The 256,528-nt window shown below is 48.1% G+C and overlaps 10 protein-coding genes across 15 annotated transcripts; 7 read left to right on the forward strand and 3 right to left on the reverse strand.

Annotated features, from left to right (window-relative positions):
• Nucleotides 1–19,817: 19,817 nt before the first annotated feature.
• On the forward strand, nt 19,818–40,570 carry SYMPK (symplekin scaffold protein). Its single transcript, XM_054999932.1, has 27 exons — nt 19,818–19,944; nt 22,094–22,262; nt 22,477–22,542; nt 23,469–23,522; nt 23,788–23,861; nt 24,272–24,398; nt 24,592–24,841; nt 25,397–25,567; nt 26,662–26,901; nt 27,035–27,189; nt 27,433–27,583; nt 28,340–28,556; nt 28,976–29,126; nt 29,209–29,444; nt 30,773–30,854; nt 31,134–31,247; nt 31,578–31,725; nt 33,227–33,387; nt 33,545–33,653; nt 33,925–34,025; nt 35,182–35,272; nt 35,502–35,603; nt 36,003–36,190; nt 37,177–37,353; nt 38,576–38,731; nt 39,352–39,657; nt 40,229–40,570. Exons 2-27 carry the CDS (start codon nt 22,149–22,151, stop codon nt 40,427–40,429), a joined length of 3,942 nt encoding a protein of 1,313 aa, XP_054855907.1. The 5' UTR covers nt 19,818–19,944; nt 22,094–22,148; the 3' UTR covers nt 40,430–40,570.
• A 1,403-nt stretch (nt 40,571–41,973) lies between these two features.
• Nucleotides 41,974–53,208, forward strand: DMWD (DM1 locus, WD repeat containing). Its single transcript, XM_054998959.1, has 5 exons — nt 41,974–41,983; nt 43,359–44,146; nt 45,590–45,772; nt 47,563–48,816; nt 49,626–53,208. Exons 1-5 carry the CDS (start codon nt 41,974–41,976, stop codon nt 49,671–49,673), a joined length of 2,283 nt encoding a protein of 760 aa, XP_054854934.1. The 3' UTR covers nt 49,674–53,208.
• A 134-nt stretch (nt 53,209–53,342) lies between these two features.
• Nucleotides 53,343–82,806, reverse strand: DMPK (DM1 protein kinase). 5 transcript variants are annotated; one of them, XM_054999490.1, is made up of 16 exons: nt 82,700–82,806; nt 81,781–82,214; nt 70,770–70,861; nt 68,595–68,678; nt 67,835–67,930; nt 66,500–66,648; nt 63,244–63,337; nt 62,312–62,512; nt 61,385–61,648; nt 60,058–60,143; nt 59,650–59,758; nt 59,391–59,533; nt 58,419–58,516; nt 57,221–57,282; nt 56,398–56,474; nt 53,343–55,126 (listed from the first exon to the last, which is right to left on the reverse strand). In XM_054999490.1, the coding sequence occupies exons 2-16, from the start codon at nt 81,938–81,940 to the stop codon at nt 54,859–54,861; spliced, it is 1,983 nt and encodes a 660-aa protein (XP_054855465.1). In that variant the 5' UTR covers nt 81,941–82,214; nt 82,700–82,806; the 3' UTR covers nt 53,343–54,858. The 5 variants fall into 5 exon arrangements, with proteins under 5 accessions (XP_054855465.1, XP_054855464.1, XP_054855466.1 ...); XM_054999489.1 differs by having other exon boundaries at nt 82,408–82,806; XM_054999491.1 differs by having other exon boundaries at nt 61,400–61,648; nt 81,781–82,806.
• A 10,782-nt stretch (nt 82,807–93,588) lies between these two features.
• On the forward strand, nt 93,589–104,654 carry SIX5 (SIX homeobox 5). Its single transcript, XM_054999597.1, has 4 exons — nt 93,589–94,337; nt 99,296–100,575; nt 101,503–102,080; nt 104,023–104,654. The coding sequence occupies exons 1-4, from the start codon at nt 93,613–93,615 to the stop codon at nt 104,092–104,094; spliced, it is 2,655 nt and encodes an 884-aa protein (XP_054855572.1). The 5' UTR covers nt 93,589–93,612; the 3' UTR covers nt 104,095–104,654.
• A 5,340-nt stretch (nt 104,655–109,994) lies between these two features.
• Nucleotides 109,995–117,308, forward strand: LOC129343232 (homeobox protein six1b-like). The gene is made up of 3 exons (XM_054999336.1): nt 109,995–110,556; nt 114,849–115,012; nt 116,153–117,308. The coding sequence occupies exons 1-3, from the start codon at nt 110,173–110,175 to the stop codon at nt 116,421–116,423; spliced, it is 819 nt and encodes a 272-aa protein (XP_054855311.1). The 5' UTR covers nt 109,995–110,172; the 3' UTR covers nt 116,424–117,308.
• Nucleotides 117,309–120,158: 2,850 nt separating this feature from the next.
• On the reverse strand, nt 120,159–134,480 carry MEIOSIN (meiosis initiator). The gene is made up of 13 exons (XM_054999335.1): nt 134,401–134,480; nt 132,611–132,701; nt 132,333–132,432; nt 131,303–131,434; nt 130,519–130,764; nt 128,860–128,983; nt 126,296–126,399; nt 125,955–126,098; nt 125,644–125,702; nt 123,790–123,909; nt 122,401–122,651; nt 121,374–121,463; nt 120,159–120,648 (listed from the first exon to the last, which is right to left on the reverse strand). The coding sequence occupies exons 1-13, from the start codon at nt 134,478–134,480 to the stop codon at nt 120,486–120,488; spliced, it is 1,704 nt and encodes a 567-aa protein (XP_054855310.1). The 3' UTR covers nt 120,159–120,485.
• Nucleotides 134,481–143,134: 8,654 nt separating this feature from the next.
• On the forward strand, nt 143,135–144,181 carry LOC129343001 (adenosine receptor A1-like). The gene has a single exon (XM_054998960.1). It carries the CDS (start codon nt 143,135–143,137, stop codon nt 144,179–144,181), a length of 1,047 nt encoding a protein of 348 aa, XP_054854935.1.
• Nucleotides 144,182–155,354: 11,173 nt separating this feature from the next.
• LOC129343054 (cytochrome P450 2G1-like) lies at nt 155,355–166,652 on the forward strand. Its single transcript, XM_054999014.1, has 9 exons — nt 155,355–155,578; nt 158,582–158,744; nt 158,828–158,977; nt 160,302–160,462; nt 160,667–160,843; nt 161,923–162,064; nt 162,898–163,085; nt 165,122–165,263; nt 166,003–166,652. The coding sequence occupies exons 1-9, from the start codon at nt 155,399–155,401 to the stop codon at nt 166,182–166,184; spliced, it is 1,485 nt and encodes a 494-aa protein (XP_054854989.1). The 5' UTR covers nt 155,355–155,398; the 3' UTR covers nt 166,185–166,652.
• Nucleotides 166,653–176,682: 10,030 nt separating this feature from the next.
• Nucleotides 176,683–180,719, reverse strand: SNRPD2 (small nuclear ribonucleoprotein D2 polypeptide). The gene is made up of 3 exons (XM_054999581.1): nt 180,632–180,719; nt 178,465–178,644; nt 176,683–177,149 (listed from the first exon to the last, which is right to left on the reverse strand). Coding segments are annotated over exons 1-3 (357 nt in total). The 5' UTR covers nt 180,634–180,719; the 3' UTR covers nt 176,683–176,974.
• Nucleotides 180,720–208,771: 28,052 nt separating this feature from the next.
• HIF3A (hypoxia inducible factor 3 subunit alpha) lies at nt 208,772–246,676 on the forward strand. 2 transcript variants are annotated; one of them, XM_054999536.1, is made up of 15 exons: nt 208,772–208,848; nt 225,850–226,040; nt 227,068–227,213; nt 229,107–229,191; nt 230,738–230,847; nt 232,101–232,315; nt 235,011–235,117; nt 238,026–238,173; nt 238,996–239,156; nt 239,259–239,518; nt 239,898–239,993; nt 241,183–241,562; nt 243,142–243,253; nt 243,402–243,507; nt 243,733–246,676. In XM_054999536.1, the coding sequence occupies exons 2-15, from the start codon at nt 225,992–225,994 to the stop codon at nt 243,882–243,884; spliced, it is 2,127 nt and encodes a 708-aa protein (XP_054855511.1). In that variant the 5' UTR covers nt 208,772–208,848; nt 225,850–225,991; the 3' UTR covers nt 243,885–246,676. The 2 variants fall into 2 exon arrangements, with proteins under 2 accessions (XP_054855511.1, XP_054855510.1); XM_054999535.1 differs by lacking the exon at nt 208,772–208,848 and adding an exon at nt 221,937–222,038.
• The last annotated feature ends 9,852 nt before the right edge of the window (nt 246,677–256,528 follow it).

A 256,528-nucleotide genomic window follows, 5' to 3' on the forward strand; every position in this document is an offset into this window, starting at 1 on the left:
AATAGTGGGCGGATTCTCTAGGCCCAATTGGGTATCGGAAAAAATTACTGCTAAGGATAGTCTTCCCTAACACCCATTCCTGGGGACACCGCAATTTTGGAGGCTGACCGAGTCCAAATTAATACGGGTGGGTGGGGGAGAGGAAAAAGAGAAGGGAAAATGTGCATCGTACAAAGTAGCCGATGTACCCCGTTGGTGTTCGCATTGCTGGGATCCCACTGCCTGTCCAACCTTTCTCACATCCTCGCTCAGTTTCCCTGAAAACATCCGTCTCCTGGCCCGGTTGCTTGGAGTCGTTTTATATATATCCATACATTATTAAATCAACACCGAGGCCTGTGTCTTTTCCAGGCAGTTGGGTCTTGGAGAACAGGACAGGGAGGGGGGGAGACACACCGACACACTTGGCCCTTTGTATCCGACTAGGTGGGCTGGGTGCGAAGATTTTGGCTTCCCGGCTTCGAGTATAAAGATGTTCCTGTCAGCGCTGCCAATTTCCTTCCAAGGTGCAGCTCCGGAGGACAACTCAGGCGGACAGCGGTGGGGCGGCAGCGGTGGGGTAGAGAATGGCTGGTGGCGGAGGCAAAGGAAAGGAAGGGGCTCTGGATAGAAGAAGGTAGACGACATAGACAGAAGTGGGATTTCAGAACTCATCGCTGAAAGTTAAAGCCACAATTCTTCACATTTTCATTCATATATACGAGTGTCTTCTTCGTAGGTATGGATGGCTATGATGGAGTCTCTCCTACTACACTTGGATAGAATACAAACTCTATTGGCTGAGGGACTGAGAGACTCATCCAGCCATGGACAGACTTTGTCCCACAGGAGACTCACAGCAAAGAGCTCCCTCACACAAAATGGAGGCAGACAATACCTTTTCTCCACAGAGTTGGAGGGAGCTTGAAAGAGAATTCACAGCTCGTAATGCATGTATTCATCCCACTTTTGGCAAACTGTTTAATCATTTTTAATACTGTTTGAAAAACCTGCAAAACCCATGAAGACCAACTAGATTTCGAAGGTCTGAGTTTTCGAGAGTCTGAGTCACGAAAGCTCATATCCTTGAAATCTAGTTGGTCTTTAAGGTCCTACTAGGCCTGAATCTTGCTCTTCTACTACAGACCAACATGGCTACCCACCTAAAACTATCTGAAAAACTCATTTAAACAACAGACGAAAGAAAAACACTAGGGTACTAGGGAACCACTTTAGACCCTCTTATGAGTCCTTTTCAGTCATTACAACCACATTTACTGGGAGCATCTGTTCCCATGATCCTTCTGATATGTGTGGTGGCCATTTTTGTATGAACAGGGACAACGGTCTATTTAGCATGCGAGTATACACCCTTAGTTCATGTGGACATGATCCCTGAAAAATCCAGAAATCAGTTTGGTCATACTAAGTCTGGACACACGTGGTAAATATTTGCCACAACAAGTTCACACAACAAGGGCCGTTTTCACACATCTTACCGGCCACGCAAAATCGCGCAAAACTCCCAGAACGACGGCGTCTTCCTGGCACGATTTCCCATCATGACTCCGGTTTGTGGCGCTAATTGCACCACAAACCGGAATCATGATGGGAAACCACGCCAGATAGATGCCGTCGTTCCAGGAGCTTTGCGCGATTTTGCGCAGCCGGTAGGACGTGTGAAAACGGCCGTGGTTTTAACTACCTGCTTTTGCAGAATCGTGGGTAGCACATACTCCTATTATTCCTGGCTGGTAAACTCCCAGCACACCGGATTGTAACAACCAAAAAGGTCTGTTGTGTTTCGTTCTTGAGATGTTGACCCGGCACGTCCTTTGCTTGTAATACACGCATCTCAGGAAAGTAGCTTGAAAATAAAGGATTCCTCTTGCTTTACATTTAGGCAGCGCATACCTCGAGCCTGGGGGAGGAGGGAAACAGTCAAAATCAGGAGGTTTCAAAATAGAGGGAACCAAGATAATTAAAAAGAACACCTTTCGGTTGGCGATAAGGTGGTGGTGGCAACCAACTGGCAGACCCCACCCAGTCAGGAGTGCTGCTGGCACCGCCCTTTCGGTGCTGGCCAGGCGGGCGGCAGCAACTGCGTCAGGGTTAATGTTTAATTGGTTGCTAGCAAGCGTGTCCCAGTTTGGTGGATTAGCGCTGCCCTTGGGTGGGAGGAGAGGGAGAGGCCCTGCCGTTTCGAGCAGGAGGGCGAAGAGTCTATCATGGGGACTGTATCTTGAGCACACAGTCCGTGTTTGCCATGAGGGATTACCTCAGGGCTAGTCCCCCTATGGGACAGGCCTCTATAAAGGTACATTTTCAGACCTGCCCTTAAAGGGACAGGTGTGAAGCGGAAACTTCTGGGAGAACGATGTTGATGATATTTTTTAAAAATGAAAATAAAACAATTCTCTTTGGGAGAGCTGTATTCTCAGGTCATGAGGTAATCACCTCAGGTTGCTAATGAATCTTTAAAAGATGCCACGTTATCAGCCACGGCATTCATATTTTTAGTGATACCACTTATATTTTTGGACTCAGGTGTGCAAATGTTTTGGGCGTGCTGGCCCTTGGGCTGCGCATGGCTGTCTTTCAGAATTTATGCTTGCAATTCCCTCGCTCTTGAGGGAGGCCATTTTGTCTGAAGCAAACAAAGATGCAGCAATCCTGATTATGGGCCTAGATTGGACCACCTTGATATATGCTATGTTTGTATTATTACGCACACACGGTCCTCCCTCTTTACCTTGTAACCTTACAGTAACCCTGTGAAATAAAACAGGAGTCCAGGAGCACCTGGAAGACTACGTTTATTCCGGCATAAGCTTTCACAAGCAAGAACTCACTTCGTCAAACACATGGGAGCAAAGGGACTTACAAAACCGTAAACTCAAACAAACTTCAGCTGAACTTCTCTTTTATTTTACTGCAACAGACTATCACAGAGTGCCCTATGGAATCATTGACAAACCTGAGAGAGAGAGAGAGAGCACACAACTGGTCCAAAGATACCCACTATTTGTGGCTGAATAAGGATTTGAACTCAGTGCCCATATCCCACTCTTCATCTAACAACTTCACCCCAGTGATTTTCCCAGCATAAACATGCCAGACTTTTCTCAAGAAGGGGAGGGGGGAGCAGTATTTTTTATTTTTAATCCAAAGTTAGTACTCCGTGCTGACATCTCAGGTGTTCTTGAAGGCTGTTAATTCAGCAACACCTGTGGATTCTTTTGGTTCTGTTCTGTTTTTGTTGAAGTCACTGTGTTGTCCCCCGCTTCTGGATTCGCACAGAATCCAGCTTGTTTCCCACCCTGCATGGCTCCCTCATCGCGATAAGAAAAGGTTGAGCGATAAGCGGCTTTTAATCAAATGTCGATGTCTGCTGCCAGCAGCATATTGGAAATGGGCCAGTGTCCCATGTGGGGAGAAATCCAGGCAGAAGAAGAGGAGCTTGGGACTGCGGGAAACTGTGTATATCTGCAGATTTTTTAAAAAAAATAAAAAGCATCTGTTTTAGGTAAACCCAGCCCCTCCACCAGTCTAGGACTGCGTCTACCATGCCACACGGCATCATTTGCTATTCCTTTCTTCCATCTGTAAATATACAGACGGGAAAGTTCTACCCGAAAGGTAGTTTGGAAGGGGGAAAAAATACCCTTCTGGAATTTTGCATATTGAACCAATAGGTCAAAAGTCCCTTTTTGCTGGCAAGAGGGAGGTGACGAACTTTGCACTGTACCGAGACCATCACAGCATCCATGCAGGATCTGACCTAAAGTCCGTACAGTCCAGCATCCAACCGGCCAATTAGTGGCTCCTAAAATTTTATTAGCAGGACACAAGCCTCCCCCTGCAATTGGCTCTCCAGCATTGGTATCCAGAGATACACTGCCTCTGAACATGGAGGTTCCACGCTTACTGTTCTTCTTGGCAGCATTTGTGGATGTCAGAGGGGGTGACAGAGAGATCGCCTTTGGCTCTCAAGAGAAGAGTGTGAAACAGGGGCTAAAATGAATCCCCGCTCAGTCGTTAAACTAACCACCAAGGAGCTGCTAAGGCTACGATAATGCAAGCCCCACAGATGCTGCCCTGAACTTCTCGAGAGAGAGGCAGGTTTTAAATGTACTCTCTGTAGAGCTAGTGTGATAGGCGTGTGTCAGGGGTTCGAATCCTAGGCGGCTCGGCAGGCTGAGCTGGGTGAAGAGCCTGGCCAAAACCAACCAGGCAGCTTCACAGCTAGGATCCGAACCAGGGGTTCTCACAGATGCATGCAGAGAAAGGTGCAGAGCGGGTTGTCTGTTGCCCTGCTCTGCTGCAGGATCCGCAACGGCCACGTCCTGCCTCCACGGAAGGCCCCGTCAGCTCCCTCATTTTTAGGATCGGACCCATCACCACCCTGCAGGTTGACGCCGATTTTCTTGCCACCCTTTCAAAATCTACAGTTGCGGGCTGGAACAGGTTAAGCACTGCAGCGCTGTGTTATCTACGGGGTGGGTCCCCTCGGCAACTCCACCGCCACCGTCTGTTCTCTTATCTCTTGGCGTCCTTGGCCCACACCTGTCATCGCGGTGCCGTCCAGTTGATGATTAACCAGGACTTCCTGTTTGCTGCTGAAACATGGCAGAAAAACCCAGACCAGAGGAAAAGGGCAGGAGGCAGGCAGAAGACCCGGTTCCCCCGAAGGAGCCCTGCTGGTCTGTCGTAGCAAAAACAAACAGGCATCTCATGGCACCTTCCAGGCTAGAATGAAAACTCGATGGTCTTTGAGGTGCCGCAAGACTCCTGTTTATTGCAGAAAGAGTACCAATATCCACCAGGCTTGCAAACATCTTTGCTGGGCACCCTCCTAGCATAAAGGCACCACAATGTCCAGCCCTGTGTGACTGCGAAGGGAGCCTCTACCATTCCATTCAAGAGAATCAACTGAGCTGCAACGGACATAATTGCAGGATGCCTGCTCCCGTATGCTTGCATCTACCTGTGGGACAACGGATTTGGAGGCGGGCGAGGAATTCTGTGCCCTTCATCAAAGGTTTTACCAAACCGCATCCCCGTTTTCTTTTTGGATCTCTAGACACTTCAATGCCCTGACCTGGTTAGGCCGGGTGAGCCTGAACTCATCGGATCTGAGAAGCTAAGCAGAGTTGGCCTTGGTTAGTAATTGGATGGGAGGCCTCCAACAAAGACCAGGGCTGCAGGCGCAGGCAATGGCAAACCACCTCTGTTAGTCTCTTGCCATGAAAACCCGGCCAGGGGTCGCCATAAGTCAGCTATGACTTGAGGGCATTCTCCTCCACCCCCAGACACTTCAATAAACTAATTTCTCTATGAAGCCAGGAGAAAAGATCTGCAGAAGCAGATCTACAGAAGCTTCTGTAGATCTACAGAAGCAGATCAAGGACACAAGCATTTGGGGGCAAGAGGAAGAAGAAGCAAATTTCCCCTAGAGGATTTTCCAGCTTACCAGGAAGCCCTTGGCATCCTTCTGCCCTAGGGGCAAGCCAGCCCTTGCCAATTACTTCATTCAAAAACGGAGCTTTGTTGGCCTTCCAGCAGAGGAGCTGCTGCAGCTGAAGAATCTTGTGGCTCTTAAAGGCTGACACGTTTATTCTGGGGCATGGAAGCTTCTCCCTGTGTGTGTAAAGTATCATTAAGTCGCAACCAACTTGTGGTGACCTGAAGGGTGTTCAAGGCAGGAGACAGAGGTGGTTTGCCATTGCCTGCTTCTGCGTAGCAACCCTGGACTTCCTGGGGTAGTCTTCCATCCACGTACCAACCAGGGCCAACCGTGCTTAGCTTCTGAGATCTGATGTGATTGGGCTAATCCTGGGCCATCCAGGTCAGGGCATGAAAGCTTCTCCCACACTGAAATTGTAGCCATCGAGATATCACAAGATTCTTGGCCAGCTTGGCCAGAGTGTGAGGACAGCAGGGCCCCTGCGGGAAACTCTTAACCCTAGCCAGGGTTTTAAAGAAGCCAGAGTCCAAAGGACTCCTCCAAGAGAGTCCCTTGGTGCAGGCCTCTTGAGATTCTTTGACCTGCAGACCTGGCCCTGCCACAACGTGAGCAATTTTGGAAACCCACTTGAGTTTTTTAAAAAAGTTTGCCATGAAGCACAGAGGGAATGCTTGTTCCAGAACACAACTCCAACCCCCCGGCCTGTAAGCATTGAACTAGTGGTGCTTTTTTTAAAAAAAAAGTCCAGGCTGTAATTCTTCCGTTACTGCAGGTAATTTGAATGAAGAAGCGACCATTTCTGACAGCATTTGCACAAAAGGTGTAAAAAGTCAGATCAGAAAAAGGTTTCAGAGAGCAGTATTAGGGGGTGATGGAGAGAGTGCAGCTCCGGATTTCAGACTGCATGCAATTATTCCTCTACACAGGGCTTTTTTTCTGGGAAAAGAGGTGGTGGAACTCAGTGGGTTGCCAGCACAGGGGGCAACTCTTGGTGGGAGGTAGTGTCCCTGGTACCACATGCGCATGCGCAAAGTGAGCAAAGTGTGCGCATGCTCCCGGGACCAATGACATCACTTTGGGTCAGCTGGAACAAGGGGGAAGTTTTTAAAAGTTTAAATTGCCCTTGGCGAAAATGGTCACATGGCCAGCAGCGTGGAGGGTGATCTGATCTCCCCTCTGTCTGGGGATCAGGGGGCGGGGCCACCAGCCATGTGACCATTTTCAAGAGGTGCCAGAACTCCGTTCCCCCGCAATCCCCCTGAAAAAAAGCCCTGCCTCTACACACCATTATCTTTTGTTATTCATTTTAAAACATGACAAATGCACTTAAAATACATTTTTAGGGAGGTTCAATCTTTAACACATCCAAGAAGTGAATCCTGGATATGACTTTCGCTTTCCCTTCTACTGAGATAGCACACACACATAAATAAACTTACAAAACTCTAGTTTATTGAATGTGCTGAATTTGCACGCTGTCTCAAAGGCATTCAACTCCCAAACAAGCATCTTGCACCTCTTTTTTTTTTGAGGTGTGTATCTTTGTAACACCCTGCCAGGGATTCCAGGCGATCTTCTGCTCTCTCTTTGCAACATGGCCTTTCTGTACAATCCTTTCTGTGTGCCAACCGATGGAGCAAACATCCTTCAAGGATGGTACCTGCGAGGAACCACTATGGAACCCAGGCCAATGGGGAAGCATCGCCCTCTGCTGGCCTCTGGCAGTAACATCATCCCAAGGCTCTATTATTAACAGAATTTTAGACCCAAATGGCTAACAATGTTATCATAAGCAGAGTTGTGCAATTTGATGAGCAACCAAGGAACTACCAGAGTGCTGCCACACAAGACGTTTCAAAAGGAAATGGTGACGGCAATTGGCTGTTGCTGTATCGCTCAGATGATGTCACACTACGCAACCAGGTTCAACCAGATGTTTAAAAACCCCAGAATAGCCTCTCCATTTATGCACCTGCCAAACTGGGGCATAGTCAGTAAAGTAAGTCAGAGAAGTGTTGGGGCATGGGACTACCTCGAAGCCCCACACAACATTTCAAACCTGTTCTGCTCAAATATTGGAGGTTCGAGTGGTGTTTCTTTATGTACCAGGAATGCTCCCCGTTTTCTTGCCTTCAAGAAATGATTTGTTTGAACTTCATTTTACCTGGAAAATCAGTGATCAGGTCTACCAACATTTTTAATACTAAAAAGCAAGGCTTGGTAGTGGTTGTTTTGAGAATGAAATGAGGCAGACAGATAACCAGACAAACTAATTTCAGTTCGTTGGAGGAGGGATAAATAGAAATATATCAGCAAGCCAATTATGTTTTCTTTTGACATCTTTTGGATCAGTTTCAGACCACAGACGATACTGGAAGCAGAAAGGAGCCAGTTGGTGCAGTGGTTAGAGTTTCAGATTGGGAGGCTGAGCTTCAAAGCCCTTCTTAGTCAAGAATCTTTCTTAGCTGTCAACTTCTAACCTACCTTGCAAGGTTGTTTTGAGGACAGACATGAGCGTATGTGTTCCCTGGAGGAAAGACAGTATATATATACACACAGCTATGAGTTTTAATCCCACCTTATATGAATGGTTTTAATATATAAAAACACAAGGAGCGTTCCTATTTTCATTTCTGATTGAATGGAACTTTTTGCACATGATCAGAGGTATCTTAAGAGGTTTCTTGTTACTTATTTTGCTGTTCCACAGGCGGGCATTTCTGTGCCCAAAACGCTTATCAGCAGCTCCCCCTTCAATCTCCTTTGGGCTGCAGCACTACAATTCAACTGGTTTGTGCATTTTTTAATGAAATGTGTTGCTTGGGATGAAGCCTGCAGGGTGCACATGATATTTGACAGGATGCTCAGAGTTTTTGCCCAGCTGTTCTCACCACTGACTTGCCTTTTTTCCTGGCCTTGCTCTTCTGTTCCTCTGGCAGGTGCCTGATACACAGGGATGGAGCAGGCGGAGTCCGAATGACACCCCAGACAAGGAGTGCACACAGTCAGCAATAGGCACAGACAGCCTGACTCTCCTTGCTGGATACCCTAGGTAGGCACCTGGGTTGGTGACCTTCCTGTCTACAACCTAGGGCCAAGCTACACATGACGAATGACACTTGAACGGCAAGTGTATTTCTCCCTGTTCACTTGCCCTCCACTCAATCCACTTGCCGTTCAAGTGTCATTCGTCATGTGTAGCTTGGCCCCTAGTTTCCTGGCATGTCCAGCTTGATTTCCTTTGTGTTCTTGGGAGAAGACAACTCTAGTCTCAAGAAGAGAAGACACATGGGGGAATGGGAAAGACACCTTCCCCCCTTCTTCACTGCCCGTGCTGGTTGAGCATGGTAGACTTTAAGCCCAAACAAGGAGGCCTTCTTTGCCTTAATGCTGGAGATGGACAGGGTGAGGAAGATGAGGGTGCCCCCCCTCACTGGAACTCTGAGGCTTTGAGTGTTGTGGGATATGCCTCCAGAAAAAAATAGGCAGGCCAGCCTGCAATAATCCCGCATCTTGGAAAACTGTAATCTGCCTTGAGTCTTGGTGAGAAAGGAGGGCTACAAAATAAGCTAAATACATTTTTACAAACCTCTCAGGATACAAGGCACCACCCTAAAGGCTCTCAAGTCTGAAATCATGTGGCAAATTCACAAACAGTGCCATACACAACTCTTTAGCTAATTGCTTGACTAAACCTCAAAATTCTGCTTGAGTATCCAATGGAAGGGGGAATAAGAATCCAAAATTATATTAACATAATGAGAGCCCTGTGAGGTTAAACTAAAGTCCCATGTACAGAAGCATTCTATTTCCTGCAGCTACCAACTCTATGCTCCCAGAAATGCAAGTAGGACATGGAGGCCTACCTCTATTGCTGCACCACTCCCAGCAGCAGGTATTCTGAGATACACTGCCTCTGAACATGGAGGTTCACGCAGCCATATAATAGCCATTGATGGACCTCTCCTCCACTCCTCCATGAATTGTTTTAAGCCTCTTTGTTCAAAAAATCTGGTCCCCAGCTTTCACCCTACCAGATCCCTAAGTATTTATTTTTCAGACATTTGGACCAATCCCTGTGTCTGGTTTTGGATTTTCAGATATGGAAAGGAAGGGAAGGATGGTAACATTATCAACAGTGTCCACAAGGGGGCAATGCAGCGACAGAAATCCTGAACTGTAAATTCAATAAAGATGGTATTTGTACGGTTTAACATGTCAAACGGCTGGAGCTGCAGGTTCAAATCTCCAGTCACCCTTCCTCATAGCCTAGCCCACCTCAATGGTGTGTTGAGAGGGTAAAACACTAGAGGGGCAAACCACACAAACCATCCTGAGTTCCTTGAAAGGAGGACGGGATAAAAAATGTAACCAAATAGACTGGAACCCCGTGTAGGAGCCCCATGGCGCAGAGTGGTAAACTGCAGTTCTGCAGCCCAAGCTCTGCTCACGACCTGAGTTCGATCCCGGCGGAAACTGGGTTCAGATAGCCGACATCCTTCCGAGGTCGGTAAAATGAGTTCCCAGTTTCCTGGGGGTAAAGTGTAGATGACTGGGGAAGGCAATGGCAAACCACCTCGTAAAAAGTCTGCCAAGAAAATGTCATGATGTGACGTCCCCCCATGGGTCAGTAATGACTCAGTGCTTGCACAGGGGACTACCTTGACCTTTACCTAGACTGGAAAAGGATCCCATTGGCTTTTCAAAGTGGAGTAACTGGTGGCAATTAACACGGCTTGGTTATAACAATTTCTGCACAACTGTTTCCCTGTCATGTAATTTATTGTTAGCAGGTTAAGAGACTTGCTTGCATTTAACGGGTCCGTGACAACAGGCCAATTCCCATCTTCACACCTCCTGACACCCAGTGCTTATGAACAGAATCAGTCCACAGTTTCGGCCACAGGTTCTTTCCCTCAACTGCCTGGCAGAATCCAATAATGGACAAATCCTGGCAAAATCCAAAGCTGCTGTTTTTCCAGACTGGTTCAGAGAGAGAGAGAGAGTCGCCTTTCCGGATCAAATCCAAACTGGACAGCTGGCAACACTTCCCCCACCCCCTGACCCTCCTGCCCTGCCTCTAGTTTTAATGCCAACCCGGAGGGGACCGACCCTGAAAAGGACTCTGCTTTACACCAACGCTGCGGCTGGAGTGCTGCTTCAAGAAGTCCCGTCTTTCTCTGGCTCTCCGGTTTTGGAACCAAATTTTCACCTTGGAACAAAAAGGGAAATCATTCGCTGGTGTCTATTCCAGTCCTCGGAAGACCCACCCACCCACCCCCCATTTCTATGATGGTGCAGAAAGGGGACGATAAAAAAGGAGACACGAGGTGAATGCACCCTCCCGAGGCAACACGGAGACAAAGGTGGTGTACCAAAGAACTTCCATCTGGCAGGGCGTGTTCAGTTAGTAGTTTTGAGCCCCAAGAGCAGGAGATGTTGGCACAGAGATAAGGAAAGATGCAACCAGCCTGTCTAGGAGTAACTCAGTAGCATTGGAGGTCACTCCAGGAGCAGCTCAGGACCTCTGTCTCCAAAGTGAGAGTCCACCAGAGGACAGGCAGGAGGCAACCAGGCAATCTATCCTTGTACTTAGACTGAGAGCCAAGCTACAAGTGATATCTTACACAGGTTGGACACTTGTCAGCTTACCTCAAGTTTTGATGGGAAATGTAGGCGTCCTCAGGGCTGGTGCCACCATTGAGACCGTGAGGTGGGGACCGTGGGTGTCGTGGGGCTGGAGGGGGCGCCGGAGGGAGCCCTGGGGGCGGAGGCGTGTGTCCTGCGCTGCCGCTGGCCAGCCCCGCACCGCCACTGTCGCCGTCCCCCAGGCGGGCGCAGCAGACATGGGCCTGGAACAACAGGTGGCCGGGGCAGCGTGCGATGCACGGGCAGCCTCCTCGCTCCGCCCCAGCCACCCACTGGCAGCACTGCGTGAACATGGGTGTCATGCAGTCCGGGGCCATGCGCACACAGAGTGTGTGTGTGAGGCTGGCCTCCAGCACCAGAAACCATGGCTCCGGGGCTGGCTGTCCTGGTTTTACAGCTTGGCTCTCCATCAAAACTTGAGGGAAGCTGACAAGTGTCCAACCTGTGTCAGGCGTCACTTGTAGCTTGGCTCTCAGCTGCAACTGGGGTCTCCCTCCAGCTTCAATTGATGGAGCGGCCAAAGGGACTGCAGGAAGCAGCCAGCCATAGATTTACCAACCTCAAAGTAGGGCCTGGCATTCTCCCAGAGAACTGACTTCAGGGATCTGTACCCCTGGAGGAGATGGCAGTTTTGCAGAGCAGACTCTATGATATGCTATAGAGTCTAGGAGAAACAAACTCCTAGAGTGAGATCATATCGCCACCAAGCTCCTCCTCCTGCCCAAACCCTGCTGTCCTGAGACACCACCTCCAAATAGCCAGAAATTTCCCATACTGGAGTTGGCAACCTGCTCAGGCACCCTTCCACAGTCTCAGAATCGAGCTCTATAAAGAAACTCTTTCCTGAAGAATCGTCTTGTATTGGATTTTGATTCCCACAAGATGCTTTAGAAGCCCAAGCAGGGTACAAGGGGAAATAAATAACTACCTATTCAAAAGATCCAGCGGAATTAGTGATGTTAGACTGTAGTTGCAAAATAGGAAAGAGTCCAGTAGCACCTTGACTACCCAACTTTATTGTAGCATAAGCTTTCACGAACCACAGCTCTCTTCATCAGAGGCATCATCAGCTTTCGAGAATCACAGCTTTCTTCATCAGATGGCTTACAATGCATCTCACAAAGAGAGCTGTGGTTCTAGAAATCTTAGGCTACAATAAAGTTGGTTAGTCTTAAAGGTGCGACTGGACTCTTTACTATTTTGCACCTATTCAAAAGGAATTCTATTTAGCCACAGGGGCTGTTCCAGGTGTGTCAGCAAGCCCCCCCTCCCCATAACCCAGAAGGTGGCAGGTGGCCCCAATCCCTGCTGGAATGAGAGTAGAAGCTCTCTTACCCGATTCTCAGTGAGGCCCAGAAGCAGGGCCACGTCCCTCACCTGCCCCGTGCTCAGGTATCGGGCCTGCTGAAAGCTCCTTTCCAGAGTCCCCAGCTGAGTGGCAGAGAAGGGAACGCGGGGGCTGCGGGAGGTCGGGCGGGGGCTCCCCACTCGCTTCGTCTCTGTAGGGAAGGAACGTAGGAGAAGACCAAGTCAGCGAACATTTGACAGGCAGTAGAACGGGAAGCTCAACCTTTTCGAAAAGTGCCTGGCTGGGAGAATCCCCTCCACCCTGCATTTGCTGTGACACTGAGAACAGGCGATTTAGCATCTGTCGGAAATGCTACTGAGAAAGGATGGTTGCTTAGGCAGAGACCCACCCAGCCCCTTTTTCTGTAACGCTTTCGATTAATGAGAAATCTGGCAATGAATAAAAGGGTGCCCCAAATATGTGAGTGATGCAAATATTGTTCTTCTAAGAGAAACGACGCCATTTGATCATCAAAACGGGATTCATGATCTTTTAACGGCAGCTAAACGTTTAATGCCACTAACTGCCAGAGTGCTAAGACTCTGAACATCAAACTGTGGGTGAATACCATCTGGGCACTGCCAGCCACCTAACCAGTGTCAGCTACACCGCACCTGCGCTGCCTCCCAATTCCATACATCCTGAGCAAGAGCCAGGGCGACCAGCGGGCACAGGCCTAAAAAAGACTGCATCCCCCAGAAGGTCTGGCCCACCCAAACAAACCTCTGTCACTGCTTTCCTCCCTCTGCTGCTTAAATGCAAACTGTATGCTCCTCGGGACAGGGACTCTTCTGGCCTTCTTTCTCATTTGCAAAGTCCCCAGATGGCGCTGTGTCATTTTAAAGCTAACCCCTCTTCAGGCTCCAGATCTCCCCCACGAAATGTTGCCCTCCAGATGCCTTACTTGGGACAGCAGGGGGCTTGAAGCGGGTGCAGCGGATCCAGGCGTAGCCCTGTGGGTTCCCACCCCACTCCACGGCGCCTCCTGATGGCTCCTCCTGGTTCTCCCTTCCCCCTTCAGAACCGTCCAAGGCAAGGATGGAACGGATGGAGAAATCCACCACCCGCTGTGAAGGTTTTGTCCTCTGCGGAGGGGAAAGACCGTTCTGGTCAAGACGGTCCAGGGGCTGTATCTGGGAAGGGAAGATGGGGAGCCCCTCTGGGCGGAAGAAGGGCCAAATGGGAAGGCCCCGGAGGCTGCTGAAGCCCAAGAGGGTGCTTTCCATCCTTGTGAATGGCGGAAGGGGCTCTTCCTGGCAGGGTGCAGGGAAAGGGGGTCAGGGGAAATAGCTGCCAGGACTCAGCGCCATCTATTTATCTGCCCAGGGCGGCGCTAGTGGAGACCGAGGGAGATTTGCAAAGGATTTAGCTGGGCCAATCCTCAGACCCGCTCAGGAGCGATAAGATCACCTGACACGAGCTGTGCCTGAAGGGGTCAGCGATGGGAGAGCCCCCCCATGACAAACTCTCCTATTACGGGGAGGGGGCTTCAACGGGACACCCGATCCCCTCGGTCAAAGGAAGTTGGAGGCAATCAGAGATGAGGCCTTTCGCAGCTTTGCTTGGCACTTAAACAAAACATCCTGGGGCTTGAGAGCCTGCCTGAAAGTTAACCCCCTCTGGCAGGGGCTACATGGGATTATTCAGCAGCTGAGAAAGGCACTCGGCACATGCTCTGAGTCACAGTTTAATTGCTTTCTGGGAGGGGTCCCACACCCAGGCTTCCACCTTTTGCATTTGAAACGGGTTCTAGAGCCAAGCACTACTTTTGTGTAAAACCCTGTTTGTTTACATGTGTCCCGCTGGCCTTGGGAAGCCGGGAGTCTCCAGGGCCGCTTCCAAGAACTGAAGACGACTGGGAAGGAGACAGACCAAAGTCATGTGGAAGATTTTAGAGCTCCAAATAAACTCATGCTGGGATGTGACTAGACCCATTGTGGTATTGTGGTCTGGGCGTCAGGCTAGAAATTGGGATAACCTGAGACTAGTCGCTTGCTCTCTCACAGCCTAACCTACCTCACAGGTGTGTTGTGAGGCTAAGAGGCAACAGAGGAGACACTTTTTTCCACTAATGACTACTTGGAGGAAAAACGGTATGACAAGCAGGTATTTGGGGCCACCCTCTTGAAGGCGCTGATCTTGCAGGCAAGGCACCACAAAATGGCACCAGACACGTCCATCGCATGTAGTGTTCCTATGCCAGCTGCTTTAGCACTGCATCATCTTGCCCAAGATGGTACCATCTGAGAGCAACCTGCATGTGTGCCCAGCGCTATCATCTAGATGGCTGCTGGAGAAAGATTCTGACCCACCGAAAAGGAGGAGATGAGTTAGGCCTTTAGCTATAGGACATGGAAAGATCACGCGCTTCTCTTCAGATACGTTTCTTTCTGTACCGAGCCAAGCAGGGAATTGCAGACACACTCGGGCTCACAACCCAAGCACCATCCTTCTCTCCCTGATGGACTGGACGTCCTGGGGTTAGCAAGCTTCTCTCCGGCCCTTTGCATCCCCCCTTTCGACGTTCTCCTCCGCCCTCCGCAATGTGTCCTTGTCGCCCAGAATCATATTTCCCGAGAGGCTCTCATTACCTCTGCCGGTTCTCTGGTTCCTATGGCGTTGTCAGGAGAACGCCTGATCCAGCCTCTGGTTCCAGGATTAAGGCCCAGAAGAGGCACAAAAGGAACCTGGGAAGCCAGGCACAATTAACTAATTACCTCCTCCCCTTCTAATCCCTGGGAGAGGAGTGGTCGGTAACCCAATCTCAGCTGCACCCCATTATACAATCAATCAGGCTCCTGGGAAACCAGCTGGAACCCGGCCAAGGTGTGTATAGAATGTCCATCAGGCAGGGCAGAAAACGACATTGTCAAATTGAAGAACTTTTGCCAAGAGAAGTGAATTCCGGTTGCACGTTGACCCAAACCCGGCTGTTTTGGAATCTAGATAATGAAGGGACAGGCAGGACGATCTCGAGGGATTGGATCGACCCTCTGTTTATACTGCGTGCAAGAATTCACCATCTTCTTCAAACTCCTGCAGAAATTCAATTCTGCCCTCTTTGTTTCCCTGCGTATGCCACAACTCTGCAGATGCGAAGAAAAGTAGACAGGCCATCTCAGAAACCAGAGGAATGAGATTTCTTCGAGGACAGGGCTTTGATGTCCTCTGCAGAGCCTCGTCCTGTTTCAAAAAGGACAGAAACGGATTAATTTATGGAAAACAAGGGAGGGATTAGGAGAAGCCAGGCCAGCTTGCACAATGGTCCCAGAATTCAAATTCTGTTGTCTCAATTTTAATTTGATTTTCTCCTGGCCCAGAATATATACTGTCCTGCCAACTCTGCCCTGAGTGATTAAGAGGTTGGGTTGTGAATCAGCACTCTGCTGGTTCGATTCCCACTCCTGCCATGAGCTCAGCAGGTGGCCTTAGGTGAGCCCCTCCTCTTAGCCCAGGGCCGTTTTCACACGGCCAGGTGCCTGGAAGATCGCCGAAACTCACAGCATAAAAGCGTTTTCCTAGCGCGATTTCTCAGCATGATCCCGTTTAATGGCCCCTTTTCTGACATCATCGGGCCATTAAAGGGGATCGTGCTGGGAGATCGTGCTAGGAAAACACTTCATGCCGTGAGTTTGCACGATCTCCTGGGGCACATGTGAAAATGGCCCAGCTCCCCAGCTATATTGTGGGGATAATAACAACACAGACTTTGCTCACCACTCTGAATGGGCACTCATCTGTCTAGAAGAGTGGGATATAAGTGTAGTTATTATAATAAGGGAGCTGCTGTGGCAGAGTGGTTAAGTGGTTGGGTTGCAAATCAGCAATCTGCTGGTTCGAATCCCACTCCTGCCATGAGCTCAACAGGCGGCCTTAGGTAAGCCATTCCTCTCAGCATATGTGATAAACATTCCATGTGATAAACACATGGAATTCGTTGCCACAGGAGGTGGTGGCAGCTACAAGCATTGCCAGCTTCAAGAGGGGACTGGACAAATATATGGAGCAGAGGTCCATCAGTGGCTATTAGCCACAGGAGATAGATGGTATTCTCTTTGTGGGGAGGTGGTGCTCTGTTGTCTTGGTGCTGGAAGGAAGGCAGTGGGAGGGCTTCTGGCGTCCTGGCCTCACTGACAGTCCTTTAGATGGCACTGGATTTCTAGCCACTGTGTGTGACAGAATGTTGGACTGGATGGGCCACTGGCCTGATCCAACATGGCTTTGCTTATGTTCTTATGTTCTTATGTTCAGCAGCAGCCCCCCAGCTGTGTTGTGGGGCTTATAATAACACTGACTTTGTTTACTGCTCTGAGTGGGGCACTAATCTGTCTAGAAAAGCAACATATAAGCACACTGTTATTATTAAAACCAATTCAAAGGGAGGCTCCAGTGGGAAACCTCTGAGCTGCAATTCGTATGTGGATTTGAGACAATCAAGCTTAGGCTCAATAGAGACTGGGAGCAAGTGGACATTCGCTCCGAATCACATTTCCCATTACCACTGCCAGTTCCCTGCCTCCCATGGTGTTGTCAGAATGCCTGACCCGGCCGCCACCTTTGTAGGATTAAGGACTCAAAATAGGCACACACACACAAAGGGAACGGAGGCACAATTAACTAATTACCTCCTCCCCTTCAAATGCCCACAAGTGTAGTGGAAAAATGAATGTCTATTTTTAGTGGTTGACAGGGTTTTTTTTCAGCTGGAACGTGGTGGAACGGAGTTCCGGCACCTGTTGAAAATGGTCACATGGCTGGTGGCCCCACCCCCTGATCTCCAGACAGAGGGGAGATCAGATCGCCCTCCACGCTGCTGGCCAGGTGACCATTTTCGCCGAGGGCAATTTAAACTTTTAAAAACTCCCCCCTTGTTCCAGCTGACCCAGTGTGAGTCATAATAAGCATGTTAATTAATCATTGATGTAATTGGTTCTATGGTTGTTGTGGGTTTTCCGGGCTGTATTGCCGTGGTCTTGGCATTGTAGTTCCTGACGTTTCGCCAGCAGCTGTGGCTGGCATCTTCAGAGGTGTAGCACCAAAAGACAGAGATCTCACTGAGAGATCTCTGTCTTTTGGTGCTACACCTCTGAAGATGCCAGCCACAGCTGCTGGCGAAACGTCAGGAACTACAATGCCAAGACCACGGCAATACAGCCCGGAAAACCCACAACAACCATCGTTCTCCGGCCGTGAAAGCCTTCGACAATACATCGTAATTGGTTCTGTTTGTTAAAAAAAACTTGTTATGAAAAGAAAAAACCTTTGAAAAGAAAAAATATATAAAAATCATGGATGTAATTAATTATGCAAATGAGAAACGAGGTTTCCTTCCCTCTTTTCTCTTTGCACCTTCTCAAGCTTCAGACAGGACCTTTGACTTATTGCCGTGGTAGCCTTTGACCTCAGTCCAAACTAAAGGTTGTGGGTCACACCAAAGGAAACAAAAGTGACCAGTATTCATTGAAAACCTAATTTTGCTTATTCTGTTTTATTCTTGCATTTATTTTCAATATGTGCAAGTGGCCTCATTCTCTCTTGGCCTGACATACCCTGCAGGGCTTTTGTGAGGATGAAATAAGAACCCAATAAGACCAAAGGGCAGGAAAAAATTGTACTAAATGAATAGGAAGTCTAAGGCTTGTGTGGCCAGCTATATGGCTTGCTGCTATCCCCACACTCAAAATCTGTTGTGTTATCAAGACATTCATTACCAAATTGATGAGAAGGGACCCCTAAGGTAGTTCTGTGAACAGGAATCAAAACTAAATGCTTTATCTGCAGCTACTATTTTTATTTGTGTATTGTGATATAATTTTCCTGATTTTCAGCCAAGTTTGACTCTCAAAATAGCTCATCAGAATATTTTTTAAACTATACAAACTGCACTGAAATGCAGTACAATTATTAGTTGGGAAGGGCATTTTCAGCTAAGAATGTTTCTGGATTCAAGAAAGGGGAAGTGCCTTGCTACAACGGCCACCCACTTCTGACACCCTCTTTGCTAGCAATTGCAAGCTGGGGCGGGGCAGGGGCTGACCTTCAACTCAATTCATCTGCCCAGACGATTGTGTTAATCAACTATTGACTAAAGGGGCAGAACAGTGTAGCTACTAAAATGAAATAGTAAAGAGTCCAGTAGCACCTTTAAGACTAACCAGCTTTATTGCAGCATAAGCTTTCGAGAGCCACAGCTCTCTTCGTCAGATGGTTCTCAAAAGCTGACGATGCATCTGACGAAGAGAGCTGTGGCTCTTGAAAGCTTATGCTAATGGGTTAGTCTTAAAGGTGCTACTGGACTCTTTACTATTTGGCTACTACAGACTAACACAGCTAACTCCTCTGGTACTAAAATGAAGAATTTTGTGGCATCTCAAAGACTAACAAATATTCAATTGTGGCAAAAGCTTTTGCAAACCACGGCCACTTAGATAAGTGCAACACTCAGCTCAGTTGACAGAAATATATACACACACAGGAGTAAAGATGGAGGAAATGTCGGGGAGTGGAAGAGGAAAGGATATTAGAAATCGGAGCTAGCAAGGCAAGAGATGGATATGCTCCATCCTATGGGACAGCATGCTCAAAAGCAGGACACAGTAAAAGGAATACAATGCTCCAGTCAGAAAAGGAGTGACTCTCTCCCAACTGGTGTTGAACTGAATGGAAAGTATATATCAACCACTAGGGCTTTTTTCTGGGAAAAGAGGTGGTGGAATTCAGTGGTGGAACTCCCCTGGGGTCTTTGGGCCTGGGGTCCCCCCCCCGGGGTCTGGGGTATCCCCTCAAATACAATAGGGCTGCCAGCCTCCAGGTGGTGACTGGAGATCTCCCGGAATTACCACTAATCTCCAGGCCATAAAGATCCGTTTCCCTGGAAAAAACAGCTACTTTGAAGGTGAACTCAATGGCATTATAACCTGATGAGGTCCCTCCGCTCCTCAAATCCCACACCCTCCCGTCTCTACCCCCCTCCCCCAAATCTCCAGGAATTTCACTGCCTGAAGGTGGCAACCCTAGATACAACAGAATTTCAAGTTGCAGAGCAAATGGACGGGCTCCTGGTTTTTAAGGACTCCATCTCCCAGCATTCCTCGAGGCAGCCTGTAACCACGAATTTCCTCGCGAGAACTATCCACTCCGCCCGGTCCTAACTCGATTACTGGCTCTGCGTCGCACAGGAGCGGCGTGTTCCGGTTAGGAAAAAAAGGCCACTTCGTATAGCATTACCCAGGGTGCAGTGCGCGTCACGTCCGCGCTCCTCTTCTAATGGCTGACAAGCCAAAGGCGAGCAGCGCCGCTCAGGGGAGCAAGAAAAAACTACAATACCCAAAAGCCCCCGCTCTATCCGCACGCGCAGTAGAGAATATCATTAAAAGCGCCGAGAGAAAATCGGGGTTTTCAACATGGTGGTTTCGAGGAGGCCCCAAAGGGAGAGAGGAAAGGGGACGGGTTGAATTCTGGCCGCTGAGGAAAGGGAACACGCCCCGAATTGGGCCAGTTGGTAAAAGGGAGCCGGCCTTAGCCCGGCAGTTGTCATGGCGATGGAGGGATTGGGTGGGGGTACGATGAGGAGGCCTGTGGAGGAGGGTGTTGTTATGGCAACGCGGGGATGCTGTGGAAGGGCCCGGGGTAGTGGGGGGGGGGTCCTGCCTGGGAGGAAGGCGCCTGGTGGTCCTTTGGGGCAGGTTGGGTAATCTCCAGGGGATGCCTGGAGATCTCCCGGAATTACATTTCCAGGCTACAGGGATCAGTTCCCCAGTTAGGGTTGCCAGCTCCAGGGTGGGAAATTCCTGGAGATTTGGGGTGGACTCTGGGGAGGGACCTTAAGTCGGTATAATATAGAATCCACTTTCCAAGTTAGAATCATAGGGGTGGACGGGACCTCCAGGGTCATCTAGTCCAACCCCCTGCACAATGCAGGAAATTCACAACCACCTCCCCTCCCCACACCGCCAGCGACCCCTGCTCCATGCCCAGAACATGGCAGAAAAATCTCCAGGACCCTGGCCAAATTGGCCTGGAGGAAATTGCTTCCTGACCCCGAAGCGGCGATTGTCATTACCCTGGGCATGTAAGAAGGGGGCCATGAGAACTAAGCACTGATGTAAGCCTTCCTGCCCTTTCTCTCATGATCTGCCTAGGTTCACAGAATCAGCATTGCTGTCAGATGGCCATCTAGCCTCTGTTTAAAAACCTCCAAAGGAGAGCTCACCCAAGTTAGCCATTTCCTCCAGGGGAACTGATCTCTGTGGCCTGGAGATTAGTTGTAATTCTGGGAGATCTTCAGCCACCACCTGGAGGCTGGCAGCCCTAATTCTCTGGAGGAAATGGTTGCTTTAGAGAGTGGACTCCATAGCATTATACCCTGCTGAGGTCCCTCCTCTCCAAAAACTCTGCCTCCCCCAGGCTCCACCCCCAAATCTCCAGGAATTTCCCAATCTGGAGCTGGCAACCGTATTTGTGGGGTGTGTGCATGGCAACACAAGAAAGCTGTTGCTGCAGCAGCAGCAATAAAAACTGGTTGATCTTTAAGGTGCTGTGTTTCTGCCCCTCCTGGGAGCTCGAGGTGGCATATGCTGGCTTTCCCTTTCTCCGAGGTAGGGGAAGCTGAGAGAAAGCAAGTGGCTCTAAGGCTACCCAGTGAGTTTCATGGCAGAACTGGGATTTGAACCCAGATCTTGCCTCCTTCCCAATTCCACACTGTCCAACCAGCACACCAGCTCTGATGTCTTTCGTCTGTTGTGTTTTTATCCTCTTCCTCCCAAGAAGCCTAGGACAACAAACACATTCCCCCTCCTCCATTTTATTTTCTCAACAACCCTGTGAAGTAGGCGAGTCACCCAGTAAGGTCCAAGGCGGAGTGGGGGAAAGACGACCACACACTGACCACGACACTGTCCTGACTCTGGTGTGTGTGTGTCACACAGACCCAGGATACACTTCTGAGACTTATTGCTAGGGCTAATTTTTGCTGGAGGGAGCAAGGCAGCCATGGGGCTTAAGCCAGAGGCATGGGGCAATGTTAGAGTCAATTAAGTTAGACGAGAGCTGCTGGTTGCACGAGGCAAGCCTCCCATGTGATGCCAGAGTCTTGAGAATTTTGGATGGGCTATCTTGAATTTCCATGAGCTGTGATGGTCACCTGGTAGCCTTGGGCCAACTGCTATTTGTTTCTCAACCCAACCATACTTCACAGAGCTGTTGTGATGGGGGGAAAATGGGATCCATGTGAGCCATGTTAAGTTGGTGTATGCATTTTGGTAGTTCTTATCCCTACGCAAGTATGCATTGAAAAATCTTCAGTGCAGACTACCTGTCTTTCGCTGTATAAAGCGCCCTTGAATGGAGGGTTTATTATTAATAATGATATTCATTATGCTGAGTCAAGGAGTGTGCAAGCCTTTAAGCTATGCAGCATTTTTCAGGTGGTAAGGGAGAGTCCCATTTTTGAGCCAAGAGGCCAACTTGTGCCAATAGATCTAGCTGTTGATGATAAGTTGTGTTCTAGAGCACAGAGCTTTGAGCCTATCTGATAGATTAAGCCAACGGGACCCTGTTACACGAGAAGATTTTATGATTTAAGGCTCAGAAAGGCTGTCCTGTGGGATATCTGAGCTTTGTTCTAACCACCACTCATGCTCCCTTCCTAGGCCCTGCTCTGATTGGCCAGATTCCATCCGCTGAACAGATTGAGCATTGGCAGCCATGGCGAGCGGCAGCAGCATTCGAGACGCCGGCCTCTCTCGCATGAGCATCGCCTCCCAGTTCTTTTCTGGCGAGGAGACCGCAGGGATAGACTCCATGACAACCTCCGAGAGGGTAAGAGTCGCAGGGGGCAGAGGCTGGAGGCAGAATGGTGCTGAACTGGGGATCTGGGCTGGTGAGCGTATTGGCGTGCACGAAAACGTTTTCAGTGCTCAGGACCAGAGCTTTTTGCTGATACCTGCTTACAAGGGATGTTCTGACAGGTGTGCTGGGAGATGCCTCTGTCATATCTAAAATTTACTTCTTTTCTGTTTAACAACCAAAACAGGTTGTGGACTTGCTCAATCAGGCGGCCTTAATCAGCAATGACTCTAAAATCACCATCCTCAAGCAGGTGAGTGGCATCGCTGCCTCTGTCTTTAGATGGGTTTGGTCCCTGCTGTGTCTCGTGACGTGATCCTGCGCAGCAGAGCTAAGCCCTGCGCCTGCTCAACCAGCCGGTCGGTCAAGTTGGTGTCGGGGAGCTCGCTTTGCTGTGTTCTTAGCTCTCTTTGCAGCTGCTTTGTTTTTGTACTATTTGCGGTTTCACGTGACGTCTGAAATCACAAACTACCGTTTGCTGAGCAGTGTTGTTGCTTGCTGCCACCCAAGCGTAGACAGAACAGCGTTGGGAGGGTGTAGTCTCTAGTGAGAGGCAGAGAGGAGGCATGAAACAGACCAACCAGGGCTTATGCACAAACCAAGGTCTGTTAGTTATGTCTGGTAAACTGACCAGACTTTGCACAACTGTAGTCTAAGGTCAACTTGGTTCCATTAATGTTAGGTGGGTAGCCACGCTGGTCTGCAGTAGAATAGCTGGATTTTCGTCCAGTGGCTCCTTCGAGACCAACGAGATTTTCAGAGGGTTAAGCTTTGGAGGGTCAGAGTTCCCTTCTTCAGGGAAGGGAGCTCTGACTCTCCAAAGTGTACTCTGAAAATCTTGTTGGTCTCGAAGGAGCCACTGGATGTTGCTGCAAAAATGGACTGGAGCCTTGTGCACCTTAGTTAAATAAGGTTTTTATTCTAGCATATATACAGGATTAAACTATTGTTTGTCTTGAGGGTGCCGCAAGACTATGGTTTGCCATGACACCTGAATGCAGCTGGTTCAGGCCTCTGTACCAAGCACAGCTTCCACTCACTGCCTGATTCTGAGAGTAGAGCAAGTTGGCATTCTGGTTGGTGAAGCTTGGCAGCTGAGAGTCCGAGGGTAATTGGATAGCCTGCTGATAACCCATAAATGTCCATCTGGGTCTTGCTTCTCTTTCTTTTCTCTCTTAGGTCCAGGAGTTAATCATAAATAAGGACCCCACATTGCTGGATAACTTCCTGGATGTAAGCATTGCCAGGTTTTGTTTGGAGGGAGTGTGTGTGCCTATGCTAGGAATAACCTGATTGGCCGAGGTGGGAGAAATTGCAAAGCAGAGGACTGGATTCAGGACAGCTAGTGGTTTGGGTCCATTTTTGCTAGATTCTGTTCCTTGTGGCCCAAGTTGACCCAGCTCAGAACTGAATGGGACTTCTCTGCCTCTTGTTGGCAGGCCTGAGAGCAAACACAGGTGTGGCTGGCCTTGACTTTCTTGCTCTTCTTACATTGCAGGAGATCATTGCCTTCCAGGCGGACAAGTCTGTGGAAGTGCGGAAGTTTGTCATTGGGTTCATTGAAGAAGCCTGGTAAGATAGATGTCCTTCCTCGGGAGCCTCTCCATCACTGCTTTAGGGGTCTCAGGGATGGCACAGGAGGTGCTCCCAGAGGACCTTTGGCTGGGCTTGGTAGCCAACTGTTGTTTCTAGTAGCCAGTGGAGCTTGACTGTCTTCCTCCGTGCTCTATAGGAGGGCAAAATAAGTGTCTATTTTTTACTGCATGGGGAGAGGCTGTGTATGTATGTGTGTGGTTGCCTCCTCTTCCAACACAATGCAGAGCATGCCATCTGGTGTATACTTAAGGCTTTTTCCATTAGAGGGTGGTGGCCAGAATGAAATCGACTGCCCCAGTGAGTGTGTTTGCAGGCCCCAGGTGTTCGGCAGGTGCTTTTTTGCTCCTCTTCACTCTCCGCCCCTCCCCATGTCTCCTCTCCACCAGCAAGCGGGACACGGAGCTGCTGCTCAAGCTGATTGCCAACCTGAACATGCTGCTGCGGGACGAGAACGTCAACGTGGTGAAGAAGGCCATCCTGGCCATGACCCAGCTGTACAAGGTGGCGCTGCAGGTGAGCTGCTTCCAGGTGGTGGCCCTTGGGGCCTCTGTGCTCACAAAGGATGCTCTCTGCATACACCTTGGGCCGTATGAAATGGTCTTCCCAAGGGCTAAATCTGAACCAAGGCCAGACCGTGGAAGCTGCAAGCGCAGTGCCCCTCTCTCAGTCCCATTAACGCGAGCCCCTCGCTCTCCTCGTGGTGCAGTGGATGGTGAAGTCCAGAGTGATCAACGACATGCAGGAGGCCTGCTGGGAGATGGTGTCGGCCATGGCCAGCGAAATCATCCAGCTGCTGGACTCCGACAATGACGGGATCCGCACCCACGCCATCAAGTTTGTGGAGGGACTGATCATCACCCTCTCGCCCCGCATGCCCGACTCGGAGGTGCCCAAGCGGCACGAGAACGACATCAGCCTCGACCGTGTGCCCAGGGATCACCCCTACATCAAATACAGTGAGGAGGCGGAGAGCAGCGGGGTGGGGGCTGGGGAACAACCCCTTGTTTTCCACCGCCCTGGGGTCTGGGCTTGGGCTGGGTTAACCACTCGGGCATGGGTGCTTTATCGCCGAGCTGTCGGGAAGCAACAGGGAGAGATGGCAGTGGGCGTAGGTGTAGGGTGAAGGGCATCCTGCCAGCACTTCCTGCAGAGGATGGGGTGCTCTGCCACTAAGTCTACAGTCCATAGTGTAGCCCTTTCTTCCTTTTTGCATGGCATCTGGCAAGACGAGCCGCCCGCTTTGCACAGGGAGACAGCCTTTAACAAGCCCTGCCTAGAGCAGGAGCAGTGTGGACCAGGCGTGTAAACAGCTGCTGGCGTTGTTACCTGTAGTGAGTGAGGGTCACTTCCCATCCATGAAGCTTTTCACAAACTGATCCTTTCTCTTCCCCCTTCCTGGGTGGGCCACAAATGACTAACATGGAGGTGCTGCGGGCTAGGAAATTTGGGGCAGTCTAGTAATGTGTGTAGATTTTATTTTTCTCCTCTGCCTCTTCTGTTCTGTCCCTCAGACGTTCTGTGGGAAGAGGGTAAGATGGCTTTGGAGCAGCTCCTGAAGTTCATGGTGCACCCAGCCATCTCCAGCATCAACCTGACGGCAGCGCTGGGCTCCCTGGCCTCCATCGCCCGCCAGCGGCCCATGTTCATGTCAGAGGTGATCCAGGCCTATGAGGCACTGCATGGTAAGCTGTGGCTGGCATCTAGCAGATGGACATATATCTGGTTCAATTCCTAGAAATAAAGTGTGACATGATAACACAAAATAGTAAAGGGTCCAGTAGCACCTTTAAGACTAACCAACTTTATTGTTAGCTTAAGCTTTTGAGAACCACAGCTCTCTTCGTCAGATTTACTATTTTGCTACTACAGACTAACAAGGCTAACCCCTCTGGATAATAACACAAATTAGCTGAAAAAATAGTAACCATTACAGCATTTTAAATGAGTCTCAAATATGTTTAATCTTAATTCACCTAGCACCATATCTCTACACTATACACTTACAATCAGACCTGATTTGATCGATCTGAGCTTGGCAGTTACATTTTCAACCCTAACTTTTTTTTTAAAAAAAGTGTTATGAAATGGAATTTTCAACATTAAATCATTATTATTGAGCAGTGACAATGTCATCCCGTATTATTTTAGACGGCTGTGATCGTGTTCCTGATGCTGTGGGTTCTAGTCCACAAAAGCTTCTGCCACGATGAACCTGATAAGTCTTTAAAGTGCTTTGTATTTGTGGAAACAAGCTAACGTGGCTTCCCTTTCTAGCGTGAAAACGAACAGCTTCCAGTGCGGCATCCGTGCTTTCTTAGCTCCTCTAGGCCTTGAGAGATTACCAGCTTGAACTTTGACAAACTTATTCAGCTAACATCAGCCTGGTGAACTGTATCTGCATTTTTGAAGAACAGATGCCCGTGAATTGCTTGTGGTTGGAATGCTTGCTAGCGCGAGACAACCTTGTCGTGCCAGAATCCTGCCAGGCAAAACAGTGGATTGTTTTGAGAACACTTCTGATTACAAAAAGGTTGGGCTGGAGTTGGAGGGGCAGAGAGCCTGAATGCACCTTCCTGAGAGAGGCTGCTTTGTTTTGTTTTAATGGTAGAAAGGAGAGTCTGCCTCACGCCCTTTTTTATTTTCAGTAGGCGAGTTAATTTGTGTTAGAATTCTCCCCCTTTTTAGGGCTCTTCCAAGAGGGGTGACTGATGCTGGCAGACATTCTCGCTGCTTTTTGGATGGCTTGGAATGCCTTGTGTTGCCCTTTCCTTGACAGCCAACCTCCCTCCAACCCTGGCCAAGTCTCAGGTCAGCAGCGTGCGGAAGAACCTGAAGCTCCATCTGCTCAGCGTGCTGAAGCACCCGGCGTCGGTGGAGTTCCAGGCCCAGATCACCACCCTGCTGATGGACCTGGGCACGCAGCAGGCTGAGATCGCCCGCAACATGCCAAACCTGAAGGATCTACGGAAGCGCCCCCGGGACGAGAGTGACCCTGCCTCCAAGAAAATGAAGACTGGTGAGTAGGCGAGGCGGGGGAGGGGGAGTGGTCTCGAATAGGGGCTCTGATGACAGGAGATCGCTGGCCAACGGTGCATCTGACGTAACCCCATGGCACACACACACACCCGCCACCTCTCTCCTGGATGCAGAGCAGCCTCTTGGAGAGGATGACGAGGACAAGGACTTGGAGCAGGTGGCAGTCCCTGCCCAGAAGCCCTCCATCCAAACCAGCACTCAGTCAGACACCGACATAACAGCTGATTTTCTGCAGCCTCTTCTGACTCCTGATAACGTGGCTAACCTGGTAAGTATCCAGGGACGGGGGATGTCGTTAGGACAGTAGCTTGCCGCTGTCGTTGCTCAGGGACTGTGCTGCGCTGGAAGCAGAAACTGTTTGGGCAGAGAGGCTTAGAACTCGGGGGGGGGGGGGGCTGAACACGGAGGAGAAAACCTCGTTGCTCCAGAGGGGTCTTGCAATCTCTCCTGGCTATGCTCTTCTGCACTTTCCCAACCCTTCTCGATCTCTTCCTTGCTCTGCTGCCCCCAGGTGCTCATCAGCATGGTTTATCTGCCAGAGAACATGCCCGCTTCTTTCCAAGCTACCTATACTCCGGTAGAGTCGGCTGGCACGGAGGTCCAAATCAAGCACCTTGCCCGGCTGATGGCCACTCAGATGACTGCAGCTGGGTTGGGGCCAGGTATGTCTGCAGGTGGAGCTCCGGGGAGGTTGCTGCGGGGTTGTGAGGGTGGCCCCAACCTCTGGCTTGATGCATCTTGTTCTCACGTTCCCTTTTTTTACTGGCCAGTGAGGGCAATGTTTGGAACTGGTGACTCTTTGTCCAGGGGGATTTTTAAAACCGTTCCTTAAGCACAGCTGGCTGGATCGTTTCCTTCAGTGCTGGTGACTGTGTGATACGGCCACTTAATTCGTAGATATTGTTTCCAAGTCGTGGGATCAAGCCACATAGAAGTGGACTGGTTGCCTCCTGTTAGCTGAGTGGATCGCTGCCATTGTGTGGATTTTTAATTATTTATGCTGCATTGTATTGTATTGTTACATTGTTCTGATGTTTAACTGTTTTAAAATATAGATGTATACGTCTGTTTTTATGGGATGTAATCCGCTGTGAGCCTGCCTGTGCAGGGAGGGCAGAATAGAAATCGAAAATAAAATAAATAAATAAGTTAAATAAAATAAGGACGATCCACTTGATGCCTGTTGGTCAGATTTCTACCTCCCCCCTGCCTATGGCTGTTCAGGGCAACGTGCGTGATTTCTTTCCCCTTCTTCCTTGGCAGTATTTCAGCTTTCCCTAAATGGTTTTGTTTAAAAGTAATTGGGGAGGGGGATTTTTAATGCCTCTACCAGTGAAGGGCTTTTTTAAAAGTGGCAGTTTGGGATCAGAGGTTGGGGTTTCTCTTGCCAAACTTAGGACTCACCTTCTGTCCCTTAGGTGTGGAGCAGATCAAACAGGCCAAGGAGGAGGTCAAGGAAGAAAAACTGTCCAAGCCAGAAAGCGTGTTGATCAAGAGGCGCTTGTCTGCTCTCAACCCAGGCCAGGCCATCTCAGTGGTGGGGGCCCAGGGCTCTGTGGCCTCCAGTTCAATGGAGCCAGGAGCACCACAGGCCAAACGGAGGCCAGAACCAATCATCCCCTCCAGCCAGCCCAGGTGAGAGTCCGTCCCTTGGGAGGGGCCGGTGAGTCCCGTCACTGCATCCTCCAGCTCGAGCTTCAGGAACGTCTCTGAGGCTGCATCGGGGCAGGTGCGGGGGGCAATCAAATGTCGGGGCATGGGGGAGGGCTCCACTGACGTCACCCACCCAGCCTCCCTCCAGTTATCCTTGCACTTTCTGCCTCCAGCAGCCGGAAATTCTCTGGATTCGTTAGGCTGCGTCCTTTGCTATTTCCGGTTTCGTGACAATAATTGCACAGACTTGCCAAAACTGCCACCCCAGTAGCGCAGTTTGCCGGGTGCCAGGGTGGATGGCCGGCTGCTGGTGCGTTGGATCGGGCCCTCCTTGCTGGCGTGGCTTCTCTGAAGTAAGAGTTGGTCTGCAGAAGCTGACTTGTTAGCCGCCTTCTTTTCAGATTGGCGGGCGCCAGCGGCCGCAAGAAGATTTTCCGCCTGAGTGATGTGATCAAGCCTCTGACGGACGGGCAGATGGACAAGCTGAAGCTGTCCGCCGTGAAGCGGATCCTGCGCTCCGAGAAGGCAGTGGCCTGCAGCGGCGCCGCCCATGTAAGCAGCCCCAAAGGTCAGCCCCGTGGGCGCCGGGTCCCGGTTGCTGCAGCCGCCTTGCTCCTTGCTCCTCTCCCTGCAGGCGCGGGTGAAGATCCTCTCGTCCCTGGTGACCCAGTTTGAGGTCCCCCTGAAGAGCGAGGTCCTCTCCTTCATCCTGGACGACACCCGCAACCGGCTGGACCTGGCCTTCGCCTGGCTGTACCAGGAGTACAACGCCTACCTGACGCACTACCCCTCCGGCTCCCTCAGCAACTACGACGAGTGTCTCATCGGCCTGCTGTCGGGTCTGCAGGAGAAGCCCGACCAGAAGGATGGGTGGGTGTGGCCCTGCGTGGGGAGGGAGGGGCCGAGGACAGGAAGCCTCCCTTGGGGCATAGTTTTCTAGCCTCCCTTTTGTTTGGTGGATAGAAGCTGCCCTAGGAAGATCTGTGCACGTGTGGCGCTGCCTTACATCTCATGATACCACTGGTCCATGTAGGCTAAATACCGTCTGTTCTGATCGGCAGAAACCCTTCAAAGTCTTTACCAAAACCTCTTAACTGGGCTCAGCAGGCAAAAGCATGTCCTGTACCTTGAACTGAGACCCTTCCCCTGAACGGGAATAGGGAAAGCTGCCTCATACCAAGCTGAACTGTCGGTCTCTCCAGTTCTGTATAGTGTACTCTGGCAGCAGCAACTCCAGGCTGTCCGGCATAGAACGTTCTTTCCCAACACCTGCTATTCAGTATAATTTAAGTGAAAATGCCAGAGGCTGTGTGGAGGACCATCTGCGCACAAAACGTGAGCTCAACTACAGCCGCTCCTTTGGCTCTCAGCAGATGAAGTCACTGGATGCCGGCTAAGCCACAGTCCCTCTAACAACGGCAAAGAGGATCCAAGCCAAGTCTTAGCACTGCCTCCCCTCCCCCATTAGCTAGCACTAGCAGTCCTTCTGGGGGCTGGAGAGAACGCAGAACCACACAGCCTCTGTTTAGAGGTCGTACAGGTGAGGCCTATGGGCAGAAATTCTACCTGTGCAAGGGAGCAAATGGTCTGCTGGAATCAAGGCCGCTGGAGTCAGCATGAAGCATCATAAAACTTCAATATAGAAAGTTTTAAAATAAAATTTTATTTATTTATGTTATTTATAGTCTGTTTTTGTCACTGAGACTCAAAGCAGATTACACGGTGTGCATTAGTACCATCAGTTTCAAGGACATTTCAGTAAACAATATAACAGTATAACAGGGTTTATGAATGCAAATTTGCAAAGATTTAAAACCAGCAGAAATCCAATACAGAGTTGAAGGACTGCTGAAACAAAGCGGAGGTGATTCTAGCTGATGCCCAGTTGGTTAGTTTTAGGAAGTCAAATAATAACATGTGCATGTGAAGAAAACTTAACAATTTGGAAGGAAACAAAAGCATGCTAATGTTGGTTTTAGGTGAAACGTGTTTCATAACACTCCCTCTTAGAAGAGGCGCTCCTCCTCCTGTGTAAGAAAAAAGGAAGTGTCTCTTCTAAGATGGTGGTATTTAAAGTTTTTTTATACGTACATGCATATATGTATATGATTTTGACCCTTTGGCCTAGCTGTTTTAAATGGTGGCTGTGCGTGTCAGTTTATTGTTCCCTCCTGCCTCTCTGGTTTTAACCCTCACAGGATATTCACCAAGGTGGTCCTCGAAGCCCCTCTGATCACTGAGAGTGCCCTGGAAGTGATCCGGAAATACTGTGAAGATGAGGTCTGTTTCGGGTTCTGCATTAGAGCAATTGCTGTAGTCTTGGGAGGTTACAGGAAAGCAGAGACTGGGTGCTGGTGCGGGCACCGTGAAATCAACACGTTTTAGGGAGACCAGACATGGCACTCCCATAGCAGAGTAGATATTGTGGTTCTGCGGAAGGCACTTCATATTGCTAGAAGTTAAATCCACTTGTGGCTCCCTTAAAAGCAACTTCCTTGGCAGCATTTTTTCTCTACCAAACCCTGCATGTGCTGAGAGGTTCTTGTCATTCTCTTGCAGAGCCGGACATACCTGGGCATGTCAACTCTTCGAGACCTGATCTTCAAGCGCCCATCTCGGCAGTTCCAGTATCTGCACGTTCTCTTAGACCTCAGCTCCCACGAGAAGGACAAGGTGAGTCTTAAGTCTGCCTGTGTTATGCGGCAGCACTCAATGGCTTCAGGGCCCAAATTGGGTTTTCTGGTCACAAACATTGCAAAACATGGGCTTCCTCCACTTGAAATAAAACCCTGATTTCTATGTTCTGGTTTTCTGGAAAGTTGCTTCCATCCAGTTCTGTTGGGTTTTTTTCTCTCACCCCCTCACCATCAGTATTTGCCAATGGAATATGATCGCGGTGAGAAATAACCCACAGTTAGTTCCCCCCACCTCCATTTTGGGATTATTCTTTACACTTCTGCTGGGCTGTTAACTTGCTGAGAGCCGCCTCTGCCTGCATCTCAGGTTCGCCAGCAAGCATTGCTGTTCATCAAGCGGATGTATGAGAAGGATCAGCTACGGGAGTACGTGGAGAAGTTTGCATTGAACTACCTGCAGCTGCTGGTGCACCCCAATCCCCCCTCAGTCCTTTTTGGAGCAGACAAAGACACAGGTACCTCTGTCAGCGCTGGAGGTTTGTTTGGCCGGAAATACTTGTGGGACACTCCAAAATTGAACCATCCCGGTCACCACTTTGGGGGCAGAAAATGTCACACATGAAATTGCTTTCTGCATTGACACTTCTTTGCAAGTGGCGATGTATGCATCCCCCACCCCCACCCCTGCATTTATGTAATAAATAATAACAACAGCAGCAGCAGCATTTATATACCACTCTTCTAGACAGATTAGTTCACCGCCCAGAGCAGTAAACAAATTAGTGTTATTAGTATTCTCGCAATACAGCTGCGGAACTCGGGCTGAGAGGAGGGGCTTACCCAAGGCTACCTACCAAGCTCATGGCAGTAGTTCCAAAATAGTAAAGAGTCCAGTGGCACCGTTAAGACGAACCAACTTTATTGTAGCATAAGCTTTCGAGAACCACAGCTCTCTTCGTCAGATGCATCTGACAAAGAGAGCTGTGGTTCTCGACAGCTTTTGCTACAATAAAGTTGGTTCGTCTTAAAGGTGCTACTGAACTCTCTACTATTTTGGAACTATAGACTAACACAGCCAACTTCTCTGAATCTGTGACCATGGCAGTAGTGGGATTTGAACCAGTAGCTTCTGTCACCTCTGTTCTGCACTGCTCATGCTCGTTCAGGGGACACTGAGGCAGGATTTTAAACATCACAAACAAGCCATAGTTTTGGATGACACAAATAACCCTGAAATTCTAAGGTTCACAAGCTACCTTCCCTTTCGTCTTAGTTAGGTGGGTAGCCGTGTTGGTTTGCAGTAGAACAGCAGGATTTTCGTCCAGTGGCACCTTAGAGACCAACAAGGTTTTCAGAGGGTAAGCTTTCAAGGATCAGAGCTCCATGACTCTCGAAAGCTTACCCTCTGAAAATCTTGTTAGTCTCCTAGGTGCTAGCGGACGAAAATCCCTTTAGTCTTGGCATGGAGCCAGACCACAGACTTGTTGGTTTAAGAAGTCTCCATTCTAACCACAGTTTGTAGTGATGTCTGAAGGTAAGATTGATTTAACGTTCCAGTTGGTGAGCAAAAACCAAACTTCAGTTTCTTAATATGCCTGAATTTGTGATTAGGTTGAAGAGGGTATCTACAGTCATGGCTTTGTGTACCGATTGAAAAGGAAAGGAGGGAGCTCCTGACTGGCTTGTTCATGATATCTGAATCCAGCCATGACACCCACATTCTCCAAAACTGCTGGATTAACTCCATCCTCAAACTGTCCCACTATCTTCCTTGCTTTCTTCCAAATGCGCAAGAGCTACTCAGCTAGCCTTGTAGCCTTTCTGTCCTTGGGAGATGAAGCTTTTGCTTCAGTTCCTGGAAGTGTGGATCTGCTTAATGGGATGGGTATCTCAGCAGGTGGCTTAAAATTGGAGTGGGGCTGGATGGTTCTTTCCAAGGGATGCTTTCTTCCCATCCTCTGAGCTCTCGGCTGCCCGGTCACCATCTTCTTTCCCGACTCTCTTTTTGCCTTGCAGAGGTGGCTGCCCCTTGGACAGAGGAGACCATCAAGCAGTGTCTCTATCTCTACCTGGCCCTCCTTCCCCAAAACCACAAGCTGATCCACGAGCTGGCATCTGTATACACCGAGGCCATTGCTGACATCAAGCGCATTGTCCTCAGGGTTATCGAGCAGCCGGTGAGCAGGGGGTGTTGAACACTGGCTCTGAGTGTGCAGGGAATGCATTCTCCTTAAGCAGCGGCTCTCCCTTCCCCAAGCTCTGGCTGGCTGGGTCTGTGTTTTACCCCCTCCTCTCATTTACTTTCTTGGCTCCTCTTTTCCAAATATTCTTCAGATCCGCGGAATGGGAATGAATTCCCCGGAGCTGCTGCTTCTGGTTGAAAATTGCCCCAAAGGGGCAGAAACCCTGGTGACCCGCTGCCTGCACAGCCTAACAGATAAAGGTAGGAGACATTGCTCGGCATTTCTTTCTTAGTGCTTCATATGTGGTTCTGGGGCTGGGCTGTGGAAGTTCTCTTTTGGTAGGTACTGCAGGCCTTGGCTGTGGGGCTATGTTGCACTCTCACAGGCCTCCCAAGCGGGACAGTGGGAGTTCCATTGCGGTTCTATAGAGTGGACAAAACTGCTAGAGAGAGAACTTCTCCTTCTCAAAGAAACCTAGAATTTGAGGGCACCCAGTGTGGCTGAGATTAGAACCTGTTTTTCTTCACTCAGTTCCCCCGTCTCCTGAGCTGGTGAAGCGTGTTCGAGATCTGTACCACAAGAGGCTCCCAGATGTCCGATTTCTTATCCCTGTCCTCAATGGCTTGGAAAAGGTAACCATTTTCAGGCCCGGAATAAAGCTAGCTTCTGACCTGGCTGGTTGTCGCCTCCAGATGTGTCTTGTGATACAGAGAAGTCATGCAAGTATATTTAACTCTGTATCGCGAGAAAGATTTCCTCTGGGGAATTCCCCAGAGGAAAGTCTCAGAACATATCAGGGATTTATAGTCTGGAAAAAACAGTCTCTCTGCGCGTTTTTGAGCCTTGCCTTGCCTTCTGTTTTGGTGTGGCCTTCTTTTCCTCCACTGGCAGCTGCTCCCATTTTGAGTCTTTTCTGCTCAGGTTTTCAGTCAGCTGTGGGAGAAGAGTTGTTTTCCCTTGTTACTGAGAATGAAGGAGAAACGGCTAATGGAAACACATCAGAGGTCGCTTTTAGGAATTATACAGCGTTAGCACAGTAGAGCACCTAGAACAGACAGAAAGCTAGTGTAACTTCTCTTTTCATGGGTTCTATGGGGCTTAGGAAGCAACTTACACAAAATTTTAAGAAATAACTTTTTTTTTCTTTTAAACTTTTTAACAATTAATAAAATACAACTTTAACAAAAATTAACTCTTAAGTGCAACCATACCAAAAAAACTCCAAATCAACAATGTCCTTGAAAAGGCAAACAGTTCAACATTCAAGAAGTGATGATGAGTCCTCTCCACTCTCATCCATCTGAAGCAGCTGTCCCCCAAGCTTCAGGCTTCTGGTTGGGAATTATAGCCCTGCAAAAATAATACAATCGCAGTAACACCAACTAAACACAATACACAAACACCACTTTAAATCATATTTTACATACAACCTTTGATTACCTTATTCAAGGTGATAAGAGCTTACAATTTGTTAAGCTCCCCAGCAAACAGCCTCCTCCTCAGCAGCCCGCCTCTAGCTTCTGACTCCACCCCACTGGGCTAAACCAATTAACCTCACGGGGGTTACACTAGCAGAACAAAAAAGGAGATTACTGCACTAAAGGCAGCCAATATTTACTGCTGGCCATGTCTGAGGTGGCTTCAGTGAGAGGTCCACAGAGAGAGGCTTCGTTCCAAGTAACGGTCCCCTGTAGAGCGGGGCTGCCTCTTCCTTGGGATGCGGAGTCAGTGGGAAGCACATTTATGTCAAATCACATCTGAGTTTCTTGTCTGTTTCTCTCCTCGCAGAAAGAGGTGATCCAGGCCCTGCCAAAGCTCATCAAGCTGAATCACATAGTCGTGAAAGAGGTTTTCAACCGCCTGCTGGGAACACAGCATGGTAGGGGCCACGCTGTGAGACCATGAGTTGTGCATGTCTGGCAAATACACTCAGAGCGGGCGTCACAAGGCCGGGATTGGGGAGCAGGGGAGACTGTAAAGTGATCTTGGAGGAGGTCAGCGGAATGGCTGGCTGGGTTGTCCTGTCTGTCGTTGCCCGGACTCCTAAGAGGGTAGGTATGTGGCAGCTACCCACAATGATGGTTCTTCTTTGCCACAACGTCCAACAGGTGAAGGGAACTCGGCAGTTTCTCCGTTAAATCCCGGAGAGTTGTTGATCGCCCTCCACAACATAGATTCTACCAAGTGCGACATGAAGTCCATCATCAAAGGTGAGGCTGCCTTTCAGGCAGACGTATGAGCATGTGTGCCTCTCACGTAGTTCTTCGTCGACATGCAGATACTACAAAGCGTGCTGCCGATAAAGATTCTGAACACTGCAGTCGCCCTTCACAGAATGGAATTGATTTGACGGTTGGGGTTCCTGTTCTTTTGTATATCCAATGTTTTTGATTTCCGTGGTTGCAAAGAGGAACTCCACATACTGGATCCTTCCACTGGTGGTGTCCCAAAGCTACATCCATGGAAGAAATGTTCATTTCTCGGTTGGTTGTTTGTTCGTTGTTTGAGGATGGCATAGGGGCTAGAGGTCTAGGCTTTTGTTCCTTCCTGCTCCTCTTAGTCCCTGGCTCTGGTCCAGCACCCAACCGTGCCTGTTTCCCTATCCGCAGCCACCAACCTGTGCTTTGGCGAGCGCAACGTCTACACATCAGAGGTGCTGGCCGTGGTGATGCAGCAACTGATGGAGCAGAACCCACTGCCGATGCTGCTCATGCGGACGGTGATCCAGTCGCTGACCATGTACCCTCGCCTCGGCGGCTTCGTCATGAACATCCTTTCCCGCCTCATCTTGAAGCAGGTGGGGGAGGATACTGGCTTGGGCCTTGTTCCTTGCAGCCGGGGCTCCCAGCATCCCTTGCAGCCCATCCACCCAGCATGTGCTCTCTGGCACAGCAGAGACCAACACTCCTGAGCAATGCCGAGACTCTTCCAGAGGGGAATGCTTTGCCAGATATACTCGGCTGGCTGTCTTGTATCTCCCAAACAGCCAAAACACTTGTCTTCAGAGAGTGGGAAGGGTGGCCCATCACCCAAGAAGTGACGGTTGCTGAGTTTAAATAACCTTTTCAAAACCGTTGGACAAATTCATAGACTCACAGGGTTGGAAGGGACCTCCAGGGTCATCTAGTCCAACCCCCTGCACAATGCAGGAAACTCACAACTACTCCCCCCCCCGCCCCCAGTAACCCCTGCACCATGCCCAGAAGATGGCAAAGCACCTCCAGGATCCCTAGCCAAACTGGCCTGGGGGAAATGGCTACCTGACCCCGAAGTGGCGATCTGTCACGTTTTAATCCTGCCCTCCTCCTGAGATGCTCAGGGAGGCATTCCTAGTTCTCCTTTCCTCCCCCTACTAGGTTGAGAGAAGATGGCTGGCCCACAGTCACCTAGCAAGTTTCATGGGTTGGGGTTTAAGCTGAGTCTCTGTGGTCACAGGCTGACACCCCAAATCACTCTGGCTTCATACAGGAGGTCTGTCAGTGACTATTAGCCTCAACAAGAAAGGCAGATGATAAGCGAAATAAATAAAAATAAAAGCTTTGAGTAGAAACCTCCATGTTCAGAGGTTGCCTAGTACCAACCACAAGGGAGTGCTGTTTCCTTGACACCCCGCTTGTGGGCTTCTGCCTGTCCATTGCTGGCAATTTACCACCGGACCGGGCAGGCTTTGGACTTCTCTCAGAAAGCAATTCGTATTCTGGGGAGTGGGCTGGACATAGCAAAGGAAGGGGGGAGGCGGTAAGCAGCGGATCCGGTCTCTTCCCTCTCTGCTTTCCTACTCAGGTGTGGAAGTACCCCAAGGTGTGGGAGGGCTTCATCAAGTGCTGCCAGCGGACCAAGCCCCAGTCCTTCCAGGTCATCTTGCAGCTGCCGCCTCAGCAGCTCAACGCCGTCTTTGAGAAATGCCCGGAGCTGCGAGAGCCTCTGCTCGCCCACGTCCGCTCCTTCACCCCGCACCAGGTACTGGCCCAGGCCCTGCTGGGAACGAGCACGTGGTCCTGCGGTACAGAGCAGCATCAGATGCTGAAGGCTAAGTGGAGTCGGGGTGGTCCCCAAAGGTCTGTGCCATGGTATACCTGGAGCCCAGTGTGTCTGTCCCTGGAACTCAGCTTGGAGTAGTTAATCCTTGGCCCGCGCCCCCTCCCGTTCACAATTTCAGGGAAAGATGGGGAAGAGCTGTGTGGGAAACCTGCCCCTCCCGGGGTAAGTTTTCAGGGGCTTAGGAAGGCCAGTTCCCTCTCCTCCTTTCTTTTCCTTGATCAGTGAGCATGCTTAGTCCTAATCAGGCCGTTTATGCGAGTGGGTCAGTCTGTCCATTAATTTTCAGAGTCACATTTTTCAGCCTCTCTAGGGAGTTCCTTATGTCTCCATAGTTCCCTGGCCAGTAGCCGGGCTTAATTCTGCTTTGGCACAAGTTCCTCCCCCTTTTTACTAACAAGGATAAAAAAGCCAGCCCCCCCCCCCAAATTCTGTCGCATTGTGATGTGGCCAGGACACAGAGGATGGAGTTTTTGCAGGTGAAAGGTGGGGGCTGTTAACAGGAACAATGGGTGGAGTCACCAGGGAGCAGTCTTGGACTCCGTACCTGTCCTTACAGCATCTCTGAGTACTTTGCTTTCTCCCTTACAAATAAGAGGTTGCCAATCCTTCACTCCTGTGGAAAATAGTTAAGCCATTGCCATGGCAACAGAACCTGCTTGCCACCTTTGATTCCCCGCTGACCATCAGTCTGGCTCCTGGAGGGACTGCAATATGTCTGTGCACCGCAGACCCGGCAGGCCCTCGTGGCGTATAGAACCCCACGCAGCCAGCCCCTTAATAGCGAGTGTGTTGCTAGCAAGAAAATAAAGGTCCTGATTGGGTCTCAGGGTGATGAAAACCAGCCTGTATCGAGACCACGGAAGACCTCCTTTTGTTTTTGTCATGGAAGAGTTGTCAGATTGTGGGTTGGAGTTGTCAAACTCCAACCCATTTCTGTTAACTTCTGTTGTGGGAACGTGCTTTCAAGCGCAATGTCTAGAGCCAGGAATGGAGGGAGGGATTTAAGCGGGGGATGAATTGCCGTCCGGATAGCAGCAGCTGCCGGGTGTGCCCTTGCCCAGCGGGTGCGGGTGCCCTTTGCGGCAGCGCTGGTCCGTAACGAGGCTGTTGCTTTCCGCCCTCTGCTTTTGCTCACCCACAGCAAGCCCACGTCCCCAACTCCACGATGGCCATCCTGGAAGCGAGCAACAAGCAAGACCTCGAAGGGAAAGACCCACAGCTGCTGGAGGAAGTGAGGGGCGCTGCCCCATCCAGGAGCAGTAAGGCACTGAGGAGAGAGAGAGAGGCTGGAGTACAGGTGGGGCCTCTGGCTTTGTCGCACTGCAAACGCGCAGGGTTTGTGCGGGAGGGGCCGCTGGAAGTGTGAGTGGGGAAGGATAGCGGCGAGGGTTTGGGTGTCTTTTAACCCACAATTTGCAAATGAGATATTTTAAAAGAAAATGCAGTTGAATCTTAGTTGACGGTAGATGGGGGTGGGCAGGGTTATGCCAGATCAAGATGGGCAGCCATGTTAGTCTGTCTGAAGCAGTGGAAAAGAGCAAGAGTCCAGTAACACCTAAAAGACTAACAAAATTTGCGGTAGGGTGTGAGCTTTTGTGAGCCACAGCTCTCTCCTTCAGATACAGTGTTATGCCAGACTCGGAGACCTGGCATTGATGCCAGTTGCAGAAGGTGTGATTTCTTTGCGACGTGTTCCTCCTGCCACGTCCATACAAGTCCTGGGAAATGTTTATGAAGGAAGGAGAAACGTTTGTCTTATTTGGAAAGGGAAATGGAGGACCAGTAAAAGGGGAGGGGGAGAAGCATCCCCGGGACCGAGGGCCACAGTCGGGCATTGGGCCTCAGCAGGCCTGACGCAGCGGTGCAGGGGAGGTGGAGCTTTTGGCAGAACCCCACCATGTCCCTTGGCCTCCGCAGGAGGACGTGGAGCCCCATCCCCTCCTGCCTCGAGTGTCTCAGGATCTGATCGCCCTGCGCTTGGCCCAGGAAAAGGCCCTCAAGCGCCAGCTGGAAGAGGAGCAGAAGCTGAAGCAGCAGCAGCCGCCGCCCCGCCCTGCAGCCCTGCCCACTCCGCTGCCCGCGGAGGAGTCTGTAGACTTCCGCGAGGAAGTGCCTGAGGCAGAGACTCCCACCATCTTCATCAGCATGCCGGAGGAAGAGGAGAGCTTTGGGGCAGACAGCTCCCTGCTGGATTCCAGCCTAGAGGGCCCCTGGCCTGCCAAGGTAACCGTGCTGTGGTGCCCATGCCGCCCTTTGTGGTCAGCCAAGGGGCATCGGTCCCCTCCCTGCCCAGTTGCAAAACTCTCAGGCCTCCGTCTTCGGTTTTTGCCAGAGGGAGTGGTGGGACTATCCACGCTTGGCTCAAATGGGCCGGCTGGCGAAGTCACGCAACTTCCTGGGCCGAGAGCGCTTGAAGTGCAGCACAGAGGAGTCGTTGTGTCGCCAGAGCAGGAGACAGCCAGGTGCCAGGACACTCAGTGGGCCAGCTTTTAAGCGCGCGCGCGCGCGCGCGCGCACGCACGCACACACACACACACACACACACACACAACTGCACACATGAGCTCCTACAAGCTCTCTCCGCCTGACCTCCCTCAGAGGCTTGTTTTGAGGATAAAATAGGGAAAGGACCTGGTGTGTTCTGCTGTAAGCTCTTTGGAGGAAGGGAGGCCTAAAACACCAGGCGGGTAGATGCATCTTGGTGCAGTGCTGCCTGTTTGGAAGGAGGCTGTGGCTGGGCTGGGGGCTTCTTCTGTCCTGACTCCTCCTCCCCTCCCTCCTGGTCCCTCCTTAGGAGCAGCAGAGCAAGGAAGGAGCCAGCAGCAGCAGCAGCTCGGATGAGGGATCTGCCGGCAAGCCAGCCACGGCCAAGCAAGCAGCCGTCTCCCCCGAGGAGCCAGCGAAGGATACGCCAGCCGCCGACCCGAGCTCACCTGCCCCAGAGGAGGAGCAGCCCAAGCCCATCTTAGAGCAAGACAAGAAAGCAGAGAGCTGATGCTTCAGGAGAGTAGAGCCCCAGACAAATCTGGACCGGAGAGAGACATCGGAAGACGTGGGGAAGGGGGTTGGGCCAGAAAGAGAAATTGCCGTCGAAAGAGAAAATTGAAGTTTTAGGTTTCTAAATAAAGAATTTCAGAGCCTCTCTGCTGGTCCTTTTGTTCAGAGTCTCTTCTCTCTGTCCCACCCTCTCCTGTTTTGAGAGCAGTTTAATTTTTTCAAAGTTACTGCAGAGCACAGCATAAAATTGGCCTTGTGGCCACCGCCGAGGTACTTAAGCCAGCCTAGGCAAAAGCATCTGTTCTCCACTTACTCCAAATGTGAGTTACTGTTGCATGGGCTCCCTGCCTCTGAAGCCCGTGCGTGGTTTGGTATTATGGACATAAAATACTTCTTGGAGTGGGAGAACAGATAATGCACTTTCAATCTGTAAGGAAGCTCCCAAAGGCATAGCCTACACTGTCCCACTTAGTCTCAAGTACTGATACCCCACACCCTTCGCCCCATGCTTCCGCAACACCAGGCACTCCAGAAGTTGCATGTGAGGAACTACCTTCAAGAGCCTTCCCATGAAGCCCTTAAGCAGCCCTGTTACCCCCTACCCCCCATCCTTCATGTCTGGCTATTGCCAGCTTGGATGGGAGCCCCTTATGCTGACCCATTTCTCCCTCATATATTTCTCCCACCCTTCTTGCAAGGAAGCATATACAATGCTCTGCATCTCCATTTTATCCTCAGAAATCCGTAAGGTGGCTTCGGCTGAGAGACTAGTCCAAGGTTACTCGGTGAACGTGGTCATAGATCCAGAGGAGTTAGCCGAGTTAGTCTGTAGTTGCAAAATAGTAAAGAGTCCAGTAGCACCTTTACGACTAACCCACTTTATTGTAGTATAAGCTTTCGAGAACCACAGTTCTCAAAAGCTGTGGATGCATCTGACAAAGAGAGCTGTGGTTCTCGAAAGCTTATACTACAATAAAGTGGGTTAGTCGTAAAGGTGCTACTGGACTCTTTACTATTCAGTGAACATGCTTACTGAAGAGGGGATCTGAACCTGGGCTGCCATGAGCCTATCCGGACTGTCGGGGGGGGGGGCAGGTTAGAAGTTCTCTTTCCAAGGCCTGTGCTCCGCAGCGCCCAGGTTCTGCTTCAGTCTGGTAAAACCAGCTGACGTGGCTTGTCTGAACTCAGAATCCTGAGCCCCGGAAGGGTGTCCAGAGCTCCCGTAAGTTGGAAAAAAATCTGCCCACGCTGGGTGGGGAGGTGTCAGACGGGCATGCAGGAGGGGCCTTGAAAGGTTCCCCCCATCCACAGGCAGAGCTGGTGTTTCTGTTAGGTATGGGTTTACATATAGCAAACACATGGAGTTGCTCCTGAATCAGACTCTTGGTCCATGTAGGCCAGTGTCGTGACCTCGGACTGGCAGCAGCTCTCAAGGGTCTCGGCTGGTGGTCTTTCACGTCACTACCTGGTCTTTTAAACAGGAGATGCTGAGGACGGAACCTGGACCCTTCTGCGTGCAAGCCGATGCTCAACCACTGAGCCATGGCTGATTGTAAAGTACCGTAGGCAAATTTTGTTGTCATCCCCCCCCCCCCGCTGCTTTTGTTTCCTTAAGGGTGGCTTTCGGGGGGGGGGTCATCTGAAGGTTGCCCCATCTCTACCCCACATTGGCTTTTGGTAGGTTCCTCAGACTTGTCGTGGGAACTAGAACGTTGAGCTGGGCCTGGGGTCCAAATCCCTACTGGGTGACCTGGGGGCATTCTTCCACCTGGCCTACCTCACAGGATTGTTGTGAGGATTAATTGGAGGCGGGCAGGCCCTCAGGTGTCATGTGTGTGCACACCCTCAGGCCCTATTTGTTTATTGAAATGCCTTTGAAATTGAGTGTACTGATTCACACTGCGGAACTGGACTATAAATAACAAATAAATAAAAGCATGATCCTGCTGGGTGTTTTCTATGTTGTTTAATATGACAGTCTCAGAACTGCTTATCTTCAACTCAATATTGGACTTCTGCTGGTTTTCAATCTTTGCAAACATGCATTTACAGACCCTATTATATTGGTTATTGAAAAGTCCTTGAAATTGACTGTACTGACTCACACAGCCTCATCTGCCTTGCGTCTCCATGAGGAAGCCAGACTATAAGTGAGGTCAATAATTCAAGTCTTTGCACATTTATTTGCATTGCCAGACCCTGTTACGCTTATTGAAATGCCTTTAGATCAAGATGGGCAGCAGTGTTTATGTCTGTAGCAGTAGAAAAGAGCAAGAGTCCAGTAGCACCTATAAGTCTGAACACAATTTGTGGTAGGGTGTGAGCTTTTGTGAGTCACAGCTCACTTCTTCAGATACCAAGAGTCCAGTAGCATCCATAAGACTAACAAAATTTGTGGTACAGTGTGAGATTTTGTGAGTCACATCTCACTGAGTCTTATAGGTGCTACTGGACTCTTGCTCTTTTCTAGGAAAATGCCTTGGACCTTGACTGTAGTGACTCGCACTGTCACGGTGTCATCCACCTTGAGGCATTGGTAAAGGGCAAGATTCGGGTCCATAGGCACCTTAAAAACCCAACTAGATTTCCAGGGAGGTAGATCAAGATGGGTAGCCGTGTTCGTCTGTCTGCAGCAGTGGAAAAGAGCAAGAGTCCCGTAGCGCCTTTAAGACTAACAAAATTTGTGGTAAGGTGTGAGCTTTTGTGAGTCACAGCTCGCTTCTTCAGATACCAAGAGTCCAGTAGCACCTATAAGACTTAACAAAATTTGTGGCGGGGTATGAGCTTTCGGGAGTCACAGCTCACTTCAGTAATACGCTTCGCTCCAAGACATAAGGACAGATGGACTCATATTGTAGCTGTCTCTGAAGAAGTGAGCTGTGGCTCACGAAAGCTCATCCCCTACCCAATTTTTTTTAGTCTTAAAGGCGCTACTGGACTCTCGCTCTTCTCCACTCGCCCCGTCTCGCCCGCCTCGAGCCTCCGCGAGAGAGGCGGACTATGGAAATCAAAGAGCGACGGCACGAGAGGCGGCGCGGCTCCTGCGCGCGGCCCGCAACCGCCCCCTCCCGTCGCCCAGGGTGACCGAGGGCCCTCCTCGCCCCGCGGCCGCCGCCAAGGGCCGCCTCCTCCGGTTGCCAGGCAACGGCGCTTCCGGGTCAGCGCCCGGCCCGGCTTCCGGTCGCAGCGGCAGCAGCGGGAGGCGGCGGCGGCGGCTGGCCCGGCCCGGCCCGGCGGGAAGATGGCGGCGGCTGCGGCTGCGGCGGCCCCGGCAGGGGCGGCGGGCGCGGCGCTGGCTCCCCCGGCCCCCTCCCCGGCGCCGGGCCCCGAGGCCGGCCCGTCCCCCCCGCCGGCGGCCCACGAGATCAAGAGCCAGTTCCGCACCCGCGAGGGCGCCTACCGCCTGCTGGGCGCGCCCGAGCCCCGCGCCAGGCCCCCCTCGGCCGCCGCCGCGCCCCCCTCGGCCGCCGCCGCGCCCGCCGCCCCGCTCCCGCCCCCCGGCGCGCCCCCGGCCGCCGCACCCGCGCCCCCGGCCCTGCCGCCCGTCCGCCTCTCGCTCGTCCGCCTCGGCCCGCCCGCCCCGGACCCCGCCGGCCCCGAGGCCGAGCCCGGCCCCGCCGCCCTGGCCGCCGAGCGCAGCCGCGTCTGCTTCAACCTCGGCCGGGAGCTCTACTTCTACTCCGGCGCCGGCGGAGCCCCGGGCCGGGGCAGGAGGGTGAGCGGGGCGGCAGGGAGGGAGGGAGGGGCGACCCTGCTACCTGTTATATGGTTATTATTGTTACTTATTAGGCGGTCAGCACTGCCTCTTTATCATCAGCTGGGGGGGGGGGTCGACGCTGCTTCATTATTATTATTATTATATTTATTAATATTCTTACTGTTTACTAGGGGGCTCACCCTGCTTCTTTATCATCATCATCCAGGGGTCGACCCTGCTTCTTTTTATATTATTACTATTTATTAAGGGATCCACCCTGCATTTTTATCATCCTCCTCATTAGGGGAATGACTCTGCTTGTATACTGTTATTGTTTGTTTATAGTCCTGCTTCTTGGCTCTGATGTTTGTTCTCTGCTAGAAGGGGGGTTGATTAAGGAGAAGGACAGCAAGGGTGGGAGAGGCGGTGGGTGGGCAATCACGATTTGGAGGGGGGTGTAATAGGGGAAGGCAAGAGGAGGGCTGGAAAAGCAGAGGGGGGAGTGAAGAACAGACCCATTGGCAGGGGTGCGGCGGGGTCTCAATTGCCAGTAGGTAGAGGACTGCTAGGGAGCAGCCATGGTGGGAATGAAGAAAAGGAGGCAGGTGGGAAGGGAGGGAGTTAAGTTAGTGAGGTGTGGGCAAGGTGTTGAACATAACTGCACTTATATCCTGCTCTTCTAGACAGATCAGAGTGGACAACTGTGTTATTAATATCCCCACGATACAGCTGGAGAGCTGAAAATAGGGGCTGACCCAAGGCCACCTGCAGAGTTCATGGCAGTAGTGGGATTCAAACCACCAGAGTGCTGATTCGCAGCCCAACCACTTAACCGCTATGCTACAGCGGGTGGTGAGGGAGTGGTTAGGGTTTGGAGAGCTGGTAGGATTAATCTTAGTTGAATAGTTTGGAAGGGGCAGGCGGTTGGACCTTCCTACAGCTGGTAAAAGTAGAAGAAATGGTACAAATCCACACACACACACCTCGTCCCAATGAATAATTCAAATCTCTGTCTGGAGCAAGTAAAGCGAGCTTCTGAAGGACTCAGATTTTGCAAGCGGGGGAATTGCCATTTGCTTGCTTTCTAAGCCACACATGATGACGTAGCACTGTCCAGGCACAGGATGGGCGGCAGTAGAAACTCTTGTAGCCTCCCTTGGCAAGGTCAGTGCGGTCTGTTGAAACTGGTACACAATTTGGATTGTGTCTAGCACGGGATTCACAGCCAGTCTGAAAGGGGTGAAGGACTGCAGATACTGGAAGCCAAAGATCCTGGACTCATTGCCCAGCTCTGAGGAGATGGCCTGAGCGCTAAAGACAGCTGCTGGCATGGGTAGCAGAGTGCAGGGACAACAGCTTTCCCATCAGTTGTATCTGTTAGGGTTCCTGGCCAACTTTTAGTTCCTGGTTTCTAACTTCTCCATCCTCTCTCCCCTTCTGGTTTGCTGGTTTTGTTTCCAGTCCATAGACTTGAAGAAACCCATTGATAAGCGGATCTATAAGGGGACACAGCCTACCTGCCATGACTTCAACCAGTTTACTGCTGCTTCAGAAAGCATCTCCTTGCTGGTTGGCTTCTCAGCGGGGCAGGTGCAGTACCTGGATCTTATCAAGAAAGATACCAGCAAGCTCTTCAACGAGGAGGTGAGTTGCAGGTCTGGCCAAACTTCCTCGCGCCCCAAGAGTCAAGAGAGGTCACAGTGTGTCCGAGTTCCTGCTTCTGTCCTCCCATGTAGCTGAACTTTGGGTTAGGTTCAGTTTCAGCAGTCCAATTATCCCTTCTATCGTGTGTTATTTTTACAGCAGCAAACTTAAATTGTTCTAGAGTGACCAAGTAGGAATTTTCAAGCCATGTTCTTGGGCTTCCTATGTGAGAATGAATTGCAAATACATTTCTGATCCTGCACTGGGCAGGGGGTTGGACTAGATGGTCTGTATGGCCCCTTCCAACTCTGTGATTCTATGATTCTTTGGAAAACGGCTGCCTTGCCCCAAAAGACCTCTTGCGGTGTGCAGCTTGGGGGTGGGGGGGACATGTGGGAGGGGGTTCTAGGGGACCCATTCTGCTTTTCCAGCTCCACAGTGACCACTAAAATAACACCGTAGAATCCTGAGCAGTGTGCTGAGATTTCTTGTATGGCACGGAAGTGAAAAAGGGGAAGACAGTATGAAAATTACTGCACTTGCTTTGTGTGCCTGTTTTGACTCTGTGGACAAGTACAAAAAAATCTTGGAGCCAGTCTTTTCTTCTGATAAAGTAGCCCTTTTTCTTGACAGTTTTAAAATTACAATATTTGTTTTAGTATCTCGAAAAGGCTCCTATGCTGAGGCTGTGTTAACATACCGTTTTATTAAAATTTTATGTATGGATTGGGGAAAAGACAGACGATCAGTAAAAATAAATAGTTGATGAGCTGACAGATCTCATTCATTTTGCCATGCTAGATGTTGTCTTGTTATCACTCTCACATCAGCGTCTTGTCTTGGGCATTTCGTTTGTGATGAGAGTGCAATATTAAGATGTGGAAGGAGAGCCCCGAGTCTTTAATGAGCAACTTGGCCATAGGTCAGGGTTAGGAGTAGGAAATGGCCTGGTGAATTTATTTACTTCACTTCTCCTCAAAGGGGACCCAACATCTTTGGCCCAAGAACGCCCAGCAGTCTTCCATGGCAGAGGATTTGAACTTGGGTCTTTCAGATCCTAGTGTATGACTCTAACCACTACATTACACTGGGGAGAAGGGTTTAGGGATTGTTGTTCTAGGCAAGCAGAGACAGAGGCGGGTGATAGAACAGGCAAGCAGCCACTCTCCCATGCTGTGTAAAACTTTGACCTGGGCAGCCGGGCTTAGAAAAGAGTGGTTCTTATTTAAGTACATTCTGCCTCTCAGACTGCTAGTTTGATGTCACTGCCTCACCGCTGATTGTGCAAGAATGAGCTAGTACAAAAGCCAAATACTTGTGGTCTTATGGATTTGTAGATTTGTAAGTCTGCTTTAGATGGTTCTCAGTTCATTGTAAGGGAGATCAGGGCGGCTGCAACAGGTGAGAAAAGCAGTCGCAGATGCTGTGGAAGGCAAAACAGCAGAACTGACGTGGAACTGAAAAGTTCAAAAAGGTACTTGCCTGTGTGCTCTTTGCGGTTCAGAAGTGATCTTTCTGAATGCATTTCTCTTCCTTCCCTTGGCCTGCAAAGAGTGCAGAGGTTGGAGTTGTGGCCCTTGGCTGATCCTTTCCCTTCTAGCGAACTGTACCTTTAATATTGGCGCAGGAGAAGCAACTGTTGGAACTGGCAAATGCACAGGGGCTGCCATCCACATGAAGTAGTATTGCTGGTGCCTTTCACATGCAAACTCGCAGACGTGGCTTGGCCTTCTCAGGTGCCTTCTCATGCTGCCTCCCTGCTTCCTTCTTTTCTAACCCTCATCCCACAGAGGCTGATCGATAAGACCAAGGTGACCTTCGTGAAATGGATCCCAGAGACAGAGTCTCTCTTCCTGGCCTCCCATGCCAGTGGCCACCTATACCTGTACAATGTGGAGCACCCCTGTGGCTCGGCTTCGCCCCAGTACACCCTCCTGAAGCAAGGGGAGGGCTTCACGGTGTACGCCTGCAAGAGCAAAAGTGCCCGCAACCCGTTGCTGAAGTGGGCCGTGGGCGAAGGAGCCTTGAATGAGTTTGCCTTCTCCCCTGATGGCCGCTACCTGGCTTGCGTCAGCCAAGATGGCTGCTTGCGTGTCTTCCATTTTGACTCCATGCTCCTGCAGGGAATGATGAAGAGCTACTTTGGAGGCCTGCTGTGTGTCTGCTGGAGCCCTGACGGGCGCTACATCGTGACGGGCGGAGAGGACGACCTGGTGACTGTCTGGTCCTTTGCTGAGGGCCGTGTCATCGCCAGAGGCCACGGCCACAAGTCGTGGGTCAATGCCGTGGCTTTCGACCCCTTCACCACTAGCATGGAGGAGGACGAGACCAGCGAGTTCAGCGGGAGCGACGAAGACGTCCAAGACTCTATGAATTTCGGGAGGGTGCGGACCAGCAGTACCCTGTCCCATCTTTCCAAGCACAGCACCAAAAGCACCCCTTCCGTGACCTATCGTTTTGGATCTGCTGGCCAGGACACCCAGTTCTGCCTGTGGGACCTGACAGAAGATGTCCTGTACCCTCACCACCCGCTTTCCCGAGCCCGAACACTCACAAACACGTTCAGTGCTGGCATCCCCCCTTCAGGGAGCGGTGGGAGCAACCTGGCTGCTGAATCCGGAGGGGGCGCCCTGCCTCGCTCGTTGTCTCGCTCCAACAGCCTGCCCCACCCGGCTGTCACCAGTGCTGCCAAGAGCCACGTGGCAGATGGCGCGGTGCCCTTCAGCATCGGCAAGTTTGCCACCCTCACTCTGCAGGAGCGGAAGGACAAGAATGCCGAGAGAGAGCACAAGCGCTACCACAGCCTGGGAAACATCAGCAAGAGCAACGACAAACTCAACGTGGTGCCCAAAAGCAAGCTGGACACCGCCAAAGTCCTGGGCACTGCCCTGTGCCCCCGTATCAATGAAGTCCCCCTCCTGGAGCCCCTGGTCTGCAAAAAGATTGCCCATGAGAGGCTGACAGTGTTGCTCTTCCTGGAGGACTGTATCATTACTGCCTGCCAGGAGGGGCTCATCTGCACATGGGCTAGGCCAGGGAAAGCGGTAAGTGTGACAGCGCTCCATGCTAGTGGGAGAGCCGCAGTGTTTCAGAGCTTGCAGCTTCGATGGGGTGGGTTCTGGCTGGGCATTGTTCCTGCCTGTGTTGCTGGGGAGCTCAGTTTGTGCTGCATCTTCTCTGCAGATCCTTCTACCTGTGCAGAGCTTTCCCCATTTTCTTTGGCTCCTTCATCTAGACACTTGGCCCAATGTAATTTATTTATAGAAGGGGCTGGTACAAAGTGGGTGTGGCTCAAGCAGGAGTGGGTGGAGCTATGAAGACAAGTAGCTGCAAGAAGGGTGTGTTCCCCCCTTGTTTTTTGGGGGAGAGGGGTGCAGTTGCAGCTTGGCAGTTGACCAAGAGCTAGTGTGAATTTTCATGGTGGTTCTTATGCTGCCCTTTCTCAGCACCTTCATTGCTGTGCTGAGGGCTGCTGGTACTGTCCTGCCATTAGTCCTGTGGGAGTGTAGTTGCTGGGCAGCACTGCCATAACCACTATTTTTCTTCAGCTGCTGAAACAGAAAGCTAGTGGATACAGTGAGCAAAAAGCAAGCTCTAAAGCTTTGTGTGCGTGTGTTTCCAAAAGAAACCTCCATGCATGGAGAAAAGAGGTGAATATGGGGATAAATGGGACGGCGCCAGTTATGCATGTTTTGACTTGATTTTTGTAAGAAAAGGGGAGGCCACAGGCTTTGCAGGTAAAGGTGGGTCTTGAGGAAGTGCTGCAGGAGGCGTCCGCAGCATGTCTATCTTCAGTCCATGTCATCAGGATCCATGGCACTTTAATTCATCCACCAATGTTGTGTCTTTTCAGACCGTGAACTCCCAAAACGGCGGCTCACCAAGTGGCACAGTGGTATAACCAGGCATTACCGCTCAGCTGGCCAGTCTCCTCACAGGCGTCTCTGGTTCCTTGCTCAGCTGAGCCCGTTCTGCCAAGACAGCAAAGCTCTCCTGCTCTTCATATCTGCTGTATGTACAGGTTGTCTCCTCCCCCTCGCCTACGACACTAACTGTATGGAAAGAGAGACGCTAACAGAGTTAATATATTGAGATCTATGTAGCACAGGACCCGTTGCACTTCTCTGCTAGTTAAAAAAAGTATTAATTAATGAACCATATTTAAGGCAAAGATCCTAGCACAGGCCGCTGGAGGGGGCAGATTTTGCACAAGGGTGAACTGAGCTTGCGCCCCTTTTCCTACTCCCCACCCTCATACAGACAACAGGGATTCTTGACTGCCTTTCAGTTGCGCTGCCCTGGACTTGACAGAGTTTTGTTGTGATCCTCATCTGCACCTTCGACGCAAGAAAATTCCCTTTTATTGCACAGGGCAAACTTCTATTTACCCTCCCTACCCCATTTTTTTAAAAAAATAGTTTTGTGATTTTTTCTTTGTATTTTGCACAAAATGTCCATCTCTTCTGCTGACATGAGGGAACAGAAACATGCCTGTCTAGCTGGCAACCTCTGTGGTCTCCTGCCACAGGATCTAGCCCTGTGCACTCTTCAAGAGCAACTTGCTGATCCCCAAAGAGTTGCTATTCAGCGTTCAAGATACAGCAAACTACTGCCCGGGAGTTCCCGTTCTCCCATTTGCCAGTGTTGTTTCTCAGTACTGGGATCAGGGCTTAAACATGTGCTTGTCCGTATTCTCTGTTCTCTGCATCCTCAGCATCATTCCCCAGTGCTTCTATATGATCCTCCCAGACTAAATGGGACTTCCTTTGAACTGGCTGGTCCTTGAACTGGAAGACAGCTTGCAGGCAACTAATTCTTAATTTTCCTAGCTCCTCTTCTCCCTCCTCTCCTTGAATCTTATAGTGGAGCCAGCTAGATGTGCCTCAGCCTGAACGACCCACATTTCCCTTTCGGTACCCAGAAATGCGTTGTTAGTAGTTGACTGGCAGAGTTAGACAGGAGTAACAATATTGCATTGCCACTTCTGTCACCCATAAATCAGCATTTCAGCTACTTGACCTGGAAGAGGTGATTTTAGTGTTTCATCATTCCAGTTACTGGAGTGGCTTAGTCTCTCTCCATTTCTCTCTTTTCTTTGTCAGCAAGGTAGCGTTTGGATACTAGAGGATACCACACACTTCAAGCGAGAATGTCTGACGATATGGAAGTAGAACTATCCACACGACTGGCTAATTTAGCTAGTCTTATAAATGGCAGCTTTGATGTATCCACCATGGATGTAGTCAGTGGCTGCAGGTATGATGTGGTGCAGCAGAGCTGATCTCCTTTAAATTCTTAGAATACCTTTTGGACTCTGCAGTGCACCAGCCAACTTCTAGCATATTGGTGACTTGCAGTGGCCAGCATGTTTAATTTATCTGTACTCAACAATGTTTTCAAGGCAGTGCTTCTTGTTGGGGACAGAGTCTGGCTAGCTTCTTGTTGGAAGATTAGTCTTTCAGGGACTCACTTCCTGCCTCACATCAGAAATACATTACTGTAAAGAGAAACAGTTACCCCGAGAAGTTATTCAGAGCAATCCAAATCTAGTAAGCGTGTGCATATTTAATCCAGTATATAGCAGTTTAAAATGTCCCTGAGATGTGGACTCTTTCCAGACCCGCTATATTGCATGTTAAGAATTAAGTTAACAATGAACATTTAACAGCTCTAAAAATACATGTAGTTTTACGGCTAAGTATTTTATTTACTGGCATACATGGATTAAATGCACGTACACCTGTGAGATTTGGAGGGCTTTGTTGATGTGCAGCGTGGCATTGGGTAGGCAGCTAGCTTTTTATTACCTCGTCAGAATTTAGTGTGTGAGAGAGCTTCACTACTCCTTCCTGTTAAAGCCTCCATCTAAAAATGCTAAGGATAGTGAGAGGCTTTTGACTGCTAATTATTGCAAGCTCGTGCCGGGTTTCCATCTGGTGGTGTGAAGTCAGTTGCATAAGCTTGATGGGCAAAAATTCTTCAATCATTTGGGCTGAAGACTGCCAGCAAGATTTTTGAGAGAAGTGGTGGGCTAGTTTCTGCTTGGCATATCGTTACTGGAAAAGGGATGTCCGTTCTGTGAATGACAGCACGTTCTTCCAGCACAAGCAGTTTACTACCTGATGCAAGTGTCAAGGGAGGGGGAAGTGTCATTCGGAGGATGGGTTCTGGTGATCCACCCTGTGTGTGATGTAAAAGGTAGCAGTTCCAGGTGCACGGTAGGAAAGAGGGCTCCAGTCTTTTTCTCTAGTCTATGTGCTTGTGCTTCCCTGTCGGAATTTCAGCTTCTTGCCCTATAAATTGGGCTTTTGGCCAAAGGGGAGGGGAGCTGTGAAGCATGGCTTCTGTGCCATCTCCTGTTGGGGGCTGACAGGAAGTGTTGAGGCACAGCAGGTGCCCTGTGCATTTAAGTTGCTGTTGTGTTGTATCGTGTATGGCACCAGGTTGAGGCATTGCTAGAGGTAACCTAAGGAGGGTTTTGCCCATGGCTAACGTCTGTAATTCATGTCCACAACCCTCTGGACTGGAAGCCCTCTCCCATAATGAGGAATGAGCTGGGCGCATGGTGTTAGGGAAGGTTTGCATTCCATGCATCTTCGGAGGGGTACATTCATTACATGTAACTACATATTCAGGGCCGAGTCCTGCCATCCATATACGGTCCACAGATTCCTGTATCTAGCTGAGCCCTGAATTCCAGTTCTCGTTATGGGGTAATCAGCCTAGCAAAGACTCCTGATTGCCATAGGTCTTATCTGTGCATCATTCTGCTTTTCTGTGCACTCATCTTGCAAAACCCGGCCCAGCTGCCCGAGAGAACCCTTCCTTTCAGGGCATATGGAAACTTCTCATAGATCTGGACTTCGCACGATGGAACTGGCTCCCCTCCCCCAGGAAAAAAAGCCATACTGGGTCCAGTACCTCTCAACCCAACTTGCATCAGTTTCATCCCAGTCTGGTAGGAGCAACTAGGGGAAACGGGGGAGGAACTGGCTTTGCTTCAGATCTGCTCAGAACCAGTTTTGTGACAGGACTCAAGGACTCTGGAGAACAGTATTATTTTTGCTCTTTGCCGTTCCCCTACCCCACCCACAAATGCATGTCACCTTTGCACTCTGTCTGGCCCCCTGTAGCCTTTGCCTGCCAGCTGGTGTCTGGCGGCCCAGCCCTGCCCTAGTCCACAGAAGAACACACCCGGAAGCTGCCGACGCCCCCCCGTGCCTTCGTCACTTTACTACCTGCTCTAAACGTTTGTTACTGTTGTGTCCGAAAAGTGTTTAAATTATAGAATCGTGAACTCCTATTTATACTAAAGAGACAGTTTTCACACTGCAGCCTCCCCTGCTAAATGTTGGTGGTGGTGGTGGGGCGGCGGAAAGGTGCTTGTAGAGCTCTGCAAGAATCGAATCATGAGACAACTAAAACTTCAGTAGTGATTTCTGTGTCACTTGTGAAAATACTGTCTATGTCCCTTCTATCAACACCGCGCCCACCCACCCCCGGTGCTTTTCTGCTCCCTGTTCTTAGCATCTTCTGCTTTTTACAAAATCTCATGTGTTCCTTCCAAGACTTCAGTGCAGTAGAGAATATTCATCTTTTATTTCATCTAACAAGGGAGCATCCCAAAATCACATTGTTATGAAATGTACAGTGTTCTCATGCAGCCAACCCACAAAAGGGGGAGGAGGGGAATAATAAATACAGTGTGGGGGGGTGGAGGGAGACAAAGGGAGCGTAGTGCAAAACCTCAAAACTAGCGCTATTATTTCCCCTCAAGCGACGTCTTGTTCTGTGTGTGCCCCTTTGTAGGAAAATCCCTACATGCCCCTCATTTTGTTCAAGGTTTGGAAGGGAGGGGGGTGAAGCACCTCCAGCTCAAGGGGGGGGGGGCGCAATAAGATCCTCTGAAGACTAACCACCACAATTCCAAATAAGTTACAACCACCTTGCTTGTGTTGCGGTATAGAGCAACAAAGGGCCGGTGCTGCTGCTGCTGCTGCTGACTGGAGGTGCAGGTGAAAGCCAACCATGGCAGCACGAGAGCAGCATGGGCACCAAAGGGGCTGAGCCCTGGGTCTTGGAGAAGATCGAGGCCAGGGTCCCCCCCCCAATCCCATGGCCACAGCCCCCTCCATCCATATCCAGGGCAGAGTCTTCCATTCATCCTGGGGGAAGGGGAACTACAGCCCTGCACAGGTTATATCCCCGCAGGCTCCCTGCCTGCCTTTCTGAGCTGGAAGCTCCTTGAGTAGCAGCTACACTTTGTGGGGCTCCTGGGAGACGGCCGGCGATGAAGGGTGGTGGCAGTGGGGGGTGCAGCCCTTTCCTGTTGACTGCCCTGCTAGTGTGCTTTATTACAGCACACCCGAGAGAAAGGCAGGGCAACAGTCATTTCGGGGCATGGGGGGGCCGGTCTCTGCAGAGGTTCCTTCTTCCTGCCTACTCTCCATGCAGAGATGGGGCACGCAGTACCAGAAACTGTCCTCTGCTAAAAACGAGAGGCGGGTCAAAGTCAGCCCTCGGAGTGTCGGCCTCTGCCTCTTAAAGCAGCAGGGGCCAACTGGGAAGTTCCCGCATGCTCAGGTGCCGCCAGCATATTCATTCCTCCTGGTTTTAAGGCGGGGGGGGGGGGGTGTTGGTTGGTTGGTTGTGAAGTTGGGGGGTCACAAGTGAAGCTTGTCTTTCCTGATCTGGGAGGGATTTAGCAGCCAGGACTCTTGGCTCAGGCTTACAGAGGATAAGCCCACCTAGGGGTTGAAGAGGGATGGAGGGTGGGGTCTTTTGCCCTCAAAGCTAGGCAGGGAACAGTCTACGGGCAAAGGGGGAATGAGACGACAGGGCAGATCTTCTCGGGGTCCCTGCAGGATTCTCTTGCCAGCTCCAGCAAAAGGTCACACACACACACACACACACCCCTCCAAAAATTCTTCCACTGGGTCCGTTTAGCTAACCATGAATAAGAGCTGGTGGATGCGGTGAAGGGGGGCAGTGGCACCCCCATACAAAGCAAGGAAACAAAGTGGAAAGGAGGAAGCCTGAGGATAGGCCCGCTGGCGGGTGGGCAAGCAGAGGGCAGGCCTAGCCGCTCAGTCAGCCTCTGGGGCGAGTCGCTCCCCTCCAGCTCCATGGCGCCGAGATCTTAGTCTCCCACCTCTGATCCCACGATGCCTGAGGCAGCCAGCAGAGCTGCATCTAAAACGGCAGCCGTGGAGGCTGCAGGTGGCAGGCGAGCCCTGTGGCATCGCCCGAGTCCTTTCAAACCACGTCCACCAAGCTCCGAGTGGAGGCCTCCAGTACAAACCCACCGGTGCACAGGAGCAGGTATCCCACCTTGACAATGCAGGGCCTATGTACCTGTGAAGCGGAAACAAAGACCGGTCACGACAGAAAGCACGGGATCAAAGGAAGAGGTTCAAGCAGCCCAGACCACCTCCGGGCAAAGAACAAGGGGGCAGAGCACAGTGGGCCAAGGTCTGGCACTCGGGAAGACCCAGTTTCAGTCCCCTTCAGCTCAAAAGGACAGCAAGTAGAAAAGTTGAGAGCACTGGCTGTGCTGGATGTATCCCTGAATAGAGCAGGAGCAGCGCGCACACACACACACACCACAAAAGTTTTTAAAAAGGCAGGGAGAATTCCTCTGAAAGTGGATAATTCTGCTATATCTGTGGGTGTGGTGCAGTGCCTCCAAGGCGTAGCTGATGTATGGCAACCTCTGGTGGGGTTTTCATGGTAAGAGACTATCAGAGGTGGTTTGCCATTGCCTGCCTCTGCATCCTTGGTTTTCCTCGGAGATCTCCCATCCAATTGCTAACCAAGGCCAACCTGGCTTAGCTTCTGAGATCTGACGAGATCAGGCTCACCTGGGCCATCCAGGTCAGGGCCTGCTATTGCTATATAACAGGAAAGAAAGAAAACGCCAGAGTCCAATGCTAGGCCTGGTTCTCACTGGTGCAATGTCTCTGGATCCCTGCAGATGGCATGCAGGAGCAACTAATGAAGAGAATGTCCATGCACACAGAAAGCAGGCATGTCAGGGGGAAAGCTAGAGCCCCCTTATGCTAGTTTTCTGACTGTGAGGATTAATAATTTTAGGCAGTGCTGTAACTTGGCTGCATTGACAGAGTAGAATTGTCTATCCCAATGAGAGGAGGCCCTACCAAAGCAGAGGTGGGGAAACTGCAGCAGTTGCCCACTTCCTAGGTACTACACGCCAACAATAGATTTTTTTAATGGTTTGATTATTTAGCAGAGGTAAGAGGCCTAGAGCTGCCTAATTATTAATTATGAAGTCAGAACACAGGCCTTTGGAGCACAGTCACACCCACCCTGCAGCACAAAAAATGTAATCTGAGCCTTACTGTGTACACACACACACACACCCCTCAGAGGAGGCTCTGTTGCATCTCTGCATGATTTGCTGCTCTGATTATCCCCCCGTTTAGGACAGCTAGATGTCCCATTTCTGCATGGAGTGTGCCTTTGCCCTAGATGAAAACAGAGCTATTGCTGGTGGTGGAGGGGAGAGAAAAGACCGAAAGAGAAACCACAAGGGCCAGCCAAAGCAAGCTCTAACTCCGAGTGGGCAGGACCAGAGTCGAGAAAGGAGCAGTGCACAGCTGACATACCCTGGAAAAGAGTAGCAAGTGCCGGTACAGAGGTACCACAAGCGGGTATTCACAGAGCCGAGATGCCATGGTGCCGCCTTGCTGGAAAGAGAAAGCAGAGGTCAGCCGGGCACAGTGCCACGCAATAGGAATGGGGAGGAAGCACAAGACAGCTGTGGGTCTTCTGGGGACCCACCAGCAATACTGTTTCTGCCATTTGGTGCAGGATTTTATATCCAACCCTCGTCTTTTTTGAAACAAGTTTCTAGTCCTCTTTGCCAAAGAAACCTCCAACCTCCTTCCCAGTCTTCCCACCTGTCACTTTAGTTTCAAAAGGAAGGCTAAATCATTGGAAAATCTGAACTGTGAAAGCAAAGTTATAAATATGCATTCAAATGGTACACAATCTGCGTGATTTATTAAAATGCGTTATTGGTGATGGAAGGTGCCATCGAGACCCAGGCGACTTGTGGCAACTCCGTGGGGTTTTCGAGGCAAAACACAGGTGGTTTGCCATTGTCTGCTTCTGCACCGCAACTCTGGACTTCCTTGGTGGCCCCCCATCCCAGTACTAAGCCCTGCTTCCAAGGTGTGATGAGTTTGAGCTAGCTTGGGCCATCCAGGTCAGGGCAAACTGCATAATTGGGAGGAGAGAAAAGGATGGGGCAGAATTTCCAGAGCCCTGAATATAGGCGGACAGGAAGTTTTCATTTGGGAGAAAAGCCCAGTCTAAACGGGGACGAAGAAAGAAAGCGTAACCCCCTTCGCCCTTCCTCGCTGTCACTAGGGAAACCCTACCCTGAGCCCCCCATATAATATGGCAACCTGCAGATCTCAGGCTTACGTCAGCGGGGCGCTCCACGCAGCACAAGAAAGGGTGGGGACGAGGGCTCCACCCCAGAGCAGCTGGAAGGAAAAGAGAAATGTAGGACCAGTTTTCCTTTTGGGGAACGGTGGGAGAAGAGGACACAAGTCTCCAAGCATGCAGGAATTAGAGGCGTATCACACAGCAGTTGCATCAGGCAAGAAAGCACACCTCCGCGCCATACTGCGACCACCACATACTATGCTGCTCCGGCAGGGAGAACCCCTCCCAGGCAGTTTCTAACTCCTACACATTGCCACACAATGTTGTGGCTCACCAGGACTAGCTAAATACATCCTCTCCTTACATAACTATAACAAGGTGTTTTATACTGGTAACTTGTGATGGTTTTATGGTGCTTATTTGTGAGTGGGACTCCGGAGAGGTGGCATTAAAATGTCCTAAATAAATTTATCTAGCTAAGCTGCTGCAGCTGATGGACAGGAAGAAGGGCGGTCACCGGATCACCAGGAATGACAGGCAAAGGAGTGGGCCACACCCTCCTTCACATGCTCCAATCAGGCTTCTCCAACTGCATAGATCAAGATGGGTAGCCATGTTAGTCTGTAGCAGTAGAAAAGAGCAAGAGTCCAGTGGCACCTGTAAGACTAACAAAATCTGTGGTACGGTATGAGCTTTTGTGAGTCACAGCTCACTTCAGATATAAGACTACCACAAATTTTGTTAGTCTTATAGGTCCTACTGGACTCTTGCTCTTTTCTCCAACTGCATGTTTGGGTTTTTAATAAGTTGGGTCCAGGTTCCCCGTAGCCACACAGCAGCTGCAGGGAGTGCCTTTTTAAAACGAGAGGAGAGCTCAAATGGGCTCAGAATGCCACCGCAGAAGGGCTCCTGTGTTCCCCCCCCCCCCAGCTGTTTGCCTGTGCAGAAACAACACTGGGGAGGGAGTTGTTTCCCCCTTCTAAAAAAAGCCATTCCTTGCATCTTCTGGCTGGCTGCAAGGAACCTGTTGGCCATGAAGAACTCTAGTTCCTGGACCCAACTCAATAAAAACCTGGACGTGTCTTTTGACTTGAACCTTTCCTGCCCTGTCAGCCCTCCAGAGAACATTTGCCCAGGAAGCAACAAACTGTCTTCCAAACTGGGGAGGCGGAGAATGGATGCAAAAAGGGAGGGAAGAAGAAAAGAGCATGTTGAGGGCACAGGAGACACTTGCCTTCCTCTGTTGCTGTTTTCATCCCTTCTATCTGCTCCTCCAAACGTTTGATCTGCGCTTCCAGTTCCAAGTTTCGGCTCTCAGCTTCCTTTAGTTGGCTAAGCGGGAGCAGACCAGATTATCAGTCTTGGCCAGGAAAGGGGGAAAGAGGAGCGCCCCCCCCACACACACACTTTGACTCTCTCAAGGTTACAGTGAAACAGCTGTGTCTTGGAGTCCACCTGTGGGCCTAAATCTGTACTCCAAATTGTAGAAGCCTTCTTGGAAAAGGACATCTGGGGAGACCGGGAGCTGGGTTTTACTGAACTCACCGTTAAACCGAGGACTGGGAATCAGCCTCCCTCCACCCAGGTAAAACAGTCTTAATCCCTGCACTGCTGCAAACTAAAGTGATTGAATTGACAGCTTCAGTCGATTAGTTGGCAGAGCCCAATTTTAAATGGTAAGGCTGCAAGTTAAGGGCATGTTTGTTCGTTTCTGGAGGCCGTTTTGATTCTTTCTGACGTGTTAAATGAATGAAAAACGTTAAAGATGCCTTTTCCTTCCAGGGACATATGTTTAATAAATTGCAAATTATCCTGCCCTTCCTTCATGTATCTAGAAGGCATCCAGAGCATTGCAAGTTTGGTAATGTGCAGTTACTCAAAATGTAATTGATCCAGTAAACTCGGTCAATGGCCCCGGGGTTCTGTGCGCAGGTGGCTTTCCTGGGCGTGTGCCACTCGGCTCCCTTGCTTCAGTCCTCCTGGGGCTAACTGCAGGCAAAGGCACCCGATTGCAGCTTTGTAAGATGCTGGCATGTCTGGATTGACTGCTGACAGCCAAAAGGAATCGCCTTTGATCCTTCCCAGACCAGCGACTGTCAAGCACACAGTCCCTTTCTTGCTCCTTTGCAATTCGTCAGAGGTGGAGGCTGCTAAAGGGCTGAGGGAAAGGTCCCAAGTGCTCTCTTGACCTTCCCTTCCCCTTTACCTGGCAAAGGTCTGGTTGGCCACCTTGACCACGCTGAGCTCTTGACACAGCCTCTCCCGGCTCCTCAGCTCTTCCTCAAGCGCCGCCTGCAGCTCCAGAAAGGTGGCGAGATCCAGCTTCTGCCCATCTGGCAGTTTGCACTCCTGGCAGGGAAGAGAAAGGGCGCCCGCATGATCAAATGCCAGAGAGTGCAGAAAGGACTGGCATCCTTTGCCAGAGGGGGCCTCCTGGTGCCCATCCCTGCAACTTCCCCACCTACCAGATGCTCCGGGGGGTGTTTGGGGGTCTGCCCCCCCGACGGGGTCGTCCTGGTGCAGTCAATCTCCATGCTGATGTCGCCACAGCTCCTCTCCCCTGGCTCATTCTGTCTGAGAAAGAGGGAGAGTCTCACAGACCCCGTCACTGGAGGAAGGGAAACATTCAGCCTGCAGCTTCTGGCCTGGATGGCAGGGGTGGACTGCGGGTAAACTGTGGTCCCACTAGTGGACTGCTGGCCAATTCCTAATGGACCCCTGAGCTGCTGGTGTGGCAGGTATGATTCTTGTCACGAATGCTGAGCTAGGAAGACCTTTGTCTGATTCACCTCCTTATGTCCTTAAGCAAAAGGGCAAATACAAGTTGGAGCCACATGCCATGATTTATTTACGGCACCTGAAGGGCTTCTTACTTCACTGCTGTGTAGGTGTAGGAATATCCCACGAAGGGCAGGTGCACCCCGAGCGGAGAGCTCTCCATCACATCCGACAGGGTTTCCTACAAAATGGGGATACAAGCACACAGAATGGGGGGACTGATTCTACCCAGAAAAGGAAGAGGCAGGACATAACACCATCTTTTAGTACAGTTGCCGGTGTTTCACCCTAGTAGGGGTCCTGTGCCCTTAAGACAAAGCAGCCCCCAGTCTCTCTGCCTCATTGTGCTTGGCTGGGGAAAACTACAACTGTTGAACTTCTGCCTGTCATGGAGCTATTAGAGGCACAGGTGCCCTGTTAGAAGAACAAAGGCGGCAACCCAGCCTCCAGGTCCACAGGCTGTGGCCACCCCCACCCCCCTCGCCGCTCCACCATCAGGGCCGCTGTTAGCCAGAACGCAGCAATGCCTCCGCAACCTTTCAGCACAGTAAAGGAAATTCTGCTTTTTTTCTCCTGGGGTTTTGCCTCCCAGGACTTCCCTGTCCAATCAAGCCTCTAGTTCTTCTGAACCGTAATGGCATACCATTATACTAACTCAGAGCCAAGCTACAAGTGATGAATTACACTTGCCCAGCAAGTGAACAGACTCACATGTATTCCTCCCTGCTCACTTGCCATTCACTTGCACTCCACTTGATCAAGTGAATGGCAAGTCAACAGGGAGGAATACACGTGAGTCTGTTCACTTGCCAGGCAAGTGTAATTCATCGCTTGTAGCTTGGCTCTAAGACTATGGGGAGGAAAGTCTGGGTCAGAAAGTTCCAGCCCCGTGCCAAACTGGAAGCACAGGTTGTGTGTGAAGTTATTCTTTTCAAACTACGTTACCCTTTTCAAACACCTTGGAAGCTTATTGGGCACAGTGAGAAGATTAGTAATGGCAGAGGAGCTTCAAAGAGAGACCGTTCCCCGCTGATCTTCTTGAGCCAGTCTAACATACCTGCTCAGTTTGAGCCCGTACATGAACAGAAATTGTGCTCCTGGAACGTACCCCCAAGTTCTCTGCAGTGTACTGGTCCTTCTATTTGTTTGCCATTCTCCCTTCATTTTCTCCTCCCAGCAATACGGAGAGATAGATAAGGGTGAAGGAAAGCAACCGATCTAAGGGCACCCACTGAGCTTTAAGCCTGAGCAAGGATTTGAACCCTGCTGTCCCCAGTCCTAGTCTAGACATCCAATCCTCCCCAAGGGTTTCTTGAGACAAAAGGTTTGAAAACCATTGCTGTGTACGTTTCTGTGCCTGTGAACGAATAGACATCAGATAAGTTACGGGGTAAAAAGAGGGGAAAAGAAAAGGTCACGTACCCCTCCCCCGCTCACCATATCAGTGAGACAATCGTCCACCACGTCAAAGTTGCACGTGTCCGTGGCATTGGCAAATTCAGGCACAAAGGGGGGCATGCAGCCCCGCAGGCTTTCCCAGTCCACGCCAGCAAAAAAAGGGTGTTCGTGGAAGTCCCGTATCCCGTTCCGCCCCAGCCGCGCCTCTCGAGGACAGATCAGCCCTTCGATTAAAGCCTGGGCTTCCTGTGGGACATCCGGTACAGACAGTGGAAACTGGAAATGCTCCTTGAAAATAAAAATTAAACGCAGTGAAGCGAACAGATGTTGGCCCCATCAGCTGTGGCAAATTAGACAGACAACAGAGACGTGTTAGATTACTTGTGTGTTGTGTATTCATAGTGCCATTTGGGCTCAGTTCTTACTGAGGGGCTAAAAACTATGTGGTCTGCAACTATGGGTGGGGGCTCACATGATACATTTCCCTATGAGTAGAAATCTAGTACGTCGGAAACATTCTAGGAAGGACACACTGGGATTCTCTGCTACAGACCATGCTAACTCTGGTATACACAAGGGAACAACCCCTGAGGGCAGAGTCCCTTCCCTATTTATTTATTAAAATATTTATAACCTGCCTTTTCTTGTGAGTTACGGCGACTTTATGAACCGTAATTAAAAACATCACAACTTAAAACCAACAGAACAAAGCCCCAAGTTAGCCTGAGCTCTAGCAGGTTGGACAAAGGAACTATAGAATGCCAGACTATTGTTCGGGGAGACAATCTGAGAAAATATACATGTGTCTTTTTGAGCACAAAAGAGAAACAGGCTCCCAGAACACAGTGGACTAGATATCCCAGGAACTGAGAAATACCAGAATCAATGTGATTCAAGGCACTGTTGTTTACAGAGACCTTGAAACGCCATCTGAAAACCACTATCACCTACTTTGAAATGGATGATCTTGCCGTAAGTTTCCACAACCGAGTCAGCAAAGAAAGGCGTGTGACCGAAGAACATTTCGTAGGCAAACACCCCCAGGGACCACCAGTCACATTCTGTGCCGTAGGAATGAGCTCCATCTTCAACCGCCTGCAAGATCTCAGGGGAGAGGTAATCCGGGGTACCCACGGCTATGGTCGAGCAAACCTGCCGCCACACAAAAGGGAAACAAACAGCAAATTCCTGTTATCGAAGCGCCCACTTCAAAATAACCAATTTTTTTGTTAGAGCGAGAACGGCCAGTATTGGGCTTGGCCGTAAGAAACCCAGATTTAAATTTCCACTCAGCTGTGAACTTCAGAGCCAAGTTGCAAAGTACAGCAGATGCGGGATTGCTGCTCAAAACGCCGCCCCTGCGTTCTCTCCTCTGTGGTTTCACTGACCCTGGGATGTGGCATTGTCCACCAGTGGAAGCCAATGAAATGCTGGTGACGAAAGGGCGAGGAAACCCACCAAAAAACAACACCATGTAGCCACTAGGGTAGCGGAACACCACACTCCAGGGAGAGAATGTTGCGAGGCAAGGATGCCATCCGACGGGCATTGGATGCCTCCGTTCTTAATCAGAGGTGTGTATCACAGTGGGCTGTGGCTACTCAGTTGTTAACGGGAGGAGAAAGATCACTGCTCATACTCAGAACTCTCCCCTTTTTTATTATTGACCTCCAACAAAGACCAGGGTTGCAGAGGCAGGCAATGGAAAACCACCTCTGTTAGTCTCTTGCCATGAAAACCCCACCAGGGGTCGCCATAAGTCAGCTATGACTTGAGGGCACTCTCCACCCCCCACCCCACCCCCCAAGATGCAAGGTTCAGCCTTCATGCAGGAAAAAAAATTCATGACCTGTGACCCTGCTCACAGCCCACTGAAGACTTACCGTTCCATCTTCGCGGAGTTTGAGACAGGAGCCGAAGTCTGCCAGGCGGATGTGTCCGCATCGGTCAAGTAGGATGTTGTCCGGTTTAATGTCTCTGTGGGGGAAGGGAGAGCGGCAAGGCAAGTTGGAGAACTGCTGGCTGAACTGCCGAGACATGTCGGAACTGAAGCCTCCTGTCCCACCAGCTAGTGAAGATGCCAAACTCTACACGTGCTCAGAGGCAATTCCTTCACTGGTTCTGCATCTAACCACAGAGCAGGGCCCAAGCTCACAGGAAGGCCTGCTGCTTTGTTCTCTCATTCCAAAGGACTGCTCATCAATGGTACAATCGTTCGCCCAGAGGTAATGCAGAGAACGAGGGGAAGGGACACCGTACCAAGATCCTGGGTGGGGGAAATGACACTGGAAGGAAGACCGGGTAAAATCCGGCCAGGGCTCCAGACGTTTGTCGCTGGACATCATTCTTTGGATATATTCACATGCGTTTCACACATTTAAGGAATTCAGGGTGGCATACTAGAATTTATCTTACACTTCCTGGAAGGGATGGAGCACGTCAAACTGCAAGTGAGACATGCTCTGCCCAGCCAGTGAGCAGACAGCGTTCCCAGCTTTTGTATTGATTCTCGGGGAATAGAGGGAAAAATATGCAATATTGACAGCCGATGCAGTGGAGTGGTGAGAGTGTTGGATTAGAACCGAGGAGCACCAGGTTCAACTCTACACAGCCATGAAGCCTACTGGGCCCGTTCCTCTTTCTCAATCTCTCCTACCTCACAGGGTTGTTGTGAGGATAAAATTAGGAAAGAAACACGTTGAGCTTCTCATAGAAATGGGGGCATAAAAATGGGATAAGAGGCAGCAATGGGTGTTGGAGGCAGCATTCAGCTTCCTGAGAATCTCCGATTTTATTTTTTAAATGCATGTTTCTAAGCCCTTTGAAAATGTGTGAAGAATACCTGCTGAAGTCTCAGAAGCTAGAGAGGGGGGTAAAGGAAGATTCCTTGTGGTTATATATCAGGAGAAGGGGGCTTCGGGGCACGATTATTTGCTCTTCCTCATGGCTAGCCAAAAAACCCATTTTTTTTTAATGCAAAGGAAGAAGAACTGCATCATTTATCAGGAATAATGTTTTTCTCCCTAATATTATCCTGGGCGCAGAATATTAATTAACCCTTAGGGGGGCAAAGCTCTCGATCTGCAATTTTCCAGACTAGCTCCCAGAGTTCCCCAGAAGATTACTGGATTACTTTGATGAGAAGATGGGTAAGGGCAGATGGGCTTCCTGGAAAGGTCGGCTATCTGCCATGGCAGACCGTCTGCCGTGTGCAGTCACAGGAGAGCTGACTGCATCCCAGAGCACGTTCATGGTTTTTGGGAAGCAAGGCTGAGTCCCACACCCCTACAAGCATGATTTCTGCAGCGCACACCGATTCCACGGCAGATTAGTCCAAGGGGAAAAAGTTTCCTGAAGAGGCGAAGTCTGAAAACAGCTGCTCTTGACCTCAGTTTTGTTCTGGGCCCTGGCTTATCCCCCACTCCTTCCATCTCATAGCCCCTCCCCAAATCTCTTTTTCTCCCTCCAGGGCAGCCCCCACCCCCCGCCCCGGATCCCCTCTGCATTCCCAAGCTCATGTGGCTTGGAGGGCAGCCCAGCTTGTCTTGCTCAGCCTGAGATGAATTAGGCGATTATGAATCTAGGACAACGTTTATGGCTGTTTTGGCTTGGAAAAGCGTGTTGTGTGCACGCAGGCTGAGCCAGGCCTCATGGTCTCAGAAGTTAGGAGGTGGGGGGGGGGGAGAAATGGAGCAAGGCAAGCCACGAAGATGGAGGAATTCTCTCTTCCTCTTCATTCTCCCCCCACCCCCGTTTCATAACTTCCTCCAATTTAAAAAGCTTTGTTGATGATTCACACCCCACCCCATCCTTGGATCCCGTTAGAACTGAAGGAGCTGAGACTTGGGGGGAACCTCAGCTCCACGCCCTTATCTGTTCTGTTAACCAGGGAGTCAAAAGGGTTAGCTCTCAAGAAGATTAATACTGAAATTCCAGAGGCTGAGAGTAAACTCCAAAATGCTATTTTAGATACAGGGACAGGCAAAAAAGTGAGAGAGCTTGAAAAGGACTTGGATGCAGACTTTGCAGCCGCAGATGCTGGGTTTAGGTTCTGCCCCTTTCGGAGTCAGAGATTAGGAGAGCAAAATGGAAGGACGGAAGGACAGGTGACTGGTGGGGGGCAATATACTGGTGGTAACATGAGGTGCTGCCTGGAATCTAGTCCTCAAAGTGAATGAGTGGCTTGTGTTTACTTAGAAGTGAGATGGAAGAAGCTGGTGCTTTGCACATGGTCAGAGGCCCTCTTTTCATTGCATTCCTGAGATAGAGGACTAGCTTTTAAAACAAACAGGTCTCTCCAGGGTCTCAGACAGAGGAAGGATCTTCCCCTACACCTTTCTGCCTGAGATGTCAGGGGTCAAACATGCGACCTTCTGCATGCAAAGCAGATACTCTGCCCCTGAGAAATGACCCTTGAAGTCAATGGGCTTAGAAGAGTGAAACTGCTCTGGATTACACTGTTGGCCAAGCTACAAGTGACGAATGACACTCAGGGCCGGATCTAGGGTTGCCAGCACCTGGGGCAACCCAGCATGATTACGTCATTTTGGTGACGTCGTCACGCGGGGTGCCAGAGGCAGCGTGTGGGGCTGGGAAGCCACCCGCGCCATTTGCTTCTCCGCAGGCAAATGGTGCGGGCAGCCTAGCAGCCCCCGGCGCTGCCTTTCGCCTGCCCCACGGGACAGGGGGCGGCCGGCTGCCCTCTCTCCTGCAGGGCAGGAGAATGGCGTCGGCGGCTGCCGGCCACCCCCTGTCCCGTGGGGCAGGCGAAAGGCAGCGCGGGGGGGCTGCGAGGCTGTCCATGCTGCCGCCTGCGTGCTCCGGCAGCTGGCAGCTGCTCCCGGCGCCCCCTCCCTGGCGGTGCCAGGGGCAGACTACCCCCCCCTGCCCCCCCTCGATCCGGCCCTGATGACACTCGCCCGGCAAGTGAACAGACTCACGTGTCTTCCTCCCTGTTCACTTGCCATTCACTTGCACTCCACTTGATCAAATGGAGCACAAGTGAATGGCAAGTGAACAGGGAGGAAGACACGTGAGTCTGTCCCCTTGCCGGGCGAGTGTCATTCGCCACTTGTAGCTTGGCCCTACGTGCTCCACTGCCAGCGCCACACCACTCCCCTGCCCCGTCCCTCTGCTCACCTGTGCACGTAGCCCATGCGGTGTATGGAATCTATGGCCATCACCATCTCAGCCAAGTAGAATCGAGCCATCTCCACAGGGATGCGGTCCCCAAATTTGCTCAGCAGCGTCAAGAGGTCGCCCCCAACATAGTAGTCCATCACCAGATACTGCCGGGAAGCAACACGCATTACAAGGCGGCTTCTTTTCCCAGAAGCACCATGGCTGTTCACACACAATGCTGCTCACCACACCAGCTTACATTTCTGGGTCCTGATAGTTTATTGTAGAGAAACCTGACGGAGGAGCTTTACTCAGGGTGTTTGACCAATGGCCACATCAGGAGTCAGGAAAGAAATTTCCTCCAGGGTATTATTATTTTTTATAAAATAACTATTATAAATTATCATTGTTGCTACTACTTTAAGGTATATAAAAAGCCATGTAATCTATCCTACCAGTCCTTACAGTAACCTTACAAGCTAGGCCAGTAGAATACTGCAGATGTGTGAGGGGAAGCTGAGAAAACAGCAGTATACTCAAGGCTGTAGTAGGGGTGGGATCTGAACGGGAGACTTCTCAAAACAAACATTCTCAGCTGCTACAGCAAACCACGTTTTTGCTTAAATTTATCTCTGTTTGAACCTAAGAAATCAGGGTAGGTTATGGTTTTAGACAACTGAAAATACATGTCCTTCTTAAAAGACCACCACATAAATTATACAACCTACCCAAATTGCCCACCATTCTCTCTTTCTCCTTCCTATTAAAATAAGAAAATAAACTGGTGCGCTCTAACTTCAAGTATTTTTAGTTCATCCTCAAATCACACAATGCAATTTCCCCCTCATTCTTACTCATACTCCTATATGGCAACTATACTTGAAACATTAAAAGCCATGGAGAATAAACCTATCAATAGCTATTGAATGGGAAAGCTAGAAATGGAACCTCCATCTTCAGAGGTAGTGTATCTGTGATCAGGAGATGTCAAGGATATGCAACGGCATGCCTATTACTGGGGAACTATTTCTAAAAGTGTTTTCTTTCTGACTTGGAGAACTTCCATTTAATCTCAGATGTATGGATCAGGGGAGGAGAATGTTACAGTTAGGCAAGGAAGGAGGAGAAAAATACACTCCAGTGTAAATTCCCTCACAAGTTTGAGAGCACAGGAATAGCTCTGAAAACAGGGCCTGTGGTTGAATCCTCAATGCTGGCCATCTTGCTAGCTTCCCCAGAATCTTTGGCTGCCCCCTGTCAGAGACAGAGCACTGGGCTAGACTGATATTTTTAGGGCTGTCTCAGCACAGCAGCCCCTTCAGTTCTAACACAAGCCTCACACCCAACACTCACCAGGTAGTTGTCATCCTGAAAAGCAAAATGCAGCTGTGTGATCCATTGCTTGTCTCCATTCACCAAGACGTCCCGCTCTTCCCGGAAACAGGAAACCTGGCGGGAGCCACATCAGAATTTCAGACAGGCAGGAATGCTTTCTGTACTCTTTAAAGTGCCTAGCAATTTATTATCATTAGGGTGAAACAGGAGTGGCAGACTAGAAAGTGATCCCTGAGAAAGATGGCAACCTCCCTTGCAAGGCTGTTGTGAGAAGAAATTAGATAGGACCAGGGCTTTTTTTCTGGGAAAAGAAGTGGTGGGACTCTCAAGAGGGAAGAAACACATCCCCCCCACCCTTACAAAACGGCCATTTCCTCCAGGGGAACTGATCTCTGTCTGGAGATCAGAGGGGGCGGGGCCACCGGACACGAGAGGTGCCAGAACTCCGTTCCGCTGCGTTCCCGCAGAAAAAAAGCCCTGGATGGGATTATTGGTCTGATCCGACAGGGCTCTTAGCACGGTTCTTTTGAGAGAGCTGCCTTCTTAAGCAGGCGCCCCTAGATGCTGGGAGGGTTTCTGAGTTGACCTTCCAAGGTTCGCTTAGGAAGATCACCCACCTCCCCCAGGCCAGTTCATGCTATTTTGCCACCCCAAACAGGGCAGGCTCCAAGCCAGGCCCCCGCAATACTGTGATTGTGCGCCGCAGCTCAGTTGCCCCAGTGCCGCTCCCAACCTCCAAGAGGGACCGGAATAGCCACGATTCCGTCTTCGCTCCTACCTCGCCCCGTTTCAGCATATCCCATTTGTTCATTATTTTCATAGCATACACCTGAGAAGTCCTCTTCATCTTCACCACGGCTACCTACACAAACAAAACATGGGTAGATGGGCAGAAATCACCCAACTGAATTTTCCACTGCAAACACAACAGATCGAGAGCAAGAGTCCAGTAGCACCTATAAGACTAGGCAAAAAGACAGGGGGAACGGTCCCAAACTCCAAGACAAAGGCACACTAAGTTTTAGTTAAACAAAAGAGAGGAAATTTTGTTTAACTAAAACTAAGAAGAAACTTGATTCTTGTCCAGCAGGTTATTTTGCAGTAAAGGAAATACGCTTTACACCAAGAATTTATTTGTGGCTTTTGATGAAGCTGTGAGCCTTGCGAAACGGGACAATTTAGCCAGGCAAACCCGTTGCCAATCTCCTGCCGGGAGCAGCCGGAGAGAGTGGGCGCTCCCCTGTCCTTTTGATTTGACCCTCGGCATTTATGAATAAAGCTTTGGATTGCAGCAGCGGTCTTTTGGCGTGTCCTTAGTGTGCCTTTGTCTTGCACCTATAAGACTAACAAAATTTATGGTAGGGTATGAAATGTGCCATGACTCACAAAAGCTCGTATCTTACCACAAATGTTGTTAGTCTTAGAGGTGCTACTGGGCTCATGCTCTTTTTTACTGCTACAGACAGACTAACACGGCTACCCATCTGGATCTATCACAACAGATCGTGTTTGCCACTTTGGTCCAAAGGATAAAAAATGCCAAGGGGATTAATTTTCTTTAAAAAAAAACACTAGGTGTGCCTTAGACCAGTACAGGAATTAGCATAGATCAAGTAATAGGTGGACAGGGACCACATTATCTAGAAAGCCCAGTCTTCAGGTCTACATGCCTAGGAAGGAGCGGAAAGAAAGACATGATACTTAAACTGGTTTACAAAAAATGCACCCTCATCAAACTACAATTCCCAGGATTCTTTGGAGATGGTAAACTGCAGGTAAACTTTGCCATCGAGTGGCATGGCTATGAAATTCCACCTCGTGGGGTTTTCAGGGCAAAGGATGAGCAGAGAGGCCTTTCTCTGCTTAGCTGCCTTGATGATGTAACACTGGTATAAAAGGATCTGCTCTAAAGATAAACCCTGCCTGACTTTCTACAAGTTTGCTGAAATTAATGGCAACTGATAGCCAATATGAGAAACAAGTATTTGAGGTGGGGGCCATAGGGCACAATGGCAGCATCTCCTAGAAAACAGGTCATAGATCCGGAGGAGTTAGCCATGTTAGTCTGTAGTTGCAAAATAGTAAAGAGTCCAATAGCACCTTTAAGAGTAACCAACTTTATTGAAGCATAAGTGACGAGACATCTGACAAAGAGAGCTGTTGTTCTTGAAAGCTTATGCTACAGTAAAGTTAGTCTTAAAGGTGCTACTGGACTCTAGAAAACAGGGGCAAGGAGGACTTTCAGTTTGGGCATACAAATGTTGGGGTTATCTTCCCAGCTTCATATATAACAATGGCTATGTCTACATTATGAATGCATTATCAGTGCTGTATCCCTTTGTTGTGGTCTGCCAGTATCTCTCCATACAAAGAATCCTTGGAATTGTAGGTTTGGGGAAGACACTGTGAATTATTTTATCAATCTTTAGCCACTTCACAGAACTACAATTGCCACCGTTGGCTGTCAACCAGTTTTCCGTGTGGATACATCTGCCCAACATGTTCAGTATAACAGAATTGTTTATTGGTTGTATTCAACTGTTTGTATTTCATTGTTTCTTGAGCTTTCTAAACCCAGTTTTATTGTACTGTTTGTTGTACGTGTTATACTGGACTTCACTGCATTGTTTTCTAATTCTGTAATCCGCCTTGAGGCTCAACAAGAACGGTGGACTATAAATGAAGCTCTTAAAGAAACCAGCCACTCAAAAATACATCCACTGTCAAGTCAAGGGAATTTTGCTCCGCAATTTAGTAGGATTTTTTCTGCCCAGTCTTCCACACTCAGCTACTACCATCTAAGTGGAATCTTTGCCCTAAGCCTGCATAATAAGTCTACTTCAACATTTTCTCTGCATCGTGAGTGACCTCATGGAAGAGCGTCCGGCAGTCCATTTGTGCTGATACTTGACAGTTGAGATGCCAATCAAGCCAGCGCTGTGTCCTCTCTCACCTCGCTGAAAGCTCCTCTGCCGATTACTTTCAGGATCTCAAAATCCTCTCGTTGCAACTGAAGCTCTTTCAGCCTAGAGGTCACTGGTTCCGCTGAAGGAAAAGAAAAGTGGATGGGGAGGTAAAGAAAGGACGCTGAACTTTAAAAAATTCAAACCAATTTTCAGGGTAAGCTGGAAAAGGTGAGGAGGAAACAATTTTTTTCTTGCTCATAATTCTAGAACTTCGGGCTCATCCCATGGGGCTAATTTGCAGCAGGTTCCTCATAGTAGGCAAAATTAGCCACTGGAACTCACCGCCATCAGATGTACCATGTGTGATGGCTTTTTAAAAAAGGACTAGAGAAAATTCATGGAGTAGAAGAGGTGCACCCTGACCTGGATAGCCCAGGTGAAGCTAAGCAGGGTCAGTCTTGGTTAGTAACTGGATGCGAGACCTCCAGCGAAGACCAGGGTTGCAGAGGCAGGCAACGGCAAACCACCTCTGTTAGTGTCTTGCCATGAAAACCCCAGCAGGGGTTGCCATAAGTCAGCTACGACCTGAGGGCACTCTCCACCACCCGGAAAGGTTCATTGGCAGCTATTTGCCATGATTTTTTTTTAACATACTAAAATTATTTATATGGGCTGCCCTAAAGTTCTTGAAGTGGAAATGGTGTGTGTGGGAGGAGATACATGACACAATAATAAAATAGTATCATAGTTGAGAGGACAGACAATTTGGGATGCTTTGAGCACGCTGCCCGTCAGCCAGACGATGCCCTGCTTGAATTACTCTGATGGTCCTTTGGTATATGAGCAAGAGGTCAGAAATGCGTTCTGGGGCCCACCTGCTGCAGCCTCTGCCCCACAGGCATTGGCCACGCTCCCTTAACGCAACGTTAATAGCTGCTGATAGCTTCCCTTATACAGCGAAGCCAACTCCGTGGGGTAGCATGACTCAGAGGTTTCTTGGGGAAGGCCTTCCCTACCCAAAGCCTGAGCAAATATACCTTAAAATAAACATTTGGACAAGGGGGGGAGGAAGGAGAAATCACGTGATTCACAGCTGGTAAGCGGGTCAGGTGACTTCAGAAGCCTCGTCAGCCCAATGACTCAACCACCAGGGCAGCCATTTATTTGCAATATGGTGTTGGGAGGGGGGGGGATTTTCAAAACAAAGCTATCCCAGGGAATGATCTAAATTATTTCCACACATGGTGACAGAATGATAAAGCCAAGCAGCTCTGGAAGTGAGATGCAATCGGCTGCTTGGCAGTTGAACGAGAGAGAAACGATTTATAAATAGCCGGAGGATGTGACCAAGAAGGTTGGAACGTGGTTTGTTTGGGGAGATCGCAACAGGCTGGGTGACCGCGCAGGACGAGGGGGGCCGGTTCCTGCGTCAAAGGCTGCCTTCGCTTCATTCTAGCAGGCAACAGAGACCCTCTGCTTCCCTCCTGCTCTGCAGTCCATGTCCTTCGTACTTGGGACTATTTCAACAGGTGCAGTCTGTCATGCTGCAGAGATGAGATGAGCAGCATCTGCCTGGGGTGTGAATCTGACTTTCTATGTCTTGACACCACTAAAATTTCCTCGTTAAAAGGTATACAAGCCAACCTAACTGGACGGGGCGCCCCACCTGTGTACCAGAGCCTACCAACACACACACCACTCCGTTTTGGAAATCCCTGGCAAAAATAGGAGGTTTAATCGAATGTCTGGGGGTGGCACTATACTATGACAGACCATGGTGGGAGTGACGGGTCACAAGTAAACAAGCCAGAGAGACTGGGCTGGGAGATTCTTTCGGTCGGGGATTATTGCCAATTCTCAGTGGAGTAGTTGAGAAAAAAGCCAGACTGGCAGCTTGGGGGTGCTCTGAGATCTGACACTGTCTTTGGACATCGAAGTGACTTCCATGATCGAAACGCCTTTTGCCCGTTTCAGCTGGGGCGTCGACTCAACCCTATCCTGGAAAGACGCAATCTGCCTACAGTTATCCAGGTTACAACTGCATCAAGCCTCAGCTACTGCAACTGTACTCTCCGCAGGGCTGCTGTTGAAGACCTCTTGGAAACTTCAGCGGGGCCAAAAATGCAGCCACCGGGGTGTTGACAGGGGCAGGGGGCGGGCATCATCTTACCCTGCGTTAGAACAGCTGCAGAGTCAATTCAAAGCATTGGTTTTGACCCTTTATAGTCCAGAAAGACCTTCTCCTCCTGTATGAACTTAAGATCTTCTGGAGGGGTCCTTCTCCAGTGCTCCCCCCCACCCTTCTAGAATGGGTGGTAACCTGGAATAAGAGGCCTTCTCCATGCAGTGTAGCATCTATAAAATTCTCTCCCTCGAGATTTGCCCAGCACTCTCTTTTTTTTTGAGCCAGGTGAAAAACTGGTTGTTTAAAAGAAGCAAGGTGGCTACTATCTTTCTTGCTTTTTAAATGGCTGCTCATGTTTAAATTGATAAACGCTTATGCTGTATTTAATTTTAATTATCATGGTGTTTATTTTAAACTATGTGTCACATGCTGCTTGGAACGCTGTTATGCAAATGCTTTAATTGAAATTAATAAGTGGCACAGTCCTGTCTTATAGGTTCTGCACCCCAAGGGGTTGCCATCCATCTTCTCAACTGGCTCTGCGATTGCACCTTCACCTCTAGCCTGATGTGCAGAAAACTGTCAAGCTTTCGCCACTGCCATCTCCTAGTCAAAGACAGCCTCATGTATGTCACACCGCTGGCAAAGGAGCACGGGCGGTAGGACCATCCAAGATGGCAACCCAAAACTGGAGAGATGGTAGATCAAAGCACTTCATGGTTGCCTAGCAACAGAAGGCAACCTTTCCCAGCCACCTTCTAAGCAACCCAATAGGACTCGAGGCCCAAACCCCAGAGGTTGCTAGGCAACTGCAAAATACTCATGCTTAGCAGCCAGGGCTGACAACTGACACCGTCAAAACGGAATATAGCCAAGGAAAAGTAGGAAAAGTTGCCAAGGGTGCAGAGAAAAAAAAGTCTCAGATATCCAAAGTCTCCACATTTCAAGCCACCGGATGTATTTTTGAAGGTACAAAACGGATAACGGATATTTTCTTTCAGTGCACTGTTAACAGCATGGAAACAATTGGTGCCATTTTTTAAAAATTATGTAACTATTATAGCAATGGACTAATCCTCTGCAGTCTTGCTTGTTCTCCTCTGGGCCAACTAAGGATCCCTTCCCCTGCTTTGCCCCCTTGGGAACTCTGATCTTGTTCCAGTTTAATCTGTTTCACCATCAAAAGGCTAAACCCCTTTGGCCTCAGTGGGACTTACTTCCAAGTAAACGGTTAGGACTGGGCCGCAAGATTCCCTTATTATCAGTCCTTTAAAACACCTTTTACAGACAGACCAACAGTATCCGATTTCTCTCTCTTACCTTTAGACAAACGCAACAACGTCTGCATTGTGACTCTCATCTGCCTAAATGCATGCTGAAATGTTAAAAATGTTTTATGCGTTAAAAGTAGAACAGCACGTTTATGACTCGGACTCTACTCTGTTCAGACGGTCTAATCCAGGCATGCCTTACTTCTAGTTTGTTGGTAAAAGAAGAAAAGATCTTGCGAGTTCTGCTGGCAAGATCTCAGCTCTGCTATGCCTCAGCCCAGCTTTAGTGAAGTTTATCTAACTTCTGCTAAAGGCGCTGAGGCTTTGCAACAAGCTCCGTTTTGCTCTTGCAGCCAATTTATCGAGACTCCATTTGTAGAGAAGCTGTGTTGCAAAGTGCTTTGCTTTGAGTTAGCCAGCTCCGCTCTAAGGCAGTTGTCCGTCACTGTTAATAAAATCAGGAAAGGGACATTAGAGTATATGGAAATGGGAATGGATCCTTCACTTGCCCCAAGGTGAAGATAATCAAGCAAGAGGGAGATGGACTCAGGAGAGACCTCTCCATCTTTCCAGCTCACACGCCGCTCGTGCCTGCTTCCAGACTCTACTATCCTGAGCAATACCAGACCGGTCCTTTTTTCCAAGGCAGCACAGCTAGACAACAGGGTCTCTGCTTAATACAAGTACATTTTTTTTAAAATGCAGCAACAAAAATCCCTCATGGAAAATCTGCCAGAGCCAGCCGTGTCTCTTGAGGACAACCTGCCAGCGTTGCCAAGTCTTGCCGACTTAGTGCTCTTTTGAACAAGACGATGAGAATGGCAACTTCCACTGGAGAAGGGCAATATGTAAAACGGCCCATAAAAAGACAGGCGCAAATGAGCCATTGCTGGCTGTTTTGCTCTCCAATCCTCTAGCTATGTCACTGTTGGACTAGGGTCTGGGACCCAAGTGCAAATCCCCTCCCTGCCATGCAAGCTTGCTGGGTAACCTTGGGCCAATCGCATTCTCTTGGCCTAACCTTCCTCACAGGGTTTTTGTGAAGATAAAGTGGGAGGAGGACAGGAGCATACACGCCACCCCAAACTCAGCAAGGGGCAGGGTAAAGTTAAATAGACAGAACCTAGAGGGTCTCTGTTGAGCCACCTTGCCCTGCCTGAGCAGCCGTGCGATTGGCACATGGCCCTACCATGCCACCAGGCCTTAACCCGTCACTCCCAGCTTCCAGGCTCATTCAAGACCCACCAAGGTCAATCCGAAAGCAACACGCAGTGTACTGTCCCTCACAGCCCTCTTCAGCAGGCACTTTGCAAAGGCTTAATTTCATTTAGACGTGGTCTCCCCTCCGCTAGCCAGAAGGTCTTTTCTCACTGGGTGACCCAGGCCAGCCTGCTTTTGTCAGATTTCGGAAGCCAAAGAGGGTCAGCCCCAGTTCGTACGTGGGTGGGAGACTACTAAGGGAGCCCATACACAGGGGCAGGTCATGGCAAACCTCCGATTGTCTCTCACCTCGAAAACCCTCCGGAGTCACCGTAAACTGGCTGCGACTTGATGGCACTTTCCCCTCCCCCACCAAAGAAAGGACACCCAATGACTCCTTCCTCTGGCACCAGCCAAGCTTAGCTTCGACCACCGTAGCACAAGGCTATGCCCCCACCTCCACCACCACCTATGCCCGGAAGGAAGCCGATCCCTTCCTCATCGTGATGTGCTGAGCAGCTGCTTAAGCGGCTCAGCCCGAGAGCTGGTCACGGCCACAAAGGAGTGTGGATGCCCTTAGCAAGCCCAGAAGGATGTAAAAGGCCACTTGTTCTCAAAGGATGTTCTCGGACGTCACTGGGAAAGGTTGCCTTGGCAGGAGGGGATGCCAGTCGGCATCTTGTCCCTGTGCCATTCAGCAGTTAACCATATCTGGGCGTCTGCAACGAATCCTTTAGCCTGCAGAGCTAGAAGTGGGTGTGAAATAGCAGGAAGTTAAGTGTGCGGGGGGGGGGGTGCTCAGCCGAGATGATTTGCTTATTTGGGTGCACTCCCCTCCCCCCCAAAAAAATTTAGGAGCCAGCAAGACTCTACCTGGCTAATTTGCACAGGTGTGTGGGACCTTAAATTACCCGACACCCTCAGCTGGAGACCGGAGCTGACTTGCGGTTGTGGCATTTGACCTGGAATGGCCCCCTTCTCCCCCTGAAGTCACTGCTTGATTAGGCAGCCAACAAGCGTGCGTGTCTAGACCTGAGCGCTCTCCGGGCAGGGACCATCCTTGGAACGATGCTGGAGTTCAAGCTTTCATTGATTGATCCGGGCGCTTCAGCTAAAGAACCAGCGTTCAGCTTCAGATTAACATTTGGCCCCTAGAAAGTCCTCCACAAGCAAAAAATCTTGGCACCTGAACGGAAGAGGGAAGGATGGGGAAGAGATCACACGGCTGGGAGAAGGAATCTGTTTTCCTCAGGGCTTCTCCGTTCGTGTACACTTCTTTTCCTTCAGGCAGTTCATCATTGACAGGTTTCGGGGCTCACGACTGCCTGGAAACCATAGCAAGAAACAACCCAGATGCCAGGCTCAGTGGCCCTCGGGCATCGGCGTGCTTTTGCTTCCCTGGCTTGGTTAGCTAAAGGGCTGCAAAGGCTTCAGGCTCCTTCAGTGGAAAGCAAAACACATGTGTCTCTAATTGCTCAAGAAACAAGGATATTTTTGGCCACTATTTAAAAAAATAATAAAACCACCCCACCCGTAGAACTAGGAGCAAAGAGGTTGCGGAGAGGCCCCTTTCCGTGCTGGCCTGGGGCGCTCGCCAGATTCTGCCGAAACCAACTGCTTTGCTGCCTTTCGGTGGGTTCCTATTTCGGGCACGGGACGGGTTGGGAATAGGGATCTGCTGCGATTCTCAGATTCCAGCCAAGGCCCTCAGAGACTGTGTGCTTATTCTTGGGGAAGGAGGAGGTGTGGAATTCTTGCACTGCAAATGGAAACTTTTTGGTTCACAAGCTGCAGAAGCAGCACTGGTGTGGCTGGAAGGAATCAGTCCCAGAAGCCTTTTCAGCGCCAGGTCTCAGGCCCTGGAATTTTTGCTACAGGTATGGGTGCTTCAGAGCATGTGCAGAGTGCCTTTCATTCCTAGTGAATTTTAGACAATAGAAGTTAAAGATAAAGGCATCTGGAGGACAGGACAGGAATAACTTTTTTCATTTAAAAATTGTGCACTGGGCTATTCCTCGCACTACTTTCTACTAGACCAATGCAACATTTGTGTTTCTCTTGTACCCTTAATTTGAAACTGTGCTAGCCCCAGAACTTGTTTTCAATGCCTTCTTCCATAGCTGAACTTGCACAGAGTGGTTTTTCCTTGCTGGCATTGGCCCATCAGTCCCTCCCACCTAACAGACAACCCATAGCCAAGATAGGCAGAAATTCAACAGATTAAACATTTTCTAGGCAGGAAGATGCAATCAGGGGAAAGGTTTTATCTGTTGAAATTCTGCTTGTCGGGGAGCTACGAGAGGCACTGAAGCCTTGCTTAGGGAGTGGAACCAGCCAAGGTACATTAACACCATGGCAAAGCTAAGACTCGAACCCAGATTCAACTCCAACCACCTCTGTGTCAGATGACCCAAGCTGTGTCAGTACCCAAGACAGAAATACAGAATAATTGCAAGAAACCAAACAATTGAGTTTTGCTGGCCATCAACAGGTATCCAAATAACTGTTGCCAGAGGCGGGTCAGTTTATTCTGCCGAACAGGAGACCCCAGTCTTCTGAGCTGTAGCTGCAGACCAGTATGTTCAGCCTGGAATGGAGCCCCCAATAAATAGCATGGGGGGGGGAGAGGAGATGGGGGAGAACGGGCACGTTGTGTCCAAAGCAGACAGCCTTTTATGGCATTTTGCAAAGTTCCCGCAACCAAGCAATGCATCACATAAGTCTGGTAACACACACACACACACACACACACAGAGCTGGATCTCCCTGGGAAGGGGCTGTAGGGGGTTGTGCCACCGTGTCCACAAAAGGCAGTATGTTCTGTCAAGGGGTGGGATCCTACGTGTGTGCTTTGTTGTGGTGGCAGCAGTGGAGGGGAACCTACCAGAACAATCGACATGGGCTCGTTTTCTCTTTCTCGCTCTTTCATGCGCTGCTCCAGAGAGCTTACTAGAGGAACTATTTAAAAGACATCATACTGTTCAACTTTGCAAAGTGGATTTACGGTCTCCGCCAGACAGACTCCCTTTACAAAAAGTATGAGCTTTGAAAAAATCTTTCGCCAGCATTCCAGTGCTGCGAACATCCTATATCACAGCGCCCCACCCAAAAGACACTCAGCGAGGCCTGCACAACCCTCCAGTCTCCAGGCTCAGCTTCAATGCCAGGGCTCAGCCCCAGAACAGAGAACTTCAGAGCACATGCAGAATGACCCCTCCTCTTTCTCTGTCATGCATCAGTCATTACGGACACACACCCTTCTGGGGCCGAGGAAGACAGCATCCAGATGAGACAACTTGATTTCTAGGCATTCTTGAACCCTCACACTTCCTAAATGACGTGCTGGATAGCTGTTACACTTTCAGGTCTTAAATACAGATGTGCTAACAAGCCGAGGGACGGGGCAAGGGTTGGTTACCTCCTGCTGGATCACAGACATTCCCCATCTTCTACCCATTCACAAGGACCCTCCCTTATTCCAGAATTAAATCTGAAGGACACAACATGTAGGATTTACATAACAGAGATCTATACTAAACCAAGACTATTTCTATTTGGTCTCTCTTCTGACTTTAAAAAAAAATAAAAATGACATCCTCCGGCAAAAATTCTCCCCAGCTGCTTCAAAGCAAAAATGTTGCATTATTCAGAGCTGTTCAAGATGCTCCAATGGCTCACTCAAGTATCAGCCAACTCTGGGAAACAAATGTCTACCGAGCTGTACGGACCGTTGTCGACACCAGGAAACCTCATCGGTTGAGCTGCGGCTGCTGGACTGAAGATCTTGTGAGAGGCACTAGCTGCGAAAACCCAGAACAAAACAGAGGTCCCATGGCACCTTAAAGACTAAAAGTATTTAACACGCCATTGGACTTCTGTTTTAATTTTGCTACAATAGACTAACATGGCTACCCTTCTGGAACTGCAAAGATTCACTCGGGCATTCATCCCAGAATAAATGTTTGGATTTGTTTTTACTGATAGCAGCTCTTCCTTTTTCTCTGCCTTCATCCCACGCAGCAAGGGGGCCAAGGTTAAAGTAAAGCAAAGGGTAATCATCCCCACATAACTGATGTTGTCAGCGGAGACAATACACCTCGACAGGTCGTGCCTCCTGCCACAGGAAGAAGCGGTCACCAAAATAATATTTTTTTACTTTTGTCAAAGGGATACGGGGAGCTGCAAATAATCATGATCAGACTTCTAAGTCTCACTATTGAAACTTCAAGGCTATTCAACTGGATTTGGAAATTAAAGTATCAATATCCTTATAAACTGAGGCCACAAAATTATCTCTTTGCACATGGTCTAGTCACTATTAACCCTCCTCAATCACACCAGCCTTGCGTGTGTGTATATGCATACACACACACACACACACACAAACACTCATGTGTTTCCTACACAAACTGAGGAGGAGGGAGGTCTCCTACCCCTTTCCAGCATGATTGTACAGAATGATTCCAATGCAGAGGGTTACAGTCCCAGAATGCCTTTAAACTTTTGCAGGGCTGAGAATTGGGTCATTTCCTGGGGAACTTCTTGACCAAACTTGGGGTAGCTCCTCACCCCCAATGCAGGCTTTTAAATTGATAATCGCCTGGGGTGAGAAAGAATCGCCTCCAGGTGATCACACAGTAAAACGCTGGTCAAATTCTCCTCTCCCCCTCCCCTTTCCAAGGATCTGTGTATATAAGAGAGGAGGGGAAAGAGTTTTGCATATCAGAGATTCCTCAAAGAGTAGAGGATGACCCCAATGGGAGCATAAATTTTTGTCAGCTCCAAGCCCAGTCATTTTGGGCTGGAAAGGAGAAGGGGGGGGGCATCAGAAGTGAGGAACAGAAGCAAAGCCAAAGCACGTGGTAGAGGGGGAAGGCCTGGGCTGCAAGCCTATTGTCTGTTCTATTTATGACATTTCAGAAATAAATTTTGTTTCATAAATCATGGGAATATATGTATTGTAAAGACTGGCATGTGGGGGGTGTGTGTGTGCAGGAATTCTACTACCTTGTTTTAGGCCCAGAAAAATAAGGCTTGGGTGCTGTCGGTAGGAGAGGTTGCCAATCTCCAGGTGAGGACTGGAGATCTCCCAGAATCACAACTGATCTCCAGGCCACAAAGATCAGCTCCCATGGAGAAAAGGGCTGCTTCAGAGGGTGGACTGTATGGCATTATACCCCATTAAGCTCCAAGCCCTTGCCAAACCTCGCCCTTCCCTGGCTTCTTCCCCCTTCCCCCGTATCTCCAGGTATTTCCCAACTCTGAGCTGGCAACCCTATCTGTAGGAAGGAAAGAGCAGCCTTGAAAGTTGAAGGCCTGTCAAGTTTGGAAACTGGGCAGGGCTGCAAAACAACAACAAAGCTTATAAAGAGATGTGCCATTTTGTAACGCAGGTTTAGGAAACCCAGATGCACAGTGTAATAGCCATGCTTATTTGGAAGTAAATCTCCCCGTGCGCAGGAGGATGTTCACACAGAAGTGTTCACAGTGCATTTTTAAATCACCCAGAACTAAGCATTTCACTTAGATTGTCAATGGTAATTCCTCTCTTTCAAGCAGCATTCAGACAACACATACCTAGTAAATTAATGTTAAGGTAATTTCCCAAAGAAGGTGGGGTCTGCTCTTCCTTTCTGGGCCTGGCCAAAAGGTAACCTTCAGGAAATAATAATCTTCCAAAACAACAGCAGATACTGAGACAGCATTATACTTGTTGGTTTTATAATTAGTCAGTTTAAAGCAAATAACTGACTAAAAAATTAGCCTTCTCCAGTCATTTAACTAAAATTGAACACACACTTTCAGGACTGATTGAATACATTTTTACGATACCGTATCTTAAAAACCAAATCTTTAAAACCCCAAATGGAAAATGCAAGTGAATTAAAGCAGGGTCCACTGGAAAGGGGGGCAAGACCCAAACGGAAGAGGTTCATTCAGATTCCAGCAAAGGGCTTGCTAAGATAAAGAAGAAAGAGCGCTATGGTCTACCTTACAGGACTGCTGTGAAGATTACAGAAATCATGTATGTGAATTGGTCTGAGCGCTCCAGAAACGCTATATACATTATCAGGATTTTGGAAGCAAGGACTCAAAAAGAGATCCAAAGAAGCTTGAATTTCATAGCGTAACCTAAAACACTTGCTTCCAACTAGGCCTATAAAAGCTCCTAGTCCGTAACAAAATTTACTAGTCTATATGATTCTACAGACCACTCTTCTTACAGAATTGACTAGATAAACAGGGAGAAGAAAAGGGGGAACGGGATGCCGAAATGGCGCAGGAGCATTCTGAGCCGAGCCGCACTGCCCACAACAGAGGCAACTCGGCCAGTGCCCACATCTGAGCTGGGCAGCCCTGCGGTACTGCCAAGGTTCAGCTCGGCTTGCTTCCCCACAGGGAACCTGCCTAGTAAGTTAGGGGGCTTATCCACCCCTAATCTCAAGCGCCCCACAGACTCACCCCATTGCAAGAACTCCATGATGTATTTCTCTTGGGCCAGAGGGGAAGTGCTCAGTTCGTGGTGCACGCAGAGGAGGAGATCCACCAACGTCTCCAGGCCGACGACACTCCGGTCCAAAGCCAGCTCCTCTAACTTCTTCAGTCGCACCTCGGCTGCCATGGTGGGTAGCAGAGGGGGGTCGAGGGCCACCCCAGCGGCTGCTGCGCCCCCAGCCGCATCCAGTGATGGCTGGCTAGAGGCGTTGGGGCCTAGGCCAGGACGGACCCCCCTGGCCCCATGGGGGGCGCAGTCATCTCCTTCCTGGGTTGTCAACCCGGCTTCTTCGAGACCACCAGCTGCTCCAGAGTGCCGTGGAGGGTGGAGCCGGATGCTGGGTATGCCTGGATGCACAGGCGCAAGTCCCCAGGTGTGTTCCAGGTGGGCCTGCAGTGTTCTGGGACGTTTGCAAAAGGTGAAGCCGCTTGCTCCACACGCAGCCCTCACACCTCTCTCCCTCTCTCTCACACACACGCCTCGCCACCCTGCATCTAACCCCTGAAAACTCTCCCCTCCCTCACCCCGCAGCCTGCGCTCTTTGCCACGCTCTTTCTGTCACACGCGCGCAAACCACTTTTACCGTTCCTCACCTGGCCTCTTCCCCCTTCCGAGCGCTCACACCTTCGCTCCTTGGCGCACGCCTCTTTCTTGCTAGTGCTCCACCAACACACCCATGCTCGTCCCCTGAACGCAGACACACACCCCAACTTCTTCTCCTCCCCCCACAAAAATAACCACACTGGGGCTCAGCCAGCAGCAGCCTTTCTTGGACCTGCAAAAAACAATTATTTGGAGGTCCCAATTCTACCCCGGGCAGCCCCAGCTCCTCCCTTGCCGGCTCGCTCCGCCTTTACTCGGGGGCTCTGCTTTCCACGAACTCACCCCAGGGCCCCCTTGCAAACCGCGCCCAGGCCTCGCCCGCCTGCTTGTCTCTCCCCAGCCAGGGAGGCATCTGTGTGCCAGGGGCCAGACAGCCGCAGGCAGGCACAGACAACTGAATGCCCATGTAAAGGTCCCAGGAATGGAGCTAGAGGCCAGGAGGGAGTGAGGGGACCGGCCTCCTATTTAACTCCTTCCTGCCCCAAGCCAGAACTTGAAGCCGATCTGGCTGCCGCCAGCTGTTCACCCTACAACGCCCCAGGTTCTGCTAAAACCCTCTAGCTGCAGCACAAAACATGTGGCACACAACTAAGGACGCTCTGTGTCCATTGGCACCTCCTGGTCCTGCACCTAGAGCCACGAATGCAGACCTGGATCCTGTCCTGGCCCATAAGCAGCACTGAAAGGGTGAGGGAAACGTGGGCTCTGTGCCAATCTTGCAGCCCAGCCCTGTTCCCCCCCCCCCCCCGAGAAACAAGTCCCATTGATTTCCCTGGGACTGACTTCCAAAATAAGTAAGGTTGAAGACAGCAGTCTTAAAACTAAACAGTATCTAATCCGTATGCAAGTACTCTTCAATGTGCCTGTTCTAAATAAAAGAGATTACGTCAAATTCATGCTGAAAACTAGTGAATGCTCCCAGTTGCAAAGCGGCTAGTCAGTAACAAAGGATTCATTAAGGCCCGAAAACTCCAGCTCCTTCAAAGGGGAAGAACAGGGCAGCCTCTCCAGCCAAGCCTCTTAAATGGACTGGTAGGGATTTATTTATTTACTTCCTTAAGCGATTCACCAATTCCCTCTCCTCCATTTTTATCCTAGAGTCTGAGCGACCCGGGTTCGAATCCCCACTCTGCCATGGCAGCTTGCTGGGTGAACTTGGGCCAGTCGTACATTCTCCGCCTGACCTACCTCACAGGGTTGTCGTTGTGATAAAATGGAGGGCACTGTCAGATGGGCCCCACTGGGAAAAAGGCAAGACATAAATGAAACAAATAGATTTAAAAAATGAAAATGAATGCCACGTGCCGAGGGAGATGGGACTGGCTTCCTGGAGGCTGAGCCCATGGTGGATTGGCCCTTCCTGGAATGCATGGGAGCCTCAGCAAAGAGACCCTTCTGCTTCAACTGGGGCCACAGCCCGGCTGCCCGAAGGACTGCCACCATTCCCACCTCTTCCAGCTGGCTGGCCTCCACTGAGCTAAGTTTAGAACAACAGAGACATTCCTGGAGCTGAAAGGGAGGGAGGGAGCAGCCAGGATTTTTGCTTGCCCGGGGACAGCTTGTGCTTACTAACTCCCCCCCCCCCTTCCCTCTGTTTAAATTTATATCCCTGGCCTTCTGGCTAGTGGGGGCCAGGCCTGCTGGACTTGTTCAAGCTCTCTAGCTTTGCAGAGAACCCGTTCTACATCAACTTGAGCGTGGAATACTGGCATGGTACAGTGCAGGGGGGGAGCAAGGCTTTGACCCCACCACCACCCCCCCCGGGAAAGAAAAGCAGGGTAAAAATACTTAAATGAAATAAAGAAAGGCCAGCCTTTGTGAAGGTCTTGGTTTCATTGTGAGGGAAGGGGCCATTGTCAGGCAGCATATATACTACAAAATTTCACAGATGATGATGATGGTGGTGGTGGTGGTGTATTTATAGTCCACCTTTCTCACTGAGATCCAAGGTGGATTACACAGTGCGAGCAAAAATACAATATAATCGAACAGCTAAATGTTCAATGAGTGAAGTACAATAATGAACAGCAGTCTGGACAATCACAGAAAGAGATACATTAGGCTATGGTAGCAGAAGATCTGGAAAAACAAGCATAAAGACGAGCATCGAGATGAAATCTTTCTGAAACAAAGCATAACTAATTTACATGGCATGTTTAGCAATGTGGAAACTTCCTAGTAGGTGCATGTCTACATCAGCAGACAGTACCCAATAGCATAGTGTATAGTCCCTATCAAGGCATCTCTCTGAGCTACTTCTAAAAAAGTAGGTAACTACTTGCGGCACACCTCTACCAAACATCACCTTTTTCCTCCACTGCTGAAACTCATTTGCTGTATGCCTTCACACTGCAGTGCCCTGTCCTCTATTGTCTTAAAAGCCCAAGAGATGTTTGCTTTTTCAGTTAAAGATATCCTGGAAAAAAAAAAGCCTAAGTGCTTTACAAGACTCTATCAACAGCTGCAAACATTAACCAGCACCAGCGGTGTGTGGTGGGACATTTGCAGTCATGCTCTGCGTGGGGCCTTAGCGTCCACTCACATGGATTCACATAGGATGCATGCTAGAAACAAAATCCATCCATAGAGATCTAACTTCTAAAGGAGACAGTTAAGCATCAAAAAGTGACAAATGTTAGCAACTCACACAAACGAAATGGTAACACGAGTGAAAAGCGAGACAAAATAGGGCCAGCTGTTTCTTAGGGACGAGGACCAGAAATGAGGGACCGTCACTGGTCAACAGGGACGGCTGATGTAAATGTGAATCCCCACCCCCATACAGAGAAGCTTGGCTCAAGGCTCAAGCATAATTTTTTTCTGAGCCTGGTACAAACACAGCACCACTGCTCCGCAGTTCTTTTCTATACAGTCTGATGAATCATAAAAGAAAAAAGTCCATTTTATTTCGGAAACAGACCATGTCATTGTAACGGGCTTCTAAATCACACGGGCCTGGTAAAGGGTACCCATGTGAACAGCAGGTCTTGGCAACTTATTTCCCCCCACCTCCCCCTGCGCACACTCCATACCTGGGCCCTGGCTTGGCTGGGCCCTTCCTTGAGGAAGGGTGGCAGCAGAAAGAAGAGAGCTGTGACGCATCTGACGAAGAGAGCTGTGGCTCTCGAAAGCTTATGCTACAATAAAGTTGGTTAGTCTTAAAGATGCTACTGGACTCTTTGCTATTTATCAGAAAGGACATACATTATCAGATCTACTTGGGCAGGCGATAAATAGTGTGGGTGAATCAGAGACTAAGGCGAGCGGAAAAGAAGTCAGCGATGCTCGGCAAGATCAGGGGCAATTCTTACCCTGCTCTTTCATCCCAAGATAAATAATTTTGCAAAAAATAAAGAAGCAAGGTTTTTACCTCTGGTCAGTAGCACTTACAGCTTCCAAACAAAAACACACCATTCTACAATGGATCCTAGCAGTAGACACCAAGCGGATATAACAGAAACACACCTGGAATATGTTGTCTGGGCAAACAGGAGGTTGTTACCCCAGGCTAAAGCTGCTTGGATAATAACTCTTTGCTTCAAACTCAATGGTTTCTGACCCTAGGCTAGCTTCTGTGTGCGGGAGTGACACCTTGTGTTTGTTTTGGATATTGCAGCCTACCTGAACATTTGGGGAAGGGTCAGGAAAATAAGAAAATAAAGGCAACAGCAGGGTTCACCATTTATATCACACTTTTGTGGTACTTCACTTACTTTATTGCCCTAATCCTTATTAAGAGCACTGTAAGGTAGGCTAGTGCCCTGACCCGGCTAGCCCAAGCAAGCGCAATCTCATCAGGTCTCAGAAGCCAAACAGAGTTGGCCTTGGTTAATAATTTGATGGGAAACTTCCAACAAAGACCAAGGTTGCAGAGGCAGGCAATGGCAAACCACCTCTGTTAGTCTCCACCACTGCCAAGGTTGGCCAGTATTATTATTTTATTTAGAAAATGTATATGCTGCCTTTCTAGAGACCATGCTAGGAAAGGTGGAAGGTAGCAGGAAAAGAGAAAAGACCCAAAATGAGATGGCTGGACTCAATAAAGGAAGCCACGTCCTCCAGTTTGCAAGATCTGAGCAAGGCTGTTAATGATAGGACATTTTGGAGGTCATTAATTCATAGGGTCGCCATAAGTTGGAAGCGACTTCACAGAATATATCCAGAGGAGTTAGCCATGTTAGTCTGCAGATGCAAAATAGTAAAAAGTCCAGTAGCACCTTTAAGACTAACCAACTTTAATGAGGGATAAGTTTTGAGAACCACAACTCTCTTCATCAGATGCATCTGACAAAGAGAGCTGTGGTTCTCAAAAGCTTATGCTACAATAAAGTTGCATCTGACAAAGAGAGCTGTGGTTCTTGAAAGCTTATGCTACAATAAAGTTGGTTCGTCTTAAAGGTGCTACTGGAGTTTTTACTATTTCACAGCATATAACACACTAGAGATCATATTATTATTGGTGGGGAAGGAGGAGCAGAGATTTATTGAGATGAGAGATTTACTTAAGGCTATCATCTGAATTCATAACAGAAGTGAGCTTTAATGGGGGTCTTGCTGGCTTCCGGCTCCAATTTTTAGCAAAAGTGCTACTAATGCTAGATAGTGAAGGAATGGTGGCCTCTGAGGATATGTATCACCTGAATTCAATATTTATATGCACCAAAGATTAAATTTTGCATCTGGAAGCCTGATTCCATTATACCACACAAGAACAAGATGCTAGTCCAATAGCTCCTTAAATACCAACCAGATTTCCAAAGAATGAGCTTTTAAGCATCAAAGCTCCGTGAAGTTTATACCCTGGAAACCTTGTTGGTCTTTAAGGCGCTACTAGATTCAAATCGTACTCTTCCACAGCAGACCAACATGTCTACCCACCTGAAACTAAGACCCAAATGGGGAAGTCTTAATTGATGCTATTTTATTCTGTTCTTCGATGAGAAGCTATAATTTGACATCCCTATCGCATGTGATTTTAAAAGCCACATGTTTTGCGCTTCCTCCTGGGCCACCAGTCGCCCTCCAGGAAGTTTGTTTATTTATTTCCTTCTCACCAACAGAGACCCAAAGTGGCTTCTGTCATTCCCCTCTCCTCTGTTTTATTCCGGAGGGCCAATTCAGTCCTGCTCAGAATGGCCTGCGTGGGAATTCTGCCATCTTATCATCACAACACCTCTGTGAGGCTAGCTGTTGTTGTTGTTGTTGTTGTTATTTATTGTCCACTTTTCTCACCGAGTTCCAAAGCGGGTTACACAGCACAAGTGAAATGCAATATAATCAACAGCTAGGATATTCACTGAGCAAAGTACAATAAGGAACCACAGTTAAGACACTCCGTGTACAGATGCAATAGGGTATGGGAGCAGAAAATTTGAAAAGAAGCGTAAAGTCAAGCACGGAGATGAAGTCTTTCTGAAACAATGCATAGCTAATTTACATGGCATGTTTAGCAACGAGGAAACTCCCTCGTAGGCACATAGTTAGGCTGAGAGAGAGAGATCGGCCCGAAGTCCCCACAGTCAGCTTCATGACCGGTTAACACTCCTGCCGCTACATAACATTAATATCACCAACACCTTCTTATATATAACTTTCTGGGATGCTGTGAGCCAAGATAACATACAGCCAACACTGACTGTTAGGTGGAAATGGAGGTGGAATATTTTTCATTCCCAGCCATAATAACATTCCACTGAAACAAAATTAGAGTAAGAAAAGCACCCTGCGGATTTAACATCTCCTCCCACCAGTTACAATCAGACTCTAACACTTAATCAACAAAAGTTATAATTGACTAATCTACTGATTTACAGTGCCATCGTAAGCAGGTCTGCTCAGAATCCTTCTCAAGTCTATTCAATGGGGCTTACTCCCAGGAAAGTGGATTTAGGATTACACTGTAAAGCTCACAGACATTCTCACAGTAAGCTTTGCATTTTTAATTTTAGAATACAAATTTAATACAGGACTAATAGAAACAAAACTTTAGAAACCAAGAAAAGTCGTGCGGTAAAAAATTATGAAATTAGCTGAAAACAGTTCACCCGGCCAGCCCCAGAATAATTGCCTTCCGTAAAGGCCAGTCTTGGGATGAAATCCTGTTAAAAAAGCACCATTGCAGAAAAAAGTTTGTTGTTACTGGTTGCCTCTTAGAAAGTCAAGGCACCCTACTACACGTCTAAAATCCCACACAAGGAATTAACGTGCAGCGCACTGCAGTGTGATATGCCAAGCTAAGATAGAAAGACTTGCACGGAGGGTGAGATTCTGAGAATTGCACTCAGTCCTGGAAAAGCAAAAGAGCGCAGGATGCTACGGGGAGTTCTGCAAAAGCTGCCCTTCTTCTAATCCCATCCTCTGGTCCCCTACCAAACAAAACTTCCAAGAAGAATCAAGAAAGGGCTGTTGTAACATGTAACCTAACCTCTTCCAGCTGTTATTAGGAATAGCCTTAATAGCCCAACTTAATTCCTCTCTTCAGAAAATCATATTTAATTAAACGTAAGTCTGTTTTCAGAGTGTCTTCCCAACTGGAGTGCGTGGCGGGGGGGGGGGGCATCCCACACTGTCTTGCTATAATCCACCTTCCCCCATCTTCAGTCAGCTCTTTTGCAAACCTGCTTTCCTTCAATCTTTTAGTAAAGGACATAGTCCAAATGCATTAGCCCACCGTTTAGAAGGAACGTGTGCGTTTTCCTGCCCATCCACATCAACGTAATTCTTTTGCTGTCGATCCCTCGTGCATGGTGGGTGCCCGTTTACTGAGGGCACTACCCAAGGGCTTATAACACAACCCCTGTAATTGCTATAAAGATCCATTGCTGCTTAACTATTTCCATTCCAAGTTTTAATAGAGCCATTATAGCATCACAGCACATGTATGAAGAAAAACACAAAAGGGGGGGGTTGCCACAATATCCATGACAACCACACACCCCTAAAGCCAATGCAGATGTTACAGTTCTACAGCACCTGCAAAACGGAGATGTTCTGCCAGGCCTTTGGCTGAGTGCCAGCGGGTGTCCCCCTTCTTCCATCTAAGAACACCACTTTTTCTGGGGCTGCCCTCGGCCATCTACTATGCCCATATACGGACTCCCAAATATTTATTTAAATAGCCTGTGCCTGGACTATTTTAATGACTTTTTAAAGATTATTGATTTTATGGTTTTGTGATTAATTCACTGTGTTTTATGAATGTTGTTAGCCGCCCTGAGCCCATTTGTGGGGAGGGTGGGGTATAAATCAAATCAAATCAAATCAAATCAAATCAAATCAAATCAAATCAAATCAAATCAAATCAAATCAAATCAAATCAAATCAAATCAAATCAAATCAAATCAAATCAAATCAAATCAAATCAATCTGCTGCAAAGTAGCTTTGAAAGGGAAATTTTCAAGCACAAGTTGAAAGAAAAGCGCACAGAAGATTCTTGTGTGCAGCCTATGGGGGTGGTGTGATTGTGTGAACGCAGGCTACTCGGCTAGCTATGGCTAGGTAGGAGCCATCAAACCAGGACTTGGACATTGGTGCACTAACCACAGTCTGTCTTAACTAAGGCTCTGTGAGATGTCTGAATGTAGACATTCAGGTATGGCAATGCCCTCCGAGGCTGCAAAGAGAAGGAAGGAAATGAAAACAGAATTCATCAAGGAAAAAAATAGATTTGAGTGATTGTCTTATGAGGTGAATTCTGGTTTCACAAATGAGCCATGGTGATTAGAGCCATCTGCATTCACACAATCACATTAACTACAGAACAGTCAAGAGTCCAGTTGCACCTTTAAGACTAACCAACTTTATTGTAGCATAAGCTTTCAAGAACCACAGTTCACTCTATCAGATGCATCTGACGAAGAGAGCTGTGGTTCTTGAAAGCTTACGCTACAATAAAGTTGGTTAGTCTTAAAGGTGCTACTGGACTCTACTACTTTGCAACTACAGACCAACATGGCTAACTCTGGATCTATTAACCACAGAGTTACTTTTGCATGGCACTTCTGCAATGACTTCCTGGCCTCCCACTGAGGTAGGTCTAGCCCTAGAATTCCTGCTGGGGGCCAAGAACATGGGGTGAGTATATTCCAGGAGTGAAAACATGTACATACAGGAATTGGAGATTGTGCGTGCCTAGCAAGAGTGTTGGCGTGGCTAGTTTTGCACATGCAAGCCTGCTGAGGGTGACAGCAGGACTGTTCTCGGAATTGAGAAAACAATCAGGCGCAAAAGTTTATGCCACAAACAAATCTGTATATGATGCCACAAGATTTTTTTGCTTTCATTTTTTCCAAAGTCCAAAAGGGTAAGCTGGGCATAATGCGTAGCACTCTGAACCAAAAGGAGTTTTGTGGCATCTTAAAGACCCATAGATCTATTGTGGCAGATACGAAGTGGACTGTAGCCCATCAGCTACACAAAAGGTGTTTTCATATAGATGGGGGACAAAATGTGAACGGGGTGGTGGTGGTTAGAAGGCCATGACATGAAAGTGATTTTAACAATGCCCCCCTCTCCAGCAAGTAATGTTTTAGGTGGGTAGCCGAGTTGGTCTGCAGTAGAACAGCAAGATTTGAGTCCGGTGGCACCTCAGATACCAACAAGATTTTCAGTGTCAGCTTTCAAGAGTCAGGGCTCCCTTCTTCAGACACGAGTAGGAATCGAGATCCCTGAGCCTTTATATCCTAGCCAAAGGCTCATAGAATGGCAGGATTTGAGTCTAGTGGCACCTTCGAGACCAACAAGATTTTCAGGGTATAAGGCTTTCAAGAGTCAGAGCTCTCTTTTTCAGATACCACTAGAAATCTTAGTTTTTTCTTCAGATGCCAGGAGGAATCTCCATTCTTGAGATTCCAGGACTCTCCATTCCTTCTCCCCGTGCCAGTAAGATTCCCCATTCCTTCTTTGGGATCCAGGAACCTTCCATTCTTCTTGAGATTCCAGGACTCTCCATTCCTTCTTCCCGTGCCAGTGGGAATCTCCATTCCTTCTTTGGGATCCAGAAACCGTCCATTCTTCTTGAGATTCCAGGACTCTCCATTCCTTCTCCCTGTGCCAGTAAGATTCCCCATTCCTTTTTCGGGATCCAGGAACCTTCCATTCTTCTTGAGATTCCAGGACTCTCCATTCCTTCTTTCCGTGCCAGTAAGATTCCCCATTCCTTCTTTGGGATCCAGAAACCTTCCATTCTTCTTGAGATTCCAGGACTCTCCATTCCTTCTCCCCATGCCAGTAACATTCCCCATTCCTTCTTCGGGATCCAGGAACCTTCCATTCTTCTTGAGATTCCAGGACTCTCCATTCCTTCTTCGGGATCCAGGAACCTTCCATTCTTCTTGAGATTCCAGGACTCTCCATTCCTTCTCCCCGTGCCAGTAAGATTCCCCATTCCTTCTTTGGGATCCAGAAACCTTCCATTCTTCTTGAGATTCCAGGACTCTCCATTCCTTCTTCCCGTGCCAGTGGGAATCTCCATTCCTTCTTTGGGATCCAGAAACCTTCCATTCTTCTTGAGATTCCAGGACTCTCCATTCCTTCTCCCCATGCCAGTGGGAATCTCCATTCCTTCTTCTTGAGATTCCAGGACTCTCCATTCCTTCTTTGGGATCCAGAAACCTTCCATTCTTCTTGAGATTCCAGGACTCTCCATTCCTTCTCCCCATGCCAGTAAGATTCCCCATTCCTTCTTCGGGATCCAGGAACCTTCCATTCTTCTTGAGATTCCAGGACTCTCCATTCCTTCTCCCCGTGCCAGTAAGATTCCCCATTCCTTCTTTGGGATCCAGAAACCTTCCATTCTTCTTGAGATTCCAGGACTCTCCATTCCTTCTTCCCGTGCCAGTGGGAATCTCCATTCCTTCTTTGGGATCCAGAAACCTTCCATTCTTCTTGAGATTCCAGGACTCTCCATTCCTTCTCCCCGTGCCAGTAAGATTCCCCATTCCTTCTTTGGGATCCAGAAACCTTCCATTCTTCTTGAGATTCCAGGACTCTCCATTCCTTCTTCCCGTGCCAGTGGGAATCTCCATTCCTTCTTTGGGATCCAGAAACCTTCCATTCTTCTTGAGATTCCAGGACTCTCCATTCCTTCTCCCCATGCCAGTGGGAATCTCCATTCCTTCTTCTTGAGATTCCAGGACTCTCCATTCCTTCTTTGGGATCCAGAAACCTTCCATTCTTCTTGAGATTCCAGGACTCTCCATTCCTTCTCCCCATGCCAGTAAGATTCCCCATTCCTTCTTCGGGATCCAGGAACCTTCCATTCTTCTTGAGATTCCAGGACTCTCCATTCCTTTTCCCCGTGCCAGTAAGATTCCCCATTCCTTCTTTGGGATCCAGAAACCTTCCATTCTTCTTGAGATTCCAGGACTCTCCATTCCTTCTTCCCGTGCCAGTGGGAATCTCCATTCCTTCTTTGGGATCCAGAAACCTTCCATTCTTCTTGAGATTCCAGGACTCTCCATTCCTTCTCCCCATGCCAGTGGGAATCTCCATTCCTTCTTCTTGAGATTCCAGGACTCTCCATTCCTTCTCCCCGTGCCAGTAGGACTCTGGATTCCTTCTTCGGGATCCAGGAATCTCCCATTCTTCTTGAGATTCCCATGCCAGTGGGTCTCTCCATTCCTCCTGGTATCTGACTCTCGAAAGCGGGATGCCCTGGAAATCTTGTGTGCCTTGAAGGTGCCACTGGCCTCCCGCCCTGCTGTCCCAGAAATGAAGTTTCCTCCGGACCAAAGTGCCTCTTCAGCCGCGGGGGGCGAGCGGGGCGGCCCTGCCGCTGGGCGGCTTCCGCGGAGGGCCGGAGCCCTGGGGCCGCGCTCTCCTGCGGCCGCGCCCGTGCGCGTCGAGCGGGCGAAAGAAAGGGAGCGCCGGGCGCAGAAGAGGAGGAGCCGGCAGGGGAGAGGAGGGGAGGGGAGAGGAGGGGCGGGCGGGCGAGGGGGAAGAAAAGTTGCTGGGGGGCGGGGAGAGGGCAAAGGCGAGTCGGGGCGGGCCTGGCGGGGAGGAGGAAGCGCCGGGGCGGGCGGGCCGGAGGGATGGAATCCGCGGGGCCGTAGGCGCGGGGGGCGGAGGATGCGGAGAGGGGCCGGCGGCGGCGGCGGCGAGCGGCGCGGCTAGGGCGCGCGGAGGCCCGGCCGAGGGGAGGGCAGCGGCGGGCGGCGGCCGGGCCGGGCCGGGCGGGGGGTTCGGGCGCCCGAAGATGGCCTCCTTCCCCGCGGAGCCGGCCGAGGCCCCGGGCGGCGGCGAGGCGGAGGCCGCGGCGGGCGGCGAGGCGCGGCAACTTCTGCAAACTTTGGCGCCCGCCCCCTCGGCGGAGGCTCCTCCCGGCGCGGCGCCCGGGCCGGGCCCGCCGCGCTTCTCGCCGGAGCAGGTCTCGTGCGTGTGCGAGGCGCTGCTGCAAGCCGGGGACCCCGGGCGGCTGGGCCGCTTCCTGGGCTCGCTGCCCCCGGAGGAGGCGCGGCGGCTGGAGGCGGCGCAGGGCGCGGCGGGCGAGAGCCTGGCCAAGGCGCGGGCGCTGCTGGCCTTCCAGCGCGGGGACTTCGGCGAGCTGTACCGCCTGGTGCAGAGCCGGCCCTTCGGCGCGCCCCACCACCCCTTCCTGCAGGACCTCTACCTGCGCGCGCGCTACCGGGAGGCCGAGGCGGCGCGCGGGCGGGCGCTGGGCGCCGTCGACAAGTACCGCCTGCGCAAGAAGTTCCCGCTGCCCGCCACCATCTGGGACGGCGAGGAGACCGTCTACTGCTTCAAGCGGCGCTCGCGGGCCGCCCTGCGCGACTCCTACGGCCGCAGCCGCTACCCCAGCCCCGAGCAGAAGCGCCGCCTGGCCCGCGACACCGGCCTCTCGCTCACCCAGGTCAGCAACTGGTTCAAGAACCGCCGCCAGAGGGACCGCAGCGGCGGCGGCGCCGGCACGCCCAGCAAGAGGTGAGGGCCGGCCGGCGAGCCTCCGGGGGCGGGCGCAGGCTACCCGCGCAGCAGCCCGCGGCCTGGGGCCGCCCTCTGTCCGGCGCGTTTGCCTCGCCCCCGGCCTCCAGGGAGCTCTCCGGTTTTAACATTGATATGCCGCCTTTAGATCATTCTCCTCCCTTATATCCTCACAACAGCCCTGCGAGGTAGGTTAGGCAGAGAGTCTGAGACTGACCCAAGGTCACCCAGCAAGCTTCCATGGCACAGCAGGGAATCACGCCTGGGTCTTCCCAATTCTAGTCCATCAAGGCTGCTTATATCATTCCTCCCGTTTGTCCTCACAACCCTGCAAGGTAGGTCAGGCAGAAAGTATGGGACTGGCCCAGGGTCACCTGATGAGCTTCCACAGCAGAGTGGGCAATCAAACCCGGGCCTCCCAGATCCTAGTCCCGCACCCTGGCCGCTATGCCATACTGGCTCCATGATTTCTCATCCTCCATTGTGCCCCTACGACAACACTGTGAGGTAGGCTAGGCTAAGAGAAAGGGTGGCCTCACCTTGCCCAGTGACCGTTGAGGAGGGAACTTGAATTGTCTGATACTCAGACCACTACCGCCCCATCCCACATTGGCGCTCTTCGTGCCTTGTTTGCTAGCTGCCCAGGGGCAGGCCCGTGATGGAAGCAGCGTCTGGGGCCTTTGGACTGATCCAGTAGGACTCTTACACACATGCTTCCAAACACTTCATTTAAAATGAGAAGCAGTGTGGCTTTAGAAATTGTTACCTTGGTGGGAAGGAGGGACCCGAGACACTCACCCACTCAAATTTGATAGGGGACCTTCCAGTGAAACCAGGTAGGTTCTGTCCACCTGTGCAGAGGATCCGTGAACGTTCAGTGGAACCCCCCTCCCGTAAGATCTAGACAAACTTGTCTAGATCTTGACATTGTCCCAAATTGTAAGGAAATTGGTTAAGCTTTCTTCCAGCAAGTGTGAATTGCAGTCTTACAGAGGATGTCTACATTTAGGGAGCGCCTTAGAAAACATTTCAAAATTCTGCCTGCTCACCAAAAGGAAGAAAAACACTTGAAACGCTTAAGGAAGCCTAAGCGTTCCCTCTTCTGTTCTAGATGGTTCTTAAAACATACGGTAGCAACACTTAGCCTTTGAGTGCCCCTGGAAGCCCCCCTGCCATCTAGTACCCTAGGCAATTGCCACACAGAGAGGGAAGCAGGTGTGAGAGAGGAAATTGTGTGAGATTAATGGACACAGAGGGAAAGTGCACAGCCACTTCCAGTGGACACAGCCACTTCCAGTGCTTTTCTTACAACTGCCCTGTAAAGCAGGCTGGTTTCATTATCCCTCACACTACAAAATGGGCTCTGAAGCTGAGAGAGGGACTTGCCTGAAGGCCGCTTTATGAGTTCATAGCAGAAGGGTGATAGGAACTGAAGGATTCCAAGATCACCGTCCTGAAAGTGAGCTCCCAGCCTTGGTAAGGAAATTTAGACAAATCAAGGAGGGCGTCCCTAAGGGGAGGGGAGGGGAGTTTGTTGTTTCTGACCGTTCCGCAATGGGTCACTAAAGCAGGAATTGGGAACCGGAGATCCCAGAAGCACCTCCCATGTACTTGGTGATTTAGGGAAGACACACCTACAAGAATGCAAAAGAGTTAGACGGTCCTGGAAGGGGGCTTCTCCCAGCTGCCTGGCCTGGAGGCAGGAAAGGTCTCGCTTTGCTAGCCTGCACCCCCTCCCTTGGCAAACAAAAGGGAGAAACCACTTAAGCTTGAAAGAGTTCCAGCCCATTCGTCTCTTAAAGGGGAGGAGAACAGGGGAGCTGGCTTATCCAGATGTTGCAGCAGCTGGATCCCCTTCTCCCGATCCTAGCCTATATCTTTGTTCCAAAACAGCTGCGCAGAGTAGCAGCGTGGAAGGGTGGGCTCCCAGCTCTTCCCCTTTGTTGTGAAATGTGAATCCCTGCTGGCTCCGACTTCCCTTCAGCTTTCTCCTTCACCCTGCCCCTCTCCCCGCCTGAAGAATGCAGAATGCTTCCTTTGCCTCTTAGTCCGAGGCCTGCTTCTCACAGAGACAGGCAACGTGGGCCTGGGCTGTGCTTCAGAGTGTAGATAGGGGAGTCACACATACACAAATAATCCCCGGCATCTAGGAAATGTAGTTTGTTGGGCACAGAGTGGACTTTACCATGGTATGCTAGTCGCGAACGCAATTCTAGGAGCCCTTTGCTTGCCATCTGGTGCAGCCCAGACACAGTTTGGGTACCTCCCTGAGATGAAGGCTTAAGTGTTTGACCTGATGCACCAGCAAATTCAGCAAAAGTATACAGGTGGTTTTGAAGGGAGTTTGTAAGAAACGTGCATTCTTCTCAGAAATGAAGGAGCTGTTGCCTGCTTGTATATCTCCTTCAACGTTAGGGCCTAGGCCTGGAAAGAAGTAGCTTATGGGGATGCCTGATCTGAGGGTCAGAAATAGACCCTTTGGTTGGGACATCATGAAAATCAGGAGGGTGAATGTGTCCCCTTTGTAGAAAGCTCGAGCAGTTCTTTGCACCTCTGCTTGGCCTTGGCTAGCAGCTAAACAATTGCCAAGTGCTTCCTTTGCCCCCCAAACCTACAAAATTACCAGCTTCAGAAAGTATAACTTGCATATGTTGCCTGACACTTGCTACTAGAACTTTGCTTGGGTTACAAATGTCATACATTTCTTGCTCTGGCAGTACGGAGGGGAGGGAGTGTTGAGTGAACATGGTAAGGGTTAAAGATTATTTGGTTTATCCTTCTGTGTCCTTCAGCTCACAGTGTGTATCCTGCTAGTTATTCAGTCTGCTTCGGTCATTTGGTGCAACAGGCATTTTCCAATTAAAGCAACAGGCCAGTCAACCAATTAGGGCACATTCACATGTACAAAGGAAAACAATTAGTGACTCCAGTAAAGATTATCCAAGTGGGCAGGTCTTACTGTCTGGAGTGCATTAACCATTATTCTAAACACTCGACAGAGCTGGGCCTCTGCAGGGGTCTGAATTTTTAAAAACATCTCTGTGCAAACAGGACAGCTATCATGCTCCCTGTTTGGAACTACCACAAGATGTCACAGATTTCTCCCCTTTTCTGTTTTCCAGAATTCTGAAAACTGAAGAGCATTTAAACCTTCAAACAAGGGGATGGTGTTTCTGTTGATTCCCCACTTCCAATTTGGATGCTTTACTGTTCTTGAGAGTCTTGAGACCAAAATTTCAGGGGACTGCGGAGGGGAGTGGGGTAGTCCTGCTCAATGAGGTCCACAGATCATGGGACCTGCTATTCTGTAAACAAGCTTGGGGGATTCTTAAGTTCACCTACTCCCTCATCTCTCCATGCCTGGCCCCCTAATTAAAAGCTTCACTTTTGCAGCATATCACAGCTTGTCATTATCTCTGATCAGATTAAATGAGAGTTTGGAATCTGTCAGGGAACGTGCAAGACAGATGGCCTTTTTGCACAGAACAGCAAACTATGGTTTGCTGAGAAAATATAGAGACACTCTCTCTCTCTTTTCCAGTCCACCAGATGTTTGGATAGAATTTTGGTCCCTCACTGACTCAGATTTTATCCAAGAGTCCAGGAGTCAGTGAGGTATCGCCTTACTGTGTGGCAGCTGTTTGCAACTGGCCAGTTGTTATCCTGTCTGCGCTGATACCACCTAGGTGTTTAGTTAGCCCTTTTGGAATTGCATCTATTGCTCCTAGGTTTGTTTCTCCTGGAGATGCTGATCTTCAAATATTAGATCTTGATTCTTTATTATCTTTTCAGTCTCTTTTCCCTCAATTCCATTGTCACCTGGGATCGCCACATCAATCCATTTGAACTTCTTACTTTCAACCACACTAATATCCCGAGTATTATGTTCCAGCTTCTTTGCATTCCATTACTACTACTACTACTACTACTACTACAATTTTTATGCTGTCTTTCAACCCAAATAGATTCCCCCAGGTTGTGAACATAAAAACATTTGTACATTAAAACTGCATTTAAAATAATATACAAAATAATTCAGTAAATATATATAAACGCACTATACCAAAACCAGGCTGGAGGGCCAATAAGAGTTATTGGGAGTATGTCAAATGAAACAAAAAGTCTTCACATGTTGGCAGAAGGCAACAATAGCTAGAAACAGACAAATTTCCCTGGGGAAGGAATTCCACTACTTTGGTGCTACGACCAAGAAGGTCCTTTCTTGAGTTGCCCCTGTCTGGCCACAGATAGCAGGGGCACCCAAAGCAAGGCCTCCAAAGATGATAACAGCATAATAATATTTGATTTATATACCGCCCTTCAGGACAACTTAATGCCCACTCAGAGCTGTTTACAAAGTATGTTGTTGTTATCCTCACAGCAAACACCCTGTGAGGCGGGTGGGGCTGAGAGAGCTCCAGAGAGCTGTGACTGAGGTCACCCGGCTGGCTTCAAGTGGAGGAGTGGAGAATCAAACCCGGCTCTCCAGATTAGAGTCCTGCCACTCTTAACCACTACACCAAACTGGCTCTCAATGACAGGAGTGGACTGATAGGTTCATATAGGAGAAGGCGGTCCTTCAGGTATGCTGGCCCCAAGCTGTAAAGGGCTTTAAAAGTCAAGAAAGGAGTGACAAGTCCACAGATTCTCCCAGGCTGGTCCATATAGCAGCAAGGCATGGCTTCCTGTTACATTTGAATCAAGCCCTAGTAAGGTGGGGCAGTAAAGCAGACCATATTCTGGTACTGTTCCTAGGAAGGTACAAGGTTTATACTACCATGGCAGGAGGAGTCTTGTCTCCTGCTTTGCTCTTCGTTTTTAACTTCTGTTCCACAGCTAAAATCATGGCTAGGATTTGTTAACCTGAAGCAAATGATTACTCAAACTCTGCCTTAGTTGTTATTTGGCTTAGCATTTCCTGCTTCAGAATTCTTCACTCCATCCCTTCTCTCCTACAGTGAATCTGATGGAAATCCCAGCACAGAGGACGAGTCCAGCCACGGCCCTGAGGAAACGGAAGTGGCGGCAGGGACTCCATCCACGCCTGAAGGGGCTCCTGCCTCCAGCGGTCTCTTCCTGCCGGCTGCCTGTTCCAGTGCCTCCTCCATCCTTCTGAATGGCAACTTCATCACAGCCAGCTCGCCAGCCATGCTTCTCAATGGAGGATCAGTGATCCAGACCCCCAGCGGAGGTGTCATTCTTAATGGGTTGGCTCTGGGGGATAATCAAACCATTACCCTCAGCCCCGTGGCAGCACCTAGTCCACCTGTCCTCCTTAATGGCTCCACTACTTTGCTGAGTGGCAAAACCCCAGCAGCCAACAGCCAGGAGGGCTCCAAGGGTCTGCAGGAGCCCCTTCCTCCAGCCACCGTCATCCTCGGCCCGGCAGCTCTTCAGGGGGAGGTGAAGTCCGAAGCGGCCGAGGCGCTAGCTTTTGGTGTGGAAGTGAAGTCGGAGGATGGGCCAGCGACCGCCCCACCTCTTTTGTCCCTTCCTGACACCTCGACCCTCCTATCTGACCACAAGGGCACCTTGCTGACGGCCGTTCCAATGTCTCAAGTTGTCCCCTCAAATGAAGACACCTCTGCAGCTGCTCAGCTGCCCCCGGCGGTTCAGCCTGCATCTACATCCAGTCCCCAGATTGTTCCTCTTGCTAAACTAGTCCCTGGAACTCAAGCCCTGTCTAGCCCCCAAGTAACAGTGGCAACAGTTGGTGGACAGGTCACTTTGCCGACACAACCTCCTGCTACCGCAGCTGCAACCCTCCTTTCCATTCCAGGGTCCTCCCCAGCCCAGGCTACAGTCTTCCACGTTCCTGCCCCATCACTGGTCCCCATCACCCAGGTTTCACCCCCCTCCCAGGTAGTGCCTTTGTCCCAACCCATTTCAGGGTCCCAGGTGCTTTCCCCATCTCAAATGGTGCCTGTGTCCCCCACACAGATTTACACAGTACCCCAGGGGGCCTCTGGCCCTCAGCTGGTCTCCCTCCCCCAAGTGGCCCAAGGATCCCAGATTATTTCTTTGCCCCAAGTGGTGCCCACCTCCCAAGTTGTGACACTGCAACAGGGTGTGGGCAGCCCAATCCAGATCTTGACAAGCGCGGCCCCCATAAAAGTGGGGCCTATGGCAGGGACACCACAGGCAACAGCGTCAGGTGGAAACCTCAGCCATAGCAACGTACATCTCATCAACACCAACGTAAGCATGACGGCGCTTCAGCTTCCGGGCACCACACCAGGTAACTACTGTGGATGCAGAGGGAAGCTTTAGGAAGTGGTTTTCTAGGGATCAGAGCACTAAACTAAGGACTCTCTCAATGCAGTGTTAGGAGCAAAGTGAGGTCTAGGTACCTTCTCAGGTATTAAGTTGTAGGTAGCCAAAGCAAAATCTGAAAACAAGCCAGTATTAGAACCAACTAAAACCAACACAAAACCACTGGAAGTATTCAAGTTCTACAGGACTTCGAGTGCAGCATCCTAATTTTACAGATAAAGGTCACACAACCTAGTTGCATACGTGGCTGGCGGCCCCAACAACGTTAGTGTCAAACACAGACAATAAAACCCAGGGCTTTTTTTCAGCTGGAATGCGGTGGAATGGAGTTCCAGCACCTCTTGAAAATGGTCACATGGCTGGTGGCCCCGCCCCTTGATCTCTGGACAGAGGGGAGTTTAGATCTAAACTCTCCTCTGTCTGGAGATCGGGGTGGGGCCACCGACCATGTGACCGTTTTCACCACGGGTGATTTAAACTTTAAAAAACTTCCCCCTTGTTCCAGCTGACCCAAAGTGACGTCATTGTGCGGTCCTGAGTTCCACCACCTCTTTTCCCAGAAAAAAGCCCTGCTCAAACCAAACCAACAGAAGCAGAATTGTCAATACCAAAACAGACTGCCATTCAAAATATTATTAAAAAATCACCCCAAAACATGGGGTAGGTGGGCTCAGTTGTAGAATACACATCCTCTAGATGTAGATGGTTCTAAAGCACATCCCTTAGCATTGCCAACTGAAAGATTTTCAGATGACTAAAAGTTGGTCGGGCAGGCTAGCTTAAAGAAGAATGTTTAGTGTGTGGGGAAATGCAGAAAGCCAGGGTTCCCCTGGGGTTCTTACCTGGCCTGAGATAACAGAGGATCTTTCCTTGTTCTCTCTCTCCAACCTAGGGAACATCCTCTTGACTAACCCAGCCACCGGCAGCGGCACCATTGTGACAGGAATGGCTCTGCAGCAAGGCAAACTCATTCTGACGGCCACCTTTCCTGCCAGCATGCTGATGGCACCCATCCTCTCGGGTCCGACGGCTCCAGCCTTGGCCGTCCCCATTAAGCAGGAAGTGGTAGCAACACCGCCGGCGGCTCTGGAAGACAATGAAGCCGAGGCCAGCAATAGCCTGCTGCTCCCCGGGATCAGCCCCGTCCTGCCTTCTGGTGTCTCCTCTCTTTCCGCCTCAGGCAGCCCCGGGTCACCTGACTTGGCATTCAGCACAGACTCTGGCCAGACCAACCTCCTCTCAAGCTTCTCCCAGCAGGACAGCCTGGGGGCGGCCCAGCAGCAAGTGGTGTGGTCCAGCCCAGTCAGCATGGACCTCCAAGGTCCCAACTCTGAGGGGCTATTTGAAATGGACAAGGGCCCCATAGAGGAGCAGAGCGGCCTGCTTCGGCTCCCCGAGGGCGAAGGCCTCTTGCTGGATGCCTCCGGTGGTGACCCCATGGATCCCGAAGCGCTCGACTCTGACGAGAAGGTACTGACCCAGCTACAGTCGGTTCCAGTGGAAGAACCTCTGGACTTGTAAAAAGGGGGTGGGCTCTAGCAAAACGAGGGGAGCCTGAGCTTCCTCTCCTGCCTGTGAAACGGCTTTCTCACCCAGAATCCATAACTCTTGCTCCTGCCAGCTCCCAGACCAGTTGCTGATTTGGGAATGCTTAGAAGTGCCTTGATAAGGGAAATCCTTTCCCAGATACTCGTTCTGCAGCCTTCCTCCCCACTTCCTTCTCTTAGGACTGGGATTGCATCTTTTTGGGAGGGGGAACAAAAAAACCCTACACTACAGCACAAAAACGCAGGGGCAATTCCTGCCTCACCCCGCTCTTAACAATGTACAGCAATGTCTGAGTGACTCCTTGTGGTTGCCAGCAGAGTAACAAACGTGGTTTCTGCTTGTTTATTGGAAGACGAGAAGTCTCTGGGACCAGGAAGGGCCACCTGGACTTCTTTACCCAACCAGGGGTGGCGTTCATTCCCTGCTAAGACTATCCAGCAATTAGACATCTTTCTAGTGTCTTCTGCTTGTGACCCAGCATGGAAAATCAGGAATCTTTCTGTCAACCGCCACAGTGGAGGGGGGTGCACTTATATCAAGAGTTAAACCTTCTTTTCCCCTCACATATGGTGCTACGGATGGGGCTCAGTCTCTGGCCTGATACCCAAATCCCACTTCAGAGGGGCAGGGAGAATCCTCGTATCCCCCTGTGCTTGGTTCCTGTTTTGGTTAGGGAGTCGCTGGACTTTTGGAGGGGGGAAAGGGTGTGTGCTTCGTTCCTTATCTGCTTTTTAGTCCGGTATCAGTGCAATCATCTAGAATTGTGTGTACCCCCCTCCAGGCAAGCATTGTAAATTGGCACCAAAAATCAGTGCAGTCTTGCAGTAGAGTATAGTTGTGTTTAATTCCTCCGTGGCAGAAATTCCTGGCTAGATCTCTCCCCCCCCCCCTTTTTTTTTTTTAATTTTTATGGGCCAAGGCTTTGCCTGTAGAACAGCTTCCCGGTAATTAGTAGGGGTTAAAGAGGAAAGGAAAGCTAGGACAAATCACTTCTGTGAGGAACTTTAATATATATGAACAGTACAGAAGTGAGGTAGTTTATACAGGGTTGTGTGTTGCATTCAGCGTCAAGTATTCCTGCCCTTAATGGTACATACAAAATGGACTTCAACTATGAATTTTCAGTTTCTTAAGGCAGGGTAGAATGGACTCTAGCTGTATTATAACAGCCACCTATATTTGCGATTGATAGTAGGAACCATATAAATTGGGGAGAGGGAGGTATTGCCTACATGAGAGCTTCTGTAGCACAGCAGTTAAGTGGGTTGGCTGCAAATCAGCACTCTACTGGTTTGAATCCCACCACTGCCACGAGCCCAGTAGGTGGCCTTGGGTCAACCACTCCTCTCAGCCCCAGCTCCCCAGCTGTATTGCGGGGATAATAATAACACTAACTTGTTCACTGCTCTGGATGAGGCACTAATCTGTCTAGAAGAGCAGTATATAAGCACAGTTGTTGTTATAGTTATGTTCTGCTTTTCAGGGTATTGAGTATAACTGTAGTGCCCTTTCAAAATATGATTGCGAGATGTATTGTCGAAGGCTTTCACGGCCGGAGAACGATGGTTGTTGTGGGTTTTCCGGGCTGTATTGCCGTGGGCTTGGCATTGTAGTTCCTGACGTTTCGCCAGCAGCTGTGGCTGGCATCTTCAGAGGTGTAGCACCAAAAGACAGAGATCTCTCAGTGTCACAGTGTGGAAAAGATGTAGGTCATTTGTATCTACTCAGGAGGGGTGGGGTTGAGCTGAGTCATCCTGTAAGAGTTTCCCAGGGTGTGGAATGCTAATGGCGGGAGGCTTCACTGTATCCTGAGGAGGTTCTTTTGCATATGGATTGGTACTTGATGTGCTAATCTTCTCTGCAGGCAAATGGCTACTTTTTCAGGCAAATGGCTACTCCAGAAATGAAATCCGAAGAGCAATCAAACCCAGGATGAATCAAACAACCAAAGAAAAACAGTCTCCCACAGGAAAAGTGTTTTTGCCATATATCAAAGGAATTACTGATCAGATGGGAAAGCTTATGAAAAAGCATAACCTTCAAGCAGTATTCAGACCCACCCGAAAAATACAACAGATGCTACGATCAGCAAAAGACAGTAGAGACCCCCTAACCTCTGCAGGAGTATACCGTATACCCTGCAGCTGTGGACAAGTTTACATCGGGACCACAAAGCGTAGCATCCAGACAAGAATAAAAGAACATGAAAGACACTGCAGACTTGGACAACCTGAAAAATCAGCAGTGGCTGAACATAGCCTAACTCAAACAGGGCACAGTATCTTATTCCAGGACACCAAAATACTGGACAACACTTCCAACTACTTTGTCAGACTGCACAGGGAAGCCATTGAAATTCACAAGCATAAGCAAAACTTCAACAGGAAAGAAGAAACCTTAAGAATGAACCGAGCGTGGTTGCCAGTTCTGAAAAACACCAGGCTAACAAAACATTCTATCCCTGACAATAGCCCTGCAGAGAAGATTAGCACATCAAGTACCAATCCATATGCAAAAGAACCTCCTCAGGATACAGTGAAGCCTCCCGCCATTAGCATTCCACACCCTGGGAAACTCTTACAGGATGACTCAGCTCAACCCCACCCCTCCTGAGTAGATACAAATGACCTACATCTTTTCCACACTGTGACACTGAGAGATCTCTGTCTTTTGGTGCTACACCTCTGAAGATGCCAGCCACAGCTACTGGCGAAACGTCAGGAACTACAATGCCAAGCCCACGGCAATACAGCCCGGAAAACCCACAACAACCATATGATTGCGAGGTCGAGTTCATTCTAATTAAATTTCTATTGAGACCAGTGTTTCCTCTAAAACTTTCAGATACTAAAATCAGCAATTGGCCTGGCATTTTAAAAAACAAGAGAAGAAACATATATATAGCTATTTAATCTATTTTTAGAAGATGAAAGCATTTAAAACCTCTTTCCCCAATTGTTTCTGTAATTCAGCAACAACTCTTCCCCCCCCCTTTTTTATATTTAATGGTCTTTTTTATCATGAGGATAAAAAAAAGGAAGTTTTTATATTTAAAAAAATTGTGTAACGTTTTCTCACACTACATCCAAATAGACCGTTGCGGGACCTCAAGCAACAGATGAGGTTGTCATGAGTGTTCTTAGGGCCCTCGCGTGGGGGTTGAATGTCAGTTCTGTCCCAGTTGTGGTATGAACTTGGTTCTTTCCTTAAATGAAACAGCCTCCATGGAAGTTTCTCCAGCCACTGTGCCATGATCAAGTTTCTCGAACCTACTCCACCATCCATTTCCCCTCGCACAAAAAATTTTTTTGTTTTTTGGCTGCATTGTTAAAATATGGGGCTGTTTTCAGAACCTCAGGACTGAAGTCTTCCTCTGAGGCCAAATGGTGTGCCCTCTTTACAGAAGGCTGATAGATGGAGGAGTTAGCAGTTGGGAGTTCTTCAGTCAATCACTTGGCACGTTTCATGATAAAGAAACGGGAATCCATCACAATTTGATGTCTGTGTAGATGGAAATGACTTCACAACTGCCAGATGATGGACTAGCACTTCCTTCCCACCACTCTCTTCTCCGTGATGGGATTTAAATGGAGCACTTCAGTCGCTGGAGTGTACCCTGTCTTCCCAACTAGGTACTATAAGATTACACCTTTCTCTCCACAGTTTGTGAGGAACAATCATTTCTACAAGATATTTTTATATCTTTTTTTGTTTTTAATGTGTATTTGTGACTTTTATATATATTTTATATATATATTATATATTTTATCCTAAGACTTTGTACGTGTATATGTTTACGATTTTATTACCGTATCAAGTGGTGCTGGAAATCCACTAATAATGGCAGGAAGAAGAAGAAAAGGTAACGAATGCAGCTTATCTTAACTTTTTTGGTGGGGGTGGGGGCACAGATTCCAAGCAGGTTTATTGACATATTCAAGGATTGCAATTTTCCAGCATATAAAAACAAAATTATGATTGTATTTTATGCTTGCTGAACAAATGTAGAAGCAGATATTAGGCAAAGAATTCATAATCTCAAGAATCTTGGTGCTTAAGGCTTTGTTTTATTTTATGTCTCTTTTTTTTAATAATATACAGGTAGGCCTGATCATGTGGCCATCACTAACGGGCAGATACTGTTCCTATGTGGCTTTTTGCTGTTATACGTGGTACAGAGAGATAAGCTGCAGTACTGCAGTCCAAGCTCTGCCCACGACCTGAGTTCGATCCTGGCGGAAGCCGGGTTCAGGTAGCCGGCTCAAGGTTGACTCAGCCTTCCATCCTTCCAAGGTCGGTAAAATGAGTACCCAGTTTCCTGGGGGTAAAGTGTAGATGACTGGGGAAGACAATGGCAAACCACCCCGTAAAAAGTCTGCCAAGAAAATGTCGTGATGCGACATCCCTCATGGGTCAGTAATGACTCGGTGCTTGCACAGGGGACTACGTTTACCTTTACCTACTGGATGAAGTAGCATATCTTATATATCTTTAAGTGACCTCTGTGTGGGGCATATCACCCCCACGGTCCTAGGTAAAAACCTAGGGCCGTACAAGGGAAATGCAGAAGCCCAGACCATAATAGTTAAGCTGAAGACATCACAAATTTAGGGCAATACTCTCACGTATGTTACAAGATAAGCTGACCACACTGGCCTGACCTACTATTCTGAATCCTGTCATCTCTGCTTCACCTACTGTATGCAATGGCTGTCAGTCCTCCAGGCACTGTTTTACAAGAACAATAGACAAAGTCAGACTGCAGTTCTGTGCCTTAGAGAATTTGTATGCCACCCTTCCAGAGATGCGCTTCAGGCAGCTCACAAGTAAAAACAGCATTAAAAGCATAAAGACAGCATAAATGATCGATATTAAAAATAAGCCAGTGCATATAAACAATATAAAGCAATAATTGAACTACCTAAAAAAGACGGTAAAATGATTCTTAGGGTAGAAGTAGACTGCAAAACAATTAAAAAAAAAAAGAAATCCCCACAATTAAAAATCTAGGTAGAAAATGTTTTTTGTGTAGTGCTTAAATGGCAGCAATGTAGGCACTGTGTGTAGGCACTTAACGAGGAGGACATTTGCTGAAAAAGCCTCACTGTTACCACCTGCCTCACCTCCGGAGGCGGGCGGGGAGGGGGGCACAGAAAGCAGGGCTTGAGAGACGGTTCTAAATGGGTGGGCTGGATAATGCAAGAAGTCCTTCAAGTACCCTGGCCCCCAAGCCATGTAAAGTGCTTTGGACTGTACCCAGAAGTTGAGGAGTGGCCAGTGCAGTTCTTTTGGCACACGAATCATATGCTCCCTGTAGCCAATCCAATGATATTCTGGACCAACACAAGTGGCCCCATATAGAGTGTTTAAGTAATCCTGCATTCGCTTCATTTAATGAGCTAAATTCATCTGAAAGCTCTGGAGCAGAGCACGAAAATGACATCAAATTGTCTATCTCCAGCGCTCGGCGAAACATTACCCTGAAATGTGGAGGTTCTGCTTAGTGATCAGTACTTGGCCATTAATAGGTGTATCTTCTTTGAGTATTTAATCCTTTTTTAATGCCATCTAAACAAGCAACCTTAATGTGTTTTGTGGTAATTAATTGGTTTTCTTCTGATAATGCATATGGCCAAGACAGCAAGGAACAAGTTAGGGTTGCCAGCCTCCAGGTGGTAGCTGGAGATCTCTTGGAATTACAACTGATCTCCAGGCCAAAGAGATCAGTTCCCCTGGAGAAAACGGGTGCTTTGATGGGTGAACTCTATGGTATTATACCTCACTGAGGCCCCGCCCCAAACCCCGCCCTCTCTAGCCTCCACCCCAAAAATCTCCAGGAATTTCCCAACCTGGACCTGGCAACCCTAGAACAAGTTCAGGTGGTCATCAGGGGCAACAGAGCAAAGGTCCAGAAGCCCACAGTCCTCTTATTATTTACAAAGATGGCGGGGGGGGGTGATTCCGTGATGAAATTTCCACAAAGACCAGGTTCGCTGCTGGACCTCCAAGCCCTAAAACAAAGGTTTGTATCTGGGAGGCTGAGAGACTCTGTGTTGCTGGGAAGAAGTAAGGTGATCCAGGTTGGCTAGTATTACTTAGATGGCTGCGTAAGCAACACCAGCTGGGATGGGAGTATTTAGGGGCCTTTTTCAGCTCCTGAATAGGTTGGGAAAGGAAAGGGGGGTTCACCAGAAGCATGATTCACTGTTCACAATATATTAGAAGGGATTTAACTCTCCAATTGTGGCCGAGGGAAGCAAGAACGGTACGCTGAAAGTTGCTATAGAAATTTAAAGAATGGGTGAGCTAGAATAGGACAATGCACTAACTTAACTGTGGATACAAAGATCTAGTGAGGGACAAAGAGGACCCGTATACTTGCCACCAGAGGCCCAAAGAAGCCACAATGCTATACCTGAGTACAAGTGCCAGAACTATTATTGAGTGCAGAACTCAGTATCCTCAAAAGCTGGATTTTGCTTAAAGCAAGCTGCTAGCCCTTAAGAATGTAAGGATAGGCTTGGAATCGCATGAGCAATGCCTGTGGCAACATCCAATGCCAAGATGGGTTCAGTAGGATTTCCAGGTGTGAATGGGCAGAAACTGTAAAGCAGGTATGCATGCACATTGGCATAATCTATACAGGCTGCAGAATTGTTAAGCACATTGCTTAGACAAACATCCGACATTTCTTAGCCCATATGAGCAACTTCCACCAGCACTGACCATCCCAGACAGGTGGGAGTGTGGCTGGTGTCTGCATCTCTTCGGCCCTTGTGCCTACCAATGATAGCACATCCTGGCCCCCTCCACCCCTAAGGTCCCTAAAGCATTGTATTCCTCCAACTTTCACCATAAGGAATGCTGCTTTCTCCTGGCTGCCATACAAGGCCCCTTTGACAGCTTATTTGTCTTGTGAATGGCTGCCAGCTTGGTGAGAAATATGATCTCCACATGGGACGAATAAGGGGGCAAGGCAGCAGTCGTTCTGGTTTGGGGGCTGATTAGTCACCTGGCAGGGCCAAGAACAAAGAAAGAGAAAACATTCTCCATATTAGCCACCCCTTGAAAGACACGAACCGTCTTGTTGTTCGCAGTCTGGGATGTTAAGAACCGGTGAAAGGGCTGGATTCCTTTAAAGTCAAGAAATCTATTGAAAGAGTCTGCCTTGAAAGGATGGATAAAAATTTGCTATTTTGTTAGCTGCTAGACCTTACGGTTGCTAAAATAAGCTTGAAAGTGAGTAGCCGATGAGTGGTGGGAAAAATGGGCAGGAGGGAAGCAGGAATTTTAAGTCCAGGAGGGAGGACTTCAGTGCCCTCCAGTGATCTTTGCCCACACTCAGTGGCATGGAAGTGACACACTGCATTCAACTGAAATGTTGCAAAGGGTGCACACCTAAAAGATTTGGAGAGCAAACGTATATGCTTGTACAGATGTGGGCAGGAAGCTCTTCTGCTCGTCTCCTTATGCCCCCTTTTGTAGGGGGGTATCTCACATTTCCATACCCAGACAACCCCTCTGTAGAAAGGTTTACTATCCAAGGGTGACGGTGGTAGAAGTCTCCCTTTCTCTCGCTCTCCTTGCAAAGTCGGCCAATGGCTGGGCACAGCTGCAGTCTGCGTGGGCTGGGCCTGTAACTGATACCCCCAGACATCTACCCGGGGCGACTGTCTCCAGAGCCAGAAGACAGGCAGAGTCCTGGCGGCACAGAGAAGCAGAGAGGGGAAAAAAGGAACATGGCCACTCCAGAGTGAAACTTGTCAGACAGCGAATTTGCTTCCCACTCCTCTTGTACACCTCTCCCATAGCGGGACAGATCTTGTTTTCTCTTCAAAAGCAGCAAAATTATTCTCCACGGCAAAGAGGTTCTATGAAAAAACCATCAGAACTGGCATTATTTTTGCCCCGTGGGGCATTATATACCAAGTTTGTGGAACCTTCCTAGGTTAGTTTTAGAAGTTGCAGAGTTTTGGAGTTCCTTGCAAAAGCGTAACCTGTGTCCCCATCAGCCATGAATTTCGGTTTCACCCAGGAGCAAGTGGCGTGTGTGTGTGAAGTTCTGCAGCAAGGGGGCAACATTGAACGCTTGGGACGTTTCCTCTGGTCGCTGCCAGCTTGTGACCACCTGCATAAGAACGAGAGCGTCCTGAAGGCCAAAGCGGTGGTGGCCTTCCACCGGGGCAACTTCCGGGAGCTCTACAAGATCTTGGAGAGTTATCAGTTCTCGCCACACAACCATCCCAAGCTGCAGCAGTTGTGGCTCAAAGCCCACTATATCGAAGCAGAGAAGCTGCGTGGGAGGCCACTGGGGGCTGTGGGGAAATACCGGGTGCGGCGTAAATTCCCCCTGCCTCGGACCATCTGGGACGGAGAGGAAACCAGTTACTGTTTCAAGGTAAGGCTCTCCTGAAGGACGCTTTCCTTGAAGGGTCTTGCAAACCTCTCAGGAACCTGGACTGCAGGTGCTGAGCCCTAAAAAAAGACAACTTCCTGCAAGCCCCCTGTGATTTACAGGCACAAAGCCAACACAATTGTTCTTTCAAAGTTTCACAACTCAGTTTTGCAAATAAGAGCTTCAGCTGAGTCCTCTCTTTGTGGTTTACTAGTCCTATCTAAACCTGATGAAATTTTTTTCTTGTGAGCTTTTCCTATCCTACTTCCTTTTTTCAATCAATTCAGAACAGCTCTATTAAAACACTCTTTTCCATCATGGTCTTAGGTGTCTTACCTCTCCTCAAACTTTCACAATGGCTCCCATTGCTTTCAGCACAGATATCAGACTCCCAAGCATTACACTTAATACTCTGCCTCTTTCTGAACCTTTTCTCTTCTTTGTACAAGCCGCTCTGCTACCCCATCCCTCGTTCCCCCCCACCCACCAGTCCATCTCCCTGCCAGAGCACCAATGCTGCCACCCCCACCCCCGGCTCATTTGAAACTCCTCCCTGGCTGAAAAGGGCACCAAGTATGTGTATTTTTACTTGCTCCTGTTCACCTGGTTATGCTTATCTCCCTCTCTGTCTCCCCCTCATCAAAGCTTACACTCTAAGCACTTCAGGGTGCATGGGGGAGGGGTTCCTCTGCTTTTTGCTTCTATAATTTACAGCGTTGGACTAGGACATGGAAGACTCCGGAAGTTCACTGAGTAACCTTGAGCTAGTAATTAGCTCTGGCCTAATTATATGACAGGACTAGATTAAAAAGCAGGGGAGGGGAACCATGGATGCCCACCCCCTTGAGCTCATTGAATACAAATCTAGTAAATAAAGTTAAAAATATTACAGCATCATGTTGATGTGCAATTTAATTTTTTTAAAAGCATCTTACTCCTCTTTCATGGACCACCCCCACCCCGCAAGTCTAACTCACTACTTCTTTCCCTCTCCCAAGTGAGGCCAGAAACTGCATTCTGGAGGGACAGCAATATGCATCTATTTTCATAGAATCATTGTGTTTGAAGGGACTGTACTGTCATCTAGTCCAAACCCCCGTGCAATGCAGGGAATTCAGTTGCCTCCCCCACACATGCCCAGTGACCCTTATTGCATGCCCAGAAGATGGCAAAACACCGTCAGGATCCTTAGCCAAACTAGCCTGGGGAAAATTGCTACCTGGCCCCAAGGTTGTGATTGGCCTTGATTGACTGACTGATTTGATTTATATTCCGCCCTCCCCGTACCAGCAGGCTCTGGGCGGATTCCAATTAATAGAATAATATAAAAAAACAATGTCTTTAAAGCCAATTAAACATCTTAAACGTTTTAAAAAACACAACAAGCAATACAGCAGCAGGTTTTGAAAAACATGTGGCAGCAGATTTCACCGGCAACCACCACCCGACCACCTCCAGAAATATATGGCAAAGGCTGGGTGGTAGATATCCCTCTGTAGAGGCACAGCTTTCTCTAGGTGGCTTACCCTGGGCATGTAAGAAGGGGACAGGAGAACTAAGTACTGGTGTAACCCTTCCTGCCCTCCCTCTCATGATCTGCCATCCCTCAATAAGCATTGCTGCCAAGATTCACAGAATAAGCATATTTTACTGGCCTTTGGTAATTGCCGATGGATATACTTGGCCATGGCCTATAATTTTCAATTGCTACGCTATGAGAAGTTTGTGTATGGCTGCGTGTTCTTTATTGAACTATTCATCACTGTATTTTCGCATTTATGTGATTTTAAAATACTGGTATTTTTTGTTCCATTTTAAGCTAGGAGAGGCAGTATATAAACATCCAATAAACAAGTAAAAATATTTCTTTTCCAAAACTTTTCCTGAAGCACTTTTCTTGTGCTTTTTATCACCAGCTAATCTGCCGCTACCTTCTCATCCTTGCTTTCTGTTTCTAGAGCTAAATCTCTATCCCCTTTAGTTCCCCCTATTCTTTTCTGATTGCACACCTCTCAAGTGAAGCTGGGTCACTTCTGCAGTCAAGGATGTTTCTCTTCCAGTAGGTTACATTAGCTAGCACACAACTGGAGACTTAAATGACAGATCCTAATAAAATTAATAACCCCACATCTACTGAGATTTTTTTCCTCTTTAAATATTCTGAGCCTTTGAATAGAGCTAAGGGAAAAAGTGGTTTGGGACAGACCATTGGGGTGTGCACTGGAAAAAATTAGTATTTTTCAGAGTCAAGTATTCAGAATACCATATAAATTTGGTATTCCCAATATCTGGGTCCAAAAATACTGATATAGTATTCGGATTTGGGCTTTATTCGGCACTCTGAATAAATTTTGCTCCATTATTATCTATGGGGGAATCTTTCCAGGGGACATTTTTCAAGCAAAATACATAAAAATTGACAGGAAGCTAGTCCTACCTCTACACTAAATACCTCCCAAGTTTCAAATCAATTAGGTCAAGGGGTCCAATTCTTTGGGCCCCTGAACTGATGCTCCCAGCCACTTTCTATTGTTTCCTATGGGGGGGAACTCATTATCCAATGCTTTCTCCAGGCCTTAGCCAAACACACAAGAGCACCACACTTGCCAAGCCTTCAAATACAAACAGAACCAAAGCCCAATAGATCCAATGGCAAACCAAAGAATCCTAGCAGAACCAATGGCAAACCAAAGAATCCCAGCAGACCCAAATTGAAGCAAGGGACACTGCCCAACAGAACAGTGTCACTCACAGATACCGAGCAGAACTCAGGGCCAATGCAAACCCAACAGAACCAATGTCGAACCAGATAATCCCAGCACCCAGACTGACAAGCCACTAGTACCAAAGCAGTCAGCCAGACCTGGCAATGGCACACAGCAAGCAAGCAATACTGACACAAACACACAAAGCAACTCTGCCTCCTTTCCCTGTCCTCCTGTAGCCTGGGAAACCTGCAAAGGGCAGGGAGAGGCGGGGACTGGGGCAAGTTGCTGCAACATTTAAAACACAATTTCCTAATAATCCCAAATATCTCTGGATAATTTGGGAATGTAAATACTGGTTTATCTGAATATACCTGAGTAAGACAGATATATCCAGATCTTCCTGAATAATACCAAATAGGCATTTTCCTGGTATATTTTTAAACCAGATATACTGAATTGCATATCCCTAGCTACATTTCCCCAAGAATCAGGAAGGATGGGAGAGCTAATGTTAGCATTTTCACTATTTGCTTCCTTCTGGCAGGACTTTTGTGCCTTCAATAGCTGTACAAGAGACAAGAATCTGTCATCTTTCCCCCACTCATCTGTCGAATTTCTGCCCAATATTGTCGAAAGGTACAGCAGTGTAACAAAGAGAAAAAGTGGAGTTGAGCCCAAGTGAGCATTTTGCACAGAAAAGCCTGCTACCGCTTTTCCCCACAGAGGAGATCCTCCTTCCTATGACTTTCCGTTCCCCCACCCTATGTCCCCCATTCTCACCAGTGGAACTCAGGCATGTATCCTTCTCCTCCCATAAATTACAGGAATCCAGCCATGCTGTTAAGTTTCCCAAAATGAGACATAGGATTTAAGAATATAAAGAGTGGAGCAGGACTGTGAAGAGGCAGCATAGAAATATTCTAAAATAAATGAATAAAAACCAGGATGGGCAGCTGTTTGGGAGCCCGGCAACATTGCCGTTTGCCCTCTGCTGGCTATAACATCCTATCACATTGAATTAAAAACAACAACAACCTACCTTCATAGACATACGGATAGGGACAGAAATGGCCACAACAACCCAGAGAAGAGATCTTAGGATCATGGTGAAAAGCTAAACCCAAAATATCAACTCCTATAGCAGGCAAAAGAGGCCAATTCATTGTTAGTAATTACAAAATGGGCCCTTCAAGGAATATCAAAGCTAAATAAATAGATTTGGCTGAGGGTATGTGAATAGTCCAAGGTGACCCAATGAGAGTTTCATGTGTGAGTGAGAATCTAAGCCTAGCTCATCCTAGGATGACTCTAATTACTACCCCAGCTCTCATATAAAATGATCAAGAGATTTCCCTGTAAGGAAAAATAAAGAGGAAGAAAAAGCATGTTTAAGGATAGACATGATCAAAATTATGACAAGGAGCTGTTTTTCTCCCTCCCAGTGATCAAAATTATCGTACAGGGAGACACTTTTCTTCCACCCGAGAATCAATTTTGTGTTCTATTTTTCAAACGTACAGTTTTCCTAGTTCAACCTACCCTGCTTGTTTTAATGCTGTATTCAAGGCCTCTCTTCTTTTCACCCAGGAAAAATCCCGGAGTGTGTTGCGGGAATGGTACATCCACAACCCCTACCCATCCCCACGAGAGAAAAGGGAACTGGCTGAAGCCACTGGTTTGACTACCACCCAGGTCAGCAACTGGTTCAAGAACCGACGCCAGAGGGACCGTGCAGCCGAGACCAAGGAGAGGTGAGGTGGCCTCCCAGCCAACACAGGATTGAAAAGCATCCACCCCGCTCCCAGGGCCAGACTTTTCCACTAGAAAACTGTGAGAAAGGGAGGATTTCTGTAGCATCAAAGGGGAAGCACTCAGGTGTGACTGTTTCTGTTGTCCAACACTATTACTTAGGATCAAAGGGAGAAAGAATGACCTGGTGCTCTAACTGAGGTAAAGGCCAAGAAAATAAAAGGGTCAGGGCGAGCCAGAAATCCAGTGATCCTGGACTCAGGGTATAGGTGGATAAGAAATGTAGCCCTTGAGATTCTAGGAGGAAGAAGAGCAGGGCCCTTCCAGAAACAAAGCCAGGACAGAGTTCCTTCTTGCTTGCCCACACATCTGCCCTTTCATTCCTTTTCCCCCCTGCCCCTCCTCAGGATGCTGTACAAAGTTCTCCCTGACTCGGTTTTCTCCTCACAACCACCTCCTGATATTTTCCCTTCCTTCTGCACTAGATCACTCTCTGCATCTGTCAAGTCCCCAATCCTTTACTTATTTAAAGAACACAACACACTCTCCAGGTATTATTTCCTCTCTCACGTCCTTGAAGTTCCCTTCTCAGAGTTTTCGCTTGGCACAGGCTTACCTGCCTTGGCACATTCCTCCTCTCCTGTACCACCTTGCTGTGCACCTCTCGCTACCTGGAACGGCTTTCCCCCTCTCTGCTCATCAAGGCATCACGCTCTCCGCTCCTTCTCCATATCCTCTTGCTGGACCACCTTGGCCTCACTGTATCATTTTACAGTTCACTGCTGCTTTTTTAGCAAGCCCTCCTTGAAGGGAATGTACTTGTTGCAATGTTAGAGAGAGAGAGAGATTGTGAAAGAAGAGAGGAAGAAAGACAAAGAGTAAAAAAGCTGCAGAGAGTGGTAGAAAAATGGGGAGGGGGAGATCTACTGAGTTTTAAAGAATGAGTCTCTCTCTCATGCTCTAGTTAAAGGGGAGCCGCGGGTCTGAAACAGCTGAAGGCTTTTTGTCTGTAAGGCTTTTACTGGCATGCATATTCAGCCAGAGAAAGCCATGCTGCCCAAAGACCCATTGCCTGCTTGACACTCCAGCAGAACTGATTCCTTAGCCAAGCACCTGAGGGCGGTGTTGTCTTCTTCTTGCAGGGAGAACGGCGAGGGTGGTGCTCTGAAGGAAGGAAGGGGCCTGCCTCGAGACAGACATGTTATTCCCAGCTCAGATGATGAGAGCTCTCCCATCGATAGCCCTGTGGCTCACACATCCAGCCCTTCACTGCTGTACTCTAGCTTGCCTCTCTCAAGTCAACCAGGAAACTCTACTCATGGGGTTCAAAGGATGGATTTCCTGCAGCACCAGCCACTCCACAACAGCCTCCTAGGACCCCTCACTTCTACTCTGGTAGATCTGGGGTCTTGAAACAGAAGAGCGGAGCACATCTACCTCCCTTCTCTAGTGGATCCCTCCATTTTACCCTGACCTTCCCATATGTCTGGCTACTCTTTTGCTCAGCTAACTCTGTCAAAAACACTCATTTGTTACAAATTTCTCTTCCTGACTTATTAGAAGTAGGATGAGGCCTCAATGCCACTGCTTCACCCTCCAAAATTCAGGTATAGAAAGGGTACTAGAATTCTAAAAACACTCTCGTGTTTCTAGAAAAGCAAAAACTCTTATGGATATGCAGAAAAGCACATTTTCGGACACGGAACCAGGCAGGGGAGGGAGGTGGTTAGCATGTGGCCCTTCTACCCACAGCACAATGCATAGTGCCCCACCCTGCCAAAAACTGCTGCCCCTATGTACCAACGGATCATGCTAGTAGTAAAGGCCCAGGCTCCCTAAAAGCATGCAAGGGCAGCCCTATCATACTAGAAACATACAAAGAAGAAGTAGCTACCGCTGCAGTTAAAGAAAGAAATACAATCATGTATTTATAAAATGTGCCTGTGTTCACAGCAGTCTCAATCTAGAAAGCGCAGGAACACCTAATTAAGAAGGTTAATTAGGACTGCAGGCTGGACAGCTGAGCAGATGCAAATACCTATTCTCTGGAGATGACAATAGCAATTAAAGTGCCTTGCAAAGGTGCCAAGAGCCTTAACGACTTTAAAGGTGTGCATTTTAAGAGATTTGAGGACCTCAGAATGGGAGCAGGAAGGAGCTGGGTCAGGGCGGTGGGAAATGGCAGGCTACTTCAGTCTACAATTTACCCACAACCCTTTTAGCAGACAAATGTTTTGGGATGGGGAGCTCCTTTGGTAGGCAGATTTACCAAGAAGAAATCACTGCATTTGGGTGGTGAGTCAGGAACATACTGCTGGAAAACAGTGGGATGAGTCATTCAAGGACACAGAGACCTGTTCTGGTTGCTTGCTTCCGCTAGGTCCTTTTATTCTAAGCCATAGCCAGAATTACTCTGTATTGCCAATTTTCTAATAAATGAAAAACTTCACATGGTGGTGATGTTTCTTTGTGACATGACATGACAGCATATTTTTCTCAGGGCAGAGTAATAATATTTAAGTCCTCTAGCACCAACAACAGAATCCCTTTGGGCTGAACTAGACTCGACACCCGGAGTTCTGTGAGAGCTCTCAGCTGCTTAAAGTTTCCATAGGTGTGGACACTCTTCGACTTCTTATCAGGGCTTAAAGCAGTCCGTAGCAGAGTATATATTTTCACGACGGGAACAGCACAGTAGGAAAAGTTAAAACCTCCTCTTTCTAGCTTCGTATCAAACTCCTGCACCTTTCATGATCACATGATGTGTCTGGAATTCCCATGACAGAATTCTAGCAGCATCTGTAGCTTGGCCTGGTTGACTTCCAAGCTGAGTGTGGAGGCTCAAGCCTGTGTGGAAGCCACCCCTTCACACCATACAGAAGACCACAGGTTCAGTCCCCAGCATCTCCAGGTAAAAAAACCTCAGGGGGCTAGGAAAGGCCTTTCTCTACTGAGAGACCTTGGAAATTAGCTATCAGTTAAAATAGACAGTAGAGAGCAATAGGAACCAGTGATCAGGGTCAGGGCCAAACTAGACGTACACTGGGAGTTCTGCATTTGGAGCCCCTACCAATGTTTAAAAATCAGTTTAAGGTGCACAGGGGCCCAATATGGATCACAACTGTAGCACAAAGGCAGGAGCCCTCCCACCTCCTCCTGTGCCTTTCTACCAACCTCAAACAGCTCAAGGGAGATGCTATTTTACCCCAACTGGGTCCAAATTGCCCCTGAAATTAGTTTAGCCCAACTAGGCAAATAGCAGCTCTCCAGGGCCTTTTCAGGTAGGAAAAAATGGCATGGAAGTCCCTCTTCCCCACATGCCACAGTCCAAATCTGAATCAGGCTTCTGCGTGGCTTAAAAATTAGTTTTTAAAAACTATGGACGCTCTAGCACAGAACTACTAGTGTAGGTCTGGTTTATCTTTGGTGTAAGTCAGCTTCATCTGCTTTGCCCCCTAACACCTCCTTGTGTAGCAGTGATGAAGGAAAGGCCCTGCCCATGACCAAAGAGATGGTCTTTCTTACTGTACGGTGAAAGGCTAGATTATAAACTCTATTTGCAGAAAAGGTTTTATTTTTAATTCAAAGGAGCATTCAAAGCTAGAACCCACCATCTGAAGTGGCAGAGTCCGTTCTACCACTGCAGAGCTCTGTCACCTCTTTCCCCTGAATACAGGCAAAGAGATTTCCGTTTGCTTGGATCTTTTGGTATGCCCTCATTTTGGTTATTCTTCCTGGCTAAGAATTTCTTCTGTGGGTTCCATTGTTGATGCTGGGATTTTCTGTCGGCTTCTAAATTGTTCCCTTGGTCAAGTGTGCATTTTAGGCTGTTTTAAAGTATAGGCTGCCTTTGACACTAAAAATGAGGCATAAACTGGGGTCAGAAGCACTTTAAATAAATATAAATAAATAGAATGTTACAGTTCTAAGGCAAGGTTAAGAAGCTCTGCTCTCTTCCACACAGAAATAAGCAGAGCCTGTAAGAAATAACTGCTTGAGACCCCATAAGCCTAAGACATATTATTATACAAGCCCTCAATGTGGTTTGAGTTGCCCAGGCCAAATGGTTTGGAAAAAAGACAGATGGCTGATCTCTGGCACTGAAAATCAACTGATACAGGGGTTAACACTTTTGATTCATGGCCTAATCAAGCCACATTCTGGGAGGAGCTCAAACTTCCCCTCGCAACTGTCTGCACCTCCCCAGGGAAGCCTGCCTGGTGCTTGCAGAGTTTAGAATAGAGCTGAAAGTACCAGTGGGAGAAGAGGCACAGATGCAACAAAATTGTTAGTGGTTTTAAAGCTAGCATTTATTCTAAAAATAAAGAGAGATGAGGAGGAAAACTGCCAATAAATACATAAATACATAAATACAACAGTAGAAAAAAATCCAATCAGATCTTCAACAGAATTTCAAATGCCAGCTGATTATGAAACATAGGTGAGGAAAAATTTAAGGGAGAGGCTATGAATGGTTGACTGAGAATTGCTTCCTCAATCAAAAGTCACATTAAAAAGTTCTCCAGTGGTACAGTCCTCACATTCTATCCCAGTGTGAATTGTTCACTTTTGTCAACTCGGTCATGTGAATCTTCAAAGCTTGGTTTTGCCTCCTGACTCCACTTGAACCAAATCAACAAGACCTCTATAGAGAAGCTTGTGTGTCAGGGACAGTGGGATGCAAAGCTGTTCTGAGCAAACCTTGTCCCCTTCAGTTTCCTCCAGGTAAAAAAACCCAGAGGCAACTTACTATGAAACAAAGCAACAATTTTGCCATAGAGAGAGTCCACATGAACTTCAGAAACTACATTTCAAGCCACATCAAAGCAACCTATGGAGAAAAGGAGCCAGTAACAAAGCCAACTGGGCTGTGTATGATAAAATCCTATTCCCCAAATTGGGGAAGGGGAGATAAAAAGCTTTGGCAATAAATAGGTTTGTTTACGGAATGTTTAAAAAACAGAGGCCCAGTTTTCCTTCCCAGACACACCCACTCATTTAACACCGAGAAGCAGCATCCAATGCAAACAGCCAAACTTGCATGCCATCAAGTGACCCACCACATTCACATCAGCCAAATCCCAGAACTTCTCTACACTTTGACAACGACGCCACCAGAGGTCCGCTTTGGGTCACAGGAGTGGGGAAGAACATAAAGCAGTTACTGCACAACCTGGAAGTCAGCTGTGATTTGCTTTGTCCAAAAGGAACAAGATACTGGTAAGCCTGAGGCCTAGCTAGCAGGGAATAGGAGAGGATTTATAATCAGCAGATAGGATAGTGACATCAAAGGAAATGTCTATGCCCCATCCTGTGGGGTCCCTCTCACCTGGTACATTGCTGCAAAGTCAGAAGGTGAACATTAATCTGGAAACCTATCATGCGGAAACTCAATGTATCACAAATAGACCCTGGTGAGGAGCCATCTTTCCAGTGGATCATTACCATTAGCATGTGACGGGTCAGGGAATGAGCTCAAGCAAAGAGGTCCCCAAAATTCCGGCTGCCAGGGTGGGATTTCTCAGCCAGCAGCAGATGAAAAGGTTTAGGCGGCTCCTGGTCCTCCTCTTCTTCCTCAATGGAGAAGTCATCCCTCACAATGCGATTGTTCAGGCGGCTGAATCTTCGGGCTTTCATGCTGAAAAGCAAAAGAGGCAGAACATATGTGGCAAAGGTTAATGCGCGAGTCAAGTCCGGACGACATAACAGCTGCCTTTAAGAGTGAACCTGCAAAATTCACAACCAAGCTCCCGTTCAAGAGCTGCATGATAAACAAAAACCTATGGGAATTAGCTTGCAGAGTTCACACATATGTGCCTCCCATGAGCACATATGAACATACAAAAGTGCCTTGCACAGAGTTAATCTATGAGTCTGTTCAGTTTAGTATTATCTATTCTGACGGACAGCTCAGGATCTTGGACAGACAAAAGTCTACCTAGAAATTGCTACCTCAGGTCCTTGAACTGGTGATACCAGATACTAGGTGCAAAGCAAGTGCTCTGCCACTTTGCCATAGCCTTTCATTGATCACAAAATGATAAATGATACAAAGCCAGTCACACTTACACTCCCACTGTTCGTTAATAATTTTCAGAAAGGTGGAATATATAGAGAGTTAATAAGTGATAGAGGGAGTGATATGATGACTTCTCACATGATCATTGTTTACATCTGTTGGGGTTATCAATTGACAGATGAAATTTTTGCTAGAACTTGCCCATACGGGCACCAGTGTGAGGACAGCAAGGGAGGAACATTATCCATTTCCTTGGGAAGCCAGAAGGGCACTGGATGATCTGCCAATGGCTAGCCTGATCCCCACCCCCCACCCCAGCGTATTTCGATTAATGCCTGACATACCAATATGGCTTCCGTTCTTGCTTGGTCATCATGCGCCACAGCTGGGCCAGCTCTCTCGTGGCAACTGTGGAAGCCATGCCTGGGCAAGCCCTGCCAAAAGAAAACCGAGTTTTGCCAATCAACTTATGAGGCACCAACCGTGTCCTTGTGTCCCCTCAAAGCTGTGAAGCTGAAAAAACAAGGTTGCCATGGTAGCCTTTTGCTCCCTGTGGAGACGAATGTTAAAAATGCTTAGCAAACAAACTCTGGATTGAAACCTAACCCACCACCTCAGCCCATGATGGGATGGATGTTTTGCCAAGATCCTGTATCATTGCATGCAAAGAAGATACCTAGTCTTAGAAGCAGCCATAATTTCTATCATGAAAACAATAGGGAAGCATTTGCTTGCACTTATCTGAGGCTCGGGTTTGCCTAAGCATTGGACTGAAAGCCTCTAGGCACAGCTCATGATGCTGTGTTTTAATGCTCCCTGGCTGCAGGTCTTTTGATAAAAATCAGTAACATCTCATCTTTCATAGAGAAGTAATTTAGAAAAAAACCAACTTCCAGGGCTGCTGAAAAACACTCATGCAGGGGCCTGATATATTTTTCAATCTTATAAAGCAGCTGCAGTGCAGGTGAGGTGGGGTGATTTTTATTGGGGGTACGGCCTGAGTTATCCCCCCAACTCCCTCTGTCATTTTCCTGGAGGAAGTCAGTCCCCCTGAGATGATAATAGTCCCCAGTAAGGGGGGGGGGCGTACAATACGGGTGCCTGCTTCTCCTCCCAACTGGGGATAAAATCTACTGGAGGAAACAGATTTCTCCTGGGAAAATGGCACATAGTTTGTATGTATGACAGTCCTCTGCCTTCATAGCTCCAAGATCAGTCCTCTCGTGGCTGCTGTAAAGGGCAGTGTTGCTTGACCCTGAGGCAGGTTTATTCATTTCATTTTACTAAATTTCGACACTGCTTATAACCGTACAGCTTTCACACGGCTTATAGACTGTTAAAAACACAATCATATAAAAAGCTGACCCTCACCGGATGTAGTGCTTGCGGTTTAGGCGGCAGAACATGATGAAGCCATTGACGCATTTCTTCTTTAGCTGCAGAGGAGACGAGTGGCTGCGTGTCTCACAGGTCACTGGCCGGCGTTTCTGCCTTCTTCCCGCTTTTTTCTTCTTCTGACATGACTCCTGCAGGGGCTTCACTCTCTTGCAAGGCGTCCAGGTGCTGTCACTGTTCTCATCGCTAGAGGACACAAAGTGTTCAGGCCTGATGTGGGCATCCTCCTGTTAGGACAAAACAAAGGTGTGGTCAGGAGGCTCAGGGAAGAAATAGACACGTGAAATATTAGGGTACCTTTCTAGTAATCTTATCTGAACTACTTTAAGTGCTTTTTAATGTGACATTGAGGATCACACACACACCGATCTCTAACTGATTCCTACTTTAAAATTGATGAAACAATATCTCCGATGTAATATAAAAATAAAAAAATTGTACTGTACCCCTGTTCAACTTTACAATGAATTTATACAACACCAGGGCTTTTTTTCAGTGGGAATGCAGTGGAACGGAGTTCCGGCACCTCTTAAAAATGGTCACATGGCCGGTGGCCCCGCCCCTTGCTCTCCAGACAGAGGGGAGTTTAGATCGCCCTCCTCCCCTCTGTCTGGAGAGCAGGGGGCGGGGCCACCGGCCATGTGACCATCTTCATCGAGGGCAATTTAAACTTTAAAAAACTCCCCCCTTGTTCCAGCTGACCCAAAGTGACGTCATTGTGGGTCCTTTTGAAATGACATTTCAAAAGGACCCACAATGACGTGGGTTCCACCACCTCTCTTCCCAGAAAAAAAGCCCTGTACAACACTGATATCTGGGGGTTGAAATTAATGCTCAATGTTGATTCTTATGGGAACTCACAGACCGCCCCCCCCCGACCCTGATACCTTTTTTTAAAGCCATTTTTCTTTCCACTCAAACCATTCTTCAGGTATGAATAATTAAAGTATTAATGGTAACATATCCTTATCTTAACAGCTGCAGCAATATGAAGTAGCTGCTGTGCTGATAGAGATCCATATCCCCCCCATCCCGTTAAAATCCTGTACCTTAGATGTGCAAAGCCTTATTACTCAGTGGGGGCCCAACTGACCCCACTGGCCTTTTAATAACATTTTCAAATTTAAAAAATACAGTGAGGCTGGGTAAACTTGAAACAATCAAACAGACCAATCAGCTTTCCTATTTTAAGAAGATGCAGGTTTGTGGGGAGTGGAATTTTATTTATTTTTAAATATCCCCTTGTGGTCAGTTGGGACCCCAAATGCATAGGAACAATAAAACTGATCTATCAGTCAGAAGGGCCAGTTTCAGACCTTATTCCATACAAACAACACACTCAGGTCCACCCCATCTCCTTCCCACCTCCTGAAGAAATTGTTTGGTCCAGGAAGATGTTATCTCGTTCACGGTTGACATAGGGCTGGAATCACTTTTACCCTTTTCACTGTAGGAAAGGTAGCAGTGGTCCAGGGTGAAAGCCGACTAGAAAAGATAAAGGAAAGAACAGAGAGTCTCTGGAGTGGAACTGAAATGAAGGTGGTGGTGCATGGAAGGTGGAAAGGAACATTACATTTCAAAAGGATTTCCTGTCAGAATGCACCTGCCTCTCTCAGCATTCCATGGCCATTAGCTGGGCTACACCTCTACACTGCCGGTCTGGCCACCTGGATCCACGCTATGGTAACATTATGACTCGATTATTGTAATGCACTATACATCGATCTCCCATCTAAGTCGACTAGGAGACTCCAGTTGGTTCAGAACGCTGCAGCTTGGTTATTATCAGGAAGGAGCAGGAGCATGAACATGACTCCCATTCTGCAGTCCCTCTATTGGCTATCTACCAGTTACCAGGCTCAAGTCACAATATTGGCAATCATATACAAAGCTCTTCATGGCCTTGGTCCTTCATTCTACAGGACCACCTCTCTCCCCATGTTCCCCCCGTGGCAGTTTCAGTCATCTGAACGGGGCCTTCTGCAGGTGCCACCCTGCACATGGGCAAAATTCACAGCTGCCCATACATGGGCAGTGTGGTGGCACCCACACTATGGAACGTACTATATGAAGACATCAGGAAAGCCCCCACTCTCCTGTCTTTCCGCAAATAATGCAAAACTGAATTATTCAAGGGGGCTTTTTACTCAGATAGGAGGGCTGTACTGTAAGGAAGTGGTCAGAGAGAGATGCTTCACTAAAGAGATCGGGCCCATAGACTTCACTACTATTTGCTGTTATGTACTATCTGTTGCTTAGTATGATCCTAATAGGCAGTTCTCTGTTTTTTTAATGTCAGTCTTAGAACTGCTTATGTTGTTTCAGCATTTCTTCAACTCTGTATTGGATTTCTGCCAATGTTATGTCTTTGCAAATTTGCATTTATATACCCTACGGCATTGGCCGTTTCCACACGACTTACCTTTTGCCGGAACACAGTGTCTTCATGTGCAAAATCGTGCCAGGACGATGCTGTTATCGTGCGATTTCGCACAAGAACACACTGTTATTGCGCGATTTCGTGCGAAAACATGCTGTGTTCCGGCAAAAGGTAAGCCGTGTGGAAATGGCCATTGTTTATTGAAATGTCCTTAATATTGACTCTACTAATCTCACACTATGTAATCTGCCTTGAGTCGCAGAGAGAAAGGCAGACTATAAAAGACTTAAATAAAATAAAATTTTAACCTGACTGATGATGTCAGACAAGATGTACCACGTTCAGCACTATTCAATACAATCCTATTTTACCAGCTTTTATCCTCAACCAGCAAATACCAAAAATACAAGTATAGCATGAACCACGAGGACCAGGATGCGGATGTTCGAAAAACTGCCGACGCAGATGTGCTGTTAGAGTCAGTTCTTCACTTGACTACTCAGTATGTAATGATTTTCAACTGAATGACTGAACTGCCTCCACCGCTGAGTTTCTTTCTGTGGTTATTCACCTGTGATGGTTCAATTCACATGTGCAAGCGCTCACTTCATTCTACAAACAATAATCAGTGAACATACACGTGAGGGACCAGCCTTCAGCACAGTGTTGGCAAGAAGCAGTGAATATATGTGAAATACAAATTGTGTCGGTTGCACAAATGAACATCAGAATGCTTACCAAATAATACTGACCTGTGAAATAATAACCTTTGCTGTTGATACAGTCTTAGCTCAGAGGAATGGTAAATGGATGCTGTGCAACAAAAACAAAGTACTTACTTTTCTCAGCAGTGTTCCTGAAAGGGTCTCGGGGGACAGATACACGTCTTCAAACAACACTGCAGGAAAACAAAGGGGTTTTTTTTCCTAAAAGTGCTCTTCTGAGATTTACGTTAGGCACTCCACTACATTCTGTCTCAGCCAGACAAAATTGATAAGCTTCAGCAAAAATTACTAAACATATTATGCAGCTATCCAGTTTTAGGATTTGCTGTCCTGGCTTTCCCCTGTTCACAGGAACAGAGAGCTGAGAAACAGCCAACTGAACCCACACACAGAAACCAACAAGCCATTCCTGCCTCACATTTTACCTGGAGAATGTTCCTCCTGCCCCCCTTGCAAGACATACTTGGGGAGCAGCCGAGCTGGTGAGGAGAAAAGTGAGGGGCTCAGCCCCAAATCTGAGCAAGTATTGCTTTGGACTCCAATCCCAGGAGAATAGAGCAGCATGTTCCCTAATTTAAAAGGAAAAAAAGTGTGCTTTACAATGATATTTTGCTTTCTCTCTTTGGGTGGATGTTGAAGGAACAACTTCTTAGCATCAGCTGCTTATCTCTTAGAGCCATAACATCTCATCTAGACCTCTGGCCAGCCCTTTAGCCTTTTTCTTACCCTCCAGCAACGCCTTCTCTTAATCATACTTGTGACTCACCATGGGAGATGCCCACAGGAGACTGGGTGGAGAGCCAGGGACCAGCACTTGATCCTTCTTCCTCTTCTTCCTCACAGGAGGAATAATAATACACCAGCTCCTGCCTGAAAGCACAACTGATTAAGCTACCATGCTAGATCTTCATTTCTTTGTTCAACGATTTTATTCTCCATGCCTTCCACAAGTTCATGGCAATTCACTGCTATAGGGTAAAGTTTAAGACGCCAGCAATAAAGAAAATAGCACAGATCAATCAGTGGGGCACTTGGAGTTACATCGTCCTCTTTTGGGATTATAATAACAACAGCAGTGTGCTTATACACTGCTCTTCTGGACAGATTAGTGCCCCACTCAGAGCAGTGAACAAAGTCAGTGTTATTCTCCCCACGACACAGCTGGGGAGCTGGGGCTGAGAGGAGTGGCTTGCCCAAGGCCACCTGCTGAGCTCATGGCAGTATTGGGATTCAAACCAGCAGAGTGCTGATTTGCATCCCAACTATTTTATGATTATGCTGCAGCAGCTCACTTTATGGCACACTTTAGTACATCCCTATGTTGTACAAGTTCGCTGCTGTTGGTTTATAGAAAACTGGAGGCCCAGAGGATCACACCCCTCCTATAATTTTTTCGCTTTGGCCACCATTACTGTCCCCAAGCCCTTTTGTTTGTTTGTTTATGTCATTTATAGTCCGCCTTTCTCACTGAGACTCAAGGCAGATTACACAGTATGAGATAAGTACAATCCATATCAAGTACATTTCCATACAGAAAGTAGAAGAAAATACTGAAACAGAACATAATCACTTCTAGGATTGACATTAGACAACTTAAAGCACAGGTAGTACAAAGGAGTACATATTTAAAGCAACAGATAATATGTAAGGCAATATAACGATGAAGTCTATCGTCCCTAACTCATTAGCGAAGCATCTGACACCCCATCCCTACAATACAGCCCTCCCATTTGAGTACAAAACCTTTTTGAATAATTCTGTTTTGCATCGTTTGCAGAAAGCCGGGAGAGTGGGGGCTCTCCTGACCTCCTCAGGCAGGTCATTCCGCAGGGTAGGGGCCACCACAGAGATTATGCAGTTTAGCATGGGCAGAAAGCTTAAGAACATCTACCACCACCTTCTAGACCTCACCAGTAGAGATGGGCACGATCCGCATTACGATCCAAAAAAACCCACGATAATGGCGATCGCACGATCATGACTCAGCGGATCGTGATCGGCCACGGCCAACGATCCAGTGACTGGGAGGGGGCTGGATCGGGGCTGGATCGTGCTCGGATCGGAAAGCCAGACACTCAGGCGCCAGTAATCTATTCCCGGGGCAACGGAGCCAGGGGAATGCCTGAGCTGTGTTTCCCCTCCTTCTGTCGCCCTGGAAACCCGAATGGAAGCCCAGCTTTCCTTGATCAGCAGGGCTTCCTTCCAACCATGGAGCAGCAAAGCAGTCACCAGTTGGGAGAAGACACCCAGGGGAGGGAGGGGGAAGGGGGTGTTCTAGCCATGGGCACTCCAATCTCATCCCTGCAAACCCTGATAGGCAGCTCTGACGGCCAAACACAGACAGCCAAACACAAACACAGATGCCACCGGCATCACCCACCGTTCTTTTCTTGCCAGCATGCTCCTTTTTGGCCTGGCGGGCGGGCACATGGGGGGTGCCACCGGTGAGCGGCCAGACCCCCTGCCCCGAGGGGGAGGCGGCTCGTCGCTGTCTCCCCATGCCCGCTGGGCCCGGTGGCCACCGCCAACACCCACCTTCTCACATAGCTGGGAATAGCAGCATGCCCCGCTTTGGCCTCCACGATCCACAGATCAGGAATGGGAGATGATCGGTGTGGATCGTTTAGTTGGGATCGTCACCGGCGCTGATCCACGATCAGCTGGATCGGCAAATTTTTTTGGATCGTGCCCATCTCTACTCACCAGTTTAACTAGTGCATAGCAAAGGACAGTTCCTGCCAACACCTCTGTTGCTGTTCACAGTGGGGGGGGGGGGTTAAGAGAGACACAGCACGCTTAATGATTAGACTGTCAGAGCAGGATCTGTGAGACTCCAGGTTCAAATCTCCACTCTGGCATCGAAGCTCACTGGGTTACCTTGGGTCAATCACACTCTCTACCTCATAGGGTTGTTGTGAAGATGAAAGAGGAGAGGAGAATGATGTAAGCTGCTTTGGGAACCCATTGGGAAGGAAAGCAGCATGTAAATGTAATAAATAAAATACCTTTGTCTGTGTCTCAATCCTTTTGGGTCTGAAAAAGAAAGCTCTTAAATCTTGAAAGCTTACACCCTGAAAATCTTGTTGGTCTCTAAGGTGCCACTGGACTCAAACCCTGCTGTTTTACTGCAGACCAACACAGCTACCCACCTAACCAACCCCTTCAGGAGCAGGTCAGTAGGCAAAGCTAGTGCTGCTGGCCCTTGAATTCTTGCTCAATTCAAACTGTGATACTTGTTAAAATCCAAGGACTCTCTTTAAACTCCCAGCCACACACAAACCCAATTTTACCATACTCCCAAGATGCCAACCATCTGCCTTCTGCTCATACCCCATCAGTGAATGCCCAGGTCCCTCGGTGTACTGGAGCAGCGCATCATAAGCCACCTGTGCTGCACATGTAGGAAACACACCTCTCTCCTTGATTTCCTCTTGGCTACTACCCAAGTGCCAGTCTGTCAATGAAGCATACAAAGAGACCAAAAAAAAATGTTGTTGACCCTTTTCTGAACAATTATTTTAGGATGGGAGCTAGAGGGAGCAATTTTTATTATGAGCTAAGGGCACAGAGTAGCTCCTCTCCAGCTTTAAAGACCCCCTGATAAAGGCCATTTTGATTTTCTTCTAGATATAAGCATTGATTGAATGGCTATCAACTGAAGATTCTGTTTACATAGGTTAGGTCCATCTGAACTGATGCGCTTTTAACTTCTGCGGATACTTTGTGTGTGTTAAATGCTGTACCTGTTCCCATGTGGATTCCAGAGAATAAGAAATGGAAAGAGATCAGGATGAAAACTTTGATCAGATCAACTGAGGACAACTGGTTTAATGGAGAGCAGTCTGCTTGTTGTTAAAGCCTAGCACATGTCTGAAAAGAAAACCTTGTAACCCATCCTGGGCTGTTTCCACACATCTTACCTGCATGCGGAACATCGTGTGAAAGACCCGGAAGACAGCGTGTTCTCGTGCAAAATCCCACCAGGAAGATGCAATTTTGCGCAAAACTCCCGGATAACAGCGTCTTCCTGGCACGATTTTGCGCAAGAAGACGCTATCTTCCGGGTCTTTCGCGTGATGTTCCGCAGGCAGGTAACACGTGTGGAAACGGCCATCCTCTACATAATCAACTAGCTACTATTGCATTCTGCTTAATGAAGACTCATGTGTCTCTCAAAAGCTTCTTCGTTGGCAGGACTGGCAGTCAGATTGTGACAGATAAAACAAGTATTTTTGCACACAGTGCAAAATTGTCATACAGAAGTCAGTGCTGCAGAAGATGGAGATGGTCACCAGCTTAGGAAACTTAGCTGACAAATTCATGGAGCTGTGTATGTATGGGTGGCTATTATTGATGACAATGAAATGGAACTCCCTTGTTTAGAAGCATCATGCCAATCAATACCAATTGGGGAGAGGGGAGAAAGGTAGCTAGAGGAGCCGGTTTGGTGTAGTGGTTAAGAGCGTGGGACTCTAATCTGGATAACTGGGTTTGATTCCCCACTCCTCCACTTGTAGCCAGCTGGGTGTCCTTGAGTCAGTCACAGCTTCTAGGAGCTCTCTCAGCCCCACCCACCTCACAGGGTGATTGTTGTTGTGGGGATAATGATAACATACTTTGTAAACTGCTCTGAGTGGGTGTTAAGTCATCCTGAAGGGCGGTATATAAATCAAATGTTGTTGTTATTAAAAGCTGTTGCCTTCATACCTTGATTTGTGGACTATCAGATGTTGGGACAGGATGCTGAGTTTGAAGGACCTAAGATCTGATCCAGCAGAGCTCATGGTCCCACACAAACAGATGTCACCGTTTACTCAATGGATTCTATTTGCAGCCAGTCCTGCCAAGAGGTCTCATCACTGACTGCACCCATCATTCACAGGGTTAGCTCAAACTGGCAAGGTGGAACAAACTTCTCTTTTGTTAGATTATTTTGCCCTCGTTCTTTCATGCAGAACTTAATTTAAAGCTGCCACACAGGGCACACACCTGAAGCGTGGAATGGGGCTCCACTTTTGGTGATGTCCAGAAAGTTATGTGAAGGGCAAGCAGATCCTGGCACTGGATCTTGGAAGCTAGGATGGGAACGACATTGCTTTGTGGAGAGCAAAGGAATGGAAGATATGTCTTCCACAGCAGACAGATTCTCCTCCCTGCATGTGTCAGCTTGGGAAAGGCCCTTCCCAGTCTCCAGCACGAGGCATTTGCACGCTTTCTGGCCCGCTCCTTGTCGCTCTGCAAAACAAAGTGATACAGAAATTCTTGAGGAGACTAGTCTCAGGTATCACAGCCACCTGCTTCGTTTCAGAAGGAACACAGTGCCCCAAGCAAAAATAAGCCTGTTATCCCTGCATAGCACAGAAACATGAGGAAACCTTGGCAGCCATGTGTGCCCATTCACTGCCCTGATCAACCTTGATTCAAATGCCCCTCGCACTTTTCTTTTCGTGCCTACTCTCTGAAAGGACACGCGTACCCCTGGCAACCTGCTTTCCCTTTTGACTGGATTTTCTGATAATTCTTCTCCAGCTCACCAAATGTAGTAAGTTGCACCCAGTCCTCAGCCAGCCTGTCTTCCCTTTGGTCCTTGACTATATGGACTATATTTGGTCCAACTATATGGACCAGGGAGGTAGGCTGAACACTCTCATGGTTCTGGAGTGTGAGCTGTGGGAATCAGAGACACTGAAGGAGTTATAAAGCAAAAGTAGTGAAAAAGAAAGGCCCACAAATAGAAACACATCGGAGTAGCATTTGCAGAATCCTCCCCAACCTGATTTACGGATGCGTCTCTTCTTCCGGGGTTTCCTGCAGACACCAGAGGACTTGGTCTTCTTTCCACGAGGCGTGGCTTCTCTCCTCCTCCTTTTCAGGTCAGATGGCACAGTCTGTTCAGATCCTTCTGCTTTTATAAAAGAGCAGCCAACCTGTTCATAAAGGTCTCTCTCTCTCTCATACTCCTTTTTCCCCTGTTCTCTATGCTGACTGCTTTTTCCCTTGGATTATATTTAAAATTCTTGCACTCAGTTTCAACTGTCTATATTCTCTCACTCCTACTTATCTGTATATTTAATGCATGTATCTTACCCCTTTTCAATATCAAACGTTTTCCAAGGTGACTTCTCAATATCAAAATCTTAAGCTGGCATCACAGCAAACTAAAAAGACAACTGAAAAACCAGCACGGGACTACTGATTTCAGGCAACCATAATACAGCAGCCAAAAGACCATGAAAACCATTAAACTAGCGGGGAAACATCAGCTGTGAAGGCACAGAGGGCATTTCTTTACATCAGTGTTAATTAACAGCTCAGGTAAATAAAACGATTTACTTGGTGCGTAAGACTGTATAAAGTAAGCAAACTAGTAAGCCTCCCTGGGAAGGAAATTCCAAAGTTGGGGCACTACGACAGAAAAAGTCCCATTTCCAGCTGCCACCTATCTACACGTAATGGCAGGGCTTTATTCTGCAGCTGGAATAAATTTTGAAAGTACATTAATTATTTCCATTAACTCATTCTGAGCAAATTATTTGGGCTTCCTGAATAAATTACTTTTTTTTTTTTGTTTTGGCACATCTGCCAACTATACTATTCACAGCAGACTTGCAAATAACCCTTGAAGAGTTTCTATCCTGTCAAAAGAAAGAAGGTAGGTGACCATTCTTGCATTCCCTGATTACAAATTTAAAGAGTAGTTGAGATTAATTAACCATTCAATAATTGAATGAATTTTTACTTCATGACACTCACATTTCTTGTCAAGTCATGCCACCTGTTCTGTCTTCCATTGTCATAATTACCTTTTTGTTCCCCATAGCGGACGTGGAGCAGCGAGCTGGCAGTATTAATGCTTGTCTGCAGGTGTTCAATATACCGGAGAACCCGGAGAAGAATCTCTTTCTGTTTCAAGAGACAGGATGCAAAACAAACAAGGAGGCATAGATAGAACATCATTTGGAACTACAGCACAATCGGGCCAGCTGAACACACATGAAATTAGCTGTGTTCGCAGAGCAAATTTGCAAAGCAGACTTCTACAGAACACTCGTTGAATACAAATAGTAAAAAAGCACAATACCTTTGTCAACCTTTTGGAACTGGTCCGCAAAGGAATGGGCAACATCTGAGCCAGTTCTTTAAGCATGATGGTATAGTTATTGTGCTTTTTCCTGTTGAGGGAGAAATAACCTTCGAACTCATTGGCCAAATTTTTTTTTTTAAATACAGTTGCTGTTTTTTCTTCTCTAAGGTCAACATGATAGCTGCATAGATTTTGCAGCTGCACTGCTCAAACACAGAATTCATAGTCCTGTAAAAATCTCCGAGTATGGGTATTTTAAACAGCATTAATAAAAAAATAGCATTAAATGAGCATGAGCAATACCTGCTAAAATATAAGAAGCCAAAGGGAGCCTAAGCAGGATTTCCAGGGGAAATCTTGCATAGCTTTTTGTCATTCTTAATGGCTACCAGAAGTAGAGTGAGTATTTCCTCATGCAGCCGATACACACAAGACTGGATCAGGGCAAACTATCCAATGGATCATTGGCCTGACTCAATACAGTCACTGGACTGTCTGCAATTAGTTTTGCACTGGGCTGTCACCAATATGCAGATGACACCCAGTTGTATCTGTTGACTGGTGGCTGGCCTGACTCTGCCCCAGATGTCCTAGTGAGAGCTCTGGAGGCCGTAGAAGGATAGGTAAAGCAGAGCCAGCTGAAGTTAAACTCGGTAAAGACAGAGGTCCTGTACTTGGGCCGGGGGTCGCCAGATTTGGGAATCCGGCTCCCAACCTTTGATGGGGCGCCATTAGCACCTGTCTCATCGGTCCGGAGTCTTGGAGTGATACTGGATTCCTCCTTATCAATGGAAGGCCAGGTCATGGCAGTTGCCCAGTCTGCTTTATTCCATCTTCGACAGGTCAGGCAGCTTGCACCCTATCTGTTGACCCATGACCTAGCTACAGTGATCCACACAATGGTCACCTCCAGAATAGACTACTGTAACTCGCTCTACACAGGGCTTCCCTTGGGCTTGACCCGGAAATTACAGCGGGTCCAGAATGCTGCTGCATGTGTCCTGATGGGCACACCATACAGGGCACATATTGCTCCAATCCTGCAGCAGCTGCACTGGCTCCCTGTAGAGTTCTGGATCAAGGTGTTGGTTTTAACCTTTAAAGCCCTAAACAGACTGGGACCAGCATACCTGTGGGACTGCCTCTCCCTGTATGTACCCCGAAAAGCACTAAGATCACAAATAAGAACTTAATAGTGGTCCCTGGTCCCAGGGAGGCCTCGCTGGCCTCAACCAGGGCCAGGGCCTTTTCAGTCCTGGCCCCAACCTGGTGGAATTCTCTGTTGGAGGACATCCAGGCCTGCCAAGATCTCGTAACTTTTTGGTGGGCCTGAAAGACAGAGATGTTCCACCAGGCATACAGTTGAGGCCAGTTTTTGAATAGCTTTAGGAGCCTCCCTACCGGTCTCTTGTCAGAGGGGCTATGAAAACATCTGCCCCCCTACAAACACAGTCACTTGGTTGGGGAGGGCGGACTATAAATCTAAGTAAATAAATAAATAAATAAATAAATAACTGCTGGCCTCCACTCTCCCCTCTTTTGTTTGCATTATGATTGAGAAATTGGAGGGGGCCGCTATCTGAGATGTTGTCTGTACATGTACCATGGTTGTTGGATTTTAATTGTATCTAAACATTTTAATATGTATTGAGCATTTTATTGTATTCTGCCCTGAGCCTGTTCACGGGGAGGGAGGGCTGAAAATAGAACAATAAATAAATAAGTAAATAAACACATTCTGAATTTTAACATTTTAAAAAAGGATGTAGAACTTTGCTTGTCCCCACCTGCTACTAGAATTCTGCTTGCTATTCTTGTTGTTCGGTTGTAGCTCCTCAGGGCAAACACGTCCAGTTTGGTCCCACATCTAGAAAGGTAAGAGAAAAGAAATTATGTTCATTCCTAGTTCAGAAAGGAATGAAAAATAGAGTGGAGAGTACGGGGAAATTAACATATGAGAGATATTAACATGGGGTTTGGGTTGGTCCCCCAGTCTGCGAAGCTGGAGGCAAATAAAATTTGTACTAAACAGGGTACAAGAATCAGAACATCCCCCTTCTCTGCAGGGTGGATCCAGAAAAATTGCTGAACCAATAACAAGTTTACATAACTAGGGGCCAACGAGGACGATGAGAGTAGAACACCAGCCTGTTTTTGCTGCTTGCCTGGCCCAGTGCTATGGGGTAGGCTGGCTCGTTCAGTTGATAGGCCATATGTGCAGGCCTCACCTAAAATATCTTATAAAAAACCTGCTGAGAACAACTGTACTTCAGATCCCAGGATAAGAACAACAGCTGTGTTTCCATTGGGGAGGCCTGGGGAAGGAAGCCACGCAAGATGAGATGGAGAGGGGTATGTAAAAGGAGAGGGAGAAAAGGTAAGTCCAGGAAATCAGGAATCCTGTGATGCTAATGGTGCACAGGGGGAAACTTCTGGGTTTAGAAAAGTTGGGCAGAAAGGATCAACAACAGTTAAGATGGTGAAACATGGAACAGTCTTGGCTGAGAATGGGGAGGTTACTTCAGAGAGAATCATAAAATGGAGAGTGGCCATTAGACTTCTAGACCCAAAAGGGAAAGAAACCAATAACAATTGAAAGTTGAAAATGATTTGGAGGTCCCCTCATCATGAGAATGGCCGAATTGGAAAGCTGGACCTTTCCCAAGGTATATCAATAAGCATTGATGTTTCTTCAGGGTAAACAGATCTCAGGATCTATAGGTTGGGGATCTTTTTCAAGATAGTTCTGAGGGGATGAATTTTTGTTATTGAGGGCCTGTGTAAAGGGACATTGGCTTTCTCCAGGGTGGGGTAACATGTAAGGTTCAGAGGTGAGAAGATGGGAGGGGAAGCAGGCTTCATACAACATATCCCAAGAAGGATGTGAAGAAGAGAGATCTACACTAAAAGTTGAATCTGAGAGGGCAAGACAGTAGAAGAATTGTTAGGAGAAAGGGTCTCTTTCACTTTTTTAAAGGTTGCTCCTTAGGGAATAAGGAATACAGGGATCTTAAGTGCAAGAAGATGGAGGACACCATGACTCCTTTAGTAGGGATGGGCTTATCTTCACCTTGAGAAGGGGAAGGGATTCAGCAATGGGATTTTGCAGGTAATTTATGGCAATGTTTCTTAAAGGGTAATCTTTAGTGGGACCAGTGTTGCACTGGGAGGTTCGTAGAAATCTGTGGGGAGGAGACCCTGCTTTGGGGGTCAGTAGGGATCCAAATGTAGCTGAGGGGTGTCAGTTGGGAACTGGACTCTATAATATTGGTTGAAACTGTAAAAACAAATTATCCTGTTTACTGAGTGGCAGGTACCTCCAAGATGGCTTTAGCAAAAATAGCCAGAAAAGGATACTAGACAGAGGAAGGGTAGCAGCCTTAACAACTAAATGAAACCACCATGATCAGGTGCAGTGTGTCTCAATGGCGGTTACTGAGGGGGGGCAGTCCATGGTGAAGGAAAAAGACCCTTTCTTCTGTGGGTTTCCCAAGTGTCTGGGTGACCACTGCAAGACTAGCTAAGACTTTCACCCTGATCTAGCTTTACTTTTCTCAAGTTTGGGAAGGGGGCAACAGACAGGACATTTTACTTAGTGTAGTTTGTTCGTTTGGGAGGTTATTTGTGGGGAGTCTTAGGGAAACTGTTTTTAGAGGATTATTAATTTTTAAGGGGGTGGTTTTCTGAGGGGATTGGGTTTTTTATTTTTTTAAATAATATAAAATGTTTTAAATATTATTTTATGGATGGGGTAGGAGTCCTTTAATTAACGCTGAATAAGAAAACTGAGCGAGGTCGTATTGAACAGGAAGGAAGGTTTTACATTTTAATGTTAAAGCCCGGGGGGAGGGGGGTGGACAGAGGCTTTGAATAACAGGATCCAGTGGCGCTTGTGGGAGGGCCAGCAGCCCCCTCAATAGACGCCCCCCGTCCCATTTTCCCCTCAGGGCTACCTTGGCCGGAGCAGCCAAGCAAGGGCAGGGCGCGCGGGGGGGAGGGGAGAGCGCGCGCCCGCCTCCTCAGGCCGGACCCGCGAAATTCAGAGGAGTGGGCGCGCGCGCGGCCACCGCCTCAGGCAGCTAAGCGGAGGGGGCGTGGCTTTCGCCGAGAGGGGCGGGGATGAAGGGCGAAAAGACAGTTACTGGACAGATTAGCGATTTCCCCCAAGGAGCGCCTCTGAGCACGCGTCGTTCATTCAGCGCATGCTCAAGAGCCGCCGGTGAAGCTGTAAGGAAGCGCCGCTCTTGCCCGCCCTTCGAAGCCCGTGAATAAGAGAGGGCGATTGACAACTCTTGTTCTTCTGTCTTTAATAATAAACTGCCTGGGAATTATGCAAGTTAAAGTCTCTTCTCTGTTACGTGAGCTCTCCATGGCCAGGAAAAGTTGAAGCTGGTTAAAAACTAGCAGAGAATGTTATTAAAGGCACAAGATGAGGGGTAAGGCAAAAAAGTTCATTTTAAGAGGAGAATGGTCTCGTTTAGGCGAAGAAGTGGGAGTGGATGGGTAATAATAAATAATAATAATGATAATAATAACAACAATGTGCTTATATACCACCCTTTTGGACAGATTAGAGTCTTACTAAGAGCGGTCTCCCGGGCCACTCGATCACGTAGTTACACTTGAACAGCAAGTGAACAGACTCACGTGTATTCCTCCCTGTTCACTTGCGCTCCACTTGCACTCCACTCGTTCACATAGTGGAGTGCAAGTGGAGCGCAAGTGAACAGGGAGGAATCCACGTGGGTCTGTTCACTTGCTGTTCAAGTGTCATTCGTTACTTCTAGCTTGGCCCTATGAAAGACTTAACCTTTGTCTGTAAGTAAGTCAATGTGTAAGACAATGCAATCAACAGTCGGGTGCGCAGGGCGATTCAATACCATTGTATTCTGAAATGGTAGCAACAGTGGGAGGTTTGGGCCTCCTTGCCTTCCTTGTAAGCCTTCTGGGGGAACCTGGTGGGCCTGTGTGTGAAACAATACACTCAACAAGATGGACTCTGTCTGATCCAGCCAGACTGCTTTTATATCCTTCTGTTTTAATGTAAGAGGGTTGATAGGATTCTTTGTCCAAATTAACATAGTATTCTTCATACATTCATTGCCTGGGAGACTTAGTGTTATTATTATTAATAACAACAGCATAACATTTGATTTATATACCACCCTTCAGGGCAATTTAATGCATACTAAGAGCAATTTACAAAGTGTGTTATTATTATCCTCACAACAATCACCTTGTGAGGTGGGTGGGGCTGAGAGAGCACCTAGAGACTGTGACTGACCCAAGGCCACCCAGCTGGCTTCAATCAAACCGGGTTCCGTAGATTAGAGACCTGCCGCTCTTAACCACTACACCAAACTAGTTCTCCCCACAATCCAGCTGGGGAGCTGGACTGAGAGAAGTGACTTAACCAAGGATAACTGCAGAGCTCATGGCAGCAGTGGGAGTCAAACCAGCAGAGTGCTGATTTGCAACCCAACCACTTAACCACTGTTCTACAAAATGGGGAAGCAAGAATTGTAAAGAGTGACCTGCTGCATCTAAAAAGGGCTAAAATCACTGCTGTGTTAGGTATAGCTGTTAATTATATATAAAACTTTAGTATTGTGAGCAGGGCTTTTTTTCAGCTGGAACGCTGTGGAACGGCGTTCCGACACCTCTTGAAAATGGTCACATGGCCGGTGGCCCCGCCCCCTGATCTCCAGACAGAGGGGAGTTTAGATTGCCCTCCGCGCGGTGATTTAAACTTTAAAAAACTCCCCCCTTGTTCCAGCTGACCCAAAGTGATGTCATTGTGTGGTCCTGAGTTCCATCACTGAGTTCCACCACCTCTTTTCCCAGGAAAAAAGCCCTAATTGTGAGAATCTGTTAAAACACCAAGAACAGAAAGGGGTTATGTTCATATTGGATTACAGACTATCTGGCTTTCCTTGGACAGATAGGATTACCCACCCACCAGAAACAAAGTAATCCAACATTTTCAACAACCTGTAAGAAAATAAAAGTCATCCAGCCCAGAGTGCATCAAGAAATTAAACTGTAAGTAGGTTTGGCAACGTTTCCCAACATGTAGAAATCAATGTTTTAATTCCTAGAAACAAAGAGCTAATGTTAAGAATCTCCTATTGGCTCCACATCATGTGTTATGTTGATTTATAATCAATATTTATCTAGTTCTCAGGCAACAGAGCAAACAACCCGAGGTTTTTTTTAAAATTTAAAGCAGCCGGCAGGGCAGTTCTAAACTTCCTCATGTGAAAATAAAAGAATTCAGTGGTGCCTTTTGCGGGATATGAAATCAAGATGTGTCTCATCCTTTTTAAAATGTAGCTCCTGTCTTAACTCACCTTGTTCCCCCAAGAATGTACCTTTATCTGCTTGGCATCTCGCGCTGTGCCTGGCTCCCTTCACTAAACCTTGCAGCATAAAGGGCTTAATGAGGCATCTCTTCCATAAAAGCTTTTCACAATGGTGTAGATTTTTCTTCAGCCAGGCATCCAAATATAGGTTTGTTTGGTTTAATGGTAAATAATTGAGAAAAAATTCTATTTGCTGACCTTTCCGCTGTGGATAATCAACATGTGCTGTAGAATTTGGAGCAGCCTCCATTCTAGGGTTGCTAATATATATATATATTGGCAACCCTAGGGGAAAAAAAAAATATATATATATATATATATATATATATATATATATATATATATATATATATATATATATTTTCTGGCAGGACTTTAATACCTCTACAATAAGCAAGGAGAGAAGTCAGCCAGTAAATCTTTACCCAGATCTATATCTCTCCATTGAAGAAAAATGTTATCTGTTGAACTTCTTCCAGAAGTTCTCCATATTGTAAAAATGATACAAGCTGGTACCAGAAAAAAACTGATTACATTTGTTGTGGAAGACTAACATGGCTACCCCTTTAGAACGGACTTCTGTACTGTGCTGCTATTAACAGCATAGGAGCCCAGCCAGGGAAATAAGTTGACCACCTTACTCTTTCCCACAGTATCAGAGCAAATGACAGTGATTCTGGGGCCCCGTGCAAAAGTCCAGTGGGGCATCCCACTGCAGCAGCACCCTCCCTCCCTCCCTCCCCTGGCCAAGCAAGGGGTGGCCTTTGTCCCATGTGAGATGGTAAGAGCTGCTGCCACAGGTCAGCTGCCCAAGCCACCGTCAGGGCAGGCGTGAATGGCAACAGGGGCCTGTTCTTCTTCCCCCCCCCATCCTTTGGGGTGGAGGCGAGGCTGTAGGTGGTCAGGGCATGGGGCCCAGGGCAGCTGCCCCTGGTCTGAGGAAGGGATGTCAGCAGCTTTTGGGACACACATCCCCACATGGGGATCCCCACATGGCCCCAAATGTCACAACTGAGCAAGACCATCTACTTTAGAAAATGTCTTTTTGGATTGATTGGCTCCTTGGCCTGGTGAGCTCAGATTGCGGGATGGGAGCTGCATTTAAAACCTGTCCTGTCTAGAACACTTTTTATTCCATTTTTATTCCAAGGAGTATAGAACAGCATACTTGCTTCTCATTTTCCCATTTTATCCTCACAACAACCCTGCAATGTAGTGACTGGCCTAAGACAGGCCCATGAGCTTCATAACACTGTCGAGATTTGAACCTTGGGCTCCCAGAGCCCAGTCCAACACTCAGGCCACTGCTTCACACTGGCTCTTTAGCTTTACAGATGGTGAACTATATTTGCCATCCCACACCCCCTCCCCTTTCTGGTGGAGACAAATACATTCTGCCCAACCCTCCTCCATTCATTTCCCTAGTAAACACAGGTGTCTTTTTTAGCCACTTATCAGATCTAATTTTTGCAAACAGATGGAAGGAGCGAGCCACAGATGGACCGCTTTGGCTCTGCTTGCATGAGATGTGACTTTGAAGGGGTTCATGAGCTTGATTTGAGCTCCCCCCCCCCCACAACCTTAGATGATACCTCGTGCTAGGGGATAGCAAACCGCTGCTATAGCAAGGGAAATCTGCAGGTAAGTCATATGTACTTTAAGTTGCTCTGCAACAGATTGTCCCCCTCCCAGCCTCTTTGCAAGGGAATATACTTTTCCAACAACCAAGGGGGCTGTCATTCTCACCCCTACTTGAGCTACTGGTGTTTATGCTGAATATTCAGTGCATCCGAGTGGTGGGGGGACTTGCATCTTTGGAGCTTCCTGGATAGAAATTTACAAACATCCTCTGGAAACATACGTACTGGGATCAGTTTTGTATTACAAGATCTTGTAGCATGTGAGTGCCAGTGTGGTGTGGTGGTGAGGTGATTAAAGTGTCGGACTCAAGTTGGGATATCTGGATTCTTATTCCTGCTCTGCCATGAAGCTTACTAGGTAACCTTAGGCCTGTTGCTCACTCTCTCTCTCTTCTCTACAATGCAGCCTCCAGTGCAGGGTTGTTGTGAATGTAAAATAGAGGTGGGAATCAAGTAAGGAGCTCCGAGATCCTTAGAGCAGTGTTTCCCAACCTTTTTTTCATGGAGGATCCTCTACATTAATTTTTCAAAAGCCAAGGAACCTATGAAAGTTTTTACAAGAGAGAAAAAGTTGGCGGCGGGGAAGCACAATCCAGTTACTGGCTAAAGTACTGCCATTTATATCGCCAGTGCTCTGTAACAAAACAGAGCAAATACAGTCACAATACAACTAAATCGAAAAGAGTCCAGTAGCACCTTTAAGACTAACCAACTTTACTGTAGCATAAGCTTTTGAGAATCACATTTCTCTTAATCAGATGCATCTGACGAAGAGAACTGTGATTCTCGAAAGCTTATGCTACAGTAAAGTTGGTTAGTCTTAAAGGTGCTACTGGACTCTTTTCGATTTTGCTACTACAGACTAACACGGCTAACTCCTTTGGATCTATAATACAACTAAATGTAACATTGATGACCATGATATTTTGAGGGACAGTTGGAATTTTTGTAGTATTTCAATTTATTTATTTCACGATTTCTCGTGGAACCCCTGACAATGTCCTGCAGAAACTCCAGAGTTCTTTAGAATCCTGGTTGAAATAATTGCGTTAATGAGCAGTGGAGTGAGTGTTGGCAAAGTAGCAAAAGAGAAGTACTGATAAAAATTGGGACAAAATGTGTCTCTGCAGGAGGATGGGTTGAAAAAAGTCTCTCAGAGAAAGATGTCCTATCTTCCCTCAGCACCTTCCCCCCACCCCATTTTGCAAATGTTGGGGAGGAAATCTATATTTCCCTGCTTTTGAGGGGAATTGTGCCCTCACAATTGGTGTGAAATTCATATGTATATTGTTAAGCTTGTACTTCAGAGCACATAGCTTAAATATTCAGTTTTACATCAAGGTAGGCGTGGACACACACAATCTCGCACTGTGGGACAACGGCTGAGGAACAGCAGCGTTCCAAAAAATTGAGAGCTGTTTGTCACTCTCCCAATTAAATAAACATTTCTTATCGATGAGATCTGTCTTCTTGGCTTGTGTAGAAAAGTGGTTTTCTAACTATGTACCTGAGAACTCTTGGGGAGTACATCAGAGATTCATTGTTGAGAAGACCTGTAATGGCAGAAAGCTTCCCTGAGAGATTTTTATTGTTGTTGTTGTTAAGTATTAATTATTATCAGGACTTGCCTGAAATATACGGTTCCCCATGCCTTCCAGTCTAATCCCGCAACATACAGCTGTACAGAAACGTTCTAGATGTCATTCTGTTGTGTTTTGAGGACAGCAGACATCATACAAGACATGCCTGTTCTTAAAAATATTTATTGACTGATCTCCCGCATAAATTGAGTATGCGCTTTAGAACACACACACCATCTTATACAGTGCGGAGGGATATTTCAGCAGACGTACCAAATGTGGAAAAGGTTTTTTTCCAGGAATGAAGAAATTCTGAAAGCCACAGGTGTAGAAGATTTTTAAAATACATATACCTACTATTCAAGGGCTGGACCCTATACAGACAAAAAAATCTGCCGGGTCTATAACTGAGGGTTCTACAAGTCCAGGAGAACCCCCAGATTTGCAGAAAGATCTAATTTGCAAAATAATAATTGTGGAGCTTTAAAAAAAAATCCAAAACATTGCAAAAAAATCCTCCAATGTTTGGGCAGCATTTTGACTAATCATAGCAACTTAAAATGGTGCCCAGTATTGCAGCGGCAGCAGCCATCACCAGAAGCAGGAGCTGGGAGCTGGGAGCTAGGAGCTGGGGTGGGTGTGTGGAGGAACCAATGGGAGAGAAAGAGAAGGAAGGAGCGGAAGCAGAACTGAGGGGGAAGCAGGATCTGGGTGGGAGAATGTGATTTCCCTCCCTCCAATGGTCTCCTCTGTCTTCAAATACTTCTAAAGCAGCCACAGAAGGATTACCCAGCTCGCTATTCTGTGTTGTATTTTTACTTCACACAGCTTTGAGGGATTTTCTTGGTGTCTGGGGTGATGGACCGGCAACCTACAGAGGCTGAACAGCCCAAAGAGAAGGTTCTCGCAAGCAAAGTCGACATGGGCTGATGTCCCAAAATGGACATGGTTGACAATACGTCTTCTATACCAAGGTGCCTCCAAGCATCGGACGCCATGTCTCCTGTTCCGGACATCCCATACTTCCTGAGTGAGAACCTGACAGCCTTGTTCTCCATCGTGGGCAACCTGTTCATCTGCTCGGTCATCTTGCGGAACAGGAAGCTGCGCGCTGTTGTCACCAACTACTTCCTAGTCTCACTCGCCGTGGCGGACATCTTGGTGGGGGCAGTGGCCATCCCCTGTGCCCAGTTTACTGATATGGGATTGCCCCGGTACAGGCCGCGGCTCTGCCTCTGGATGCTTTGCACACTGCTCGTGTTCACGCAAGCCTCCGTTTTTGGGCTTTTGGCCATTGCGGTGGAGAGGTACATCTCCATTTTAAAGCCTTTCCAGTACAAATCCTGGATGAGTCCCCGCAACTCGCTCTTGGTTATTGTGGCCTGCTGGGCTCTGGCCGTCCTGATTGGCCTCTTCCCTATGATGGGCTGGCACAGCCCCTTGCCTGCCAGTGGGGAATGCCTGTTCAATAGCATCATTAAGAACACCTACATGGTTTATTTCAATTTCATGGCGTGCATGTTGGTGCCCTTGTCGATCATGATGGTGCTGTACGGCCGCATCTTCCTGGAGGTCAGGCGCCAGATCCGCAAGGTGGCGGAGGGGGAAGTCGACGTCAGCGCTCAGCAGAGACGGAGGATCATTGTCCGCAAGGAAGTGCAGACAGCCACGTCTCTCTTCATCATCATCTTCTTCTTCGCCGTTTGTTGGCTCCCAGTCCATGTCCTCAACACCATCATGCTCTTCTGCCCGACCTGCCACATCCCCAGCCAGCTCCTCATGGCGGCCATCATCCTGTCCCACACCAACTCTGCCATCAACCCAGTCATCTACGTCTTCCGTGTGAGATCCTTCCGGAAGGCCTTGGAGGGAGCCTTTTCCTGTGTCTGGTACTCCACCGCCCTGGGCGTCTTCTCCGCATCTGGGATCATGCCGTCCGCTGTGTCGGAAATGCCCCTCAGGAATACCTCTCTGCCGGGGAAGTGAACGCTACGACTTCCCGAAATCATAACTCAAAGTCTCTTGCCAAGTGAGGGGTGACTTTTCAGACTTGGTAAATTTGCTTAAGACTGTGGGCACTCTGCCGGTCCTCTGCAATGCAAAATTCTGCACGCGAGGAATTTGCAAACTGAGCACTTTTGCACAATTTATTTTGCATGACTTAAAACTTGGCGTAGTGGGCTGGATTCCAATGTGCCCTTTGACACACCAACAAAGACTTTTCCCAACAGCTGAAAACGTTCTGTGAGTAGAAGGGCACCTTTAGCCCTGCAAACCAAGGGTAACCGAGGAGGTTGGAACTAAAGGAAGAAAATATTTTAAAATATTGCATATAACTAAATAAAATTTAATAAATCAATTCTGTATGTGCAGAACCATATTGAGGATGTTTTTAATCTAACGTTTGTATATCTGATTAATTTATTAAATTTTGTACTGGGCTTTCTAATTAATATTTTTAGTTATATTCAATCATTTTAAATGTTTTCTGTCTTTTGTTGCATCTTCTTTGGTTATCCTTAGTTTGCAGGGTTGTTGTTGTTTTCACCTTTTTTGCTGTCCTTACCAGCTTTAGCCCTGGCCTAATAGACTGTAGTTTTGCTTCATAGGGAGAAAGAAAATTGCTGTCAGTCAAAGGAGACGGCACTGACGGCACTAGCTGGACCTTCTGGTGAAGTCTGCAAGTTAATTGTGCCTAGTGAGAACAGTTTCTTTAATCTGTCCAGCTGGTCATTTTAACTCAGCGATTTCATCAAGTGCTGTTATTATGAGGAATGGAGAAAAATTTCTATCCACTTTGCTTATGCCTTTCATAATTCTCTGTATCTGTTGGTGCACCAGAGCTTAATTCCTCCACAAGAGGGTGCTATAAGATTTTGTATACTTTTAAGGGTTTCATTTTGTCCATCCTGAAGACAGCAAGTGCAGAACGGAGTGGGGGGGGGGGCTGTACGGTGGGCTCAGGCACAGTGCGGGAACGAGGACCTACATTGCTCCCCTTGAGTCATACTGAGATCCAGCCCATGGTAACATCAGGACTTAACCACTGTAATGCACTGTGCGTAGGTCTCCCCTCTAAATTTATTATTTATTTGTTTGTTTATTTATTGTCCGGCATTCTCACTGAGACTCAAGGCGGATTACACAGTGTGAGCTAGTACAGTCAATTTCAAGGACATTTCAATAAGCAATATAATAGGGTCTATAAATGCAAATTTGCAAAGATTTAAAACCAGCAGAAATCCAATGCAGCGTTGTAGAAAGGCTGAAACAGAATAAATAATTCTAAGACTGAAATAATAAACAACATAAAGCTGCCCAGCAGGATCATACTTCAAGGAACAGATAGTAGCACATAGTAGTGAAAAATATGGTCTGTATTTCTTCACTACTACATCTCCTTGAGACCACTTCCTTACAGTACAGCCCTCCTATCCAGGGCTTTTTTTCTGGGAAAAGAGGTGGTGGAACTCAGTGGTGGAACTCAAGACTGCACAATGACATCACTTTGGGTCAGCTGGAACAAGGATGAAGTTTTTTAAAGTTTAAATCGCCCTCTGCGGAAATGGTCACATGGCTGGTGGCCCCACCCCCTGATCTCCAGACAGAAGGGAGTTTAGATCTCCGGTGTGGAGGGCAATCTAAACTCCCCTGTGTCTGGAGATCAGGGGGCGGGGCCACCGGCCGTGTGACCATTTTCAAGCGGTGCCGGAACTCCGTTCCACCGCGTTCCAGCTGAAAAAAAGCCCTGCCCCTATCTCTTAACTTGGAGACTCCCGTCGTTGCAGAATGCTTCAGCTCGGTTATTATCGGGAACTAGGAGAAGCATGAACATTAATCCCATTCTGTAGTCACTCCATTGGCTGCCTATCAGTTACAGGGCTCAATTCAAGGTATTGGCTATCACGTCCAAAGCTCTTCAGGGCCTTAGTCTGGTCATATCTGCGGGAACACCTCTCTCCCTATGCTCCACCAGGGCAGCTACACTTGTCTGTACAGGGCCTTCTGCAGGTGCATATAGGAAGAGCCTATACCTGAAGAGGTCAGGAAAGCTCCCACTCTTGGCTTTCTGCAAACAATGCAAAACTGAATTATTCAAGAGGGCTTTTTACTCAGTGCCGTAAGAAACCAGTCTGAAAGAGATGCATTAACAAAGCAGCTGCATTGAAGAGTCATGCACTCCATACAGAGTATGATAGCCTCCACCAAACCACAGAGGAAGGATTGCGTGAGGTTACTGCCAGGCCCCTCTTGGAGCCTGACTGACTAATACAAATAATAGTGTTGTGAGACACGAGGATCGAAAGCCAATTCCTGGTAGGGAATCCTGGCCAGAGCGCATTAACGTTGGGAAGCTTTATGAATGGCGGGGACATAGGTTAGAACCCACCATGTCCTCATCCTGCAGGTAGAAATTCTGCACACTGAAAATGAACGCTACTCAAGGAGAGGCAGTTGCCACACAGAAAAAAACCCTCAGATTGCTGCTATAGTGTAGGGAAAGGAGCTGACCCAAAATTGCCGAAGTCATCAGCAGGAGCCAAAACAGAGCAGATCTGCACCAGATTAATAAAAACAGTGAAGCAGGCCTGGTGGGCCAAAGAAGGGGTGGACAGTATGCACCATATGTGAACTTTGTGCTGCTTGCAGAACAATCTGCAGCAAAAACACACAGACGGATTATCAAGTTGCAAGTAGATTAGAAGGGCATGCCCAATGACAAGAGGTCCCTGCCAGCAAAGGTTCAAAAAAGTTCAAAAAAGGGCAGGGCCTGTCGCAGTGTGTGGCAAGGCGAATAGTTCATGCCTCTGATCAGAGTGTCCAGGAGTTAGTGACAGCAGGACATTGGGAAGGTCTTTCATTCATAGGGTCACCATAAGCAACTTGATGACACATGACACACACACGCACACAAGAGCCACGGGGAGACACACTCTCACAGCAGGGCCCACTCACCACAGGGGCGGCCCCTGAGATGGCACTAGCTTCCAGAGGCTCAGCATCAGTAGAGTGCCACAGGGGAAATACAGGGATGAGAGAACAAGGAATGGTGCACATACGCTCCCCATCTAGGAAAGAAGAAAACAAATCTGGGTAGCATTTGAAGTGTGAAAGCTTAAGCCCAAGACCAAATTCTGTATATAAGGTATCTAAGAACCCAACAACTGCAACTGTGAAAAGGAAAAAGCTCAACAATCTTAGTAAAATGTGGATCAACTAAGAACAGAACCACAAGTGACAAAAGGCACAGATTGGACACTTGTCAGCTTCCCTCAAGTTTTCATGGGAAATGTAGGCAGCTTGGTGGAATGTTGGACAAGTGACAGTTGAAAAGTCCATTGGACAGCAGTCAGAGATCGAAGCTGCGAGACCAGGATGCCTACATTTCCCATCAAAACTTGAGGGGAGCTGACAAGTGTCCAATCTGTGCCTTTTGTCACTTGTGGTTCTGCTCTAAGACTGAAAAGGCAAAGGAAAGCTCTTCTTCAACTAGTAAGATGAAAGGGGGCAGGCAGTTGCCCTGGAAAGGATCAAAAACCAACCATCAACTATACTGCAGCCTAGTTGTCATACATTTGTCAGTCTGTTGGTGGCTGTTGGGTTCCTAACCATACAGTACAGTGCAACTGGCTTTTCGCACATGTGCATTGTATGGAGTTCTACCTCTCTCAAACTCACAGTTCTGGCTATACTGCCATCACACTCTGTAGGCAATAGCAGACAGTTAAATCAGCCCCAGCTCTCATAAATCAGTCATAACCTGTTTTTTTTTAAACTCTACAATTTGGTATTCATCGACCTTCACAACGTTAATGGCTGCCGATCTGTGTGGATCATGATCCTTTCTTATGTGTCCAGGGTAATGCAGATTGCAGTTTTGAGGTCAGGAAGGAATTTTCCTCCAAGCCAGATTGGCCAGGTATCCTGGATGTGTTTTGCCTTTCTCTGAGCATAGAGCAAGGGTCTATGGGGGAGTAGGGGGGAGCTGTAGACTCTTTGCATTGTGCAGGGGGTTAGACTAGATGAGCCTTGGGGTCCCTTCCGGTTCTCTGTTTCTATGACTGCCATAGTTGAACGCTATGAGGCTGTCTACTGAACACAGCTGATGCAAAATCCGTGGCATTCCTAGGAGAAACTAGCATTTGGACCCTGCAATGAAGAGGCAGACGGATCTTTAAAACTAATGAGATATAGTTCCTACAGTTTATTGCCTGCAAGCAATCTCTCTGCCATGCTCTGACCCCTGGAAACTTTTGGACATTCTTTAAAGGTCTTAATTTTAAACATGAAAAGGAATAATATTTAGCATTCCTGTAGCTTTCTCACTGTTTAAAATGGTTTATGTATCTTATCACACTTACAACATCCCTCTAAGGCAGGCTGGTATTATCCCCATGACAGCTTGATGGTATGTCAATATTTTAAGGCAAAGGATAAAAAAAGCTGTGAGATTCTGTATTTTCCTGCTGGCTGGCAAGCACAGTTCAGATCAGTTGTTTTTGCATTTCACCACTGATTAATTCGTGGGAGTCTCACACCCCCTGGCTTCAAATTCAGTCTGCTCTCATCAACCCCACTGCATCAGTCCGAGGTTGCCCAGTACCGAATGCCACTGCATGTCACCTAAAATGCTCTCCTATGTTAAGTATGATTGCAAGCGCGCCAGTGATCAAATGCAGGGGATCTCTGGGGTGTGACTCATGTGTCCATCATGAAGGATCCTTGGGTCACCTCGGACGTCTCCTGCTTTTCTGTTGGTCCCTTGAAATATCCTTTCCTCCCAAACTTGGCCCTGGACATAATTTTTGCAAACAGGGCACTGAGGCTGGGTGGAGGCGTGGGGGGCAGCTTGCCCAAGCCCTTCTGTTAAGTTCATGCACAAAAAGGATGAACTTAACTGTTCCATCTGCCATCCCAGTAGCCACCTCCCTCCCAGAGGGCAAGTCAGTTCAGATTTCTTTTTGCCACTGATTAACTCATGACAGGTTCTTGCAATGCGGCCGCTGATAAGCAGCGGCAGAAAGTTGAGCCTCACCCTGTAAGAAGCAAGCAGAGAGGGGCCGAGAGCCAGGTCCTGGCAGGCCGAGTACTGAGAGTCTGAAAAGAAGGCTTAGTTTGCATGCCAAGGGCCAAAAGGCCAGATTTGCAGAAGAGGCAACCAAACAAAGATGCTTGTGGCAACTGAAGAACTCGCAGCTTTGTGATGGGGCCAGCGTTGGTGAGTCAGCATTCCGTGTCCCAAGACCGTGTGTGTTCTTGTGGCTGCAGCAGACCAACTCGGCAACTCCTTTGGAAAATGTGTTTCAGGAACAGCCTGTGTTTTAAGTGAAAGGACGGTTGCCCCAGCACGATCCCGAGGAGCCCCTTCACACGAGCATCTTCATTGTTCATGTGACAGATCCGTGGGAGAAAGGGCCGCCACAGGTGTCCATTGACACTGAGAGAGTCTTTCCATCACTCCGTGGCTGCTCAGTGGCAACTCTCTTCCTGTGGATCCAGCTCACACCTTTGGCTGAGACTCCTCAAGTTCTGATCAGTCCAGTGGAAGGAAGTGCGCTGGCGCATGGCCACACACGCCCTGACCTGGAGATCTCATCCGATCTCGGAAGCTAAGCAGGGTCAGCCGTGGTTAAAAAGTGGATGGGAGACTCTTCCAAAGAAGACCAGGGTGGCAGTGGCAGACCACCTCAGTTACTCTCTTGCCTTGAAAACCCCAGCAAGGGTTGCCATCAGCCAGCTCTGACCTGCCAGCCCTTTCCACCACCATAGGCACTAGAACGAAATGTGCCCCAAAACTCTGCAGGCCATCACAGCAGCAAAGAAGCCCAGGGAGGGAGGGAGGGAGGGAGGGAGGGGTCGGGACACGTGCTAATCCCAAGAATCCTGACCTGACTTTTTGGGACTGAATCCAGAGTCCAGACCCATAACTCAAGAGGAGAAGGCTCCAACCCAGTTTGCCGATCTTCTCTTCTGAATGCAACTGAGCATTTGAGGTTGGCTTCCTAATCTGTTTTTATGTGCCCTGAATTTTTTGACGTGGGAAATACTAGCAAAGCTGATGGAATTCAAGCGCTCCTTTTAAAACTGGCCCATGCACAAGTCTAAATTCTGGTGACTGGCCATGCAGGAACTGTGCATCCCATTCGAACAGTCAGCTTCAGATTTCTCTAAGGTCCATAGGTAACTCTTGGTCCACCTGGCTCTCACCTCGTGCTATCCATGAGGATATTCTTTGCGTGCTTGGCATGCGTGTGCCCTGGGGCTGACACGATTACGTCACTCCTGGAAGTGATGTCACTGCGCTGGCTGCTCGAGCAGTCCCGTGCTCTGCATGGGGCTGATTTGGCCCGTTTGGGGCCCAAATCAGCCCCAAACACAGTGCGGGAATGCTCCCACGGCCAGCGTGGCGACGTCGCTTCTGTTGGGAGTGCGCACACAGGGCACATTCCTGAGGTGCCTCCCACAGCCGGTGCAACGACATCATTTTCGGAAATGACGTCGCCATTATTGCATATTGAGATTAACAGCTCTTTATTATAATAAAGTGGACTGGAAGCAGACAGACTCAAGAAGACTCAGGCTCAACAGTAACCAATTTATACTTGTAGAAACCACATCCACTTGTACAACAACCAATACAATGTAAGTAGCTAGAATCCTTCGTTTGCATGAACTATATACAAGAATCTACTTTTGAGCACAGCAATTGGACTACAAAGCAACAGTTCTGATTGGCCGTGCCGTAGGGTTGCCAGCTCCAAGTTGGGAAATTCCTGGAGATCTGGGCGGAGAAACCTGGAGAAAGTGGGGTTTGTGGAGGGAAAGGACCTTGGCATGGCATAATTCCATAGCGTTCACCCCCATAAGTAGCCATTTTCTCCAGGTGAACTGAACTCTGTGGCCTGGAGACCAGTTGTAATTCCAGGAGATCTCCAGCCACTACCTGGAGGCTGGTAACCCTACCGTGCCGGCAGCCAAACACCAATAGCTTTGTAGGCCTCAGGAGCCTTCGTTCTACTCAGGGGCCATTTCATAGAAAAAGAGCTGGAGGAACTTATTAGCATAACATTAGCATATGCCACGCCCCCTGACAGCACCAGAAGTGTCATTAGCATAACTGATTTGCATATGCCACACCCCCTGGCATCACCTATCCTGGCTGTTTTGGGCCCAATCCTGACCATTCAGGACTGAAATTGGGCCCAAAATGGCAAAAAGGGGCTGCAAATGGCCGGAAAGAGGCCCAAAATGGTCAGGATCAGGCCGCTGCTGAGCGGGAGAGTGATCCACCACCAGTCAGAGGCCTGATCTGAGCCGTTTTGGCCCCCAATCCAGGCCGAAACAGGCCCCAAATGCCCGAGAGTCAGGTGGGCGGGGCCAGCTGACATGTGACCTCTTTGGGGAACTTCTGGAACTGCGTTCCTGCGCCTTCCCCCTCAAAATGAGCCCTGGGCCGTTTCCACGCGGTCTATAAATAGCGCGATACTCACGGAAGGCTGCTGGCTTCCTCGCACGATTTTTAACACCATCTGACTACAAAACGCCATAAATCACCGTTTGTGGCGTTTTGTAAACAGATGGCGTCAAAAATCGCACGAGGAAGCCGGCAGCCTTCTGTGAGTCTCCCGCTACTTATAGACAGTGTGGAAACGGCCCAGGTTCTACTCAAGCAACACACAACAGCCGTGCCTGTTGGAAGCGCGCGGGGTGTGCGTTCCTGAGGTGCCTGCGAGGCAGTCGATGGACGAGGGGGCAAATCCCTGGGAGTTTGCCTTCCACCGGCAGGCACCTGGGAACCCTAAGTCCCCTAGCGGGAGTTAAAGAGTTGAGGTATTCCTTATAAGAAAAAAAAGGTGCAAAGAGTTGAGATATTCCTTATAAGGGAAAAAAGCGCAATTTTCCCCGAGAAATTGGTGATGGAGAATGCCGTCATGTCGAGGGCCTGAAACTGCAGGGAGAAGCGCTCTCACCTCAGAAGCACCCCTTTCTATGAACACTCTCTATTCATATTTTAGATATAAGAATTTCTTATACTAATTACTGGAAGGGAGGATTGTGTTTATATTAATTGGCTGTTAATTTGTATTTTTATTATTGTTGGGCTATTTGAAATGGAGGTTATGTGTATATTTTCCCTGAGAAATTGGAGGGCCTGAAACTGCAGGGAGAAACGCTCTCACCTCAGAAGCACTCCTTTCTAGGAATATCCTATATCAATATTTTAGAAACTTCAGTAAAGAACAGAAGACATCCCAATGCAGAGCACAGCTACAAGTTGGTGCATCTTCAAGGGACTAACCACCCGGGTCTGCTCGAATACAACACGCCTGAATTGTTACGTAATTGTTGTTGTATATGCTTTATTATTGTTCCCAATAAGATGTCTTTTCAAGTGGGTTCATTTGTTATTTTCATAAATGCAAGTGTCACAAGGTGGGATCACACTTTCATAGATGTGAACCCTCTCTTTGTTCTTTAAATAAAAATAAAACTATGATCTATTTGTCTGATATTGCTCCTTGAATTAAATAGGTTACAAACATATTTTGGCGCCCGAACAGAGACAGTGCCACCTTGTGATCGTAGCATTTATATATTTTACTATTCGGGTCAAGCCACTTGCAGTATTATCTCAGCTAAACTGTACAATTGGGATCCAGATCGCTCTGTTCGGCTAAGTGGAGTATTGTCAACTGGGTCTGATACAGATCTGGAATGTTCCTTAAGTAACTACAGTACTAAAAGAGTGCCTGGTGCCAAAGTAGGAATAGTATTGTGTGAGTCTGAAGAGAAATTCTCTGCCCAGTTATTGGCAAAAGCCTGTAATACCTGTAAATTAGAAAATCAGTAGGTAGTGTCTATTAAATGAATGAAAACCAGCCCTCAAGTCATGACTTATGGCGACCCCTAGTGGGGTTTTCATGGCAAGACACTAACAGAGATAGTTTGCCATTGCCTGCCTCTGCAGCCCTGGTCTTCCTTGGAGGCCTCCCATCCAATTACTAACCAAGGCTGACCCTGCTTAACTTCCAAGATCAGATAAGATCAGGCTCTCCTGGGCTATCCAGGTCAAATGAAATCCTTCCCTAAAGTCACAATTGACTTATGGCAACCCCTGGCAGGGTTTTCATGACAAGAGACTAGGAGCGGAACTACAAGTGACAAAAGGCACAGGTTGGACACTTGTCAGCTTCCCTCAAGTTTTGATGGGAAATGTAGGCAGCTTGGTGGAATGTTGGACAAGTGACAGTTGAAAAGTCCATTGGACAGCAGTCGGAGAGCCCAGCTGCAAGACTAGGATGCCTACATTTCCCATCAAAACTTGAGGGAAGCTGACAAGTGTCCAACCTGTGCCTTTTGTCACTTGTAGTTCCGCTCTAGCAGAGGTGGTTTGCCATTGCCTGCCTCTGCGATCCTGGTCTTTGTTGGAGGTTTCCCATCCGATTACTAACCAAGGCTGACCCTGCTTAGCTTCTGAGATCTGATGAGATCAGGCTCACCTGGGCTATCCAGGGCAGTATCTATTAAGAGAATCTTAAAGCATAGTCTGCTCTTAGCCTGACCTAACTTGCAGAGTTGTTGTGAAGATAAAATGTTGAAGGGAGAACTGCGTTCACCACCCTGACCTCCTGGAAGATGGGCTAAAGATGTCCCACAAGGAAAGTCAAGGTTCACAAGATCATTTCCCACAAAAAACAAAGCTCGACCAGCTAACCTTCAAAATCCTGTCTCATCCCTCAGTCATCAACAGCAGTCAATGCTCAATTCCAATGGTCAAATGTAAGTTATAAGGAGCCAACTGGGATCTACGAGTGAGTCAGGAGTAAGCCTGCAGTGAACCGGCTTTTGCCCCTGCCTTGATCTTCCAGAAGCAGCCTGTGGGCTTCTGTGCTTTGCTTCAGCATCCAGGCGGCATTGGTGTCCCGTTCCCCCGCAAGCGGTTCAAGCCAGGATCTCCTGGCTGCAGGGCCTCTGCCTTCATCCCTTAGTCTGGTTCAGTTGCTAGCCTGCCCCACCCCTGGGACTCAATGCAGGCTGCAATTAAAAAAAACAAAAGATCTAGAACATCGCTTTAGAACTTAACAAATCCAGTTCAAACAAAAGTTTTCTCATTTTGTGAGAACCAAAGGCCTGATCTGGGCAGCGTGGGTGATGTGCTGCCACCCACTTCCATTCCCTTCTCATGGCTGCTGGAAACATCCCGTCTAGGATGACATGTGACAGGCTGCTGTTGTGCCCAGAGTGGCAGATGCCAAAGTGGCACACAAAGGGCACAGATGAACTCTGAGTGGGGTAGAATCAGGAGGGCAGCTGAAGCGGCTCACCTGTAGGGGGATTGTGAGGGAAGCAGGAAAAAATGGGAGAGTAAGGAGGGGAAATCTTTCAGGGTTGGGGCTTCTCTTCCAGATCTGTCTACCTGAACTTATTGTCGAATTGAAAAAAAGGGGTCAGTTTTACAACCAGATGGGAGTGCTTCAACGTATCAGCTGAACTGAAAAATAAAATTGAAGAGTCTCTTGACGTGCTCTGTGAGTTGGACGGTACCAACAGGCAGAAGGAGAATTCTCACGGCCCACAAAGCCACAGCACAAATTGTCCATGAGACCAGCGGGTCCCTTTTTCACAGTTTAGCTAGTTGGAAGCACATCCAGCAATTGAAAGTCTGCTAGAAACATGGCTTCTCTTCGCCATCCCTCAGAGCTCAGTGCTGAGCTTTTGGCTTCCGAGAAAGAGAGTTGGAAGGACAGAGCCAGGAGTCTGGATGCAAGAGCTGTCCAAATGAAGCAGTCCTCGGAAGGGCCCAGAAAGCCCGCTTTGATCAAGTCCTGGCCGCTGCTCTACTTCAGTGCCAGATTTGAGCGAGGTGATTAATTTAAAAATACAGCATGACCCCCTCCCCACCAGTTACCTTCTAAGAAGCATGGACAATCAATACGGCTAAGATACACCTTAGGCATCATCCTGATCAGCAAGAGCACGCGTCCTTGTTCTCTGGACTGAACATTGACCATACTGATTAACTAGGAAGGTGTCTATTAAATTTGGCATGAGTTTACGAGATTAAGCACACAACATATTTGCCTATTGCGTAATACAGAAGGCGGTGCCAAACTGATGCCTGAATAAATACTTCGAACCCGGCAAAATGAGCCAGGCCACCACATAGGGGAAAGGAGGAGGAGAACGAGAGCAACTTCCAGCATGGAGCTGGCTAGCGCAGTCACTCTCTTGCTGGCCGTCTACCTTTCCTGCCTTGTCTTCATATCAGCCAGGAGGAAAAAGTCGTCCCACGGGAGGCTGCCCCCGGGCCCCACTCCCCTGCCCCTGGTAGGGAATTTCCTGCAGATCACGGCATCGGAAACCTGCAAGTCTCTCCTCAAGGTGAGTCTTGGAGAACCTCGGAATGGGACGCAAGAGCTTTGCCGGCTTAATTCAGCTTGGAGGAAATCACCAGGATTTGTGACAGGATCTGGCTGCCCATTTCCGCTCACCCTGTCCTCTGCCTGCTTTCCCCATCCCTTCTTGTCCATTCCTTTGCAGGCAACTCCAACATCCTGCCTATCTCTACCTTCCTCTGATTGCCTCCGTATCCCTCCAGCCAGAGGGCTGTCGCTTTCCCTTTGGCCCTCCTCTCTTGTGTCTCTTCTTCTGTTTTGTGTCTCTCGGGATGGAACAGGTCCCACGATTCTCTCTTCCTGGAACAATTTCACTTGGCTTAGGCCTCATACGCAAGCTTTCCAGCTTGGCCTTCTGGGAACCCCAAATGCTCGCTTATTCCTGTCCTGGTGTAAATTGGTCAAACGGCGGGTTTTTTAGATCTGCTGAATGTTCGTATGGCCAGCTTTACAGACTGGCTGGTGGAAAGTAAAAAGGAGATTGTAAAATGCCTGCCAAGTGGCGGCTGCAGCAGAAAGAACCCACCCGTTGTAAGGACCATTGAGGTTTTGTGCATCCAAGGAAGTGGTATCTGTGCCATGAAAGCTTCTGCTTCAATAAATCTGTTTGTTTCAGGTGAGTAGCTGTGCTGTCCGTAGTAGAAGAGCAAGATTTGGGTCCAGTAACTCCCTAATGACCCACCAGATTTCCAGGCTATGAGCTTGCGAGAGTCAGAGCTCCCTTTGTCTGAGATAAGTTTGAACACTCAATCTCTTTCTGGCATTTTGAGTATTCAGACTTGTCTCAGACAAAGGGAGCTCTGACTCTCGCAAGCTCATCGCCTGGAAATCTAGTTGGGAGTTACTGGACCCAAATCTTGCTCTTCTACTACGGACAACACAGCTACTCACCTGAAACAAACGGATTGGAGAGGCAGGGTATAAATCCTCTCCGTAAACAGATGCTGGATGTGATTACTGTTCATTTCACTTCCAAATACTCTGACAAAGATTTTGTTTTACAACAGTTCCTTTTAAGATACTACCCTTTAGAAAATATTATCAGGGAAATCCGGCATTTGGTTTGGTTTCCTAGCAAACCCTTTCTCTCTTTTGCAGTTTGTTTCCTTTCCTCCTTCTCTGTCCTCAGATTATGATTTCATTCAAATGAGCAATTAATCGACCCTACCACACCCCTGTATTTGTTTCTGTCTGAAATCCCCTCTTTATTGTTACTGTCCTTTGAGGGCCTGTCCTGAGAAGACTGGGCCTTGGGGAAAGAGTTAAATGATATCTCCCTGTCAGAGTCAAGATCTGTGTTTCTTTGGTGACAAAGCTCTCATATGTCAACATAGAGAGTTTTTCAGAAATTCTGCTGATATTTTTGTAGGTATATTGCTGTTTTCTTTTCCCTTGAGGGAAGAAAAGCAGCCAAGGCAGCAAGTGTGCGTGTGTGTAATTTTGAACAGGGAAGGGGCTAGGTGGGGCAAAGTGTTAGTTCCCTTCACCCCTCATTACTGCTCTTATCAAATTAAGATCCACACATACGTCCCAAGCTGCATTAAAGAAAAAAATCTTGAGATCCACCTCCAGAGATTTCCTGCGCCTAACCTGATTGGCCCAGGTCTCGTTGCTCTTTAGATTCTCAACGGTGACTTTTCAAAGAACAAAATCACAGCATTTCTGCCTCAACAACAAATTATTGTGTAAGTCGATCTATCAAAGCTGCCAGCCTCTCTTGGGAGAGCATCAGTACCACCAACACTCCCTGTTTGTGTTGGCAGGATCAAAATTGCCACTGCTAGAAGGGAAAGTTACTCTCACTTCCATATAATTTGCACAGCACTTGATGCAAAAACCGGGCCTTTTAATGCCAGGGCTCAGCCCTGGAATGCAAGTCCCAAGGGCCTCTGATCACAAATCTCAGTTTCAGGATAAGGAGTAGGGCTGCCAAGTCACAGAGCGATGAGGTGACCTGTTGGGCCTACTTGTGGTACAGAAGGTAAACATCTGAGAAGGGAACAATGTGCTTCAGTGGGTCAGACCAAAGGTCCACTTTGATAAGCAGCTCGTCTCCAACAATTACCAGCTGGATAACCCTGAGAAGCTCTCAAGGAGCCAAGAAGGGTAAGACGCAGAAATCCAGAGGAGTTTGCTGTGTTAGTCGGTAGTAGCAAAATAGTAGAGAGTCCAGTAGCACTTTTAAGACAAACCAACTTTATTGTACCGTAAGTTTTCGAGAGCTGCAGCTCTCTTCATCAGATGCAACTTTATTGTAACATAAGCTTTCGAGAACCACAGCTCTCTTTGTCAGATGGCATCTGACGATGGCATCTGACAAAGAGATCCGTGGCTCTTGAAAGCTTACGCTACAATAAAGTTGGTTAGTCTTAAAAGTGCTACTGGACTCTCTACTAAGATGCAGAAACACTCCCTCGGGTCCTTCTTCCCAGCACCTGGTAACTTGGCTCTGAGCATGGAGGCTCCAGTTTGCTGTCATCATGGCTAATAGCTACTGATTGGCCAGCCCTCCTCCCTTCTCCTAAAGGTGTTGATGGCATGTGTTATGTGCCATCAAGTCACCTCCACTCTATGTTGACCCTCTGAGTGGAAAACCTCCAAAATGTCCTCTCATTAACAGCCTTGCTCAGATCCTGCAAACTGGAGGACGTGGCTTCTTTGGTTGAGTCCAGCCATCTCATTTTGGGTCTTTCTCTTGTCCTATTGCCTTCAGCTTTTCCTAGCATTATTGACTTTTCCAAAGTTTTGTATTCTCATGATGTGACCAAAGTACAATCACCTCAGTTTTGTCACTTTAGCTTCTAGGAAGAGTTCAGGCTTGATTTGATCTAGAACCCACGTATTGGTCTTTTGGGGGGTGGCCATTGCAATTTACAACCATGGAAACAAATTGTGTGTATTTGGTTAGCAATGTAAGAAGAAAAAGAGTAGCAGGATACAGAAATGGGTTTTGGTTTTTTTAAAATCTCTGTTCTTGTTTCTTATGCAGCTACGTGAAAAATATGGCCCAGTGTTCACTGTCTATTTTGGAACTCGCCCGGTGGTGGTTTTGTGTGGGCACGATGCTGTTAAGGAGGCCCTGGTAGACAAGGCGGAGGAATTCAGCGGAAGGAAGACCATGCCTACTGTGGAAAGGAACTTCCATGAACACGGTGAGGTGCCCGTCTTGGCCTCTCTCCGAGGGCACTTTGGGTTTTTTCTGATTGCCATTAACACCGGGATCCTGTTTCCCTAGGGGTGGTGTTTGCCAATGGAGAGCGCTGGAAGCAGCTGCGACGGTTCTCCCTCACCATCTTGAGGAATTTCGGGATGGGGAAGAAAAGTATCGAGCAGAGGATCCAGGAGGAAGCTCAGTTCCTGCTTGAGGAATTCCGGAAGACCGATGGTGAGGGTCTCTGCTTCCCACTTGCCTCGAAAGCCCCTTGTTGGGATCGCCATAAGTGGGCTGTGACTTGATGGCACGTGCATACAGGCCAGGGTGCTGTTAGCTGTGCCGCATGGGGTGGGGAGTTCTAGGGGAAACAGATGCCTGGATTGGTTCCCTTTGGAGAAGAGAACAGTGAGAGAACAGTATCTTTGCCGTACTTGCATTATTCAAAATGATACAGGTGGAGCTCAGGTGGAGGCACAGAGGCCCTCTTGTAGGGTGGCAAATCCGCCACCCCCCCATCAGATCTCCAGGGAGAGGGGGTGAGCCAGTGAATATGTGCATGCTGTCTCTCTCACACACACACACATCCTCAGGTGATTCTGTCAACTTGCAACAAAGCCTGTCTACTTGTCTGTCTCCCAGCATCTTTTCACACTTGGGTCGTTGCCTACTTTTTTGCAGGATTGTGCCTTTCACAGCAGCTGCCTCTTCAGGCATCGGCTTTATACCTAGGGGTAAAAAGCTTCATTTGCGGCTCCTTTCAGCAGATCCAACTGCTGTTAAGGTGTGATAGAAGCCAAGTAGACAAGTGTGTTTGTTTCCTTGGCAGCCTTCCCTGTTTCACAGGCCTTCTTCTGCTCTCCTCACTTCTAGCTAGGCAAGAAGCTCACCTCTTCCAGCCCTGATGGGTGTCCAAACAAAACCATTTCCTGACTTTCAAGGCCGATGCAGGGACGTCTCTCCTCCTTCAGACACATTCCCCTTCCTTTGGTCATGGGCAGGGCTTTTTTTCAGCTGGAACATGGTGGAACGGAGTTCCGGAACCTCTTGAAAATGGTCACATGGCCGGTGGCCACGCCCCCTGATCTCAGCGGCGTGGAGGGCAATCTAAACTCCCCTTTGTCTGGAGATCAGGGGGCGGAGCCACCGGCCATGTGACCATTCTCGCCGAGGGCGATTTAAACTTTTAAAAACTCCCCCCTTGTTCCAGCTGAACCAAAGTGATGTCATTGTGCGGTCCTGAGTTCCACCAGTGACTTCCACCACCTCTTTTCCCAGGAAAAAAGCCCTGGTCACGGGGATAGACTGAAAGGCCAGGAATATTGGACTGAACAATCCACTGATCCTAAGCTCTTTACAGTATGAAATGGTCCTATTGTTAGAGGAATTTACTCCATTTTGGATAGGTGACTGCTATAGATCTATGTAGAGAGAAGGAAGGACATGTCCTCAGAGGAGGCATTGGGGTGGGTGTGGACTTGACAATTATTCTGAACTTCCAAGACTGGTCTCACATGACAACTCTTCCTTCTGTCTCTCTGGCCTTGTCCTCTTCCAGAGAAGCCTTTTGAGCCCACCTACTTCTTGAGCCGCGCAGTCTCCAACGTCATCTGCTCCATCGTCTTTGGCGACCGCTTTGACTACAAAGACAAGGAGTTCCAGGCCATGATGGAGATTATGAACAACAGCTTCCGGGAGATGAGCACGGCCTGGGCCCAGGTAGCCCCCCCACAAGAAACAGCTGCCAATGGTAGAAGCTGCCAATGGTGGGGGGCAGAATGCTAAAAAGACTCACATGATTTCCTGGTGGCTTTTCATGCCTCTCAAATATAAGTGCCTGAGATGTAATCTCTGCTGAGCACCCACCCCTGCTGCAGGAATTGCTCATCACCTGCTCCTTGGCCCCTTTTTCTCTTCCTGCAGTTCTACGACATCTATGCCAGCTTCCTGAAGTACTTCCCTGGCCCCCACACCAAAGTCTACGATCTCCTGGAAGACATGAGGCGCTTCATTGCCAAGAGAGTGGAGAAGAACCGCAAAACTTTAGACCTCAACTCCCCCCGGGACTTCATCGACTGCTTCCTCATCCAGATGGAAAAGGTATCCTGCTGCGGGCACGTGGAAGGGGGCTGCCCAGCTGACCACTCAGGGCTTGGCAGAGACAGGAGATCCCAGGCTGGCCAAGGGGCCGGCTGCACACTCAGTAGCTTTAACAGGTGGCTGTTGCAGCTTTTACAAAATATTTGGCATTCAGTGCTTGCAAAAGATGTGCCAAGGAAGCAAAACACAGCACCTCCTTTTTTAAAAACAGCTTAAAAAATCAAGACTGGGGATTTGTTATCAGACATGAAAATGTTTCCGGCCACTTTTGGTAACTTGGGCTTCGTAGAAAGCCTTTTAGCAGCAACGCAAATCATTTTTGCAAACAACCCATTATCAGGAGAGCAAGATTTTCATTGAGAACCTAGTTTGCTCTTTGTGCACACACGTACACACACACACACACACACACACACAGACTCTTCTCCTTTCATTCTATCTGATTAAGATTCCCGTGAATCTTAAAAGCTTGCCTGTGCTCTCAGCAAAGATAAGCAGGCCCAGCTTAAGATAACATCACTTTATTTCAACCCATCACTTTATCTCATCTCCTGGCCCCCATGTGGACAACAAATTTAGCACAACAGAACTAGACACAAAGGTGACCCCCCCCTCCAGGCCCTGCACATCTGGAAGGATTGGACACACACACACACACACACCCGTATGCAGGCACAAGACCCTCTCACTGGAGAAAAAAACGGCAAAATAATTCAGTCTGTGCATGTGCCTAGCAGAGGCCTGCCAGGTGCTGAGGCCCTTCCAAGAGCTCAGAGGCCAGGTGGGTCGCCTTAGCAGCCTCGTCACGGGAGGGGAAGCATCTCCTGGCTGCCACAGGGCCTGAGAGGACAGGGCAGGGGGGATTCTCCCCAGCAATGGCTTGTAGCTGTAGGCCAACCACTTATTTTACCTGTTTTGCACCCCTACAACAACGGGAAGGGAATCAGGCCCCTAAGACAGGGATCCAGTTCTCCTGCCTCATGTTTCCCCTCCAAATATAACTCACTTTCCCACCCCCACCGCGAACGGCAAGAAGCCAGCGAATGTCCTCATGATCTCTTGTTTCTGTTTCCCTTCAGGAAAAGACCAACCCCTCCAGCGAATTCAATGTCAAGAATCTGGAGCTCACCACCCTCAACCTGTTCTTTGCTGGGACAGAGACAGTCAGCTCCACCCTGAGATACGGGTTCCTCCTCCTGATGAAATACCCCCAGGTGCAAGGTACAGAGAGGGGAGCCTTGGGGGTATCGGGACACACCCTGGGCCGAGGAGCGACTGCCCTGAGGAGGGTATCTGAGGGGCTTCGCTCTGCGTATGTCTGTGCAGTAGTGCAAGACCTTTTGCCTCTTTCCAGTTTAGAAAGGGGGCACGTTTTTTAAAAGAGCCCCAGATAAACTGAGGCCAGGCTTCTCCAAAAGGATCGCTGCTTTTGGATCAGATCAGAGGACCAACTAGTCCAACATCCGGTTTCCAGCAGTGGCCAATGAAATGCCCCTGGGAAGCCCAGGAAAGGCAAAAGCCAGCACCTGGCATCCAGAGATACGCTGCCTCTGCACATGGAGGTGCTACTAAGCTATGCGGGCATGTGCATGTGTCAGAGTGTGCCCGTCAGTGAGAGAGATTCATTGCCATTATCCTGGGGGGTGGGTGGGGGGTGTCTTTTATGTTTCGATCACATTCTCTTCTAGCCTGAGTTTGTTTTTTCTCCTGCCCTCCTTCCCAGGATCTCAGGCAGATTACGTGCTGCTCCCCTCTGTTTCACCCTCACAACAACCCTGTGAGGTAGGTTAGGCTAAGAAGGAGTTAGTGGCCAAGGCTGCTCAAGGCGCCTCCTGACTGAATGAGGATTTCTCCATGGTTGGTTTTAGAAAGCATGTGAACTGCATCATCTGACAAAGCAAGATAACTGCCTTGGTTTAGGGGTGCTCCGCAAAATGCAATTTTAAAATTGACATCTCCATGGCGTTTTTGTGCATTGCTTCACCCTCTTTCCTGGATGATGCATGTTAAGGAACTGTTGAGGAAGCTAAATCAATAAACAATATGTTTCACAGCAAAGATGCATGAGGAAATAGACCGGGTGATCGGCCGTGACCGGGCCCCAAACATCGAAGACCGGAACCAGATGCCCTACGTGGATGCCGTCATCCACGAAGTGCAACGCGTGAGCGACCTCATTCCCATGAATGTGCCACACATGGTCACCCGCGACACCGAGTTCAGAGGCTACGTCATCCCGAAGGTAAGTCCAGGTGATGTAGAAGAGCAGACGGACAGGAGGTTTCGTGAGACAAGTTGTTGTTAACAACAATATATTCTTGGCATCTGACTTTGCACTCTGCAGCCAGCAGATCTTTGTACAGATTAAACTTTGGAATTTAGTCAGCAGATTGGTAGAATGAAAGCGTTTGAAAGAAATCAATGAAATGCTGGCCTTAGGCTGCTGTGCTGGCTATCGATATAGAAAAAAGGACCAGCTGCCCACAAGGAGTTCAGAGTTCTGATCAAGAGTGCTGGGTTCAGGTGTGGTGGATGGAAGGGGGGAAGGGTGTGGGTCTCTCTCCTGCCTCACCTGCCAATTCCTGGCCCTCAACCAAGCTGGCCTCACCAGATTCTTGGCTCTCTGCTCTGCTGTGGGGCCTGGTGAGGGCAGCTCCTCCCTTGCTGAGAAGCCCCCGTTTTTCTGTAGGCCCAACCGCAGCTGCCAGAGGTGGAACTCCTTCCCCTTCCAAAGGCAGAGTTCACCTTCCTCCTCCCACCCTATGTGGCCCCAGCAGCCCCGGAACACATCTGAAACTGGCCCTCTGGCCATTTCTGCAGGCCAACTGATGCAGTTGCACGGCACCCCTGACAAGTCATGTGATGGGCCGCCCTGGGGGGTTGGCAACCTCTGTGGCTGTATCTTAACTACTGTAGAAAGAAAGGAACACACAGCTGGAAGTGGGAGGAAGAAGGGGGATGAGGAGGTAGGGTTGCCAGGTGCCCAGTTTTGAACCAGACAGTCTGGTATTTTCATTGTCTGTCCGGAAAATAAATTGAGAAAATACCAAACATATACCCAGTATTTTATCAGTTTAGTAAGCCATTCACCCGTTTCCTCAGTGGCACCTGGCTCTTCCATTCCTCTGCCCGTGACCCCTCCCTTTCCTGCCTGCTCCTTCCTGGGACTGGCAGTTGGCCGGTCCGTTGCCCTGCGGTGGGGACGGAGGGGACAGACTGTGCTTCCCAGGGTGCAGGCACTCGGTCGCCCTTCCGGTGGCTTGTTTGTTGTTTCTGTGAAGGATTATTTTATATATCTATTTTCAAATGCTTGGTTGTCATCTGTTATTGATTAACAAAGTAAAATATATAATGTAGAATGTCATCAATAAGTTTCCGATAGCATGTGGACATGTGAGGGAGCTGATAAAATTTTAGCAAGTGTATCCAGTATTTTCTGATAACCCGAGGAGGAAGAGGCCATCTGCTGAGGGATAGAGTTAAGGCTGCCAGCTCCAAGTTGGGAAATTCCTGGAGATCTGGGGGCTGAAACCTGGAGAAACCTGGAAAAAGTGGGGTTTGGGGAGGAAAGGACCTTGGCATGGCATAATTTATTTTATTTACTTATTTTATTTATGTCATTCATAGTCCGCCTTTCTCACTGAGACTCAAGGTGGATTACACAGTATGAGATTAGTGCAATCTGTATCAAGTACATTTCAATACAGTATCAAGGACATTTCATAAACAATACCATAGAGTAAATAGATACAAGTTTAAAAGACATAGTATTAGCAAGAATCCAGTACAGAATAGAAAAAATACTGAAGCAGAACATAATCAATTCTAGGACTAACATTAGACAACATGGAGCACTGGTGGTACATAGGAGTACATATTTAAAGCAGCAGATAATATGTAAGGCAATATAGTAATGAAGTCTATGGTCCCTAACTCATTAGCGAAGCATCTTCCCTACAACACAGCCCTTCCATTTGAGTAAAAAGCCTTTTTGAATAATTCGGTTTTGCATTGTTTACAAAAAGCCAGGAAAGTGGGGGCTCTTCTGACTTGCCCAGGCAGGTCATTCCATAGAGTCCACCCCCTCCCCCAAAGTAGCCATTTTCTCCAGGTGAACTGACCTCTGTGGCCCGGAGACCAGTTGCAATTCCGGGAGATCTCCAGCCACTACCTGGAGGCTGGCAACCTTAGATAGAGTGGGCATGTGGCTCATCTGGTCTTGGTTGCTTTGACACTGAGGGGGTGACAGTCTGGCTTTAGAAATTCTCTCTTGCCCAGGGAACAGAAATCTACCCACTGCTCACCACCGTCTTGAACGACCCCACAAAATTTAAAAATCCAGGATCCTTCAACCCAGAAAATTTCCTGGATGAGAATGGACGCTTCAAGAAGAGCGATGCCTTCGTGCCCTTCTCCTCAGGTAAACCACGTGCCCTCTTGCAAACGAGGGGGAATCACATTCGGGGCAGGAGGGGAGTAACATGCTTGTGAACGGAGGTCTTGCTCAGGTAAGGAGACTTCCACGTTTGTCAGGACTCGCATTCTTCTCCGACCCTTCTTTACACCGCAGCCTTTAGTTTTTAACATTTACAGGCCTATTTTCCGGCACTAAGGTGTCCAAAGAAAAACATCCAACAACATATAAAACCAACTCCAACTCCAGCTCAGAGGTTTGGCTTGGTCCTGCGCTGCCCGGGGTATGTTTGCAGTCGAAGTGGGCCTTAGACCAAGGGGTGGCGCGTGGGACGTGGGTCTTTGGGGCCTCTGCCCCCCACCACTTCACCGGCTTTTCAACACCTTGTTTTTGAACGGCTTGTTGCCCGTTTCATGCCTCTGAAGCACACTCTGGATACACCATAAATGAGCACTGTGTCAATGGGGTTGTGGCATTATTTGTATTGTTTTCAGTTTTGTTCTGGCCCCTTTTGGAGGTTTTGTGTCCATGCTCTGACATGCACACCACTTTGTTGAATGGGCTCTGATGTTGGAAATTTCCCAGCAAAACCAACCAGACATACCCTCAACACTCAGGCCAGCAAGAATGAAGTGTTTGTCATCTTCATCTCAGTTGTAAAAGGGATGTTTGTGTAGAAATGCGCTGTGCTCTTCTCTGCTGATAAACACTCTCCCTTGGTTCTCTTCCCTCTCTCTTGTTGCAGGGAAGCGGATCTGCCTTGGTGAGGCCTTGGCCCGCATGGAGCTTTTCCTATTCTTCACCACCATCCTTCAGAGCTACCAGCTGAAGACTGTTGTGCCCCCCGCGGACATTGACACAACTCCCCTGGAGAGCGGACTTGCCAACATTGCCCCCATGTACCAGATGTCCATGATCCCACGCTGAGCAGAGGTCAAGCCCAGAGGGGTTTTTCCCAGATAAGACTCTCATCAGCTGCACCAGCAAGACTTCCAGAGCATGGGGAGAGAGGGTTGTGACAGGGGCTTTTTTTAAAAAATATATATATTATTGTATGAACATTAGCAATTTATATAATACAATTAATAAACAAGCAGTTATGGATTACATATAAACAAGATAACAAAATAACAGGATAAAAAGATTACCAGTTCTTACATATCAGCTGCTTACATAATAACGTCATTTATGATATCATTTTTTATTTCATTTTATTTTGCTGAGAGAGGAGTTTGAACCTTTAGAACGCTTGGAATTGCATTAGGTTAGGGTTGAAATTATTAAATATTTTTTTAAAAGGGAACAATTTTCCCAGGAAGTTTGTGCTGTTTGGAAATTGCTCTGTTTGGTAGATTTTGTCTGCTATAAAGTGGTCCCAGACTTGTGTATACCAGTTTTCAGTTGTTGGCGTGTTTTTTGTTTTCCATAAAGTTGCTATAGCACTTTTTGCTGCCACAAGTAAATTTGCTATGAGTTCTCTTTTACAAAGGGGCTTTTAAAAATTGCAACTACACTTCATCTCATGCACTCAGATTAGCACTTGTTCCCAAGCATGGAGCAAGCACCCCCCCCCCAAGCAGGGGGGCACAGGCAGGAAACAGGGATCAAACCTTGCTTAGCAGTTCCTGTGTCCCAACCAATAACAGCAGTACTGGGGGGATCTCCTTCCCTCTTTGAATTTTATCTGCTTGCCAAAAAAAATGGAGCGTCTTCTAAACTTTGAGGTGACCTTGATATCATCTTCTTTGAAAGCCATGCATTTACTTCTGGTTTGTGACTATCAAACAATGGGCCCTCCATCACAATGCTATCAGTTCTCCTCGCAAGCACTGCTCATTAGCCAATGTAGTAACGGGTGACTCACTCCACTGGTCAGCCACAGCTGACGCACCCAAAAGGCCCACCTGGCAGGTGGTGCGACTCAGCCCTTACTTGGCACTTCCTAATGCTGTGCCCACCAAGGAAGAGATGAGAAGAGGGTGCCGCATCTACGTTTTCTCAATCAGCAATAATGATGATTCCCAAAGGCAGGGTGGAGCCTCTCCACCTCTAAGCCCCTACCAGTCTGTGAACTGTGAGAAGCAACGCTACCTTAGTTCTGCCGCAAGTCCACATGGCAGCCTCTTTATTCTAGTTCCCATTTTGCCAGAAATATCTCAACAATCCCCTCCCCGCTGGCCGTACAATAGACATAATCAGGGCTTTTTTTTCTGGGGAAAGTGGTGGTGGAACTCAGTGGGTTGCCAGCACAGGGGGCAACTCATGGCGGGTTCATCATTGGAATCTGTAGACCTTCATTTAAAATGGACTCAAGTAATTGTATCGGCTGTGAATTATGCAATAAAAGCTTGCACCTTGCTGAAGTCATCGCTTGAGCACCAAGGAGGAAGGGCCATCGTCTCTAAGAGCACACATTTGCCTGGTGCGTTCACCCAAATGTGATTTATAGATACGGTCGGCGTCCTTTGCTGGGACTTCAGTAGCCTCGTCTTAGGCAGAAATTCCATAGGGTAAGATGGCCCCATTGCTGCTATTCCAAGCTGCCGGATTTTGTGCTTCTTGGAGAGGTATAAAAACACCAGAGTCCATGCTAGAAAGAAAGGAAGGAATGGCGTTTGACTTTTAGCCAAGAAATACACATAGGAAGTCTGGGTTCTTCTGGAAGGCGGGTACAAAAACTAGTTGCAAAGTGCCAACAAAATCCTTGCTAGAAGTTTCCACAGTGACTTTATATGCACCTGTGTAAGTCTGGGTGTGCAGATGTGGAGAGGGGGCAGCCATGAGCCCAAGAAACAGCAGTCCAAATTCAGGGCCCTACCCACAATGCTTTGGGGGCCCTTTCTTCCATGTGCCCCCCCCCCAAACCCCAGGGGTATTGTAGTTGCCTGCCTTCTTTCGGCAAGCCAAATAGATGAGCCAAAGCAAAGGCTGCCTGAATAAATACATTATGTGCAGCAACCCAGAGCCATGTGCTTACTTACCTTCCACATGTGCAAAAGCATTCAAAACACTGGTTGGTGTCAGCTGTTACCACAAAGTATTTATGTGAGGGCTCACTTGGACGGGCCAGGAGGCCCTGGGTTCAAGGACTGTGGAAGAAGTGGGGGGAGGGTGTGGGTCTCTCTCCTGTGCCACCTTCCGATTCCTGGCCCTGAACCAGGCTGGCCTCACTGGATCTTGGCTCTCTGCTCTGCTGTGGGGCTTGCTGAGGGCAGCTCCTTCCTTGCCGAGGAGCCCCCGTTTCTCCGTTGGTCCAACCACAGCAGGTACCAGAGGTGGAACGGCTTCCCCCTCCTCAGGCAGAGTTCACTTTCTTCCTCTCACCCTACTTATTTTTATTTGTTATCTGTAGTCCGCCTTTCTCATTGAGACTCAAGGAGGATTACACTGTGTGAGTCAGTACAGTCAATTTCAGACAATGTAATTGTGTGTGTTTGTGTGTACATACATGCATACACATATACGCACACACAAATTTGCGAAGATGTAAAGCCAGCAGAAATCCAATACAGGGTAGAAAAATGCAAAACTGAATTATTCAAGAGGGATTTTTACTGAGATTGGAGGACTGTACTCTAAGGAAGTGGTCTCAGAGAGATGCATCAGTAAAGAGACAGGGACTATAGACTTTACTACTATGTTCTGCCAGTTGTTGTATGGATAATCCTAGCGGATAAGTAGGTTGCTTATCATGCCAATCTTAGAATTGCTTATACTCTGTGTCAGCATTTCTTCCATTCTGTATTGGATTTCTGCAGGATTTTAAATATTTGCAAATTTGCATTTATAAACCCTGTTACAGCGTTTATTTATTTTTATTTTTACATTTTTATTGGGTTTTTATAGTAAACAGGGAAGGGTTACAACAAGACATAAACATTTAGCAGATTCATATACAAGACACATCTCCATCCGTCCAGATACAAAAAGCCACTATATATGTAGTTAGCGCCCCATCCAATCCAATCCTAGCCATTTAATCGTGTCCGATCCTTGGCTACTCTGTAGATCGTATCCCTCCAGGCCTTTCTATCTCTGACTGCTTCTTTCAATTCCTTCATGTTCAGTCCAGTGTCTTTCATGATGGTATCCAGCCAGCGGGTTTTTGGTCTTCCTCTCTTCCTCATTCCACTCACCATTCCTAGCATCATTGATGTTTCTAGTGAGTTGGCCTGCATTACATGCCCGAAATAGCTGAGCTTCTGCTTTGTAATCTCCCCCTCCAGACACATGTCAGGTTTTATGCGTTCCAAGACAGCTTGGTGTGTTACTTTTGCTGTCCAAGGGATCCTCGGGAGTCGTCTCCAACACCACAGTTCGAATGAGTCAATTTTTCTCCTGTCCATTTTTGTTAAGGTCCATGTCTTACATTCGTAGGTTGTTATAGGAAACACAATGGCTGTGACCAGTCAACGCATGGTGCTTATTGTGACATCTTTGCATTTCCAGATTGAATCCATGCTGACCATTGCTGAGCGTGCAAGTGTGATTCGCCGCTTTACTTCAGGTGTCCAGTCACCCCTGTTATTGATTTGTGAACCTAGGAAGACAAAGTTGTCAACTCCGTCGATCTCATTATTGTTTATCTTGATATGGACTCGTTTGTTAGTGTTGGTCATGATCTTTGTTTTTTTGATGTTCAGCTGAAGCCCCATTACTTCACTTGTTGTCTTGAGTTTCATGATCAGAGTCTTCAGATCTTTAGCCTTCTCTGCTAGCAGTGTAATGTCATCTGCATATCGCAGGTTGCTGATTGTTCTGCCACCGACCTTCACCCCAATGTTCATCTCATCCAGGTTGAGCTTCCTCATGATTACTTCCGCGTATAAGTTGAAGAGGAATGGGGAGAGAACACGGCCTTGTCTGGTGCCTTTTCTGATCTTAAACCAATCTGTGTCTCCATATCTCGTTCGTACTGTCGCTTCTTGGTCAGTGTACAGTGATCTGATCAGTCTGATTATATGGGCTGGTACTCCAATCTGCTTCAACACAAGCCAGAGCTTGCTATGGTCGACACAATCAAAGGCTTTGGCATAGTCGATAAAGCAAATATAGAGGTCTTTGTGATATTCTTTTGATTTCTCCATAATCCACCTGAGGTTGGCGATATGATCCCTGGTTCCTCTGCCTCTGCGAAAGCCGGCTTGGACATCAGGGAGTTCATGGTCGAAAATGTTCCCCAAACGCTTCTGGATGATTTTCAGTAAGATCTTGCTAGCATGTGGTATAAGGGCAATTGTGCGATAATTGGCGCAATCCCTGGCATCACCCTTCTTAGGAAGGGGAATGAATACTGATCGTTTCCAGTCCTTTGGCCAGGTACAGGTCCTCCAGATTGCTCGACATAGAGCTGTTAGTGCAGCTCTTGGGACAGGCTTGAGGAGCTCAGCTGGAATAGTATCAATGCCTGGCGCCTCGTTGTTTGGGAGTTGCTGAATTGCCCATTCTATTTCACTCTCCAACAAGTCTGGTTCCAATTCGCTATTATCTAAATAGTCATCTGGTTGATCATTAATAGGGCTGGAATACAGTTCTTCTGTGTACTCTCGCCATTGCTCTTTGATATCATGTTGGTCACTTAGCTCAATTCCATCTCGCCCCTTGATGGTTGCTTAACGAGTAGAAAAAGGCTTTTTTATTTGTTTCACTGTGGCAAATAGTTGTTTGGTGCGTCCATTCTTGTATGCTTCTTCGAGACTGGCGCAGTGAGCATTCAAATGTTTGTTTTAATCCTTCCGGGCTTCTCTTTGAAATTCTGCATTTAGTCGCCTTGCCTCATCCATCGTACCCATAGCCTTGGAAGCTCTTCTCCTGTCTGCAATCTGGATGGTATCCTCTGTGAGCCATGGTTGGGTTTTGATTTGTTTCTTGTATGGCACATACTCCTGTGCAGTTTCAATGATGATATCCTTGATTTTCTTCCACAGTTCATCTGGGTGGTCATTTTCAATGTTGAGAATGTCAAACTTGTTCTTTACCTCTACGTTGTACTGTTTTGGAATGTTGTTCACATCGAATTTTTTCTGTATGATTGGTTTCTTGATCTTGCTGAGTCTTACTCTGATTTTGGCGGCAAGAAGCTGATGGTCTGTTCCACAATCTGCACCGGGGAGAGTCTTTGCTGCTTGGATCGAGCCTCTCCACTTTTGTTGACAGAGGATGTAGTCAATTTGGTTTCGATGCTGACCACATGGAGATGTCCAGGTATACAGGCGGCGATTTGGTTGAATGAAGAAAGTGCTGGCAATCCGGAATTTGTTCTCTTGGCAAAACAGTACAAGATGGTCACCTGCTTCATTCCGCTTTCCTAGTCCATGACTGCCAATTAGCGCCCCATATACCTTCAAAATCCCCTTTTATTTTCTATAGTCTTTCTTTAATTTCTATACTTTTTAATCCACTTACTCTGCTCCTTACATCATTTCTAATAATTTTTTCTTTTGTGCATATGATAGATAGATCACATTTCACCTCTTTTGCCTTTTAATCAGTGTTTATTGAAGTGCCTTTGAAATTGGCTGTAGTAACTCACGCTGCGTAACCCACCTTGCCCTAACCCTGCTCCATGTCCCCCCACAGTGTGGGTATCAAACTCAAAGACAAACTGTAGCAGTATGCTGATGGGTCTCGGACCTGGCCTTATCACACTTCCCGTTATCCGCCAGAGCCACCCTCTTCTCCTCTTCTTCCTGAATTAATCATCAGGGCTCTGCTGTCGCCGTTTCCTGCACAGAAGTTGCCGCCACTGCAAAAATCTCTGATGTGCCGAAATCCGAGCTGCAGCCTGCGCCAAACCTGAGCTGCAGTATTGAGCGGGATCTTCTCGCCTGGATGTGTGGCTGGGGAGGGTGGCGCTCTAGGGACAGAAGGAGAGCCGAGGGCTCCGATACATTCCCCTCTCCCCAGCCCCTGCTTCACAGCAAACTTTGAAATGCTTCGGAAGCCTGGGTGACCAAGGCCGCATGATGAAGGTGTTTGTTTGTCATGTGCACCAAACCAGCAGGCACACAACTCGTGGTGAGAACATCTTTTCCCAGCTAGGTTTTCTGCAGGCCACTTTGATAATGGGAGGGCTAACGCCATTCCTCTGAGCAGCCTACTTGCAAGTCCTGATGCCATGGCTAAACCTTTACACTGTTGTAATAATGTAGATTAAAAAACATTATACTAATCAACACTTAGTTGACACATAGTCATGGGTTGTATTCTGGGTGAACTTTTAAACTTTTCATGAACTGTCTATGCATTTTTTTTAGGGTGTTAGGTAACTAAAACAGGTACGCTTTAATCTTTTGGCAGCTAATTAAAAATAGTGGACTCCATCTAGATTAACGTTTCTTTATCAGAGACTGGACCAATAGTGATCTAGTATCTTAACTCTTCCTGTCATTTCTCACGGATTTATGGCTTTGTTTTGCAAGTTAGCTATAATGTCATTTTTTGGCTAATTAGAAGGTTATACAATAGAAATTATGAATATTCAATGAAGCATTAACCTACTCATATTTTGCTTATGCTATTACGTGAAAAGATCATAGATATTTGCATATGATAACCTATAAAACATGCTAATCTAGGTAACGAGTTAGAGTTCTGATTGGAAGAGATCTCATGAAGATTAGGTGAGATTCTTAACTTTGCAACGTAGGCTATAAAAATCTTAATGCATTTCATAAGAACTTTGATTATTTTTAAACTTAAGAGTAAGTTAGGAAATGTTAGCAAATTTAATTCTGATTGCCTTTCTGTGTTCTATTTTTGTAGGACTTATATTAATAATCATATATATTTTTAAGTACTTGCTTTATTAAAAAAATAGTGTATTTTCAATAAAAGAAATAAACTCTAACTGGTGTCTAAGTACTTTGATAAGAAGCGGCAAAGCAATAAAGAACCTTTTACAAATAAATGTACTGATAAGCAAACAGAACAATTTTGCTTGACGGGTCTTGAACTAACTGCTGAACACGATCCAAAAGAAAAGATAAATCTTTCCTTTGGAGTAGTGGAAGCTTAGTTAAGACACAGGCAAGAGAGCCTGTTACAACATCACGCCTCTTTTGGGTCTAGCTTGTCAAAGAGTGTGTGTGGTTCCACTCAGGCAGTCCAATTCAGCTTGAGGGACTCCAATGGCCAGCCAATAGTATCCAAATTTCACTCCTGCCTCTCCACAATGCAAACATTGCACACATGCAGGAGTTTGGCAATGCGTAAGAATCTCTAATTTCTGGCTTGCAAGCGAGCAGCGTTAGTCACTTTTGAAATCAACATCGTCTGGTTCTGCCCTCTCCATTACTGGATAACAGAGATATCATTCCAGCAATATTCCTTTACAGTATGAATTAATGGATGGCACATTCCCCCTAAATTCCAAATTGCCTATCCTGCATTTCATCTTTGAAACTAGTCAATGCTGCAATTTATGCAAAGGCCAGTATATCACTTGACCATTCAGAAAATGAGGGAACTGACAGCTTGGTTCAGATGCAATGCCAATATGCTATGTAAGCCAGGGCACGTTCTCGAAGTTGTCCCCTCCCTTCTCGCAGACGGGCATTCAGTTTATTTCTTGGGTTTATACACGCCACAGTTTACATTGCAACAGGCAAACTATGGTTTATACCTGTCCTACAGCCCAACATGACAGGGGGAGGAGGGAGTGCGGGATCACATGAACGGTTCACCTCGTTTCGTTTCCTGCAGCTGACAGACAGCTGGCTGCCCACAAGCAGGCAACAGCCTTTCCCAAATTACCGTTCCTCAGCATCTAATGATCAGCTTTGGACCCAGAAGTTCTGCTTTCCAATCACGGTTAATAGCCAGTGATATATTTCTCCATAAATCTATCCACCTCCCTTTTAAATCCGCCTAAGCCAGCAGTCATCACCCCATTTTGTGGTGGTGAGTTCCCCAAGGCGTCTAAGTCATACTTCCTTAGCTTGAGACCAATTCCACAGGAGAAAAGGGTATATTTATTTGTTTCCATTTTTTATGGCCCATCTTTCTTACTGAGACTCAAGGTAGGCTACAGTGTCCTGCCCACTTTTTTACACCACATAAATTTTGTAGACTTATCATGTCACCCATTGTTTTTTTCCCTAAATCTAAAAAGATCCTAAATGCTTTAGAGCCTTGCATTATAGATCGCCAAACCATGGCTTGGGGCTACATTTGAGTTACAGCCAGTGTAGTATAGTGGTTAGAGCAGTTGTTCCCGAAGTTGGTGGTTGGGGGAAGGTGGAATTACCTAGGGGGGCACTAAGAGGCAAGGGGCTGGCAGGGGGCACTGGAGGTGGGCCCCTCCAGCCACAATGTTTGCTTATTTGCAATTGACCAGGCTAGAGCTTAGAGCAAAACTCCTTCCTCCCTTCAAGTTTCTGCCTCTGCAGTGCTGAAATCTGGTGGAAATCTATCAGAATTTTTAGTAAGCATGCCACCAGAGCTCTAGTCAAACCAGTATACTGTTACTGATTTGGATTTTATTGTTATCTTTGGCAGTGAGTCATGCAAACTGCTATTCTGAGTAATGCTTTTATAGGGTAGGGGGCACTGGGGATGAGATTATGGAACCAAAGGGGTGGTGGCCCAAAAAAGTTGGGTTAGAATATCAAAATAGGTTCAAACCTCTTGACATGGACGCTTCCCGGGTGACCTTGGGCTGGTCTCTCTCTCTCTCTCTCTCTCTCTCACACACACACACACAGCCTGACCTACCTCACAAGGTTGTTGTGAGGATAAAATGAAAGAAAGAAGACGTGTGCTACTTTTAGGTCCCCACTGGGGTGAAAGGCAGGGTATAAATGAAGTAAATAAATAATCTCAACCAAGTCAATGTTTGGAGTTGGTCCCTTGAAATTTGAAGCAAGTACCTAGAATATTAAGCTAGTTATTCAGATCCACACCTTAAGAATTTGGAAATACTTTATTTCCCCTCTCTCTCCAGCTCATCCTTTCTCCATAAAGATGACATTTTAGTCCCCTCACCAGAAGTCAGGACTGTTGCTCTGCTAGAAATCTTCTGACAAGCCATCCATCTGTCCCCATATAAGATTTCTCCCATGGTGACAGTGGGTTTTGCTGCACCCGGTCAATTGATTGCCCCCTTGGGGGTAATTGATACTTTAAGTAAATTTGTTTTTAAGTGATGCGGCAGCCCCGTAAGACACGACTGTTAGGATGCACGAGACGGTAAAAGGTTTGTCCTGTATCAAAGCAACACAAAGTCACTTTCAGAGGCTGGGGAGGGTTTGAGTTTCAGCTGGGTGTGGAGAGGGAGAAAGACAGCTGGGCCTAGGGAATGAGCTCATGCTGACATAGGGAGAGAGGCGGCGGGGGCGGGGGATGACAGACACGGCAGACAGCACAGCTTGGAAAACAGGACGGTTGGGATCATGGCAGGAGCTGGCATGGAGTTTAGGGGAATACACTAGAAAAAAGTGTTCCAGTTTTCAAAAATTACTATTTTATGCTCTACTGTATGAAAATCAACAAGTGCTAAAGAGCAAGATGAATTCTGGATTGGGAAGGGGTGGGATCTCAACACAAATTTGTAGATGTCTATATTCTTTTAATTGCAACGTTCTCCATCACAGATGCCACTGCATTTAAAGCCCTTGGAGAAATAAAGGGTAAAATATTGTTGCCTTAAAAGCAATCAAACTTTAGGGGGGCAGGTGGCAATTTTGTATTTCCTTAACACTGATTTCAGATTTGAATTCTAAAACTCCTACGATTAGAAGGTGAAACGCTTGTGTTCCTAGCAAAGACCCACTTGCTTGTTTCAGTATCTTGCAGCCTGAGATTTTTTCCAAAGAACCAGGGAGGAATTTTTTTTAAAATGATCTTTTCCTTCCCTTTTGCAAAACATGCCTGGCATGTCCATCACTATACCGTTGGTCCAAAGATTCAAGCTAGTGATAAGAGCCGAGCAACCCAACTGTAGACACCCGAGCCCAAAGCATAGCTTCAGCCAGCCAAAGTTTTTTGATGCATTCAGTTTCAGGTAAGCAGAGGTGTTGGTCTGCAGCAGAACAGCAAAATTTGAGTCCTTTGGCACATTTAGAGACCATGATAATCTTGATACTATAAAAATCTTGGCGGTCTCTAAGGTACCACATACTCAAATCTTGATGAATCTAGGAATAACAGAGGCTGTGGTAACTAGGCAATGACAGGGCATGATAACCAAGCAGTTTGGGAAAGTCAGGCCATATTTGTAATGGGGGGGCAGGGTGGGGGGAGGCTACAGAGCTAGGGAAGGGGTTCCACTCACGTCCAGAGCTGTTTCAGAAGAGACCACGTTCTGAGCAGGAGGAGAACAGCTCAGCCACATCTCTAAAACCAGGAGCTACCTCCACTCCCCTCGTGGGCCACTGAAGGCATCATCAAGTGGAAGAGCCTATTATCAGAAAGGAGCAGACTCAAGGAATTTAACAAAATGTTTATTGCAAAAGGGGGAAAAATCAGCACATCACATACAATAACGCAGCAAGGAGTTATTCGAGAGTGAGACATCCCCACATCAGCTCTTGGACATGAGAAATTCAGCAACCTGGGACTCTCGGTAAACAAAATATTCAGTACATGACAACTAGTTACAGAAGGTGCAGCTGAGTGGATGATCCGATGGCTGAAACTAAACCAGTCTCCGGTAGGTGTCCCCCAAACAGCTTGGTTCTGGAGCTTCCATGTTCAAGGGTGCAACTTTGGATAGCTTGTTACTTGCCAGCAATAAGGGGGTTCCTCAGCACCACAATGACTGAATCTCCACGCAAGAACATCTTGGAGATGTAACGATCCTTGTTGACAGGCTTTGACTTCTTCTTGCCTTTCCCACTCTTCGGCACCTCTGTCCACATCTCCTTGACATTCTCCAACACCATGTTGCAGTGTCTGAAGGGAATGAATTATTATTATGAGGCGGCCAGACTTACAAAAGGAGAGGAAGAGAAGGCATCCTACTATACTCCTACCAAGCAACACCCACCCATCTGTTAAGGAGAGTCCATCAACGGCTACTAGACATGGTTACTACAAGGAACCTCTATATTCAGAATAGTAAAGAGACCAGTAGCACCTTTAAGACTTAACAACTTTATTGTAGCATAAGCTTCTGAGAACCACAGCTCTCTTCATCATGCATCTGACTAAAAGAGCTGTGATTCTTGAAAGCTTATGCTATTTTGCAACTACAGACTAACATGGCTAACTCCTCTGGATCTACATCCATAGAGGGAGTAAACCTCTGAAACTCAGTGCGTGGAGGAAACATCAGAGAAAAGCCTTGGCCTCTACACTCCATGGCTAGTCCTCTAGGGCAACTGGCTAGCTGCTGTGTGAAACAGGATGCTGGACTAGATGGATTATTGGTCTGATCCAGCAAGGCTCTTCCTATGTTCTTATGAGAGCAGGTTCAGTGGAAGAGCCTCTGCTTTGCATGCAGACGGTGTGCCAGGCTCAATCTCCAGCATCTCTAGTTAAAAGTGCAAGAATGTAGGTGATGAGAAAGACCTTAGCCTGAGACCCTGGAGAGGTGCTGCCAGTCTGAGTAGATAACACTGAGCTACGTGCACCATTGTACTCCCCGCTTTCAACAGAATGTGTCTGACCCTTGTAGACTCAGTTAAGGGCCTATACTGGATCCAGTGTTCCTGCTAGAAAATCAAATGAAGGCAGCTGCAAAATAAGCTTTCTACGACTTCAGTCTAGCCTGGAAGAGGGGTCTTGGAGGTGTTTTGCCACCTTCTGGGCATGGAACAATACAGACAATAGTCCCCATGAATAACAATCAAATATTAATTTCTGAAAATATTTTGAGTCTTAAATTGCAAGGTGCTTAATTAAGTGAACAATAAATATCAGAAAATATTCACTCCATAACATAAATGCCTCCAGCACTCAATTACAATACAATAAATACCTTAATACATACAGGCTCCACGAACCATATCCATGTATTAAGGTATATATGTATTTATTGATGTAAAGACGTGATATTGTAATAGTAATGTAAATGTAAATTAATGATCTGATTCATTATATAAAGCAGCTTCATGCGTAAATGAGTCCAGAAACACTTCAGATGACGGAATTTAACAAAATCTTTTTGTTTGCAATGGCCTTTGGCCCAATGCAATGAATCTTGAACTTGAACAAAATCTTTTGTTCTGCTGGACCATGACAGACAAAACCACCAGAGAGCTCTTACCGGTCGAAGGCCTTGACACGACCCAGAAGCTTCTTGTTATTACGACAATTGATCAGCACCTGAGTGTTGTTTTTGACAGACTGTGTGAGGACAGAAAGGGGCCCTGTGTTGAATTCTTCCTCTTCCCGCTTCTGCAACTCCTCTGGAGTCATCTCACTCTTGGGCTTATTTAAGAGGCTCCTAGGAAGAAAGGAGAGAAAAAACAGTTGTTGAGCTTTCTACTTTTCAGTTTTCAGAATTACTACAAAGGTAGCTCTTGCTAACTAGAAGATATACCAAAAGAAGAATGGTGTTGCTTTGGTGGGTGGAGAGGCATACTAAAGGCAATCAAAACGTGATTTTTCTACTTAAAAGCCGTATGATATCTTATTATGACCAGCTAAAACATCACAGTGTGCATCACAGAGGTTTTTTTTCTTTATTGATGTGGTCCCTGCCCTTTTTCCTTTGTGGCTCAGGTGAGTTACACCCAAAATTAAAAACATACACATCAAGCCAGGATATTCAGTACAACCTCTCTTCAAAAAAGGGATAGAAAAGAACAGTAAGTTGTTTCAAGGCATAATAGCAAAGACTGCAGCAGTCGACTTAAAAACAGAACATAGGAGATGATACAGACTACATTGGATGATATGGTAAGTGTTTGTATCTGGAGAGGGTGAAACTGGAGGCTGGCCCATACAAAGAAAAGCTTTTAAATCAAGATCCTCACCACCACACACACAATGGCTTTGGGCTCCAGATGAAAACTATCCTGTTTATTCAAGTTTTATTTTATTTGAGTTAACTATGGGGATTCTCCTCCCCAGTGTCATGCTCCTAATTAGTTCATCTAAGAGTCTCAATTAACACTGAATTTGAGTCCAGTGGCCCCTTAGAGACCAACAAGATTTTCATGGTATGAGCTTTAAAGAGTCAGTTAACTGAAGAAAGGAGTGCTTACTCTCAAAAACTCATACCCTGAAAATCTTGTCGGTCTCTTAGGGTGCCACTGGACTCAAATCATACTGTTCTACTCAGGGCTTTTTTTCAGCTGGAACACAGTGGAATGGAGTTCCGGAACCTCTTGAAAATGGTCACATGGCTGGTGGACTGGCCCCCTGATCTCCAGACAGAGGGGAGTTGAGATTGCCCTCTGCAATCTAAACTCCCCTCTGTCTGGAGATCAGGGGGCCGGGCCACCAGCCATGTGACCATTTTCTCCGAGGGCCACCCACTGAGTTCCACCACCTTTTTTCCCAGAAAAAAAGCCCTGGTTCTACTGCAGATCAACACAGCTATCCATCTAAAACTATAAAAAGAGGGCTTTTTATTCAGATAGGTGGGCTGTACTATAAGGAAGTGATCTCGAGAGATCCATTAGTAAAAGGATAGTGAACCCATCAGTAAAGAGACAGGGAGGGACCACAGACTTCACTACTATTGATGAAAACACTGGAGGACCATAGACTTCACTACCACTACTAAAAGCATGACCCTACTGGGTAGTTCCTATTTTATTTAATATGTCACTCATAGCATTGCTTATGCTCTTTTCCAACGTTTCTTCAGCTCTGTATTGGATTTCTGCTGGTTTTTAAATCTGTGCAGATTTGCACGTATATTTACAGAAATACATTTATTGAAATATCTTTATTTGACTGTACTGACTCACTGTGTAATCTGCCTTGACTTTTGGTGAGAAAAGCGGGCTATAAAGGACATAAATAAAATAAATTGCTGCCTTTTGGAGACCTATAACATAGCCATTTTTCCCCCTTCGTAAATTTCGGCAAAGTTATTATACAGACTGTAGCTCCTCATTTACCCGAGTTTCGTTGCGGGGCATATATCTTTGAAAAATGCAAGAAACATGCCACTAAAATTAATTTTGAGAGAAGAAATTTGGAGACGCTTATGCAGAGATAAATAAGGAACAAGGGGGCAGCAACCCATCCATCACACAGGGATAGTAACCAACCTCCTCCCTCCCACACCGGTCAATCAGCGGGGAGAAGCAACCACAAGGCGCAAAACCCTCTTTACATTGCTTGGGCGCGCCTATGTTAATAGTTACGGTAGAACTGGGGAGACACTTGTTTCCCCCCCCCTCCCCCCATCATAGATATCTCTAACTCTCCCTCCTCACTTAATTCGCTCCCCCCACCCTCTATCCCCGCGTTCTCACATAATGCCGCCGTTCAAATAAACCTCCGACACGCGGGTACAACGATTCCGTAGAGCGCTGGCAATTGAGCCGTCTCTTCACTTCCGCTTCCGGGTTATTCGGGAGGCGCACGCGTCATTTAGGCGATTACCCGCAGCCTCGACCTTAGCTGGGGTGTTACTATGGCTACAGTTACGGAGAGCGGGAAGAGGCAAACGACCCTCGAGGGCGCCTTTGCTTCGTTCTGCGTTAGGTTGAAGCAAATTTAATTGAAGCAGAACAGCATACTCCAGATACTGGCGCATTGATTACTCTCATATTCTACATTGTTATACATTTCTCCCCACTTTTAACGATATTTGAAAAGTTTTGTTCTAAAGAAGAGCCATTATATTGGGAGATTTGCCAGTGGGAGGAGGATGTATGTTTTAAAGCCACTTTTTCAAAATATCAGAGCATGATGATGCATTATCCTACTTTCTTTCCTCTACCAGAGGGCCCAGGGCAAGCTTACACAAAACCCAACACAACCCGTCACAAATCAGCTCGAGCGGGTTAAAATATAACAATCCACAGGCAAAGCCCTCCCAAAACGGACTCCAGTAGCCATTAATGGAAAGCCTTCAAAAAGTATTGCGTTGCAAGTTTTGATAAAAAGCAGAACCGGTAGGAATGTGTGCCACTTCAATGCAGAGGTCAGTCTCAGACAGGCTACAGCAGCAGGGGAAAGTCCAAGAAGGGGCAGCAGCTATTCATCCCTCTCGGAGATGACCCAGCTGGAAAACGTGGAGAGACTACATACAGCTTCTCTGTTCAGAGGTACTATACGCTCAGCCTGCTGCTGGAAGTTAAAGCTTAGAAATACCTCAAAGCAGGGCTTTTTTTCAGGGGGAACGCAGGGGAACGGAGTTCCAGCACCTCTTGAAAATACTCGGCAATAGTCCTTGAAAAATACATGATTTCAAAGAATCTTCCTCATTTCCCTCTTGAGAGTTCCACCACCTCTTTTCCCAGAAAAAAAACCCTGCCTCAAAGAGATACCATACTAGTAACGGGCAGGGACTATAGACTAAGCTGTTGTGGAGTACTGTCTGCTAATGTAGATATGCTCCTACTGGGTAGTTTGACATTGCTAAAGATGCCATTCTAATTACTTATGATGTTATTCAGAAAGGTTTCATCTGTGCGTTTGGCTTTATGCTAGTTTTCAAATTTATGGCTACCCTATTGTATGTGTTTTCATGGAACGCCCTAAAGATCATATTGAATTTTTGCTCTGTGAATGTCCTAGCTATTGATTGTATATTGTATTCATTTGCAGTATGTAATCTGCTTTGGATCTCAGTGAGAAAGGCAGACTATAAATAAACAGCAGCCACAACAATAACAATCTATTGAGACACTGGTTGGCAAAAGAGTGGGGCATCTTTCCCCCTGCATATTGTAGCAAGCAGGAGTCAAAGAGATTTCTGAGCCTCCTTGCAAGTCCAATGAGGTTTACTCCCATGTAAACACACACAGCTTTACGCTGATGATGGTATCCATCAATTGCATTAGTCTCTTGCCCTCCCTTGAAAGGGTTCAGGGCTGTGTATGAGAAATACTTATGGCTTTTTGCAACAACTGCGTGAGGTAGGTTAAGCTGAGGAAGAGAGACGGCTTCATGGCTTATCAAAGGATTGTTCAGAAGTCTTGGGGGTCATTCCGGCTATTATGCCACACTGGTACCCCAAGTATACTGGTGTAAGGTTTGGCCTTCTGCTGGAGTTGCTGAGGGAAAAGTTTTTCTTTTTTATCCTCAAGTGGAGAGCAAGTGAACAGGGAAGAATACACGTGAGTCTGTTCACTTGCCAGCCAAGTGTAATCCGCCACTTGTAGCTTTGAAAAGGGGAGAGAGCATATTGAAAAGAAATAAGAGAGATTTCTGAGGAGAAGGAATGTCCTTTGGAGGGAACTAGCTGAAAGCCTGTGAGAGACTTTCAGAAGGAGAGGAAAATACTCTTGCCACTTCTTTCATTCCAACATTATTCTGTTGCCCGACTTTATATTTGTGTGCCCTACTTTTAATTACTCATCTGTCCTTGTTGAATAAACTCTGTTTACATTCTGAGTTCTACATGTGAAGGCTAAAAGGTGACTAAAGGGTCTGAGCCTCTGAGGAGTTGCTTTGAAATTACGTTTTCCGTTCTTTTGCATTCCCTGTTGGTTAGGAGCAGTGGAGCCTAAGGGCTGAAGGCAATGCTACTTTCTCCTTGTTGTCCCTTCCTCCTTTAACCAGTTTGGGACCTAAAATTTCTTCCTTCAGCTGGAGTTGGTGGGAGAACCTGTGCTGATGTTGAGGAATCGTTGTTCTGAAATATTATTAGATTCTCATTACAAACTCTAATAATTTCCCTTCACCGAACTATAATTTTGGGGGGAAAGCAACCACAGGAGGGAAGTGAGGGCAGTTAAATCACTCTATGGTGCACAGAATTTTCTCTCACGCCTTTTTTGCAAATGGCAGGCCATTGGATCTGAGAAGCGTAGAAGATACAACCATGTTGTGGATGTGTTGAAGACCATAAAAGTCGACAGATGCCCGCCAGCAAGAAAGACACACCAGTCTTATGTTTAATCAACAGCAGTTTCTGGTTACCCTCAGCTGCCCACCCATCTCACATGTCTGCCTGCCCAGACAGCACCTTTGAAGGACAGGCACTTGCTTTGCTGGTGTCTCCTGCATTCCAACTGGGCTGGAACTGAGGTGAGGGGCATTTTGTGGTTGGTGAAGATCTAAGAAAGCCACAATGACACGTTGGCTTGGCAGGGCGGGAGAGATAAATATTTGTTCTTCATTTTACTTTAACTGCTCTCAGCATTCAAAGAGCAATGGCCACGCCTGATCCTCGTCAGACTTTTTTCTTTTTAATTTTTTCTCCATGCCTGGATAATCTCCTAGATATGCAGAAACCCACAGTTTGTCTGCGACTGGCCCAGTTTGGCTGCCTTCATCATGAGGTCTGCTGTTAGGGGAAACAAGCTGGGAGCCTGCAAGGAATCACGGAGAGGAGGGGGAGATACCTTCCTGCCCACCCCACCCCCTCATTGATTCTATTAATTCTCAGGGACTTAAACAAAACAGCTTCCCCATCTCTCTTTATTTATCACCCCTCTTAATTGAGGGCCACACCACATGAAGTTTAAAAATTCAATTATCAGGTGTGTAGAGGGGCTGCTTTGCCCTCCCAGTTACAAATAGTCCTGCGGACTTGCTATCTGCCCCATTGGGTTTCCCCAGTGGGGCAGACAGCAGTTCCCCAGGGTTCATTTTGTAATGGGGGGAATAGTGTAGGAAAAATGCTTAAACTCATACTCCTTTTTTTCTGCAACCCTAATCCAAATCGTCCTCTTCTCCATTTTATTCTCACAGCAATCCTCTGAGGTAGGTTAGGTTGCCACCGAGCAGTCTTCCACAGCACAGAAGGGATTCAGACCTGGGTGATCTCTCAGATCCTAGTTCAACATTCTTAACCACGACACCACACTGGCTTTCCAGTACTAGGCGCTCAGGATACAGAAGCCTGCGCCTTGTCTCGTTTGGCTCAACTTTTAACTGCTCTGACTTGGCATTCTGTGGCTCCTGCAACATGTTCAGGTCTCTTTTGGTTCTTTTTTGAAGTCATATGTTTATGCAGACTTGGGGGGGGGGGTTCCCCTAATTATGTTTTTAAAAAACCCTCTACTTTATCCAAGGGCAGTCTGGTTTTGCATGAGCTATGGGGTCAGGCCTGATTAATACTTGGACGGGCGACTACGAAGGAAGTCCAGGGTTGCTTTGCAGAGACAAGCAATGGCAAACCATCTTTGATTGTCTCTTGTCTTGAAAACCCTCTGGGTTGCCATAAGTTGGCAGTGACTTGACAGCACTTTACACACACACACACACACTTTTTATTATTAGATACAGCAACAATAGAATGATTAATACTTTCAGTCTAGTTTAGCGGGGCTGCTGAGAACCGAACAAGTTGCCATAATTCTCACCTTGGTTCTTGCATCTGTAATCATAGAAATACTAAGTTTGAAATAAAACCCGAGCACCAGTGTTTGGGAAACACATGATAAATATCTTTATTGAATCCTGGGATGCTGATTCACACAGGTGGAATTAATTCATGGTTTGCACCATCAGAGGCTTAAGGTGCAGTCTCATATGCAAACAGAATTGATCTAAAAGATTTCAAGGCAGAGCTGCTGAGCTGACTACACAGTTCCCGCATGATGTAAGATTGTGTTTGTGGGCTTGGGGTGGCATGTTAGGTGAATAGAGTCCCTTAAAATAATCCCACTAGCAGTTTGGAAATATGTCTAAACAAAACACACACACCCCTAAATAAGCATAAGCTTCCCCCTTCAAAATGATCAAGATGAAAATAAAGTTTTAAAAACATTAGCAGTATTCTCTCTTAAGAGAATACATTCCATGTACTCACTCTTGGCTCCCTACCGGCTTTTAAATAAAAACACACACACACAAAAGTAGAAAACAAAATTCATTAAATGACATAAATTGTGCTTCTTGAAGGAGTAATTTACGGAAGCTAATGGTTTGGACTGTAAGCTAAGGGTTCTGCTTTTCTCTGAATGAAAGAAGATGAACATTTAAACAACTACAAATTCACAGCAATTATAACAACAACAAAAATATCACGTTAATGGCAAGCACTGCAAAAGTTAGACATTAAAATACTAGGTTTCTAGCTCCCTGATTATAACAGAGCAGCTCTATTGATTTAATGGTGCTGCGTGATTTCATATGTTCCAGACGGGGATCTTGAAGCTGCCATTCAAAGCACGCACACTCCAAATTAAATTCAACAGAAATCAGTATGTGTTAGCTTTTGATCCACAAACCAATTAACCCAGAGCATTTGGATTTAAACTTAATTTGCACATTCCAGTGCACGTTTATTTGGAAAAATCTCACTCGAGAGATACTTTAAGCGGAACTTGCCTTCAGATGCTCAGAACTATAGCCTTAATGGAGCCCCAGCAACTAATTTAGAGGATTGGATCTGTTGCTTCCAAGAATTGAATAGCAAGCAATTATTTGCTCTTGGAACACTAGAACTCAGGGGTGTCCAATTCAATTGATTGACGGGTTCAGGCCAAATGAAAGGAAATACTTAAAAGAGTAAATTTTGCACAGTCCACTTATGGAACTCTGCTGCATTATGTTGATGGCCACTAGCTTCAGTGTATTTTCTTTTAAAATAAAGGTTATATTCAGACGAAGCCACTTTTTCTAAGGGTGACAATGATTAAAAAAATTAAACTTCCATATTCAGAAGCAGTATACCTCTAATTACAGATGCTGCATCTATCCTTGTGAACTTTCTTGAGGCATGTGAGGCTGGCCTCTGTAGAAGGCAGGGTGCTTGAGTGGGCAAACCTGGTCTCGCCAGGCAGTTTTCACATGCACTTTTGAAATCTTCAGTCTATGGATGTGTGGTTCAGCTGCCTTCTCATGCTGCATGCGGGGCAGACCTGGAGGAAAACATGCATGCTTTTTCTGCTTCTGCCTAGGTCCAGGCTGAGCAGCCCACACGTTGCTGAAATGTATTTTGTAAGCTCTTTGGGGCAGACAGCTGGCATTTTTGCTTGTGGAACACTGTAAAGCGTCATTAAAATGGGTGATGCTGCATAAATTAAGTTCCAAAAATAACTTTGGACGGTGTATTCTCAACATATCTTAGCCCTGTTACATTTGAGTCCTCAATCCTAGAGGTATTCATTTAGAAGCGAGTCTTGTTGAAGATCAAGTGCCATCACAGTGCCATACTGAGCAGAGATCCGCCCTTCTGTCCATTAAAGTCAACAGGCTTACCTCTGTTTAGGACAGCCCTGAGCTTAATGAATGAACCACAGCCTAGCAAAATTAAAACTTTGCTGAGCAAAGTCCATCAAAAACATTTTGAATCCTCAACAAAAAGCAAGTGTCAATTGCCAAGTGGTATCTGTGTCAATTTGTGCCTTTCTAGGGGTTATATCTTTGATTCAAAATGGTAATTAAAACATCTGTCGGTGCAAATGTTCTCAGTTTATGACAAGCCTACAGACTAGCACCCTCCGAGGCAGTCCCGTCTCACCTGAACCTCAGAGATCCAGCCTTGATTCCTGTCGCAACAGCAAAGAAGAGTTCGGACTGACATCGGAAAAAAGCAAACTTGTACCTGTCAAATACAGGGTCTCTTCCTGTTCAAGATATTAACAAGATGCATTAGAAGACATTAGTTTGTGCTGAAGCACCCGGATGGATTCTGAGGACTCTTTCACCAAAAATTACAGTGAAAAAAAGTCACATGGATTACAGTGAAGCAAATTGTCCACTTTTCTCCCAAGTTTTCCACAGACCGTCTGTGGCAAGCAATACAGTGCGGAGCACAAGGCATGCCATTGTATCAGTCTTCAATGCTCAGAGGGTGTTTAGGCTTAAAGAAGATGCTTCTTTGAGTCAAGAGGCTGCGGAGAGTGAAGGGTACCGTCAAGGCTGGGGTGGATTAAACGGAACTCCTTGATTCTGAAAAGCAAAATAGCTTGGCAGCTCTGGAAAGAGCCGTCCAGGGAAAGTTGGAAGAACTCCACCAAGGAGATCTCCGGCACATTTGGCAGAGAGGCCAGCGGGAGGACTCAACGGCAAGGTGTGATGATGTCTCTGAGAAAGGGTGTAACTTGCCTGACCCATCAGGAAATTGACAGCACAGGAGTTGAGGCACTCAGGCATGGAGGAACTGTAGGGAAAGGCCGAAGACAGCGTCGTCGTGGCAGTGTGCTGGTGGCTGCCAGAAGGGCCGTCGCCTCCAGTTCCAGTAGGAGTTATAGCCTGATGGGAGAAAATAGAAGAGGCAGTGGGGTGAGGGCCCAGGGAGACTGAGGAGGCACCATAGAGAGGGGACAAGGGCCAGTAGAAGGCTCCAGTAATGGTCACCCCAGCCGAAGCCAGCCTGGCTCCCCTCTTGAAGGCCAGCTTGGTCCGGGAAGCAGGCGACCGTCTCCTCAGTTTGCCGGTAGCACCTCCAATGAAGACATCCTCACTGGAAGGGTCCAACATCCAGTAGCTGCCTTTGCCTGGGTCGTTGTAGTGCCGGGGCACCTTGACGAAGCATTTATTGAGGCTGAGGTTATGTCGGATGGAGTTCTGCCACCCTTGCTTGTTCTCCTTGTAGTAAGGGAAATTCCCCATGATGAATTCGTAGATGCCGTTGAGCGTGAGCCGCTTCTCCGGGCTCTGTCGGATGGCCATCATGATTAGAGCATTGTAACTGAATGGTGGCTTCTCGTGTTTCCCTCTCCATTCCCCGGAAAGATCCTCTTTTCTCAGCCTCTCCAGTTCGCTGCTGGCTGCCGCAATGCTTCCTTCTTCACTTGGCAGTGATGACAGAGGTCCCTCAGGAGTTTTGTTGGAGGCCACATCTTGGAGGAGGTTGGTGATGCTGAAGGGAGATTTCAGGACCCAGCTGTTTGTGTTTAACCCTTCCATCGCTGACCAGAAAGGCTGGACGTTAGCTGGGTCTTTTTGGATCCACACAACAGTCAACTGTCCTGGACAACCTGTTCAGCAAACCAACTGGAGATTTTGCTGAACACTTGGGTAAGTTAGCCACTCCCATCTCAACCACTACCGTTTCCATCACCAAGTTCCCCCTCTTTTTACCCAATCATGGTGGCTAGCCATCTTGGTCTTGACTCTTGAGCCAATCCTATTCTGATGGCTTTGCTAGCCACACCCTGAATTTCCTCATTCATCTCCCAGTAGCAGAACTGACTGGACGCTTCTAGCTTTGATTGCCATTCACGAATTCAGATATTTCTTCTTATTTATGTCAGCTTTGGCGTAAACCACAAGTCAAACGTTGGTCTGATAGAAGTGAACATTTCACACTCCTCTACTGAAATCCCTAAATCCTTATGTTATTATTATGATATTAATATCATTATGATCTTAATTGATATGATATTCATTGCCATCTTAACCCACTATTAATGTCCTATTGTTGTTTTGGGTCCCCCTAACTGTAAATCTTACTTAATCTTTTTTCTTAATTATTCATTTATTAAATTTCAGTCCAGCCCTTCAAGCACCATTGGGCAGGCACTCACATTTTATCTTCAAAACAACCCTCCGAAGTAGGCAAGGCTGAGAGAGACGGGATCAAGGATTTTGCAGAGTGGGGGTTAGAGCCCATGTACTCCTGTCTTATCTCAACATACTCTCTCACTTCGTTCATACTTAACGTTTCTTATTCTAAGGAATAGTTAATAATGGAGCCCGCTGGAGGGAGGGCTTTTATCTGGTTTTATCAGTAAAACAGACATCAGAATAAGTGCAACTCTCTTCTACTGGTGTTAAATACATCTAATATTTTAAGCTAATATATTTCCTTTGGTTCAATCCAGAACACTTCTGGAAACAGAACTCAGCAAAATGAATGCCAGTATTTATTTAACTTTTAGGATCCCTTTTTAAAAAGTCTACAAACGCAGCGGTGTCTGACAGCCTCTGCTATCCAAATCCCTGGGGGAGAAATTGATTCAATTTTGTGAAATAATCCTGCTCCTCTTGCTGTAAAACATATTGAATAATTAATTATGTGAAATCCAACCAGTCTGGTATTTTTACCATTTCCAAAGAAATATGAATGTGTATGTTTTAAAACACAATGATATGGTTGCCAACTCTGAGCTAGAAAATTTCTGAAGACCCGAGGACAGGGTTTGGTGGGAGTGGAGTTTGGGGATGGGAGATACCTCAATATAAGACAACCATAGAGTGTGTCCCTTCACAGTAAACCTTTTAAGATTCAATAGAATCTCTGGTTCCTTTGTGCAGCTAATAGCGGTATTTAGCATTTATATGGGGCACTCAAAACACTTCACATACATCCAACCTATTCTTGTCATCTATTCAACAACCTTGTGAGGTAGGACAGTTCTGTCTCCATAATGTAGGAGGCTGAGCTGAAAGTCAATGGCCATCTAATGAGTTTACAGCAGAGATTCTACATGCTTTTGTTGCCCGTTTAGTAGAGAGGCATTTCTTGGGATATGTCTCACTAACGTGACCAGTCAGCCTTTGCTGTTTATATTTATCTGTTGTCAGCTACTGACAAAGTTTGTATCATATAATGTTGCACAATGCACAGTGTGTGTTCCTAGCAGCCAGTTTACATATGAGATGCTAAATTGCAAAAGAGGTGATTTGACCTGATTTTTTTAATATAATGATTTTACATTGCAAGACAGTATTGCTATGTGCAATAAACTGTTTGTCCAATATGTGATAAATATATGAAATAAACCAATTGTGATTCTCACTGGAGACTTCCTTATTCATAGATCATTCTCTAGGTATTACTGTCCCCCCACGCTTGCAGGTTTCAGCATTTGTGTTTTGATAGCCTTATGTGAGATATTTCCTTTTTTACATCATGTCAAATTTGAAAACACAGACACCCAGTTCTGTTAGTATATTTTATTGAATTTTGATTTCAATTCCCCCCCCCCAGATTAATTTGTTTCATTCATGTATTTTCTCCATTATGATTTTACAAACAGGTTTGAACCAGAGTGGTTAAACAAATGGTATTAATTATTTTAATTTTGTTCCTTTAGTTATCTGATTCACAGTCCACTTTTCTTGTTGAAACTCAGAGCAGGTCACAAAATATAACGCAGTGAAATCGGACAACATAAGACAACCAGTGAACAATGACATAGAACAAGGGTTACAAAATTAGAAAGCGACGTGCACAAACTATCCAAGGCAGGTATTCTATAAACAATACAGAAAGTGGATTATAAAGTATAGGACAACATAGTAAAATGATTGAGACCTACAATAATAATTGCAATAATCATTCTTTCACAGTATTTAATTTTTATTATTGTAACCCTCTGGAATTCAATTACATCCATAAAATGTTTTGGACAAGAAAATTCTGTTAGTATTTTGAAAGGAACCAGTAGATAATTAACCACCTGAACCCAGTTTCCTGAAACCTGCCCAGACTACGATGTATTCCATTTATTTTGAAAATATATATTTGATTTTAAAAATCTCAATTCATAGAAGTGATTCTGTTCTTTTCAGATAACTTTTAGACCTTTTATCTTGGTAATTTCTTCCTGAATTAATGGAAGTCCTCCTTGCTCTTTTCAAATTGTTTGCAGTCTCTAATGCTGTCATCTCAGATAATTTCACTGAATAATTTTAACAATAGGCCTGATTGCTTACAACCACTAAAGAATAACAGGAAACATTTTTTATCTGTAGAATTTTGCAATGACCGAATGCCGTGGCTGCAATGTATCCTGATTCCAGTGTCTTTCAGGAATTATGTCCTTCAACAGGGAAACTATCCAAACAGTATCTAGGTAAGTCTGCCGCAGTCATCTCTATAATTAAATACATTTCCAAAAGTATTTAATTTCCAAAATTATTTAATTCGGTGAATAAAACCGGGATCTAAAAAATCCTGCAACTCCTAGGAAATAATCTTTCTGTTTTAATCCTCTTTAATTATATCCATATTTGCTTTTTAAAAAGATAAGGTACTATTATTTTATTGTTAGTTAGTAACAATAAAATGATGCAATTAAAATTGGTGGGTTGTAATTCTCAGGTATATGTGGCAATTTGAAAGAAAAAAAGGAATTGTAGACATTAAGCTACAATTTAAAGACACAAACAAGCAAAACTATTTTTGTAAATGAAAAGAATAATAGGAAATGGAGAAAGAGATAGAGAGATGAGATTTTGAAGTACTGTAGCTTCCTACCAATTTTAAAACTGACTTTAACATTCTGAAATTTACAAGAATCAAAACATTACTTACATTTTAGAGTTTTGGGATTTATGCTGCAATTGCAGTTTGAATGCTCTTGAGGGGGAAAAAATTCTATGAAAATTCTGCCTCTGTGTGTTTTGTAAATTAGGTCTTTATGACGATCTCCCCAAACACTTGGCAATCCTTAACCCCCACCCCCAAAAGAAGAAATTTGACTTTAAATTGGCTCGCCTTTTTTCAGTATTCAGAATCCATTATTTTGTCATTATCAACTTTTTCACATCCCAGTTACTTAAAAAGCAATTTTTTAAAAAAAAAAATTCACTTCATTCTTTGCTTTTATCTGTGGCAAAACAAACAAACAAATATCCTTGATGCTTTTGAAAAGGGAGGATATGAATAGGCAGTGCTCTTTTTCTTTTTTTAAAAAAAGGAGGTGCGAGTACTTATAATGTTCTCCCTTCTCAGCCCAAGTCCTGAAAGCCCAAGAGGTGCTGGTAGTCCATAACAGTGCGTGCCCCCTGAAAAAAAAAAAACCCTGCCCTTATGGTGAGATAAGAAAGCTTGGAGAGACACTCGATTCCCTTTCCGTTTCTTTTATGTTTTTAAAAAACAATGAACAAGGAAGACTGAAAAGTAAACAGGAGAGCAAGCTCACAATTGTGGTCCTGATATAACCATAAGTTTTTTTATATAAAGTTGACTTTGTGACTTGCCTTGAGTGATTACAGGAGACTTTTATGAAACCAAGTTTTTAGACTGTTACTGTAACAGATATCAATAATCAATAATCAATTGATAATCAATATCAATAATCAACCCTTTCTCCTGTGGTCCGGAGTGGGGCAGTCAGCACTAGTGGGTAGCTCCTCCTCCGTCTCTTGCGCAGGGCCGGACAAACTTGCGATCCTCGGGGGAGGGGCTCCCAGGATGACTCAGTTTTTCCGGCCCTGCTCAGCAGAGCGGACGCGAATTCGGAGCTCTGAAGAGAGCGGCGATCTTCAAAGAACTTTAGAGGCGCTGACTCGCCGGGGAAAGGAAGGACGTGTTCCTCCACCCCCCCCCCCCGCTCCTGACCGAGCGTTTTCTGAGCGGCACGGGAGCCGCGGAGGCGAGTGCACAGCCGACGTTCCTAACTGTCTAGGACCCGGCTGTTGCAGAGGAGGCGTGGAAAGCGGCGGGAAACTTCGGCGGCCGCGGAGCTCAGAGGAAGCTTAAAGGCTCCAAACGGCAGAAGCCTCCGAGAGCGCGCCAAAAGACGGTGAGTACTGTGCAACCCCGCCAAGAGGCTTTTGCTCTCTGCGAAGCGGGGGGGGGGGGAACCGGGCCCCGGCCCTAGTTTGGGAGCGCAGAGAGCAGTGCGGCCTCGGAACGCTTCAAAGGAAAGGGAGCGATAAGCAGCCTCTTACTGCATTTTCCTCCCTGGGCATTGCGGCTCCGTTTCTTTGGGGGTGGCTAGAGGGAAAATCTCCCTAATGCACTTCCCTGCAATTTTGATCCGTGCAAACACTGTGAGTTTGGAAAATTATTTGGCCATCCGGGTAATGCATGCTCACGCTTGCTCCCACTTTAGGCAACACGTTTTTGGCGGGAATGATGTCACAGGCCAGCACTTCAGAACAAAAAGCCTCTGAAAGCATGGATGCATCAGAAAGGCCAAGTCACTCCCATTCTAGCCAAGGGAAGAGCTCTGGGAATGGTGAACCCGATCTCACAGGCCCAGAGGCTAAAGCCAATATATTGGCATGGCTGCAGGAAGAAATTAGGAAAGGAATAGATAGTGCAGTTAAAGAGCTTAAGGAGCAGCCTGGCTCCAAGAGGAAAACCCCAAGCACCTCCAATGAAAAGAAGAAGGCTGGGTCCTCCACCCTGTCCAAGCCAAAGAAAAGAAAGCTGGCCAAGTGGATTGAAGTTGACTCCAGTGCCTCTGAGGAGTCTAAGGAAGATCCAGACTCATCCTCGCAGTCCTCAGGAAGTGAGGAGGGGGAATTGTCAGAGGAAGAGGAGATGGAGGCTGATCAGGCGCAGTCCAGGCTTTTTCCGCAGGAAATGTACTCTAAGTTGCTTGCAAAAGTATTAAGAACCCTGGAAATCTCCCAGTCCTCAGCGAGTAAAGCTGAGACGGAATCTGCCTACCCACAAGGTCTGGAGAGAGCCTTGCCCAAGGTGGGTCAGAGGCACACAGGGGTGCCCTTGCCAGCCATCTTCCACGATGTACTGAGAGTGGAATGGGATAACCCGGCCAAGCCTAAAGCCTACCAGTCTGTGTTCCACAAATTCTACTCTCTGGGTCCAGATGACGCCAAGAAGATCAAACTCCCTGCAGTGGATGACCCTGTCTCCAGTCTGGCAACCACTTCAGTCCTACCCATGGACGCGGAGGGCATGCCCAAGGACCCGTCGGACAAGAAAATAGAGCAGGCCCTGCGTAGAGACTTTGAGGCATCCGCGGCGTCTCTCAGGTCTTCCTCAGTGGGATCACTGTTTGCGAGGGCAGCCTACACATGGGCCTCAGACCTGGCTGCCGCAGGCAGAGAGGTGCCCAAAGAGGTCAAGAATGAAGTCAAAAAGATTGCCCTTGCGGCAGCCTTTGCAGCGGACGCCACCCTGGACTCCTTTCAGATGTCCTCCAGAGCCATGGGCTTCAACGTCGCTGCAAGAAGGAACACCTGGCTACGGAACTGGGATGTAGACCCACCAGCCCGCAGTAAGGTGGCGGCAATCCCTTACTCAGGAGGCAAACTCTTTGGAGAAGCACTGGATAAGTATCTTGTAGAAAACTCAGACAAGAAGAGGGTGCTGCCATCAAAGAAAAAGGAGATGAAGTACAAAGGAAGGCACTCCTTTCGTGACTTCAAGAGATCAGCTAGACAGAATTCAGACAGGCCATTTAAGGGTAGATGGCAGTCTAAGACCAGATCCGACAGTAGACCCTTCGCCTACAGAAAGCCAGCCTCCCAGTCCAAGGCTCAGAAGAAGACCAACCAAGCATGACTATTGCAACGCACCTCGTCATATAGGGGGGCGCCTGCAGGAATTTGTGCCCCAATGGATGAAGACAGTTTCGGACGAATGGGTGCTGGAGACAGTATCCAGGGGCTACTCTTTGGAGTTCGACAGAATCCCAAAGGCACGTTTTATTCCGATGGCCCGGAACTGCTCCCGGCTGAAACATCTTCAACTCATGAAGGCAATCAAGCACCTGTTACAAATCAGGGCTATAGAGCCAGTGCCCAAACACTCCAGCAAACGGGGAGTGTACTCGATCTTCTTCACTGTACCGAAGAAGAACGGAGAGATCAGGGCCATTCTGGACCTCAAATGGTTAAATCTCCACATCAGGTCCAGGAAATTCAAGATGGAGACGATGAAATCGACCACGGAAGCCATTCAACACGGGGACTTCCTGGCCTCCATCGATCTATCGGAGGCCTACTTACATATCCCTATCCGGCCAGCGCACAGGAAGTACCTGCGTTTCGCTTACAACGGACGCCATTATCAATACAGAGCCCTCCCCTTCGGCCTGAAGTCCGCACCGAGGGTCTTCACCAAGGTCCTGGTCACGCTGGTGGCTTTCCTCAGGATCCAGGGGGTGGCGCTGTCGCCCTATCTGGACGACATTCTCATAAAGGCTCCCTCCCTGCTGGCTGCTCAAACAGCAGTGTCTCTGACAATACAATGCCTGGAGAGCCACGGTTTCATCGTCAACAGGCGGAAGAGCTTGTTGGCACCAGCGCAGAGGATCGTGCACCTGGGCGTGATTGTGGACACAGCACTAGACAGGATCTTTGTGTCACTGGAGAGACAGCAGAAAATCAGGTCACTCATTCAGAACATTCAATTGAGAAGGCTGGTGGAGGTCATGCAGCTGGCCAAATTGCAAGGCATGCTGGTATCCTGCCAGGATACCCTTCAATGGGCCAGGTTCCATACCCGACCCCTACTGAGATTCCTGCGGCCATATCAGCGGGTCATAACACACAGGTGGCACAAACTGGTGGAGATTCCCGAGGCGCTGCACAAGGAACTGAGCTGGTGGATGACACCGAACAGGTTCGTGGAAGGGTCTCCCCTCAGGGAACCAACCCGACTAGCGGTGACGACGGACGCCAGCCTGTCCGGATGGGGAGCCCACATGAAGGACAGGATAACACAAGGGGAATGGCTCCCGGAAGAGCGGGAGGCCAGCATAAACCTGCTAGAGCTCAAGGCCATCCGGAATGGGCTCTTGGAGTTCAAGGACGCACTTCAAGGAAAACACGTCATGGTACACACAGACAACATGACGGCCAAGGCCTACGTAAACAAACAAGGAGGCACAAGATCCAGGCAACTGAGCAAGGAAGCAGAGGAACTCTTTCTCTGGGCGGAAAGGAACTTGAAATCAATAAGGGCCAGTCATATAGCAGGACAGCAAAACGCCCTGGCGGATTGGCTGAGCCGGAACAAAGTGGACCACTCGGAATGGACACTGGACAGACAAACCTTTCGGGAGTTGTGCATGAGGTTTGGCACTCCAGAGGTGGATCTTTTTGCATCTCTGAAGAACAGGCAGGTACCCAAGTTCTTTTCAAGATACAGGGAACCAGAGGCGATGGGGGTGGATGCGTTGAGCCAGGCGTGGCCGCGCAGCCTACTGTACGCGTTTCCCCCAACAAAAATCATACACAGAGTCATACAGAGGATCATAGATCAGGAAGCGGACGTGGTCCTAGTTGCACCATTTTGGCCCAGGAGGCCGTGGTTCCAAGACCTCAAGAGACTGTCTCACTCGACTCCATGGACCCTCCCGTGCAGGGAGGACCTATTGACTCAAGGGGGAATTCGACATCCGAACCCGGACTCCCTGCATCTGACGGCCTGGCGGTTGAGCGTGAACAGCTCAAGGGACTAGGATATCCCGAGAAGGTGGTCGAGACAATGCTTGCCTCGCGGAAAGGCTCGACCAACAGGAGCTATAACAGGACATGGCAGCGATTCTCACAATGGTGTGCGGAGAAAGGGCGGGATCCCATGTCAGCCTCGGTGAAGCAGATCCTTGTATTCCTCCAGGATGGGCTAGACAAGGGGCTCAGTACTAGTACGCTTAAGCGGCAGGTGGCCGCGATCTCTGCTATCAGGGGATCTCAATCGGGAGTGTCGCTTACCTCGCATCCACATATTAAGAGGTTCTTGAGGGGAACGACGCTGCTGAACCCACCTCAAGTGCACCGTTTTCCCACATGGAACCTGAACCTAGTCTTGAAGGCCCTTACTGGAGAGCCGTTTGAACCGATGGCGACCTGTTCCCTCAAAAATCTGACCCTTAAGACAATCTTCCTAGTGGGACTGACCTCGGCTAGGAGGGTTTCAGAATTAGGGGCACTGTCCATAAGTAAGGAGCTGTGCATTTTCCACCAGGATAAAGTAGTACTACGAACAGACCCCACCTTTATCCCTAAGGTCAACACGTCCTTTCACAGAGGGGAAGACATCATCCTGCCCTCCTTCTGTGCTAACCCCAAACACGAGAAGGAAAGGGAATGGCACAAGCTAGACGTTCGTAGGGCATTAAGCTTCTACATAGACAGGACTAGTCAGGTACGGAAGGTGGAGAGCATGTTCGTGTCATTCAGGAATAGTTCCCTGGGGATGAAAGTCTCTCTGCCCACACTAAGTAGATGGATCAGGGAGTGCATTGTACTAGCATACAAATCTAGGAATGTTCCTCCCCCGGCTGGGATCACGGCTCATTCTCTGAGAGGGGCAGCCACTTCAGCGGCGTACAGATCCTTCCCGTCCCTGGAAAGGATATGCAAGGCAGCTACATGGAGGTCAGTTCACACGTTCACGAAACACTATAGGATAGACAGGATGGCCTCCTCCGAGGCGGCCTTTGGCAGGAGGGTGCTACAGCACGTCCTGGATTCCTAGAATACCCGCCCAAGGGTACACTGCTAGGAGTATATCCCACTAGTGCTGACTGCCCCACTCCGGACCACAGGAGAATGGAAGATTTGTATCCACTTACCGTGAATCTTCCTTTCTCGGTGGTCCAGGAGTGGGGCAGTCAGACCCCACCCTTACATAAAGAAAGAAAGAAAGAAAGAAAAGGGGGGACCTAAGGGGACACACACATGATAGGAAGAAAAGGTAAACTGGAAATATATACGTAGTGCTGAAGGGTTTCAGTTGGGGAACAAGAAACCAGTAAGGTCCATGGGCCGTGGAGAGTCCCCGGAGTTCACCTGTAATTTGCCAGTTGGATTGATTGTTTTGATTGACTGTTGTCGTTAGTTGTAATCCAGAACAGGAATGAGCTGGACTGAGACTTAGAAGGGGTTGATACGGGCTTGGAAAGGAACTGAGTCATCCTGGGAGCCCCTCCCCCGAGGATCGCAAGTTTGTCCGGCCCTGCGCAAGAGACGGAGGAGGAGCTACCCACTAGTGCTGACTGCCCCACTCCTGGACCACCGAGAAAGGAAGATTCACGGTAAGTGGATACAAATCTTCCATTCCTGTTCATGTGTCACTTTGCACTTTCTATAAAATACTTAAGGTTATATAAGGATCATAATTGTGAGTTTACTTTTTCAGTCTTCCCTGTTTACTTAATAGTTGCTCCTTGGTGCCTTTTTTTTTTGACATTTTTGGTACTGCGATACTCTTTCTTTTTGGCTTCAAAAAACAATGATACAAGGAAAAAATATTACATGGGAAAATAGCAAAGAGTCCAGTAGCACCTTTAAGGCTAACCAACTTTATTGTAGCATAAGCTTTCGAGAACCACCGCTCTCTTTGTCAAATGCATCGACAGCTTTCGAGAACCACAGTTCTCTTTGTCGGATGCATCTGATGAAGAGAGCTGTGGTTCTCGAAAGCGGATGATGCATCTGACAAAGAGAGCTGTGGCTCTTGATAGCTTATGCTACAATAAAGTTGGTTAGCCTTAAAAGTGCTACTGGACTCTTTACTATTTTGCTACTACAGACTATCACGTCGAACTCCGCTGGATCTGTTACATGGGAGAGGATGCTTGGGTGCAGACCTTGTTAGCATATGGACACTGCAGGCCAGCTCTCATTCATTCTCACCCGTCTTGCACAGGAAAATGCTCAGCTGGATTGTGTTGGTGCCGCCATTTTGATTTTCCACCTCGGGGCTGGCAAATGGATTACGCTAGCCCTGTGTTGTTACCAACCAAAAGAATCTGCAACTCCACCCCTCCAGACTTACCCTTTCCCCCACCCTTCCCAACATGATACTTTATCATTGTTTTTATTACAGGCACCCGATGCATTGCTGCTTTGAGGTTGCTGGCTTTAAAAAAAAAAGATCTTTCCATTTTGTAAGGTATTGTATTGTACTTTGGACCTTCTGCATGCCGAGCAGATGCGGTAGCTACCACTGAGCCACAGCCCTTCCTCATCTTGCTTTAAAGTCACATGGTTAATTGCCTTGAGTGCTATTTTAATAGCAGAAAGGTGAGATACCAACATAATGCAAGCAAATAACAGCGTTGTCAGTTCCTTTCATATCCACTTTGTCAAATGCCTAATCGGCACCCTCTGTCCTCCTCTTGTTTCTTTCAGCTCCCCCCCTTCTGTTTCCTGCCAGGCCCTTCCTATCTCTCCACACGTGGCCACCTCCTCTCTGCTCCCTTCTCCCCATCTCTCAGCATATGGGCAGCTGGCGTGGCTCGGCCTGATTCCCCTTTGGCTTGGATTCATTTCCTTTCCGTAGGCTTGAGCCTCCTTCCCTGAGCCTACTGCCCTGCTATTCACCACCCCAGTACCAAAGACACCTTTATTTTTGTGGGTAGAGGCGGGAAGGAGATGGTATTATCTGGCCCACGGCTGTTTTTCCTGTGCTGAGGACTGAGTAATGGCACTGCAGATAATTCAGGTGCAAGACAGGAATTAGCCTTGGTGAGGAGCCTGTAGTGGCTGAGCAGACACCCAGGTCTTCCCAGCCCCCCATCTTACCACACTGGTTCATCTTTTGGACTCCATCTCTGATTTGCATCAGAATTTCCTGAACCTAGTTATGGATCACCTGGCAGCTTGCGGACATGATCCAGTCCACGTTTTGTTTTGCTCAGTCCCTTCATATCCTTGGGCAGGGGAAGTCCTGAGCTGCTCAGCATGGGGCGGAGTGGGGAAGGTCTGCCTTCTTTGTCATGGACCATGGAAAGGTGTATTTTTCTCACCACATCAATCTGCTCTCCTCCCGTTACACCCCAAGGAACAATTGCTCAGCTCAACCGCTCCTGCTGAGTCAGATGACTGTTTTCTTTCAACAATGTCATTAGCTAAGTGATAAGTGAGGAGGGGGCTCTGAAGCCTCACTGCCCTCTGGCGAGAACAGGCAGCATTTATCCATCAGCCGCTGACTCCCATAAATCATCCACTTGAGTTATTGCGAATTATGGAATGATGCAGGGAGGAAAACTCACAGTTTTCCCTTTTTTTGCGGATGCCACGGACAGCCCAAAAGACCAATGAGTGGGTACTAGATCAAATCAAGCCTGAATTGTCCCTAGAAGCTAAAATGACAAAACTGAGGCTATCGTACTTTGGTCACATCATGAGAAGACAAGATTCTCTGGAAAAGTCAATAATGTTAGGAAAAGTGGAAGGCAGGAGGAAAAGAGGAAGACCTAAAACGAGATGGCTGGACTCAATAAAAGAAGCCACGTCCTCCACTTTGCAGGATCTGACCAAGTCTGTTCATGATAGGACATTTTGGAGGTCTTTCATTCATAGAGTTGCCGTAGGTTGTAGGCGACTTGATGGCACATAACACACACAGCCAGGGCTTTTTTTCTGGGGAAAAGAGGTGGTGGAACTTAGTGGATTGCCAGCACAGGGGGCAACTCCTGGCAGGAGGTGGTGCCCCTGGTACTACATGCACACACGCAAAGTGCACGCACACTCCTGGCACCATGCAGTGATGTCACTTTGGGTCAGCTGGAACGAGGGGGGGTGTTAAAGTTTAAATTGCTCTAGGTGAAAATGGTCACATGGCCGGTGGCCCCGCCCCTGATCTCCAGACAGAGGGGAGTTTAGAGTGCCCTCTGCACCACAGCCGTGGCGCGGAGGGCAATCTAAGCTGCCCTCTGTCTGGAGATCAGGCGGTGGGGCCACCGGCCATGTGACCATTTTCAAGAGGTGCCAGAACTCCGTCCCACCGTGTTCCTGCTGAAAAAAAGCCCTGCACACAGCTATCGAACAATAATATTGGTCAGGATCTGCTTCCTGGATTTTTTTCTGATTCTTTCCAGAGGTAGTTGAAGTAGGCGAGGAGTGTTTGATATGTAGCTATCTAAGTTTCGGAAAGATAGAATCTCTAAAATACGTAGAATATTGTTTGTTTATTTACATTATTTTTAGCCCTTCTTTTTCTCTGAGACACAAGGTGGATTATAAAGTGCAAATCAATACAATCAACAGCCGAGGCATTCAACAAACACTGTCATAAGGTATGGATTGCAGAAATCTTAATATTAAATGTTAAGGACAAGCAGGGCTTTTTTTCTGGGAAAAGAGGTGGTGGAACTCAGTGGGTTGCCCTTGGAGAAAATGGTCACATGGCTGGTGGCCCCGCCCCCTGATCTCCAAGCAGAGGGGAGTTGAGATTGCCCTCCACACCGCCAAGCGGCGCAGAGGGCAATCTCAACTCCCCTCTGTCTGGAGATCAGGGGGCGGGGCCACCAGCCATGTGACCATTTTCAAGAGGTTCCGGAACGCCGTTCTACCGCGTTCCGGCTGAAAAAAAACCCTGAGGACAAGAATGATATTTAGCAATGGGGGGATTGTATAAAACTATCTTGTTTATGCCATTTGCAAATTTCAAACTATGTGTATTCTAGGGTTTTTTTACTGCAAGGCTGAATTAGAACATATTGGAGATGCTTCTGGGATACAATTAGAAGGGTGTGAGGTTACCAGTTAAAGGAAGAACCCAGAGTTATTTTCTTGGGAGATCATAAAAGATTGTGTTGGAAGAGATTTGTATTGCATGTAAGCAAACAACCTCCTGCTTACTGATGGCTTTAAAAAAAACACACACACCTGGCCACGATGAAGAAATTTAGTTTGTTCTATTAAGAGTGCAGAGGGAATGATGCTTGGATGATTTTATGATAATATAGTGGCCTTTTATTATCTTCTGTAAAATGCACGGGCAACAATATGTTTTTTTTATAAATAATAATAATAATATATTTATTTGTTTGTTTATTTATTGAATTTCTAGACTGCCCTCCCCACATGCTCCATGTGACAGATGTGGTCGTTTCATTTGTTTTGACAAAGATTGCTATTTTATCACTTGAGCTTGTCTTTTTTGTAAGATCAAGAAGTGTTGCAATACAGAATATGTTAAAAAAATACACAAAAACCCAATACAAAAAGCATCACGTCTTTATCCCTGGCTGACTTGGCACAACTTACTTTTGGGGTTCAAGATACCTTGCCTCATGGATCCCAGATGGCAAATCACCACCACCCACTGGTGGACAATGGTGGTAAATCCCACTCCCTCCTTCTGGAACACACTTCATAAATTCCTTCACTTGATACCAGAACAAGGGAATCTATGCCTAGCCTGATTCTCTGGGCAAAGCAATAACTGGCTGACACGTGAGGATCTGAACCATTGCATGTTCCCATTTGAGAAATTTAGCACTGGCTGTGGGTAGGGAGGGCAGGTGGGGGTGGGAGAACCCTTGATGGATTTCTCATGCTCCCTTGCCAGTTGCCTCGAGGCAGGATTACGATTGAGCAAAGCAACCCTTACCATGCCGAGTTTTTGCATTACAAGGTGCAGGGCTTTTTTTCAGGGGGAACAGAGTTCTGGAACCTCTTGAAAATGGTCACATGGCTGGTAGCCCCGCCCCCTGATCTCCAGACAGAGGGAAGTTTAGAGTGTCCTCCGTGCCGCTTGGCGGCGCGGAGGGCACTCTAAACTCCCCTCTGTCTGGAGATCAGGGGGCGGGGCCACCAGCCATGTGACCATTTTCTCCGAGGGCAACCCACTGAGTTCTACCACCGCTTTTCCCAGAAAAAAAGCCCTGACAAGGTGGGACTCTATTTACAGTTCTCTGGGTGCAAAAAGGCCCTGTAATGTACTGGAAGAGTTCCAGGTGGAACACTGCCCTCCTGAAGGGGAAGGCAGAGCCCAGCAGCCCCTGCTGTGCTGGTGGCAGAAGGACTACTCAGCTGTAGGGTTGCCAGCCTCCAGGTGGTACACATCAATAGGACCGCAAGGGTCTCCAGGGAAAAGGCTAAACTGATATCCAAAATTTAATCAAAAGGCAAAGTGCACATATTTAGCGCTTAGCAAAGTTAATCATTAGAAAATCAGTTTACAAATAAGTCATACATAAGCCACCACTTCGAGAAGCACAACAATACAATCAGTACATATGGAAAATCTTAGTATAAATAATTTTGTTTGCAGAAGCTCCAATCTCTCTGGTGAAAAGAACTAAATTTGTAAGTTTCTTCTTCAACAAGATGTGTGCAAAAGTTCATGCTTCAAATAAATTGGTCATTGATGCAAGTGACCCTTCATGCTTCACTAGGAAAGCAAATAAGCACAAGGGCTGAGGAGCACAAATGCTGATGTGGTTTCCAATGTACAGCTGAACGGGTATATTGCCAGCGTGATTAGCTAGCCTCCAGGTGGTGGCTGGAGATCTCGGAATTTCCAGGAATTACAGATCATACCATGCAATCTACTTAAATCTGTATTGAGCTGCATTTTTGGAAAGCTGGGGCTTGCAAACTTGGAGTTTTAGCGTTGTGCTGTGAAATACGCTTGTTTTGGACTTAACATTCAGTCTGATGAAGAGTTCTGTGGAACATGAATGCTTGTGCTCACAATGGTGATAGTTTGTAGAGCCAGTGTGGTGTAGTGGTTAGAGTATCAGACTAAGATCTAGAAGACCTAGGTTAGAATTTCCACTGTGTCATGGAGATTCATTGGGCCAGTCACACAGTCTACCTCACAGGGTTGCTGTGAGGATAAACTAGAGGAGAACAATGTTAAGCTAGTTTGGGTCCCCGTGGGAGAGAAAGATGGGGTATAAATGAAGTTAATAAATAAATAAAACGGTCCTAATAAGGTTATTACATTTTGCTTATGGGTCCACAAGGTTATCTACAAATGTTGTCAATGTTGGTTAGTTGCTAAGTCTTATCAAGAAGAAAATGAGATGACCAATCCCCCTCCCTTTCTCCTTCCAGGGTGTTAGAAACTTCTGATTTTTCGCTGATAATGAATGAAATGCTCTCCCCGCCATCAGATGCTGAACATTTTTCAAAATATGATTTGCGCTTATACCTTTCTCTCGCCACACAGGGGCGCATCTACACAGTCATTCTAGCTTCTTGGGTAAGGAGGACTTTTTAAAACACAATGGTCCTTTAAATTGTACTTCATTCTGACATTCTTTAAAGGGAATATCGTGAGGAGAGGGAAAATGTACACGGAAAAGATGCCCATCCCTTTCCAGCCCTGAACGCAGAGTAGATAGTAAAAGGCAGAAAGCAACTTCGGGTTTGGCCCTGGGAATAGGAAATTTCGACTCCAGTTCTGGCTGAGAAACCGAAGTCACGCCCTTTTCTTTTACTTTGGCTTCATTTCCCACTTTTTTCTTTTTTTAGAGGGCAGAGTCATTTCGGAATGCAGTTACAGGGGTTAAGTCTGAGATCCAACACGCTGTTAAATCAGCCCCTACGCCAGGATCGCGTTGCTTATCCGTAGTCACTTTCTTTTGTCCCGGAGAAGAACTGATTTCAAACCAAGGATTTTCTCTCTAGTAAACGCACTTGAAAAAATTGCAGCCTGAAAACTAGAAATCAAGCCCCCAATGTAAATGAAAGACTCCGGATTTGCAGCCCGATCCTATAACCACCTGAATGAAAGAATTGTGTTTGCTTCATACTAAAACTGCAATCCTATGCAAATGTACCGGGGAGACCAGGTTCGAGTCCCGCAGCACCTTAAAGACCAACAAGATTTCCAGGATGTAAGTTTTCCAGAGTTGAAGCTCCTATTGAGCGAGGTGGGACTTACTTGAGAGTAACAATGCCTAGGCTTGCGCTGCTATGGATTTATTAGAGCAGGGGCGCAGCCTGCGCTTCTGAATTCAGTTTCGTTGCAGGTGGGCGGGCGTGTGGGTCTGCAGTCGAAGAGCAAGATCCGGGTCCGATAGCACCTTAAAAAGCAACTGGATTGTGCCGAGGTAGGGGCTCGAAAGCCCCTACCATGGCAGTCTAGTTGGCTTTTAAGCATTTAATTCGTTGGTGGAATCGCGCAAACCCGGATTAACCCTCGAATGGAAGGGAGTCGCGGGCGCCGAGCAACTGAGCGCAGGGGGCTTTGCGTTGACCTGCCCGCGAGTCTTGCACGATTGCGACCTTCGCTTCCAAAATTTTTAAAAAAGGGCCTTCTGCCACTTTAACCCTTCCGAATCCGGACCCAGTTCGCCAAAGAAGCCGGGTGGCTCGAGAGCTGCAGGTGCCAGAAACGGGATTTAAAGGGCTTTGCACGTCCCTTAGCAGTCATTATCCCACCAGGGCAACCGCGGCGTCTGAATCCGGATTCCGGTCACAAACGGCGTGACTCCGGATTAACCCAGGATGGCTGCGCTGGAATCTCAGCCCATCTTCCCCCGCCTCGTTGCTCCCCCCGCCCCAGAAAGCGCCTTCCTGCCGCCGCAGCGGGGCACCCTTGCCCGGGCGACTGCCAAGGGGTGGGCGGAGGGGGGGCTCCCTGGGTCCCGAACTGACACCCCCGGCGCCCAATCACCGCGCATCTCTGGAGAGGGAGGCGTGCCAGGGAGTCTTCAATCTGCAGGGCTGGAGGGGGGGGATCTTGGGGGTGGGAGGGGGAGCCAATGGCACGGATGGGGGAGGGGCGGTGGGAGTAGCCTGGAGGGGAGTGGGCTTCAGGGCGGGGGGAGCGAGAGCAGGAGCGCAGACAAGGCAAGGCAAGGCAGGAGGGAGTGGAGCAGCCGCAGGAAGACCCGGGCAGAGGAGCGAGGGCGAGAGAGACGCGCACAGACAGCCATGGAGAATGGCTTGCAATGTCCGAGGTAATCTGCAAGAGCGAGGCAGGAGGGGCCTTTTGTGCATTTTGAATTAAACATTTTTTTTTTTGCACCGCGATTAGTTCTTTGGAGGCAGGAAGAGGGGGAAATGTGCACGTTCTGGGGCAGAATTTGTGTGCGTGTGTGTGTGTGTGTGTGTGTGTGTGAGGATTGCAGAGGAATGCGTCTGCTTTATTTTTGTGCAGTGGCCTTTTAACCCCCCCCCCTCCCCGCACCGGTACGCTGGTGTGCTTTGTTGGGGGGAGGACGTGCAAAGTCAGCAGATTGTACTGCGTGTGTGTGTGTGTGTGTGAGAGAGAGAGAGAGAGAGAGAGTGTGAAAAGAACCCCATATTGCATTTCTGGGGTTCACTACAGGACACCAGTTGAAGGGACCCCCATTCTTTTCTTACACGCGATTGACCCCCCCCCCCAATTTGTGCAGAGAAAGTACATCTGCCCCCCTCCCCTTTGAAAAAAAACTTCTAGGCTTCTCCATTTCAGTGCCTTGCAAGAATGTGGAAATTGGGTGGTGGGGGATGCGTAATGGTGGGATGCTTTGCTGGATGTGTGTTTGTGGGGGGGAGGTCTGGGAGTGCTTTTTAAATGACTCAAAGGAGAACCCCCACACACACGCACACACGCACACGCACACACACTCACAGTGAGATGGGACAGGTTTTGCTGCTTCTGGCTGTGGTCAAAGGCATCCTTGCAAAGGAATGGCTGGCGTTGCACCAGCAGAGAGGTGGATTTTCAGAGCTGGAAGGAAGGAAGGAAGGGCTAGGGGTGGATGTCCTCTTGCCAGCAATGGGATCCAGTAGATCCCAGCAGAGACCTGTGCCAAGTGTATACAGGCAGGGGAAGAGGGGCCAAATGCACCCTGATCCCTCGCCAGGGAACGTGCCATGGGCTCCTTGCCAGGTCTCACACGGGGCGTGTTGTGGCTTGGGCCCAAAGGCGGACTCTGGAGGCAGGCGACTTGTGTGGGTGGGGTGGGGGATTTCTGTAGAGGCGCTTAATCTCCTAGCCCACCTTGTTTACACCGCTGCAGTCTTCTAGGGTGGCCTCTTTGCCTATTGCTTTGAGACCCCAGCTAGGTAATTTAATCAAATAAATCAGCTTTGGGTAGCCCCTGGGAAAGACAGAGTGTGTGTGTGTGTGTGAGGGGGGGGGATGATTTTATATTCCTGCCCACTCCTCAACTTTAGTAGTCTTTCTGTATTCTCTTGATTTCCTTTCTGTGTTTAATTGGGGGGGGGGGTACCACCAGTAAGGTGCACACTGCACCGTTGTTACGAGCCCACTTTTCTGCAGTAGTTGAATTGGCAAGAAATCTTTGCAGAGTGCAGAAGGGAAAGGAAGAGGCTGGGATGGGGGAATAAAGACACAGTGGCCAATATTATCATAAAGAATCTTTGCAAATGGGGGCAGTGTTGGGGGGGGTTGATTCCCTTTAAACATTTCTGGGATGTTGAAGCTGAAGGGGGAGTGTTTTGGTACTGCAGTCCGAATTGCCAGCAGGTGCTGGATTCTGCCAGCAAAGTAGGGGGAAAGGCACGCCAGAGACCTCTTGCCAGGAGTGGGTGAATGAATGTCTTAAGTTTCGATGGACTTTTAAAAATGAGCCACAGCCAGGCTCCTGGACAAGACTTCTTCTCCAGCCCCTGTGATCGGGAGCCAGACAAGATACGTTTCATATGTAGGTCAAATCCATGGAGATCATCTTGGAATTAGGTCAGAGAGAAAACAGGGTGACGGAGTTCGTGCTCCTATTTTTGCCCTAGGTAGAGAGGATCACTCGGCACGGAGCTGGGTTGTGCATGAGCCTGGTCCGCGAAATGTTGTGTGCCTTTTCCACCTGTGTCGAAAGCGGGTCTTCCGACCTTGGTGGGCAGGGTGGAAGCTTGGGTGTGGAGTTGGGTGCCCCCAGTGGCCGTGTGGAAGCCCGCAGTGTGTGTGTGTGTGGACGGTCCTGGCAGTGCCGCTCGTGCCCAGGTGGGTGTGTCGTTCCGTTGCTCCGTTTCATTTCTGTGCTGTTGGGCTCGTCGCCCTGGACGTCCCCCTGAGGAGCTTGTGCTCTGTCACCAGGCGGTGGGAAACTGGCACTGCTCCACCCGTTTCAAGGGCACAAGGCCAGCCTAGAACTAACCGTGTGAATTTGCCCTTCTTTTTGCTTTGCAGGGCACAGGTCTTTGGGGAGCTGTTGCTAAAGTGGAGAGTGAGAGCTTGCCTGGGGTGCAGGACATAGCAGAAGCAAGGGGCTTGGTTGGTGTTCAGAAACAAGGCATCTGTCCCCATTTTTATGGACCGAATCCTTGCTTTCCTGCTCTAATAACTTGTCACCGCTGCCTTCAGAGAGCTGGTGGGGAAAAGCTCTGGGACGCCCAGCTCCAGTCTTTGCTTCCTTCCTGCAAATGGGCACTCTGTCTGCTGCGTTAAATCCCTTTTGTAATTCAGGTAATGTTTTCTACCCACCCAAGATGCAGTCTGTGCATGACCCACAGCGCCCTCTTCTGGGTGGGGAAGGGGGTGTCCTTGTTTTATTTTTGAAAGCTTCCAAGAGTGCCGGCCAAGAATCCTACTGTCAGTCTTTTAGCACCTTGGCTTTTCATGAACAGAAGCGATCTGGGGAAACGTTGCCTGACTCAAGAATTATCCTGCTGCTGGCTTGGAAGATAAACTTCTGCCAGTGTTTGTGCAGGATTGGTCCCCAGTGCCGATGCCCCCTGTCCTACATTTGGGAAGGCTGCACAAGGGTTTTTTTTAGCCCTGTCCACATTTGCAGCTAGCACCAAAGTTGCTGCTTAGCGTCCGTACTGGACAGTGTTTCCTAGACATCTTCGCAGCGTTGGGCGTTCTCTTGCTTTCGGTCTCCGCATTTTTGCCCTGGCATGGATCGATCCTCTTTCCCCCCCTCCAGCACCCCCTGGTGGCATTTGCAGAACTTGCTCATGTTCCTTTTGCTACAGCGTTTCTCTCCCTCTGCAGGCGTATTGACTGGCATTGGGCCCAACCCAGCCCTCTCGCACATGTCCTTCCTCCCCAGCTTTTGCTGTTGACTGTTTTCCTCCTGGCAGGGAAGCCGGTGGCCCTCATGTGCCGGAGGACGAACGCATGACGGGGCTTGTGTACATCACGTGTTCCCGACCTCATGCCAGGCCATGACGCGGTGGGCGGAGGTAGGGGGCAGTTCCAACGGGGAGAGGAGCCCTCTCAGTTAGGGGGTTGGCAGCGAGTTGGTGGTCAGCAGACGGCGGGGACAGGCGGGCCGATTCAGCAGGAAGCAGGGCCCGTGGGCACATCTCCTATGGGGAGCTCGGTTGGCTGGTGAGTGTGGGTACTGCCAGGGGCAAGAGGCAGCTGGCACAGCTGTTCCTTTGGGCTTGGCTTCCTGCCCTGATATCTTTTTTTCTGTCCTTGATTCCTTGTTGCGTTCTGCCCATCTCCTCTTGATTCGCCCCGGAGATCCCCTTTTTTCTCCCTCTTCCTCCTTGCATGATCCTCTGTTCTGGACTTTCCTGTGTCGGCCTTCCCGAGTTCCTTTCCCATTCTCGCAGTGTTCTCCTTCTCCTTGGTTCTCCGTGTTTTCTGATCTCTACGCCATCCCTTTTGGGTCTGCTCCATACATTCCTCCTCCTTGCGTTCTCTCTTTGGCCCGTTTTATGACTTTCCTGTCCACGTCCTGTGCTTTGTTTCAGCTGTGTGTGTGTGTGTGTGTCTTTCTTTTTCTTGTCCTCATTTCATACTTTTGGTCACTTTCCTCCATTCCACATTCTTCTTCACGTGCTCTTCCCTTTTCTTCTCTGCCATTTTCATCGCTCCCTTATTGTGTCTTCTTTCTTTTCACGTCTCCTGCAAATCCACACCTATGTGGCTTTTTCTTTCCACCCGTGGAGGTGGGCTTGTTGCCTGTGGCTTCCAGGCCTGGCTAGCCCCTGCTCCACCAGTTGCGACCTGTACAGAGATAGATGGCAGCAGGAGAAAACCAGCAATGCAGGATCGGCGTAAAAGTAGTTTGGCTGCAACTCAGAAAGCGGCATATTTTGTCTGAGGACCCAGAACCAGCGGCTGAAGGTTTTTTCATCCCGTCCGTGCCCCATATTTGGATCCTCTGGGCAGTATTGCATTTCAGTGGTCGTGTGTGTGTTTTGTTTTTCTCACAAATTGGGACGGAGGGATCTCCTTGGATTGGGGCCCTTTTTCTAATTTGGCAAGAAAGGGATTTTAAGGGGGGGGGGGAGACAGCATCTGTGTTTGTTTGCTGCTTCAGGGAAGGAAGTAGGCCCAGAAGATCTGCGGCAGAAGTTCTGTGGACTTGAAATTCCTGCTTTTTGCTCTCTGAAGGGCGAGTTGTGTCTGTTGTTCAGATTGGAATGTCAATAGCACTCCTGGGTTTTCTTCCTTTGAAGAGATTTGTAGCTTCAGGTTTTGATGGCCTTTCTCAGGCCGTGCCTCAGGTTTCCCTTTCTGTGAACTGGGTAACAGATACCAGTGGGAAACAAAAATTCTTAGTTTATTTTTAATTTCTGGAGGAGCATAGAAACATAGAGCAGGAAGGAACCCCAAGGGCCATCTAGTCCAACCTGCTGCCCAATGCAGGAAATTTGCAACAGGCAGGGGTCAGAAACTGGTCTCCTGGGGGAGAGATCGTTGGTGTGTCTGATGCTCAGGAGGTACTGGGGAAAGCAGAGGTCCTTTAGAACTTCGGCTTTGCATGGTGTTGCCTTTCTTTCTATCTTTGGAATCTTAATCGTGCTAACAATTGTTAAGCCTTTTGTTGATGCCCACTGAGCCTTATTTATGTCTGGCAAGTCTCCTCGGGGAACGATGGGTGCTCTTTGTTGACAGGTTCAGGAATTCTTGGCCTCCTAAAGTCTTTGAGAAGTTGAGATTGTCAGACATAGGATGGCTAATTTTGTAACGTTCACTGCTGGAACTCACATTTTCCTTGATAAAAGCTCTGACCTGCAAGCTCTGAGGAGGCAGAAATACTCTGTGCATGCCTAGAGGGCTCCCTCTTTGTGACTTCAGTAACAGGGCTGTGCCCTAGAATATGTGAAAACCAGTGCTAGGGCCCAACTCAAATTACAAGGTGGCATGAAGGTGGGGTGCCAAGCACAAATACCTAGGGAGGGAATGTAGATGTCGTGGTTCTGAGATACGCTCATCTGTCTTTCCCTGGCACATACCTGTTGGCATAGATTCCCCACCTTGTAAAATGGAGAGACTGGTGGCCTACCTTATGTGGTGGGTGTGTGAAGACAAGACAAAAAGATCATTAAGAACACTTTCCATTTTACAAGAAAACTAATGTTCCAGAAGGTCTGCTTAAATCTCTGTTTTGCCTGTGCCTATGAAGTGGAGAATTGTCTGCCTTAACTCTGCCCTGACCTTTATTTTATTTCCTGTCACACAATTTGGATAGCTCCAAGGAGCCTAGGAAGGCATACATGGCAGGGTGCTTCCGTTATTATCCTTGCAACAACCCTGTAATGTAGGTCAGACGGACATTCTGGCCGACGGGAGGCTTTGCTTTCAAAAACGTATGAAATGTGAACCCCTTCTCCTAATCTCAGAAGTTTCGAGGCTGGCTGCGCCGCTGCCACGGTAAAAGAAAGCGTTTTGCATGTTCTCGAGGGCTTTTCTCTTTGGGCACATCTAGGAACAAAGCACGGTTTGGACACCCCTCTGATGGCATTGTGCCCCAGGGCCCACAAGTACCTGGAACTGCACTGCCACCCACGGGGAAAGAGGTCTTGATCCTAACTTCCCTAATCCGCCACTGTGGTCCCCCTTGTTGCTCTCAGCCAAGGGAGAAAGCTCGGGGAAATAAGTAGGAGTGAAGGTGTGTCAGGACTGGTGCCTGTTATTCGTCTCCCCCATACAGCCCCGTTACATTCCATCTCTGCCACAGACTTGCTCAGCATCCTTGGTCCAGTTGCTCTGATTTTTGGCCTTGCCCCTGTCATTCTTCTAAATGGGAGCTCTACCATGAGCTGCCTCAGAGACCGATTGTGGAAGAGAATGGCAGAACTTGTGTGTGTGTGCCACGCTGCACAGAGGTAAAGCTTTAAAGATTGTTCATCGTGATAAAAAATAATGAGAAACCATATGCATTTAATCTGCTGAAACTGGGAGTGCGTGCTTGCATGCCAAGCAGAGGTTTCTAGTCCATATTATGACGTCTTTCTCCTGTCTTTGTTAAAATATTTCCACCCGGCTTTTGTACACCTAGCAAAGTTCAGTCATTGGTGGGAATGGAACCAGAAGGAATGGTTGATTAATTCATTAATCCAGAGCTGAGTAATGGTGTGTTTGCTTGATGCCCCCCTGGATTCTAACCTTGCCTTTCTGCATAGAGTTCTTAACTTCCAGGGCTCTGCTTCTTTCCCCCATGTGGGAAATACAACTCCCAAGTCGTGGTTGGTGGGACCAGCTGCTACAACCAAGATGCCCAGTCTCACCTCTGAAGATTGACTGCCTTTCCGTCAGCACCCCATTATAGACCTCTACTCCCATCCTTAAAGGAGAACAGCCCATCTGTACCTGTACAGGATAACAAGTGTTAGGATAGGATCAAGGGCATTTCAGTTTTCTTCCCATGCTTTTATCACAAGAGTTTATGTGTAAGGAGTGCTACATCAGTTTCTGCTCTGGAATGTCTTTCGCAGAGGTGTGTGTAAAAATCTCACTTGGCCTTTTTTCCCTGCTGTCTTGACATCTTGCTTGGTGGTGGCCTTCCATTCACTCTCGTTTGGACCTTTTACAAAAATCACACCCACTGTTTTAAAAAGCACAGGATAGTGTAGACTAGGAGGCCCCAGCTCACTTTTGGCTCTTGAGCCTTTTTATGTTCCCTCCTGGAGTTGAGAACGAAGCTATAGAAGGACAACATTTTGTTTCTCAGGCTTTTCTTCTGTGTTGTAAACTCATTTTCTCTTTTGTCCTCTGTTGCATCTGCTTAAGCTGGTTTTTGAAATAATACAAAAACCTGCCAAACCTATTGTGCCGGTAGGGGACAAAAAGCATACCATGAACAATGACCCCTCTTTTAAGACACGTTCCGCTACTTAAAATAAGTGGTGGTTTCTGTGCAGTCCAAAGCTCCTTATCCCCAACTCTGCCAGACGAGAATGTTGCAGCTCCCATGGAGTCTGCCTATATGGATGCAAGATCAGGCAGTTTTTTCACCACCCTCGTGCAACTGCACAGCTTTCTCTTCTGAGACTCGTGACGGTGTGGTGGTGAAAGCCCGTGCATGTTAGCATTAGCTGCTGCATGCAAACAAAGTAACTACCGCTACAGGGAGGTATTTCATGTTATTTCTATGAGGCAGTTGCACTGTAAAAAGTGGCCCCAGTCCTTGTGACATCATGTAAAGGGGAGTCCTCTGAGCTGGGTGGCTCCTGTAGAATGTGTGATGTGCCGGGGGCTTGGAAGTGTGTCTGGCGCCTGAGCATCATGCCCCCTGGATGGTAATGTGTCTGTGCGTCCTAGGTCTTTGAAAGGGTTCGTACCTTGGGGATTTCTGGTGCTGGGAACAGAGAAGGGAGTAGTTCTTGTGCCAACTTCTCCCACAGCTGGGCACATGCCAGGTGGCCAGCCTGTGGCTTTAACAATACTGGGAAGGTAGGTGGAGCCTGGGACAGCTTCTGGCTCATTGGGGGATGAATTCTAGTAGATCAGAGTGGAGAGGCCTGGAGAAAAAATGTTTAACCCCCTCCTGGCTTGAAATACCTGGTTTATCAAACTAAAACCTCTGAGATCCGACCAGAAGCAAAAAACAAAAACAAAACCCCAAATGGACAAGCAGTGATCCTGATTGTTGGCTACCGTGTCAGCACCCGATCTTTTAACATGTAAGGTTAGATTAGTTCCCCTTTAGTTTGCTGTGCTCTCAGGGTGGTAGAAGAGTGCTCAGAGTCCGGATTTCAGTATGTCCAAGTACAGGAATGGATGCCAGATACACTGATGCGGAGACATGAAATTCTGTGAATGTGGCAGGAGTGATGAGCAAGCTTTCCGAGACAGGAGAACCTGATGGATGGACTTCAGTCTAAATGGCTCCAAAAAGGGGGGCTTGTGTGTATGTCAGATTTGGGATTATGCTGCTTCATTCACATTTTTACATTTTCAGAGCAGCTTATGGGGTTTTCTCTTCCTCCATTTTATCCTCCCAGCAACCCTGAGAGGGACTGCGTGGCGGCGTGGCCCCATGCTAAGTGGGGAATTGGACATGCATCTTTACAGTCCAATTCTCTATCCACTTCTCCCCACTGGTTGGCATCTTTCTGTAACCCTTCTATGCAGGGCTTTTTTTCTGGGAAAAGAGGTGGTGAAACACAGTGGGTTGCCCTCGGAGAAAATGGTCACAAGGCTGGTGGCCTCGCCCCCTGATCTCCAGACAGAGGGGAGTTGAGATTGCCCTCCACGCCACTCAGCAGTGCGGAGGGCAATCTCAACTCCCCTCTGTCTGGAGATCAGGGGGCGGGGCCACCAGCCATGTGACCATTTTCAAGCGGTTCCGGAACTCCGTTCCACTGCGTTCCAGGTGAAAAAAAGCCCTGCTTCTATGTATTTAAAACAAACCAAAATTAAAAACAAACTAGAAAATAACCAATGCTGAGCTTGAGACCAAAATGAGTGATCTTAGTTTTAATAATACCCCCAAACACACACTTGCACGTGTGTTCTACATGAAAACATGTTTTCCTGACCTATTTTTCTCAGTGCTTTTCATCTTGTGTGGTCTAGAATGATATCAGGCTAATTTTTACAATTCCTTTAGAAAGGGAAATCTTTTCTCTAAACGTGTGCGGGGACTGAATCTGCCTTTCCGTTAGAGAAGAACAAGTATCTGTGTTGCTGTGCTGTTGGAATCCAAGATAAAAGCATTTTTTTTAAAAGCTGTGATGTGTAAGGGATTTGCAGTATTCTGTAAAAAGTTGACTTGAACTTGGAATCTATTCTTGTCGTTGCAAGGAGAAATTGAAATTGAGGTGGAACTCCTATTTAAAACAGATTTTTTAGAAAAAGGTTTGGAATGGCTTAGACTGTTTAAAATGCAGCTGCACCCCCCCCCCCTTTATATATTTACCTCCCATCTCAGCCCCCTCCTTTCCACCTTAGCTACCCCCAGCAGCAGCAGCAACAGGGCCAGTCTGCCAAGGCCAGCCCTCCTGGCTACAGGCCCATGCGCTGCGCAATGGAGCCAGGCGCCCAATGGCAGTTCAGTGTTCCCAGCCGAAATTAGCAAGCAAACAGGAAAAAGGCTGAGCGCTGGTTGGCTGCTCCCAGCCTAGCCTGGCCCCCTCCCGTCGCTCAGCTCACGTAGGCCCAGCCTGTGCAAGGGGCCTCTGGGCTGCCTTCCAAGCGAAGGTGGGGGCGGGGGCGAGGGGAAGGCTTGCAAGCGCTCTGCTAGGCCTGGCCCCAGCAGCAGGCCCCAGAGGCCTTGCTGGAGTTCATGTCAGGCCCCGGCCAGCTGGGTGCCCAGGGAATGGGCTGCGGTGGTGGTACAAGCCCCTGCGCCAAGGTGGAGAGGGGGACACAGCCCCCTTCTCAGCACAGGCATCTTCTGCCTGCTCGAGCCATATGTTTTTCCCATATAAAAAACCACGCCACTGTCGGCTCGCTATCACCTCGCCGTTTCTTCCCCTCTTGTTTTTCTTCGTTGTCATTCTGCATTGCAGTTGAGTCGCTCGGTCTTGTCTTGCCCGCCACAGGAAACCAGCCACCCGGCCGTACTTCCAGATTCAGAGGGAGGGAGCATTATTCTTTCCAAAATTGCTAAGCACCAGGAGTGCTTTCTGTATGCTTCGTAAAATAGCAAAGCGTCCAGTAGCACCTTTAAGACTAACCAACTTTATTGTAGCATAAGCTTTTGAGAGCCACAGCTCTCTTCGTCAGATGCATCGTCAGCTTTCGAGAAAGCTGGACTCTTTGCTGTTTTGCTACTGCAGACTAACATGGCTAACTCCTCTGGATGTAGATGCAGAGGAGTTAGCCGTGTTAGACATCTTGCAGCAATGTCTATATTCCCTGCTTCCAGGTGTCTGCCAAGCATTATATAGAGCTGGCTTTCATGGAGCAAAGAATCTAGATTGCATTTTTTGTGTGTGGAGGCGGGGAGGATGGAATTTGATTTAGCAGAAATAAGAGTCTTGCATCTAAGAAAGTGGGCTTCTGCTGGAAGTAGATTTCTGTGCATTTTTAAGGTGCTTGCTTTTGCTGCTACTCTAGAATTACTTTTTTTTATTTAGGATTTTGAGTCTGTGTGTGTATGCAAGCCTTTTTGGTTTTCTGCTCTGGTATTCTGCGTAAAATGAAGGAACTGGCAACCAGGACAACGGTTCTCTCTCTACCCCCTTCCCCTTTTCCCGATTGAATTGGAGCATAGTGGTTAGAGTATAAGATGGATGTGGTGGGAGTTAGGGAAGTGCTTGTGGCTATATTTTGGCTTTGGGAGAGGAGCCGCAAATATGTATTGCTGAATTCTGTTCTTTGCCTTAGGGGTGTAGAGCATGTTACAGTAGTTACCACTACGTGCCAGAACTCCTGGGTTCTCCCCCCCCCCCCCGCAGACATATGTGTTTTATAGGGCAGTGGGTGAATTGAAAGGCATGAGTGCCCTGGCACCATCGTGAGAAGACTCTCTGGCGGTGGTTCTGCGTTGGCTGTGATTGGGTTCTGTTCCAGCCCTCTCTATTTGTTCACACGCTATGTATGTTCTTGGCTTTCTTCGTTGGCTCGAGGAGAGAACAGGCTATGGAAAGGGGCCAAGGAATGGCTCTGTCGTCGCACTTCGCTCTCCCTCATGTCCTGGCCTTCTCTGGTTGGTCCTGGGAGTTTTGCCATGCTCTGGTCGGTGCCGAATGGAAGGGTGGCCCCCTAATGGTGCGGGCAGTTTGAGAAGGGACGCTTTCCTTCCATCGCACGCTGATCCAGGTGCGTTTCAGCCCTTGATCCTAGAGGCAGGTGCATTTCAGTGTGTGGAGGGGAATAAGCAGCAGCTCTCGTGCCCATCCAGAAGATGCTCCTTTTATCACTCAACAAGGGATCCCAGTATATGAACATTTGCTCTGTTCGCACCAAGAGGAAGCCACACTTCAGAGACTGCGGGAGGGGGTGAGAGCCGGGGTGTCCATGATCTTATGCAAACTCCTCCTCTCCCCCCCCCCCCCCTAGAAACAGCCAGTGTTCCTCTGGCTTAGAAGCAGCTGTATCTTTCAGCGAACAGGTTGCACAAAGCTGCCTGTGAGATGAACTGGGGTGCAAGGCACGGTGGGGTGCTGACTTCCCAAAGTTTACTGCGTATCCATGCAGAGCGGTGCATCATGTGTACTTGCTGGTTTCCCTGTGCATCTAATGGAACAATCACTGCATTTAGTTAACACTTTCAGCGTTCAAAGCACTTTATATTATCTCATTGCAGTCCGTACAACAGCCCCGTAAGGTAGGCTGGCATTCTTTATCCCCCGACTGCAAAATTTGGCAGGGAAGTGAGGCAAGGAGAAGGTGGTTTGTTTGGTGCTGCCTAGTGAATTCATGGTAGAGATTTGGACAGAGGATCCCTGAAGTCACAGCTCATTCTCTTAGCCATGACGCAGTGAAAAGTGTGGGTTGTACACGGGAGTGGAAAAGGCAGTATTTGATAGCATGACTAGTTTGAGGCCATTGTGGTACGAGGATCAGCTGTCCTCTCTTCTTATCAGAGGGTGGAGGAACAGAGTTGGATTCAGATAACCCTATTCCAGAACAACTGCTTCCCTTTAAAGTATCCAGTCACTAGTGTAGGTTAAAACCCTAACCCTAGAAGCTTGAAGAGCAGGAAGAAAACCACCCTATGATCACCTCGATGGTCAGGATTTGCATCAGGATTTGGCAGGGAGAATCAATCATGGACTCGAGCCAGTGAGAGACAAGTATGGAGACCACAAATTCTCTCCTTTGGCAAAGTGAAAACTTGCCTGCCTGGTGCGGGGGGGGGGAGATCTTGGGGCATTTTGCTAGTCTTGTAACCCTAACTGATGCCTGACCTTGCTGGCAAAGCATTCAGGGGCAACTGATGCATGTAGCCGGGAAGGGTAGTTTAAAAAGACAGAGCCGGTGGCAGGGCAAAGGCTTTGCTCTACACTGGACCTGTGTGAAAGGGCTGTGAAAAGCCAGAAGGGAAACTTCAGCCCATGATAACCCCTCCAGGTCCAAGCCCGACTCTGGAAGGCAGCTCCAGCCCATTTCCATTCCTCGCTGCCCTCTGGTTGTGATCCCACACGGTTTTAGAGTGGAAAGGTGAAACTGGCAGAGCCTTAGAGGAGCGAAGATGAAATTAACAAACCCTCTGTGGAGCAATCTCTGCCGGCTCTGCCTCTTTAAAATACGCTTCCCAGCTAACATTGCGTCTCCCTGCACTTGTCAAACACGTGCCAAGGCATCCCACGTAGAGAGACGGTGAGAGTCCAAAGACGAAAGCGCTTTGCAGATGGACCCTGTGCTTCAAAAGCAAAGTCTTTGAAGGCACAGAATGGTGTTCTTTGGGCCCTTCCGCCTTGCCCTGCCCTGCCCTGCTCCAGCATCCTCTGGCTAGGTTCAGGTAGAAGGTAGCTCGCCCCTCCCTTGTGTGCACAAACACCCTGGCTCACACTCTCCAGATGTAAAGCGGTGGTGCCAGGAACATTGCGTTCCCACCCAGCCCAGAGGGAAGAGGCCTTCATGTGGTGTAAAGAGGGGGGAGCGAGGAGGAGGGGTGGCTTTCCTGGTTCAGTTTGGGTGGTGCAGTTGCCTAATTGCCAAGTGCTCCTTTAATCCCCCGCCCCCAGGCTGCTGTGTTGTGTGACTATAAAATTATATGGAATGCACCAAGCCTTCGAAATAAGGTGTGTGTGTGTGTGGGGGGGTAACCAACTCTTCTGGGGTGCAGGAATACACTAATGTTTAGACTTGCCCGCTTGAGGATAGTACAGTAAGATGATTGTGCTGGGGGGGGCGGGGGGAGCTGGAACACGAGGGTTCAGAGCTGCGAGCACGCACCCCTCTTTGACAGAGATTTGTGAATAGCTGGCTGTGACGACTGAAGCTCTCCCCCCTTCTCCTCCCCTTCCTCTAGCAACGTCACCTCTCCTTCCATCTCTCCCCCTCCCAGCAATGAGTTCTTGGCACTGGTCCCTGTCTGCAGTACACAGTGTCCCGGACGGACGTGGACAGAACAGCCAAAGGCACTGCCAAGAGCACGTGCAACAGGATTTCTTGGGAGGGGGGCGCACAGGGCAGCGATGAAGGGGTTTGTTTCTGTGTTGTGTGTGTGGGGGGAAGACTCTGGCTGGACGCCAGTGGGCGGAGGAGGAAGCTGGCGGTGGAAGGCTAATGTGCTTTGAAGGGCAGTTTGCTTTGCAGAATGAAATGGAGAATAGGCTGCAAACGGGAATTGTTGGGGTGGGGGGTGAGCAAGCTAGAGAGAGCCTGCGATAATGCAAAGGCTTCAATGGAGCTGTTTGAATGCCAGGACTCTGCCCGGGAATACAGAGTGTACAGTGGGGGCTGCGGTAAGAATTGGGAGTGTTTGCAGGCCAGTTATGCCAAGCGCGCACGCACGCACGCACACACACACCCCTAGGCCAGTCCATATAGAAATCCTTTGCTCCATTTAGTGTCCGCACCATACTGCATAAGCACAGTGCAGCAGAGTAACTCATGGAAGTGAGCCACCTCCCTTGAGAAGGCAAGAGAATCAGATGGGGTGGGTGAATTCTTTCCAAACACACAAATACAGTCATCAGTTCAGTCCCAACTGAACAAATAATGCACTCATTAAGAAGGTTGTCAAGATGCTAGTCCTTGCCACTCAATGTCCTTTCTCCTCCCTTTGTTTGTTAAAACAGCTCTCCTTGCCCCAAGAAGTGGGGAGGTCAGGGGATGAACTAGCAAAGAATTCTTGCATCACGTAGTGGAAGGACCTTCCTGTCCCCCCCCTTCCTATGGGGCAGGTTCAGACATTCAGAATCCTTTCCATGCTGTGCCTCTGTCCAGACAGGTCTTTTACATTAAACCAATTAAATGTTTCATACAATTTAAAATCAAGTTGATTGATTGGCAACCCTGCTTTGAAGGGGCTGCTCACCCCTGGGGACAGCTCTGTCCGGGCATCACTGTGGGGGTGGGGAGCTCTCAGCATTGCTGTGCTGGGTACCAGAGGAGTCCCTGCTGTCTGTCCCCCTCCTCCAGAGAAACAGGGTTGTGCAAAACAGACAGTCGGTAACAAGCTGCATGTGTGAAGCTCAGATATTCTCTGCGGGGGAAGGAAGCTGACGTCAAGAGTGCCTGATCTGAGCAGAAGGTGCTGGGAGATGCGTTCTGTGCTTTGCGTAGACTTTTGTTATCGAGCGATGCCTTCGTGCTGCACAAGAAGCTTTGGGGGCTCAGACTTGGGGACATGCGGCTGTGAGCTCTAGGATAGGTTGTCCGCGTATTCCTCCTCCTTTCTTTAAAAGACAAAGTGCTTTGCATTCCTAAGATGGAAAAATAATAATAATAATAATAAATAATAATAATTTACTGCAGTTAGAGATTGAGATGCAGACCCTTGTGGTCTAAGATAAAGTCTGGGAGGAGCAGGACAACAGACCTCCCTGGGTGGCCTCCAGTCTGAACCCCCCCCCCAGCCCTGTGCTACAAGCCTCTCCCCGCAGAGGTGCTTCCAGCCCCCAGTCTCTTCTTTTAGGCACCAGGCAATGACAGTTTTGATTTGAACCTTTTAGGATCCCCCCCCACACTGTGGTTGGGGTTAGCCCCCCTGTCCTTGTTAGCCATAGTGGGGGAGACAGTTGATGTTTTTATTGGTTTTAGCATATTGTTATTTTATTGTTTTTATAGGGCCGATGTGGCTATATAGAGAGGCAGGGGATAAATATTTCAAATAAGCTTCTGGGAGCATCCTTTGAAAAAGGGCAGTGGCACCTGTGGGGATTGCCTTCGTCCCGACCCCTGGACCAAAGCACTGCAAAACAGAGGCACTGACTTTGTGTGGCAGAAGCTATGATGACCCAGAGGCGGGCGAGGGGTCTTTCCCTCTGTCTGCCTTTGGGGATTTCACCAAGGAAGGGCCGCACACCTTTCAGCCTATCTCTGCAGACTTAGGAACTAGGAACTTGTCTTGAAAAAAAATGAATTAACCATCACGGTGTCTCCGATTCTGTGCCCAGTTACAAAGTGGGCCGTGCAACGATGCAAGCGGCGGTTAAGTCTGGCTGCCCCTTCAGACTGGATCAGAAATTCAAAAGCGACAATAGATCTGATTGAGGCATGGTGGGGGCTGGGAGGGGGGGAGAGGCAGTTGTTGCCTTCATGCCGGACTTCGCTGAAGCATCTCGCTGGAAACAGATCGCTGGACTGGGTGTGAACCCTTGACCCGACGTGGCGTGGCAGTTGCTGCATTCTCAAATCATGTCTATGTTCAATCATGTCTGTTTTATCAGTTCTCTAGGCAGAGTCTGACATTTCTTCCACAAAGGGACGCCTGTGGAGATGCGCCTTCTAAACAAGATCACGTCAGGAATACAAAATCCACATGAATTCTGCACAAAGTTCTGTGAGCAGAAATGGGTGGAAATGCGGCCTTTTGTTCACACATTAAGGGGGTCTGTCCTAAGAGGCTTTTAGAATCTCAGGGTTAGCTTGGGACAGAACAAGACAACGTTGCCTCTGTTCAAGGGCAGGACAAGTATATGCAGGGAGAGGGCGAGGGACCCGCTCGGGCGAAGCACAGCTAGTAGGGAAAGGGTTACGTACCCTTCTTCATTCTCAGCTAGCCTCTCTAAAAAGGCTTCTCCTTTAAAAAAAGGAAAGGCGCGGGGCTTTATTACGCCCATAACGTAGCTAGTCCCTAAGTAGTGCCTGGGAATATTGTCAAAGGATATTCAGCTTCCAGGCAAGAACTTTTTAGAAAAGGAAGAAATTAACCTCTGCTCGCATGTTTTGCTTCTTGGAAATCCTGCATGGATTTTGTATTCTGATGAGACGTTCCCCACTCTTTAGGGGTAGGAAAGTCATCTCGGGGCCCTCCTCTTGCTTGTCTAGCTGGTGTTTCGGTTCTGATCGTTTTACAGCTTCCGTGCCTGTGCACAACCATGTTACCTCTCGCACGTGACTGTGCACGAGGATCCGGTGCTTGCCGCCAGCCATGTCTGGTGACCTGCGGTCCACCTGGCCAGTCGCCATGCCTTCTTGGTGACCCCTCTTCCCATGAATAAAACGAGAGCAGATAAGACGCTGTTATACCTAGTGGCAAAACAGCCTGTTCTCTGCAGCCGGGAGTCCCAGAGCAATGGGCAGAGAGCCAAGAGGCAGAAATGGAACAGCCTGTGCCCTTAATGGGACCAACTAAGTTGGGAGGGGATGGTGGAAGCATGCAGTGGGAGGACTGGAGAGCTAAAAGTGCTGCTGCTGCTGCTTGGGGAGTGAACTGGCGAGAGCGCACAGGGCATGCGGCGGCGCCGGAAGAGGCTGAGGGGCAGGAGATGGTACAGGTGAGGACACGATGCTTTGGGGGCATGACGGGAGGTGGATGGTTATCACCCACTAGTCTGGTGTTGGTGTGTGTGGCGTCTGTTTACACAGCGTTCTTTCGGAGTTGTGGGGATGCACAAGATCGGCAGAGCTCTCTACAGCCTTGCTTTTGTGCGGAACGGCTTGAAGAATCGCATAGTGACTTTTTGTATGGGATGCTGAAGAAGACCCATGGCGACTATTTTATGGTGTTCTTTGCATTCATGGTAAATGCCCTTGGACTACAGGCGACTGTTTTCCAGAGCTGATGGGGATGCTCTTCTCTTCGAGACCCGGCAGAACTTCGGCGTTGCTTGTTTGTGTAGATCCAGGGCAAACCTCCTGCGTTCCCGTCCATTTGGAGGGGCAGGTTTTTGCAGGAACTCAGGCGCTGCTCATCTCTTTGGAATTTGGGGTGTATCTTTTTGATTTGTGGCATTTGTAAGGAAATAGTTCTGTGGGGTTTTCCCGGTGGCTGAGCCTTGGGAACTCACTAAATTTGTGCAGCAGTGCCAGTGCAAGGATGTATTTTTGGAAGGTTGGAGTGTCCAAAAGCCCACCCAACACGAAAGTTAAAGCAAAAGAGGGCAGTTGGAAGACTTATGACAACTGGGTTTTAGACCTGGAGTGGAGAATTGATCTGCAAGGGAGCAATAGAGGAAGAGATGAAATAGGTTTACCCCAGCTAATAAGTAAAGAGTCCAGTAGCACCTTTAAGATGAACCAACTTTATTGTAGCATAAGCTTTTGAGAACCACAGCTCTCTTTGTCAGATGCATCATTAGCTTTCAAGAGCCACAGCTCTCTTCATCAGATGCAACTTTATTGTAGCATAAGCTTTCGGGAACCACAGCACTCTTTGTCAGATGCATCTGGACTCTTTACTGTTTGGCAACTACAGACTAACACAGCTAACTCCTCTGGATCTATGACCCAGCTATGAAGTGCAGGATTGGACAGGAAATTTGGGATGCCAGAAAGAGAGACTATAATTGGGAGTAGGTCTTGATGAAGGCAGGGGGGTACTGGGGTCAGGGATTGACTAGCATGTGCAGCTGAGACAGTCGGAATCCAAATAGTGGGGCACAGTTGCCTTTTGAATGTGAAGGGGACCTGCTGTCATTTTGGGTCTTCCTACCCAATCTGTGTGTCTCTCTTTCTTGCCCTGTATGGATTGTTTTCTTCCTGTATGGGAAATTCCTGCAGTCATCTTTTGTTAGGCCTGGGAAGGGGCCAGCCTGATCGGGAAGTCCTTTTGCAGAAGACTCGGAGGGGGTTATTTCATTTTTTTAGAATTGGCTTTTGGCAGGACTTTCAGGGCTTCTGTTTCGGTGGGCCTGTTGAGGCTGGAGGGAAGGCCCTGGGTGGACTGGCGCGTTCGCCTCATGCCCACCGGTCGAGAGAGGGTCAGCTTTGCAAGCAAGTCATGTGTGTGTTTATGTGCTTCTCTGGTGTGATGATCAAGTGTGTTTTTCAGTTGTGTGGAAAATGTGTCTGTTGGGTGAAGGCTTCTATAGTGAGGAATATGCAGTTGTGCAAATGTTGTTATAATTTTGTGTGCACGGGTACATTTTTGTGGAGGGTGTTTGTGTAGTTTCTGTATGCTGTTGGAGCCACTGTGGACTTGGGGCTGGCTCCGTGGAGTGGCCAAGATTGACGGCCTTTGCATGAAGCACCTGAGAAGGTGGGCAGCGGCATGAGAGGGTTGGTGGCTTGCGAACCCCACTTCTTCCAGGTGAAATGGCTGGAGCCAGCCCTGAGTTTTAATGCCGTGGATGGAATTAGACTGGGAAAACCCAGGTTCAAAACCCTGCTCTGCCAAGGAAACTTGCTGGCTGGCCTCAGGCTACGACCCGTCTTTCTAGGATAAAAGAGGATAACAGAGAGAACTCCCAGTATATTGCCCTGATGGAGGGAAAGCAGGAGATGCGTATGATAGCAGGGTTGCATAGGAGGGGGTTATGTATAATTTTTTTTTAAAAAAATAGTCTCTTCATTTATCATCCATCTTTCCAGCTGAAGCTCAGCGCAGATTAAAGTTTTGCGTGCAAGGCAAATGATACCACATTGCGACTTGCGTGTTTCAGAAATGTGGTGTGGTGTGTGTACGTGGTTTTACTCATAAGAACCTCAGTGAGAGAGCAAGTGCGGTGTAGTTGTTAGAGCGATGGACTTAGGCCAGGGAAATGTGGATTCAAATTCCTACTTACCCAGAAGAGTTAGCCGTGTTAGTCTGTAGTAGCAAAATAGTAAAGAGTCCAGTAGCACCTATAAGACTAGCCCACTTTATTGTAGTATAAGCTTTCGAGAGCCACAACTCTCTTTGTTGTGACGGTTGCATCTGACAAAGAGAGCTGTGGTTCTCGAAAGCTTATGCTACAATAAAGTTGCATCTGATGAAGAGAGCTGTGGCTCTCGAAAGCTTATGCTGCAATAAAGTTGCATCTGATGAAGAGAGCTGTGGCTCTTGAAAGCTTATGCTGCAATAAAGTTGCATCTGACGAAGAGAGCTGTGGTTCCCAAAAGCTTATGCTACAATAAAGTTGCATCTGACGAAGAGAGCTGTGGCTCTCGAAAGCTTATGCTGCAATAAAGTGGGTTCGTCTTATAGGTGCTACTTAGCCAGACATTCTTTCTCACCCTAGCTTTCTTTGCAGGGCTGTATTTTTTTTTTTTGTAAATTATTTTTTATTAGGTTTTTAAATTTTGCAGGGCTGTATTGATTGGCAAATGAAGGGAGGGGAAACTGGATGCTGGCCCCCAACTCTTTCAAACAAGAGCAGAATAAAATCATAATACGTAAATTGGGGCAAGGGCTTTGGGGGAGTTCAGTGGAGGTTTTGTAGTGCAATAATATTGCTGCATCGTTGATGTTTGTGCGTACACTTGCATATTGGCAAACCTCCTTTGGCTTGAGATGCTACCATTCCACAAACAGAGACTTCTTAACTGGTGTGTGTGTGTGTGGGGGGGATATTTCATCATCCAAGCCTCTTCCTCTCCCCCTCCCATTCTGAAGTGGAATAATCCTACGAGGGCTTTTTGAACCATGTAGATCGATTTACAAGGAGAACAGGTCAAAAGTCAACTAGAAAATTAGGGGAGGAGAGCTCTTTTGGCTAGGCCAGCTCCTCTTCTCCTAAATTACTATAGAAATAACAACAACAACAACAACTGATTTATATGCTTCCCTTCAGGACAACTTAAGGCCCACTCAGAACGCTTTACAAAGTGTGTTATTACTATCCTGACAGTCACCCTGTGAGGTGGGTGGGGCTGAGAGAGCTCTGAGAGAGCTGTGACTGACCCAAGGTCACCCAGCTGGCTACAAGTGGAGGAGTGGGGAATCAAACCCGGCTCTCCAGATTAGAGTCCTGCCGCTCTGAACCACTACACCAAACTGGCTCTCAGATTACTGACCCAATCCCCTCTGTTAGCCTCTTAGAGTGAGCAGTGGCCGTTTCCACACTACTTACCTTCATCTAGAACGTCGCGAAAAAACCGCAGAAGATAGCGTCTTCTCGCGCGGGTTTTGCGCGACATCGCGCAAAACTCACACGAGAAGACGCTACCTTCTGCGTTTTTTCGCGACGTTCCGCAGCGTTCCGGATGAAGGTAAGTAGTGTGGAAACAGCCAGTATCTCATTTTTAGAGCAAATCCGTCCCTGAAGCGTGGATTTGGAAACAAGGCGGCTGCTTTGGCAGGACCCCATAACTGTTCTCCCTAATTATTTATCAAGAAGATGCTAACCCAGATGCAAATACTGATCCATATGCACGCCTTCCATGCAGATCTACCACAGAGATCCGGAAGGAGAAATCACGAGACGCAGCACGATGCCGCCGCAGCAAGGAGACAGAAGTTTTCTACCAGCTGGCGCACACCTTGCCCTTTGCCCGGGGGGTCAGCGCCCACCTGGACAAGGCCTCCATCATGCGCCTTACCATCAGCTACCTGAGGATGCACAAGCTGCTGACCTCTGGTAAGGGCCTGTATGTTCTTTTCGGGACGGCGGGGATCTACTTCCTTCTCTACTAGGGCTCTGGGAGGTAGCTGTAAAATCTTCAGGGCCGTATCTCACCACCATAACCACCCCGATTCCCAGACTGCGTCCCAGAGTCCTGCTGCTGTGCCTCTGACCGTCCAGAGCCCCAGGACTTCACAGAGGCGCTCCAGATTGGCTCATAAGCCACCTAGATGTGCCCTGTGCATAAATGCCTCCACGCACCCAAGTTCTCGCTGCAGGAGCTAGCTGCAATCCCAGGCCTGCTTAAGGGGAATGGATCAGGGGAGAGCAGAAAGCAGCTTGGTGACCGCTTTGCAAAGCTTCTGGATTAGCTCCTCGTACTGTTGGAGATGGCTTTCTTTCTTCAGATCTCAGAGATCTAGGCGTATCAGCCAGCAGCTGTTTAGAAGCATTGGTGAGCAGCAGGGAACTGGTGGGAAGCAGGTGATTCAGAGTTACTTAACCCTTCTTATAAAGCAGCAAGGCCCCTCAGGTTTCTTGACCTTGGACTGTAATGGAAAGCTTGAAAGTGCGTGGGGAATGCTTATTCCTAGCACCTGGGTTATAGCGCCCCTTTGTGATGCCGCCTCTCACTTCTTTAAAATCCCTTCTTCAAACCCACCTTTTCTATGAATGTCTTGAGCATGGCCTCTTTGCCTCCATCTCCTCCTGAAATTAAGTTGGCATCTGTGTAACTGCACACACCTTCTTTCCCAGTTTGCCCTCCCCTCATCCTGATGTTTTGTCACTCAGCAAAGTTCTGTGCACTGTGGTGGGTCTGAGCAGCTCCCTCATCGCAAAAAGTGGATTTCCTCTTTGCAAAAGGGGAGCCTTTCTTTTAAGGAACTACGCCTGGAAAAGCAGAACGAAACCTCCTTTGTTTATCCAGACACAGTCTTGGGATCAGGGCATTCTTTGGATCCGGGAATCGAGGGGGCCTACGTAGCCGATCCCTGGATCCTGCCTTTCTCCTCTCTTTCTGACTTCTGCTGCTGTGTTACAGGAGACTGGAAAAACAAAGCAGAAGCAGAAGAGCAGGTGGACGCCTATTACCTGAAGGCCCTGGATGGCTTCCTCATGGTCCTAACTGAGGAGGGTGACATGATCTACCTCTCGGAGAACGTCAACAAACACCTGGGCCTCAGCCAGGTGAGGGTTGTGCAGGGTGGAAGGAGGGCAGGAGGGAGGAGCACATTTTTGCTTCTTGGCTCTTTCAGACTTCCACCAGACTGGTGGGAAATGTGTGGCTGGGACAGGCAGCAGCCCCGAAGAAACAGAAGTCTAACCCATAGTGGCAGTGTGCCAAGGGGAGCAGGAAGCAGAGGGGAAGCTGGCGCCACAGCTGGACAAGCCAGACACACAGCCATGTCAACAGGGTGGCTGTGTGCCTAGCAGTGTGGGAGGCAGCTGGACTGGAGCCCTGCTTCTATACAACCAGCACTTGTGGTGGCTTTGAATAGGGGCTAACTCTCTTACTTACTTTGCTGTTCCTCCAAGGAGCTTAGGGTGGCATACATACTTCTGCCCCCATTTATTTCATCCTTCGGTTAGGCTGAGTGAGAAAGACCAGCCCCAAGCTTACTGTGTGAACATCTGAAATGAACTCTGCCCATTTCTAGTCCAGCAGTTTTCCCGGTTATACCACACAGGGGATTCTCGAGGCTGGAGGGTGGGGTGGAGTTTGGGGGCAGGATAGGCAGTGAAACTGAGTCTCTTGCAGTCTCCATATTCTGTAAGCTTTTTGGCCCAGTGACCCATTTCGTTTCTTGCCTGACCAACGGTAAGAGGACTTCTCCAGGATTGGTTTATTTGGGGTAGGCAGTAGGGCCGAGGAAGAAAACATCCGTCTCCCCCTTGTGTGAGGGCAGATGATCTATAACCGGGGATGAGTAAGTAAAATCTTTTCTCTTTTCTCAGTTGCTGCAAGGCCAAGTTATGTGTTATTTTGAGGATCTGGGACTCTGACACAGTATTTTAAAAAGCAGTCAGGTGGGGACCTCACTTTGGATTGGGGTTACAGCAGTTATGGGTGTGCACGTGCGTTTTCTCTTCTGGGGTCATAGCTTGGAGAAGCCAATTCCTGCCAGTCAAATAGCCCAAGAGAAAGAGTTAATCCCACCCCTCATCTTAGCACCACAGCCCTTTAAAATCCCTCCCCACTACTGACCGCGGCTGTCATTACATACTGAGATACCAGATCATAGACCTGCCAGTTAATGTGTAGTTCGGATCATAGACTCCCCCCCCCCACAACATTAGAATATTGTATCTAGGAAGCCTTTTTCAAAAACTTTGGAAGTCACTTGCAAAAAACCCTTCCCATTCTCATTATTTCCGAGTCCTGGAAACGTTTCCAGCTTTTAAAAAAACAAGCACAAAAAGCTCTTTTATCCTTTCTGAACAGCGCTGACATTTTTTTCAGTGTCTTTCAGAGAGACTTCAAAAAAAATTTTTACCCCCCAAACAGCAAATTGATTTCTTAATTGACCTTTTTGTTCTGCTGGAGAATTGAAAATACGATGACTGCAGTTTTTTCTCGAATGACAGTCCTCTGCCCACAAGGAAAACCGCGTTTCTAGAGCAATGTTTAAATGCTCTGATTTACACTTCAGAATTCATGAAAGCTGCTTTTCCTTTGACATGGAGTAATTATATTTGCTTCAAATGCGTCGCTTAAGTGTTTTGCAAAACATTCTGCTTTATTATTATTTTTTTCTTTTTTCTTCTTCAACTTCCCTTTTGTGCTTGAAATGTGTTCTTCTCTGCTGCCGATCAGATGCCTTTAGAGGATGTTTTCCTCCCAGTATGTGACCTGGCTCTAAAGTTCTTAATGACGATACGTGGGAGACTGGAGGAGAACATAGGGAGGGGGTGGGATTCCTGATTGGCTGGCTCTGGGGAGCCCCAACCAATCAGCTGGCTCTTGGCAGAGAAGTGCTCCCGTGCACATGTTTTCGCGTGTGGCGTCATGTTTAATGGAGAGGGTGCGCTGCCTCCAACCTCCCCCCTCCCTTAATTCTCTTTCCCCTTTTCTTCCACTAGCTGGAGCTCATTGGGCACAGCGTCTTTGATTTCATTCATCCCTGCGATCAGGAAGAACTTCAAGATGTACTGAGCCCCAGGCAGGGTGAGTCCTGCACGCAACCGTATTTTGCTTGCGCATCCATTGCAGGGAGGGGAGCGGAGGGCCCACGCAGCCCTGTCTCTGGGCCTGATACAAACGCGTCAGCATGGGTCGCTCCTTGGACGCACTCCTGTACTATACATGCCGTCTTGAGGGTTGTGACAGAATAATGTTAATTTTATTCCTAACAAGACAGAAATAGACTCTATTGTGGTTATGGGCTTGCAGCTTCAGCTTGGCCACCCTGAAGTCCCTTGCCCTGGTAAAACGTACTCATTCTCCCACCCCGCTCCAAAATGTGAGTCTGGGAGAGGGGTGAATGGCAGAACTACTTACAGTGCCCCCCTTATCCTTTCTTCATAGTGCCCCCCCATGCTACACGATCACATTCCTTTCCAGTACTTCCATCGGCTGTGCAGATAAATGCAGCTACTTTAAAAAAAAATATGCATACAGACTTTTCATTCCTGGAATATACTGGTAAACATTATAGCAGGGGTAGGAGTAGGGGGTTGTTCTGCAAATGTGCCTTCTAAAATGTCTCCTCTGCCTCTTCTGCCTTGTGAAAGCATCTCATTTCTGTCCAAGGGGAGGGGCCGTGGCTCAGTGGCTGCGCCAAAAGCCCCCCAGTGCAGCCCCTGACATCTCCCCTGAACAGAACACAGGCAGGAAGTATCTGGGAAAAGACACTTCTGGAGAAGGAAGGAGCGCTGGTCTGAATCAGTAGCTTCCTATGGGAGCCATTCTCTTCACGTGACACGTGCAGTGGATGGCCGGGGGGGGGGGGGTCCTAGTGCAGTCCTGATCCCCTCTTACAACTTCCTTTGCTCTACATCAATGACATTCTGATATTCCCCTCCCCCACCTTTTAATTGCTCTCTCGCTCCTGGAATAGCCTCCCAGGACACCCATGGGGAGGTGGGTCTCTCTCTTTCGTTCCTGAAATCACATTGTTTCTCTCCCATAATTGTGTCATCTTCACAGTCCAGCGAGACTAAGCTTTCAGAGTGTGTCACGTGTAGCTGCAGTCACGTGCATTCTTTCATCTCTGTCTTATATATGGAGTCAGGCCGTTTCTTCTGACTGGCGGTGGCTCTGCAGGGTCTCGGTCAGAGAGGGGCTTTCCCCTTGCACCTACTTCTGTCTGTCTCATTTTTACCCTGCCCTTCCTCCAAGGATCCGGAGGAGTGAGCCGTGTTAGTATGTAGTCGCAAAATAGTTAAAGAGTCCAGTAGCACCTTTAAGACTAACCAAATTTATTGTAGCATAAGCTTTCGAGAACCACAGCTCTCTTCGTCAGATGCATGACGAGGCATCTGACGAAGAGAGCTGTGGTTCTCGAAAGCTTATGCTACAATAAATTTGGTTAGTCTTAAAGGTGCTACTGGACTCTTTACTATTTTCCTCCAGGGAGTTCAGGTTTGTTAACCTAGGCTTCCTATTCTCCGTTTTATGTCAGAAAAAAAGCTCCCCCACTTGTTCTTCTCTCCTTCGCCCTCTTTCTGCCCTGCCTCTTTACGGGCTTTTAATAATCTCTAACCTTTCTCAGGTTTCTCAAAGAAGAAGGAAGTGAAGACCGAGCGCAGCTTCTCCTTGCGCATGAAGAGCACCCTGACCACCAGGGGGCGCACTGTCAACCTCAAGTCTGCCACCTGGAAGGTGAGTATGGCTGAAGCCGAGAAGGTGCACAGTTCTGTACCAACAATAATATGGGGCGGGGGGAAGAGGGCAGGCAGAGAAAGGAGAGCTGGTGGAGGGACATCTAAAAACCTAGGTTTGGGACTTCACGGAAACAGAGCTGTATTGGCAGTCTTCTTCCCAGGAGGTGTGAAGAGGAGAGAGATATACTCGGTTTTGCTCTGCCTCCTATGGCAGCCATTTTGGTGTGGTGCTCACCACTCTGTCTCAAAATTCTGAAGGTGCCCCCAGGCTCAAAAAGGTTGGGGAGCCTTAGTCTAGTAAGGTGAGATCCACGCATAGTCAGATACCAGAACCAGAATCAGAACCAACAGGTTGAAATTAAATCAAAAGAGTTTTCGGCTAAACGTCAGGAAGAACGTCCTGACAGTTAGAGCAGTTCTTTAGTGGAACAGGCTTCCTCGGGAGGTAGTGGGCTCTCCTTCTTTGGAGTTTTTAAGCAGAGGCTAGATGGCCACCTGACAGCAATTCTGATTCTGTGAACCTGGGCAGATCACGAGAGGGAGGGCAGGAAGGGTTACATCAGGGCTTAGTTCTCGAGGCCCCTTCTTACATGCCCAGGGTAATGCCGATCGCCACCTTGGGGTCAGGTAGCAATCTTCCCCAGGCCAGGGATCCTGACAGTGTTTTGCCATCTTCTGGGCACGGAGCAAGCGTCGCTGGGGGTGTGGGTGGGATAGTTTTGAATTTCCTGCATTGTGCAGGGGGTTGGACTAGATGACCCTGGAGGTCCCTTCCCGCCCTATGATTCTATAAGATATTACACCTTTGTAATGATTTATCTCCTGGATTATTGCTGTCTGTCTGGACAGGAAAACCCAGGAACTGAACTACTGCAAAAATGCAGGATCCAACTACGTGCGGATCCAGGTCAGGGTAAAGTATGAGAGAATTTAATTGAGGAACAGCAGCCCTTCATTGTTGGAAAGATAGACCTGTTTCGGTTACACACTTGAAGTAAAACAGCTTCTGAAAAATAAGAAAGGAATATCTCTTAATTCACAGCCTCTCCAGTTGTGGATGGTCCTCGCTGGTTTAAAATTCGCCCCTCCAGATTAATCAACAAAGGCTGCAGCTTTAACTAAAAACAAACACGATACATTCACAGCTGCTTCCTTGGTCTTTACGGTGGGGCCTGTCAGTTAGCGGGTGGGGCGAAGCCACACAGCTATAGCAGCTGCCATTCATCAGTTCTGTCCCATTGCTTTGCATAGGTCCTGCACTGTGCCGGCCACCTGAGATCATATGCACCTGCCAAGCCAGCAGGGGGCAAGGAGCCGGAGGGTGGCTTCACAGAGCCCCCTTTGCGTTGCCTGGTGCTGATCTGTGAAGCTATACCGCACCCCGCCAACATCGAGACACCTCTGGACAGCGGCACCTTTCTTAGCCGCCATACTATGGATATGAAGTTCACCTACTGTGATGAGAGGTGAGCTGAACGCCACCAGGCTGGGAACGTTTTGGGACTGGTGGATCTCAAGGTCTCTCTTCTCCCATACAGACATACTCTGGCACTCTTCAGTGGCTGTATAGCTTATATGTCGACTGTCCATGCTGCCTTTTCTGTCTGTCCTGGAATACCTTGACAAGGATCCAGAGGAGTTAGCCATGTTAGTCTGTAGTTACAAAATAGTAAAGAGTCTGATAGCACCTTTAAGACTAACCAACGTTATTGTAGCATAAGCTTTCGAGAACCACAGCTGTCTTCGGATGATGCATCTGAAAAAGAGAGCTGTGGTTCTCGAAAGCTTATGCTACAATAACGTTGGTTAGTCTTAAAGGTGCTAACAGACTCTTTACTACTTGGCAAGGATGTGCCTCTGGCCCTTCTGTTAATGGGGTTCTGCTGAAAGTGTAGGGCAGTCGTCTTTGGGAAGGCCCAAATGTGCCGCTTCATCAGGTAGAATTTTTGCTGCAGGCTAACAATATAACTGTAGAACAATAGTATAGAATACAATATGTGCTTATACTCAAAACAGCATAAATGTTACATTAAATATGAATCTTTATGTTCCAACCTAAAAATAAGGTTGTATATAAGAAATAAAATCTTAGTAAATGGCTGTAACTTGGAGGTTGTCTGGGACCAGTTTTAAATGTTTATCTTGAGCTTCCATGAATTCCATAAAAGGCGACCATTTCTCATATAAATTGATTGGAAATTCTGGTTCTCAGTGAGTGAGATGCGGTCTGTGTTTTTTTTTTCCATTATAAGATAGCTCCACATTTATTGAGCCCGGGTTGAATTGAAAGCGAATCTTTCGACATACAAGATCTTGATATGATGGCCCTAGCAGCACTTAACATGAGTGAGATCAGACCCGTGCGTATCATGGGAATGTCTAAGTTATCCCTTAAATTAAGAAGCGCCAATTCAGAACGCAGTTGAATGGTATAACCTGTAATCTTTTTTGATCTTTATGAAGATCATTTTCCAATAGTGAGAAATCGAAGAGCATTCCCACCACCTATGTAGAAAGGAACCTATTTGGTTGCAACCACGCCAACAGCGGAGGTCATAGGAAGAGTTTATATAATGTAACTTAAGTGATGTTAAGAGCCACCTATGGTACTGGCTTTAAAAAAAAAACGGATCATAAGCCACCTTGTGGGTCCTGCAGGACCAACATTCTAAAAAAATTAGTAAACAGACAAATATATTACAACCCCCTCCCACCTCTACTCCACTGTGCTCTTTGCCCTTCATCAATTCTTAGGTGCCTCGTATAAGTAACCATTTTAAAAACACATATATAATAAAAACAAATTTCTGTTTACAGCAAAATAGTGAAGAGTCCAGTAGCACCTTTAAGAATAACCAACTTTATTGTGGCATAAGCTTTCGAGAGCCACAGCTCTTTGTCAGATGCATCGTCCGAAGAGAGCTGTGGTATGCTACAATAAAGCTGGTTAGTCTTAAAGGTGCTACTGGACTCTTTAACTATTTTGCGACTACATACTAACATGACTAAGTCCTCTGGATCTGTTTACAGCAGTTGCCAAAACCCTGTTTTCCTTCTTCCCTCACTGCCACTAAAATCTTAAACTGATAGCAGCCAAGAAAGGAGCCAAATTCATCTTTCCAAGTTTCTATTAGGCATCTCCTCACGTTTGCCATGATTCTTGCCCTTCATGGTTGTAACCAGGGCTTTTTTTCTGGGAAAAGAGGTGGTGGAACTCAGTGGGTTGCCCTCGGAGAAAATGGTCACATGGCTGGTGGCCCCGCCCCCTGATCTCCAGACAGAGGGGAGTTCAGATTGCGCTCCGCCGAGCGGCGTGGAGGGCAATCTCAACTCCCCTCTGTCTGGAGATCAGGGGGCGGGGCCACCAGCCATGTGACCATTTTCAAGAGGTTCTGGAACTCCGTCCCCCCGTGTTCCAGCTGAAAAAAAGCCCTGGTTGTAACTGTTCCGTGCAGCAGTGATTTTCTTAGCTGCCTTGGGCTCTCCATTGAAAGGGTAAGATAGAAATCTGAGTGCATAATCTGCTGAGTCGAGATGGATGGATCCCTAGCAACCTGGGAGGGGCAAGTGAGGTTTAGTTTGGCCCTGGGAGCCAGCAAGCATGGGGTGACTTTTCTGGGGTATCCTTTGGCCTTTGCTTCTTGGGGAGGAGGGGACGCCAACCTCCTAATTGGGGCTCTGCAGCTGGGGGAGGCATTGCAAAATGCTGAGCCACTTCAGCTGAGCCTCCCCTTTCCAGTGTATCGTTCTGATTTTTTTTTTGCTTAGAAAGCTCTTACTGTGTCCCCAGAGCTGACCACAAGTTAGAAGCACTGGGCAAGGTTTCCCAACAACACTACATTGCTAGCCCATCTATGGCAGCGCAATGCAGAGAGTTCTGGGGTTTATACGCTGCACTGCTGCCTGTCTCTCCCGCCCTGCCATACTCCATGCCCTTGAACCCTTGGCGATTCCCAGACACCCTTGTCCAGCAGTTCGGGATGGCCAGGAGGGAGATCCAGGCTCGACAGGAATGTCTTTGGCGGTGCCTGATCCTCTTTGTAGGCTGTGCTGGCAGGTGTAAATTTATATCCAAGCTGGAGTGACTGCTAGCCCCAGCGTTGGGAGAGCTGCTTTATTGTCTCATTCTGGCCATCTCTCCCTCACTGTCTCCCCGGGCAGGATTGCAGAGGTGGCTGGGTATACGCCCAAAGATCTGCTGGGCTGTTCCATCTACGAGTACATCCACGCCCTGGACTCTGATTCTGTCAGCAAGAGCATCAACACCCGTAAGTCACACTTGCCCCACGCCTTCCTCCCCTAGGTTTTTTTTTTGATGGGTGACATCCTGATCTACAGGAAAAAAACCTCCTCCCTCCAGCAAAACAGAGAGAGAGAGAGAGAGAGAGAGAGAGAGAGAGAGAGAGAGTTTTCTCATAACAGCAGCATTGGCAGGGTGCAGGATAGGGTCTTTGGGATGCGAACGAATGCCGTGAGAACGCTGGTGTTTGTTTCTGCAAGCTGAATGTCTAGACCTTATGAGGGCTGCAGAGAGCTCCAAGGTATGTGGGTGGTGTCTGGGGAAATCTGGGCAGCCAGGGGAAGTGAGCTGCCTCCCCAGCGTGGCCAGCAGGAGCAGAGAAAGTGATGCAAAATGAACAGAAGCGCTTTTTAATCTTGATCACCTGTTTTCTTGGAGATAGATAGACCTCCGCTCTAAAACCTGCTGAGAAGCAGCAGCCCCAAACCAAAGGACCCAAACCAAAGGACCCATCAGGATGCTGGGTCTTTTGGCATTCCTGCAACGTGGCTTTTCTTCCTTCTAGTTAGAGCAATCAAAGGGAGCCGTCAGTTTATCCCAATGGTTCGGGGGGCACTGGGGCAAGGTGCTTGCGGCAAATCCGTGGGGAGTAATAATGCTGCATTGTTCAATGTTGGTTCCTTCCGTAAAGCGGGATTTCTAACACGAACAAGCTGGCTTCTTCAGCACATTGCAAGTCTCCACTTGTGTGTGCTTGGTTTAAAGAACAAGCTTCTAGACCTTATTGTTCTACAGGGAGAAACTGAGAGTCTCTCTACACAAGACATCTTATGCAGGGACGATCAAGTGTAGGGAGACAGTGTTAATCGGGAAGCGTAGTTTAAAAAGGCAAAGCTGGCAGAGATCGCTCCTCAGAGGGTTTGTTAATTTCATCTTCTCCTCCCCCCAGGCTCTGTCAGTTTCATCTCTCTACACAAGGGTAGTTTAAAAAGTCAGTGGGAGGGTTTGTTAATTTCATCTTCGCCTTCCCAAGGGGGAGATGAAATTGACAGAGCCTTCAGGAGACAAAGATGAAATTAACAAACCCTCTGAGGAGCGATCTCCACCTGCTCTGTCTTCTTTTTGCACTACCCTTATGTTCAGCTTCGTCTTTTTAAACTAAGCTTCCCAGCTAACATTACATCTTCCCTACACTTGAGCATCCTCACGTAAGTAAGATGTCTCCTGTAGAGAGACTCTGAGAATGAGGGACTTAGGAAACAGAAGAATTTAGGCCTTCTGTACAGCTCCATTTCTCCTCCTCCTCCTTACCCAAACGTCCAGTAACCTATAGTCCTATTGGTACCCATTTCTTCTCAATTCCCTTCTTTCAACCAGTGCTGGTAGCGAGCTTATTAGTGAATGAGAAGGTTGTAGAGCTAAGGCGGGGCGATGACTGTGAGTTTACGCAAAGGCTTTAACATACCAGGCAGGTAGTAAGTTCCTGGTGGAACTACATTGGATTGTGGAAGGCTGGGGGGCCTAGTGAGGAAGGCTGGGGGCCTAGTGAGGAAGGCTGGGGGGCCTAGTGAGGAAGGCGGGGGGCCTAGTGAGGACGGCTGGGGGCCTAGTGAGGACGGCTGGGGGGCCTAGTGAGGAAGGCTGGGGGCCTAGTGAGGACGGCTGGGGGGCCTAGTGAGGATGGCTGGGGGCCTAGTGAGGACGGCTGGGGGGCCTAGTGAGGACGGCTGGGGGCCTAGTGAGGAAGGCTGGGGGGCCTAGTGAGGAAGGCGGGGGGCCTAGTGAGGAAGGCTGGGGGGCCTAGTGGGGAAGGCTGGGGGGGGCCTAGTGAGGAAGGCTGGGGGGGGCCTAGTGAGGAAGGCTGGGGGCCTAGTGAGGAAGGCTGGGGGCCTAGTGAGGAAGGCGGGGGGCCTAGTGAGGAAGGCTGGGGGCCTAGTGAGGAAGGCTGGGGGCCTAGTGAGGACGGCTGGGGGGGCCTAGTGAGGGAGGCTGGGGGCCTAGTGAGGAAGGCGGGGGGCCTAGTGAGGACGGCTGGGGGGGCCTAGTGAGGGAGGCTGGGGGGGGGGCTAGTGAGCTGTTTTCTCCCCCTCTGCCCGTTATCTGTTGGAACAAGCCACACATCCAGTCCAAAAACATGTTCTTTGTAGCTGACTCGCTTCAGTGGTTCACCTGAAGAACAGGTGCAGCAGGACTGACCCAGAGCCTTTTGTCAGGACTGGTTGCTTGTACATGTTCCGAAAAGATTTGCAAGTTAAAAGAACATAACAGAAAAAGCAGTTTTGTTGTGCGATCCTAAGCAGAGTTACTCCAGTCTAAGCCCGTTAAAACCAGTTTAGGATTGCACTGTAAGTCTATTAAGAACATAGTGTTGTTAAAAAATTGTGTGTGGGGTGGGGTGGGGGTGGTTCTTGCATTTAGCAACCCTCAAGAATCAGAATGAAACGCATATTAAAGTGGCCCTCTTAGGCCCGCAGTGCAATCCCTAATCAGAGTTACTTTCTCTGGAGCATATTGAAGTCATTGAGCTAAGAATGGTGTAACAGTGTTTAGGATTGCGCTGCCTGTCTGTGCCATGCATTTAAGCTGGTTCGAACGTCATGAATTCCTCCAAAGGTGTCTAGCAATTGTAGTCTTGAGTTTCAGATAATTTATGAGAGGTGCCTAACACACTCTTTTTGCAGGACTACAACTCCCAGGGTCCCCTGCAAAAAAAGAATGCCACTCAAACCAGTTTAGTGTGGCTGTGCCTGACTTTTAGGATGGGGGTGGGGCATGTAGAGAGGGTGGGAAACAGCGCTGTGGGGTGGGGTGTGTGTCGTAATTTCTTGACATCAAAAGAGTGCTGCCTGTTCCGCCTTACTGTCTCCTCCCCCTCTCCCAGCTTATCCATCTGTCTGTCTGTCCTAGACTGTCTGTGTTTCACTTCCTTCCGGTAGTGCTGAGCAAGGGGCAGGCAGTGACCGGACAGTACCGTTTCCTGGCCAGGAACGGAGGCTACCTGTGGACCCAGACCCAAGCCACAGTCATCTCCAGCAGCAAAAACTCCCAGCCGGAGAGCATTGTCTGCGTCCACTTCATCCTGAGGTCAGATTTCAGGGGGGAACCGTGCGCCTGTGGCCCCCAGTGGGAAGAGGGCGGAGTCCGGGGAGACAGTGCGGTGTGTTGTTTAGAGTGTTGGTCCAGGAAGTGACATACCCAGGTTCATAAGAACGTAAGAGGAGTCATGCTGGACCCACCCACTGAGTCCAGCATCCTTTTTCCAGCAGCGGCTAGTTGGATGCTGCAGGGAAGCCTGTACAACATCCCGCCCTGCCGTGACACTTGCTGGGTGATCTGGGGCCAGTCTCTCTCTCTCTCTCTCTCTCTCTCTCTCTCTCTCTCTCTCTCTCTCTCTCTCTCTCTCTCTCTCTCTCTCTCTCTCTCACACACACACACACACACACACACACACACACACACACACACACACACACACACACACACAAATACAGCGTAGCCTTCCTCATAGGTTTGTTGTGAAGATAAGAAGAGGAACAGTGAGCCACGTTCTCCTCTTCGAGCTCCTTGGAGAAAGGGTCAGATAAAAAAAACGGGATAGATAACGGGGGGCAGTGAAAGACCTGTCCCAGTTAGGGGGCTGTCACAGTGGACATGGAAAGTGAACTGACTGGGCAGGGGGGCACAGAAGCGAATTCTTTGCTTGCTTGTTTTGACTAAGACCTTGGAGGGCTGCAGCCAGTTAAAAGGTCTTCCTGGTTCTTAGTCCGCTCTCTGCGGAAGGCGTTTTCTTGTGCTGTGCTAAACCCCCGTCCGGGCAGCATAGCGGAGCCCTTCTGGTCCCTGCTAGCGGAGGGCTGCATTGCACAGTCCTGGCAGTGACCTGACTGCCACATTGGCCTCTTACAGCCAGGTAGAGGAGGTGGGCTTGGTGCTGTCCCTAGAGCAAACTGACCGGCAAGGAGAACACCGCCGCCTGCCCCCGCCGTCCCTCGAGGGGTTGGATTCCGATGGGAGCCTTGAGGAGCTTGACCCCAACGGTGGAGACACCATTATCAACCTTAGCTTTGGTACGGGAGCTACTGGGGGCATTGAGCGGCAGCTAGCAGGGGGTGGGGTGGCAAATGAAGTCCCTCCCACTGAAAGCCTCTCCTCTCCTCCCCTCCCCCCAGAGCTGCGTGGCCCCAAGGTCTTGGCCTTCCTCTGTCCCGCCAACATCAGCGAGGAGGAGCTGCAGCGAGACCCCAAACGTTTCTGCAGCCCTGACCTGCAGAAACTCCTGGGGCCAATCTTCGACCCTCCTGGAGCTCAAAGCCCAGCAGGAGGGACTCAGCGGGCACGGCCTATGGCTCCAGCTCCCAAACTGGTTGTACCTGTCAAGAACCCTTCTGGGAACACTAGCCCGGTCAAGAAACTGTTGGGCGAGACGGGGGTACGTGAGTGCAAATCACCTGGAGGGTGGACTTAGCAGGCCTCACTGGCGTCCATGGTGGGCTCACAAGTCTTTATCCCTGGGGGTGTGGGAATGGAGTTAATCGGTTGCAAGTGTGTTATGGGGACTGTACCACATGGGACACTTCGAAAAGGGAGGGTTGTACCACTGGAGATGAAAAGTAAGAATGTACTGCAGATAAACAGAGATGTATGTTTCTCACCTTGTGGTGAGGTTTCTCTACGAGAAGTGGAGTGTACAGAGTCGGCTGGGGAAGACTGGTACTGAGAAGACTGGGACTGGTACTAGAGACAGGTCAGGGTGGGAGGCCAAGTTCCTAATCTCACCCTGTGCTCTGCTTCATTTTTTCCTTCTCAAGACTGAGCTACCGGATGAGCTCCTTTTAGACATGGCGAATGTCCAGAAACTCTTTGCCAGCAACAAGGAGCCCCAGACCATGGAAACCACGCTGCAGGTACGGCAGATGGTGGGCGAGGGAGGGATTCTCCCCCCACCCCATTCCTTTGCCTTCGGCCATCGACTGTGGCTTCCCGTTCCTTTGGCATGTCTGTGTGATGCAGCTGGGACTTCTGTCCCTGTAATACATTATGTTTACTTCGGTAATGGGTACAGAATTCAGAATTTTAGCTGCCTTTTTCAGTCAGAGGAGGGGATCAAAAAGCAGAGTTCCTTGACCTTAATGTTGGAATGGCAGCAGGAGGGGGAGTGCTCCAGGCCTTCAGAAGATCTTAACCGTAGCACCTTACAAATATTTTAACATTGATTGAATGTGAATGATACGTTAGAGAGAAGACAGAAATAGCATCCCTTAAGATAGGGGGGGCGGGGCGGGGTGGGGAACAGCATTCGCTGCATCTGGTATATAGAGTAATTCATACAGCAGGCCTGCAAGGAGGCCAGTGTTAATAACTCCGTATCGCAGACGAGGGCGGTGTTGAATGGCCTTCCTGATACCTTTGATTTGGAGATTTCCCAGGTCACAGCTTACTCCTTTAGCCACTATGCTGTGCTAGCCCAGTACAGACAGTGAACATCGGATGCCGTAGAAAAGAGGAGAATTGGATAAAGGAAGAGGCTGCGTTTGTTAGATCCTGAAATCTTGAGGGAGGACTTCTAGAGGAAGAGAGTGATATATAATCCTCATCCTCTTCCTTTCTTGTTCCTCTGAACAGGCGCCGTCTTAGATGTTACTGCTGATTTAAATACCCCGATTCCTCCCCAGAGGGGGTTGCATTTCAGGGCCTGTTGGGGTGTATATAAGACAGTGCTTGATTTGGGGCGGGGGGCGTTCCTGGCACAGTCTTGATAGAACTTTTAAATATTATTGAAATACAGACTTCTGAGGGACTTTGCTATGATCTAACGGATCCCTTTTGGCAGCGGTGATGTTATTATGTGTTACTTTTATGTTACCATCTCTTAATTCATCCGTGATTCCTCCATCCATGATTTTTTTAAAAAAAATATCTTATTTATTTATGAGTGCGGGGTTTAAAAAAAGACACCTTCCCCCGTTCAACTAGAATTTAAAATTTTTCATTTTTGTAAACCAGTTCAACTTATTGTGAATCCACTTGAGAATTCTTACCCCGTGAATTCACTTTTGCCGTTTGTTGCTGACAACTCTTTGCTGCCCCCTGCAGGATTACGAAGGCCTGGACTTAGAGATGCTGGCTCCTTACATCTCGATGGACGATGACTTCCAGCTGGGCAGCACTGAGCACCCACCATGGCTGGCTGAGAAACGGGGGGACTCAGGAACCCGGCCAACCTCGCCACCTCCGCGGCCTCGTTCCAGAAGCTTCCATGGGGTGTCCCCCCGCCCACCCGAATCACCCACCCTTCCACGCTGGGGCAGCGACACCAGCCTGAGCCCATCCCGTCCTGTCCAGTCACCAGGAATCGACCAGTGCGACGCAGGGCAGATGGTGGAGATGGTAGCTTCTGTGAAAATCCAGGCACTGCAGGAAGGGACCAATCAAAATGGCCCAGCGGCCTCTTTGCCCTTGGGCGGTAGGAAGAGGTGAGGGGATTCATTCATATAGCAGGGAGGCATGTAAGTGAATTATGAATTGAGACTAACAGTGAAATCCTAAGCATGAGTAACTCTGCTTAGGATTTCACTGTAGTCTCGACCTCTGTCCTGGAAGCATGAGGAGGAAGCTTCCCCTTGCCTCATAAATCATACCAGCACATCACAGCATTGATGTATTGTCGAAGGCTTTCACGGCCGGAGAACGATGGTTGTTGTGGGTTTTCCGGGCTGTATTGCCGTGGCCAAGACCACGGCAATACAGCCCGGAAAACCCACAACACCACAGCATTCTCTGACTCTAGGGTAAAGATGTAAACGGTGAGCCCCATTGTCGTTCCCACAATTTTTTGGCTTTTATTCTTGCACTAGCCTAGGCAAGCCTGATCTTGTCAGATCTCAAAAGCTAAGCAGGGTTGGCCTTGGTTAGTAATTGGATGGGAGATGTCCAAAGAAGACCAGGCTGGCCGAAGCGATGGCAAATCATAGAATCTCAGGGTTGGAAGGGATCTTCAGGGTCATCTAGTCCGACCACCTGCACAGTGCAGGAGATTTACATCTACCCCCCACTCCCAGTGACCTCTGCTCCATGCCCAGAATATGGCAAAAATCAACTCTGTTTGTCTTTTGCCTTGAAAACTCCAGCAGGGGTTGCCATAAGTCAACTACGACTTGATGGAACTTCCCACCGCCACCAGTCATTCCCCCCCCCCCGGGTGGGGCTAGGCACAAACAAGGTGGGAGATGAGTTTTTGCTTTATTACTGCCCCTCTGATATTGTTGGGGGTCGGCAAGGAATTTGCAGGCCAGGCTGCCACAGCCAGTCAGATCTCTGGCCCTTCTGCAGGAACCTAAGTTCCTTCTTTGCACAATTGAAGGCCTTGTTCACATGATCTCCCCATTTGCACAAAGGTGGGGGAGGGGAACTAGGCATTCTAAAAGCATCTTTGCAACCATTTCTCCCACTTAGAGTGGCCGTGTAGCCCTTTAAACACAATGCACAAACTCGCGGGGAAACAACCTCATGGAGTGAGGGTGTGTTGAATTGGCACGCTTGTGTTCGGAAGGCCGTTTTGCCATACTTGGATAGCACTGAGGAGTTTAATCCCTGGTCGGTTCCCTATGGGAAAAGGAGACATGAGGACCAGTGCTTAGGTAAACCGGATGCGAGTTTCCAGCTCTGAAGGCTGTCCGAAGGGAAGCTGCGGGAAACTTCTCGGGGCAGGGGGACCATCTGGCAAGATCATCGCTGCTCCTTACAAACAGAGTACTTTAGATTAAATTACGCAAAGAATGAAATGTGGTGGCGGGGTTGCATATACTACAGGGCATGGAATTTTCAGTGGTGTCTTGATGCAGATTTTTGTGTGTTTTCTCTAACAGATGGCAAACACCAAATTCAAAGAGGTCGGAGGGGAGGAAAAGAGAGAGGGTTTGGATAGATAGCCTTGAATAGGGGCGAGGAAAGTTAAATTTGGGCACCAAACCTGTTTTTGCGTGCCTTTGTTCTGACAGTTGTGTTTCCTCGAACCACCTTCTCACCGCTGCCTCTTCGCTGCTTTTCTCACAGGGCTCGAGAGCTCAGTGTAGAGGAGGAGGCGGATGTCTTCCTGGAGGCAGGGCCCCCGAAGCGTGCTCACGGCCACGAGGCTGATGGGTTTCTGATGCCCTCCCTGAGCCTGGTAGGCGTGAAAATGTTCTTGCTCACCCCCCCCCCCCGCCCCTCCGCGCCCCCACAGCCCAGGGTGCGGTCTGGCGCTCTCGCCTTTCCTCCAGCCCGGACCATCGGGAGCGCCCTCATGAGGGGGACCTCCTTTCCTCTCCTTCCAGGGTTTCCTGTTGAGTGTTGAGGAGTGTCTGGATGCCAGATCGGAGCGAGGATTCGGGGGCAACGTGGTTCTCGGCAGGAAGCTCCTGTCTCTGGAGGAGCCGATGGGTGAGCGTCGCACGTTTTGTTTTTGACACTATTTTGCATGTGTGGAGGAGGACCAGGGGACAGCAATCCCAGGGCAAGAGGAAGAAGTTGGTGCAGAGACCAAAACTGTGTGAATTTGTTCCGCACCTTCCAGGCACCATGTCTGTTTTTAAAAACCCCAATATTCCCACCCCCACCCCCTTTCTCTGTCTCTCCTCCATTCTTTCCCCTCCTCCCTGCCACCAGGCCTCTTGGGGGACGTGCTGCCTTTCGTGGTGGACGGACCAGCGCTTTCTCAGCTGGCCCTGTACGATGGTGAGGACGAGGCTTCCGTGCGCGGTGGAGAGCATTTCCAGCTCGGGGAGGAGCTTCTGGTAGAGCTCGACCAAGCCACCTGAGGAGGCAGCAGCCACTTGCCGCCACACCTTCATCCCACACTCCTGCTCCGCAGATGGGACAAACGGAACCAAATCCAACCCAAAATCATCCATGAGAGGCAGAGTTGGAGGGGCTCCTTTCCTCCTCCTCCTCCTCCTGTACCCCGCTACGCCTTCTTTCCCTGGCTTCCCACTGCCCCTGCCAGGATCCTTAGATCTCTTCCTACCTCAGTCCTGTCCCCCTCCTTCGTCAGCCTCTCCGCTCCGGAGATGGCAAGGGAGGAAGGCCCAGCAGAACTTTGGAGCCTACGCTGTTAGGGACAATCTCCCACCCCACCCCGATTTAGAGCTTACATATCCTTTTAATATTCCTGAGACTAGAAACCAGGGTGGTGGGGTTACACTGAAGCACCCCGGTCCCGGCTCCCGACAGGATGCTGGGTGCCATTCAATTCCCAAAGGAGGAGGCAGAACCTCAATGCGGTATGTTAGGTGGCCCATCCAGGGGTGATCAGGATGAGGTGCCCGAGCTACGTCTGCCTCCTTTGAAATAAGAAATGCGGAGCGCATTATGCGCTATCCTTTCCTCTGCCCGCGGCTTTGTGCCGACCCCAAAAGCGTCGCCCGGGATCATAAATGGGGCGATTCCTCCTCCATGTCCTCAGCTTCTCGCATGAATCCACCCATTCCTGAAGTAACTGGGACCACCCCATCTTGAGAGGGGAAAAAGGGGGGACTCGCTCTAATATCATGCAACTGTTTGGGAGGAGGGTCAGCGCCCGCTCTGCACCTCTCAGGAGACTCCCCTCCTCTGTTTCCCAGAATCCTTCAGGTGCCTCTTTGGCGGTAGCGCCCTACTCATTTACCTCAGCGAGCCTTTCGCCCTTACCAAAGGCATTCGGAGGGCGTCAACAGCACCTCAGTTTTTCGAAAGACACATTTTTTGGCCACGGTCGATTTTTGTTGCTACCCCATGTTCCAAATTGCTTTTTTCTCCCCCTGAAGTGGCCAAAAATGTAATAGAATTATTTTCCACAGTGAGGTGAAGGCAATCATGGTGCTTATGGCCAAATTTTTGACCCTGTTTAAGCTCTGTTTACACTTGCAAAAGGAGCCAAAACACTTCTGGGGGTCAAGGCCACACATTTTAAAACGTAGAAGAACTGAATGTATTCTAAAGATGAGGGGAGCTGACATAGTTTTTAAAAATGCCTGTTTAAAAATAGGATTTTCTATCTCTCTTCCTCATATTATTGGAAAGATTTTTAGCTTTTTGAGGAAACTCCCCACCCTCCTTTTTCATCATGGGGGGTATTTTTTGGCTCCTTGGATCCTTAAAATTGTAATAAAAATCACAAGCTATTTATTTGGAAAAAGGCAAAAAAAAAATGGTTTTTAGCTTCATATAAGCCACAAATAGCTGGATAGCAAACAAGGACAACAGAATCGAAAACTGGAAAGCAAATTTTAAAGATCTCATGTTATTTATACAATCAGAAGCTTTTAAAGACAATCTTTGAAAAAAACAACAGCAAAAACAATAAAACAGAACAAAATATATTAAGACAAGCTCCTGAATTTTAAAGAAAACATTGACCCGTTTGTTTCTGAAACTTTTTAGATCGGCAACCTAATGACAGTATGCAGTTCCAACTTGAGAATAGGTTGCTATGAAAAAAGAACATTTTTTTGCTGGAATATGATTTTGTTAACATTTCATTCCAGTTTTTCTTTTTAAACTAGGGGTTAGGGGTGGGGATGAAATTTTGAAAAGAAAGCACCTGTCTTTCTCATGTTCTAGCATCTTAATCCCAAACATGCTTGCTTTGAAGTAAGTTCCACTGAATTGAATGGGAATGACTGCAGTGTAGCAGTGTACAGGTTTGAGGTTTTCACCGTAACCTTTCTCCGGCCTGCTTGTATGCATATTTACTCAGACATAAGCCCCGCTGTGTCCAATGGGGTTTACTTCCAGGCCAGCATGCATAGGATTACAGTCTTAGTTGCAACATTTGAAAACAGCATGGAACGGTGACTTGTTCTCAGTGGCAGGGATTAGAATTCCCACAATACAACAGAAAAGTGTTTGTATCTCTAACCCATTTTGCTGCTCAGAAACTGGCTACCTTTCCGTTCTGCCCAAAGAGGAAGAGTTCTGTGTAACTCATAACCTTGCATAGTCCTGTGCCAGCAGTGGTTGGTGAAAGATTAAATTGCCTTACTTCTTTTATGTCTTGGATATAAAAGAACTGTGATGGTATTAGTCAATGTTCATTGTAGGGTTGCCCATAAATTTATGCAGGACAGACCTCCTCTGACTTTGTTAAAAAAAGAAGAGAGAATCTTGGTAGGCACAGTTTCTCCCGCCATAGTATTACACTGGTTGGGGAAGTGGTACATGCAGAAATTCTCCCTTCTGTACACCTGTTAAAGTCACAGGAACCCTTTTTCCTCCCACAGGGATGCTAGCGACCCCAATTATAGACCCATTTAGCGGGAAAATCTCCCTATTTAGTCTCCGTTTAAAAACAAAAAGTGTTTTTTTAAAATCTCTATCATTTATCCCTTGTCATTGTTACTTTAACGAAAACCTATTTTTATTAATATTGGATAGCTCCCAATCCAGGCTTAATTAGCATAACTCACCACTCCCCCTCCCCTTTCAGGCCAGTGCCCTTGGATTAAATTACAGTAGAAAAGTCTGTAAGCTAAACCGAGGGTCTCTCATGCCTTCCTTGGGAAGCATGAGAGCCCCTTGGGGTGTATGCAGGGCTTTTTTCTGGGAAAAGAGGTGGTGGAACTCAGTAGGTTGCTCTCGGAGAAAATGGTCACGTGGCTGGTGGCCCCGCCCCCTGATCTCCAGACAGAGGGGAGTTGAGATTGCCCTCCGCGCTGCAGTGTGGAGGGCAATCTCAACTCCCCTCTGTCTGGAGATCAGGGGGCAGGGCCACCAGCCATGTGACCATTTTCAAGAGGTGCCAGAACTCCGTTCCACCCCATTGCAGCTGAAAAAAAGCCCTGGGTGTATGTGTGTGTGCATGTGTGTGCATGTGTGTGTGTGTGTTGGGGAGATTGCCAAATTGGCCCTCCCTGGCTGAGCAGTTCCCCTTTTCCTCTGTAGACTAGCCGTTTCGTCTGGCTAGAAACAAAAATGTCCCTGGGTGCTGCCTCCGCTGTAGCACGACTGCCTTTCCTTCTGCTCCCGGGTTCCAGTGCATCTGGCAACGGCTCACTGGAAACCTATTCAAAGACAGGAAATGGGAGTTTTGCTGGAAAGTGTACAGGTGGAAGGGCTCTGCATTCTGGCCCTATGTGGAATGTAAAGGGCATTTCGAAAAGGGGTAGAGGCTGCGTCTAAAAATGTTTGTGAGGAATATGCAGCTACGCTGTTGTAGTGGTCTCTCTCATTTGTCCCCTTGCTTCCAACCCAGCTGGGGACGCCCATCTTGCAAAAACTTCACTGTGCCAGGATCACATGCGCCCTCAGCTCCCCACCCGAGAGAGCGGGGTAAATCAAAATGGCCTCCTCCTCCCCTCCCCCTCAACAAACTGCATTGGGAACTGCAGTTTATGAGGGAACGAAGCCCTTAAACCAGTTTGCCTGAGTCACACCACTCACCTGTGCCTTCAATGCTGACGATTTCACCAGCACCAAAAACAAACCCACCGATCTCTTCTGGGTTGGTGAGAGCAACAGTAGGTGGCATGGGAGAATAGGGGGTGGGGGGACCGAGCTCAGATTTCCCCCCACATCCCCAGCTTTCTGCTTAAGGTACAACAAGCGAGGGCAACGAAGGGAGGGGAAAAACCATCCCAAACCCTGCAACTACCTCTCCTTTCCTTACAGGCTTCCTTCTCCCCAATTTCTCCTGCCTCGTGTTAAACTTTTGAGGTTATGGGGTGGGTATGTGAGGGGAGGGGAGGAGGAGCCCCCACGGTGGGTGCCAAGCTGCACAAACTGTTTCAAGTTCATTGCAAGCAACACATACACACACACACACCAAGACACCAGTGCACCAAGACACAATTGCAAGCATGTGCAATCTCACAACGATAGGCCGCCTTCGGCCCAGGCAGCTCTCTCTTTTTTTCTCAGAAGCCGCACTCGATAACACGCACAGAACAATAGAATCTCAAAGCCAGGTGAAGAACACGGGATGTTGCGTCTCTCTCTCTCTCTCTTTCTCTCTCTCTCTCTCAAAATTCTTGTTGTTTTTCCTTTGGGGGGGTGTGTCTTGCTGCCCCCATCCACCCCATTGCCGCCGCTGTCGATTTTTACATGGTTTGGTTTTTGTCTCACTTTATTATTTTTTTCCAGAGACTGTGGTGAATGATTATTGCTCCCTTTGATTAGTGTTGCTGTTGTTTATTATTGTAGAGTTGAAGCTTTTTAATTCCTTGTCTGCTCCGAAGTTTGGCACTGTGACCCCCTGCTGCCGTCCGTACCTCCCTCCTCTTTGAATTTTAACCAGTCCTGCTACTTTTTTTAGAAAATAAAGGATAAAGGGGGGGTTGTGTCTCTTCCCCCATACACATTGTGACTAACACTTGTTGTCAGGCACGGGGCCGGTGGACCCACAGGAAGCCTCCGCCCCTTCTTAAATGGCAGCTGATCTCGCGTACTGGGTGGCATCCCTATCTATCAGGGTGGCCAGCTGCCCCGTCCTGCCACGCCTACTTCTGGGGACACATGCAGATGCAGCATGAGGTGCTATTCTGTCCCCAGGGTACCTTTTTCAGTGGTGCTTCCCCCCTTCCTCCATTCAGCCTGCACAGAGACGGTGGCGGCCAACTCCATCCACCTGTCAACACTCAGCCCTGATTGGTGGTTGGTACCCCCCCCCCCCCCGCGGTGCTATGGTGCTCCATTCACACACAGGCACATACCTCCCCTCCTCCTAGGCCCTGTTGAGGCCATGGTGCTAGGCCACAAGAAGGGTTGCCACCTGTTTTTCTGGCAGGAGGTTCTGACAGGTTGCCAAGGGGGCCATTACCTGAGTGCCCCTGTGCTGTGAACAGTGGCATAAAGTGGGGAAGTCAACCAAGGACAACTTCTGTCGCAAAAATCCTGTGATGGGTGAACCTCTGACTTCTCCACAACTTTTAAAAGGCACAGGTGGCCTCTCAGATCTGGCAACCTGAGGCAGGAGCGTTTGGCAGCTTTCCCACCTCACTCCCGTCCTGCTATGCAGCTGTTAGGAGCCCTAAGATAGGGGAATCACGCCTGATGTGCAAGGGACGCAGCCCTCTGCCTCTAGTGGCAGTTGCCAAGCCACGAGTAAGGCCCTGGTGCTCCGCCCCTCCATTTAGTGGTGGCGGCTGGGCCATGCAGAAGCTGTGGTCTCCTTCTGTTTGGGTGGTGGCCGCTAGGCGACCTGTGGCACTCCACTGGTGCGGGAATGCCTTCTTATTTTGCTAACAGATAGAATTGGCTCCATCTTCTTGCTTCTTTGGAACCCCCTGAAAGAGAACAAGCTGCTGTGTCACAGTGTTAACATGTACGTATTCGAGAGACACAACCCTCCCTCCTCCTGCCACGCTTACACACGCACACAGCCCCCCCTTCCTCCAAGCAATTGTCATGCCCGCAAGCACCCAATGGCGAGGTGGGTGGTTTTCAAAAGGGAAGCTGGGGAGCCTGGATGTTTATCAGAAGTTGCTTAGGACTCCTCAGGGAGGAGGTTGGCCATGGTGGTCCAGAAGGAGAGCTTGGCCCTGCTACCGGCCTTCCCTGTGAGGGACATCCTCAGGAGGATGTGAGTGTATTCTGGAGCATACATGGGGGGGTGGGGGTGGGCCAGGGCCAAACAAGCCGCCGAGAGAGCCAGGATGAGATGCTCTGGGCGTTTTTGATTGGGAATCAGCAGCCCTGGTGCCCCTTACCTGATACGGATAGGAGCCGTAGCCTGGGAGGGCTCCTACCCTTTTCCTTACCCCCACCCCTCCCTGAGCTGCTGTTTGAGTCACTGGGGGAAGCATACGGACTGCGGTGATGTTGTCTGCATTTCTCCCCGTCGGCAAACAGAAGCTCCAGGAGGAGCATTTCGGGAGAGGATTATAGCATAGGAGAAAGAGTTAAGTTTTCCCTCTCCCTGTTGAACGGTCCCAAATCCTGCACCTGCTGTTTTCCAATGTAAACTGGTTAGGAGAGCCACTTAAGGCTCTCTCAGCACCTTGTCTAGTTTGCCTCCCCCTTGCTCATGTGATCAGTGGGTCTGACCAGTTCTCCGTGTGAACGGACTGTGCATCTTGCATGGAGGACCCAGAATTCTCTGCAGCGTGCAGCAGTGTCAAGGGGGCAGGTGTTCCCTGCAGGCAGAAAGCTTGAAAACCACGGAACTCACATTTGGTCAGGTCAAATTCTTAGTGTAGTATTTTGAAAGCCCCCAAATGTGTCACCTGGTGTGTTTGTCAAGAGCGGATTTGTTGATCCACAGGCAAAGAGAGCCACCAGTGTTGTTCTGAGGACTCGCAAGACCATCTTCAGCCAAATCCTTAGATCCAGAGGAGATAGCTGTGTTATTAGGAAGTTGCAAAATAGTAAAGAGTCCAGTAGCACCTTTAAGACTAACCCACTTTACTGTAGCACAAGCTTTCGAGAACCACAGCTCTCTTTGTCAGATGCATCTGACGAAGAGAGCTGTGGTTCTTGAAAGCTTATGTTATAGTAAAATTAGGTAGTCTTAAAGGTGCTACTGGACTCTTCTATTTTGAATTCTTAGGAAAACCCTAATTTCATTGCACAGCAGAGGGGGGAAAAACTAGGAATAACTTGTGAAACGGTTCCGTGGCAGAAGAGGTTGCAGTGAGGTGGGTATATCTGCCTGGAGCCAGAATCACCCTGGAAGTTAAACAGGTAGATACTGAAGTGGGCTAAATTCATCAAAATCAGGACTAAATTGGTAACATTGGCACTGGGGTGGGGTGTAATTTGAATTTATGTGGGGCTTTCAGTGTTCAAAGATCACATTGGCCAGACAGAACCTCAGCTCAGATTGGTGTTAACAAGGGACTTGTTCAGTCAGGTGGATTAGCTTCAGATACAGCGTGGGGGTGCTCACCCCCGCATGAATCCATGCTTTTAATAAGGTGGCTGCTTCTTGACCAGAATATGGCGCCTAAGAGGTCAGGGGAAGGGTGCTGCTTCTCCCTGCCTTTCTCTTCCAACCATGACGGTAAGTAAGACGCTTAAGTCTCTGGGGCCCTGAAACACTAGAATTTGAAAGTGCAACGTGGAGGGACTGTCTCTCAGTGCTCTTGAACAGATGCCAGCAATCAATGCAGAGAGGTGGATTCCTAGCACGTGACATCCCAAAGTGAGTTGACTGCTGACCAATGAAGGGCCGTTTCCACACAGCTTACCTTTGCTCGTAACGACCCATAAGATCGCGCAAAAACTGCGCAAGAAAACGCAATCTTCCACATTTTTTGCGCGATCTTACGGGTCGTTACGAGCAAAGGTAAGCCGTGTGGAAACGTCCAAGGTGCCAAATCCACGTCCTTGGACATTGCGCTGCTGCGATCACTGTCCGCACACGATAACTCCGCTACGAATAATTGCTGTATTGCCATATCCCACACTGTGGATACAGGAGGGCTTGCTGGCTATGACATGGAGGGTGTGGGAAGGGCTTCACCAAAGGGGAGAGCAGGTGGCCTACGGCTGCAGTGTCTGTCCAGGCTTCGGCAATCTGTTTTTATATATATATTTTATATTGTTTCCTTCTGCCCTCGTGTATGGTTAATTTTTCCTGTGTGGCAGGACTGGGTTTGCCTCCTGCTGCGTCTGTATCTATCGCTGTTGTGAGACATTAAATACGTCTGGTAACATACTTTGCCTCCGGGTAGTTACTTTCATTGGGTGGAAACGGGCTGAGCCAGTGAAACCTTTGCCGCAGTATCAGTTGCTGTGGAATTTTGTGAATATGTTTTGGAAATTACCCTACAACCACTCAAGAAAAACACAATGACCTTTAGATGTCCTCATTTTAGCTCTTTTGTTTGTTGCACGGCCTATTCAGAGCACCGTTTAGCATTCCAAAATTCAAATTACTGTATTTGCCAAATGAGTACAGTCACTATCAGGACAAATGGATTATTCTCAGACTGACACACACTCTCTGAAAATAAATATTGAATCCCAGTCTTCAGTTTTTATTGATGTTCAATTATAAAAGGAACATAATTGAAGGAGAGTGTTATGAAAAATTAAAACTTGGAAGTGGAAAAAGAAGAATGCAGATGACTTTGGGCGACGCCATCCGCAGGGCTTTCCACACAAGAGAAGCAGAGATGGTTTACTATTGCCTTCCTCGCCTAGAAACCCCAGTTTTCCTCTGTGGTCTCCCATCCAAGTACTGACTAGGGCCAACCCTTCTGAATTCCCACGCTCTGATGACCCCAGCTGAACTGGGCTATTCAGGAAGTAATCCATAAAAGATATTTGGAGTTTATGTAGTAAGCATTTTTGAATAAAGGAGGAGAAAGACCTTTATTCAAAAATACTATATAACCCCCAAACATTTTCTATGGATTACTCTCGTCCCTAAAATTTTGCACCAGCTCAGCATTTAGGGTTAGAACTGGTCAATAACTGACAGTGCAATCCTATGAAGAGTTACTCCAGTCTAAGCCCATTGAAACCAATGGGCTTAGACTGGAGTAACTCAGTTTAGGATTGTGCTATAAATTAGTTTTCCTAATCTCAGATTCAACACTGGATGTACTGAACAGTTCCTAACACTTTTCAGGATTTTGAAATCTTAGCAGAACTTTCAGAGGAAGGTGGTATGCTAAACGGGCAAGTGGAGGAAAGATTTTCCCTTTCAGAAGGGACCCGCTGGCCACTCGAGCAGGAGGCAGGCGGATGCTGTGCACATCTGACATCCCTTGGTCCTCAATTATGGATGTCAGGCCCAATTCTAAACCTAATCAATGCACCAAGCGAAATAACGTCATCAGAAGTTGGGCATGGGAGAATGTCATTGGGACATGGCTGCTTTTCTAGCTGTGACTTGTGCGCTTGGATGCGAGGGTAGCCACCCTCTACGTGGGGCCTGGAATTCCCAGAATCGCAACTGATCTCGAGACTATAGGGATCAATTCCCTTTGAGGATCTGTCAGTTTTGCAGGGTGGAATCCCACCCCTGCTGAGCTCTCTTCCCTCCCCAGGCACCTCTGACTTTCCAGGAATTTCCTAAGACAGAGCTGGCAATCCCAAATTGTAGCTACAACCTGATGAGGAATTATTGGCAAATTGTTACTGCAAATGACTCCTAGGGCTATGCTTTGTTTCTGTGTATTTATTTACTTGGTTTATACCCAGCCTTTCCCCCAAATAAGGACCCAAAGCGGCTTACATGGTTCTCTGTTTGTATCCTGACAACAATCCTGTGAGGTAGGTTAGGCTAAGAGTGTGTTAGCAGCCCAAGGTGTGGATTCAAACCCAGGTTTCCCAGATTTGTAGTGCAACAATAACCATTACACCACACCAGCTGCAAAATGAACATGGGGAAAGCAGTCCCCCCACAATGTCAGTTTAGCCCCAGTACTCTTTGTCCAGGGTAAAGCCCACTTCCTTGCTTGGGAAAGGGTAGAAGCCCATCCAAATCCGTCATTGGCTGAGCATCTGTGATGCCTCAGAATATTCACAAACATGTACACCAATGAAGGGAAAGAGCCAGTAATGAGCATTTGAAGATTGTTGTGTTTACTCTAAAGGTTTGTTTGGCTGCAAAGAAAAATTTCACATGGGGTGATACTGGCTTTTTAGTAGAGTGAATAAAGCGCAGAGGAATAATGCCACACAGACACGTGTTTAACTGCTAAGAAAAATTAGGGAAAGGATTACATGGAAAGAAAACCGTCTAACTTATCTTTCTAGTTCTGATATACTCTTATTTCTTTGGTCCCTCTGTCTCTTCCTGACTCCTTGCGCAGGTGCAGAATAGCATGAATTTTCTCCAATATTTTGATTAGCCAACAGTCAAATCTTAGGGTCACCTCATTAAGAATAAAATCTCCCCGTTTTTGGCAGGTAGAGTCTACTCTACACCTAATTGGCTCTATGCTAAATTTGCTGTCATTAGCTTACAGCAACTTCAGCTTAACCCTTTCATGACAGAAGAGATGACACTTGCAAAACCCAGCGGCTGGTCAAGGGACAGGAGTGGCTGGGTGCTGTTGGGCAGGTATATGGGAGGAGGTGGGAGGTCTGAGGCCAATGGAGCCTCTCAGCTGCAGCCACGGAAAACACAAGAGAAACCTGATGAAAGCATCTGGATGGAGAGAGGCAAAGTGGGCTGAATTTCACACACCCTTCAAAACAACCAGCTACTGCTTGGGCTGAAGGCCTCTCTCCACCTACTTTACGGGCAGGGGGGATGCACGCTGCCAAGAGGCAAGACGTAGGTGAACCAGGGCCAAGCCAAGGTACTGCGTTGCCCGAGGCGAGGAATCCAAAGAATCCCTGCTCATGAACGGGGTATTCCTCTTGCTCCTGCATTCCTCTAGCCCCTTCTGCAATTAGCAGAAGACATCACGGAACTCAACAAAGAGAAGCAGCTGCGCAGCCCCCTACCTTATGCGTTGTTGCTGGAAAGCAGTTCTACTGAGTTAAATAGGGCTTACTCCCAAGCCAGTGTGCGTAGAACTGCAGTCTTCACTTTGACAATGGCTCTCTGAACTGCGAACTTCGCTTTTGGTCTTTTACCACCACCTAGAATAGTTTCAAGTGGGTAGCCGTGTTGGTCTGCAGTAGAAGAGCAAGATTCGAGTCCGGTTGCACCTTTTGTTCTTTTACCACCACCTAGTGGCACAGGAGGAAATGTGCAAGGAAGAGCGGCAGAGAGTTTAAGAGTCTATTGCTGGTTCCTAACCAAACAATAGCCATTCCCACATGCAAAATATTAGAAGTATTTGCATGCTTCAGAGAGTTTTCTGCGTAAGAGGAGACACCCACCTGTTCATTTGCATAAAAGGACCAGATCCGTCCCATTCTAATATTTACTAGCCTGAATGACCTACCTGTACTAAGTCAGTTGGTTTCTTTAACAGTTTCCAAAGTGGTCGTTACAACTAATCTTAGAAGACAGAAAATAGCATTAACCAAAGGCAAAGTTAAGGTCAAAAACAAAGGAAAAGGGTGAGGCAACCAATAATAATCTCGGAGTCTTTTTGGCTAATCCATGATGCGAATCTTGCCTCACGTGTCAGGTATGTGCGTCTTTAGACGGCATGGTACATGCCTGCCCGCTTGCAAAAGGTAGGAAGCACGCTTGTTAAGTAAAACAAATGGCTTCTGTCCATTGACATATGGGTAGGAGCTGGCTGTCCCACTATTTTAAATTGCTTGTGTCTCTGGCCATCATTTGATTACTGCTGTTATTTACCGTTGCTTAAAATGTTCTGCCTAGATTTTTTAAAAAGAGAAAAGACATTCAGATTTATTAATGATTCCCTTTTATTAACCGTGTTTACATTTTTATTAATTGCTTAGAAGAGTGAGAAAAAGAGGAGCAGAAATAGTTCAAATCAATATACTGGTTTGTTTGCAGCCCATGTGTGAGTCTAACTTTCCCAAGGCAGGCTCATTCCCCCCACCCCTCCATACTTTGTTTATCGTGGCTTTAAAACATTAGAATAGTGCAAAACCACATTTACCCAACACAACAGTTATCATTAGAAAAAAGATTAACCATCACTTCATTCCCAAGCCATCTTTATCAAATAAGGGAATTCAATAACAATCAGAAATGTTTTTGTATACAACCCCATAACATTATCTTTTTTAAAAATACTTTGCCCCTTGACCCTGTTATTCAATCCCAAACAAGGAGCCAAGCCCCAATGTATAACTATGTATATGACCTGTAGGTCATTCCTGGGGACAGAGCCTTTACTGCAGCGGCCCCATGGTTTTGCAAAACTCTTTCCTCACAGTTGCTTGCCTGGCACTTGGGTACTTTCAGGCACCAGAAGAAACTTTTTCCTGAATTCAGGTTTTTTAATTTTATTTATTGTTATTTATAGTCCTCTTTTCTCACTGAGGCTCAAGGCGGATTACAGTGAGAGTCCACAGTCAATTTTAAAGACATTGCAATAAATAATGTAAGAGGGTCCATAAATGTAAATGTGCAAAGATTTAAAATGAGTAGAAACTGGGGTTTGTGTGTCTGTTGAGAGCATGATTTGGCCAGTGTGATATTGGCTAGTCTTGTGTTTTTGCCAACTAAGGAAGCTCTTAGAATGGTCTGGCTTTCATGGAGTTTTTAATGATGGGTTTTACTGCCATTGAAAGCCCCGTGCTCTGAGTTATCTCGGGGCAAGTTTTGACAGTATTCTCTTGTTGCTCTAGCATGAATAACATTGAGACTTGACTACTGTAATGCGCTGTATGTAGGTCTCCCCTCTAAGTTAACTCGGAGACTCCAGTTGGTGCAGAATGCTGCAGCCCGTTTATTATCAGGAATTATGAGGAGAATGAATATTATTCCCATTCTGGAATCACTCCATTGGCTGCCTATCAGTTACTGGGCTCAATTCAAGGTATAGGCTATCACAAACGAAGCTCTTCATGGCCTTGGTCTGGCATATCTATGGGACCACCTCGCTCTGTACGTTCTACCATGGCAGCTTTGCTCATCTGAACAGGGCCTTCTGTGGGA

This window comes from Eublepharis macularius, chromosome 15 (genome assembly GCF_028583425.1).
Source record: "Eublepharis macularius isolate TG4126 chromosome 15, MPM_Emac_v1.0, whole genome shotgun sequence".
NCBI lineage: Eukaryota > Metazoa > Chordata > Lepidosauria > Squamata > Eublepharidae > Eublepharis > Eublepharis macularius.

Bases quoted from the DNA above. Each gene is read 5' to 3' on its own strand.
- SYMPK (XM_054999932.1), top strand. From the start codon at position 22,149: ATGGCGAGCGGCAGCAGCATTCGAGACGCCGGCCTCTCTCGCATGAGC. The intron at 23,862-24,271 runs GTAAGATAGATG...CCTCTCCACCAG, and splicing joins GGGTTCATTGAAGAAGCCTG to CAAGCGGGACACGGAGCTGC. The intron at 29,445-30,772 runs GTGGGTGTGGCC...TAACCCTCACAG, and splicing joins AAGCCCGACCAGAAGGATGG to GATATTCACCAAGGTGGTCC.
- DMWD (XM_054998959.1), top strand. The intron at 44,147-45,589 runs GTGAGCGGGGCG...TTTTGTTTCCAG, and splicing joins CCCCGGGCCGGGGCAGGAGG to TCCATAGACTTGAAGAAACC. The intron at 48,817-49,625 runs GTAAGTGTGACA...GTGTCTTTTCAG, and splicing joins GGGCTAGGCCAGGGAAAGCG to ACCGTGAACTCCCAAAACGG.
- DMPK (XM_054999490.1), bottom strand. From the start codon at position 81,940: ATGGCAGCCGAGGTGCGACTGAAGAAGTTAGAGGAGCTGGCTTTGGAC. The intron at 70,862-81,780 runs GTGAGTCTGTGG...CTTTTCCTTCAG, and splicing joins CATGGAGTTCTTGCAATGGG to CGGAACCAGTGACCTCTAGG. The intron at 59,759-60,057 runs GTAAGAAGCCCT...CCTCTTTCTCAG, and splicing joins TACACCTACACAGCAGTGAA to ACAGAATGAGCCAGGGGAGA.
- SIX5 (XM_054999597.1), top strand. From the start codon at position 93,613: ATGGCCTCCTTCCCCGCGGAGCCGGCCGAGGCCCCGGGCGGCGGCGAG. The intron at 94,338-99,295 runs GTGAGGGCCGGC...TCTCTCCTACAG, and splicing joins GCCGGCACGCCCAGCAAGAG to TGAATCTGATGGAAATCCCA. The intron at 102,081-104,022 runs GTACTGACCCAG...TCTTCTCTGCAG, and splicing joins CGCTCGACTCTGACGAGAAG to GCAAATGGCTACTTTTTCAG.
- LOC129343232 (XM_054999336.1), top strand. From the start codon at position 110,173: ATGAATTTCGGTTTCACCCAGGAGCAAGTGGCGTGTGTGTGTGAAGTT. The intron at 110,557-114,848 runs GTAAGGCTCTCC...CTTTTCACCCAG, and splicing joins AAACCAGTTACTGTTTCAAG to GAAAAATCCCGGAGTGTGTT. The intron at 115,013-116,152 runs GTGAGGTGGCCT...TTCTTCTTGCAG, and splicing joins GCAGCCGAGACCAAGGAGAG to GGAGAACGGCGAGGGTGGTG.
- MEIOSIN (XM_054999335.1), bottom strand. From the start codon at position 134,480: ATGTGGGACCAAACTGGACGTGTTTGCCCTGAGGAGCTACAACCGAAC. The intron at 130,765-131,302 runs GTTGGGGAGGAT...TTTGTTTTGCAG, and splicing joins GAGACGCATCCGTAAATCAG to AGCGACAAGGAGCGGGCCAG. The intron at 121,464-122,400 runs GTGAGGGTCAGC...TTCTTTTGGCAG, and splicing joins AACCGCAAGCACTACATCCG to GGCTTGCCCAGGCATGGCTT.
- LOC129343001 (XM_054998960.1), top strand. From the start codon at position 143,135: ATGGACATGGTTGACAATACGTCTTCTATACCAAGGTGCCTCCAAGCA.
- LOC129343054 (XM_054999014.1), top strand. From the start codon at position 155,399: ATGGAGCTGGCTAGCGCAGTCACTCTCTTGCTGGCCGTCTACCTTTCC. The intron at 160,463-160,666 runs GTAGCCCCCCCA...CTCTTCCTGCAG, and splicing joins TGAGCACGGCCTGGGCCCAG to TTCTACGACATCTATGCCAG. The intron at 160,844-161,922 runs GTATCCTGCTGC...GTTTCCCTTCAG, and splicing joins TCCTCATCCAGATGGAAAAG to GAAAAGACCAACCCCTCCAG.
- SNRPD2 (XM_054999581.1), bottom strand. The intron at 177,150-178,464 runs GTAAGAGCTCTC...CATTCCCTTCAG, and splicing joins CGTGTCAAGGCCTTCGACCG to ACACTGCAACATGGTGTTGG.
- HIF3A (XM_054999535.1), top strand. From the start codon at position 221,995: ATGCGGCGGCGCCGGAAGAGGCTGAGGGGCAGGAGATGGTACAG. The intron at 229,192-230,737 runs GTGAGTCCTGCA...AACCTTTCTCAG, and splicing joins TGTACTGAGCCCCAGGCAGG to GTTTCTCAAAGAAGAAGGAA. The intron at 230,848-232,100 runs GTGAGTATGGCT...TGCTTTGCATAG, and splicing joins TCAAGTCTGCCACCTGGAAG to GTCCTGCACTGTGCCGGCCA.